The 288358-nt window shown below is 43.2% G+C and overlaps 11 protein-coding genes across 26 annotated transcripts; 8 read left to right on the top strand and 3 right to left on the bottom strand.

Annotated features, from left to right (window-relative positions):
• Nucleotides 1–63460: 63460 nt before the first annotated feature.
• On the bottom strand, nt 63461–83196 carry LOC148902620 (E3 ubiquitin-protein ligase MID1-like). The gene is made up of 10 exons (XM_089013277.1): nt 82948–83196; nt 75915–76700; nt 72692–72787; nt 71316–71423; nt 70281–70429; nt 69181–69308; nt 68146–68289; nt 67709–67870; nt 66460–66667; nt 63461–65477 (listed from the first exon to the last, which is right to left on the bottom strand). Exons 2-10 carry the CDS (start codon nt 76626–76628, stop codon nt 65129–65131), a joined length of 2058 nt encoding a protein of 685 aa, XP_088869403.1. The 5' UTR covers nt 76629–76700; nt 82948–83196; the 3' UTR covers nt 63461–65128.
• A 6651-nt stretch (nt 83197–89847) lies between these two features.
• On the bottom strand, nt 89848–139408 carry LOC148902619 (rho GTPase-activating protein 6-like). Of its 3 annotated transcripts, none has more exons than XM_089013076.1 (14): nt 138782–139408; nt 107634–107793; nt 105839–105910; nt 104567–104715; nt 103154–103282; nt 102200–102395; nt 101293–101348; nt 100762–100912; nt 100088–100236; nt 99500–99679; nt 97009–97100; nt 96252–96454; nt 95009–95041; nt 89848–94296 (listed from the first exon to the last, which is right to left on the bottom strand). In XM_089013076.1, the coding sequence occupies exons 1-14, from the start codon at nt 139259–139261 to the stop codon at nt 93794–93796; spliced, it is 2553 nt and encodes an 850-aa protein (XP_088869202.1). In that variant the 5' UTR covers nt 139262–139408; the 3' UTR covers nt 89848–93793. The 3 variants fall into 3 exon arrangements, with proteins under 3 accessions (XP_088869202.1, XP_088869116.1, XP_088869291.1); XM_089012990.1 differs by having other exon boundaries at nt 94958–95041; nt 138782–139406; XM_089013165.1 differs by lacking the exon at nt 138782–139408 and adding an exon at nt 119990–120337 and having other exon boundaries at nt 94958–95041.
• Nucleotides 139409–140938: 1530 nt separating this feature from the next.
• On the top strand, nt 140939–149957 carry LOC148902618 (MSL complex subunit 3-like). Its single transcript, XM_089012907.1, has 14 exons — nt 140939–141265; nt 142098–142180; nt 142256–142351; nt 142453–142544; nt 142643–142740; nt 143283–143411; nt 143640–143803; nt 143952–144110; nt 144187–144395; nt 144486–144575; nt 146271–146380; nt 147573–147672; nt 147769–147853; nt 149740–149957. Exons 1-14 carry the CDS (start codon nt 141167–141169, stop codon nt 149837–149839), a joined length of 1614 nt encoding a protein of 537 aa, XP_088869033.1. The 5' UTR covers nt 140939–141166; the 3' UTR covers nt 149840–149957.
• Nucleotides 149958–150328: 371 nt separating this feature from the next.
• On the top strand, nt 150329–181766 carry LOC148902617 (FERM and PDZ domain-containing protein 4-like). Of its 9 annotated transcripts, XM_089012732.1 has the most exons (17): nt 150341–151081; nt 167155–167271; nt 167662–167813; nt 168732–168834; nt 169504–169549; nt 170221–170325; nt 170433–170540; nt 170968–171099; nt 171509–171628; nt 172538–172674; nt 173169–173295; nt 174520–174609; nt 175701–175883; nt 175979–176117; nt 176349–177335; nt 177425–177535; nt 177624–178205. In XM_089012732.1, the coding sequence occupies exons 1-17, from the start codon at nt 150807–150809 to the stop codon at nt 178058–178060; spliced, it is 3369 nt and encodes a 1122-aa protein (XP_088868858.1). In that variant the 5' UTR covers nt 150341–150806; the 3' UTR covers nt 178061–178205. The 9 variants fall into 9 exon arrangements, with proteins under 9 accessions (XP_088868944.1, XP_088868858.1, XP_088868308.1 ...); XM_089012818.1 differs by lacking the exons at nt 177425–177535; nt 177624–178205 and having other exon boundaries at nt 150329–151081; nt 176349–176677; nt 176841–177295; XM_089012182.1 differs by having other exon boundaries at nt 150360–151081; nt 177425–181766.
• A 2422-nt stretch (nt 181767–184188) lies between these two features.
• Nucleotides 184189–197240, top strand: rp1l1a (rp1 like 1a). Of its 3 annotated transcripts, XM_089011252.1 has the most exons (9): nt 185393–185858; nt 187062–187186; nt 187309–187564; nt 187751–188143; nt 188302–188566; nt 188660–192504; nt 192615–193487; nt 194679–195527; nt 195627–197240. In XM_089011252.1, the coding sequence occupies exons 3-9, from the start codon at nt 187331–187333 to the stop codon at nt 195861–195863; spliced, it is 6696 nt and encodes a 2231-aa protein (XP_088867378.1). In that variant the 5' UTR covers nt 185393–185858; nt 187062–187186; nt 187309–187330; the 3' UTR covers nt 195864–197240. The 3 variants fall into 3 exon arrangements, with proteins under 3 accessions (XP_088867298.1, XP_088867378.1, XP_088867218.1); XM_089011172.1 differs by lacking the exons at nt 185393–185858; nt 187062–187186 and adding an exon at nt 184189–184299 and having other exon boundaries at nt 187312–187564; nt 195627–197239; XM_089011092.1 differs by lacking the exon at nt 187062–187186 and having other exon boundaries at nt 187312–187564; nt 195627–197239.
• A 55-nt stretch (nt 197241–197295) lies between these two features.
• xkr6a (XK related 6a) lies at nt 197296–211635 on the top strand. Its single transcript, XM_089011442.1, is given in 5 exon segments — nt 197296–199630; nt 203447–203568; nt 203571–203642; nt 204759–205176; nt 205925–211635. Coding segments are annotated over 5 exon segments (1710 nt in total). The 5' UTR covers nt 197296–199037; the 3' UTR covers nt 206430–211635.
• Nucleotides 211636–212595: 960 nt separating this feature from the next.
• enpp4 (ectonucleotide pyrophosphatase/phosphodiesterase 4) lies at nt 212596–219707 on the top strand. Of its 2 annotated transcripts, XM_089011652.1 has the most exons (8): nt 212596–212680; nt 214503–214749; nt 215153–215446; nt 215518–215622; nt 216343–216541; nt 217030–217197; nt 217900–218169; nt 218242–219707. In XM_089011652.1, the coding sequence occupies exons 2-8, from the start codon at nt 214504–214506 to the stop codon at nt 218343–218345; spliced, it is 1386 nt and encodes a 461-aa protein (XP_088867778.1). In that variant the 5' UTR covers nt 212596–212680; nt 214503; the 3' UTR covers nt 218346–219707. The 2 variants fall into 2 exon arrangements, with proteins under 2 accessions (XP_088867778.1, XP_088867690.1); XM_089011564.1 differs by lacking the exon at nt 212596–212680 and having other exon boundaries at nt 214386–214749.
• Nucleotides 219708–220205: 498 nt separating this feature from the next.
• Nucleotides 220206–226119, top strand: LOC148902613 (chloride intracellular channel protein 5-like). 3 transcript variants are annotated; one of them, XM_089011776.1, is made up of 7 exons: nt 220210–220808; nt 221514–221623; nt 221750–222087; nt 222171–222296; nt 222373–222479; nt 223600–223769; nt 224509–226119. In XM_089011776.1, exons 3-7 carry the CDS (start codon nt 221855–221857, stop codon nt 224680–224682), a joined length of 810 nt encoding a protein of 269 aa, XP_088867902.1. In that variant the 5' UTR covers nt 220210–220808; nt 221514–221623; nt 221750–221854; the 3' UTR covers nt 224683–226119. The 3 variants fall into 3 exon arrangements, with proteins under 3 accessions (XP_088867984.1, XP_088868072.1, XP_088867902.1); XM_089011858.1 differs by lacking the exon at nt 221750–222087 and having other exon boundaries at nt 220206–220781; XM_089011946.1 differs by lacking the exon at nt 221750–222087 and having other exon boundaries at nt 220208–220808.
• A 178-nt stretch (nt 226120–226297) lies between these two features.
• On the top strand, nt 226298–250241 carry mgat5 (alpha-1,6-mannosylglycoprotein 6-beta-N-acetylglucosaminyltransferase). The gene is made up of 17 exons (XM_089011329.1): nt 226298–226556; nt 230793–231179; nt 231820–231984; nt 235845–235921; nt 236643–236732; nt 237134–237205; nt 237468–237629; nt 238211–238380; nt 238886–239020; nt 239959–240092; nt 241556–241689; nt 242655–242804; nt 244820–244966; nt 245041–245157; nt 245770–245844; nt 246793–246950; nt 247325–250241. The coding sequence occupies exons 2-17, from the start codon at nt 230939–230941 to the stop codon at nt 247521–247523; spliced, it is 2226 nt and encodes a 741-aa protein (XP_088867455.1). The 5' UTR covers nt 226298–226556; nt 230793–230938; the 3' UTR covers nt 247524–250241.
• Nucleotides 248208–272010, bottom strand: LOC148902611 (transmembrane protein 163a). Its single transcript, XM_089012054.1, has 9 exons — nt 271743–272010; nt 269239–269511; nt 266943–267062; nt 264245–264288; nt 264077–264168; nt 256835–256931; nt 254651–254762; nt 254422–254563; nt 248208–253806 (listed from the first exon to the last, which is right to left on the bottom strand). Exons 2-9 carry the CDS (start codon nt 269279–269281, stop codon nt 253746–253748), a joined length of 711 nt encoding a protein of 236 aa, XP_088868180.1. The 5' UTR covers nt 269282–269511; nt 271743–272010; the 3' UTR covers nt 248208–253745.
• Nucleotides 272011–272375: 365 nt separating this feature from the next.
• On the top strand, nt 272376–283095 carry ccnt2b (cyclin T2b). The gene is made up of 9 exons (XM_089010978.1): nt 272376–272599; nt 273114–273195; nt 273289–273417; nt 274279–274339; nt 275582–275644; nt 276941–276986; nt 278835–278998; nt 279071–279141; nt 280360–283095. Exons 1-9 carry the CDS (start codon nt 272442–272444, stop codon nt 281221–281223), a joined length of 1638 nt encoding a protein of 545 aa, XP_088867104.1. The 5' UTR covers nt 272376–272441; the 3' UTR covers nt 281224–283095.
• Nucleotides 283096–288358: the final 5263 nt, after the last annotated feature.

Here is a 288358-nt window from a genome sequence, read left to right as displayed (position 1 = left end):
TGTCTCCATGAACTGATAAATTTGTAACCTGGCTAATGAGCTCTTCCTGTGAGGGAGTTTCAAGTCCTAAATTACTTCTGTGACGAAGGAATTTCCCAAGTCCTCGATTCTGTCCAAGGCCAGATCTCCTAGATGAAGATGAAAAGTTAACAGGTCGTGTCTATTACATTCAGATTGACCGTTGGTTTCTGTGCTTTCATTGTGTACTCGAGTCACACATGTTCACTAAGCATATAACATCAAACTTTTAAATATGATAACTTCTATTCTGTCTAATCGCTATCACTTGGTCTTGGTTATTTGAGTTCAATCAAAATTCAAATGATGTTTATGTCAGAGAACTACTGCAGACTTTGATGAGTCTCGCGGTCCACACAGCGGTGATGTTCCGTTGCCTCACTCCGCGATTGGAGTTCATTGGCAGGTCAGTCCGTAAACTGACAACAAACAGGCGCTTGCTCGGACCGCACGGGCATATCATCGAAAAATTGGTTTGGAGACTTGGGAATACAAATTGAGTGATATCACATATTCTGCAGTCAATTGTGTCGTTATTTCCTCAGGGTGTCTAGGATTAAAAAAAGGGAACCCAAAGGAAGTGGGCATTGAGGATAAAATTAGATTGGAGCTAATTAGCGGCACAGTCGATAGTGAATTGAGTTGATATGCATCCTTTATGACTTAACGAGATATCAGATAAGCGAGGGTAAGAAAATGCAACCACAACATGAGGCGATGGATGCAGGTGATAGTGCGCTAAAGAGCCGACTCGCCGCATTAGCTGAAATGCGGCCGTTGTTGTTGTTGTTGTCGTTTGGCAAAGTTCCCAGATTTAAAATTGAGGAGACACGGAAGAAAGGTTGTCAGTAGCGTCAAGGGTACCATTTGTAATCAAGCCAAAGCACATAAGGGCACAATAAAGGAAGTTGGGGTCATTCTCAATGACATTTTTAATTAAAAAAAAAGACAATATTTTGGACAGCCGCTCTCATTTAGACCTCATATAACTCCAGACCCATATCATTTCGGAATTAACTATCTTTTTATAAAATAATAGAGTTTAAGGTTTCTTATGCTGCATTTAATGTTTATGTACAGTGATACCTTGGCTTACAAACTTAATTGGTTCCCAGACAGTGTGTAAGGCGGAAAATGTGTATCCCAAAAATTAATTTACCAAAGGAAACTATTCAAATGAGAATAATCCGTTCCCAGGTCCCCATAAAACATCATTTTCAACTAAATAAGCCTTAAAACTACACAAAATAGACCTTATTTTATGTATAATAAATGTGATATGCTATTATAATTAAATAAATAAACTGTACAGTATAATAAAGCTGGAATGGATGGAATGGATAGCTTTTTGCATAAAGTGTCACAAGGAGCTCCGGGTTGTACATCCTGGAAGTTATTGCAACTTTAATAAGAGGAAAAAAGTTCATACCACAAAAGGTAAAACGATATTTTAACCAATTTCACCAGCGCTGTATCATCGGGGTCGCGGATACATGCACGTGCTGATCGGCTAACAGCGAACCAAGCATAAAACCGCAACCAAACAACAAAGTGTTCTCTGAGGAATGACCCGAACATTTTTTGGACAAATTGATTAATCGGTTTCAACTTAATTCTTGCTTCTTTTCTTTTGGACACAATATAATATTTTGAAACCCTCAAGAATTGTTGTTTGAGTAATGTCAATCTGTTAAATTAAGAGTGGGGCGGGGTTGCCAAAACTCGTCTCTCCATGCAGATTGGCGGACGAACAGAAAGCTGTTTCCTTTCCACACTTTTCTCCTTTGCGCAGTTGTGTAAAGGAGATAGAAAGGTGACTTTCCGTCTCTGCTTACTATTTCATTTCATGTAAAGGGACTGCCATAATTAACTCAAAAATATGATGTTATTGTCTGGCCATGCGAGCCTTCAAAGCACTGTCCAATTACATATTTTTGTCTGGACTCATGCATTCTCTCTACCCCTCTATCATGTTGCTGTGGGATTATTGGCATCGCTGTCTGTCAGAAGCAATCTGTGACCAGCTAAACTCGGTTTTTCTGCTTGGTTAATCTGATGGCACCTTTGATGGAGATCCAATTATATTTCTCCTTCAAAGAATATGTGGCGGCTGGAGCAGAACTATGATGTGAGGTATGTGTGGGTGGAGGAAGTTTGTCTTTGCTAGGTAGGACAAAATCTTCCAACTTTACATTTAATCATACCATCAATATGACAATGTTTCACCAGTCTGTCCAGAGGAGGGGAATGTACAGTGATACCTCGGTTTACGAAACCCTCGGCTTACGAACTTTTCGGTTTACGAACGTTACATTTATGACAATTTTACCTTGGCATGCAAACTATTTTTCGGGATACACACGGAGCTGCCACGAGTGATGTGTCGTTTGTGAACGAGCCCGTTCTCCCAAAAACAAAATGGCAGCCGACTTTTTTTGTCCTCTATTCCCCGCCCCCAGTGTTCGGTTAAAGCCACGTGATTGGTCAAGAACCCAGCAGTGAGGGGAGGTAGTTTACACTTAAAGAGAGAGACAGACGACAGAAAGAGTGACAAAATGGATAGAAAACAGTGAAATTCGGACTTGTTTCAACTTTGATAGTTCAAAGACAGAGCGTAGACTGCAAGATTAAAATTCCCATAAAACAGGGTCCACAAATAACCCGCACGAGCCATCAGTTATTCAATTAAAAATGAAAAGACAAGCAAGGGAACCAGCTATTAATGAAGTTTCTCGTGTGTCTGCTTGCATCGGCAATCTCACAACTTCCAAGATGTACAACCCAGAGCTCCTTGAGACACTTTATGCAAAAAGCTATCCATTCCATCAAGCCATCAATGCCCATCACAAAGGTAAATGCACTGAATTTATTATAGCGTATAGTTTATTTCTTTAATTATAATACCATACCACATTTATTATACATAAAATAAGATATATTTTGTGTAGTTTTAAGGCTTTTATGGGGACCAGGGAACTGATTATTCTCATTTCAGTGGTTTCCTATGGGAAATGAATTTTTGGGATACACACTTTTCGCCTTACACACTCTGCCTGGGAACCAATTAAATGTGTAAGCTAAAATATAACTGTATTCTCATTTCCCTGGAAATTTACTTGGTAGAAGTATCATCTCTATCGCCCCAATCCAACCCCCACTGGTTTTAGCTATCCATGAATTTGTTGTGTGCAAGTAGTAAAATATTGATATGGTTTGACTGTCATAATGGTCGTAAACTTCAAAGTGACCCAGGACAAAAAAGAATTTGAAACCTCTGGCGTAAAGCTTCTTTCTGGCATGTTGAACGCGACGCATACACTTGCGCCGTAGGCGACTTTTGCAAGAGTGGAGTAGCCTGTAATTAGAATGTGTCCCCTGCCCTAATAATTTTGCTATGAGCAGCCAGTGGTGCATGTTTGACACTTTATTAAGCAGTTGAGTTGTGTGTGTGTGTGTGTGTGTGTGTGTGTGTGTGTGTGTGTGTGTGTGTGTGTGTGTGTGTGTGTGTGTGTGTGTGTGTGTGTGTGTGTGTGTGTGTGTGTGTGTGTCCTACTTTTACCGACATGCTGTGAGGGTTGACAAACACAACACTGGGAACAAACGGGTGGTGAAAATCAGAGAGAAAGAAAGCTCAAAGAAAGCTCGATGATGCTTGATGCATATTGACTTCATCTTGAGGAACATGTGTCACATACAAAGTGTCAAGATCAGGCTCTAAAGCAATGGTGTCAAACATAAGGCCCGCGGGTCAGAACTGCACCATTTAAAAGTGGAGAAAAGGCACAAACGACATGGAATTCATATTTTAATGACGTGCAGTTCAAGGATTGGCCACTAGGGTGGTGATGTTTTGATCAACGTAGAAAAAAACAGCGGTGTTTCTTTTAACCGCGTGATAGAGAGAGAGACAACCAATTAATATCTATGTTTCATTGCTTATAGCTATTGGTGCTTATAACGTCCAGGGGTGTGGTATTGGAATCAAGAAAATTATTTTTGGCGGGTCTGAGGAAACAGCAGTCAACTTTCACCCAGATCTGAGAAGTCACTGAAGCAGTAGTAAAAGCCAGCTATCTAATTGCTAGCGAAATAGCATTAGCATCAAAGCCGTATTCCCACGGTGACTTTGTTAAACGATGCATGTTGAAGGCAGCTGAACTCGTATGTCCAGACAAGCGACACGCTTTTGCTAATATTAGCCTGACGAGGAATACCATCGCAGAATACACCAAAACTCATGAAAGACATGATACATTTTGCTTATTTATAGCATGTATGCTATCATTTGAACGGTCCGGCCAACTACCAAGGCCATATGAGGCCCACTATGTCAAATGAGTTTGACACCCCCGCTGGAAAGAATGGAGCTGCTAAAGCTCCAAAGGTGCTGACTTGCCTACCAGTGTGTTTATACCCTCTCATCCACAATTTTATGGGGGTGAGTGGGGGAGGCGGGAGGGTTTTTGGGGTGAAAAATCCTCTTAGGATTCCAAAGTCTTACAGAAACGTTTCCCATTTTTATTGTGCTATGATGGGCATCACATATAACACACTGCTAGCAAAAACGTTTTTGTCCCATGCCGTCGAGGTTCCGTGCATCTACTTTGGAAAATGAGATGTATATGCACGACCTTATAATGCTCGGGAAGGACGGAAGACGGAAGCAGGCTTCTGATTGGCTGCCCTGTCGAGTATGCAAATTGCCAAAACGAACCGAAATTCAGACATTTCCAAACCGAATGAAGATTTGGAAATTGGAATAATTTATTCTAATTTTGAAATCGTCGTTCAAAAGTTTGCTTTAATAAATAAAGCAAACACTCGTTCAAACACTGTTCTTAGCCACTTTGATGCAGTTTTGTAAATCTGTTTTTTTTAGTTCAATGCCTTAAACGATGGCACGGTGGATTGCAATCACACCGAAGACTTGCGTAACACTAAAGCTGCCCGTTGATGGCTCCTCGGTGTTCACTCAACATTTTGTAATTGCACCAAAGCTGACTCTTCATTTATTCTCACTCAATAATAAGGAGTGTAATTAATCTCAAAGGCAGACTCAGCAAGGTTTACTTGCAAAAATGAAAAATGATGATATTTTTTAACAGTGTGTCACGCCGGGAGGAAACACGTGTCACAATTATTTGAACTTATGACCTTCCAGGCAATACTATTCCACTCCAGTCTAGTTGTTGCCTACAAGGAATATTACAAAGTGCATGCGTGCACGTGTGACTACTACTACGACTTGTGTATGTAATGTGTTAATAATAATATAATAATCATAATAACAATTAATTATTATTATTATTATTATTATAATACAAGGTGTGTGGTATCACACAATATATTATCATTTTTATACACCCATCCACTATCTGAATCACACATTATTATGATGATGATGATGGTTATTATTATTATTGTAATAATAATAACTATTATTATTATGATTGTTGTAATAATTATTGTAATCATATTTGTAATGATATTTGTAATAATAATTATTGCAATAATAATAATAATATGTGATTCAGATAATGGAAGGGTGTATAACAATGATAATAATATACTGTGTGATACCACACACCCTGAATTCAATGAACTGCCTGAAAATAGACATTTCTTTCTATAGCTAATGCCCTAGCTCGACAGTAGAAATTGTTAAATTCATTATTCCTTCAACACATTGATGCCAAACTTCCCATTCCAAAAAAAAAGCCGCAACGTTCAATGCATGATGCGAAATATACAATAACAGGCAAAATCTGCATCTGTGGGACAAAGTTAACATGCAAAGAAAACCAAGTGCTGCTGTAAACAATGTTCTTGCAATGCGTGGACTCCATTACTGAAAGTGTTAAATGAGAGGAAATGGAGCATTGCGGCCATTTGTCACAAGGCCATTGAAACATGGACAAGACATGCACTCACAGCTCTCACGAGATGAAGGACAGAGTGGCGAAATCAAGATCAGGATGCTGGCATTAGATTTGCTCTGAAAGTCGCAGTGTAAACAACGCGTTTGGCAGCAATTTCCTGTTTGCTTGTGTGATAGATGGTCGACTTTGGAAAGGGCATATATGCCACATCATTGATCCTTCTCAGGCTAACTTATGCACTACAGTGATACCTTGGCTTACAAACTTAATCGGTTCGCAGACAGAGTGTATAAGGCGAAAAGTGTGTATCCCAAAAAAATACTCTCCCATAGGAAACCATTAAAATGAGAATAATCCGTTCCCAGGTCCCCATAAAACATCATTTTTAGCATCTTAACCGCCAAAATCTTGGGTTTCTACTTTCTACTTTCTAATTTTCTAAGCCTTAAAACTACACAAAACATACATTATATTATGACAAAACTGTGACTGTGACTGTAAAGTGACCTTGAAAGGCGCTTAGAAATGAAATGTATTATTATTATTATTATTATTATTATTAAACATTTCATAAAATATGACTAAGTTGTCTCAATTGGAGTATCTGTGAAATATACTGACGTCTCCAGTCTAATTGCTAGCAGGATAATAATAATAATAATTGAATTTATAAGCGCCTTTCAAAACTCTCAAGATCCCTTTACAGTCACAGGACAAGTTTTTCTATGGGTGAGCAGTGGCAGCCACACGTGCCAGCGTTCACTCAACCTGGAAATAAATAGAAAGCTAGCTAGCCAGCTAGTGGATAGCTAATAGATAGCCAACAGATAGCTCGCTCAACAGCAAGCCACCTAGATAGCGATAGATAGTTAGTAGGTAGCTAATAACGATCATTTCCCGCAAGTGGTGATGCTATTAAACGGACGCTTTACATCAGCGTCACCACTTGAGTGAGTCGCAGGTTTCCCTCCATCTGTGCGTTCGTTCGTGCGTCGTCCTATTTTGATTCTCTTCATTGCGCCCAATCATAAGACGCATTTATTAATGTCAACGAGTATTTAATAGATATGTGCTCCACATTCATCCATTATTCAGGGTTCCACGCTAGTGCTAATACTTTGGCCGTCACATTACACAGGATGGGATGAATATGAGAAGACGGTCACATCATTAATAATATTTTCAAGGATGATTATTTGATGGTTTCAGCTGTTTTAATTAATACCCATCACTGATTTGTTCATAAGCTTATCTTTTGATTAAATGACATGCAAGCCTACATGTAATAATAATAATACATTTTATTTTAAGTGCCTTTCAAAGCCCTCAAGGAGACTTTACAGTTACAGACAAGCATAGGTACCATCATCAATAAAATACAATTACATATAATATGATTCAAATAGTTCTGAAGAGGAAAGCATACATGTTTGACATCAATTAAAGAAATCCTTCCGTATCAATTGGAGCCATCTGGACTTCAATGTAACGGCCAGAAAATGCACAAGATGGCGCACAAGCTCCGTTGGAAATGGGCTGATCTGTCCGCTGGGAATTTGTGTCAACTTACACCTTCTTTATGCGTGTTAGCGCAATTGGCGGCGAAACGATTCACGAAACGATGGCCTTATTGATGTAGTTTTCCTTCTAATTCCGCCATCAAAATGGTGTTTTCAGATGAAAAAAAGTACCCAAAATGCATTGTGTGTCGCTTTCTCAGTCAGGGGCCTCCGTCACTTAAGGCATCGTCATCAACTCGAAAAAGGGCCTTCCTGAATATTCAGCGGCAGTCTTAAAAGGTAAAATATTTGTCCAATCCGCTCAGGAGAAGTCATTTGACAAATGATGGACGCAACTCGTGTGGGTTGTCCTTTAATTTGTACTAAGGTCGGTGCGCACCGAGCCTCTTGGTTTTCTCCAGCAGGTAAATTATTTACTCTTGGGAGAAAAAGAAGATTGTGGAAGACCTCTCACTCGCTTGCCACATCGCCACGCATAGCAATGTACCCGAATCGATGGCATCTTTTAATTGCAGATGGACGGAGCACTTGATATGCAGCCAGATCTGCCGCGCCTTTAGCCCTCGTCCCGGGCTGATGCTATGATTGGAGCTAATACATGTGTTTGTTGACATTGAGAAGCCACCAGAAGCACTTGCCTTGGTTTCTGTGTAAGCTTTCAAGTCGTACAGGAGTGGTCCATCGATGAAAAGGTTTCTTCAGCCGTCAGCTGGACAAATTTGAAGGTGTCGGACGTTTCGCTCTTCATCCAATAAGCTTCGTCAGCAAACTTTTTTTTTGCTGGTAGCTCTGGCCCTATATATATCCCTAGTTTTTATAGCGCTTTAACAACAGCTAAATCTGGAACAAAGCGATAACATGGAAAAAAAGGGAAACACGCATTAACTCATTCACTGCCAGAAAATGTGCAAACATGCGTTCGCACCATTGCCAGGGTTTTTGTCATTGTCAGTGAATGACGGAGAATGAGAAGTTATCATATTTAAAAGGTTCATATGCTTAGTCATAGTCAAAATGTGTGACTGGAATACACAATTGAAGCGCAGACAACCTGGGGTCAATCTGAGGTCAACAGACACAGCAAGTTAAACTGTCATCTTCATCTAGGAGATCTGGCCTTGGACAGAATTTACGACTTGGGAAACTCCTTTATCACCGAAGCAATTTACGACTTGAAACTCCTTCACAGGAAGAGCTCATTAGCCAGGTTACAAATTTATCAGTTCATTGGATTTGATTTGCCTTCATTCGCATGTCTTGCATGGAAAAGACAATGTTTTATTTGCCTACAGCTGTGCGTGCTTAGACACCAGAGGTGTGTGTTCTAATCAAGAAAAACTATGTTTTACTAATGTATCACTTTAATTTGCATATACTCTCAATAAATAGCTTGGCAGAGGGCTGCAGAATTCGGCGTCTGTCATGAATGGCTACGTCCCCTGCCGGCAGTAAAAGACAATCTTCCGATGTCCGATCGAACATATCGTTTTTCTGATGTCAGTTAGGAAACCAAAAAATGGTGTCGGTTGTCCTTTAATCATACGCCGTGCACTAATATTGATTAACCATTACTGGAAAACTATTTCAAGGAAACCTTTGCTAGAATCCTGCACGCAAGGCACGCAGTAGCACCAATAGACGACCTTGGACTTGTTTAGTGGTATGAAAACACTGCATCACGTCCTGCCTCAGAGCTTTGCAAAGAACTAATAAATCACTGGGAAAGGCCCGGAAGGTTCCCTTGATGATGCTCTGGAGACAACATAAGGGATTCATGGGAGAACATAAAGTGTGGAGACAAGGAAGACGGCTCACAGGTGTGCCGTAACGGTTTGCTAACTCAGCAAATGAAAAGTCAAGGTTTTCTGTGGATTTTGGGATTGCGGTCTATACTCACATTTCCAAGCACAAAGAAGACAATATACATCACATCTTTGGATTTTCAAGCTTTAATGGCAATTCGCTCTCTCTCTCTCTCTCTCTCTATTTCATTCTCTCTCGCTCTCTCTAAATTTCATATTCTCTCTCTCTCTCTCTCTCGATTTCTAGCTAGCTAACCTGAGCTATTTTAGTTATTCATGGTTGAACGGGTTCACCGTTGCTCGCTACCTCGCTAGCTAGCTATTTGCTATCTATTAGCTGGTTGACTAGATAGCAAGCTAGTTATCCATTAGCTAGCTAGCTAGCTAACTTGATCTATTTGAGTTATTCCCGGTTGATTGAATTCCGGCGTGTTTCGCTGCCGCTGCTGTGACTGGAAAACGACCTTGAGAGCTTTGAAAGGCGCTGATAAATGAAATGTATTATTATTATTAATATTGTGTATTATGATTATTCTTATTATTAATATTATTATTTACTAAGTGTTTTGTCAACCCACAATGTCTGAAGAAGGAGAAGAAGTGGATTTGGTTGCACATTTACTGTTAAAGCCATTTTCAAGTCGGACAAAAAATGGACATCATTAAGAAAGGTCAATCAGTTATTTCCTGGCTAATGCTACCCTATTAGCTATCTATTCACTATCTATTCAGTAGCTAATGGCTATCTATTCGATATCTAATGGCTATCTATTCGCTAGGTGTTAGCTATTACTGAAGGCCTTGCGATGAAATCTATGGCCAGCTACTGGAATTAACACGTATGTTTTTCACCATGAGGCCATTGTGACACATTGTGCATCTTCTCCAAACTTCTTAGCCTCAAAGTTTGAACGTTGTCATAATCACGCATTCTCTCTGAAAACTTTCAAGTGACTATTTGGCGCGCTCTAATTGTGCCCCCCTTGAAGGATTTCGTTTCCGAGTGCGATGAGATAAATCCAAGCAGGCAGCAGAATATCAATGTGGCTGCCGCTTTTGTTCTCTCACTTTTTAATGTGAGACTCTCCTGAGAGCGACGTGGTGTCCTCTTTGTGGCGGCTGTACCAAGTACTACTACCCCCCCGCGCCCCAACTTCACTTCAAAGGGGTTGGAAAAATGATTTATTGAAAAACTCAGCGAGCGGAAGGCGAGAGGATGTACCTGCAAATAGCCTCGCTAAGCAGCCTTTTTGCTTTGTTTCTTAACATTTATTTATTTGGACCGCAAGGAAATCAGCCAAGCGTGCCTGCAAGAATTGGAATTAAATTTAAAGGACAACCGACACCATTTTTTTTGTTTCCTAACTGACGTCAGAAAAACGTTTTATAGCATCTGAAATACGCAGATTGATATTTTTAGTCAAATGTCAACAACACACGTCTTATCTGGCTATCTAGCTAGCTAGCTAGCTACCGAGCGCACGTGGCTGCCGCTGATCAACCTAGCTATCTGGATATCTAGCTAGCTAATTGCTAACTAGTTAGCTACCGAGCTAGCTATCTATTTGCTATTTATTATCTGTCTAACTGGCTATGTATGAGCTGTCCAACTAGCTGGCTAGATATCTAGCTGGCTAGCTATTAGCGATATATTAGCTAGCTTTCTATGTATTTGAGTTACTTCCGGGTTGAGTGAACGCTGGCGCGTGTGGCTGCCGCTGCTCACCCACAGAAAAACTGATCCTGTGACTGTAAAGTGACCTTGAGAGTTTTGAAAGGTGCTTAGAAATGAAATGTATGATGATTCTGATTATGATTAGCAAAGCTGCTGTGTGACCTCAGAGGAAGTGGCTGACTTCAACACATTGCTAAGGTCTCCCTGGGTAAACATTGATTGTGCTGAACTTGACAGCGCCAGGTCCGCTTCATCCACGGCAATACGGTGACATAGCGGTCGACTGCCATTAACCCCTGTCTTGAAACACAGCCAGCTGTGAGCGGTGGCAGCAACAGATGCGGGGCTACTTTGCATTCTTCACTCTGTTAGGATGACACAGAGTTGAAGGTAGCTTGAGCGTGATGAATGTTATTTGCCCATACAGTTTGTCCCGAACTGTATAATGAGCTTGTCGAAAACGTTTGCCTTCTACTCCTTGTTGAGGATTCAAGTGGACGTCTCCGCACGACATTAAAACTGCTATGAAAGAAAGACACTCTTGTGATGCTCATCAATGTTTTTTTTAGTCTTTTCAGGTCACCTGCCAACGATACACTAACATTCAACAGTAATAGACAGTATTTTTGGATGCATCTTATCGTCACACATATCATCAGTTCAAGTAAGATTTGACAAAGTGAATGTCTCATATCTTAAGAGAGAGAGGAGACTTTAACGTGACCTTCAGAGTTTTGAAAGGCGCTTAGAAATGACATTTCTTCTTCTTCTTCTTTTTCTCCATTTGTTCTTCGTTTCTTCTTCTTCTTATTATTATTATTATTATTGTCCTTTAAATTTGTGGAACTTGTCAAATAAAATGATATTGCTTCTTCTCCAGCAGTATTATGCAATGCCATGTAATAACAAGTTGAATGTTGTAAATGCTTGACTAGTGTGTGTCGTCTATTGAACGGCAGGAAGTGGACAACATGATGAAACGCTGTGAAATGTGTGTACCCCACGGATTGGATTGCAAAGGCCACGTTTTCACCTGCTTGAAAAATATCACAGCAGACGAGCTGACATGGAAATAAGATCTGATAGATTTCAACAATGCCTCACCAACGAGCTGCGTAAGACCATCCCATAATGAAAGGGCAGGTCAAATAATTGGTGCTTGCGGGGGGGACGGGGGGGGGGATGTCTCATTTCCTGTCTTTGGGAAGCAACAAAGCTTTGGGGATAGATAGCTTGCCTTTGCAAACAGGTGGCTGTCAGACGGCGTTTCAGTCCGGGACTAACCAGTGGATGAACATTTTTGGGAGAATTTGAACATACAGAATAGATTGGATTGCAACATTCCTTCAAAACCCGCTGACAAAATTCATCTACAGTGATACCTTGGCTTACGAACTTAATTGGTTCCCAGACAGAGTGTGTAAGGTGAAAAGTGTCTCTCCCAAAAAATAATATCCCATCGTAAACCATTAAAATGAGAATAATCCGTTCCTAGGTCCCATAAAACATAATTTTCTACTTTCTAATTTTATAAGCCTTAAAACTAACTAAGGCAGCAGTGAGGGGAGGTGGTTTAAACCTTAAAGAGACAAGCAAACAACAGAGAGAGATTGTGAAAATTGATAGAAAACAGTGAAATTTGGACTCGTTTCAACTTTGTTCAAAGGCAGAGTGTAGACTACAAGGTTAAAATATCCCATCAATTAGGCTCCACAAATAACCCGCACAAGCCATCTGTACACTTGATGCAAAAGCTATCAACGCAGCTAAACAGAACACAATTGATGAGGAACTAGGTAAAATGATGGCAGAGAAAGCGCCTACAAGGGATCATTCCTCAAGATGGTGGAAGAAGAAGGCTACGTTCCTCATCAAGTGTTGATGAAAGCGGCCACTCCATTCCATCAAGCCATCAACGACCATCACAAAGGTCAATAAAATGGCTTTTATTATACAGTACAGTCTATTTCTTTAATTATAATACCATAGCACATTTATTGTACATAAAATAATGCATATTTTGTGTAGTTTTAAGGCTTACAAAATTAGAAAGTAGAAATTTATGTTTTATGGGGACCTGGGAACGGATTATTCACATTTTAATGGTTTCCTATAAGACATTACTTTTTGGGATACACACTTTTGGCCTTACACGCTCTGTCTGGGAAGCAATTAAGTTTGTAAGCCAAGGTATCACTGTTGAGGGAGGTACTTCCTTGTGCTCCATGTAACTAGCGTTGGATGGTGTTATGAGATTCTGCTTGACCATCAAAGGTTTTGCCACACAGAACTTGGATCAATAACTAAACAAAACACCTTTCATAGTTCAGCACACTAGCGCAAATGAACTAGTTTGACATCTGCAGGGTTGAAATCAATATTTTCGTATTTCTTTCGAAACAGGCAAGATGTCATATTTTTTGCAATCACATCTTTGGTGTCGCTCACACACACAAAAAATTTACACGTTGTCAGGAAAACACCTCAAATAAATCATAAATTGTGTGTGTGTGTGTGTGTGTTCCAATAAAGGTTTCAACTGGATAATAGCGTCAACACAGGGTAAAGCAAAGCTACTTAGTTGAGTTGGTTTCACAGGCTCATTATACGAGGAGGGCAAATCAATGCAGAGATCAAATGGTTCTGCTGCTAAAGTGGAGCGAGTGTTTGGAGCTGCATGACTGAGCGAAGAAGGTCCAAGATGAGTGGATTCTCCGCTCAAAGCGCACTTTGTCTTCCACGAGGTTATGATCCCTCCGCTCTGCCTCTTAATGGGTGCCATGATAGCATTTGAGGACAAACGTGAAAATGGATTCCTCTTTGTGTCATTTAAAAAACAAAACAATAGTTGTAAATCCATTCATACCACCTGGATCATCGCAAAAGCCGCCTATTTAAAATGGCATTTTCCATTTCTATTTCTATTTATATTTTATTTATTGTATTATTATTATTTGTGATTGTATTTTATTTATTGCAGTACCTATGCTTCTCTGTGACTGTAAAGTGTTCTTGAGAGCTTTGAAAGGCGCTTAAAATGTAATATATTATTGTTATACGATGTAAAACACAGAACACAGATGATTCCGCATTTTACATACAAGTCATTTTGTTTGGGGTGTCATGTTTTTTGTTGTTGTTTTTGACTTCTCAAGATGGCGCCGCATGAGTGGCTGCCTTTACAAGAGTTCCTGTATTTTGTTTTTTCAGAGCAAACAAAGTACCCAAAATGCATTGTGTGTCGCTTTCTCAGTCAGGGGCGTTCCCTCCGTGACGTCACGTCAGGCATCGTCATCAACTCGAAAACAAGACTTCCTGAATATTCAGCGCCAGTCTTAAAAGGTAAAATCTAGCTCTATGCGCTGGAATCTTTGTCAAATGGGCTCAGTAGAAGTCATTTGAAGTGATTTGACAAATTATGGACGCAACTTGTCCGGAGGTGTCGCTTGTCCTATAATTCGGGAAATAGTCTGGATCAAGCGCCCCTCGAATGAGTACAAGAGAATCAAAAATAGCTGGATTGGTAACAAAGTGAAATGACTTTTTCGACCATGTTGTCCGAAAGACATCCGCTGTATGTGGCGTCGTAGCTCACCTTTATTTTCGGTTTGTCAGCCATTGTTCCGCAGAGACTGTGTTTAAGTAGCGAACTAAAGGAACCGTAAAGCATCAAACGCATATTTCACAGTAATGACCCACCTGCTCAGTGTTTCCTTGAGCAAAAGTGTTTTCATTGCCTTGCTCACATCGGCATCAGTCGCTTTGATGGAGAGCGCAATGGCTGCTTCCCCGCGTCCGCTCTGCATGTCACAGCCTGCCTGCTGGCTGCCTTTGCGCGGGCATATTTGCTGAGTGAAAAGCTGAGGCCAAATCAACGGTTTTACTTTGAGACACTGCTGCGGGGTTGTGGTTGTTCAACCCAACTCATTACAGCGATAGCTTGGCTTACGAACTTAATCGCTTCCCAGACAGAGTGCGTAAGGCAAAAAGTGTGTCTCCCAAAAAATTATTTCCCATAGGAAAGCATTAAAATGAGAATAATCCGTTCCCAGGTCCCCATGAAAGATAGTTTTCTACTACTATACTATCCAAGAAGCATCTTGGATGAGAAGCGAAACGTCCGACACCTTCAAAGAAATACAGATGACGGCTGAAGAAACCTTTTCACCGATGCTTATAAGATTGTACGGAACAGCGAGCAGCAGTTGCAGAAAGAGGGCTCTCAGTATCAAAAAGGACCGAGTATATTCCCTCCCCTCGGGCAGGAGGTTAGAGAGCATCGTGAGCAGTATTAAGAGAATGAAGAAAAGCTTCTTTCGACAAGCTTTGTGTTTTGAGCAGTACTCTGTACCGTGATATCAGCATCCCAACATAAGCCCACATTTATTTTGTTACTTTGAACAGGTTATTCTTCAACATGATTGCTTTCTACCTTTTCATGTTGAAATGTGTGTTGGTATAGTAAAATTCCTGGAATTACTCATATCCAATGTGAACAAACATCTACTCACGTATGTGCAAGTCTCTCAGTTGTACAGGAGTGGTCCATCGATGAAAAGGTTGCTTCGGCCGTCATCTGTGCTTCTTTGAAGGTGTCGGACGTTTCGCTTCTTATCCAAGAGGCTTCGTCAGCGAACTAATATCTTTTGCTGGTAGTTTCCACCCTATATATATGTCCCTGCTGTCCAGATGTGGCGGTGACATACTCTGCTATGATTGGTCCCTGCTCTCAGGTTTCCCAGATTTACTTCTATTGTCCTGACTGATTACTATTATCTGGCCTGAGTATGGGGTCTACGATTGATTGCCCCATTTGATCTGGTATCACCTCATCAGCATAACTAAGCGTATGTTGCCTAAGAAGTCGGTTGTAGGAACGCTCCAAATTGAACTTCACCCCACCATGGCGATTTAGTGAAGTGCTTTGCTGTTTGCTAAGATTTTCACCTCATTGTCGTCAAATGAGTGGTTGCTCGCGTTTAGGTGCATATGTACTGCAGATTGAGCCCCACTAGTATTATCACCGCAATGTTGATAAAGTCTTTTTTGGAGAATTTCTTTAGTCTCCCTGTTCTGCGGCGAGCCAGCAAGGAGGTTGAAAAAAATGACAAAAGTTCACCCAGCCAGATGCGGGAAGGATATTTTGAGTTTGAAGTCGTGGTGGATGTCGCTTTTCGGCAGACCACAGGTAACTCTGCTCTCCAGGCTGTCCCAAGTGACTTCCTCATTCTGCTTTTAAAGGCGGTTCAGCTGAGCTTCTGACCAATCAGGTCTCAGCGGCAATTGGCCATTCCCAGGTGGTTGCAATCACCTTCTCAGAGACAATTAGCGGCCGCCCCACTCGACTGTTTTGGCTGGGGAGAAAATACATGACTACATGAATTTGTTTCTCATTTGGCAGTCTGTCTTTTGGATGAACTCATTTTTTTCCTGAAGCCATTTTTTGGTTGCCTAACTGACGTCAGAAAAACGTTTTATAGCATCTGAGATACCCAAAACACGCAGGTTCATATTTTTATTCAAATGCAAAACACCAATAAAAATGACTTTAAATAAAACTTACACAAATCAGCTTGAAACTGGGGCTGTTCAGTTAGTCCCGCCCCAGTTCGTGACGTCACGCCAAGACGTCTTGCCTTGCTCAAGAATCAAAACAATGGCTTCAGATTGGGAGAAGATGCTTTGTTGTTACTCATCCAGTTATGAATATGATTCAAATAGTTCTGGAGAGGAAAGCATCAATGTTTGCAATGGATGAAAGAAGTCCTTCCGTATCAATTTGAGGCGTCTGGACTCCAACGTAGCGGCCAGAAAATGCACAAGATGGCGCCCAAGCTCCGTTGGAAATGGGCTGATTTGTCAGCTGGAAATTTGTGTCAGCGAATATCAAATAGTCGTCTTGGTGCAACACACAACCATTCACCATTGTGTTGTTGATGTGTTTTCCTTCTAATTTTCTTTGCTTTATTAAACAAAGCAAATGTTTGATTTGAAAAAGAAAGTTTCGTTTTTTGTAGTTTTTTTCTTGTCGGCGGCCACCCAATCGGAGACGTTTTGTAAGTTGTACACCCGGCGGACAAATTGCACGCCCCGGGCATCCAGGCAGACGCTATTTCAGACACTGGTCACAATCTTGCACTGTGCTGCAAAAGTCTATTTCCTCTTCCAGGCCCTGGTGCACCTTCATGTATTATTGAAATCTCTCACATCCATACATACAGAACAGCAGCATTTGTGAAGGTTTAATGGCCGTTAATGTACTTTGTCCGCTTTCATGCTAAAGGTCAGCGGATTACAGAGACCGTCCGTCTCCTGTAATAGAAGAACGTTTACATTACAGGCGACATTAGCATCCAGGCAGCAGGCATCATGGGACATTGCAACCATGAAAGTTAACAATTTGACAGGAGAACTCTCAAGGGCATGAAACATTAAAACGTTCATCCTGTGACATCTTCTCACAGACGAGACAAGTCCTAAACAAGTTTACATTCATCCAAGCTGACAGATGCTCCATTTAAGTGGATGTGTATCAAAGTGTGGAGTACACCTGTCGTGACATGTCAAAAGGAAAGACATCATTAATTTACAGGCCCTCTGCACTTTGTTGGAAAAACAAACTTATTTTTCCAACATTAATACAAACAACTTAAAGGACAACCGACCCCTGGACGAGTTGCATCCATAATTTGTCAAATGACTTCTAATGACTTCTACTGAGCGTATTTTACATAGATTCCAGCGCATGTAGCTATATTTTATCTTTTAAGACTCGCGCTGAATATTCAGGAAGTCTTGTTTTCCAGTTGATGACGATGCCCAAAGTGACGTCGCTGACGGAACGCCCCTGACCGTGAAAGCCACACATAATGCATTTTGGGTACTTTGTTTCGTCTGAAAACTTTGTGTTGATGTCGGAATTAGAAAGAAAACACATCAAAAACGTGATGGTGACTCGTGGTGGGTTGCACCAAGACTACTATTTGATACTAGTTGACACAAATTCCCAGCGGACAAATGAGCCCATTTCCAACGGAGCTGGGGCGCCATCTTGTGCATTTTCTGTGACGCTACATTGCTGTCATTGACAGCTCGAATTGATATGGGAGAACCCCTTGAATCGATTGCAAACATGTATGCTTTCCTCTTCAGAACTATTTGAATCATATTCATAAGTGGATGAGGAAGAAGAAAGCATCTTCTCCCAATCAGAAGCCATTGTTTTGATTCTCGAGCAAGACAAGACGTCTCGGCGTGACATCACGAACAAGGGGACGGGACCTTCTGAAAGTCGCCATTTTGGAGGTCATTTTGAAGTAGTTTTGGGACACTTAAGGTCATTTTTATTGGTGTTTTGCATTTGACAAAAAATACGTATCAGCCTGCATGTTTTGGCTATTTAAGATGCTATAAAACGTTTTTTCTGATGTCAGATAGGAAACAAAAAAATGGTGACGGCTGTCCTTTAAACGTGCACTTGTCATTTCGCAACAATTACTGGATATGGCAACACTTGTCCAAAAATGCTGGACTCACTGATAAAACCTTTTTTTTTTGCGGCTTCAAGGCCCGACTAGCAATGCCACCCACTGTCAGAAACATATTAAGGTTGATTGGGGAAGAGCAAGCCTGTGGTTCACAGCCATTAGCCACATACACACCAGTGATGGCATGAAGCGCTTCTTATATAACGTCTTTTTTCTTTCTTTCAGCCACTGGGCTTCGGCTCTTGTTTACCCCCTGAGCATCGAAGGAGATGAGAAGAAAGGAGGAAGTGAAAATATCAAGGGAACACTAAAACAATTACTGTATTTTCATAACCACATGAAAAATGTAGCATATTTGTATTAAAACAATGTAATTGATGTGTTTTTAATACATTTGTTTTTAATACGGTACAGGAGAGGACTATTCCCTGCGGCTCCACTGATTGTTCCTATTGTCCTGACTAACGACTGGCCTGATTGCCCAATTTGCCCTGGTATCACCTCATCATCATGACTAATCCTATGTTGCCTAAGCAGGCTGTTGTACGAACGATCCAAATTGAACCTCACCCCACCATATCGGTTTAGTGCAGGATTTAGCTGTTTTATGAAAATCACTTCTTTTACTCCTCTTTCAAACCATCTATGTTCTTTAATTACAATACAATAGCGCATTTATTATACATAAAATAAAGTATTTTTGTGTAGTTTTAAGGCTTATTTAGTATACATTTGTGTTTTTGGGGGGACCTGGAAACAGATTATTCTCATTTTTAATGTTTGGAAGACACACTTTTCTCCTTACACACACTTTCTGGGAACCAATTAACTTCGTAAGCCAAGGAAAAAGAGCAGGTCGAGGTAGAACTTGGAAACTTCACAGAGGAAGGCTGGAATTGAACCGGGTATCTCCTACTATCAGGTCAACACCTGAACCATTGTTTCCACCAGGCCGCCCAGAAAATAAAATGTCCCAGACAAAAACATATTTACGTTTTACAAATGTTCAAATGGACTGAGTTAACTGTTTAATGACATCTTTTACTCGCTTGCTTCTGACTGTGCGCTATTACAAGTCTGGCACGCACTTCCTGCCAGACGCCGTTTTGACAGAGCCATCACTTTAGCTCCATTACTCTCTGTCTGCTCCTTCAACCAATAATGCCACTGCATCCATTGAGCGTGATCTTTATGGAAAATGATATGCTTGTTGGCAGCTGAGTGTGTAGCGCTACTGCAGTAAACCCATATCATGTTCAAAGGAAACGGAGTAGCGGCAAAACGGTTCAAAGCTATTCAAACTGATGACAATGCTGCTTCTTTGGCAGAATGTGTATGGGTGATTGAATCTGTGAATGCATGATGGTGGGTGCTTGCTAAGCTAAAAGCTAAGAAGGAAAGTCACTCCCACCCATTCCTGACAACCCTGACAGCACTGGGTAGCTCTATCAGCCAGAGACTGTTACACCCGTGCTGCAAGAAAGAGAGGTACCGACGCTCGTTCCTACCGACTGTTGTCAGGCTTTTAAATTCTCAATAATCACATGTGAAAAAAAACAAAAACTGGACACTTGTACTTTAAATATGGGTTGATGCAATACAGCTACATATATCCAGGAAAAGGTTTGTCAAATGCGCTCAGTAGAAGTCATTTGAACACAATGTATTTTGGGTACTTTGTTTGGTCTGAAATCTTCATGTTGATCCGTGTTGATGGCGAAGGAAAAAACATAATGTGATGGTGCATCGTTGTGAGTTGCACCAAGACTACTATTTGATACTAGTTGATACAAATTCCCAGCGGACAAATCAGCCCATTTCCAACGGAGCTTGGGCGCCATCTTGTGCATTTTCTGGGACGCTACATTGACGGCTTGAATTGATATTGACTCCATTAATCTATTGCAAACATGTATGCTTTCCTCTTCAGAACTATTTGAATTATATTCATAACTGGATGAGCAACAAAAAAGCATCTTCTCCAAATCTGAAGCCATTGTTTTGATTCTCGATCTAGGCAAGACGTCTTTGCGTGACATCACGAACAACGGGGGGGACCTTCTGAAACTGGCCACATCCGGTTTCAATTTGAAGTAGTTTTTAGACACTTGAAGTCATTTTTATTGGTTTGGTTTTGCATTTGACTAAAAATATCAGCCTGCGTGGTTTGGCTATTTTAGATGCAATAAAATGTTTTTCTGATGTCAGTTAGGAAACAAAAAAAAAATGGTGTCGGTTGCCCTTTAAAATTCAGTTGTTCTATTTAGCTGTTTGGTTGGTATTTGAAACTTGACGAAGGCCCATTTAGTCCTGAATGGTGGAACTCATTCATTCATCTTGGTCTAATTTTATTTATTTATTGGGACAAACAACGCCAAAAACCCTGGCACTGGAGTAGACACATTTTTGCACATTGTCTGTCAGAAAATGAATGAAGAATATATTTTTTTTTTTTCGCCCCATATTTTGGGTTTTGGTATTTGTTTCCTTTTTTTCTCATTGTGCTGCATCTATATTTGCAATGCTTGCAATCAACATTGATTGTGATGGCATTGTTTGAAAACATGAAAATGTTGGTTGAGTCTTGCTTTTCTTGTATCGTTCTTCTTCTTAACCAATTAAGACAGTTTGAATCAACTGAGGTGATGATCTATCTTTAGTGAGCACACACATCTGTTGCTGTAGGCTGCTCTGCTTCATCGTGGGAAAAACAAAAACACTGGATAAAGGAGGCCACCCTTTAAATGTCATCCTGTGGTCGTCAAATCCGCACAATCCCTGGCGGACCTGTTTTTGAATACATTACTTTTTTTACCTACATGTTCATTCTGACCTAAAGAATAAAAGAAAAATAAAGTAGAGCAGTCTACTCGTTCCCATCCGTCTGACGTCCCGTGCATGCTAGAATTAACCAAGCGTAATTATTCGCAAAGGCCGACTGTTTGCAATTGGCAGATACAATTAGGAAGCTCAGCCTGATAGAGTTGCTTCGGCATCAGAAGTCATCAGAAGAGACAAAAGAATTTGAATCCTCTCTGGCCCACACACCGACTCTCAGTGGTAATTATAAAAAGTTTAAGACCTCTATTCACCCTGACATAGTGTACCAACAACATTGCATATATAGTGATACCTTGGCTAACGAACTTAGACTTGGCTAACCAACCAGACAGAGTGTGTAAGGCGAAAAGTGTGTATCCCAAAAATTAATTTCCCATAGGAAACCATTAAAATGAGAATAATCCGTTTCCAGGTTCCCATAAAACATCATTTTCTAATTTTCTAAGCCTTACAACTACATTAAATATACCTTATTTCATGTATAATACATGTGCTATGGTATTATAATTAAAGAAATGAACTGTACGGTATAATAAAGTCGGTTTATTTACCTTTGTGATGGTCGTAGATGGCTTGACGGAATGGAGTGGCCGCTTTCATCAGCATTAAACACTTGATGAGGAGAGTATCCTTCTTCCTTCACCATCTTGAGGAATGATCCCTTGGAGGTGCTTTCTCTGCGATAATTTTACCTTGTTCCTCATCAATTGTGTTGTGTTTAACTGGGTTGGTAGCTTTTTGCATCAAGTGTACAGATGTCTTGTGCAGGTTATTTGTGGAGCCTTATTGATGGGAATTTTAACCTTGCAGTCTAGACTCTGCCTTTATCAAAGTTGAAACCAGTCCAAATGTCGACTGTGCTCACGTACTCTTGATCAGGACCTCATTAGGCACACTCAGGTATCCTGCTCAGATATTTCCCTCGACACCTTTCGATGTGTGCGAGGTCAATGCTGTACATACAGTAGATACTGAATGCTCACAGTAAGAATAATGGCCTTTGCTTTCACCAATATGTCTCCTTCAGACATTCCACGGGGGAAAATGTCTTGTTTATGAGTTTTCTGGTGATTACTTTCTTTCATTTGCAATGCCCTTGCTCATACGGAGAACACCCCCCCCACACACACACACAAATCCCTAGTTCTCTATTTGAACACGTGTAGTGTGAAGTGAAAAATAAAATTGGTTTCGCGAATGATAAGATCACAGACATGACTATGCATTCAAAAATCCACATGGTCCTTGATAAAAAGGCAAATATCTTTAAAAACCTGATCTGTCGGAAAAGCCTTTTAGTGTAGTCTCCAAGGTACATTTACCTTTGGTCTGATATTTTTTTTAATCTCGTCTGCTGGAGTTACTCCTTGGTAATGTTACTTATGACCTTTGAGACATATTTGTATAATTGCAAGTGGGACGTTTTGGGTGAACGGGATTCACCCAATCAGGATTAAGCTAGGTGGTCGGCAGTGGTAGCCATGTCTGTCCCTTGGTGTATCTGGTTCACGTTCTGAAAAACCGTTCATCGGGATGAAGCTAGGTGAAGAGCAGATGTAGCCATGTCTGAGCCTTGGTGTATCTGGTTCACATTCTGAAGAACTGTTTATCAGGGGTGAAGCTAGGTGGTCGGCAGAAGTAGTCACGCCCATCCCTTGTCACTATCAGGCCATCTCTAAATCTAGGGAAATACGTATTAAGAATATATTATAAATATGTATTTTGATACTTGTGAGTTTCATGCCATTTTCACATGGATACGCTCTTTTTATAAATTGTGATACCCGAATACTTGTTTGTTGACCGACTGTTCCTTGACGTATCAATTATGGTGCAGTTGCTGTGGTTATCGTACCTTTTTCTTTGCCTCCTATAAGCCTGATATTTTACAGTTCGTGAACTCGGATTAGTCAGTGACATGTTGACAGTACGTCAATCTTCCCACCAGTCAGATTGTCAGCTCCCTCCCGAGGCTACTGCATCCAGCACTGCTCTCTGGAGTTTCTTTAAATTTTTATAGATAAAGACCTTTACTGTTCAACCGTCCATGCTTTTGGGCCTGAATTCTGTGAACATATATATGTATTTTTGTGTGTGTAATTCCTTAATGTACTGGAAAACACCCTTTCGTGAGTAACTCAAATCAATTGAGTTCGAGACCCATTTTAATAGGTTTTAAGTCGTGACTTGTCATTACGATACAGTCGTTTTAACCGACTCGTTGTTTCTTGAATTGAAAAGTCTCGCCGACGTAAATTGACTTAAAAAGGCCACGTCATGGCCAATTAAAGTTTTGTGGATGATTGATTGGTCAGTTTGATCTCTGCAATTGCCAGTTGAAAAGCCTTATTAAAAGTTGGGGTATGAGTCAAATTAAAAGGCTGTTTAAAGATATCATTTTAGTAGGTTGTATTTTAGGTAGTAGATACTGCAGTATCTACTACCTAATATATATATATATATATGTATTTGTATATATATATTTGTAAAAAGGTAATTTTGTAAGCCAAAAAGAACGAGTCAATGTTTTTTTGCTGACCCGTCGCAGTCAGTTACACAGTTTAAATGGAAACCCGGTTTCCCAGAGTTTTTTTTAACCACTTTTGTTTAGTTAAAAAGCAAACCAATACATCATAGCCAGACATCCCTGTGTCACAAACCAAACCTGACACCTTCTGCCACTTTCCATTCGCACCAACGTAACTCCAGAGGGGGATTAAAAAAAGGGCAACCCCCTCCCCACCTCCACCCCTCTTTCACACTCAGAACAAGGACCCTTGGAGTCATACAGCTTGTTTGAAGACAATAGCTTGAAATGCTCGCTCAAATGTCACCCAATCAAGTTGCTTTTTCGCCGTTTCCCCAGCATTTGCAGACACAAAAAAAAGAACAAAAGCAAAAAAATCCCCCTTGGGTTGTGTGCCTGTATGTGTGTCAGACACACCACAAAAAAAAAAAAAAAAAAAACAGCAGCAAGCAGAGTTTGAAGTTGCCACTGCCAGCGAACGCTTCAATTAAAGAATGCAAATTTCATGTTTCTGGTTCAAGGTTGACACATGCGAGAGCCCCAAAGGTCTGCCGGGAAGGCACAAACCAAAAGCAGGCTCGCAAAGAGACAACCAAAGGCGCAAATGACGCTCTCATCGACCACCTTTGTTCTCAAACCCGAAAGTAATATTAGGTTTAAAACAAACAAACAAACAAAAAAAAAAAACGAAATAGCAAATAATATGAAGGGTTTTGCTGTTTTACAAAAACCCTGATTAGGGTCTATGAATCGCGCTGATTGCCCCATTCGCCCTGGTATCACCTCATTAGCATGAATAAGCCTATGTGGTATCGGCCGAAGAAGCTGTCGTAAGCACGGTCTAAATTAAACCCTAAACAATCACGGCGAATTAGTGAAGGGTTCTGCTGTTTTACAAAAACCCTGATTATGTTCTATGAATGGCTCTGATTGCCCCATTCACTCTGGTATCACCTCAGCTAATGAGGACGACCTGCGGCAAGAAACCGTTTTGCAAAAGTAGCCATATGCGAAGAGCAACTTTGGCTAAGATAAGGGAGTCAGCTGTGCAGATGACCTCACAGGGATAAAAAACTGGAATCTGATTGTTAAAGAATATGCATTTCAACACGTTTGTCAATATGCATAACAATCGAAGTGGGTCAGAAGTTTTTGAAGTTTGTTGGGGGAAAAAAGCAGTGGTGGCGGGGGTCTTAAATTTGAATGTGAGTTTGGATGGAAACACTCAACTCGAGAAGCTGATTGGATTGGATGGACCATTTCACGGCAGCAAAGTGATGAAAGGAAAGGAAGAAGTAGAAACACAAAATACAGTGATGCCTCAGCTGCCGAACTAAATTGGTTCCCAGAAGGTGAAAAGTGTGTCGTCCATACATTAATTGCCCATAGGAAACCATTAAAATGAGAATAATCCGTTTCCAGGTTCCCATAAAACATCATTTTTCTACTAAATAAGCGTTAAAACTACTCAAAATATACTTTATTTTAGTTATAATAAATGTGCTATTGTATTGGATTTGCCTTTATTAGTCTTGCAGTGGAGAAATTTACAAATTAAGTAAATTAATGAATTTTATTGTATAGACTGTACAGTATAATAAAGTAGTTTTATTGACCTTTGTGATGGTCGTTGATGGCTTGATGGAATGGAGAGGCCGCTTTCCTCAGCATTAAACACTTGATGAGGAGGAACGTAGCCTTCTTCTTTCACCATCTTGAGGAATGATCCCTTGTAGGTGCTTTCTCTGCCATCATTTTACCTAGTTCCTCAGCAATTGTGCTCTGTTTAGCTGAGTTGATAGGTTTTTGCATCAGATGGCTTGTGCGGGTTATTTTTGGAGCCTGATTAATGGGACTTTTAACCTTGCAGTCTACACTCTGCCTTTGAACTATCAAAGTTGAAAAAAAGTCCAAATTTCATAAAACCCTGGCACTGGAGTAGACACATGTTTGCACATGGTACTTAGTATTCCACTGAATTTCACAATTATGGCTGACGTTTATAATGGCAGCAGCAAGGCTGTGGGTACAAACCGAGATGCCAGTTGACATTGTCAGGTGATTTATGCAGAGAGCTCTCAGTGCAGAAGATAAATATAATTGGCAGACACATGGTCCTCAACTAGTTAATTCTCTCGCTCAATTTAAGTCACACGAGGGAAAATGTTGTGATGGAAATAATTTAGACTTTGCACGGACTGCAATTTGAAGTTCTAGCCTCATTTCACAGCTTGAATGTAATCAGTTTTGCAAGAGTTTTGTTGATTGTTTGAAAAATAATGATGAGATGGGAAGAATGTGACCTTGATACAAACTAGCAGCGGTGGCTATTGCATCAATATTGATGTGTTTTACTGATGATTAGTAGGAAACTTAAAGAAAATGATCGACTAAGCCACGATTGTCCAAATTCGGGCCTAAGGGGCTCATGTCCTGGCTGATTTCCATATCTCCCTGCTGCAACACATCTGATTCCAATTATCAGGAGTGTTATCTTGCTTTTTCACAGCTTGCTGATGAGCTGAACACGCACAAGCCATCTGTACACTTGATTCAAAAAGCTATCAGCCCAGCTAAACAGAACACAATTGATGAGGAACTAGGTAGACTTATGGCAGAAAAAGCATCTACAAGGGATCATTCCTCAAGATGGTGAAAGAAGAAGGCTACGTTCCTCATCAAGTGTTTAATGCTGATGAAAGCGGCCACTCCATTCCATCAAGCCATCAACGACTATCACAACGGTAAATAAAAGGACTTTATTATTCCGTATAGTTTATTTATCTAATTATAATACCATAGAAAATAAGGTATATTTTGTGTAGTTTTAAGGGAGTAGGAAGTAGAAAATGATGTTTTATGGGGACCTGGGAATGGATTATTCCCATTTTAATGGTTTCTGGTGGGAAATTAATTTTTGGGATACACACTTTTGCCTTACACACTCTGTCTGGGAACCAATTAAGTTTGTAAGCCAAGGTATCACTGTATTACAAAGACATTGTACAACCCACGTACATTAAGATATGAAATTAACCAGGTTTCTAATGATTTCTACTTGGTCCTGTTTCATTGGGGTTAATCTGATTAAGGTATGGGACAGGATGGCCCGGTTCGTTCTCACTTCGAGCCAAATGATGTCAAGGTTGCCAAGTCATGGGCTAATTCAATTTCTGCACAGCATACGTGTCAGCAGACCCCCCGTCCCCCCACTACACCAATTAAATTGACATCCCTTCCAAATGTTCATTCCATCTGAGCGTTCTTCTTGAACATTCCTTGGCCCACACACAGTTAGCAACACCAGACAGGCACATGGCGACCAAACATCCATCCAGGAGCTCCTAACACGCAGCATGGTGGTGTGCCTTATATTTGGAAAAGGAGAAGGACGACCGCAGCAATCGAGGGATTAAAAACAAGAGATGTGATGTGATGGCTGTCGAGAGGTCAGTTGCATAGCAACCAGTAGCGCAGACCTCAGAGATGAGCAAGAAAAGAGGATAGCTACAACTGGGATGCCGTCAGAGATGTTCGGTCGGACACTGTGAACAAAGGCTCCAACACAGGAAGATTGTCTTTAACTGCCGGCAGGGGATGTAGCCATTCATGACCGACGCCCAACGTCTGCAGCCCTCTGTTGAGCTATTTGTTGGGATTATATGCAAATTTAAAGGACAACCGACACCATTTTTTGTTTCCTAACTGACATCAGAATAACGTTTTATAGCATCTAAAATAGCCAAAACACACAGGATGATATTTTCAGTCAAATGCAAAACACCAATAAAATTGACTTAGTGTCCCAAACCTGCCACAAAATGAGCTTGAAAAATGGGCAGATTCGGAAAGTCCCGCCCCCTTGTTGGTGACGTCACGGCAGGATACTACTTCACAAACTGCCTTGCTCCAGAATCAAAACAATGGCTTCACAGAGTTCAGATTGGGAGAAGATGCTTTCTTGTGACTCATCCAGTTATGAATATGATTCAAATAGTTCATAAAGGTCAGGCACTTCGACAAAAGAGAAATGCTGCACTCCTTATAGCGTCTGTTGTTTGTTGCTGTCTTTTAGTTTATGACGCAAAACCTCATCCATGAAGAATCACACGACCCGACAGGTGAGGCAAATCCACGTGGGCTTTATTTACTGTGCATACTTATTGCTTTTATGGCTTAGATGCCCGTGTGAGAGCAGAGGAGGGCTGGATTTACGCTGCTTTCATTTCCATAATCTAAACCTAATTGTGAACTGTCAGAGGAATTTTGGATGACATTTGCAGAGAGGTAAAGGACAATGTCGACAGCCAACAGGGATGATCTTCTTCTTTTTTTTTTTTGGATTCTCCTTCCAGTTTGGATCTGAACAACCTTTTAATGTCAACGCTCATGTTTAAATATGTGGTCCGATCTTGAACCCACCCATGCTCTGTTTGACGGTGAATCTTTACATCAGTCATTTGGAGGTTGCATCAAGCACAAACGCACACTGAAGCACACACATAGATACACACGCGCACACACACGCGCGCACACGGATGGCTTGATGGAATGGAATGGAGTGTTTCATCAGTATTAAACACTTGATGTGGAAGGTAGCCTTCTCCTTTCACCATCTTGAGCAATGATCCCTCGGAGGTGCTTCCTCTGCGATAATTTTACCTTGTTCCTCATCAATTGTGTTTTGTTTAGCTGGGTTGATAGCTTTTTGCCTTTTCTGATTGGACCCGGCGTGGCCCCTTGGGCACAGGCCTGGCCATTAGACACTTGGCAGCGAGCCCCTGAAATGACACCTGTCAAAAATGAGTTTGCTTCCGTAGAGCGGTCGATTTATCTTGAGCAGCTCATCAGCCTCGCAGAAAGGCTCGATTTTCATCTGCTGGACCGCTGCAGTGAAAGCGGTTGGCGTCAGAGTGCTGTTTAGTCACATTAGCTTGTTTCGACACCTTCTTTGGCCGTACATTGTTTGCCACCAACACCACCCACGAGGGCTGTGAGCGAACCAATGCACTTATGACGTGCCCACACGACTGTTGATGAAAATAGACACAGACATCACTCCAACCTGTGACTTCGACGTAGATGGCAGTGCCACTACGGTGCCAAACGGACCCATATCTCCGAGAAAAAGATTGGTCTCATTTGTCAGATTGGTGAATCTCTTTTATATCGTAATACTGCGTACCTTAGTTAATGTCAAGCTCTTTGCTAGCCTCTGTTGTAAATAAAAATGTCCTCTCCACCCTTATTCTTCCATCAACCCAATATTCAAGCCTCTTATCCTCACAAGGGCTCTAGACATGCCGTAGCCTCTCCTAGCTGCACTTGGTCAGTAGGCATGTTACACCCTAAACGACTTGCCAACCAGTCGCAGGGAATACAGAGAAAAACAGACACACATAATCAAACAAACAAAATATATAGAATGTTCGAATGACCTACGATGCATGCTTTTGGAATGTGGGAGGATGGAGGAGTACCCGGAGAAAATCCACACAGAACATGCAAAGTCCATACAGCAAGGCCAGGGCCCAAACTCAAACTCAAACATCTGGTGTCTGAAGTGGACGTGCTAACCAGTTAGCTCCCATACGAATACATTTTGGGATATTTATTGACATTGTGATCTCATAAAACAGAACACACATATTTGATTATCGATGAAAAGCGTCATCTGTACTTCTTTGACAAAGGTCTGTGTAAGCTCTCAGTCGTTTTGACAAAGGTTTTCGGATGAGGATCAAAACGTCCGACAGCTTCAAAGAAGTACGGATGACAGCTGAAAATGATGCTTTATGGGGACCTCGGAACCGATTATTCTCATTTTAATGGTTTCCCAAAGGAAATTAATTTTTGGGATACACACTTTTCGCCTGACACACTCTGTCTGGGAACCACTTCAGTTCGTAAGCCAAGGTATCACTGTATCTGGTATTCAATATGTGAAGTCTGAAAAGAGTCTTAGAACTTTGCTGTGTCTTAGAAGGCTGCTGTGTTCAAACAAAGACTCAATCCTTGACGTTTTTTTTTTTCCACACCACGTCTCTTTGAGACACCATATATGGAAAATCCACAATTTTGTGTGTCCGTCTGGCCTTCTTGTCCTTCTGTGTATGTGTGAATTTCTGCAGGACGTAACGTGTGCATTTGAGGATTTAGGACGCTTTGTGTGCGCGCGAGTTGTGAATTGTGCAGACAGAATTGTGCACCCTCAGGTCAACTGAGCTTTGTGCAGGGATTACTTGCCTGTTGGCAAAGTCACATACTCTGAATCACTTTACTGCCAGGCTCTGTGTCACTTGGCCACAAAGTGGGAGACAGTTACAGCGACAAGCAGACGGCATGGAACCATTTTCATTCTGGTTTTTTTCCCCCTCGCCTTCTTTCTCTTAAAGGACAACCGACACATTTTTTTTGTTTCCTAACTGACATCAGAAAAACGTTTTATAGCATCTAAAATAGCCAAAACACGCAGGCTGATATTTTTAGTCAAATGCAAAACACCAACAAAAGTGACTTCAAGTGTCCCAAAACCGCCACAAAATGAGCTCAGAAATGGTGAGATTCATAAAGTCCCGCCCCCTTGTTCATGACATCACGCCAAGATAGTCCTTCACAAACTGCCTTGCACCAGAATGAAAACAATGGCTTCACAGAGTCTAGATTCGGAGAAGTTGCTTTCTTGTGACTCATCCAGTTATGAAGATGATTCAAATAGTTCTGAAGAGGAAAGCATCAATGTTTGCAATCGATGAAAGGAGTCCTCCCATATCAATTCGGGCTGTCAATGATTCCAATGTAGCGTCCCAGAAATTGCCAAAGATGGCACCCAAGCTGCGTTAGAAATGGGCTGATTTGTCTGCTGGGAATTTGTGTCAACTAGTATCAAATAGTAGTCTTGATGGAACACACAACCATTCACCATTGCATTATTTATGTCGTTTTCCTTCTAATTCTGCCTTCAACACGTATCAACACAAAGTTTTCAGACCAAACAAAGTACCCAAAATGCATTGTGTGTCGCTTTCTCAGTCAGGGTCGTTCCAGACGTGACGTAACTTCGGCATCCATCGTCATCACCTCGAAAACAAGACTTCCTGAATATTTAGCGCCAGTCTTAAAATGTACAATATAGCTATATGCGGTGGAATCTTTTTAAAATGCGTTCAGTCGAAGTCATTTGAAGTGATTTTACAAATTATGGACGCAACTTGTCCGGAAGTGTCGGTTGTCAAAATGTAAAAGATAAATATACACATCCAAATCATCCCTTAGATAACTCAAGGAAGTTTGCAAAGCTCCTGTGTACGCAGCATTCCCTCAGTAAAACAACATGGCCATGAAGAAGAGGACAGTAGAGGATGGAGGTCAATGACGGTCGTCTCCATAGTGACTGGAATAAAGGTCACTATAACTACCTGACTCCAAAGAATTCCGCGGAGAGAACCTAATAGTCTGATAAAGGAATGAAGGAAGCAAAAAAAGGTCACAGCTAGGGTCACAGTTATGGCCCCTCTCCTCATGGGATCTGATCCGAGGTAACTTTTTGTGTTTGCCGAAAGAATAAATTTACCTTTGGTGTGCTGCAAGATGATGATAAGTATTGATTTGTGCAGTCTGGAAAGTACACATTTTAGTATTCCAAATGGACGTCTCTGCTAACAGTTTGTTTTGTTGCTGTTGCCACTTCACCTCTCGTTCCCATACACACTTTTCTTATCGCTCTCAGACCTTAATATCCGCTGCCTGCTCTTGTATTTGCAACCATCCTACCACTTGTACGCGGTTATTCTCCCTCCCCTGAGCACTCGCCACATTTCCCTCTGCCTTTTTCTGTCACGGTTTGCAAGGTGGTGATGGTTGTGGATCCCAAAATAAGCAGGCAGGAGGGAGCAGCAGGTTGTAATTGACAAATTGTATTCAAATGAAGTCGGCAGGAACAAAATCTAAAACATCAAAGTCATCCGAACAGAAAAGTACAAAGTATCAAAGAAAACCAGGAGCAAAAATCTGCCACAGGGTGAAGCAAACACATGCAATGCACATTACAATGACCCGACACCGAATGGTCGTGCCGGGAGTCCTTTTAGCTGCCACTGATTGGAACGACCAACACCTGTGCGGCTGCAGGCAGGGCCGACAGCGCCATCCGTTAGTCGGCAACCAGATTGTGACATTTTCACATCATGTTCCAGCCCTCCATCCCATGTCATCGACTGTGGGGAGGTTAAATTTAACTTGCTCCAGAAATTGGTGGTTGAGTGCATAAAGTACCCACAAGTGGCAACGGTTGAAATGCTAGTGGACCCTTGGATATATACAATTTAATAATTTGTAATTTACAACAGATTCTTTACTTACAGACAGTGGCTTTTTTATGTGTTTAATTACCTGACATGTTTCAGCGTATACTTCCGCCTCTGTCAAAGTGTCACAGATGTTGTTGTGACGCGCCTTTTTCAGCTGATGTTACTGTTTTCACCGCCAGTAGCCTTCTTCTTTTCACCATCTTGAGGAATGATCCCTTATAGGTGCTTCCTCTGCCGTAATCTTGCCTAGTTCCTCATCAATTGTGTTGTGTTTAGCTGGGTTGATAGCTCTTTGCATCAAGTGTACAGATGGGTTGTGCGGGTTATTTGTGGGGCCTGATTGATGGGATATTTTAACCTTGCAGTACACACTCTGCCCTTGAGCTATCAATAAAGTTGAAACAGGTCCAAATTTCACTGTGTTTTCTTTCCATTGTCTCACTTTCCCTCCCTGTTGTCTGCCTATGAATTTTTATTTGCAGCTCTGTGCTTCTGTAACCCCCCGTCACACACTGCTGCTCTCTTGACCAATCATGTGCGGCTCTAACCGAAGACCATTTCCGCCTTGCTCAGTGTCACGGAGGCGACGAAGTATACGCCGAAACAAGCCACTGTCTGTAAGGAAAGAATCTGTTGTAAATTAGATAACTAGTAGACAGTATGAACTTAACACACCTAAGTAAAATGTCATAATTGAATGACATTTTTAAAGCACTGACTTGCAGCTATTTCTTTTGAAACTTCACCCAACAGGTTCGTGTCATCATTTTCACCCATACTTCTTGAAGGCTTCTCCTTGTCCATTTTGCTTGGGGATGAGGTTGTTGCGGTAAGTGAGGACGCATTAAATATTAACAGAAACTCATGGGATATGAGTATGGAGTCCGTGACAGTTTGAGGGGTTTATAATTAAGCAGACAGGGATTAAAGACACGGAGCTGCATTTGCTTTCCCACTGAAAGATGTCTGATTCGTACCTACACAGGTCTGAAGCTTATTGCACAGCAGTCTGGCTCGATGGAGCGGCTATTAGCGGCTTGATGTGGTCAAGCGTGCATGCCTACCGTGGCTTATGCATGAACACATGGAAGGTCATGGCTCATAAATCCACAGTGTGTTGTCTTTTGCAGATCATTACATTGGGACCCCCGTTTGTGTTTTATGGCTACCTGGGTACAGATTATTCTAATTTTAATGGTTTCCTATGGGAAACTAATAACAATAATATCAATACATTACATTATAAGCGAATTTCAAAGATCTCAAGGACACTTTACAGTCACAGACAAGACTGAGGGAGGAGAGGGAATAGAAACATGAAGAATGTCAGATAGGTATGGGGGGGCAAGGTTATGGATAGCTTTAAATGTATAAAAAAAAAATCAAGTTGATTCTATATTTGAGCAAGAGCCAATGGAGCTCTTGGAGGACGGGGGTGAAGTGGTGAAAGGATGAGGTTCTAGTGATGATCCTAGCTGAATAATTCTGGACCAGTTGAAGTTAGTGGAGGTTTCTGAGGGACACCAAAGAGAAGTGAATTGCAATCGTCAATCCGGGAGGTGACAAGACTATGAATGAGGATAGCAGTGGTGTGAGGAGTTTGGAAGACACACTTTTCGCCTAACACACACTTTCTGGGAAGCAATGAAGTTCGGAAACTGAGGTATCACTGCATACTGAAATTTTTTTATCAAGGCAAAGTCTTCTGTCACTGGATAACACATTTATTTACTTCGAATACCTTGATTGTATGAAGATTTCATCATACCTTGAACATTCTGAAGATAACCTGCGAATGAATCTTTCTCCATGCTTCTTTATTGTGTCTTCATACAAACAAATGACATCATTTGCCAAAAAAACCTTTACTTTTTTTTCCTCATCTGTCAAAAAGATAATCTCCCAGAAGCGTTTTGGCTCCTCACTCTGAATTTTGATGAATTGCAGTCTCTTTCATGTTGTCCCCATTCCTAATGAAGTTGGGACTCTGCATAAAATGGAGAAATTTAGGCTTCAAATTAAAAATAACTACAAAATTAAGCTGACAATGCATTTTTCAATGAAAACTTCTTTGAATGTGTCGGACGTTATTTTACTAGTAGTGTCGACCCTGTACACACACACATATATATATATATATATATATATATATATATATATATATATATATATATATATATATATATATATCCCTACTGTCCAGACGTGGCGGTGCCAGCCTCTGCTGTGATTGGTCCCTGCTCTCTGGTTGGGGGGAGCAGAGGACTACTCCCTGCGGCTACACTGATTACTTCTATTGTCCGGCCTGAGTATCTATCTATCTATATATCTATCCATCCATCCATCCGTCCATCGATCCCTCCATCCATCTAACTAGCTATCTAGCTAGCTGGCTACCTAGCTAGCTATCTAGCAATTTGTCAGTCTGTCTTTCTCTCTGTCAGATAGCTATATATATCTATCTAGCTATATGTATATGTGTCTTTCTGTCTGTCTGTAGCTAGATAGCTATTTATTTATTTACTGTTTATTTTTGGTGGATTTTGTGTCTGCGAAAAGGTGGTTATCTGTTTCATTCATCTCATCTTTTCTCTGTCCTTGAATCTAGCACTTAAGTATTCATAACATGGCCCGCGTAGTTCTGGTGTCTTCCACCCCTGCCTCGTCATTACTTCTTCTACTAGCAAAACACCAAAGACTGACAAAAAAAACATGTCAAAGTTCTAAAGAGACAGCCACAGCCTGTGGTCACAAGAGTGAAAATGACATCAGGTTTTTTTTACACTTTTGATATTCCGCAATCCAAGAGCTCCCAGTTACCTTTTTCTGGAATGAAGAAGACTGACTACCTGAGGCAGTGGAGCAGTGCAGACAGCACCTGGTGTCAGATTAAGTTGTTGCAGTGTGTCGGGGGACACCTAAACCTGTCCGACACGCCAGCTGTCGGCTGACCCTATGATTGACATGTTGCAAGAACCCAATCCTTCCCAACTCATGTCTTTGTGACATGAAGAAGATGAGAAAAAAAGATGGCTGAGTGACTGATGAACTTAGTGGAAATATGAAACAAGACAAGTACAGAGAGACCTCGGTTTACGAACCTCTTGGCATACAAACTTTTCGTTTTACAAACGTTAAATTTTAAAAACGAAAATGTTACCTTGGCATACAAACTATTTTTCGGGATACACACAGATCGCCACAATGAGTGACGTGGCGTTTGCGAGCTAGCCCGTTCTCCTAAAAAGAAAATGGCGGCCTACTGTTTTTGTCCTGTATTCCCATCCCCCAGTCTTCGGTTAAAGCCACGTGATTGGTCAAGAACGCAGCAGTGAGGGGGGGGGGGGTTAAACATTAACGAGACAGGCAGACGACAGAGAGATAGTGAGAAAATGAATAGAAAATAGAACAGTAAAATTTGGACTTGTTTCAACATTGATTGTTCAAAGGCAGAGTGTAAACTGCAAGGTTAAAATTCCCATCAATCAGGCTCCACAAATAACCCGCACAAGCCATGTATAGACTTGATGTAAAAGCTATCAACCCAGCTAAACAGAACACAATTGATGAGGAACTAGATAAAATGATTGCAGAGAAAGCACCAACAAGGGATCATTCCTCAAGATGGTGAAAGAAGAACGTAGCGTTCCTCATCAAGTGTTTAATGCTGATGCAACCGACCACTCCATTCCAACAAGCCATCAACGACCATCACAAAGGTCAATAAAACAACTTTATTATACAGTTTATTTCTTTAATTATAATACCATAGCACATTTATTATACATAAAATAAGGTCTATTGTGTTTAGTTTTTAGGCTTATTTAGTTGAAAATGATGTTTTATGGGGATCTGGGAACGGATTATTCTAATTTTAATGGTTTCCTATGGGAAATTAATTTTTGGGATACACACTTGTGGCCTTACACACTCTGTCTGGGAACCAATTAAGTTCGTAAGCCAAGGTATCCCTGTACCTGTTTAGTTGATGAACTTTATTTTCTGACCAAATTCTTTAATGCTGATGTGCCAGATCATCATCACTTGGTGTTTGTTGTGTGGAACCCCACACTGTTGTGACTGTTGAGATCAGATGATTGGGAGCAGAATTCAGTTATTTTTTTGTACTTTTTGGTTTGAAAATACCTGCCCACACTGTTTATGGAGTTTTTGTGATGATAAATGGCTGCAGCAGACAACTCTAACGAGACTTAATCTTCTGCTGAAAATATGACATGTGTTGCCTGTCACAGTTCAAGGACTGATGAAATACTGCCAAATTCGAGTCATCTGATGAAAAACAGAGTGTTTTCGTGTCTGATTGGATCATTTCAATCTTCTACCACCCTTGTTTGTTTGATACACACAAAGATCTTTAGTCATTAAAAAAAACAAACAATATTACTCATGGCCTCATTTTACATGTGAATAAATGTGCAACCATCTTATAGAACAGTACACTGATACCTTGGCTTACAAACTTAATTGGTTCCCTGACAGAGTGTGTAAGGTGAAAAGTGTGTATCCCAAAAATTAATTTCCCATAGGAAACAGTTAAAATGAGACTAATCAGGTCCCCATAAAACATAATTAATTAAATAAATAAATAAATCATAATTTTCTTTCTTTACTTTCTAATTTTCCAAACCTTAAAACGACACAGAATATACCTTATTTTATGCATAATAAATGTGCTATAGTATTACCGTTAAAGAAATAAACTGTACTATACAATAAAGTTGTTTTATTGACCTTTGTGATGGTCGTTGATGGCTTGATGGAATGGAGTGGCCGCTTTCATCAGCATTAAACACTTGATGAGGAACGTAACCTTCTTTTTTCACCATCTTGAGGAATGATCCCTTGGAGGTGCTTTCTCTGTGATAATTGTATCTAGTTCTTCATCAATTGTGATCTGTTTAGCTGGGTTGATAGCTTTTTGGATCAAGTGTACAGATGGCTCGTGCGGGTTATTTGTGGAGCCTGATTGATGGGATATTTTAACCTTGCAGTCTACACTCTGCCTTTGAAACGAGTCCAAATTTCACTGTTTTCTATTAATCTTCTCACTCTCTGTCGTCTGCCTGTCTCTTTAATGTTTAACCCCCCCCCCCTTCCCTCACTGCTGCGTTCTTGACCAATCACATGGATTTAACCAAAGACTGGAGGCGGGGAATAGAGGACAAAAACAGTTGGCTGCTATTTCCTTGTTCGGAGAACAGGCTCGTCCACAATGACACATCACTCATTGCGGCGCTCCCTCTGTAACACGAAAATGTTCATAAATTTAACGTTCGTAAACCGAAAAGTTCGTAAGCCAAGGGGTTCGTAAACTGAGGTATCACTGCATTGACTTAGAGGTAAGTGACTCATCATTAGCAATGTTGAGTGCTTGTTTTCTCCTTTTTTTTAAAGGAACAGTCCAGCCTTCCTTTCACTTTATTCATCACCCTATTGCCTGGAAACCCTTTTTTTTCGAATGTGTTCTTTCTGCCGTGTGTCAGTGGTGATAAATGATCCTGCCAATTCCTTTGAGCCACATTTGTCAGTCAGGCTCCAATGGACCAAGGACTTGATATCTACCACAGACTGATGGTTCTGCAAAGCATACAACTTGGTTGATTGTGAAATTGTGGGGGTGCCATTTGAAGAGTGCTCACTTATGGGTTAGATCTCTATTTTTTGTGGCACCTTGGATGCATATAAATATATATTTTCATTCATTCATTCATTTTCCCCATCTACTTATCATCACAAGGGTCGTGGGGGGAGCTAGATTCTATCCCAGCTGTCCTAGGGCAGTAAGCAGGGGACAACTTGAACTGGTAGTCAGACAATCGTGTGGCACTCACAGACAAACAACTATTCACTCTCACAATCACAGTTAAAGGACAACCGACACCGTTTTTTTGATTTCTAACTGACATCAGAAAAACGTTTTAGAGCATCTAACATACCCAAAACACGCTGACTGATATTTTTAGTCCAATGCAAATTACTTTGTTTGTGACGTCACATCAAGAAACTTCTTCACAAACTGCCTGGCTCCAGAATCAAAACAATGGCTTCAGAGAGTTCAGATTCCGAGAATATGCTTTCTTGTTACTCATCCAATTGCCTTGTCTCGTCTTGTATGATATATATTATATGGTCTTGACACCACTACTCATCCAGTGCAGCAGTAAAGCTATTAAATTAGCATTAGCATCAACAAAGTCAGTGTAGGCTATATCCGCGCCCACCCACTCCTTCTTCGACATGTGCAACCAGCTCTGATCTGGCCTCTAATTGACATGCGAGACTGGCAGTGCATCAAACTGTCAGGCCGTTGCCTGTGCTGACCATGAAATGAAGTCATTCATGATTATCACTTATGGTATAATTGCTTTGTATTCAAATCAAAGCGGCCATTTGAAAATCGGGTGACAAGTTGGCTCGCATTGAAATAAAGCAACATCTGTTAGCAAAAATGCAGGCGAGAGCAGGGTTACCGATTTGGTGGAGCAAGAACAGACATGGTGCCTTCAAACAAACACTGTACAGTGATAGCTTGCTTTACGAACTTAATTGGTTCCCAGACAGAGTGTGTAAGGCGAAAATTGTCTATCCCAAAAATGTATTTCCCACAGGAAACCATTAAAATGAAAATAATCCCTTCCCAGGTCCCCATAAAACATAATGTTCTACTTTCTTATTTTCTAAGCCTTGAAACTACACAAAATATACCTTATTTTATGTGTAATAAATGCGCTATGGTAATACAATTAAAGAAATGAACTGTATTGTATAATAAAGTCGTTTTATTTACCTTCGTAATGGTCGTTGATGGAATGGAGTGGCTGCTTTCATCAGCGCTAAACACTTGATGATGAGGAACGCTACTTCTTCTATTCACCATCTTGAGGAATGATACGTGCTTTCTCTGCGATCATTTTAACTTGTTCCTCATCAATTGTCTTCTGTTTAGCTGAGTTGATAGCTTTTTGCATCAAGTGTACAGATGGCTTGTTATTTGTGGAGCCTGATTGATCGGATATTTTAACCTTGCAATCTACACACTGCTTTTGAACTATCAAATTTGAAACGAGTCCAAATTTCACTGTTTTCTCGCCATTTTCTCACTCTCTCTCTGTCGTCTGTCTGCCTGTCTCTTGTTTGTTTAAACCACCTCCCCTCACTGCTGCATTCTTGACCAATCACGTGGCTTTAACCAGAGACTGGAGGCAGGGAATAGAGGACAAAAACAGTTGCCTGCCATTTTCTTGTTAGGATAACGGGCTCATTGTGGCGCCGAAAAATAGTTTGTATGTCAAGGTAAATTGTTCATAAATTCAAGGTTCGTAAACCGAAAAGTTCAAAAGCGAAGGGGTTCGTAAAGCGAGGTATCACTGTACTAGATCGTCAAATAAATGCCACCGTAATTGGTTGCTCTTTAATTGTTTATGGTAAGTGCGACCCATGAGTATGAGGACTTCCACTGTATGCAAAAAGTCATTTATGAGGTTTGATAATACAGCCCGTGTGGTAGCACAATACGAGTGCTGGAAGGGAACCTCCCTGAGGATTGTAATCACCACATTTGCTGGGTGCAAAGACTCCGAGAGAGCGTTAACAACCCTGTAAACAAGCGTGTGTGGCTCGCCTACTGCAGAAATGTCAAGAAACAGATGAAAGTAGGATGGGGAGACTCTGTGGAAGAATATTGCTCTGTACATTGCTGTTCCCTCAGGCAAGCTGTAATATTTATTGCACTCTTGTGTACTCGCCAATTACAGCAGTTGGAAAATAGAGGATCATTTCAATGCATACATAACATGACCAAGGTTGATTGACGTAAATAAACATGCACACACACACACACACACACACACACACACACACACACACACACACACACACACACACACACACACACACACACACACACAATATGAAAACTATCCCTATTCCTTTCATCACTTTGCTGCTGTGAAATGTAAATTTCTCCACTGTGAGACTAATAAAGGCATATCCAATCCAATCCAATCCCAAACAACAGAACATTTTTGCAGTGCATATGTCTGTAAATCACGTGTGATGGCAAAGTCCCAAAATATTGAAATGTATGTCAACAAAGTACAAACAGAGGGCAAAAAGAGTGTTGGCATGACTGTGAGTTCAGTGCAGCGATGGATTGCGGGTGAAGAGGCTGCTTCTGATTCTGTTTCTGTTTGTACGCATTTGTATGAACCGCTAGCATCTCCCGCATGGCAGCAGATCAAAGCCATGTTGAGGAGGGTGAGAGTTGTCACCTGCCACTTGCCTCGGCTCTTCTGAACAGGACGTGACGATCCTTTATCTTTTGACTGCACGCTGGAGTGTCTTCCATTCTGGGAGAAGCACAGCAATGAGGTGCTATGCTAATGCTTCATCTATTTGGATTGCATTTCAACATTTTTAATACAGTGATTGAAACCTTGCTTTCCGAACCCCTTGGCTTACGAACTTTTCCATAGCAAATAGATAGCCAGCTAGGTAGCTAGCTAGATAGCCAGATAGCTAGCCAGATAGTTAATAGCTAGCTTGATAGCTAATATCATATATAGCCAGCTAGATAGCTAGCAAGACAGCTATTAAATAGCAAATAGCTAGCTAACTAGGTGGATAGCAAATAGATAGCCAGGTAGGTAGCTAGCTACATAGCCAGCCAGCCAGATAGCTAGCCAGATAGATTGCTCTTCTATTGTTGCAAATGGAATGTTGATGAGTGAGGCCCCCTAATGGCAAATCCTGCATTTTCATTTCAAGTCTACAAAGGCAGATTTTGTCCGCTTATGACTTTGACTTCTTTGTCCGTCTGCCAACCAAAGTAGCAGAAGTTGTTCTGAAAAGATGGCTGCAGTGTAACCAAAGTTGCTTTTAGTCCAGAATACATTTGGTCCCACCGGGTCAATCTCGTAGCCATAACTTCATTAGTTATATCGCAAAAAAAAAAAAAAAAAAAAAAAAAACATCCAGGATGCACAGATGTGACCATAGCTGCTAGCCCAGCTTTTTTTTTTTATTTTTTATTTTTGCGAGCGTCCAGATGGGTGTTATTTATTTACAGTGATACCTCGCTTTACGAATCACTTGGCTTACGAACTTTTCGGTTTACGAACGATAAATTGATGAAAATTTTACCTTGGCATACAAACTATTTTTCGGGATAAATAGTAAAGGGGATGACAAAAACTAATCCGCCAGCCACCATGGCGCTGTTCGACCACGCGGTTTGGTGTTCATCCGCCAAAAACTAGTCCGCCAGCCATTGTGGCGCTCTGTGCGTTTCCCGAAAACTAGTTCGTCTGCCACGATTTTATTTTCGCGAATTTGACATTTGTGAGGCGAAAAGCTAAAGGGTTTGTAAGCTGAGGTATCATTGTACATCTCATGTTCACATTTTCTTTTCAGTCAATGCATAATTAGCATTGGCCAAGTGCTTCTAATTGTAAGATTCAGTGAATTGCATTTGATGGGGATTCATTATTCAAGCCAGCGATGCAATATTTAAAATCCTGATAGCAATAAATAATGCAAGACCAGATGATCAATTATGTATCTATTTGTCAGAACTAAATGCACTGTTAATTTAGCCTTTGTCCACATGGAGCCTGGATAAACCATAATACATTTTTTTCACTTTATAGTCACGGGATATTTTTTTTCAGTGGGTGAGTAGCGGCAGTCCCACGTGCCAGCGTTCACTCAAACCGGAAGTCACTCAGATAGAAAGTTAGCTAGATAGCTAGATAGCAAATACATAGCCAGCCGGCTAGCCAGCGAGCGAGCATTTTACATAGCTATAGATAGCAAATACATAGCCAATAGAAAGCTAAATAGAGAGAAAGCTACCTCGCCAGCTAGTAGATAGCTAATCGATAGCCAACCAACCGCTTTTGAACGGGAAGTGCCGAGTGGAATTGGCCTTCCTGCCTGACTGACTGACTGACTGCTCTTAATGAAGTCAAATGAAACTTTGTCAGCAAAATAAAGCCTTACTGGTAGTTTCGGCCCTATATATATATATATATATATATATATATATATCGCTACTGTCCAGACAAGGCGGTGCCAGACTGGTAGGTCCCTGCTCTCAGGTTTGGGGGGAGCAGAGGACTACTCCCTGCGGCTCCACTGATTGTTCCTATTGTCCTGACTAACGACTGGCCTGATTGCCCCACTTCCTCCGCTATCACCTCATCAGTATTACTAATCCTATGTTGCCTAAGCAGGCTGTTGTACGTTGTACGTATATATATATAGGGCCTAAACTACCAGTAAAACTTTAGTTTGCTGACGAAGTTTCTTGGATAAGAAGCGAAACGTCCGACACCAAGTGCAGATGACAGCTGAAGAAACCTTTTCATCGATGGACCACTCCTGTACGACTGAGAGCTTACACAGACGAAATATCCAAGCGTGTTTGCAAATGTGTCCTTCCGAGTGGTGGAGCAGAAAGTGGCTATTAATCCCATGAGCTGTCCATTTGACACCGCTGACCCTCAATGCCAAGCGCAATTTCCCGTAAGGCATCCCCGGAAGCGAGCTGGAGCTGTTTCAATACTCGTGTCTTTTTTGTTAATTCTCTCAGTATTCCAATTGATTAGACGAGTTTACAAGGCTTCATCTGCATTTGCTGGAGCCTTTGCCAAGGGATTATTGGATTTGGAAAGGCTTGTTTGTTGTTTCCTTGATTTGAAGCCACATTAGGCTCAATTTTATTGATGTTATCATTGGAATTCCACAATGGTGTTAAATTGCTGTTTCTACTCATTCGATTCGTGGTAACATGCTATATCAAAGTCAAAGTCAGCTTTATTGTCAAATATGCTAATATGCATGACATACAGCACAGATGAAATGACTGTCCTCTCGGACCCAGCATGCAAGGCACTTATAATTACTTTAACAAACATAAACATGAAAACGGCAATTTGCCGGGAGAGGCATATATTTACCTTATTCCAGTTACTTGGAATACTTTTTTTGCATAAAGTGTACTTAGAGTGTAATTTTAGCTAATTCACCGCCAGACCATGTCCAAAAATGTGTCTACTCCAGTGCCAGGGTTTTATGAAATTTGGACTCGTTTCAACTTTGATAGTTCAAAGGTAGAGTGTAGACTGCAAGGCTAAAATTCCCATCAATCAATCAGGCTCCAAAAATAACCCGCACAAGCCATCTGATGCAAAAAGCTATCAACTCAGCGAAACAGAACACAATTGATGAGGAACTAGGTAAAATGATAGCAGAGAAAGCACCTACAAGAGATCATTCCACAAGATGGTTTAAGAAGAAGGCCACATTCCTCATCGAGTGTTTAAATGCTGATGAAACAGCATTAAAAATCATATGAATATGATTCAAATAGTTCTGAAAAGGAAAGCATAAATGTTTGCCATCGATTCAAGAAGTCCTTCCATATCAATTCGAGCCGTCTGAATTCCGATGTAGCGCCCAGAAAGTGCACAAGATGGCGCACAAGCTGCGTTGGAAATGGGCTGATTTGTCCGCTGGGAATTTGTGTCAATTTATATCTTCTTTATGCGTGTTACCGCCATTGGCTGCGACACACAACTCACCATCACGTTATTACTTCTAATTTCACCATCAACACTGCGAGACGAATAAAGGCAAATCCAATCCAATCCAATCAACAGTGTTTTCATACAAACAAAAGTACCCAAAATGCATTGTGTCTCGCTTTCTTGATCAGGGGCGTTCCCTCCGTGACGTCACTTAGGGAATCGTCATCAACTCGAAAACAAGACTTCCTGAATATGAATATGAATTATGTGTTATGGGGACCTGGGAACGGATTATTCTCATTTTAATGGTTTCCTATGGGGAATACATTTTTGTGATACACACTTTTCGCCTTACACACTCTGTCTGGGAACAAATTACTTTTGTAGTCTAGGCATCGCTGTACTTCCTCCACAAACGTTCATTTTGAAGGTGAATGATCTTTCTGCTTGCCAAAGAAACTGTGAGAAACTTTGTCACGCTCTTTAGTTGGAGCGGCACTCCCTAAAAACTCCGAGAGAGCACAATAAAGCAAAGCGCAGTGCCTTTATGCCCCCGCAGGGTATTTGTAGGGATGGATGTGCTGCTGTGCCCCATGTATTAATGTTTTGCCGTAAAGTTGACATGGTGGTCGCTTGCCTTTAACAGGCTGTGTGCTGTGGCAGACAGTAAAGATAACAGCCACGGTCCATCATTTCAGCAAAGATGTGTTTAAAGACGATTCAGGAAACCACAAATAACATTCATCCCAAACCACAAGCCACTTTCTTATTGCCATTTTATATTTTCTTTATCTCTATTTGTTCTGTATCTGTTCCTCGCAGGCTTTCTTTTTACCTCAAGCGTGCTCAATTTCACTTTTTTTTCCATTCCAAACTCAGCCTTTGACTCCTTTTCCCTCCCTCGCAATCCATTCTCTTGTCCCACCCGCTGAAAAGGGCCTTCAAACGGAGTGAAAGAGAAAATGTGGCCAGTAAAAAAAAAAAACTCCCATTTTACCGCGGTGGAATGGGTGAAAGTGAAATGTTTGCACATAAACCGAGACTCCCGTGGTAGTTTCAATGACAGAATCTGATTAGAATAGACGATAAAAGTTAGCATATTAAAAAAAAAATTCATGCTATTGTATTCTTAGTTGGCCGAACACAAGGCCCACAATGGAAGCACAGAAAATCTGCATTAATCTGAGGTGAACATAAACAGCCTGTCACACTGTCATCTTCCTGTAGGAGATCTGGCCTTGGACTCTCATAGAAGTCTGTTGCAAATTTCAGTGTATGGGCAAATTACCCATTGTTGGGTTGAAAATATATCCTTGGATATATTAGCGAAAGGAAATAGGTGGTTTGAAAGGGAAGTAAAAGAAGCTATTTTCATAAAACAGCAAAACCCTTCACTAAATGGCCATGGTGGGGTAAGGTTCAATTTGGAACGTTCCTACAACTGATTTCTTAGGCAACATAGGCTTAGTTATGCTGAAGAGATGATAGCAGAGCAAATGGGGCAATCGGGCCAGTCGTAGACCCCACACTCAGGCAGGACAATAGAAGTAATCAGTGTAGCCGCAGGAAGTAGTCCTCTGCCCCCCGTCCCCCAACCAATCATCGCAGAGTCTGGCACCGCCACGTCTGGAAAGTAGGGATATATTGATAGGGCCAAAACTACCGGCAAAAATCGTTGTACTAAGTTCATCCTGTCTACTTGATATCTATATTATTATGATTATTAATAACATGTTTGATGCTATTTATTGTACGTCGTATTTAAATGTATGTGTCAGAAAGTGGATGCATGAGTAGAAAATACAACTTCCATTTTTCATATGCACTCAAAAAGTTTTGCTATCCACTCGGATCGCCACAAAGACAAATCCAAACAACGAGTGGTCTGAATGCATTTCACAGTCGCCGAAAGAAGAAGTCACAACAACCGTTTGACATTCACGGGAGTCGTACTCACGTAACATGCGAGCGAGATAAAGACTGTCAGGCAAAGGGACAACCAGAGCGGCAAACAAAAGGAGCGGTCGTGAGCTCACTCGCAGGCCTAAAGGTCAAGCGTAAACAAAGAAAATGGCTTCCCTCATTATTGTCATCAGTCGCACACGTTTGGATGGCGTGTTTTCGTGCTGCACTTCAGCAGACATATTCTTGAAAAAAGGACAAGACCTTTTGCCCCCCCTCCCATCTTGTGTTCCAGCCTGATGGCAGTCGGCCAACAAGCATTGAGGAGTGGGCTCAACAGTGTGAAAATCTGGTCCTTCTGGCTGCTCCGTGTGTGTTTTTTTTTTTTGAGGGGGTGGGTTAATCATCCTTGTTTGTCTTGAAAAGCACTTTATTATCTTCAAAGAAATAAAAAACAGAGCTAGCATCAGACACACACCAAAAATGGCAAGTGATTTCCTCATTCTCTTCTATTGAATCCCTCCGGAGATCGATTGTGCTTGGGGTATTTTCAAAGGTTGTCGTGGGCGTAAGGTCAATCGGGTTCTTGAACAGCCAAAAATACAGCGATACCTCACCTTATCAACGCTTTAGCTCACCAACTTTTCCAACCATGGCTGTACGCCATATTTTGAAACCCTAACCCCTATTGAAAACCGTGTCCCAAGTTTGAAACTCTCACCCTATTTTGAAGCCCTACTTTGAAACATTAGCCCCTGTTGGAAACCCTCTCCCAAGTATGAAACTAACCCTATTTTCAAACCCAAACCCTACTTCGCAACCCTATTTTGAAACCCTAACCCAACCTTGAATCTCTACTTTAAAACCCTAGCCCCTGTTGGAAACTCTCTCCCAAGTTTGAAACTAACCCTATTTTGAAACCCTAACATTTCTTGGAAACCCTATTTTGAAACTAACCCTATTTTGAAACCCTAACCTTGGTTGGAAACCCTAATGCCTGTTGGAGCACTTCTCCCAAGTTTGAAATTCTAACCCTTTTTTTGAAACCCCAACCCTGGTTGGAAACCCTATTTTGAAACCCTACCCCTACTTTGAAGCCCTACTTTAAAACCCTACAGCCTGTTGAAAACCCTCGACCAAGTTTGAAACTAACCCTATTTTGAAACCCTAACCCTGATGAGAAGGTTTCTTTAGCCGTGTAGAAGAAACCTTCTCATCGATGGACCACTCCTGTACGACTGAGAGCTTACACAGACGAACCCTAACCCTGGCTGGAAACCCTACCCCCTGTTGGAACCCCTCTCCCAAGTTTGAAACTCTAACCCTATTTTAAAACCCTAACCCTACTTTACTTATATGTATAAGTATGTATGTATGTGCCGCTATGAGCCTTCCTTAACCCTACATACTGAATTCCTCTTCCCATCATTCAAATGTTTTCTCTCTCTCTCTCTCTCTCTCTCCTTCCTTCATCACTTTGCTGCTGTGAAATGTAAATTTCTCCACTGTGAGACTAATAAAGGCATATCCAATCCAATCTCTCTCTCTCTCTCTCTCTCTCTCTCTCTCTCTCATGTTGTTTTCAACCTAGGGTGCTGCGTGATTTGTCGCTCCGCATCAGAAACGAGGCCCAAATTGCTAAATGGGTGACATTTAACCCTCAACTTACCCCAACCCCCACCACCCTTCAACTTCAAATGTCAAAGTGTGTGTTTACAGAGCTGTGCTTATAGATACGAAGGCTGATGTGATTCGTTTGCTCATTAAAGGACAACCGACGTCACTTTTTTGTTTCCTAACTGACATCAGAAAAACGTTTTATAGCATCTAAAATGATCTTTTTAGTCAAATGCAAAACACCAATCAAAATCACTTAAAGTGTCCTAAATCTGGAAAAAAATGAACCCGGAAGTGGCCCATTTCCACGGGCTGATAAATTCCTTACATGGAGCTTGGTCGCCCTCCTCTGGCTCTTTTTGGTGCAACATGACGTTTTCAGACTAAACAAGTACAGCAAAATATAATGACGTGATGGAAGGACCTCTACAATGTGTCCTTTTTTCAGTGACCTAACGTACGGACGTCCGCAATATATATATATATATATATATATATATATATATATATATATATATATATATATATATATATATATATATATATATATATATATATATATACAGTAAAGTCTCGTTATATCGATATCGGATATATCGATAGTCCCGGTTATATCGATATTTTTTCGGACTCCCTTGAATATCGATATAACGAGACTTTACTGTATATATATATAAGCGCCGAGGTTAGCAGTGTGTGTAAGTCTGGTTTCAAACCAAATCACTGACCCTGTCGGGATGCGTCAAATAGTTTTGCACACTGACTAATTTGCAGCAGGGGCAACGTTGACCTTTTTATTCCGAATGTTACACACGTTGCCATGGCATCATGGCGGTTTTGTGTACTCGCCCGCTGGAGGACCAAAAGGTGCCATTCTTGCCTGGCGGAGTGGCACATGGCTGCAAGTGAGCGAGCGCCCTGACGGGGAATGTGACAAATGTCAGCACGATAACCCTGACCAAGGATGACTAGAAACTCAAAGGTCTCGAGAAAAAAAGTTTGCTCTGCTCTTCTACAATAGCGAATGCAATGCTAATGTGAACTAAGGTTTGATGCCGTCTTGAAGTGGAGAACGTGACTTGTTAGTGGTTTTGTTGGGGGGCACTGAGGGGCGGGTCCTATTTTATTTTATTTCAAGGACGCCTCCCGACAAGTTGTGTCCATAATTTGTCAAATCACTTCAAATGAATTTATTTATTAGCTAGCTAGCTACTTTTCTATGCATTTGAGTTACTATCCGGGTTGAGTGAACGCTTGTGGCTGCCGCTGCTCACCCGCTGAAAAAAATGTCCTGTGACTGTATATATTATAATTGTATTTCATTTATTGTATTCTATTTGTGATTGTATTTTATTTATTTATTATAGTACCTATGCTTGCCTGTGATTGTAAAGTGTCCTTGAGAGTTTTGAAAGGCGTTTATAAATGAAATGTATTATTATCATTATTATTGTTATATGCTGTTTATGATTGTGTGAGGGGGTTTAGAATCTGAGGGAATGAGTAGCGAATAGTGATCTTTTTTTTAACACAAAGAACATTCACCACAAGGAAATGACATTGTCTGGGTTGCCATGACACCAAAGAGATGCCCCCCCCCCACCCCCACTTCATCCATTTCTCGAATTTTTTATTTTTTGCTGTTCTTGATATTGGCTCCTGAGCACTCCCTAGCGGCGTGCCAGGGAACCTTGAATACTTGCTACCAATTCAAAATAATAATAATACATTTTTTTTAAGCGTGGATAGACAACAGAGTGAAAATTTTTTTTTCCAATGGTATGCATAGTTCAAAGGCAGGGTGTAGACTGCAAGGTTAAAATATCCCATGAATCAGGCTCCACAAATAACCCGCACAAGCCATCTGTACAATTTGAAGAGTAGACAAGCAAGGGAACCAGCTATTAATGAAGTTTCTAGTTTGTCTGCAATCAACGATCCTCACAAAGGTAAATACAACAACTTTATTATACGGTACAGTTTATTTCTTTAATTATAATACAATAGCACATTTAGTATACGTGAAATAAGGTATATTTTGTGTCGTTTTAAGGCTAATTTAGTAGAAAATTGTGTTTTATGGGGACTTGGGAACGGATTATTCTTATGTTTATGGTTTTCCTATGGGCAATTGATGTTTGCAATACACACTTTTCGCCTTAGTCTCTCTGGGAACCAATTAAGTTCGTAATCCACAGTATCACTGTATGTTTCTAATGTATTTTTTTGGTAATGTATATTTTAGTTTTTCAATGTTTATTACTACACCCTGAGACACACACACACAAGAATGATAGCTTCAGAAGGGGTTGGGGGGTTTGCATCCATCCATGAAGCCAGGAGGCACTGCTGACATTTTTGTGATAAAGGTCTTGATGTAATCGTACTGTTTGCCCATACACACACATACAGATGAAAGAAAAAAAAACAAATATATACACAGTGATACCTCGGTTCACGAATGTTTTAGCTAACAAACTTTTCGCTTTACAAACATCAAGTTCGCGAGAATATAATCTTAGCATACAAACGAATTTTCGGGTTTGTTATCAAGTGGAGTACTTTTGCTGTTATGGGACCGAAAAAGACCCCACCACAGGCTCGTGTTAAGCCGAAGAAGAAACAAAACAAAATGACGGTAGATAGCAAATGGATAGCAATTAGATAGCCAACTAGGTAGCTAGCTCGATAGCAAATAGATAGCAAATGGATAGCAAATAGATAGCCAGCTAGGTAGCTAGATAGATAGCTAGATAGCCATACAGCTAATAAATAGCCAGCTACATAGCTAGCTAGCCAGGTAGCTAATAGATAGAAAATGGAATAATACATGTGAAAGATATTTACACCAACTCCATCCATTCCAATGCCCACCTGCGGTCTTGTCTAGCAAACACTAGCAGCTAGCTTGTCGTGACTGCTTCTCATCAGCTTTCAGATCAGATTAGAACTCTGAGAAGAGGCATTATCAGAAAACTGAAGACAGATCGGAACCCGATCGCTTCTGCTGTCATTTGAGCCACGACAACATCAGACAAGGATTACGTCAACAAACTACGACAACCAATTGTTGACGGAAAAGGGCCACTGAAATCCTTCACAGACTCTTGAGAGGAAATACAAGTGTCAATGTGTCAATATGTCATGGGGTATCTGGACCTCCCGCAGTTTATTTATGTCGTTTTCCTTCTAATTTCGCCATCAGCACGGTGTTTTCAGACAAAAACAAAGTACCCAATATGCATTGTGTATCGCTTTCGCGGTCACGGGCGTTCCCTCCGTGACGTCACTTAGGGCATCGTCATCAACTCGAAAACAATACTTCCTGAATATTCAGTGAGAGTCTTACAACGTAAACTATTGCTACATGCGGTGGAATCTTTGTAAAATGCGCTCAATAGAATTCATTTGACAAATGATGGACGCAACGTGTCCGAAGGTGTCAGTTGTCCTTTAATGTAGCAATGTAGTTCAATGCTACATCCTGTGTCGTCTGCATGAGTACTTCCTGACTCATGCCTGTATCACATGCTCATCAGGAGGTTAATTTGGCACACCGTACATCGTTAATTTGTTGATACGCTGCAATCACGCTAAATGTAGATTCAAACCATGACCTGCTGCACAACAGCAGGACTAACGAGTCTGCTTTTCAGTATGTAGCAGTAGAAAGCTTCTTCCATTTTTCATGCTTCGAAACATAACCCTTGCACATTCTGGGCCAGGGATGGGATTCCAAATGAGAAGCTTGTAGTTAAAATGCAAATTTCAAAGCTAAAGACCTACCCACCTACCGATCTATCTATCTATCTATCGACCTGTCTGTCTATCTATCCATCTATCCATCCACCCAGCTTACCTACCCAGCTACCGACCTACCCACCTATCTACCAGGGTAGGTAGGTGGGTAGGTCGGTAGGTAGGTCTGTTGGTAGGTAGGTCGGTCAGTAGGTAGCTAGATATAGGTAGCTAGCTATTTATTTATTTTATTTGCTGTAGATTATATACGGCAGCCACCGAACCGACCGATTGGACCGACTGACCGGACCGATCGACTGATTGGACCGACCAACCGATCCGACCGACCGGACCGACGGACAGACCGGACCGACCGACTTACTGATTTACCAATTTACCGACCGACCGGATGGATGGATAGATATGTGTGTATAAGTGTGTATATGTGTGTGTGTGCGTGCGTGTGGCTCTCACAGAAAAATATTTCTAAATTTTTTGCTTCTACGGCTCTTAGTCAAAAATCTGCTATACACCCTACCTGAAATGAACACAGTTGACATCCGCTGAACTAACGGCTAGTCCAAGCCAGAATACCCCTTTACATTCCTTGTCTCTGATTACTACATAGCATTTCGGTACAAAAAGAGCTGTCAATTAAATAAACACGCTTTTCTCTGAGAAGCTTTGTTTGTTTCGCCAATGCTTTTTTTTTTACATGTAGACGTCACTCTGTTTAATTCCACACTTCTATTACGTGCTGCATACAAAGCGATCAAGGTAAAGAGGATGAGGAAGAGGCAGCAGCATCAGATAGACACAAAGACCAAGGAAAAGGGAGGAGGGGAATATCGGGATGCGTCGCTTTGGAGAAGCTAAATCAAGCACTCAACAGTGCCATCTAACGTCCCCTCACGTCTCATCTTTCATCACAACATTACACCACGTCCTGTCTTTCTATCACATTCATGACACACGCCTACATGACACACATTGGATTTATCTTTGCCAGTTCACGAATGTCCTGTTTCATCATTCTGTCCTTGTACCTTGTAGCAAGGGGGACTCTCTGTAAGCACATTATTAAATTATATTAACTCATTCACCGCCAAATGATGTGCAAAAATGTGTCCAGTCCAGTGTCGGGGTTTTTGTCATTGTCACTCGAATTCCAGGTCCCACAGGATATTGAGTTGTAGGACGACATAAACATTCAATGCAGCGTAAGAAACCTAAGACTCTCTTGTTTCATCAGAAAAAGAGAGAAGTCTTGTTTTGTGTGGTGGAAAAATGCAAAGGCCTCAGATTTCTTTCTCCAGGCCTTCTGAAGACTTTGGAAGCAAGACTAATGAGAACTGGATCAAATCGCAACCCTGTCACACGATGCTTCCTGTGAAGGTCAAAATATCCTGTCATGAATCATCTCATTAATGCATTAGGTGCATGACAATTTCACCGCTCTGGGTTTTTTACACCCCCGATACACACATACACACTTTAGTCACTCCCAGTCCTCCCACGGGCAGCTGTCGCTGCCTCCAGTGCATCTAAAGCATTAGTAATCCATCACTGCTGTTTCCAGTTTGGGTTAGTAGCGCACTGATGACATTAAAGGACAACCAACACCATTTTTTTGGTTCCTAACTGACATCAGAAAAACACTTTATAGCATCTAAAATACCCAAAACACGCAGGCTGATATTTTTAGTCAAATGTAAAACACCACTAAAAATGCCTTCAAGTGTCCCAAAACTGCAACAAAATAAGATCGGAATTGGGGAGATTCAGAAAGTCCCGCCCCCTTTTTCATGACGTCATGCCAGGATACTCCCTCACAAACTGCCTTGCTCCAGAATCAAAACAATGGCTTTAGAGAGTTCAAATTCGGAGAAGACACATCATTCATTGTGGCGCTCCGTGTGTATCCCAAAAAATAGTTTGTATGCCAAGTTAAAATTGTCCTAAATTTAACATTCGTAAGGCAAAAAGTTTGTAATCCAAAGGGGTTGGTAAACCGAGGTCTCACTGTATATATTTTACCAACCTCCTGAGACATCTATTGTCTGTACACCTTGTCCTCAATGGACTGCTGGAGCCCATTCTAGCTGAGAGTTATTTCCTCTTCACATAAATGGCTTCTGATAAGAAGAAGCCGCTGGATGATTATAGTTATAATGTTGAGAGAACACATTGCTTGAGGTGCTCAAAAACCCCACGTGGCTGATAATGCGCAGGAACTGAAAGCGCTATCAGCCTGACATTGGGACATATAGTCCTCACCTTGTGTGTTTGAGTGAAAATGCCCGACAAGAATTGATATTGCTGTGCCGCCTCACATCATTTTTGTCATCTGACTGGCACTTTCTATTTATGTCGTTTTCCTTCTAATTTCGCAATCAAAACGGTGTTTTCAGATGAAAAAGAACTACCCAAAATGCATCGTGTGTGTGGCTTTCTCGGTCACGGGCGTTCCCTCCGCGGTGTCACTTATGGCATCGTCATCAACTCCAAAACAAGACTTCCTGAATATTCAGCGCGAGTCTGAAGAAACCTTCTCATCCTGTACGACTGAGAGCTTACACAGACGTAGTGGTATGGAAGGACAAAAAAAGAAATACTAGAGGATGAAACCGACTGCTGGACACACGGGCGAGGGAGGCTGAAATCAACCGAAGGACAGAAAGATGGTGCGCCATCAACTTTGCCGTCTCTCTTGCCGTCACTCCCAGCAGCTGACAATTCCATTCCCGTCCGTCTCTGTCGCCGTCACCTCAATCACGCGAGGATCCGATACTGTCATCACACACAGAGTGGCCTCTCGGACGACCGTGCGTGTGTGTGCAGAAGGTTGCGTGCTTTCGATTGGCTATGGTGACCTCTTGCTGGGAAGGTGTGAGAAACGTGCAGTGGTGCGTTTGTGGATATGTGGTGTTTGGCAAGCAAAGCAAAGTTTCAAGACAATGTCAATTCAGTCACAACGTACATGACATCCAATTTGAAGTAAACCACATGGTGAATCGTTGTGTGTTACACCAAGACTACTATTTGACACAAATTCCCAGCGGAACAATCAGCCCATTTCCAACGGAGCTTGAGCACCATCTTGTGCATTTTCTGGGACGCTACATTGCAGTCCAGACGCCTCAAAAGGACACGGAATGACTTCTCTAATCGATTGCAAACATTTATGCTTTAACCGGAGCTCTGGAGAGCCGTTCTTTGCAATCATACCCTGATGGGTCTCCCTGGAAAGGTTCTGCGGCACACTCTCCAAAGACTCCAAAAAAGCCTGGTTACTCTGAAATGCTGTTTGGTGCAAAGGCACAAAGCGAGTATTAAAAATGACATCTTTGCTACAAAGGCCGAGAACGTCACACCACATCAATATATGAATTTTCCTCTCATCATAGCTTGGCGGAAAAATAAAATACATCCTGATTTCATGTTGATGCTTGTGTAAACAAGCCTGCAGACGGGGCGGGGATGGCGGGACGACTTTATGTTTCCCCGTTGGACGGATCTCTGGTTTAAAATGCGCTAAGATGGAAAGAGGATGAGAGCTTTGCGACCCACCTGAGATCTCTGGCGGTGGCTTGATTGCGTTTGTGTGTGAAAAGATCTTCGACAAAAGTCCTGACAAGAGATGGCCACATTCCAAGACAGTGAAGGAGATGCCGTTTTTGCAGGCATTACTGCGCCGTTACATTGTTTGTATATACAGTACTGTGATACCTCCGTTTACGAACCCCTTTGGTTGATGAACTTTTTTGGTTTACAAACGTTATATTTATGATATGAACTATTTTGCTGTTTTGTAAAAAAATAGCTTCTTTTGCTCCCCTTTCAAACCATCTATTTGATACACTAATCAATAAAATACAATTATAAATAGAAACAAGAGATTGGTACACAGAAAATGCCATTTTAAATGGGTGCAGTAGAGCCTCTGCAGGCACGTACATGAATTGTACCGATATTGTCCTAAAAGTCTTATGATGCCTGTTCTAAGTGCATCAGAGGATTCGGTTTGGTCCGCACATTTATTTCCCCCCATGGGAAGGGTCACGGTTTGGCTCAATTGTTGATCAGGTTGGACAAAAAAAGAAAGAAAATGAGGGGAGCATCATGAAATAATTTCCTTGGATCGAAAACTGTCCAAGTGTGATGATGATGATGATGATGATGATGATGATGATGATGATGATGATGATGATGATGATGATGACTGCACTGCACAGTCTAAGCATTGAATTGGGCCTAGCCAAAAGAAATGGAATTACTTTGACGCTTTGCTGGATTTCACGGCAAAAGTGACTCATCACATGAACAAGTAGCCATCAAAGCCTTTGACGTCATTAGCAACATTGACAATAGAAATTGGAGGGCACTTTTTTTTTCCCTTCACTCATAGCGCGCAAAGTAAATCACCCCTAATTTGCACAAATAGCCCTTATAAAAAGCCCGTATTCTTTCAGATCCAATCAAGCCATCTATTCCAGCCTTTTCTACCAGCCTGCCACCATTCCTGATCGTCCCTTGACCGTCACCGCCGCTCTCGGTCCATTCGTGGCACGTTAAAAGACCAACGGACAAGTTGAAGTTAAATGGGAAGAGCCGCAGAACCTGGCTGACAAGGCGCAGACATTTAAAATAATAATAATACATTTCCTTTTCAAGCACCTTTCAAAACTCTCAAGGTCACTTTCCAGTCACGGGATAAGTTGTATCTGTGGGTGAGCAGCGGCGGCCACACGCGCCAGCGCTCACTCAACACGGAAGTAGATAGATAGAAAGCTAGTTAGCCAGCTAGTAGATGGCTAATAAATAGCCGACAGATAACTAGCTAGATAGATAGCCACCTAGATAGCGACGTAGCTAATAGATAGCTGAATAGATAGAAAGCTAGATAGCCAGCTAGTAGAAGCCATTGTTTTGATTGTAGAGCAAAGGCAAAGACGTCCTGGCGTGATGTCACCAACAAGGGGGCGGGACTTTCTGAATCTGTCCAGTTTCGAGCTCATTTTGTGGCAGTTTTGGGCTACTTGAAGTCATTTTTTTTGGTGTTTTGCATTGGACTAAAATTATCAACCTGCGTGTTTCGGCCATTTTAGATGCGTTAAAACGTTTTTCGGTTGTCCTTTAAGGGCGTCCTATTTATCTGCCTGCTGCCAAAGCGGCTCACACTGTCTAGCAAGACCTGCCTTGGCTGATGGCAGATGTCAAGTCAAAATTCATTTTTAATCTTCTCTGGGATTTGTGTTGCCAGCAAGGTGCAACGCAAGATAAGCACCTTGCTGGGAAGGATAATTACACATTCAACAAACTCTCCCGGCCGGCCGGGTAAGGAAAAAGATACAATACAGGGAATAAATAAATCATATTTTTACATGTTTGCATGTCCTTTGAGAGAACGGTTGTTAACCCCCAAAGAGACATTTAAAGGACAACCGACATCACTTTTTGTTTCCTAACTGACATTAAAAAAAAAACGTTTTATAGCATCTAAAAGAGCCAAAACACGCCGTATGAATGCATTGATCGTGATTGAAGGATACAGGATGATGGAAGGATGCTACAATGTGTCCTTTTTCGGTCAGGGGCGTTCCTTCAGTGACGTAGGGTGAGGACTCGTCACCAACTCAAAAACAAGACTTCCTTAATATTCAGCGGCAGTCTTAAAAGGCAAAATATAGCTCTATATGCGCTGGAATCTTTGTCAAATACGCTCAGTAGAAGCCATTTTACAAATTATTTTGACAAAACGTCGTCGGTCATTGACAAAAGCAGATTGTCTCACGTAAATCCGCTTCAATTCCAAGCCGTGACAATGCACTGATAGATTTGTACCCTGGTTAATGACCTCTTCCTGTAAAAGGAGTTTACCAAATCCTGAATTAGTCCAAGGCCAGATCTTCTACATGAAGATGGCAGTGTAACAGGCTGTTTCTGTTCACCTCAGATTTTTTGTGCTTCCATTGTGGGCCTTCTAAACTTTTCAAGATGATAACTTCTATTCTCTATCACATTTCCAAGGCAAGTTTTGAAAGAGACTTCTGTAGAGTATCATCAACTCACGTCGACAACCTCCTGCTGAACCACACGCTGCTACACAGACATGAAAATGTGCTTTGGCCAACCGGGCAACGGCTCACCTCTTTTGATGCGGTGGACTCCGTTCATGGCCAGATGACACTCCAGGGTAATTTTGGCAGGGGGGAGCAGAAGAGCAAGATTAATTCAAAAGTCAGAAGGGACGTGGCCTTGTCAAAAACGTCGACTTTGTAAAGCCGTGTTTCCTCCAGCTATCTTTTATTTTCTTAGCATTCTCCTGCTGAGATTCTTGTCATTAATTAATTTATGTGGTGCATTAATTTCAGACGACAACTTTTTCAACCTCAGAAGACAAGTCGCAAAGGGAGACACTTTATATGGACCATCGATGAGAAGGTTTCTTCAGCCGTCAGCTGTACAAATTTGAAGCTGTCGGACCTTTCGCTTCTTATCCAAGAGGCTTCATCAGCAAACTAAAATTGTTGCTGGTAGTTTTGACCCTATATTTATCTCTACAGTCCAGAGGTGTTGGTGCCGGACTCTGCTCTCAGGTTGGGGGAAGCGGATGACTATTCCACAACGCTACACTGATTACTTCTATTGTCCTGCCTGACTATGGGGTCTACGACTGGCCTGATTGCCCCATTTGCTCTGGTATCATCTCATCAGGATAACTGTACAGCAGCTGCTAACCCTTTTGAAATACATTTCTGTTCTACTATTTTCTTTCATTTCTTTCATTCGAATATGCAGAGAATACTTTGTTTTTATCTTTGACTAATAATAATAATACATTTCATTTATAAGCGTTTTCACCCGCCCCTCCCCCCACCCCATTCCTCTTTCAATTTTGATGCTGTTGATTGTGGACCGCTCCTGTACGACTAAGAGCTTACACAGACAAAATCAGAGCATTTCCAAAGTGTCCGCTGGTGTGAATGTCATGCAGTTTATCGTAGCGAGGGAGAATACTTGAAGGCTGTCTGGGGATTACTACACGATAGCTTTGAGTTATTAACCAACTATGTTTTATTTTGGTAGTTTGACTCGACAACAGCACGTTTAAACTCTGACCCGCAATTCCAGTGGCAATTGTCAAGTCTGGTTAAATATACACATACAAGGCACATATTGCAACAGTAATATTCATAAGCAAGTGCCTCGTGTTGGATTTTCATCCATCAGAGAAATGGAAACGCTCCTTTGCTTTTTCTCATTTGTACAAAGCTTCCAAGCCGCCATCATGAATAAAACATTTGCACCATTACAACTGCTAAACTAACACACTGAGCTGGATTAAATCTGCATTCTCTTGCTTCATAACTCTTTTACTCTGTCCTTTCTGACTCTAAAAGAGAAAATTTCAATCCGAATCATCTTTATTGGCCAAGTATGTCGAACACACAATTTGTCTCCAGTAGAACACGCTGCACTAGTATCATCATTAAAAATTGCAAAGAGACGCTATAGGGTTCTATTTGCTTTAAAACGTTGTTCAGATGTCAGTTAGGAAAGAAAAAAATGGCATCGGTTGTCCTTGAAGCTATCTTTGTAAGACTACAAGCAGTCAATGGAAATCTATCCTTTTCAGTGGCCAATGGAAAAGTGTAAACTGCGGAAACGTTTCCGCTACAAATGCAAGTGGCAACGTCAAGAATGTGTTACGGAACCCGTTTGTGAGTTTTATTGTCAAGTTTCAACAATCATCATCAAAACATGGTTTGAAGAGGGCAATTAATAAACCTCTATCTAGCTCAAGTGAAGTATTTTTTTATTTAGCTGCACAAAGAAAAGAATGATGACATTGTCTTAAATGAATAGAATCCTCTGTAATTCGCCATCATTAAAAAAAAAAAACACATCTCCATTTTGCTCATTCACGACGGCCAACAAAAAGTATGTCAGCGCACTGTTGAGTCAAAGAGTTGTTCCTACGTCTGCGGGATGGCCTCGTTTTATTGTCCGCCACCAAAACAACAACTGCATTCACGTCGATAAACTTGATGCATTATGGACCCAGTGTCAATTATTGATCACTTTTGCTGCACACGACACTGAAATGCACCTCGGACGTCCGTCATCCTCTGAGATGTAACGTGGTGAGGTAGGCTGTGGAATCCATGGCGATGCGGAGCACGTCGCTATCTGCCGAGCGTTTCGGTCTCCTCACATGCTAGGCTGAGATTAGTCATGGAAATATGGCCTGTCTGAATTGTTACTCAGGGCATAAGATGTGCGGCCCTGTGGAGGCTCATTTTCACGGAGCGTGCTGGGGATTTTAGTGGCTTCTGAGGTAAACAACAGCTGCTAATAACAACGGAAAAACAAAACGGCGCTAAGCATTCACACACAACACTCCACCTTTGAAGCTCAAGCCAAATGACCTTAAAAGGACAACCGACACAGTTTTTTTGTTTCCTAACTGACGTCAGAAAAACGTTTTAACGCATCTAAAATAGCCAAAACACGCAGGCTGATATTTTTAGTCAAAGGAAAAACACCAATAAAAATGACTTCAAGTTGCCCAAAACTGCCACAAAATGAGCTCAGAACTGGGGACATTCAGAAAGTCCCGCCCCCTTGTTGATGACATCACTATTGGTCACACACTGCCTTGCTCCAGAATCAAACCAATGGCTTCAAAGAGTTCAGATTCGGAAAAAGATTCTTTCTTGTTACTCATCCAGTTATGAATCTGATTCAAATAGTTCTGAAGAGGAAAGCATCAATGTTTGCAACCGATGAAAGAAGTCCTTCGAGCCGTCTGGACTCCAATGTAGCGCCCAGAAAATGAACAAGATGGCGCACAAGCTCCGTTGGAAATGGGCTGATTTGTCTGCTGGGAATTTGTGTCAACTTACACCTTCTTTATGTGTGTTACCGCAATAGGCTGCGACACACAACGATTCACCCAGATAGCTATATAGCTAATAGATAGCTAAATCGACAGAAAGCCTGCTACAAGATAGCTAATAGATAGCCAACAGATAGCTACCAGATTGTAAGCCACCTAGATAGCCATGTAGCCAATAGAAAGCTAAATCGACAGAAAGCCTGCTACTAGATAGCTAATAGATAGCCAACAGATAGCTACCAGATTGTAAGCCACCTAGATAGCCGTGTAGCCAATAGAAAGCTAAGTAGAGAGAAAGCTAGCAAGCCAGCTAGTCGATAGCTAATAGATAGCCAACAGATAGCTAGCCAGATAGCAAGCCAGATTTAAAAAGGAAACAGACATTTAAGGCCTGTAAATGTGGGATGATTTGGGTGAAAAGGGGATGATTGTGATGGCAAAAATCCCTGGTCAGTTGGCGTACGAAGGATGTGGATGGCGAAAGCTCGCTAAGTGGTTTCACGCCAGACGCAGGGAAGCTGTCCCAAGCTGCTTGTTTGCCATTGTTGCTTGAATGTCACGCCGTAACTTCCGGCGCTCAATGGCTAGAGCGGACTCAATCGATGGATGTCGGATGTGGCTACTCACGTGAGTAAATGTGCACCTTTCAGCTTCATCAAATGCTGGGGAAAAGCTGGCTTCGTTGCTGGCAACCATTGTTTGCAAAGGTTGCAGTCAAATGTGGAGATTGCCCTCTGCTGGACAAACGCTGGAAGCTGCAGCAGTGCAACAGCTACCAAGAGCTGAGCTGCTTAAACTAATGGATCGTATCAAACGACATCTGGGACGACTTTTGGAGGGCAAACGTACAAATCTAAGAGTAGATTCTAGCTGTGGTGGGGCCGTCAGTGCCTGCGAGGCTTTCTCTGCTGGCCTTGAAGGGCAACCGACCCCATTTTTTGCTTTCCGAACTGACATCAGAAAAACGTTTTATAGCATCTAAACTAGCCAAAAACACGCAGGCTGATATTTTTAGTCAAATGCAAAACCAAACCAATAAAAAGGACGTCAAGTGTCCAAAAACTACTTCAAATTTAACCCGGAAGTGGCCAGTTTCAGAAGGTCCCGCCCCCTTGTTGGTGACGTCACGCCGGGACGTCTTGCCCTGCTCTAAAATCAAAACAATGGCTTCAGATTTGGAGAAGATGAGGAATCAGTTGTCCTTTGAAGGATAACCGTCATGACAGACGCCCGAATTCTGCAGCCCTCTGCCAAGCTAACTATTGAGAGTATATGCAAATTAAAGTGATACATTAGTAAAACATAGTTTTGTTGATTAGAATACCACGCCCCTTAACGTTCTCAGCACCAACAGCTGTAAGCAATAAAACATAGATGTTTTAATTGGTTGTCTTTTCCATGAACTGATAAATGTGTAACCTGGCCATGAGCTCTTCCTGTGAAGGAGTTTCAAGTCCTAAATGACTCCTGTGACCAAGGAGTTTTCCAAGTCCGAAATTCTGCCCAAGTCCAGATCTCCGAGATGAAGCTGACAGGTTAACAGGATGTGTTCAGATTGACCCCAGGCTATCTGCGCCTTCACTGTGGGCTATTGTTCGGGTGGCCAGCTAAGCATGGAACTTTTTAATATTATAACTTCTTATTCTCCATCAAGAAGTCATTTGAAGTGATTTTACAAATTATGGACGCAACTTATCCAGAGGTGTCGGTTGTCCTCGAAGACAACATTTGAACTGTGGGACAGACAACCTCCAGTAAGAATTTTACATTAGTCATGTCCTTCCCGATCTCACCTTGTAGTTCAGAGACATTTATTTGCGAGCGCTCAAGTGGTGGACAAAGTACTTGCCATCCAAGGCCGTCTTTTGACTGCCAAGTCAATTGCTGTCCCTGAGACTTCCATCCTCCATTTTCCGCCCACATTGTTTTTGAAGATGGACTATTAGCGCAACCCAAAAAAACTATTTAAATTGACAGTGTGACCTCTCCGCCGTGCTCTTCAGTTAGTGACGCTGAAAATGCAGTAAGTGTCATTGTTTGATACTTGCGATGAATCACAATAAGAACTTATCATCAGCGATGACAGCTGGAGCGGCCTTTGTTGTGATGACATTGCTTCTTTGAGGTTTGTCATCGTCGTTCACTTTCTTGTTATATCCATGCCAGTCAATCACATTCATCAAACTAATCAAAATCAAAGACACGATGCTTCTGAATAGTCAACACAAGAATCCGGTTTCAATACATTTGTCATTTTGCAAAACAAATATTCAACACTGAAGGAAAATAAACTCTGTGTGTGTGTGTGTGTGTGTGTGTGTGTGTGTGTGTGTGTGTGTGTGTGTGTGTGTGTGTGTGTGTGTGTGTGTGTGTGTGTGTGTGTGTGTGTGTGTGTGTGTGTGTGTGTGTGTGTGTGTGTACAGTGATACCTGGGCTTACAAACTTAATTGGTTCCCAGACAGTAAGGTGAAAAGTGTGTATCCCAAAAATTAATTTCTCATAGGAAACCATTAAAATGAGAATAATCCGTTCCCAGGTCGCCATAAAACATAATTCTCTACTAAATAAGCCTTAAAACTACAAAAAAACAAAGACAGACAGACAGACAGACAGATAGATAGATCCATCATGCAGTATCAACAGATCAATCTCGCTATCTTGCTAGGTAGATAGGTAGATGAGTAGATAGATAGATAGATAGATAGATAGATAGATAGATAGATAGATAGATAGATAGATAGATAGATAGATAGATAGATAGATAGATAGATAGATAGATAGATAGATAGATAGATAGATAGATAGATAGATAGATAGAGTAATTTGTGAAAAATAACAGCTGTACTGCTGAAATTGTACACCTGCGGATGTCAGATTTTTTTTTTTTTTTTTTAATTGTCCAAAATGGTAGGTGAGTCACATCGTCTGGAGACTCCACAGTGACCTCTGCTGGACGTTTGCTTGTATGAAGCTACGGGAGGGTCAAAGTTTGCTTTGAGGAAAAAGTGGTGTTGTTTGTAGATGAAGATCACCGTATTCAAGATCAAATCTCCACAGGAAGTGAGGAATCAAGTGGACTGCGAACGTCACGCCCAGTACAAAGTTCCAGCCAAGGTCCCCTTGAAGCTAAATGAGGCTGCGGCGCAGCGCGGCGCTGTGAGCCGCGTCGGGCACATTTTTTTTTTATGCTAATGCAGGACATTACAGCTACGTGTCATTGAGTTAGCCGCATGTGAACAAAGCTCGGGCACAAAGCCAGCTAACGTGCTTATGAAATTCAAATGTTTTGAAATGCCTAAAATGTAATTTTAATAAGAATAATACACTTCATTTTTAAGCGCCTTTCAAAACTCTCAAGGTCACTTTACAGTCACAAATCAGTTTTTCTGCCGGTGAGCAGCGCAGCCACACGCGCCAGCGTTCACTCAACACAGAATAACTCAAATAGATGGATAGCTAGCTAACTAGCTAATAGATAGCCAGCTATCCATCCAGCCAGCGAGCTAAATAGCCACATAGCTCGCCAGCTAATAGATAGCCAGCACTCTATCCAGCCGGCCGGCCAAATCGCCACATAGCTAAGGGCTATGTTGCACGTGATCATGCAGCCATTGTCGGTAAATCACGAGTGTCCGGAATATTCTGCAAATAAACAACGGTTCATCTCCACCAGGAAAAAAATACATAGTCATGATGCGTGTGCAAATGAATATTTATTGTTGACCCTCTTAAAGATACTTCTTAGAGGACAAGTGAGACCACACCACCCAACCCATTTTCCACCCATTCCATACAGATAGAACAAACAAACACGCACACACACACAAGAGGGAGTTTATCGATTGCCACGGAAACACATAATTTACACACCTTAAAATGGTTGACAACAACAAAGCAGCATCACCAAGACTTAAAATCAACAGACAGTGATACCTTGACTTAGGAACTTAATTGGTTCCCAGACAGTGTAAGCGTGTGTATCCCAAAAATTAATTTCCTATGGGAAACCATTAAAATGAGAATAATCTGTTCCCAGGTCCACAAAATATACTTTATTTTATGTATAATAAATGTGCTATGGTATTATAATCAAAGAAATAAACAGTACTGTATAATAAAGTGGTTTTATTGACCTTTGTGATGGTCGTTGATGGCTTGACGGAACGGAGTGGCCGCTTTCATCAGCATGAAACACTTGATGAGGAACGTAGCCTTCTTCTTCCACCATCTTGAGGAATGATCCCTTGTAGGCGCTTTCTCTGCCATCATTTTACCTTGTTCCTCATCAATTGTGTTCTGTTAAGCTGGGTTGATAGCTTTTTGCATCAAGTGTACAGATGGCTTGTGCGGGTTGTTTGTGGAGCCTGAGATCTTTTAACCTTGCAGTCTACACTCTGCCTATCACCTATCAAATTTGAAACCAGTTTTCTATCCATTTTCTCACTCTCTCTCTTTCGTCTGCCTGTCTCTTTAATGTTTAAACCACCTCCCCTCACTGCTGCGTTCCTGACCAATCACCTGGCTTTAACCGAAGACTTGGGGCGGGGAATAGAGGACAAAAAAAAGTCGGCTGCCATTTTGTTTTTGGGAGAACGAGCTCGTTCACAAACGACACATCACTCGTGGCAGCTCCGTGTGTATCCCGAAAATAGTTTGTATGCCAAGGTAAAATGTTCATAAATTTAACGTTCGTAAACCGAAAGTTTGTAAGCCGAGGAGTCGGTAAACCGAGGTATCGCTATCTTTCTATTTACACTAAGCAGCTCCAGCTGATCAAAAGTAAAATGAAGTGTTTTAGAATTGAAAGTGTCTGTGTTTATTTTACTTTTAAAAATGGCCGTTCGCCAAAGTGAAAAACTTGATTATTTTCTTTATTCATAGGCTAATTACACGACCCCGAAGAATGACGCCATTCATTTGGTGTCATACTTGAGTGGTCCATCGAGGAAAAGGTTTCTTCATCCGTCATCCGGACTTCATTGAAGGTGTCGGACGTTTCAGTCTCAATTTAAATCGGACCGATCTTACAACAGACTTCTCGGGTCGTTACCACGTAGCCTGAGGTAACGAGGTGATACAACAGCTAATGAGGCAATCAGAGCCAGGTATAGTGCATTCGAGGTAATCCGATTGGCTTCAGGGAGTCGTCTACTGCTCTTCCAACCACAGAGCAGGGACCCATCCAAGCAGAGGTATGGCACTGCCACCTCGATCCATTAGGGATATATTTGGGCCAGGGTTACCAGCAAAACTTTAGTCCACTGACGAAGCACTTTGGATGAGGAGCGAGTTGTCAGACACCTCCAAAGTAGAGACGAGGGCTGAAGAAAGCTTTTCCTGGACTGACTTTTTGGGGAGACGTTTACTCTTGAGGCTGGAGTTCTTCCAGGTGGTCTGGGATGGGGAGGCCGGACAGGATTGTCAGACACTTGTTCCACACGTTGAAGACGGGACACACGGCTTGGACGAAGGAGACGTGGAAAGTGTGCAGGTGCCGTGAGCCCGCGGCGTCGTAGAAGATCAGGTGACCGGCGTCGTAGTCCAAGAGGACGCCGACTCTGCGCAGATGGGGCGAAGGCTCAACGGCCAGCTCTTTGCTGTTATGGCGGACCACCCACGAGTTGTTGCAGCGGCAGAGCACCCACGACGAGGCGTTCTTGCCGATCCACTCGTGCTTCGGGGTCGACTTGTAAGCTACGCCCACGGCGTACCTGGAGGGCGGGGAAAGGGATGTATAGGCTTGATGGCTGCACAACAAGTTAATTGCACCACCGTGTGATCTTGACTGTTTGCTAGATTTAAAGGACAAGCGACACCTCCGGCCGGCCGGACAAGTTGCATCCATCATTTGTAAAATGACTTCTACTCAGCGCATTTGACAAAGATTCCACCGCATTTAGCTATATTTTACGTAGCCAGCCAGCTAGAAAGCTAATAGCTAGCCAGCTATGTAGCCAGCTAGATAGCAAACAGCTAGATAGCTAGCTAATAGACAGCGAAAGGACAGCGAGCTAGGTAGCGAATGGATAGCGAGATAGATAGCCAGCCAGCTACATAGCAAATAGATAGCAAATAGAGAGCTAGTGGATAGCGAGCTAAATAGCTGATAGAGCGAAGCTTGTGCGCCATCTTGTGCATTTTCTGGGCGCTACATTGGAGTCCAGACGGCTCAAATTGATACGGACGGACTTCTTTCATCGCTTGCAAACATTTATGCTTTCCTCTTCAGACCTTTTTGAATCATATTCATAAGTGGATGAGTAACAAGAAAGCATCTTCTCCCAATCTGAAGCCATTGTTTTGATTTTGGAGCAAGGCAGTTTGTGAAGGAGTATCCTGGCGTGACGTCACGAATAAGGGGGCGGGGCTTTCTGCATCTGCCCACTTTCAAGCTCATTTTGTGGCATTTTTGGGCCACTTGAAGTCATTTTTTATTGGTTTTGTATTTGACTGAAAATATCAGCCTGCGTGTTTTGGCTATTTTAGATGCTATTAAAAGTTTTTCTGGTGTCAGTTAGGAAACAAGAAAATGGTGTCGGTTGTCCTTGAATCACTTGAGTTGTCAAAAAAGGTAAATAATCAATTAGATGCCAAAATAAGTGGGTGGTGCAATTAATTTGCACAAGGCAGTCTTTTCAATCCCCCCCGAGTCTGCGTCGACGTGCATGTTGTCCAAAAAGGAGGCCCACGTACCAGGTGCTTCCTCCAATCATGGCCTCCCAGTAGTGGCGCCCGCTGTCGATGAAAACGTTGCCAACCACTCCGTAGCTGTTCTGGCTGCAAAAGCGCTCTTGGCTGTGGCCTTTTTTCGATGTGCTCTCGTCGCGTTCCACCGTCAAGTTATCGTGTGAGATTTTCAGCTTCTTGTGAGCAGATTTGGGGTCCAGTTTGAAGGGTTGGCCTGCCACAAACAAAATGGCGGAAACACGACCCCATTGAAATGTATGGTTTGCATTGCCGTCAAGCTAATGTTAAACCAGGGTTAGCATGTGCTAATCTTCTTCTTTTCCTTTCTAGGTTTTGTAGTTTTACTAGCTTTGTATTCAAAATTTACGGGATAAACAGGAGCCGTGGACGCTACGTCCTGACCCAGCTTTTTTTTTAAAAGGACAACCGACGCCTCCGGACAAGTTGCGTCCATAATTTGTAAAATCACTTGAAATGACTTCTACTGAGGGCATTTTACAAAGATTCCACCGCGTATAGCCATCTTTTACCCTTTAAGACTCACCCACTCAGCCCACTTCCAACGGAGCTTTGGCGCCATTTTGTGCATTCTGGGACACTACATGTCGTCCTTGACGGCTCAAATTGATACGGGAGGACTCCTTTAATCGATTTCAAACATTGATGCTTTCCTCTTCAGAACTATTAACTCCTATTCATAAGTGGATGAGTAACAAGAAAGCATCTTCTCCCAATCTGAAGCCTTTGTTTTGATTCTCGAGCAAGGCAAGACGTCCTAGCGTGACGTCACGAACAAGGGGGCGGGACCTTCTGAAACTGGCCATTTCTGAGCTCATTTTGTGGCAGTTTCGGGACACTTGAAGTCCTTTTGATCGGTGTTTTGCATTTGACTAAAAATATCAGCCTGCGTGTTTGGGCTATTTTAGATGCTCTAAAACATTTCTCTGATGTCAGTTCGGAAACACAAAAATGTTGTCGGTTGTCCTTTAATTCCGTTCATAATACGTATTTCCAATTTAAAATGAACTCTTAATGCTAACATTAGCTGTTAATATTTTCACCTAACAAGAGGCGCTAGTAGTCTGACTGCTAAATTGAAATTGGATACATTCAAGGAGAGCACTTTATTTTCAGTTAACTGAATGTTTGCAGAGGGAGAAAGAAATAATCACTTGTGGAGAAAATGACACTAATGATGCGAAACATGGCGTGGAAACCATTTTGCTCACGCTGTGCTTTTCGGAGATGGACTTACTGTTAGTTTTGAGGGTCCCCGGCTCGCTACTTCGACTTCCTGCTTGGTTAATGGCCTTGACAACAAAGATGTACTTGGTGCCACTCTGCAGGCCGTGGACAGTGTAATGGTTCGCTTTGATGTTGGGCACGATCATCCAGCTCTCCGAGGACTTGCACAGACCTGAAAGCAAATCCATTTCATTTAGAAGCGCCAGATTTTTCTCACGCGGGTCAGCGGCGGCAGCCACACGCACCGGCGTACACTTAACCCTAGATAGCTAGGTATGCATCTAGTGTAGTCACGAAGTAGATTGCTGTGCGCGTGTATGACATGCTGGCTGGCCAAAAGGGTAGTACGCGTTGCGCGTTGCAGTACCAGGCGTAGAATTAAAAAAAAAAAAAAAAAAAAAAAGGGTCTGGCGGTCGTAAGTCGTGCCGGTCGTACACAGGACTTACTAGCGATGTTGGACTGTCCAGTGAAGATAGCATATTGGAGCTCATAGGACGCGACTGTGAATTCATCATCGGATGTCCAGTGGACCGAGATGGTGTCGTAGGATGCTGTGCAAAGCTCCTCCCGAATGCACGGCGCCGATGGCGCTGCAGAGGAAAGACCCGACATTTCCTTCACCTTGGTCAGGATTCATAATCATAAAAAGCATACATTTCATTTATAAGCGCCTTTCAAAACTCTCAAAGTCACAGGATAGGGTTTTCTGTGGGTGAGCAGCGGCAGCCACATGCGCCAGAATTCACTCAACTCGGCTAGAAAGCTAGCTAGCTAATAGATAGCAAATAAATAGCGAGCTAGGCCTTTACTCAACCCGGAAGTAACTCAGATAGAAAGCTAGTTAGCTAATAGACAGCTAATTCGAAAGCTAAGTAACTTAGATAGAAAGCTAGCTAACTAATAGATAGCCAACAGATAGCTAATCATTAGCTAGACAGCTATATAGCTAATAGATAGCTAACGATTCAGCTAGATTGCTAATCAGGGACGTCATGGTGGAATGTGCACGTCGCTTATCCACCTAGCTATTTAGTTGGCTATTTAGCTACCTATTTAGCTATCTAGATGGCTACCTAGCTAGCTATCTAGCTATCTGGCTGGCTACCTAGCTAATTATCTAGCTGGCTATTTAACTAGCTATTTAGCTGGTTACCTAGCTTGCTATCTAGGTGGCTTCCTAGCTAGCTATCTATTTGCTATCTAACTAGTGAGTTAGTCATCTACAAGCTAGCAAGCTTTCTATCTATTTGAGTTACTTCCGGGTTGAGTGAACGCTGGCGAACCGGAGTCTACTGTTCATCAATTGCTCATCAATAATAATAATAATACATTTAATTTACAAGCGCCTTTCTGTGGATGTTTAGGATAGGTAGAATGATTTCCAATAACTTGAGGCTTATTAATAATAAGGCTTAATAAGGCTGATTCAAGTGTTTGAAATGGAATGAGTGTGTCGGCGTGTGCAAAAGAATGTTCTTTACCGGTGAGATAATCCAGATTTTCCAGCAGTTTTTTTTCTCTGGAGAAGTCCAGGGCAAAGTTGTCAAATGTGTCTGTCAGCTGGATTTCAGGAATGAGCACTTGGGTTGAGGCAGTTGCCATGGAAACCCTAAAAGACAGCAAACCAACGCCTGGATATCAGACTATGAAGACGACACCCGACGCAAATTGTGATTATTCCAGAGGAAGGCGCATGTCCAATCAGCCCATTTCCAATGGAGCTTGAGCGCCATCTTGTGCATTTTCTGGCCGCTACATTGGAGTGCAGACGCCTCAAGTTGATACGGAAGGACTTCTCTATGATAATACATTTATTTTATAAGCACCTTTCAAAACTCTCAAGGTCACTTTACAGTCACAGGATAAGTTTTTCTGTGGGTGAGCAGTGGCAGCCAAACGCGCCAGTGTTCACTTAACCCAGAAGTGACTGAAATAGATAGAAAGCTAGCTAGCTAGCTATTGGATAGTGGATACATAGCTAATAGATAGCCAGATAGCCAACAGCTTGCCAGCTAAACAGTTTACAGCCAGCCAGCTCGACACCTAACAGCTAGCCAGCTAGCTAATAACTTTAATCGATTGAAAACATGTATGCTTTCCTCTTCAGAACTATTTGAATCATATTCATAACTGGATATTGCATCTTCTCCAAATCTGAACTCTTTGAAGCCATTTTGATTCTGGAGCAAGGCAGTTTGTGAAGGACTTTCCTGGTGTGATGTCACAAACAAGGGGGCGGGACTTTCTGAATCTACCCAGTTCTGAGCTCATTTTGTGGCAGTTTTGGGACACTTTAACTCATTTTTATGTGTGTTTTGCATTTGACGCAAAATATATATCAGCCTGCGTGTTTTGGCTATTTTAGATGCCATAAAACGTTTTTCTGATGTCAGTTAGGAAACCAAAAAAAATGGTGTCGGTTGTCCTTTAAGTTGACAAGCGGGAGAAGATTGTGTTAAATAGTGAATGTAATACCCTGGCGTCAAAAAAAAAAATCAATGACAGACAAAAGTTTTGAAATGGACTCTTCTCTTCTGGTCTCGTCATTTGTGTTTGTTGAAGTGGTTGAGTGGTGGGTGACCTCTCGTTCATGCTCTTGGCGCTCTGCAGGAAACGGGCGTGGTCGCTTTCTTTCAGCGTCTGGTCGGCTTGTGTGATCAGCACACAAGATCTCTCGATACACTGCTGGCAGTTGGAGATCTGCTGGGCCAACTTGCGCAGCCTTTGCGCCTGAATAGGGACGGGCGAGAAGATGGGGAGGGGGAGGAAAGCACAAGTTGAAAGGAAAGCTTTCTTCAGCCGTCCCTCATCTGGACTTCTTTGAAGGTGTCGGACGGTTCGCTTCTTGTCCAAGAGGCTTTTTAAAAAAGAAGAAACAACAAAACCCTTCACTACATCGCCACGGTGGGGTGAGGTTTAATTTGGATCGTTCTTACAACAGGATTCTTAGGCAACATAGGCTTAGTTATGCTGATGAGGCGATACCAGAACAAAGGCCAGTCGGAGATTCCAATCTTGAGGCCAAATTGCTGACAAAATGTGCTTTGGCCTATATTTCCAGCGTCGCCTCATTCTGTCTCCTGACATCTTCCTCTTTAGTGGCAGAGAGTGGAACTCGTACTTCTATCAAGGTCAACTTTTCATTTCCAGATATTCATAGACTAGAATTTAGAGAATTATTTATTGATAGGCTCATCTTTAAAGGACAACCGACACCACCGCTAAAGTTGCATCCATCATTTGTAAAATCACTTCAAATGACTTCTACTGAGCGCATTTGACAAAGATTCCTGCGAGATTTTGTGTATTGTCTTTGTTGTAAAGTGTCCTTGGGTGTTCAGAAAGGCCCTTGTAAATTACATGTATTATTATTATTATTATTATTTATTTGACCTTTTAAGACTTGCGCTGAATATTCAGGAAGTCTTGCTTTCGAGTTGGTGACGATTCGTGATGTGACGTCACGTCAGGAACGCCCTTGACCGAGAAAGCGACACACAATGCATTGTGGGTACTTTGTTTGGTCTGAAAAATGTGTGTTGATCCATGTCGATGGCGGATTTAGAAGGAAAACACATAAATAACGGGTGTGGGTTGTCCTTGAAATGCCCCTTACCTTCCCTTCCTTAATCTTGTTGCCAATAATCTGTCGCCTCTGCTGGATGATGTCGATCAAAGTGTCGCACTCATCTAAGAGTTTTCCCTCCTGACGGGATGCGTTCACCTGCGCACGGAAGTCACAGTGAGACGGCGTTATTTGACCTCTTCGGAATAAACTTTGTTGAACGCGTTCAAACACTTGTCCTTTGTCTAAAAGACCGATACAGTATTGAATGAGTGCGTCGGTAAAGGCTACTTTGCTACGAACGCTCAGCCATGTTAACAATGAGCTTTGTAATCAAGTGAAGGAGAAAAAGAAAAAGAAAAAGAAAAAGAAAAAGAAAAAGAAAAAGAAAAAGAAAAAGAAAAAGAAAAAGAGCCCCCTTAAGGGACTGTCGCTGCAGCGAATTTCCTGCGTAACCCGCCACGTCATTTCTAACTGACATCAAAGTACACCAGCGACTGACTATTCACATGAATTCCCCTCAAGCTATTTTCAGAGTCTGGAGTGTGTGAAGCAGAATGCAAAAGGTGCCTTAGAAGGGATTGGGAAGTGGGCCAAGTCTATTTTTTTATTTGTTTGACGCAGCATTTATATTTAGGTATATATATATTTATATTAAGGTATATATATATTTATATTTAGGTATATATATATATATATATATATATATATATATATATATATATACCTAAATATAAATATATATACCTAAATATAAATATATGTGTGTGTGTGTGTGTGTGTATTTATTTAAGTGTTTGTTTATGTATTTATTTGTTTATTTATATATCTTTATGTATTTATGTATGCATTTATTTATATATTTATAAATGTATTTATGTATGTATTTGTTTGTCTATGTTGCTGTATTTACTTATGTATTTATATATGTATTTATGTATGAATTTATGTATGTATTTATTTAAGTTTTTATTTATGTATTTATTTGTTTGTTTATATATGTATTTATGTATTTATATGTGTTTATGTATGTATTTGTTTGTTTATATATATATTTATGTATGAATTTATTTATGGATTTGTTTGTTTATGTATATTTATGTGTTTATTTACATATTTATTTACATATTTATATATGTATTCATTTATGTATTTATATATGTATTTATACATGTATTTATACATGTATTTATACATGTATTTATAAATGTATTTATACATGTATTTATACATGTATTTATATATGTATTTATGTATGTATTGTACGTGTTAAGTGTTTGTTTATGTATTTATTTGTTTGTTTATGTATTTATATCTGTATTTGTATTCTTTCAACACGCACCACAGAGTCGCAAATACAAAATGTCCGAAACTCAACGTGAACATGATGTTGCAAATCCCTGCCAAGCGAACGGTGGCTCACTCACCTCCACATGTTGACAAGTCTGAATGAGTTTCCCCATCAGAGACTCCAGCTCGTTGTTCCTCATCATCAAATTACTCAGGTTTGATTCCAAGGCTTGCTGGAGAAACGAAAAAAAAAAAGGCATCGAGTTGACCTAAATGACAAGCAAATCAGTAGAACGATGAGACAAGTAAGTCTTCAACCATCCGCAAGTGTCAGTCGTACAGGAGTGGTCCATCCATGGGAAGGTTTCTTCAGCTGTCATCTGGACTTCTTTCAAGGGGTCGGACGTTTCACTCCTAATCCAAGAGGCTTCGTCAGAAAACTAAAATTTGCTGGTAGTTTTCAACCTATATATATATATATATATATATATATATATATATATATATATCCCTACTGTCCAGACGTGGCAGTGCCGGACTCTGCTATGATTGGTCCCTGCTCTCAGGTTGGGGGAAGCAGAGGACTACTCCCTATGGCTCCACTGATTACTTCTATTGTCCTGCCTGAGTATGAGGTCTACAAACACAGGACAGTTGAGTCATTGAAGGGTGTATTATGTTAAGACCAGTATTTACATGTCAAATAAAATGGACATAGCTGCCTTTATAAAGTTTTGAAACTGTCCGTAAAAGCTAGCAACAACCACTCATTTGACCACAATGACGTTAACATCGTAGCGAAAGGAAATAGGTGGTTTGAAAGGGCAGTAAAAGAAGCTATTTTCATAAAACAGAAGAACCCTTCACTAAATCGCCATGGTTCAATTTGGATCGTTCCTACAACAGACTTCTTAGGCAACAGGCTTAGTTACGCTGATCAGGTGATACCAGAGCAAATGGGGCAACCAGGCCAGTCGTAGACCCCAAACTCCGTCAGGACAATAAAAGTCATCAGTGTAGCCACAGGGAATAGTCCTCCGCTCTCCCCAACCCGAGAGCAGGGACCTATCGCAGGAGAGTCTGGCGCCGCCACGTCTGGACAGTAGGGATATATATATAAATATAATGCCAAAACTACCAGCAAAAACTTTAGTCCGCTGAGGAAGCCTCTTGGATAAGTAGCAAAACGTCCGACACCTTCTTAGCAGTACAGATGACGGCTGAGGAAACCTTCTCATCGATCTTCCTCAGGTGCTTCTTCACAAAACAAAAAAAAACAGACACTATGAAAGCAAAAAATGTGGCATTTTCATTCTGAAAGAAAAGATGACGCTACATTTTGCGAGCGAAGCGTAGCTCGCTCCATACCTCGGCGCGAGGGTGATAACCCTCATCCCTGCACTGCCTCCTCATCTTGTCCCGTTACCAACCAGCCTTGGATGTGAGTGGGACAGTCAGTCCACTGAGCACCGAGCCGAGCGCAAACCCGGCCAAGCGACAAATTAGCCTTCAAAAGCTCTTTTTTTCTTTTGCTCCTCTCCAATGAGAGCACTTGCGGCTAACCAACCGACAAACCGGTGACAGCATGTCATCTCCCCCATTTCTCTTTTATTCACAAACACACATATACATATAGGTATGTCTTTATATAGATGGATAGATTAATAGATATACACCATATAGATAAATGAATAGATCGCTAGTGATAGAGATAGAGAGAGCTAGAAAACTAGCTGGCTAGATAGTTAGCTAGATATAGCCATTCCATTCCATCAAGCCATCAACGACCATCACAAATGTAAATAAAATGACTTTATTAGACAGTGCAGTGTATTTATTTCATTATAATACAATAGCACATTTGTTAAACATAAAATAAGGTATATGTTGTGTAGTTTTACAGCTTATTTAGTTAAAATCGTGCTTGATGGGGACCGGGGAACGGATTATTCTCATTTTAATGGTTTCCGATGGGAAATTTATTTTTGGGATACACACTCTGTCTGGCAACCAATTAAGTTCGTAAGCCAGGATATCACTGTAGACAAAATGCATAGGTCCTCTCCAACAAAGACAGCAGCCAGCACACCGATAGCGTATAGCCACGCTCAATTAAAGGCAGCTAACAAGCCAGCGGGTGATTGGCACTCATTAACCTGCAACCTGATTGAAAATGGCCATGTGGCTCTCTGTTCATTACGAGCGCCCGTCGTGGCTCGCTATGAACGCAGCCCGCTAATTGGCTAATGACTCCGCAGATGTCATCGGCGTGACATGATAGCATCTCACCTTTTATTCAGATTGCGTAGCTGTCATTTTGTGAGAAACGGTCAGCTTACAAACGCCGTCGTTTTTCCTTACAGAAAAAAAACAACAACATACGCGTGTGTAATATTTCATGAGGCAATTTTATTAACAAGATGTAAACATGAATACTTTTTTATTTACATTTGCGATGGTCGATGGTTTGATGGAATGGGGTGGGAGGAGGTCAGAGGGAAGGAATTGCTGTTTGCTAGCAATAATCAAGTATGTTCTTGAACATATTTGACTAAGAGAGCCATAAAAGTAAAATATTTAGAGCTATGTAGCTATCTATCGAGCTGACTACATATCTATTTGATATCTATATGCTATCTATTAGCTATTTATCTAGCTACCTAGCTATTGCTCTCTATAACTAGGGGAAAAATGAGCTGTTCGTAAGGTGTCTCGCAGGTTGACAGGTATGACTAAAACCATTGAAGTGTGTCAGAGATGTTCGATCGGACACTGCAGCCAAAGGCTCGAATACAGGAAGAAATTCTTTTACTGCCGGCAGGGGGTGTATCCATTCAAAACAGACGCCCCAATTCTGCAGCCCTCTGCCAAGCTATTTATTGAGAGTATATGCAAATTAAAGTGATACATTAGTAAAACATAGTTTTCTTGATTAGAATACCACGCCCCTGGACGTTCTAAGCACCAACAGCTGTAAGCGATAAAACAGATGTTTTAATTGGTCGTCTTTTCCAAGAACTGATAAATGTGTAACCTGGCTCATGAGCTCTTCCCGTGAGGGAGTTTCAAGTCCTAAATGACTCCTGTGGCGAAGGAGATTTCCAAGTCGTAAATTCTGCCCAAGTCCAGATCTCCGAGATGAAGATGACAGGTTGACAGGCTGTGTCTGTTGACCTCAGATTGACCCCGGGCCATCTGCGCCTTTACTGTGGGCCTGTCGTTGGTTGGGTTGGCCAGCTGAGCATGGGACTTTTCAATATGATCGCTTGCATTGCGTCGAATCTCTATCAAAGTGCCCAACAAATAAATAAATAAATAAATAAAGACATAAAGAAAAGACTGAAGATTGGAATGACTCACCCTGAGTTTTTCAAAGCGCTCGCTGAGTGCAGCCACCTGGTGGTCTCTGTGCCTGCCCACCAATTTGCAGAGGGAGCAGATGAGCTGGTCATCCGCGACGCAGTACATCTTGACTTTCTCCTCCTGGTGCTCCACGCACTGAAGCCCCCGCGGGTGGGACCCGGCCACGGGCTCCACCAGCCGATGTGCGGTAAACGGCTTCTTGTTGGGGTGCGTGGCCCCGAGGCAGCGGTCGCAGTACGACACCTCGCACGTCACGCACGTCTTCGCCGCCTCCCGCGGCGGATCCTGCTCGCAGAACTGGCACCGGACGGCTTCCAGAGGGGGGCCCGGGCACGACATGGCCACGCCGACGGCTACGAAGGCCGGACGCTCACTTTCTTGTTCGCCGGGCGAGTCGGGGTGGCTTTGGGGGAGCGGCAAAGGAAAGCCGAGCGAAGAGGAGGCCCGCTGAACTCTGTCGATGATGTTCTGCAAGGTCACGTTTCTTTTGAGTCCTTCGAGGCCGCGCTGGGGGCTCAAGGAAATGACATATCGGCAGGTGGGACACTGGAAGGCGCCGATGCTTTGAACCGATTCGTTGGTGGCGCAGTGCGAGACCAGGATGCGGTGAGCGCAACCGAAACATAAGCTGTGGGCGCAGGGCAGCAGCAGTGGGTCCTCGAAGAGCTCCAAGCAGATTGGGCAGGTCAGCTCCGACTCCAGAGTGTCCATCCTCGTTCAGGGGAAACCGGGCGGGATCAGGTGCGATGGCAGCAAAAAAATCCAGGCGAAGCCACCAAATATCTGCGGGCGACAGACAAATCAGTCACAAACATTTACGGGCTACCTATCTAATTGCTATTAGTGCCTACCTGTTAGCTAGCTAGCTAGGTTTCTATCTATTTGAGTTACTTCCGGGTTGAGTGAGTGAACGCTGGTGCGTGTGGCGACCGCTGCTCACCCGCATAAAAACTTATCCTGTGACTGAAAGGTGACCTTGAGAGTTTTGAAAGGCACTTAAAAATGAAAGGTATTATTATTATTATTATTATTTTATTATTATTATTATTATTATTATTTGTGGCGACCCTTTGAAGGGAAAATCTGAAAGGAAAAGAAGAAGATTATTAGATAGCTAGCTAGTCAGCTAAACCGCTAATAGCTAGCTAGATAGCTACTCAGCCAGCTAGACCGCTAATAGCTAGCTGATAACAAATAGGTGAAAGCCATGAATTGTTTTGAGTTTACTCATTTAAAGTTTTTGAGGCCAAACCCCTACTCATTAATAAGAATAACAATTAATAATAATAATACATTTTAGTTCCATCTGGTTTAACATTGTCAAAAATATTTGTAGTTGAAGGATTTAATTTTATGTATTTTTTACCATTAATAAAGCAATTCTTTGATGTTGTATATTACAAATAAAATGTATTATTTCATGTTTAAATTAATTAAAAATGAAAAATAAATGAGTAGCACTGATGTAAGTCATGCAATTGTTGTCCTGATCAAACATGCAGTAATGCCTATTGTCCTCTTGGTGGCAGCAGAATCAAGCTTGAGCAGAGCACTGCCACGAATACATTTTCAAAATAAAAATCATCATACATTTGATTTCGAAGCGCCTTTCGAAACTCTCAAGGACACTTTACACTCACGGGATAAGAACAAATGACCCTTTGCACTGACAGAGGACAAGTGAGACCACACCATTATTATTATTATTATTATTATTAAAATATTAAAAAGGACTTGGGAGTGAGAAGCCCCAAAATGGTTTTACTTTAAAAAATAAATCTACTTTGAGATGGGCCGGGCAGCCACCATTTGGCGAGCCGCTGTGACAGAATTGATAAGTAGGTCATCCCCGCTGACCTGATGCACATAATCCGACCTCAGCGTGTGCGCGTGTGCGTCACTCGGGATGCAGCAAACACACAAATATGGCAACCAAAGCCCAGAAGGCACATGGCAGCTTTCAAGCCAAAGAGGAGCCTTTCATATTCTCACATTTAAAGTACAGTCAAGGACCCCCAAATCCTTTTTTTTAGGTTGTAAGTTGTTCAAATAAACTGACATCTGCCCAACAACATGCATGCTTTAAAGGACAACCGACGCCATTTTTTTTGTTTCCTAACTGACATCAGAAAAAGGTTTGATAGCATCTAAAATAGCCAAAACACACAGGCTGATATTTTTAGTCAAATATAAAAATGACTTCAAGTGGCCCAAAACTGTCGCAAATCAGCTCGAAACTGGAGATTTTCAGAAAGTCCCGCCCCCTTGTTGGTGACGTCACGCAAGGATACTCCTTCACAAACTGCCTTGCTCCAGAATCAAAACAATGGCTTCACAGAGTTCAGATTCGGAAAAGATGCTTTCTTGTGACTCATCCAATTATGAATATGATTCAAATAGTTCTGAAGAGGAAAGCATAAATGTTTGGAATCAATTCAAGAAGTCCTTCCGGATCAATTCGAGCCATCTGCAAGCGATGAAAATAAGAGCAGGTGCACAGAAGCAAAGGAAATTAACCCGTGCGTGATTGCACGCATTATGCGCGTACTGAGGCATGCGTTTAACGGCTGGGCTGACCCCACCCCCCCAAGGCCACACCTGCTCAGCTCACGGGTCAACAAGGACATGTCCAACGGTGTGATGTGGACCATGAGATGCTTTGAGATGAAATGCGGACTTGGAAAAAAAAAGGAGGGCTTGCGGTGTTTGTTGCGCCCGATATAGCAGCCATGTTGTCGTTGCCCTTTCCTGTTTCCCACGCGTGACATTTGTGTGTGCCATTGTCAAAGCATCCCCAGCAGCTGTCAGACTGACCCTGAAGCTGCTGTTTCATACATTCCAGTTAAATTTAGCCAAGATAGTATTGTCAAGCTTGTCTTTCCTGCACGACATCTTTCTAATGCTTTGTTTACAAATACGCTAGTAGTAGAAGTAGTCAGTGGAAAGTTCATTTTGAAAAATTAAACAAGACACAGTGATACCTCAGCAAACAAACTCAATTCTTTCCCAGAATGTGTGTGTAAGGCGAAAGGTTTGTCTGCCAAACATTTATTTCCCATAAGAAACCATTAAAAATGAGAATAATGCGTTCACAGGTCCCCATAAAACATCATTTTTTACTAAATAAGCCTTAAAACTACACAAAATATACCTTATTTGATGTATAATAAATATGTTGTTGTATTGTAATGAAAGTACAAAGAAAATAAACTTTACTATATAATAAAGTGGTTTTATTGACCTTTGTGATGGTCGTCGATGGTTTGATAGATTGGAGTTGAAGGAGGAGGGAGGGAGGGAGGGAGTTACTGTTTGGAAGGGGAGTCACCTTCCTATAAAGACTGTCCCCTGCGAGCTGCTTTTCATTAATCCAAATCAACACAAGTTTTTCAACCTCTTTTACTGTCTGAGACCGTTGCTTCGACAACACAGAAACACCCTTCGCCACACGTAGCAATGGTCGACTTAGCGTACTGATACCCGGACGCTAAGTCACACAAACGCACACCTCGTTCGTGTTTTTCGATAATTTGCTTTTTCTGCTCGACCATAATTTTCTTTTGTGTCCTCTTCGGCTTAACACTAGCTTTTTCGGTCCCAAAAAAGCAAAAGTACTCCACTCGATAACAAACCACATCTGCACTCAAACAAAGGGAGTGTGGAAAACTAGTCGGCTCGCCACCGTGCGCTGTTCGACCGTGTGGTTTGGTGTTCATCCGAGGTAAACTAGTCCGCCAGCCACATCTGTTTTCTCTCTCGCTTGAAACTTACATGGAAATGAAATATCCCTCTACCTTTGATCAAAACTGGACATTGAAATCGAGACTTTAACCAAAATAACAAAACAACAACATCGGTCTGAGCTCAATTTGGTTAAAATATGATGCTTTGCGTCTATTCGGATAATGAGATAACAAAGACTCAGTATTGAGCGACACATTTGAAGACGTGGGAATTAATTCCACTCAACATTACGCTAAAAGCAACATTTCAAATCCAGATGTTGCATTCTAGTGTTTCCGACATCTCCGTCCGAGTGACCGGGAAGTGCTTGTGTCTGAAATCGAACGCCAGAGAGACATTGCACTTCCACATCAGCATCTCTTGTCTGTCTCCCATCAAGTCATCAACACCAACCTAGTTCACATTGACTTCCTCTTTGTGTCACATATCATTTGGCAAACGCCGTCACATCTAATTTATGCAACACGCGTACAAAAAACACAAACGTCAACTTCAATCATACTCCGGATTTCAAAGACGGACTACTGGCAAATCCATCTGACAAAATGAAAGGCTGTGATTGGTCACAGTCCGCCGTGGGTGGGAACGGATTATGGATCCATTTGGTGTCTGGAATTACACAAAGGCGGCTGCTGTGCATGAATCTGAGTCTCTGTGTGTGGGTGCGTGCTTGTATGACTAGTCTTGTGAGGACCGCTAACATTTTATACCATAAATAGTGAGGACATTTTTGACAAGTGAGGACCTTTTGGCCGCTCCGCACAAGTTTTTCATTCTGCGGGCTTCTAGAGGGTCTATATATGCATCTGTTAAAGTTTCAGAGAGGTCCTCACAAATTCACCCAAAATGATTTTTTTGGTGTGTATTGTCATTTCACACACACACTTTTTACTCACTGTGTATGTTTATGTGTGTGCGTGCATGCTCAATGAGAGGAATAAGTTCATACCAGAAAACTAAAACGATATTTTAACCAATTTCACTAGAGGCGTGAAGACTTTGAATGACCCATTCAATCCTCACTCCTGCTGTTATTTCAGTTTCAAGTCTACTTTTTATTTCTTTGTTTTTAAAGAAGTTGAAGTGGGAAATGGAGTGACATTTAGTCTTCAAATGGAACACTAGTTCTCTGAACTTATCAGCAACGGTGGTCCTCACTCCTTATCTGGAGTTATCCGGACCTCACAAAACCTTTGAAACAGGAACGTGTGTGTGTGTGTGTGTGTGTGTGCGTGCGCGTGTGGCGGAGTGTGTGCTGGATACTCAGACGGTGGCTTACAAAGGAAGAGGAAGTGGAGACGGAAGGAGAAAAGGAAGTAGGTTAAGATATTTGACATCACTTAGCCATGAGCCCGTGCTACTTTGGCCCAGATTAGGAAGTCATGTCTGAGCTGCATAATTTATCACAAGCACGGAAGCGTATGGCAAAATTGGAAGCGTAGCGTTGCTATTGCGACTCTGACTTTGTGCTAAAAAAAAAAGATCAAATGCCATTATTTTGGTGAATGATTGCATTGGATTTACCTTGATTCGTCTCACAGCGGAGAAATTTACATTTCACAGCAGCAAAGTTATGGAAGGAAGAGGAAAGGAAAGAAAGAAGTAGAAAAACAAAATACAGGAGCTGCTGGAAAGGCAGCCACTCTCGCGGCACCATTTTGAAGTTACAAAAACAAAAAATACATAAATAACAACAACTCAGCGTTTTTCAAATTGACCCTGACGACCATTTTACCAAACACGATTTACAAACGAGACAGAATCGCGGCTTGGAATTGAAGCGGATTTACGTGGGACAAGAGATTTGAGGCAATCTCTTTTGGTCAATGGATGCTACAGCTTCGTGTTTGCTTTCAACATTTAGCTTTGGGTCGACGTGCACATTCCACCATGACATCCCTGATCCACTGGTGAAAAGGACTAATAAAGGTAAATCCTATCCGATCCAAAACGCAATCTTCTGTGGGTCCTGGAATTCCAGTGACAATGACAAAAACCCTGGCAGTGGAGTGTACACATTTTTGCACACGTCTGTCAGTGAATGAGTCACCATCTGGTGTCCTTCGGTACGAATGAGCCCAAAAGCACCATCTTCTAAGTTCTCTCCAAAATGATGCAGCCACACATCAAAGTGCGATTTGAGGGATGAACAACGGCCAAAGAGCGCCTGCCACTTGGACACAGATGCATTGGTTGGATCGTCAAACCTGTCATTATCATTCCAATCCCGCTGGCTGCACAAACTGCGTCTTACCTCCTTCATTCCGATGGTCTCGGAGCCAAAATTCACTACCATGTGGACAATTGAGAAAATGCTCCATTTTCATTTCATGAGTTTATCACTTCATCATCTCAGCTTTAGAGCAAGATTCATCAAGCCTGCTTAAACGACAAGCGACACCATTTTTTTGTTTCCGAACTGACATCAGAAAACCGTTATATAGCCTCTAAAATAGCCAAAACACGCAGGATGATATTTTTAGTCAAATGCAAAACACCAATAAAAATGACTTCAAGTGTCCCAAAACTACTTCAAAATGAGCTCGGAACTAGGGCAGAATGAGAAAGTCCCGCCCCCTTGTTGGTGACGTCACGCCAGGATACTCCTTCACAAACTGCCTTGCTCCAGAATCAAAACAATGGCTTCGGAGAGTTCAGATTGGGAGAAGATGCTTTCTTGTTACTTAGCCACTTATGAATATGAATTAAATTAATTCCATGGTGGGGTGATGAGGTTCGATCTGGATCGCCTGCCTGAATATGGGATCTGCAACTGGCCTGATTGCACCATTTGCTCCTGATCAGCATAACAGTCTATGTTGCCTAAGAATTCTGTTGTAGGAACGATCCAAATTGAACTTCACCGTTCAATCGTTCAACATAGGCTTAGTTATGCTGATGAGGTGATACCAGAGCAAATGGGGCAATCAGGCCAGTCGTAGACCCCAGACTCAGGCAGGACAATAGAAGTAATCAGTGTGGCCTCAGAGAACAGTCCTCTGCTCCCCCCAACCTGAGAGCAGGGACCAATCATAGCAAAGTCTGGCATCGCCACCTCTGGACAATAGGGCCAAAACTACCAGCAAAAAAATAATTTGCTGACGAAGCCTCTTGGATAAGAAGCGAAACGTCCGACACCTTAAAGAAGTACAGATGACGGCTAAAGAAACCTTCTCATTGATGGACCACTGCTTTAGGACTGAGAGCTTACGCAGATGAAGCCTAGAATAAATGAAAAACAGGACAAACTCTTAAAAATAGGACAGCGGACCTGTCTACCTCTTACCTTCCACATGGTTAAAATCCCATCATCCAAAAGCAAACTGGGGAAAAAAAAGACAGCAAGAGAACTTTAGCTAGGCTATCTTTAGCTCTATCTCCTCCTGTGGACTCAGCAGGATGGTAAACTGGCCAAAACAAGTCTGCAGTTGGCAAAAGATGAGCCGGTGAGGGTCTGACCACGGCTCTGCGGTTGCGACATACTTCCTACGCTGCCGATGTACATCCTGACACTGTCGAGCAAGAGAGAGAACGAGAGTGAGCGAGAGCTGAGGCTCAAAGTGCAACGCCTCCAAGCCTCCTCCTCCCATTCAAATCTGCCTGTGGGCTGCCCCGCCTCTACGAAGGCCAATGGCTCGACCACTCAGGGCGGAGCCTAAGACGGCTCTACGACTTCCTGTCAGATCTGTCAGAGGCCATTCACGCGGCCCGACTTACTCTGCGCGACTCCTCTCAAGTAGTCAAACGTCAACGTTAGCCGCATCCAAAGAGGAAATTCATTGCTCAGATGTAATTTCCCTGAAGTGACCATTGGTACGGCCCTTCCCCACTCTTGAGGACTTGCACACTGCAAGAACCAAGATCTACAAGGGCACGGAAAATCCCGCTCGAGTCGAGCTGCAGTGGAAAAAGGGCTGGCCTTGGACTGGCCAAGCAACAGACGGTCCTCTCCAACAGTTGTCATGAACGTCAGCGCTTTTCTTCAAATCTTTGTCTTATCTTTTCTTTCCACTTGACGTTTGGACACATTGAAGATGTCTGCCACCTCAGTGGCAGACTTGATCTCCAGGCTCTCGATCATTGCCGAGACGTCTGCATGCGCTCATGGAAGCCATACACGATATTAATGGTTTTTGTAATGCGTCATGACTTTATGTTCGGACGTTATCGTAGCATATTTGTGTATTCGAAATGAAATATATGTATTCAGAATTTACAACTTGTTTTTTAAGTTTCTGCTCACCATAAACTCATTTCAGGTGTCACCTGCGAGGTATGCAATCTGTCAATCTCAGCTCTGAGGTCATGACTCCAGCATAGCGCATAAGTGTGAGCGGTCTCACCCAGCTCCAATCAGCCACATTCCACTCATTGTTGGTTGTTTGAAAGGGAGACCTCACGCAACTGGCAGTGGAGGCCCATTTCCCCAAAGTGCTCGGCTCACTTTTCTTCAAATCAGGCTCAGAGAATTGAAAGGACTGCAGTGTTCGTTCATTGGCTTGAAATGTTGACATGAACATTGAATTGACTGACATCCTTTACAATTGCAGTACAGTGATACCTTGGCTTACAAACTTCATTGGTTCCCAGACAGAGTCTGTAAGGTGAAAAGTGTGTATCCCAAAAATGTATTTCCCATAGGAAAGCATTAAAATGAGAATAATCCCTTCCCAGGTCCCCATAAAACAGCATTTTCTACTTTGTAATTTTCTAAGCCTTTAACCTACACATAATAGACCTTATTTTATGTATAAGAAATGTGCAATGGTATTATAATCAAAGAAATAAACTGTACTATATAATAAAGTGGTTTTATTGACCTGTGTGATGGAATGGAGTGGCTGCTTTCATCAGTATTAAACACTTGATGATGAGGAACGTCGCCTTCTTCTTTCACCATCTTGACGAATGATCCCTTGTAAGTACTTTCTCTGAGATAATTTTACCTTGTTCCTCATCAATTGTGTTCTGTTTAGCTGGGTTGATAGCTTTTTGCATCAAGTGTACAGATGGCTTGTGCGGGTTATTTGTGGAGCCCGATTGATGGGATATTTTAACCTTGCAGTCTACACACTGCTTTTGAACTATCATAGTTGAAACGAGTCCGAATGTCACTGTTTTCTATCCATTTTCTCACTCTGTCTCTTTCATCTGCCTGTCTCTTTAATGTTTAAACCACCTCCCCTCACTGCTGCGTTCTTGACCAATCACCTGGCTTTCACCGAAGATTGGGGGCGGGGAATAGAGGACCAAAACAGTCGGCTGCCATTTTCTAGTTAGGAGAACGGGCTGGTTCACAAACGACAAATCACTCATTGTGGCGCTGCTTGTGTATCCCGAAAAATAGTTTGTATACCAAGGTTAAAAGTTCAGAAATGTAATGTTCGTGAACCGAAAAGTTCGTAAGCCAAGGGCTTCGTAAACTGAGGTATCACTGTATTTAGTTTTATCTACTCATTTTGGTCTGAAAAAGTCGGACAATTCACCTCTCTGTCAATTACTTGAACTACGTTAGCTAAAAAGTTGCTCGCACTTGATGCGGATCAAAGTTCAACCCAACGCTGAGAACAATGACCCGGAGATGCTCATGCATTCAAATGTAGCGCGCTAACTGCATAGTACAGCCTCCTCCATCCTTCTCATCAATGACAATCCATGTGAGCGTCCGTCTCTTCCAATGAAACGCTGACAATAAAGTGACTTTGATAACAAAGGACCACTTACTTGGAAGAGCCTCTCATGGTCCAGCGGCACAAAAGAAAGAGCGCCATTCAGGCGTGTTGTCTGGAGACGCCATCGCGCACGCGCTAGCTTCAAGAAGGAGAGGATGAGCTGCTAGAAGAAGACGAGTCCATCAATCACACATGGCGTTTCGGCACAAATCTAAACGTTGAAGACCAATTCTTGCTGTTCAGAGCGTTTGCTTACGCTTACTGCCGCCTCTCCTGTCATGCCTTGGGCTTTCGAGTTGTCATGTGTTCAGGCTCGGGCAAGCGTGAAGCGGGGAGGCTGCAGCCGGCCCTCAGAGCGCTTTGGCTAACATTTCAGCTTTCATTTTGCTCAAATATTCACAGTCTATGGACCCTCTTATGTCTTACATTAAGCATACATTCCATATCTGCGTTTCAAGTTAAAGGACAACCGACAACATTTTTTTGTTTGCGAACTGACATCAGAAAAACGTTTGATAGCATCTAAAATAGCCAAAAAACGCAGGCGGATAGTTTTAGTCAAATGCAAAACAGCAATAAAAGGGACTTCAAGTGTCCCAAAACTACTTCAAAATGATCGGAGAAAGTTTCATTTTCAGAAGGTCCCGCCCCCTTGTTCGTGACGTCACGCCAAGACGTATTGCCTTGCTCAAGAATCAAAACAATATATATAATATATATATATATAATAAGTTGTATTTATAACCACCTTTCAAAACTCTCAAGAACATAGCTAATAGATAGCTAGCCAGCCAAATAGCTATACCGCTGATACATAGCTAGATAGATAGCTCATAAATGACTCTGCATCCTTGTGTTGTCATGTTTTTTGTTTTTTACTTCAAGATGGCGCCGCAAGAGTGGCTGCCTTTCCAGCAGTGCCTGTATTTTGTTTTTCTACTTCTTTCCTTTCATCACTTTTCTGCTGTGAAATGTCAATGTTTCCACTGCGAGACCAATCAAGGTCCATCCAATCTGTTGGCGAGCGAAATCTGGTTGGAGACTATTTGTCCCGTTGCTTCTGAACATGACGTTTGGTGCGGTTTGTCCTGTTTTCCAACCGCTGATGCCGGAATGCCGTAAGTGGATCCGTACGAGCCCGTGTGCATCTGCCACTTTGGCGATCCTTCATGACGCCAGGCGATGCTTGCAGGCTCGGAGGGAAGGAAGGGCAGACATGTCACGATGGTGAAGGCTTTTTCGCTCCACTATTAAAACGCACGAGACGATTGATGTTGTTGACTTGATGAGTTCACATTTATGAGATGCGGCGATGAAGCGTGAGCGTGTTGACCTACAAATGAAGAAAATGACTCTGATTGGCCCAGAGGCTTTCAGAGGTTATGCATCACATCTGCTTTAATAACAGTAGTTGTTCGGAATCAAAAAAAGTTAATTCCTAAATTATAAGCGTCTGGAGTTATATGAGCTTGAAATGAGGGTCTTGTGTCTCTTTTAAATCTCTCTGTCTTTGTTTCTGTCTCTCTCTTTCTTTCTCTCTGTACCTCTCTTTTACTTTCTCACACTCTCTCACACACACACACACACACACACACACACACACACACACACACACACACACAGAGTATTGTTGGTCACTTTTTCCGCCATTTTGCAGGCGCCTGTGGCCATCATCTGGCATCGTCTTGACCTCCATCCAACTTTCCAGTCAACGTCTGCCTCAAAGATGCTTTGAGCCCAATTGGCCTCCTTAACGGCAACTCAAGTCAGCCGACAACAGACAAGGACTTTTTGTCTTTCTTTGATGTCACGGGTTCAGCAGAGTTGCAAACTGGATCGTTTCTGGCAAATTTCCATTCAAGGGTAAATGGGAATCATACTGTAATATACAGACGACTATTCCCTGAGGCGACACTGATTACTAATTTTGTTCTGACTGATGATGGTCTATGACTGGCCCTGATTGCCCCATTCGCCCTGGTATCACCTCATCAGCATGACTAAGCCCATGTGGTAACGATCTTAGAAATATGTTGTAAGCACGATCCAAATTGAACCTCACCCCACCATGGCGATTCAGTGAAGGGTTTTGCCGTTTTACTCTTACCTCCCCTTTATTTCCTTTCGCGAAGATTTTAACCTTACTGTCATCAAATGAGTGGTTGCTAGCTTTTAGCTGCATATGTACTGCAGATTGAGGCCCACTAGTATTATTCCTGCCATGTTGATAAAGTCTTTTTTCCAGCGACGTACAACTGGTTTTTATTAGTAAACGTATTGCACTAGACAACCACGGGACTTGTCTGCTCTTATACAAACACAGCAGCCGTATTAATGTTTGATTGCCCGGGCTCTTTGTTCTTCACTCTTCTACTTTAGTCTGGCCTTTTCCCATTTGATTGTGGAAAGAAGAGAATAGCTCATGAATTACTTAACAAGGCAAGGAACCCAAAGAGACACTATAAAAGCCAATTTCAAGAATAAAAGGACATCGTTAAGAAAGGTTGGACAGCTCCGAAGGTAGTAAAAATAGCAAACAATATTGCAGTTTTATGAGGGTCTCATGAATCCACACATTCAACGGAAAACTTTGATCAGTGTAATAACAGTATTTCTTTAGTTTCTTCAAGTCACAAGTAATATTTCCTATCTATCGGCACCCTCTAGTGGACGTGAAGTAAATCACACCACACTCGCAGCTGTGGATTGATTCAGAGGTAGCACTATTGAAGGCCTAGCGATTAAATTAACGGGCCAGCCTCTGTTTTTTATTAATGATTGGAAATGTGAAATAGCAAAAATAGTAAATAAAATGGCAACCTTAGAATGTGTGTGAATCCACACGTTCATCGGAAAACATGTTTGAACAGTTTAATGAAATTATTAAATGCTTTCTTATTCGGATTCCCACAGTATGACTTAAAAAAGTTTCTTCAAGTCACAAATTATTTCCTGGCCAATGGCATCCTCTAGTGAACGTGTAGTCATATCACACCACACTTGCAACTAATAATACATTTCATTTCTAAGCGCATTAGTCACTGGATTTTTTTTTCTGTGGGTGAGCAGCGGAAGCCACACGCGCCAGCGTTCACTCAGATAGAAAGCAAGCGAGCTTAACAATTAGCTCATTTTTTCTGATGAAAGAAGAGAGTGTAAGGTATCTTACTGTCGTCCTAAAACTCAATATTCTGTGGATCCTGGAATCCGAGTGACAATGACAAAAACCCTGACATTGACTCAAACATAGCACTACTGAAGGCCGAGGACTGACATGCACGGCCCGCCGCTGGTATTGGGGTACAGGTACTGTTAGCAATGGGGCAGAATTTCAGAACGGCTCGCTCACAAACACATTTTCCGAATTATCCAGAGAAATATTTGCAAAAGACTGACTTTTGATTTCACATGCGAGCTTCGACAGTGGAACCATTTGAATTCCGCTGCGTCGCATCTGTATGACTGACTTCGCATGAAGGTAAAGTCCCTGCGTTGCATTCCTAAGCCGTCCAAAGTTCAGGGTACGTTTTAAGAGCCTTTGTGAAACAACAAGCAGCTAATGAAGTCCTTGTGCGAGTACATTCCTCCCATGATGAGTGCAACCATGTGTTTCTGCGTGGCCAATTCAAATATGCACTCTCTTTCCCCGATGCAATGACATCAACAGAAACGTACAGTTTTGTTTCTTGACATGCATCAGCACCTACGTTTCTCCAGGTGTGAAAGTGAACCCATTTCATAAAAATAATAATAATACATTTCATTTCTAAGCACCTTTCAAAACTCTCACGGTCACTTTACAGTTACAGGATAAGTTTTGCAGTGGGTGAGCAGCGGCAGATACACGCGCCAGCGTTCACTCAACCCAGACGTAATTCAACTAGATAGAAAGCAAGCTAGCCAGCTAGCTAATAGATAGCCAATTTCATTTATAAGCGCATTTCAAAACTTTCAAGTTCACTTTACAGTCACAGAAGATAGATACTGTAACTAGCTAGATAGCTAGCTAGCTAAATAACTAATAGATAGCAAATAAATCAATTCATGTGTGCTTGACAACGCGGATAAAAGACAAAAGGCGACTTTTTTTGTCTAGTATAATCATATTCATAACTGGATGAGTAACAAGACCGTAAAGAAAAAAAGAGGGACAAACAGTTTGTCAAATGTCTTTCTAACTCGAACTCTTTCTAATATTACCATCACGTTTCGCCAAGTGTGTATTATCGTTTGTGAAATGGAGGCTGGAAATTGCTGCTGTGAAAAACAGTAGTCTTCAATTGCAGAGATCTGTCGCCATCTTCTGGTCAGAAGGAGAAATGCTGTCTGATTGTAATCATAATAAATAAATAAATAAGAGACAATCAATCAATAAACAAGAAACAATCAATAAATAATCAAGAAACAATCAATAAAGAAATAAGAGGCCATCAATAAATAAACACTTGCGCCTTTTCAGTTTTTCACCCGAATGAATTTCACTTGAGCAAAATGCAAATGTCATCATATTTATTGATTTATTCACATACATATACTTCAGGCGCTTCAAAATAAAATATATCAAAACATGACATGACAAATTGGACCAGTAAACCCCACTGTTGTCAAGAAGTACGTCATCATTTTTGGTGGCATTTTCCAAGCTTGCAGTTTATGATTGACGCTAAGATCTGCCAAAAATTAAGAAAGTTATAATCGTTTAAACTGTAATAAAGTACTTGGTCACAAATTGCCATTGTTTTAAATGTGTCATTACAGGCAGAAAATCCCCTCATATTTCTAAACGTAAAAATTCGATTCTTTCCTTATTATTCGTCATATCTATACATACGGTACATCATTTGAAAACTATTGAAATGCACTTTAATATGGTGTTAGAAAATGTGTGATACATTTGTATTGCAAATGTTTGTCACATCCCTACTGTATTTCAGGGCTCGGGAACAGTTTTGATTTAGAGCGCCGGAAAAGTTTTTTTTTTTTTCTGTGAGAGCCACACGCACACACGTATAAATTAATGTGATTTCAACAGAATGTCCGAATGTATCATTTAAAATAACCGTGTGAGAATACTCACTATTAATATGAATAGTTTTCTCACGATTGGTCAAAATCCATCCAAACGATCGGAATGAACGTCAACTTGCCACGACCGTATGCGAAGTTACTGCTAGCTAGCCTGCACAATGCTAATTAGCTTGCACGCTTGCTTTCTGCCGTTAATGCTAACGCGTTAGCATTGGGGCTTGTCAAAGTGCCACTGACCTTCGACTGTTTCATCGATGGCATTGTTCCGTTGCAAATTAGAATCACGGCAGAACCTTTTCTCTCCACAAAGGCGAATCTTTCGGGTCGTTCAACCTGAAGTGTGCAATTCAACTTGAAGTCTGCAAACGTCCGCCCGCTTCCTCGAAAGATGGCCTTTACCAATTTCGACTGAACGGCACCTCGGGCAATATCGTCCAATCAAAATTGTGGATCTTGGTCAGTATGATCCAATCAAGATGGCGTATCTTGTAGGGATGTAGGGACAAAATTATTCAATCATAATCCATCACACATGTCTAATACCATATTAAAGTGCATTTAAATAGCTTTCAAGTGATGTATAGATCATTGTTCTATGACAAACAATAAGGAAATAATGCCATTTTTAATTGTCGAAATAGGAGGGGATTTTCTGCTTGTAATTATACAGTGAAAAAAAAATGAAAATGTGACCGAGTTCTTTATTAAAGTTTAAGATATCATAACTGTCTTACTTTTAGGCAGTTCTTCAAGAGTAAAGTAGCCGTGGAAAGCTTTTGAAATTCTAAACAAGAACGGAAAACACAAGAAAAGATTTGAAATATAAATGAGCAAATATTAACGATCGAATGCAGGCAGATTTTCGTCAGAAATCAAAAATGGCTGTCACTGAATACCAGGAAAGAAAATTGCGAGCGCTAGAAATATATATGCTAATGCTTCTTTTTGCTTGAAACCTGGTAGTTATGGATACAAATATATATTCTACCACTTCTATGAATTATAAAGATACACCTTACCCCCCTTTATAAACTGCAGTGTTAGCAAAAAGAGTGTCAACTTCAATCCATTTTCCCCCATTTCTGCTTTGTATTGTAATCATTAATATCCATCATTTGAGCAACAATATCATCAAACGTGTTTTTATCTGTTACTTAAGGGACAACCGACACCATTTTTTTGTTTCCTAACTGACATCAGAAACATGACAATAAAAATAACTTAAAGTGTCCCAAAACTGCCACAAAATGAGCTCAGAACTGGGCAGATTCAGAAAGTCCCGCCCCCTCGTTGGTGATGTCACGCTAGGAAACTCCTTCACAAACTGCCTTGCTCCAGAATCAAAACAATGGCTTCAGAGAGTTCAGATTCAGAAAAATATCCTTTCTTGTTACTCATCCAATTGTGAATATGATTCAAATAGTTGTGAAGAGGAAAGCATCAATGTTTGCAATCAATTAAAGAAGTCCTTCCGTATCAATTCGATTCATCTGGACTCTAATGTAGCGGCCAGAAAATGCACAAGATGGCACACAATCACGGAGGTGTCGGTTGTCCTTTAAATGTGGCCGTTGGGTTGCCCAGTTGGAGGAATTATATTTCACATTTGGTTTTTTGAAAATGATATTTGTGTATAAAACGTACCTTTTATTTTATTTATTTATTTATTTATTTATTTATTTATTATTGACTCACAGCATTTTGTGTGTGTGTGTGTGTGTGTGTGTGTTTTTGCTGACCTAAGCCAGAAAGGAACATGGCTTTCCTGTAATGTGATGCAAACATTCTTGTCTTGTCTATAAGCCATTATTGTCAACAAGTATACGAAGACAAAAGATATTTTGAAATGAAATTGGGGCGTGGGGGATGGAATAAAAAAGAAAATACAATACAACGCAACTTCGGCATGTTATCGCGCAGCAGGTAGAAAAGTTGAGTGCTTTCATATATTACATTCAACACTGAAGAAACAAACAACAAATTGGGCAATCAGGCCAGTCGTCAGTCAGGACAATAGAAGTAATCAGTGGAGCGGCAGGGAGTAGTCCTCTGCTCCCCCCAACCTGAGAGCAGGAACCAATCATAGCAGAGTCCGGCACCGCCACGTCTGGACAGAAGGGATATCTATAGGGCCGATACTACCAGTAAGACTTTAGTTTGCTGACGAAGCTTCTTGGATAAGAAGCGAAACGTCAGACACCTTGAAAGAAGTACAGATGACGGCTGAAGAAACCTTTTCATCGATGGATCACTCCTGTACGACTGACAACAGACAAACACTGAAGAAAAAAAAAGAAGTCTTACAAAGACTAAGATTGACGTCAGAGAGACGCTTTAAATCAAATACATGAATTGGATGAACCTCAACTCATTCACATATTTATTCGGGAGTTGAAAAAATGACGTTGAGCGCCATTCCCGGATTTGTTCCGGTTTTGTTTTTTCATGCTTTGGTGCCGATAAAGTGCTGGTTAGACCTCTGGCAATGTTTTGTCTTTTCCACAAGGGGGCAGTATTTCCCTTCTTTCCATGTGAGCGCTTTGTTCCAGCTTCAGCTGTTGTTAAAGCGCCATACAAACCAATATGTATCTATTGTATTGTATTTTGGACATCCACCCTCATTTCAAGTTCATATAACTCCAGACCCATACCATTTAGGAATTAACTCTTTTTGTTTCTGATGATAGAAGAGAGTCTAAGGTTTCTAATTCTGTACAGAATGTTTATGTAGTCCTAAAACTCAATATTCTGTGGATCCTTAAAGCACTATATAAATCAACATGTCTGTATTGTATTGTATTTTGTACAACCACCCCCATTTCAAGCTCATATAACACCATATCCAAATCATTTAGCAATTCACACTTTCTTTTATGATGAAAGAAGAGAGTCTAAGGTTTCTTACGCTGGGGGGGGGGGGGGGGGGCGTAATTCTGGTCAGATATTTTCAAACACTTTACTTTGAAATAATGGGGAAGAAATAATTTCCATGAAGGGAATCATGAGGGTTGGCTCATACAAATACAGTGATACGTTGGCTTACGAACTTAATTGGTTCCCAGAAAGAGTGTGTAAGGTGAAAAGAGTGTATCCCAAAAAATAATGTCTGATAGGAAAAATAATGTCTCATAGGAAACCCACGACACATCACTCATTGTGGCGCTCCGTGTGTATCCCGAAAAATAGTTTGTATGCCAAGGTAAAATGTTCATAAATGTAATGTTCGTAAAGCGAAAGGTTCGTAAGCCGAGGGATTCGTAAACGGAGGTACCACTGTATTAAAACTCTCGAAGGCAGCAGCTGAACATGTAAACGAGAAGAACGTCATGGTGTGGGGCACATCCAGGGACGGAAAAAGCAGACTGAGTGATTCCAAGAGGAAAGGATTTCCCAGCATGCATCCAATCGGACAAGGTGCCCGACTGGACGGTCTCACACAAGCGTCTCCGGTAGAGTGTCCGCACTGTCCGAAGAGAGCAGCTGCCATATTTGCCAACGGTCCCGTTGCCAGTCCTGCTCGTCGGAGTTTTTATGCTCTGCAGTTGACCTCTTATGCTGCAGGGGGGGCCGTTGAGCTGTCGCAAGCCCGGGTGAAAGTCCAGGCGAACTTTGGCAAACAGCCAGGCGGTGATGAGCGTTATAAGGAGGGGGGGAGCGGCCTTCGTTAGCGTTAGCGTTAGCGTTGACCCAGCCTTTCAATCCCGATGATGCGCATGCTTCGTGGACGGGCTCGGGGAAATGACTTGAGCGACGGAGGGCCGGCTGAAGGTGAGGGCTGCTCCAAACGCGGGGCAACGGCAGGTGGGGTGAGGATTCGGAATTGCCAGGCAGTGTCCGAGTCGGCGGCGTCAGCTGGTGTCTGGTGTCCCCGTGGAGTCCATCAAGACCTTCTTGCGAGCTACGGGAGCTTCCTTCCGACATGTTGCCATGGGAACCTTCAGAGGAAACAGCCAAAGTGACCTTGAGAGTTTTGAAAGGCGCTTCAAATGGATTATTATTATTATTATTATTATTATTATTATTATTATTATTATTATTATTATTATTATAGTATCAATGGAATTATTGCATTTTTTTCTTTGCTTTGGTCCACTATTACCAATCATATTTGCTAATAATAATAATAATAATAATAAATTTCATTCCTAAGCGCTTTTCACGACTCTCAAGGTCACTTTACAGTCACAGGATCAGTTTTTTTCATCGGCAGCCACACACCCCAGCGTTCACTCAACCCAGAAGTAACTCACATAGATAGAAAGCTAGCTAGCTAGCTAACAGATAGCCCATAGCTCGCTAGCTATATATCTAATAGATAGCCAGCTAGATAGCTAGCCAGCCAGTTAGATAGCTAGTTAGCCAGCTAATAGATAGAAAATTGATCGCAAATAGAGAGCTAGCTAGGTAGCTAGCTAGATAGATTGATAGATAGCTGGACAGCTAAATAGCCGGACAGCTAAATAAATAAAAAGAAATAAGAATAACTTATGTTAAATGGAAATCAGCACACAAACGTGTGTCCAGTCCAGTGCCAGGGTTTTTGTCATTTTCACTCCAATTGCAGACAGAGAAGAAATGTTGAGGCAGGGAGCTCACCGCAAAAAGTCTGGTTCTTGTGTGCTGCTTTGAGAGTCGTGTGCCACGTACCCCAAATGTCAGCATGTTCCTCCGAGATGCAGTCTCAAGGAAGGACCAAAAGAGACACAAGGTCAAATGACGGAACATGGCAACCTTAACTCATTCACTGCCAGACCATGTGGAAAAATGCGTCCGCTCCAGTGCCAGGGTTTTTGTCATTCTCACTCAAATTCCAGAATACCCACAGAATATGGAGTTTTTGAACAAATAATAATACAGTTCATTTCTAAGCGCCTTTCACACCTCTTAAGGTCACTTTACAGTCACAGGATCAGTTTTTCTGTGGGTGAGCAGCGGCAGCCACACGCGCCAGCCTTCGCTCAACCTGGAATAACTTAAATAGATAGAAAGGTAGCTAGCTAGCTAGCCAATCTTTAGCCAACAGATACCTAGCCAGCCAGCTAGATAGTGAATAGATGTAGCTAGCTAGATAGCTAGCTAGCCAGCCAGATAGCTAATAGATAGCAAATAGCTAGCAAATGATAATTATAATAATAATCCATTTGGTTTATAAGCGCCTTAAACATTTAATACAGCGTCTCTTCGTCAATGGATGCTACAGCTTTCAACAGTTTGCTTTCAACATTTTGTTTGCAGCAGCCGTGCACATTCCACCATGACCATCCACTGGTGAAAAGGATGCTTTGAGCCGCTCCTCTTTCATCTAGAAGTGCTTCATGCAACAAAGAGGGTGCAGAAAATGACTGTCTTTGTGTTGACATATTTTTTATTTTTGTTCTTTTGACTTCAAGATGACGCCGCGAGTATGGCTGCCTTTGTAGCAGCTCCTGTATTTTGTTTTTCTATTTCTTTCTTTCCCTTCCTCTTCCTTTCAGAACTTTGCAGCTTTGAAACGTAAATTTCTCCACTGTGAGACTAATCAAGGCTAATCCAATCCAATCCAATCCAAACCTTTGAATGACTTTTTTCATCGGAAAAAAAGGCTTAATTCCTAAATGATATGGCTCTGGAGATATCGGAGCTTGAAATGAGGGCAAAATATCTTGCAATACATCCATGTTGGGTTATATAGCGCTTTAACAAGAGTTACTATGGAAAAAAAGGGAAACGATACCCCCTGTTGAAGGGAAAAACATTGCCAGAGGCCATGGTCAGCGCTTTATCGGCACCCAAGCAAGAAAAAAAAACTAATTTGGGAATGGGGGCATATTTTCAAAACCCGAAAAAAATATGTGAATGGCAGTGAATGAGTCAAGAAAGTCAAGTATTTGTCGGTAAATGTCCATCTCACCTGCTCCCACTCTAGCGTCGGCTCCCGAATCCATCAGTGTCGCTGTAGCGCCTGGCTTCCCCGTCTCCCCTCTTCGTTCGCTCAGGACGGGAGAGTTGTTATCATAAGGCGACACCTCCCCACTGGACGGCTTGTTGGAGTCGCTGGACGAATGGCGTCCGCTCAGGGTGAAAGGCTCGTCAGACTGGAGAAGATCGCTACTCCTGCAGCCAAAAGCAAATTGGCATGAAAGACGGCGGCTCAAAACCGCACTTGGACACAATTTAGGACTCGGGAAACTCTTTATCACTTGAAACTCCTTCACAGGAAGAGCTCATTGGCCAGGTTACAAATTTAGCACTTCATGAAAGAGACAATGTTTTATTGCTTCCGAGGCCACATCTCCTAGATGAAGATGACAGGTTAACTTGCTGAGTCTGTTGACCTCCGATTGACCCCAGGTTGCCTGTGCTTCAATTGCGTATTCGAGTCACACGTGTTGACTAAGCGTATAACAGCATGAAACAGCTCGAAACGATGATCACTTCTTATTCTCCATCAGTTAGCTATCTAACTAGCTAGCGAGCTATCAATTAGTTATCTATTATCTAGCTAGCTAGCTAACTTTGAGTGATTCCGGGTTGAGTGAACGCCGGCGCGTGTGGCTGCCGCTGCTCACCCACAGAAAAACTGATCCTGTGACTGTAAAGTGACCTTGAATGAAATGTATTATTATTATTATGATAAAAAAGAACGAAAGATTTGGAGCGTAACTCACTGTGCCGCTTTTGGTCTGAGCAGGTAGTCCACCACATCGGGGTCCGTCTCCAGCAGACTCATTAAAACTTCATTTTGCAGGTCGGGCGGCACCTGAACATCAAGCAACTTCAATTAATGAAATATGAGATTGTATTTTTTTTTTTGCTCAAGGGCAATCAGCATGTGTTTTTCCGAGGTTTTTACCCCATGCTTACGGTAATTTCCGGACTATAAACCGCGACTTTTCTCACAAGCTTTCAAATTATGCCTTTTTTTTTTCAATGGCACTCGAGCACTGAAGGTAACTCAAGGTACGAACGTAACTTCACGTGTGAATCGTGCGTTTCAAGTGGCCCTCCGAGTTAAATGGGAGGCTTGGATGACCGGCGGCCAGAAACCCTTGAGCAAAAGTCGCCGTATGTCAAGAGTAACTTTTTCAGTGGATCTTGATAGGATGGAGCAGTTTGAAAAAAATCAACTACACTGACACCTCAGCTCACAAACTTCATCAGGTCCCACAAAGAAAAAGGGTGTATTGCAAACATTAATTTCTTATAGGAAACCATTAAAATGACAATACAGTGATACCTTGGCTTACGTACTTAATTGGTTCCCAGACAGAGTGTGTAAGGTGAAATGTATGTATCCCAAAAATTTATTTCCCATTGGAAACCACTAAAATGAGAATAATCCGTTCCCAGGTCCCCATAAAACACAATTAAAGTAGTATGATTAAATAAATAAACTGTACTGTACAATAAAGTCGTTTTATTGACCTTTGTGAAGGTTGATGGAATGGAGTGGCCGCTTTCATCAGCATGAAACACTTGATGAGGAAGGCTACGTTCTTCTTCTTTCACCACCTGAGGAATGATCCCTTGGAAGCGCTTTCTCTGCCTTAATTTTACCTTGTTCCTCATCAATTGTGTTCTGTTTAACTGGGCTGATAGCTTTTTACATCAAGTGTACAGATGAAGCCCGATTGATGGGATATTTTAACCTTGCAGTCTACACTCTGCCTTTGAACTCTCAAAGTTGAAATGAGTCCAAATCTCACTGTTTTCTCTCCATTTTGTCACTCTCTCTCTGTCGTCTGCCTGTCTCTTTAATTCCATTGCCAGGTCCTAATAAAACATAATTTTCTACTGAATAAGCCTTAAAACTACACAAAATAGACCGTATGTTACGTATAATAAGTGTGCTAGGGTATTATAATTAAAGAAATAAACTGTACTGTATAATAAAGTCATTTTATTGACCTTTGTGAGGGTCGTTGATGTAGTTGCCTCTTGATGATATCCGAGTGAAGTTGCCGTGCTTTCTGGGTGATAATACCCTCACTCACGCTACTTTTCATTCATCTAAAACTTTGTAAACCAAAGCGTTTGTAAAGCGAGGTATCACTGTATATTATTACAACTTCCGTCTTTCTTTATAAACATGTGGCTTATAGATAGGTGCAGTTTCTGTATGTAGAACATGTTTTTTTCTTTGAAAATGTACTGGGTGAGGCGCTCTTTTGTCCGGAAATGACGGTAAATCAAGTCTTGAGTCAAAGTGATCTCCAAAAGAACCTCAGGATGTCATCTGCCCCCCCCCCCCCCCCCACCCTTCATCCCTCCACCAAATAAACATAAAACTCCTGCTCTTAGCAGATCCGTCGAGGTTTTGATGCGATTAATTGGCTTCCTGTAGGAATGTAAGCCTCGGGGATGGGGGGCTGGGGGGGGGGTGTCAGTGGCAAATTACAAAACATTTTCGGACCTAAAATGACCTGAGCTGTCTGTCTGCACTGCTGGAGAATCCCGAGAAGAGACGGGAACAAAGCAAGCGAAGAAGAAGAAGATAATCCGTGTCAAATTGTGACCCCTCCTGACTAGCCATGAAAGATTACAAGCTATGTACTGTTCCCTTTTTTGTTTTCAGAAGAAGGCCTTCACAAGTGTCCGGGGGTGAACATTTGGCCATGCTTCGGTGGGAAAAGCTAGCAGTTAACAAGTTAAGTCAGTCTCTCTCTTGACATCAAAATGTGGATGTAAATGCAGCTGATACATTTGTTTGTGACACCGTCATGTCTGGACAGTAGGGATATAGATATAGGGCCGCAACTACCAGTAAAAGACTTTAGTTCACTCACGAAGCATCTTGGATAAGAAGCGAAACGTCCGACACCTTCAAAGACGTCCAGATGACGGCTGAAGGAACCTTTTCATCGATGGATCACTCGTGTACGACCGAGAGCTTGCACAGACGTTTATCTATGACTGCTTTTCCATAGTCGTGCTTTATTTTCTTGACATTACGTTTTTATTGCATACGTTTTATTTCATTGATGTAAAGTCCAAATGTTTATGTGTCAATAATAGCGATATGTTGTATTCGGTGTCGGTGGTGTGAAATCACATGAAAGAATGAAGCATCAGTACAAAGAACCAACGTCCTCTGTTTCCAACGGAAGCAGAGCGTAAGTGCATCAGCTGCAGGAAAAACCAGGATGAGAAGCGACTGACCATGAAGAGCGTCTGGTAGCCGGCGATCATTCTCTGTAACGCGGCGATGACGGCCGCGCTCTCCTCGGCCCGGGCCGAACTTTGGACGCTGAATTCCTTGTCGGAAGGTTTGAGTTTATGTAGCAGGTTAGGGCCGAAGATGGTGGCCAGGTTGAAGGAAGTCATCTTGTTGCCCACCATCTGAAATGAAAGCCATGATGAGTTGATTGCTGGGAAATAAAATGTAAACAAAGCTAGCAATCTGTTGGCTATCTATTAGCTATGTACTAGCTGGCTAGTTAGCTTTCTATCTATTTACTTCCTGGTTGAGTGAATGCTGGCGTTTGTAGCTGCCGCTGCTCACCTACAGGAAAGCTTTATTCTGTGACTGTAAAGTGACCTTGAGAGTTTTGAAAGGCGCTTAGAAATGAAATGGATTATTATTATTATTATTATTATTATTATTATTTGTTTTTTGACTTCTTCCTTTCCTTTCCTCTTCCTTTCATGACTTTGCTGCTGTGAAATGTAAATGTTTGCCACTGTCAGGCTAATAAAGGCTAATCGATGTTTGTAATGAATGTTTGATGCGTTTGAGGCTAACTTTACCTCCCGTCTGTCCTTGTCTTGCCTGTCATGGGCGTGGTCGGCCACTGTGGAAAGAAACTCCAAAAGACGGTGAAGCGTGTCGCTGTTGGATGGCGGCAGCAGGTACACCAGGAGCTGCATGACACTTTGCTGCTCTTCGGGATCCAGCACTGAAAGTTGACAATTTGATTTGAAGCGCCTTACAAAGCTCTCAAGGACACTTTACGGTCACAGACAAGCATAGGAAATAGAATCAATGATATACAATCGCAAAATAGCTGATTGCTGGCTATCTATTAGCTCTCACTAGCTAGCTGTCTCTTAGCTATCTATTCACTAGCTAGCTTTCTTTCTATTTGAGTTATTCCGGGTTGAGTGAACGAACGCTGGTGCGTGTGGCTTCCGCTGCTCACCCACAGAAAAACTGATCCTGTGACTGTAAAGTGTCCTAGAGAGTTTTGAAAGGCGCTTAGAAATGAAATGGATTATTATTTTTTGTAATTATCATTATCATTTGCTAGCTATTTTCTATGTATTAGATATCTGGCTGGCTATCTAGCAATCTAGCTATCTATCTATTCACTATCTAGCTGGCTGGCTGTCTAGCTAGGGATTTGCTGGCTATCAATTGGATAGCTACAGTTTTGAAGAAAACATTCTTCTTTTTCTTCTGATTATTCTATAGATCTCCATACATGTTGTGTTGATGAAGGCGGTGTAGAGCTCCTTGGTGAGAAGTGGGTCAGGCATGTCCCTCAGGAATTCCTTCAACAAAGCTGCCACGTCATGAACACTTTGCTCCTCATCTAAACGGACGTCGACGCCGCGGTCAAACTCCTCTCGTAACTAAAAAAAAACCCAAAAAACAAACAAAGTCATTGATGGAATGCAGCTTTTTGTGATTGACGCGTGACGATCGTCGCGCACACGATGCTTTCATTCAGGACAAGAACGTTTTCTGGTCGGGATGAGAACCTTTTCCCTGAGGATAAGAAACATATTTCTTCTAGTTTTTTCGTCTCCGTGTCACTTGAGGTCAGGGGTCGGGAACGTATGGCTGGCTCTTTTGATGATTGCATCTGGCTCGCCGATAAAACTAAATGCAGGGATACCTTTTAAATACTTCATTTGTTGAAGGCGCCTCTTATATTCCAGAAAATGTGCTACTGTAGTTTGTTTTTGTTGACATTTTACACAACGTTGGAAGAATTAAACAGAGCACCAACCTGTCGAACTCTTTTCTTTGAACTTCCCACCCTGAAAATCCCCACTGTCTGCAAACCTGAGAGTGGAAAATAAGCATCATAATAATACATTTAATAATAATAATAATAATAATAATAATAATAATAATAATAATAATAATAATAATAATAATAATTTTGAAAGCAACTTCCAAAACTCCCAAGGTCACTTTTCAGTCACAGGATATATTTTTTCTGTGGGTGAGCAGCGGCAGCCACACAAGCCAGCGTTCACTCAACCCAGAAGTAACTCAAATACATTAAAGCTAGCTAGCCAATACATAGCCAGCTAGACAGATAGCCATATAACTAATAGAAATACAGTAGATAGAAAGCTAGCCAGCCAGCTAGTAGCTAGCCAATAGATAGTCAACAGATAGCTAGCTAGATAGCTGGCCATTTAGATAGCTAAGAAACAAAAAAGACCTTGATTCGGGAATTGAAAATGTGAAATATAGAGCGCCATTCCCAAATGTGTTCGGTTTTGTTCTTTTTCATGCTTGGGTGCCGATAAAGCGCTGCCCATGACCTCTGGCAATGTTTTTCTTCTCTATGTTAGTGCTTTGTTCCAGCTTCAGCTGTTGTTAAAAGCGCTATATAAATCAATATCTATATATTGTATTTTGTACAGTCGCCCTCATTTCAAGGTCACATAACTCCAGACCTGTAAAATTTAGGAATTAACTATTTTTTGAGGAAGTAACTTTTTTTTCTCTGATGAAAAATGAGAGTCTAAGGTTTCTTACACCAAATTTAATGTTTATGTAGTCCTACAACTCAACATTCTGTGGGTCCTGCAATTTGAGTGAAAATGACAAAAACCCTGGCACTGGAGTGGTCACATTTCTGCACATGGTCTGCCAGTGAACAGAAGGGTGAGTGTACAAACCGTGTTTCTCAATATGTTGGCAGCAACTGTCAACGACACGCGGAACCTGGCGATATATCGGATTGAGGCTGAGCCGTTTGTCCCGGTGCTTCTCCTTCTTACTCGGCGTCTCGGCGGGTAAGGAGAGCTGCAGCGCCTCCAGCAGGCGGGACTGATTATCATCCAGATCCGTGATCGAATCCACTGACATTCCACCCTGATGCCCAAATATCATTTTCATTTTTTCAGACAGTGTTTGAAAAGGAGGCCCGCAGCATACAACTTTTACATCGGGCGTACGACTTTCGAAACGTCTCGGCCGGGTGGCCGACAACTTCTTCTAGGAAAAAAAAATCAAACCTTTGTTGTATTCAATAAAGCAAAAGCGACAAGCAAATTGCTATAAGCCACGTGGACTCCTCTTTCTAAGCGCCTATCAAAACTCCCAAGTACACTTTACAGTCACGGTATAGTCCGAAGCACGAAACAGGCTTCTGATTGGCTATTCTATAACGTGACTGTAAAGTGTACTCGGGAGTGCTTCTGATTGGCTGCCATGCCGAGTATGCAAATTGCCAAATGGTTTGTTTGGCAATTTGCATACTCCAATCAAAAGCTCGTTTCGTGCTTCGGACTATACCGTGACTGTAAAGTGTACTTGAAAGTTTTGAAAGGCGCTTTGAGGAGGAGTCTACGTGGCTTTGAGCAGACAACGCAACGCAAACATTGCATTGTGCACCATGACGACAAACAACAACTGGAGCAAAATCTTCAGCCAGGGATATTTTCCATCAATTATGCAAGGGAGCATTTGTGCTAGGTACTTCCTTAATTTAAAAAAAGTCCTTTAGTTGTCTGCCCTGGTGTCCGCTAACATTTTGTTGAGTTTCAGACACTGTTTGAGATCACTAAAGTTTGCAAACTAAAAAATAAATAAATTATAAATTATAAATTACGGCTGAGCGACTAACTCACCCGTCGGCGTACTCGTGGCGCAGCCTCAGGCGTGTTGGGCGACGTTGACTCATTGGCTGTCTCCGACGTGGAGCTCAATGACGAGTTGCTGCTGGAGAGCTCCTTATTCGATGGTCGCTTCGTCGCAAACTGGAAACGGCGCGAGAATTTTACTTGCTATTCTTTCACTTTAAATGTGAAAATGTCAAAATGGCTCCCGTTGGGTTGGATTGCAAAATGCTGTCGTTAAAGTGCTACATCGATCAGGGCTCGAGAACCGATGGCTCTTTTGTGGTGGCTTCAGCCATCCACTGTGGAAAAGACTGGAGCGCCTCGTCCAGTTCTATCCTGGGCTGCTCGCTGGACTCTCCGGAGGTGGCGGGCAACAAACGGACGCTAGCTAAACTAAAACCGATGACGGACGGCCCCTCACACCCCCTCCTGCCCACCCTGACTGCACTGGGTAGATCCTTCAGCCAGAGACTGTTACTCCCGCGCTGCGCAAAGGAGAGGTACCGCCGCCCGTTCCTACCGACTGCTTCGCAATTCTCAATAATCACATGTGAAAATAAAAAAACTGGACACCTTAGTAATTGCATTACAATGCAGCACAGTGCCCCCTAGTGGTGGAAATAGTTAAAACCACTCCAAAAGTTGTGGAGTAGCCATTTTGAAATCTAACAGTGGAGAGGTGGGATCACATCCACATCCATCCTCTTTCTTTTGACTTGTTCAGCCACAATCTGTAAGTACATTTACACCATGATACGTTTTACTGTTTGTTGTGCAAGTTATTTGTAAGCCTACATCAATATTTCATCAGTTAAGCATTTCAAATGCTTACCATCGAATTGTTGAATGAGCTACTAGAGAATAGCCATTAATGTCATTTTATATGTAGACTTGGATGCTGTACAACTTTCGTATTGTTTTTCTGTTTGAATGCAGTTTTAAAAGAAAGGCTACCGTTAAAAATACTAAACGGTGGATTCTCATCTTGGTGTTTTTATCGGAAGATTGTTCACTGTCTACACGGCAACATATGGTTAGGGTAGAAGATGTACTGTAAATATGGGTTGATGCAATACAGCTACATATAGCAATATGACTTTCTTGATACTTGCACCATGTACAGGTTGTTTTTTTTTATGAAACGGTTTTGCACATTTACAGTATACAGTTGACATTTTTATTTTACTATGCTTAGAATATATGTATGACTCGTCTTGTGAGGATCACTGACATTTTATACCATGCAGAGTGAGGACATTTCTGACAAGTGAGGACCTTTTGGCCGGTCCTCACAAGTTTTTCATTCGAAAGGCTTCCTGAGGGTCTATATATGCATCGCGACCTCTGTGCTATATGAATCAATATGTATTGTATTGTATTGTATTGTATTGTATTGTATTGAGATGATGCAATCTTAACGACCTGGAGAATGGAAGAGACAAGGTCAGATGCGTCTTTATGATCGTCTCGCTGCGCCGGATCCTGTCGATAACCGTCCTGGCGTTGCCGATGCGTCCTGTCGTTTGCGATGACTTGTGAAAGGGGGATACTGAAGGCTTGAGGAACACCATCTGTGGCAGACAAAAAATACATCATAATAAGACAGGGTGACCCCCAACTTTAATTAGACCTGGTTTCTTAGTGTTTTAGACGTGGCGCTGCCTGACTCTACTATAATTGGTCCCTGCTATCAGGTTGGGGGGAGCAGAGGACTACTCCCTGCGGCTACACTGATTACTCCTATTGTCCTGACTGAGTATGGGGTCTACGACTGGCTTGATTGCGAATTTCATTGCTAAGCGCCTTTCAAAACTCTCAAGGTGACTATACAGTCACAGTTTAAGTTTTTCTATGGGTGAGCAGCGGCAGCCACACGCGCCAGCGTTCCTCAAACGCGAAGTAACTCTAATAGATAGCAAAGCTAGTTAGCTAATATATAGCTAACAGCTAGCGAATAGATAGCCAGCAAACATCTAGCCATTCCCCAGAACAGCTAGCCGTTCGCTAGAATAGCCATCCATTAGCAAGCGAATAGATAGCCATAATCTAGCGAATAGATAGCCATTAGCCAGTAAATAGATAGCCACTAGCTAGGAAACAGATAGCTAATAGCTAGCGAATAGATAGCCAATCGCCAGCAAACAGCTAGCCACTCGCCAGAATAGCTAACCATTCGCTAGAATAGCCATCCATTAGCCAGCGAATGGATAGCCATTAGCTAGCGAATAGATAACCATTAGCCAGCGAATAGATAGCCACTAGCTAGCAAATAGAGAGCTAATAGCTAGCGAATAGATAGCCATTCGCCAGCGAATAGATATCTTACTAGCTAGCGAACAGATATAAAAATATATAAAAAAACATCCAAATGAATTCCGACATCACGCCTGCCATTTAATTAAATGTAGACATTCAGATGTAACACATCCCAAATGTACGCAAAGAGACTTGAAAATCAGTCTTAAAGTCAACAAATCACACGGGTTGTGTACAAAAGACAAACATGGTTTTGTTTTCTCTCCATTCTTGTCGCGTCAATCATATTCCAGTTGTTGCTTTTCATGACTCAATGTGGACGGAGCTTGAATTGTGCAACACCAGCGAACTCATTCACTGCCATTCCCGAATGCGAAAAGTTTGTGAGCTCAAGAGTTAGTAAGCAGAGGTATTACTCTATTGAAGAACTTGGCATACCTTTGTCTTTGCTCTTCTCTTTGGATAAAGAATCCAGTTTCCTCCGCAGTGACTTTTTCCTCTTCTGACCATCTGTACGGGTGATAGAGATTAGACAGAATAGAAGTTATCATATTTAATAATAATAATAATTAATAATATGTTCAATTTTCAGCCCCTTTCAAAGGTAACTCTAAGAAATAAAATACAATCACAAATAGAATGCAATAAATAAAATACAATGATAAAAGCTCCGAACAATAGGCCTACAGGAAAGGCACAGATGGCCTGGGGTCAATCTGAATTGAACAGACACAGCCTGTTAATCTGTCATCTTCAACTAGGAGATCTGGCCTTGCACAGAATTTAGGACTTGGGAAACGCCTTCTTCACAGAAGTATTTTAAGACTTGAAACTCCCTCACAGGAAGAGCTCATTAGCCAGGTTACAAATTTATCAGTTCATGAAAAAGACAATCAATTAAAATATCGATTTTTTTTTTTTATTGCTGTTGGTGCTTAGAACTTCCAGGGGTGTGGTATTCTAATCAAGAAAAAAACTATGTTTTACTAATGAATGATGATTCTGATTGTGAAAGCTCTGGCATCCACTTGAAGTTTAGATCTTTGGTGTTAAACCTTAGGAAAACAACCGGTGCTTGTGCTGTTCTACTTACTTTGGATTTAGCAACCTTAGTTTGAACCCCAGATGTTCTCCCGCATCACATGAGTCACTCTAGGAAATGGATCCACCTCCCACTCGGCATCCCGGTGTAGCATTAGCCGTTTACGTCATCAGTTTCCCCAAGGGTCCAAGACACATCGGAAATGGTGTGGATTTTGGGAGGAGGTTTTTTTAAACATATGGCTCAGAAAGTTATGCGGATATTTGATGTACCGTATTTTCCGGTGTACTGTATAAGGCGCACCAGAGTATAAGCCCCAATGAACGGTCTCTTTTCAAACTTGTTCCATATATAGTGATACCTCGGTTTACGAACCCCTTGGCTTACGAACTTTTCAGTTTACGAACGTTCAATGTATGAACAATTTTACCTTGGCATACGAACTTTACCTTGGCATACAAACTTTTTTTGTACACGGAGCTGCCTCAATTAGTGATGTGTCGTTCGCGAACGAGCCCGTTCTTCGAACAACAAAAAGCACCTTCAAGGGATCATTCCTCAAGATGGTGGAAGAAGAAGGCTACATTCCTCATCAATGCTGATGAAAGCGGCCACTCCATTCCATCAAGCCATCAACGACCATCACCAAGGGCAATAAAACCACTTTATTCTACAGTAAAGTTTATTTCTTTAATTAGAATACCATAGCACATTTATGATCCATACAATAAGGTATGTTTTGTGTCATTTTAAGGCCTCGAAAATTAGAAAGTAGAAAATGATGTTTTATGGGGACCTGATAACGGATTATTCTCATTTTAATGGTTTCCGATGGGAAATTAATTTTTGGGATATACACTTTTCGCCGTTACACACTCTGTCTGGGAACCAATTAAGTTCGTAAGCCAAGGCATCACTGTATACAGGTGAATTCAAGCAAAAATGGCCAAAAACTTTAACAGGTAGACCAGGTGGTTGGATCGAACCCTAGGGGTTCGGTGAGTTGGTCTCAGGGGTTTGTTGGATTCTCCAGTGCAGAGGTCTAGTCTGCAGTTCGTGGTTGAAAGAAGAGTTCAATGAATGAGCATATGGAACTGTTGGGGTACGTGGCCTCTAACAAGATTATGAACCACTGGTATAGATGTGAGGTAAATATACAGTAAAAGGGTGCAGACATACACGTGAACCTACCTTTCGGCACAGCAATCTGGCATCCGATGTCATAGTCTTGGTGCAAACGGGCGTAGGCCACTTCCTGGAGCCGGGCCCTCTCGAGTTCCGACAGGCTCTGGATGGCAACTGGAGTCAGACGCACACTCTGGCCTGACAGGCTTTTCCAGGTGAAGTCACCCTAAGGGCAGGCAAAGCATTAGCTAGCTAGCTAGCTACTTCCTCGAAGTCGTGGGTATATGGCATGTCAATGAAAAATATACTAAACATTCCACATTTTCAATTACGGTAACACGCATAAAGAAGGTGTAAGTTGATACAAATTCCCAGCGGACAGATCAGCCCATTTCCAAGGGAGCTTGTACGCCCTCTTGTGCATTTTTTGGGCGCTACATTGGCTCGAATTGATACGCAAGGACTTCTTGAATCGATTGCAAACATGTATGATTTCCTCTTCAGAACTATTTGAATCATATTCATAACTGGATATTGCATCTTCTCCAAATCTGAACTCTCTGAAGCCATTGTTTTGATTCTGGAGCAAGGCAGTTTGTGAAGGAGTATCCTGGTGTGACATCACGAACAAGGGGGCGGGACTTTCTGAATCTCCCCAGTTCTGAGCTCATTTTGAAGCAGTTTTGGGACACTTTTAAGTCATTTTTATTGGTGTTTTGCATTTGACTAAAAATATCATCCTGCGTGTTTTGGCTATTTTAGATGCTATAAAACGTTTTTCTGACGTCACTTAAGAAACAAAAAAAATGGTGTCGGTTGTCCTTTAAGGAATTACAATTTTCTCTGGCGATTAGTTGATTGACCAAGGTCAATGTTCTTAATTTCCGCTGTTGTCCAAGAATGTGCATCTTGAATACAAAGAGATAATTGGACACTTGTGAGGCCAACGTCTGCGAAAGAAAGATTACAATGACTTGGTCTTCAACTTGGCCTCTTCCATGACTGCTTGTCTCAGAGACATAAAGGAATGCATGGCCAGCGTGTTGGATGAGTCATTGAAAGCAGCTGCTCTCAAAGCTTCCAGAAAAACATCCACGCCAATTCAATTCGTCCCTAGATGAAGCTTCAACCATCAAGTGTTGCCTGAAGGAAATTGCATGTGATGAATTCATACCTTGAAAACCCCGTCGGCCCCTTTTTTTAAATGTACCTCTGATGTCTTTTTGGATTGGATTGGATTGGATATGCCTTTATTAGTCTCACAGTGGAGAAATTTACATTTCACTTTTTACATGTGTCATGGAGGATAGTCGATGAAAACATTTCTTGATGATGAAAACAACGCTGGCGCATGTGGCTGCCGCCGCTCACCCACAAAAAGACCTTATCCCGTGACTGTAAAGTGACCGTGAGAGTTTTGAAAGGCGCTTATGAATGAAATGTATTATTATTATTATGACTTGTGAGAGGCCTTGTGACCTCACTGCGCACTCAGTGAGGCCCCAATGCAAAGACTTGGCATTGCGCCGCAGGACTTTGTGTAAAAAAAAAAATAAGATCATAAAACAGAGCATTAAAAATGTTCATGGATGTATTTGAGGTGATGTATTGAGCTTTATGGAGCCTCCAAATTTACAGCACGATTACACAAGACAAAAATAATGATATTCAAGCCCCACCCCCAATCATTTAGCAAAAATCACCCATTTATTTGTTTCTTTCTTTCTTTATTTATTCTTTGGTTGTTTGTTTGTTTATTTAGTTGTTCATTTTACCTCATTCACTGCCATTCACAAAGTGACCTTGAGAGTTTTGAAAGACACTTATAAATGACATGTATAGAATAAGCTAGTTATATAGCTTTCTATCTATTTGAGTTACTTCCGGGTTGAGTGAACGTTGGCGTGTGTGGCTGTGACTGTGGAGTGACCTTGAGAGTTTTGAAAGGCGCTTTAAATGAAATGTATTATTATTAGTATTTTTTTTATTTTTTATCTATATATAGAGAGCGAGAGACAGAGAGAATTAGAGCTACCAGCAAAATTTGAGTTAGCTGATGAAGCTTTTCGGATGAGGAGTGAAACATCTGACACCTTGAAAGAAGTAGAGATGGCGGCCGAAGAAACCTTTTCATCGATGGACCACTCCCGTACGACTGAGAGCTTAGACAAGACGTAATGGAGTACAGTCGGTAAAGGAGAAGGGTTGGTTTAAGAATGCTGCCATTCATGTGTATGTGAATTTGTTTGACTGCAGGCTTTACTGGCACTCAGCATTATTTTGCGATCATCCAGCAGCGATGACGGGACTCCAACAATGATCCCTGTCTCCCCTTACCCCACCTCCCCTCGTCTCTCTGGCGGCTCTCAGAGGTTGACACTGAAGTGAACTAAACAAAAGTGGAGCTCATCCATCCCCATCAAGGATCCTGCTGGGCAGAACCCGCTCAACCGCCAAGAGGCTTCTTGTTTACCTTTTCCAACTGTTTGTCTTTCAAAAATTGCCTATGAGTGCGTAAAGGCGTGTGAGAGGCAACACTTGTCGGCAGCCTCATGCGCTAGCGTTCACTCAACGCGGAATAACTCAAATAGATTGAAAGTTAGCAAGCTAGCTAATAGATAAATAATAGATAGCTAGCTATCTAATAGACAACTAACAGATAGCTAGGTAGCTTATATATAGCAAATATAATTCTAGCTAGCTAGCTAACAGATAGTAAATAGATAGCTAGCTAGGTAGCCAGCTAGATCGTAAGCTAGAACTTTATGACAGCAAAGCGATGACTGAAAAAATAATCATCATAATTAGGATGCCGTTTTATATGTATATGTAACTAATAGATAGCTAGATAGCCAGCTAGCTAGCTAACAGATAGCAAATAGATAGCTTGCTAGGTAGCAAGCTAGATCGCCAGCTAGAACTTTATGACCCAAAGTGATGACTGAAAAACAAAATATAGGTTTTCTTACGCTGCATTGAATGTTTATGTAGGTCTAAAACTCAATGTTTTGTGGTTCCTGGAATTGGAGTGACAAAAACCCTGGCACTGGACTGGACACATTTTTACACGTCGTCTGGCAGTCAATGAGTTAATAAATGTAAACTGAATAGATGACAAAGTAAAAAAAAAAAACAACTACCCAAAACTGGAATTTCTGTTTTCAGCATTCAGGGAACTAAAAAATGTATAAAATATTCATTGAATGTAGTTTTCATGACTCTGCCAATTAATTAGTAATCAGAATTAGTTCCTACCTAGGAGCGGATTGCGTAACCCTCAATGAAATATATATAAATACATAGATAAATAAATCCGTTTTGTTCTGAGTATTTGGATCCGTCATTGCACATATTTTCCGGACTATAAATCACTCCACGTCGCACCAGCCATAAAATGCAAAATAAAGAAGAAAAAACATACATAAGTCAAAGTGCGCTATAAGTTGCATTTTTGGGGGAAATTTATTGGCTCACTGAAATACAATACAGTGATACCTTGGTTTACGAACCCCTTGGCTTACGAACTTTTCGGTTTACGAACGTTACATTTATGACAATTTCACCTTGGCATACAAACTATTTTTCGGGATACACACGGAGCGCCACAATGAGTGATGTGTCGTTCACGAACGAGCCCGTTCTCCGAACAAGAAAATGGCTGCCGATTTGTTTTGTCCTCTATTCCCCGCCCCCAGTCTTCGGTTAAAGCCACGTGATTAGTCAAGAATGCAGCAAACATTAAAGAGACAGGAAGGTGACAGAGAGAGAGTGAGAAAATGGAGAGAAAACAGTGAAATTTGGACTCGTTTCAACTTTGATAGTTCAAAGGCAGAGTGTGGACTACAAGGTTAAAATATCCCATCAATCAGGCTCCACAAATAACCCGCACAAGCCATCTGTACACTTGATGCAAAAAGCTATCAACCCAGTTTAACAGAACACAATTGATGAGGAACAAGGTTAAATTATGGCAGAGTAAGCACCTACACGTTCCTCAATATGGTGAAAGAAGAAGGCTACGTTCCTCATCAAGTGTTGAATGCTGATGAAAGCGGCCACTCCGTTCCATCAAGCCATCAACGACCATCACAAAGGTCAATAAAACCACTTTATTACGCAGTACAGTTTATTTGTTTCATTACAATACCATAGCACATTTATTATACCTAAAATAATATATATATTGTGTGGTTTTAAGGATTAGAAAATAGAAAATGCTGTTTTATGGGGACCTAGGAACAGATTATTTTCATTTTAATGGTTTCCGATGGGAAATTAATTTTTGGGATACACACTTTTCACCTTACACACACTTTCTGGGAAGCAATTAAGTTGGTAAGCTGAGGTATGACTGTCCTGTAATGTGGTGACAGTGAAGTTTATGATTCGATCCAACATCTATTTCAGGAGAGATTTTAATTTTGCTCGCATTGACAGAGACTCCATTTAGTCATAATTTATGCAGAGCATCATAGCAACAAGTGCCCACTGCCTTGTGTTGCCATAGCAATAGTTCTCTCACTCCCTGGCCCTTGGACTATCTGTGTATTGCCACGGAAACCAATATATACTTTCATCTTTTTTTGGGTCTAAAATAACAACTTAGTTGCTGCATTCCGTCCAAGCTGTATGAGTTAGCAAAGTCCAGTCAACATAGGTTCCTCTACAACGGATGGAACAAGTGAACAAAAGCACTTATTTGACTTGATGTATGACAGCACAGTGATACCTTGGCCTACGAACTTCATTGGTTCCCAGACGGAGTGTGTAAGGTGAAAAGTGTGTATCTCAAAAAAATCATTTCCCATAGGAAACCAGCCTAAAATGAGAATAATGTGTTCCCAGATCCCCATAAAACATAATTTTCAACTAAATAAGCCTTAAAACTACACAAAATAGACATTATTTTAGGTACAATAAATGTGCCATGGTATTATAATTAAAGAAATAAACTGTATACTGTATAATAAAGTGGTTTTATGGACCTTTGTGATGGGTGTTGATGGCTTGATGGAATGGAGAAGCCGGTTTCATCAGCATTAAACACTTGATGAGGAGGAACGTAGCCTTCTTCTTTCACCATCTTGAGGAACGATCCCTTGTAGATGCTTTCTCTGCCATCATTTTACCTTGTTCCTCATCAATTGTGTTCTGTTTAGCTGGGTTCTTAGCTTTTTGCATCAAGTGTACAGATGGCTTGTGCGGGTTGTTTGTGGAGCCTGATTGCTGGGATATTTTAACCTTGCAGTCTGCCTGTCTCTTCTGTGTAGGTTAACCTCGATGGGCACAACGTTGTTGTTTTTTCCTTGTGAGGTTCTTTTTCACTGATTTCAATCTTATGTTAATCCTATTAAGGATTTTTAAGTTTCTATTTCACGACAGTGGCAAGAACATGAGCCAAGTAAAGTAAATCACATTTCCCCCCACCTTATCCGTTTAACACAGTAGGATCAGAGAAAAGTCTCTTTAAGACTCTATTTTCCGCCACATCACAAATCAATTCGCCGTTAATCCTGTGTGCTAGTTAAAGACTGGTGGATTATGGCACACTGGTCCACTCTTCCAAATGCGGATGATTTTCTTGGTGGAGATGAGCTTTGGTCACACAACAACATCTCTGAACAGCTTAGACATGCAGGTGGGGGGGGGGGGGGGCAGATTGTTTTTTGCTCCATGAATCCCTCGCAATGTCTGTACGGCAGAGGTATGACACCCTTAACTCAGTCACCGCCCCAGACGTGCAAAAATGTGTCCACTCCACACACCAGAAGCGAAATCTGACTTGACCAACATCCTGGACTGACTGACTCAGCAATGATACGACTGTCGCATGACAGCCCAACGCTTTGCACTCACAATTTGCAGCCGGCCTCCACAGTGTGTTGCCTAGAAGTAGCAAGTTTGGTCAACACGTACGTACTGTTCAACTCAACAAACCCAAATCTCAATCGTCATTCATTGAGCTAGCCCGGCACTCCCGAGATGAATAAATGTAGACGTGAACAATCCACACAGACGATGAGAAGGTCTCTTCAGCCCTCATCTGTACCTCTTTGAAGGTGTCGGACTTACACAGACGAATCCATACGGACATAATTCATGAAGAACACATGTTGACCTTGTATAACTGGCCTCCCGAGAACAAGCAGACATTAATGGCCTGTTATAGACTAGTGAGTAAATAGTGACTGTTTGAGTGCGAGGCAAAAATGTGGGTGTGCGCGTGTCAGTGCGAGCACTGTTGATCCTTACATTCCAGTGGAAACCTTGAGAGCAGCTAATCCACTTTTAGTCAATGGCCTCTTGAACTTTTGGGTCACACTCTACCTCATACACAAATGCACACACAAATGCACACACAAATGCACACACAAATACACGCACACACACATACATGTTTGTATCTGTGTAGTTGTACGATTTGTGTGCTTTTCCTCAAAAGATTCACACCCAAAGACAGGAAAGGCCAATCTCAAATATTAATACGGAAAATTGAGAAAATGCTTTTGTTTTAGTTACAGTGCTAATTATATGAACTCATTCACTGCCAGACACGTTGAAAAAGGTGTCCACTCCAGTGCCAGGGTTTTTGTCATTGTCACTTGAATTCCAAGACACACAGAATATTGACTTTTAGGACTTCATAAACATTCAATGCAGTAGAAGAAACCTTGTTAATTAGTTAATTCCTAAATGATATGGGTTTGGAGTTATATGTGCTTGAAATGAGCGCAGCTTTCCAGAATACAGTACATTGAAATACATACATATTGGTTTGTATAGGGGAGAAAGCTTCCCGTTGTGGAAAAGAAAAACATTAAAGAGACAGGCAGACTACAGAGAGTGAGAGAATAAATAGAAAGCAGTGAAATTTGGACTTGCTTCAACTTTTTGATCGTTCAAAGGCAGAGAGGAGACTGCCAGGTTAAAATTCCCACCAATCAGGCTCCACAAATAACCCGCACGAGCCATCTGTACACTTGATCCAAAAAGCTATCAACCCAGCTAAAAAGAAGACAATTGATGAGGAACTAGGTAAAATGATGGCAGAGAAAGCACCTCCAAGGGATCGTTCCTCAAGATGGTGAAAGAAGGCTACGTTCCTCAGCCGGCCACTCCATTCCATCAAGCCATCAACGACCATCACAAAGGTCAATAAAACCACTTTATTATTCAGTACAGTTTATTTCTTTAATTAGAATACCATGGCACATTTATTCTACATAAAATAAGGTATATTTTGTGTAGTTTTAAGGCTTAGAAAATTAGAAAGCAGAAAATGCTGTTTTATGGGGACCTGGGAACGGATTATTCTCGTTTTAAAGGTTTCCGATGGGAAATTAATTTTTGAGATCCACACTTTTGGCCTTACACACTGTCTGGGAACCAATTCAGTTTGTAAGCCAAGGTATATTATTTCCATCAAAAGCCATCATTTTGATGGCACGTTACATTGTCCAAAAACATTCCAATCAGCTCCTGCGAAGTGACTGTGTTGATGCAAGATTCTTTGAAATCATCGGAATGCGTCAGATTTATGACAATCATAAAATATACAAAGTACAGGCCACGCATTTTGGGCTTGAGGCGTGCGTGCGTGTGTAACGATGACCATTTTCGTCCATGACCTTTTGACCCACAAACACATTGAAGCACTTAAGCAGACGATCCGTCCCGCCCTGAATGAGTTGCAAGACTTCCTGGAAAATTCGCACACACAAAAATTCTTTAAATTAATCTTTAAAAAAAGGACTGGAAAGTGTCCTTGAGAGTTTGGAAAAGCATTTAGAAATGAAATTTATTATTATTATTATTATTATTATTTTATTTATTTATTTATTTTCTGGCGTTTGTTTTGTTTACACGATCTTTAGGGGTGTTCATTGTTTGGTCAGCCATTTTGTTTCACGTCTCAAGTACTAATAGCTATCTATTTGCTAGCTAATGGCTATCTATTTGCTGGATAATAGCTATCTGTTTGCTACCTATTAGCTATCTATTCACTAGCTATTGGCTATCTATTTGCTGGCTAATGGCTATTAATTCGCTGTCTAGTAGCTATTTAGCTAGCTAGCTATCCATCTGGATAGCTATCTATTAGCGAGCTGGTTGGTTAGCTGGCTATCTGTTGGCTATCTATTAGCTAGCTACCCGGCGATCTATTAGCTATCTGTAGCTGGCTAGCTGGCTATCTATTGGCTATCTAGTGGCTAGCTAGCTAACTTTCCATCTATGTGATCGCTGTCGCGTGTAGCTGCCGCTGCTCACCCACTGAAAAAATTGATCCTGTGACTGTAAAGTGACCTTGAGAGTTTTGAAAGGCGCTTTTCAATGAATGTATTATTATAATTATTATTAAATTACGGAAATGCAAGATTGTAACATTTAACAGCTGGAACAAACTGGTTTGGCTCGTGTCATCAAGAGAGGTCCACCGATGTCCAGAATGGCAATGGAGATCAAACCTATACTTCATACCTCAACGTCTGTGTAAGCTCTCAGTCGTAGGCGAGTGGGCCATCGATGAAAAGGATTCTTCAGCCGTCATCTCTACTTCTTTGAAGGTGTCGGACGTTTCGCTCCTCATCCGAAAAGCTTCGTCAGTGAACAAAAATTTTGCTGTTAGCTCTGACCCTACATATATCCCTAATGGACAGAGTTGGCGGTGCCAGACTTCTGCTTTGATAGGTTCCTGCTCTAAGGTTGAAGTAGTCCACCGCCCCGGACTACTCCCTGAAGCTAACCACTTCTTTAGTCTGTCTGATTATGTTTTATGACTAGCCCTGATTGCCCCATGAGGTGATTGATACAGGAGCGAATGGGGCAATCAGGCCCAGTCACAAAGCAGAGGTCTGGCACCGCCACCTCTGTTCATTAGGGATTTACATTGGGCAAGAGCTAACAGCACTCATTTAGTTTGCTAACGAAGCTTTTCGAATGAGGAACGAAACGTCCGACACCTTGAAAGAAGTTCAGATGACTGCTGAAGAAACCTTTTCATCGATGGTTCATACCTCAAAAACAACGTCAATCTGTTTCTTGCGCTAACTGACCAACTGCTTTCACTGAGCAGATTTGTAAAAGTGGCGTAAGAGTGTAGCATGTAAATCCTCTCCAGAACTTTCTCCTCCTTCTGCCTCTGTTTTTTCCCTCCCTCCGCTGCACCCTTTCTCCAACTCCATAAAAAGACAACTCTCAAGGAAGGCTGGACTTTTGGTTGGTTGTTGATAATAAAACAGGCGCTGTTAAACCCCACCGCACTGCACTGCCCCCCCGTAACAGGTTCTGGTGAGGAGAATCGCAGATGGGCGGTATTATCGTGACGAGCTAGTAGTGAAAACACCAAGAAACTCTGAAACTGTCTCTCTGCAATTTGACACGGTTGCGCCACAGCTACAACGCCTTCAAAAATCTCTTCAATTTATACAAAGGGCCTCACGTGAATTGTTTACGCCTTACGGATTATTACAGGTAACCCGATTTACGACCGGGTTCCGTTCTGACCAAACGGTCGTAAGTCTAATGGTCGTAAGTTGAAATCCATTTAAAAGGTTGAATAGAGACTCGGTGCGAAATGACTTGCGAACGGTCTGATTCGGACGGGGGCGGGCGGGCGTCCGTGGGTCTGGGTCGCCGGTGATCTACCGGTTGCCCTTTCCCGAACCGCCACCTTGCCCAGAAGCAGAACAAACTGTCTCAAAGAGGCAGCGGCGCTGGCCGTGGGCACGACGCGGCGCTCCCCTCGCGCCGATCCAGAGCGCAGACGCCTAACCCGCCACGGCTCGAGTCCTGGCCGGGGCGCGGCCGGCGTCGGTGGACACACCCCCCTCCGGTGTCATCACGCGGTCGATTGCTGTGCCAGAGTGAGATGCTGGCTGGCTGGCTGGCCAAAATTGTCGTACGCGTTGCCTGCCTGCTAGCGCGTAGCGGCGGCAGTCGTAGAATTCAAATTTAAAAAATAGAGTCTGGCGGTCGCGGTCGTACGGACGGGTGGTCGTATGTCGCGCCGTTCATAAGTTGGATGTGACCTGTACTTTAATATTCCGTTTGAAGGTGGCATTGGAGACATTGGAGAACATGTCACTGCAAGGACAACATCGGACTTGGGTTCCGCTTTTGGGCGCTGCCATGATGTAACAAGACATGTGACTGATGTTTCAGCATTGATGCCATGTTTTTCACTTCCTCTTGATATGCGATCCGCCATCATTCCACATGTTTTGGCAACCACTCCAATCATTCGTGCATGAAACTCATGTGATGCAATAGTGGGGTGTAATCAGGACAATAGCTGCTGTGTTTAGGCAATCCGCAATCACCTTATTTTTTTTACTTTTAACCGGAATATGGCTATTGGCTAGTATGAACACGTCCAGTGTCGTCGCAGTGGAAACAGGATTTTGCACAGCTCGCTGCAAGTTCTTGTAAACAAGCAGCAAGAATTGTCATTTCATCCGTACCCTTGATTTTTTTTAGCTTGCTCGGCATGCATGTTTATTGTTGTCCATGAGTCGGTTCTATACAGGTAACATCCAATTTACGACCGGCGCGAGTTACGACCACCCGTACTTACGACCACGACCGCCAGACTTTTTTTTTTTTATTCTACGGCTGCCACCGCTACAGCCAGCAACGCGACAGAGACCGAGGTCCGTGCAGGATGATTTATTAAGCTGCAACACAAAGTGCTGGTTCCAAAAAGAGGACCAAGGGAATCATCAAAAATAAAGAATACCAAAAACAATAGCAGATAGAGAGCGAGTTAGATAGCCAGCCAGATATCCAGTTAGCAAATAGATATGTAGCAAGGTAGCCAGCTAGATAGCAAGATTAGCTAGCTATTAAGTAACTAATAGATAGCCAGCTAGAAAGCTCACCAGCTAGCTAATAGATAGCCAGCTAGATGATATTTGGAAGACACACTTTGTGCCTTACACACACTTTCTGGGAACCAATGAAGTTTGTAAGCTGAAGTATGACTGTATTTGGTTTTTCTACTTCTTTCTTTCCTTTCATCTTCCTTTCATAGCTTTGCTGCTATGAAATGTCTCTTGTGCGAGACTACTAATGGTAAATCCAATCCAATCCAATATTTCCATCCTGCGAGTTTAGCTGCAAGAGCCTTCCCACCCTTGTTATGAGAGCAACCTGTGTCTTCTTGGCACTTTTCAAATGATCTCATTGGCCTTGGCCGCCGATGTCTGTTTTGCCCTCATCTTGACGAACACCAACAACAACTTGTGGCTGTGCAGTGAGTGCAAATTGACATCACTTCAAAAGCGAGAAACAAGTGTGTGGTCTGTGCAAGTGGTGTCAACACCACATATTCAGGTTTCCATCCACCGCAAAGAGTTTGGCTCGTTTCTCTGTGGAATACGGCGAGACCTCGGTTTACAAACCCCTTGGCTTACGAACTTTTCGGTTGACGAACGTTACATTTCTGAACATTTTACCATGGCACACAAAGTATTTTTTTGGGAGACACAAAGAGCTGCCACAATGAGTGATGTGTCATTCACGAACGAGCCCGTTCTCCTAACAAGAAATGGCAGCCGACTTTTTTTTGTCCTCTATTCCCCGCCCCCAGTCTTCGTTTAAAGCCATGTGATTGGTCAACAACGCAGCAGTGAGGCGATGTGGTTTAAACATTAAAGAGACAGACAGATGACAGAGAGAGAGTGAGAAAATGGATAGAAAACCGTGAAATTTGGACTCGTTTCAACTTTGATAGTTCAGCGACAGAGTGTAGACAGCAAGGTTAAAATTCCCATCAATAAGGCTCCACAAATAACCCGCACAAGCCATCTGTACACTTGATGCAAAAAGTGATCAACCCAGCTAAAAAGAACACAATTGATGAGGAACTAGGTAAAATGATGGCAGAGAAAGCACCTTCACGTTCCTCAAGATGGTGAAAGAAGAAGGCTACGTTCTTCATCAAGTGTTTCATGCTGATGAAAGCGGCCACTCCGTTCCATCAAGACAATCACAAAAGTAAATAAAACGACTTTATTATACGGTACAGTTTATTTGTTTAATTATAATACCATAGCACATTTATTATACATAAAATAATGTATATTTTGGTGTAGTTTTAAGGCTTATTTAGTATAAAATTGTGTTTTATGGGTACCTGGGAACACATTATTCTCATTTTAATGGTTTCCTATGGGAAATTAATGTACACACTTTGTCTGGTAACCATTTAAGTTCGTAAGCCAAGGTATCACTATACTGTAAATTGATCGGCATATGATGAAGATGAAAAAGTAACCAAATAACGTGAGCTTAAAACGGGGTGTTTTTCAACACGCTGGCGATGTGACGGGACGGGGAAGCAACCACGCCACGCCACGCCACGCCGCGCCACGCTCGGTCCAAACAAACGCGTTGAAGCAAAACAAATGAAGAGCACGACTTACCAGGTAGGAATTGTGCCTGTCGAGGAACACGGCGTCTCCCATGATCTCAGACAAAATATCCACGAATGAACAGTCCGAAATAAATGTGGAAAAGACGGGATTGGTCTCGCTTCCAAGTGTTACGTCCAAATAAGTGTGCGCGCTTCAAACGTGAGCGTCAAAAACAAAAGTCGACGCTTATCGTCCTTCTGCGACGACAAAGAGCATGTTGGCGCTTTTCCGCCTCTCTTCTGTACGGCGCCGAATTTATTATTATTATTATTGCCGTTCCGACAACCGTGCGATGGTTGCGTCGGAATCCCGGACGCGTAACGAATCCAAAGAGGCGCTGGCGCCGCTCGACTCTCCGGGAGAAGATGCTCAACTAGCGACGGGAGGCAGAGCACCGCGACAAGTTCAGGACGTTTGGAAGACGACTTCCGCTAAGAACTTTCACAGTCAAAGCTACAACTCTGCCGAAAAGAAAAAAACACCACATATAATAATCATCATCATCATAATAATAAATAAAAAGAATAATGATAATAATCCATTTCATTTCTAAGCGCCTTTCAAAACTCTCAAGCTCACTTTACAGTCACAGGATAAGTGTTTTTCTGTGGGTGAGCAGCGGCAGCCACACACGCCAACATTCACTCAAACCGGAAGTAAGTAATATACAGTGATACCTCAGCTTACGAACTTAATTGGTTCCCAGAAAGTGTGTGTAAGGCGAAAAGTTTGCCGAACATTTATTTCCCATAAGAAACCATTAAACATCAGAATAATTTGTTTCCGGGTCCCCATAAAATATATTTGTCTACTAAATGAGCCTTTAATCTATGCAAGATATAACTAATTTTAGGTATAATAAATGTTGTATTGTAACATCGATGAGAAGGTTTCTTCAGCCGTCATCTGTACTTTTTCAAGTCCAGATGACGTCTGAAGAAACCTTCTCATCGATGGACCACTCCTGTACGACTGAGAGCTTACACAGACGTATTGTATTGTCATTAAAGAAATAAACTGTACTGTATATTAATAAAGTCATTTTATTGACCTTTTTGCTGTTGGTTGATGTCGTTGCCTCTTGATGATATCCGAGTGAAGTTGCCGTGCTTTCTCGGCGATAATACCCTCACTCACGCGGTCCCCTGCTAGCTGCTTTTCGCTAATCCAAATCAACAGTTTTTCAACCTCTTCTATTGCCTGAGACCGTTGACACAGAAACACCTTTAGCCACACGTAGCAATGGTCGACTTAGCATGCTGCTACTGAGACGCGAAATCCTCGGCCCGCCACTGATATGATAAGATACATTCGTATGAACAAACATCTCTTCTTCGTCTTATTACAATAACCATTTTTTTTAGCATGGAAAGACTGACAAGAGAAGCAGATAACGTGGAAGACCGAAAGAAGCAGCACATTGTTTTGGTTGATGCAATTGTTGATGGGGCAATCTGTCTGCAAGCCTCTGCCAGCTGTAAAAGCTTGTAAATAAAAAAAAAAACTGAACGAGCAAAGCAAATGGAGACATTGAGGCTAAATGGACTTACTCCATAGAGAAGTACTTATTCGACATTTGAAAAAGAAGAAGTGATCCAAATTCCTTCCTGATCAGATAGGACCACAAACATTTCAAGAATGCCAAGACGTTTGGAGTAGAATAGCTTCTATATACTGATGTCTACAGATACGCGACAACATACTGGAAAACGTAGATTGTAGTTGCTCTTTGTCGTTTTGATGATGATACTAGTGCAGCGTGTTCTACCGGGAGACAAATTCTTTGTGTGTTCTACTTGCTTGGCCAATAAAGATGATTCTGAGTCTGATTCTGATTCTGTGTAAACGCTCAGTCGTACAGAAGTGGTCCATCGATGAAAAGGTTTCTTCAACCATCATCTTCGCTTCTTTGAAAGTGTCGGACGTTTCGCTCCTCATCCGAAAAGGTTCATCAGAAAAGTGCATTTTTTGCTATATATATATATATAAATACAGTGATACATCAGCTTACAAACTTTCCAGAAAGTGTGTGTAAGGCGAAAGGTTTGTGTGCCAAACATTTATTTCCCATAAGAAACCATTACAAAGGAGAATAATCTGTCCCTATAAAACATATTTTTTTGACTAAATAAGCCTTAAAACTACACAAAATAGACCTTATTTTATGTATAATAAATGTACTATTGTATTGTCATTAAAGAAATAAACTGTACTATATAATAAAGTCGTTTTATTTACCTTTATAATAATAATCAATTTCATTTCTAAGTGCCTTTCGAAACTCTCAGTCACTTTACAGTCACAGGAGAAGTTTTTGTGTAGGTGAGCAGCGGCAGCCACACGCGCCAGCATTCACTCAACCCGGAATAACTCAAAAAGAAGGCTAGCTAGCTAGATAGATAATAGATAGCAAATAGCTAGATAGCTATAACAGCAATATGAATACTTCTTATTCTCCATCAGTATTCTATTTCCTGTGCACCAAAGTCAAAGTGAAAGAATGCGAATCAAGATGTCTCCTGTTTTAAAAAAGTAATCAAGAGGTATGGTCGAGACAAAATGAAGGCAGACGTTCTTGAGGATGATCAAAAGGATCAATTCACGAGTCCGTCAAGTCACCAAAGTTCATTTGCGAGACAGAAGACTGTTGTTAAACACTTCTGTGGGTGGGAGGAGCTCCTAAAACGCTGCTTTCAATGTGTGGGAAGAAAATGGGAAGGCATGTTTGATGGGATATTTTAACCTTGCAGTCTACACTCTGCTTTTGAACTATTAAAGTTGAAACAAGTCGGCTGCCATTTTCTTGTTAGGAGAACGGGCTCATTGGCGAACGCCACATCACTCGTTGTGGCAGCTCCGTGTGTATCCCGAAAAATAGTTTGTATGCCAAGGTTACATTTTCAGATTTTTAACGTTTGTAAACCGAAAGGTTCGTGAGCCAAGGGGTTGGTTAACTGAGGTATCACTGTACATGGAAAGGATTTAGCTCCTTTTTTGTCACAGGCCAAGATGGATTTGCCAAACGCTACCGTATGTTCCGCCATCGCGACCTTCGGAAGCGCAGGCGGCTGAACGCTGCATGACATCATAATTGTGAGTGGAAAGTATGGCACACCGAGTGCTTGAAGATTCTCCAGCCAGCAACGGGGGAAAGAGAGACTTTGATGTGTTTAATAAACACTGGCAAAATAGATGTTTGACGCACGCACAGGAGGCATTGACCGGCGTTGCGTCACATGGGACAAAGTCGCCTCCCTCGCAAAAAACGACAAAGGCTGTGGAGTCGTCACGTGTCGTTGGCAAGCGAGCCGGTTCTTAGAGCCGGATCTCTGACGTGAACGAAGAGAGCCGGCAATGGAAGCCGACTTTTTTTTCCCCTCTATTCCCCGCCCCCAGTCTTCGGTTAAAGCCGCAGATGATTGGCCGATATCCGTGGTAGAGGAGGGAGGGGACAATTACAGACACACGCAGCAGTGAGAAGAAGGGGGGAGGGGGGATTTTAGTGTAGACAGATGGACAAATGTTATCACATTATGCTGTTAAATATAATGTGAGAACATTTGTCCGATTCCAATTCAATTATTATATTTTTTATGAGTTGGTGTGATCGCATTATTAATATGAAAAGCAAATGAGTGAAAGCTGATCATCAGACCAGTGTAACCACAGGGAAAGTCCAAGTTCGTGGATGCTCTCTGTGCACATATAAAGCAAGCCATGTCAATACAAATATTTGATACCGTTTATTTTTTACATGAGTAATTTGTTTTTCACATAATTTTATGTAATTTTTGGTAGTTAGTTAATTTAACCAACAAAAAAAACAAAAACAAGCCATTTGGGTGTCAGAAGAGCCGGATCTTTATAGTGAGCCAAGCCAAAAGAACCTGCTCTCTGAAAAGAGTCACAATTCCCATCACGAGTGTGGAGGAGCAGGGAAGAGAAAGAAAGAAAAAACATGTCAACTGCGCGTGGAAGTGGGAGGATCCTGTTGCAAACATCAATTGTATGCTTTTCCAGCTCCTTCTGACAAAACATCTCTCCCTCCTTCCATCCATTCACAGTAGCACCGAAGACTGAATCACGCTTGTGTTCCATGGTCATCTTCAAAATACAAATGGCAAAATGGCGCTCGTCACACTTTGAAGGGGAATGTGGGGGGAAAAAGAGAACTGAGTGGGAGCACACAAAAGAACGCGCAGTCCAGCACACGCTGAACAAAGCTCCGATGGATGACTTCATAACTGGGGAATGTTCTAGCGTGTGTTTGTATGACCAGTCTTGTGAGGACCACTCACATTTTAGACCATACGTAGTGAGGACATTTTTGACAAGTGAGGACCTTTTGGCCGCTCCTCACAAGTTTTTCATTCTAAAGGCTTCGAGAGGGTCTATAGATGCATCTGGTAAAGTTTCAGAGAGGTCCTCACAAATTCACCCAAGATGATTTTTTTGGTGTGTATTTTCATCTCACTTGGATACACACACTTTTTACTCACTGTGTGTTTGTTTACGTGTGTGTGCGTGGTTAATGAGAGGAAAAGGTTCATCCCACAAAATTTTAACCAAATTCACTCCAGGGGTGAGGACTTTCAATGTACCCACTCAGAAACCTCACTCTTGCTGTTATTTCAGTTTCAAGTCCACTTTTAATTGCTTAGTTTTCACAGAAGTTGAAGTGGGAAATGCAGCGACATTTAGTCTTCAAATGGAACACTAGTTCTTCTCTAAACTTATCAGCAACTGTGGCTCTCACTCCTTATCTGGAGTTATCTGGACCTCACAAAACCTTTGAAACAGGAATGCGTGTGTGTGTATGTGTGTGCGTGTGTGCATGCGCATGTGTGTGTGTGTGTGTGTGTGTGTTGGGGGTTGTTATGTACATGCTTGTATGTAGTGTATATCTGTTTTTGAGAAAACATAGATAATCCGTCCTCTCTGTATTGAAAATAAAACTTGAAAACTTGACAATTTTAATTACTTGCTATAGAGTCCAATGATATAGTGCTTGAAGCACAGTAAATGGAAAGTAGCACCCTTGAAAAGATATTTCTTCTTGAAGCTGAAGCTTTTCCATCACTTTGTTTGAAAAGCTGGAGGACTATCGTTCTGATACATTCAGATTGTCTGCCTTTTCATACCTTTTCTTCTGACTAACAAATGCTTTGCTTACCCGAAGAGAGCCTCTGAGCTGTTCTTTTGTTTTTCATGAAGGCTTCTTGCCCTGCAGGGCTTGTTGCTGGTGTCACTAACACTTGTTTTGGAGCCTTCTTTACAGGTCTCACAAGCTTTCTGTCATCAACTGATGCTGCTTCCTTTAAAGGACAACCGACACCATTTGTTTGTTTCCTAATCGACATCAGAAAAACGTTTAAATAGCCAAAACACGCAGGCTGATATTTTGAGTCAAATGCAAAACCAAACCAATAACAATGACTTCAAGTGTCCCAAAACTGCCACAAAATGACCTCAGAAAGTTTCAGTATCAGAAGGTCCCGCCATCTTGTTGGTGACGTCACGCCAGGATACTCCTTGACAAACTGCCTTGCTCCAGAATCAAAACAATGGCTTCAAAGAGTTCAGATTGGGAAAAAGATATCATTCAAATACTTGTGAAGAGGAAAGCATCAATGTTTGCAATGGATTCAACAAGTCCTTCCGTATCAATTGGAGCCGTCAGAACTCCAATGTAGCTCCAAGAAAAGCCACAAGATGGCGCAAAAGCTCTGTTGGAAATGGGCTGATTTGTCCGCTGGGAATTTGTGTCAACTAGTATCAAATAGTAATCTTGGTGCGACACACAACGATTCACCGTCGCGTTATTTATGTTTTCCTTCTAATTTCGCCATCAACACAGTGTTTTCAGAGCAAACAAAGTACCCAAAATGCATTGTGTGTCGCTTTTGTCGGTGAGGGACGTTCCCTCCGTGACGTCACGTCAGGCATCGTCACCAACACTTCCTGAATATTCAGCACAAGTTTTAAAAGGTCAAATCTAGCTCTATGCGCTGGAATCTTTGTCAAATGCGCTCAGTAGAAAGTCATTTGAAGTCATTTTACAAATGATGGACACAACCTGTCCGTTAAAACTTCAAGAGGAAACTGGTCAAAACTGCATAAAAGGGGACTTATCTTTAAATATGTCTTGCTAAATTTTATATCATAACATATTCATCAGGGAACCGGTGTGTTCAAGAAAGAAAGAAAGAAAGAGAAGGAGTGGGGTGAGGGGGGGGGGTTGACAAATGCAGCTCATGTCTTTTTCGCACTCTGGAATGCAGCTGGAATTCAAGCTTGACTCCTCACTTCACTCCCACTGTCTTGTGTCATCCAACACACACACACACACACACACACACACACACACACACATACAAGTACAAGGTTCCATTTGGACAAGTTGGGTCAATTTAAACCACTACACAGATGCCTGTGGTCACCTGTCCATCTATCTATCTATCTATCTATCTATCTATCTATCTATCTATCTATCTATCTATCTATCTATCTATCTATCTATCTATCTATCTATCTATCTATCTATCTATCTATCTATCTATCTATCTATGAGCTTATTTAGCTATCTGGCAAACTATCTATAATTGCGGCTCATTAAAATATGAATTGCATGTCGTTTGTGCAATTTTAAATGATCATGCGGGCCTGATCAAACCTCCTTGGGGGGGGGGCGGTTCCGGCCCGCGGGCCGTATATTTGACACCCCTGCTCTATGGGAAAGCGTAACCCCAATGTGGCCCATGCCAAAAATGAATTTGCCACACATTTTGTGCTCTGAGATAGCTCTGACGCTGTTTGACCAATCAGCCACGCTCACCGATTAGTGTCAGGTGTTTATTTATTTTTTTCCCATTGCCGACAATTTGCAAAAAGTGCGTCAGAGCTTTTTTTCATCATATAAACTGAAAGACTCGTGTTTACATCACTGAGGTGTTACTATGGCAACAGCGCTAGCCTCACAGCCAGCGGAGGCTACACGGTGCAAGGATGATTTTTTTCCCCCTCCTGTATCTCACATCACATAAAACAATCTGTTCTACATATTTCTTGTGCTAATCGGGGTCACGAGTGAGCTGAGGACGACCAAAGATGACTTTGCGCAAGAGGCGCTGTAGAATAAGGATCATTTTTAGGATTAAAAAAAAACAATTAATAATAATAATAATACAGTGATACCTTGGCTTACGAACTTAATTGCTTCCCAGACAGAGTCTCTAAGGCGAAAAGTGTGTATCCCAAAAATTAATTTCCCCTTGGAAACCATTAAAATGAGAATAATCCGTTCCCAGGGCCACATAAAACATCATTTTCTACTTTCTAATTTTCTAAGCCTTAAAATGACACAAAATATACCTTATTTTATGTATTTTATCCATAAATTCTTAAATGTATTATTATTATTATTATGCCTTTATTAGTCTCACAGTGGAGAAATGTACATTTCACAGCAGCAAAGTGATGAAAAATTATTATTATTATTATTATTATTATTATTATTATTATTATTATTATTATTCGTCTGTGTAAGCTCTCAGTCGTACAGGAGTGGTCCATCGATGGTCCATCGATGAGAAGGTTTCTTCTGCTTGCCGTCGATGGCGGTCTGCCACCCGCCGGTTCCGGGAAGCGGTGCGTGACAGGGCGTCCCTGGTCTCCTTCCAGACTCTGTGGGCCCGTCTGAGGTGATGATCGATAGACGGGACCTCCACCTGGCCTTCCTGTGTGGGAAATAAGGGCGGCTGATAGCCACAGGCAGACATGAATGGGGACCGACCTGTGGCTGCGGAGACCAGGGAGTTGTGGGCGTACTCCACCCAGGGTAGGTGCAGGGCCCACGACGCCGGGTTGTGGAGGCACACGCACCGGAGGGCCGCCTCCAGGTCCTGGTTCTTCCTCTCCGTCTGTCCGTTGGTCTGGGGGTGGTACCCAGACGACAGGCTCGCCGATGCCCCTAGGGACCGACAGAAACGCTTCCATACCTTGGACACGAACTGCGGTCCCCGATCCGACACGATGTTAGTCGGAATCCCGTGGAGACGGACGACATGGTTAACCAGGAGTTGAGCCGTCTCGGTGGCAGACGGCAACCTGGTTAACGGAACGAAGTGGGCCGACTTGGAGAATCGGTCCACTACGGTGAGGACGACCGTCTTGCCACGGGAGGGGGGGAGGCCTGTCACGAAGTCGACGGAGATGTGGGACCAGGGTCTGGACGGAACCGGTAGGGGCTGGAGGAGTCCGGCCGGGGGCTGGTGGGAGGCCTTTCCACGGGCGCAGGTCGGGCAGGCCTTCACGAAGAGGGTGATGTCCCTCCTAAACCCCGGCCACCAGAACCGTTGGGCGATGAGTTGGATCGTCCTGTTGACCCCCGGGTGGCAAGCTATCTTAGATGTGTGCCCCCAGATGAGCACCTCAGTGCGTAGGGGGGGGGGGGACGAACAGGCGATCCTTGGGACAGCCCCTGGGGATGGTGGTGGTTCCCTGGACTTGTTGGACTTTTCTCTCAACCTCCCACCTCAGGGCGCCCAGGATGCGCTGGGCCGGCAGGATGTTGGCGGTAGTCTCCTCCCTTTCTGCCGGCTCATGGATACGGGATAGGGCGTCGGGCTTGGTGTTCTGTGACCCTGGGCAGTAGGTGAGAGAAAAGTCAAAACGGGTGAGGAAGAGTGACCATCGGGCCTGCCGTGAGTTAAGTCTCTTGGCCGACCGGATGGCCGCCAGGTTCTTGTGATCCGTGTAGACGGTGAAGGGGTGTTTAGCTCCCTCAAGCCAGTGTCTCCATTCCTGCAGGGCCAGGACGACCGCCAGCAGTTCGCGATTGCCGACGTCGTAATTGGCTTCGGCGGGGCTGAGCCGGCGGGAGAAGAAGGCGCAGGGGCGTAGCTTCTGGTCGGTGGGAGAGCGCTGGGAAAGGACGGCCCCTACTCCGGACTCGGATGCGTCAACCTCGACCGTGAACGGGAGATCCGGGTCGGGATGACGCAGAACGGGGGGGTTGGTGAAGGCACGACGGAGGCGGTTGAAAGCCCCCTCAGCATCGGGAGTCCACCTGAAAGGGAGCTTGGTGGACGTGAGGTTAGTGAGGGGGAGTGCCTTCTGACTATACCCGCGAATGAAACGGCGGTAGAAGTTGGCAAACCCCAAAAACCGCTGAAGCTGCTTGCGCGTCTTTGGGATCGGCCATTCCACCACCGCCTTGGTTTTGGCGGGGTCGGCCCTGAGCTGCCCCTGCTCCACCACAAACCCCAGGAACGACAGAGAGCGGACATGGAAGTCACACTTCTCTGCCTTCACATAGAGCCGGTTTTGCAGGAGCCGCGCCAGGACCCGTCGGACGTGTTGCCGGTGTTCTTCTGCAGAGCGAGAAAAAATAAGAATGTCATCGAGATAAACAAAAACAAAAACATTGAGGAAGTCCCTGAGCACATCATTAATAAAATTCTGGAATACGGCCGGCGCGTTCGTGAGCCCGAACGGCATCACCAGGTATTCAAAGTGCCCTAAAGGCGTCTTGAAGGCTGTTTTCCATTCATCCCCCTCACGGATTCGGACCAAATGGTAGGCGCTGCGAAGATCCAATTTAGAAAAAATGGTGGCGGACTGAAGGGGCGCAAAGGCCGAATCCATGAGGGGGAGAGGGTATTTGTTGCGGATGGTGATGTCGTTCAGGCCCCGGTAGTCAACGCATGGGCGCAGGGATCCGTCCTTCTTGTCGATAAAGAAAAACCCTGCGCCCAGCGGGGAACGCGACGGCCGAATGAGTCCTGCCGCTAGAGAGGAGTCTATGTAAGTGCTCAGGGCTTCCCGTTCCGGTTGTGAAATATGGTAAAGTCTGGAGTCCGGTAATGGAGCCCCTGGCTGCAAGTCTATAGCACAGTCATACGGTCGGTGGGGCGGCAGGGATTGGGCGTTGTCTTTGCTGAACACCTCCCGCAGGTCGTGGTAGCAATGTGGCACGCCTTTGAGGCAGATGGCCTCGGGCGGGCCACCGCGGGAGGGGTTACGCCCTGCCGTAGCCGACCGCAGGCAGTTAGCGTAGCAGTAGGGGCTCCAGCCCTGAATGGTGGGGCCCTCCCAAGAAATGGATGGGTCATGGGCCTTGAGCCAGGGGAGACCCAAGACCAATGGCGCGTTCCGGGAGGGCATAACAAGAAATTGGCGGTGCTCCACATGGTTGCCTGCCACTCGGAGCTTAAGTGGGGCCGTGAGGTGGGTGACCCGGGCTAATAATCGGCCATCCAAGTCGACGATCTCCTTAGGGGGAAGGAGATCTAAAAGTCGGCAGCCCAGCAGGTCGGCCAGGTGGGGGTCGATGATGCACCCGTCGGCCCCCGAGTCCACTAGTGCCCACACTCTTTGGGAGCTGGAGGGGCCAAATAGTTCACTCTCCAGCTCCAACCGTGTGGCTCGTGTAGTGGACTTAGCCCCCAACGGATTCCGTTTCGGCGGGGACTTACATTGGCCGTGGGTCCTAGGCTGGGGGCCTCGGGTGCGACGAGCCCTCGGGTTGGCGTGGTCGTCTCCCCCCCCTATCACCATCGGTTCGAAGAGTCCCTCCTGGGGCTGCGCGCGGTCGCTGCCGGGTGTGGTCGACCGAGGTCGGCTTCGGGGTACCTCGGGCCGTCGGTCGCTCAGCTCCTTTCGCCGCTCTCGAAGACGCTGATCCAAGCCGATGACAATCCCGACGAGGTCGTCGAAGGTGGTGCCGGCGTCGCGGGTAGCCAACTCATCCTTTAGGTCGGAATTCAAGCCGCGACGAAACACCCCCCTCAACGCTCGGTCGCCGTAGCCGCTGCCAGCGGCCTGGATCCGGAAAGCGACGGAGTATTCAGCGGCCGAACGGGCCCCTTGGACGCAGTCGAGGATCTTCCCTTCCGCCTCGACCTCCGTCACTGGATGGTGAAACACCCGGCGAATCTCGGCTACGAAGTCCGGATACGAGGCGCACAGCTCCGGTCGGGACTCTCGTACCGCCAGCACCCATGATTCGGCTTCGCCCGCGAGCAGGCTGGTGATGAAGGCTACCTTAGCCTTATCGCTAACGTAGGCGTCAGGATGTTGTTCAAACACGAGCGCACACTGCATTAGGAATTGAGCGCAGCGCTCGGTTTCGCCTGCGTAGCGTGAGGGTTGGGGTAGCGGGGGCGTGCGCCTGCCCACGGGCGGGGGGGAAGGAACAGAGAGGGTGGCGATGCACTTTTCCATCTCCTTGAGGCGTTGAGCCAGCGAGGTAGTGGCGTGGCGCATTTCCTCAATCGCCTGGGCCAGCTGGCTCGAACGCTCCGCCTCTTGTACAAGGGCGGTAACATACCTGTCAACGCCGGCGGGGTCCATGGGTGGTCGGAGTATTGTGTGACGAGCGCTCGAGTGCTAGGAGGCAGACCTCGAGCGACGGACTTTTGATGTTAGGGAAGGACCCGAAATACACGGCGTGACAGGCTTGGATGGATACAGAGTCTTTACTGGAAACAGCATCAAATGATACAAACAGGGATGAGTGAAGGAAGATAACTGAATGATAGCAGACCTGGCAACACGGAAGTGGAAATGGCAATGACCAAGAATACTCCGACAGAAGACGGTAGTGAGCGGCAGGCAGATATAGGCAGAAGGCACAATCAGTGAATGACAATCAGCTGTGGGAACCCTGGTGAATGATGATTGGAGGGGCCGTCTCCCAAGAATGTCGGAGGAGGTGACAGGAGGGGCGGGGCGCGCCCCGGATGGCAGCGAGATGTGACAGCAATGGATTCAACAAGTCCTTCCGTATCAATTGGAGCCGTCAGAACTCCAATGTAGCTCCAAGAAAAGCCACAAGATGGCGCAAAAGCTCTGTTGGAAATGGGCTGATTTGTCCACTGGGAATTTGTGTCAACTAGTATCAAATAGTAATCTTGGTGCGACACACAACGATTCACCGTCGCGTTATTTATGTTTTCCTTCTAATTTCGCCATCAACACAGTGTTTTCAGAGCAAACAAAGTACCCAAAATGCATTGTGTGTCGCTTTGTCGGTAAGGGACGTTCCCTCCGTGACGTCACGTCAGGCATCGCCACCAACACTTCCTGAATATTCAGCACAAGTTTTAAAAGGTCAAATCTAGCTCTATGCGCTGGAATCTTTGTCAAATGCGCTCAGTAGAAGTCATTTGAAGTCATTTTACAAATGATGGACGCAACCTGTCCTTTAAAACTTCAAGAGGAAACTGGTCAAAACTGCATAAAAGGGGACTTATCTTTAAATATGTCTTGCTAAATTTTATATCATAACATATTCTTCAGGGAACCGGTGTGTTCAAGAAAGAAAGAAAGAAAGAAAGAGAAGGAGTGGGGTGAGGGGGGGGGGGTTGACAAATGCAGCTCATGTCTTTTTCGCACTCTGGAATGCAGCTGGAATTCAAGCTTGACTCCTCACTTCACTCCCACTGTCTTGTGTCATCCAACACACACACACACACACACACACACACACACACACACACACACACACACACACACACACACACACACACACATACAAGTACAAGGTTCCATTTGGACGAGTTGGGTCATTTTAAACCACTACACAGATGCCTGTGGTCACCTGTCCATCTATCTATCTATCTATCTATCTATCTATCTATCTATCTATCTATCTATCTATCTATCTATCTATCTATCTATCTATCTATCTATCTATCTATCTATCTATCTATCTATCTATCTATCTATCTATCTATCTATGAGCTTATTTAGCTATCTGGCAAACTATCTATAATTGCGGCTCATTAAAATATGAATTGCATGTCGTTTGTGCAATTTTAAATGATCATGCGGGCCTGATCAAACCTCCTTGGGGGGGGGGGGGTTCCGGCCCGCGGGCCGTATATTTGACACCCCTGCTCTATGGGAAAGCGTAACCCCAATGTGGCCCATGCCAAAAACGAATTTGCCACACATTTTGTGCTCTGAGATATCTCTGACGCTGTTTGACCAATCAGCCACGCTCACCGTTTAGTGTCAGATGTTTATTTTTTTCCCATTGCCGACAATTTGCAAAAAGTGCGTCAGAGCTTTTTTTCATCATATAAACTGAAAGACTCGTGTTTACATCACTGAGGTGTTACTATGGCAACAGAGCTAGCCTCACAGCCAGCGGAGGCTACACGGTGCAAGGATGATTTTTTTCCCCCTCCTGTATCTCACATCACATAAAACAATCTGTTCTACATATTTCTTGTGCTAATCGGGGTCGCGAGTGAGCTGAGGACGACCAAAGATGACTTTGCGCAAGAGGCGCTGTAGAATAAGGATCATTTTTAGGATTAAAAAAAAAACAATTAATAATAATAATAATACAGTGATACCTTGGCTTACGAACTTAATTGCTTCCCAGACAGAGTCTCTAAGGCGAAAAGTGTGTATCCCAAAAATTAATTTCCCCTTGGAAACCATTAAAATGAGAATAATCCGTTCCCAGGGCCACATAAAACATCATTTTCTACTTTCTAATTTTCTAAGCCTTAAAATGACACAAAATATACCTTATTTTATGTATTTTATCCATAAATTCTTAAATGTACTATTATTATTATTATGCCTTTATTAGTCTCACAGTGGAGAAATGTACATTTCACAGCAGCAAAGTGATGAAAATTTATTATTATTATTATTATTATTATTATTATTATTTTTTTTTTTTTTTTTTTTTTTTTTTTTTTTTTAAGTTGCCTCGCATTTCCGGCTCTTTGTAAGGATCCGGCTCTCTTTGTTCACTTCAGAGATCCGGCTCTAAGAACGGGATCGTTCGCCAAGAAAGGATTGTTTGTAAATGTTTACTCGGCATTTTAGCGTCTGTCCAAATTAAGTTAAATCATTCTAGCAGCGAGAAGACAATAATTTGTTTCTGTCATTCCAATGTGCAATAGATCCGATTTATTTGGCCATAAAAAAGGTTCTGTCCAGCTGTTGGACATTTTTGTGTCTTTCTGTGATGCTTGGGACAAGTGGATTCTGGAACACGCTGATAGACGTGCACAGATGTGCACAGTCGACCCATATTTGTAACATGAATCATCATTTGCAAATTCATGTGCGTGAACTGCTGTCCAGATGCAAAACTCTGGTCTGTGCAGCTCATCCAATCAAATTGTAGTTGATTGGTGCCCTCTATCGGTCAATAAATGTATTTAGTGCGGTCCGGTAAAAAATATCCACAGGATGGCAATAATGTGCCTGTAAAAGTGTTTAACGTTTCGATGTGAAGCTTCAGTTGTATGTTTTTTTGCTTTTTTTATGAATGCGCTTATTTATTCTATGCCTTGTCGAACATATTGTAGTCATGTCCATTATTGTTTTAAACATTTCCGCGACTACGGCTGTCCAACATTTGTTGTGATGACATCCCGCGATCATGACACGACTTTTCCTCAATGTGAAATGTTCGCGGGAAATACAGAAACACCGACTACGGTATATGATAATCCTGTAAGGTTCAAAGTAAAAGAAAAAAAAGTGATTGTCTAACCCCGTGGAACTTTCCTCCCTCCCTCCGAGTGAATGTGCTCGGACAGCGAGAAAACAAAACAGTTCTGCACGAGACAATTTTGAGCCAAGAAATTCAAGGAGTGACTTTTGTTTGAGTTCTACGGCCTGCACGTGTGTCTATTCAAGTCGGCACATGCTTTGCTGTCATGATTTATTCATGGTTGAGGAACAAAAAAACAGCGATACCTCGGTTTACGAACCCCTTGACTTACAAACTTTTCGGTTTACGAACGTTAAATTTGCGACAATTGGCATACAAACTATTCTGGGGAAACACACGGAGCGCCACAATCAGTGATGTGTCGTTCGCGAACGAGCCCGTTCTCCTAACAACAAAATGGCAGCCAACTTTTTTTTGTCCTCTATTCCCCGCCCCCAGTCATCGTGATTGGTCAAGAACGCAGCAGTGAGGGGGAGGTGGTTTAAACATTAAGAGACAGGCAGACGACAGAGAGTGAGAAAATGGATAGAAAACAGTAACATTATGACTCATTTCAACTTTATTGATATTTCAAAGGCAGAGTGTGGACTGCAAGGTTAAAATCAATCAGGCTCCACAAATAACCCGCACAAGCCATCTGTACATGTGATGCAAAAAGCTATCAACCCAGCTAAACAGAACACAATTGATGAGGAACAAGGTAAAATGATGGCAAAAAAATGGTGAAAGAAGAAGGCTACGTTCCTCATCAATTGGTGAATGCTGATGAAAGCGGCCACTCCATTCCATCAAGCCATCAACGACCATCACATAGGTAATTAAAATGACTTTAGTATACATTACAGTTTATTTCTTTAATTATAATACCATCGCACATTTATTATACATAAAATGATATAGATTCTGTGTAGTTTAAGTCTTATTTAGTAGAAAATGATGTTTTATGGGGGCCTGGTAATGGATTATTCTCATTTTAATGGTTACCTATGGGAAATTAATTCTTGGCCTACACACTTTTCGCCTTACACACTCTGTCTGGGAACCAATTAAGTTTGTCAGCCAAGGTATCACTATATCTAGTTTCAGCTAACAGTTGAGTAATATTCCACGAATGGAAGCATCTTTCTGTCTTATCTTTGACTCTGACTCTGACTTTGAACTCATGTCAAAGTTAATTTGCCCGCAAAACAACATCTCGGCTTGCGTTTCAGGGAGGAAGTCGGCGCGGCATCACAACAAAAGAATCAAGCGCGCTCCTACCACGCTTTCACTTTAATTAGCCGCTGATGGAAATAGAAGGCCTCAAAAATCAGGTTGACCCAATAGTTCTTGGCGAGCCTCGCAGCTATTTGGCAAACGCTAAAGTGCCCGCCCAGACTGCCGCATTCACTGCCAACATTTCAGCACTTGGACAATGCCTTAACTTCTTTTTTTCAACCTTCTTCAGACCCAAAAAACAAAAGTCGCACACTCAGGTGAACTGTTTCAATGCATTTTTCTTCACTTTATGTTCTGCCAATAAAAACCTGCGACTCCCCTTGCTAAAAAAAATAAACTAATGGTATTCAGTTTGACATTTGAGAGGGTTATACAATGTTTTCAAGCAAATGTTAAGATGGCCTCAGGGTACATCTTAAAATCCAAGCCTTCAAAAAGACACTTTTTCGTTAAAGGACAACCGACACCTTTGGACAAGTTGCGTCCATAATTTGTAAAATGACTTCTACTGACCACATTTTACAAATATTCCACCACATATACATCGCTATATTTTACATTTTAAGACTCACGCTGAATATTCAGGAAGTCTTGTTTTCGAGTTGATGACGATTCCTGAAGTGATGTCACAGAGGGAACGCCCTTGACCGACAAAGCGACACACAATGCATTTTGGGCACTGTTTTTTGTCTGAAAACACCGTGTTGATGGCGAAATTAGAAGGAAAACCACATAAATAACGTGATGGTGAATCGTTGTGTGTCGCACCAAGACTACCAAGTGTCGTAAGACGCATAAAGAAGGTGTAAGTTGACACAAATCAGCCCATTCCCAACTGAGCTTGGCCGCCATCTTGTGCATTTTCTGGGCGCTACATTGGAGTCCCGACGGCCTCCAATTGATACGGAAGGACTTCTTTAATCGATTGCAAACATGTATGCTTTCCTCTTCAGAACTATTTGAATCATATTCATAACTGGATGAGCAACAAGAAAGGATATTTTTCCGAATCTGAACCCTCTGAAGTCATTGTTTTGATTCTGGAGCAAGGCAGTTTGTGAGGGAGTATCCTAGCATGATGTCACCAACGAGGGGGCGGGACTTTCTGAATCTGCCCAGTTCTGAGCTCATTTTGTGGCAGTTTTGGGACACTTGAAGTCATTTTATTGTTGTTTTGCATTTGACTAAAAATATCAGCCTGCGTGTTTTGGCTATTTTAGATGCTATAAAACCTTTTTCTGATGTCAATTAGGAAACACAAAAATGGTGTCGGTTGTCCTTTAAAGCGCAATATAAATCAATATGTATGGTCTTGTATTGTCTTGACCAAGGGCACACGGCTTATAGCTATGGCAGGGGGGGGGGGTTATGTTTCCACAATGTAAGAGGAAAAAACGTCCTCAGGGGTGAACTAAATCATCTCTTATTGAAGAGTCATTAATTCCAACTAAAGGTGCATTCGAGTGTTTTCACCCGATACGTATACGTGTACTTCTATGGGGAGGGGGCTGACTGGGCTTCAAGCCAATCTGAAATTGAGTGAGGCTTACAATCCAATCTTTAGCTAAACATACTTTGGATACTTATTTTTAGCGGGGGGGCTTTATTGGGTGCATAGTTGGCATCGGGCCACACGCTCCACTTGAAGAGTATGATTGGTTTCCCACATGATTTGCGCAATCTTGTTGGTTTGCTGCTCCCCCCCCCCCCCCCCCACTCTTTGTTTGCGGCTTGACAGTGTGTGTGTGTGTGTGTGTGTGTGTGTGTGTGTGTGTGTGTGTGTGTGTGTGTGTGTGTGTGTGTGTGTGTGTGTGTGTTGGGAAGGTCTTCAAGGGCTTGTTTCTCACGCTTCGGATGGGGCGGCGGGTTAAAAATCAAGCAGCTCTTGAAAAACTCTTACGCCACTTCCTGTTCCAGAGAGCTTCTCAACAGCTTTTTCTCTTGGTGCAGTTACCGTAGTCCGACTTTGGAGTTAGCCGCCATTGAGGACAAGGGGAGACATTAGGCCAGTCTGGATGATAACATTATCGGCCCTCCGATTGCTCATTGGCTGCAACGGTTTTTCCTCACTGTCACATTTTCTTAATGCTTTACAACACAATACATATTGATGAATATAGCTCTTTTACAACAGCTAAAGCTGGTGGACAGGAAATAAAGCAGTCACAAATATAGTACCGGGGAGTGAAACCAAGATCAAGTCGGAATCAGAATCAGAATCATCTTTATTGCCAAGTATGTAGAACACACAAGGAATCATGCTGAGTTAAAACCCCAAAGAGAACGGGTGAGTTTTGAGACGGGCTTTAAAGATGACCAGCGAGGGGCTTTGTCCAATGTTCAGTGGAAGGTCATTCCAGAGAGGGGGACCTGCATTAGAAAAGGTTCCATCCCCTCACAGACTCCGTTTAGTTTTTGGTGCGTCTAATCATGTCTGGTCAGCATACCTGAGGTGTCGGGAAGGTGTGTCGGGGTGGATTTCAAAATTTGAAAACAAATAAAATCTTGAAAATAGCTGTACAGCGAGCCAGTGAAGGGATGCCAGAGTAGGAGTTATGTGCTCCCTCTTTCGAGTACCAGTTAAGAGGAGAGGAGCAGCGGCATTCTAGACCAGCTGGAGACGCTTCATGGAGGATTGTCTGACTCCCAAGTAAAGCGCATTACATGAATCGAGCCGAGATGTGATAAAAGGTATGAAAGACTGTTTCAAGGTGCTCATGACCAATACAGTGACACCTTGGCTTACAAACGTAATTGGTTCCCAGGCAGAGTGTGTAAGGCCAAAAGTGTGTATCCCAAAAATTGATTTCCCATAGGAAACCATTGAAATGAGAATAATCCGTTCCCAGGTCCCCATCAAACATAATTTTCTACTTTCTAATTTTCTAAGACTAAACTACACAAAATATAACTTTTTTTTTGTATAATAAATGTGATATGGTATTATAATGTAACTGTAACCCAACTAAAGGAGTTGACGCACACACACACATTCACAAGCTGCGGTTCAAAGGGTTCAAAGCCATCTCAAATCAGAATTCATCTGGTTTTGATTGACGGGACCTTGAATTTAGTCAATGGCCGAGTGTAGACCTTACCTCTGACTTCCACGCCACTTGAGCTTGCGAGCTCGGCGTCTGGGTCCTCTTTTGCAACCACCTCCGAGGAGAAAAGAGCGTGCCGGGACTGGCGGACGGCGTGAACCCGGAGCCTCGCACCAGGACTGTTAAATCCCCAGTCGTGTTCCGTTTGGAACGCTTTCCTACCTCGTAGTCAAATTGAAAGCTGGACGAGGGGGACACGTCCAGAGGTATGGATGGAGACGAGATAGATGGCGCGATGGCTTCCTTTAACGTTGAAGTCTTGGTGCGCGCAGACCAGTTTGCGGACGCACCTGCATCCTGTCCAACTGATCCGGACAACCGGGAGTCATTTGCAATCTGGGTCCCGGTGCCGCATTGTCTGATGATAGCGGGGTCCAGACTCCGACTTTGTCGAAGCCTCTGTTTGGTTGCAGCCTTCGAGGCTGGAGAAGAGCAGGAAAAGACGCTGTTCAAAAGTCCCTGCGTCGCAGACATGACCCCGGCCGGCTTTTGAGGTACCTACACGACCCCTCAAGGCGTTTTCCTCAAACTCCTTGAAAGTCCCAGGAGGCGAACCGAGGAAGAGTCGGAGAGTGCCACATTTGGTTTGCAGAAGACGGGCAAGTGGTGCGAGTTCATCCAGTGCGGCGGTCTTGCCCAACCCCGAAGTGAAAATTGAAGTCCACTGTTTGGGAATGCGCACGCTGTTGGGAAGGGAGGGGGGCCATAACACTTGCAGCGTGCACTCGGTACTAAATCCAGCCTTCACAAAGCAAACAGTTTCTCTCTCACTCACCATTGACAGTTCTACCGTTTCCCCCTCCCTTCAGGTCAAGGGCCTGGGTGTCATCCTCGATAGCTCACTATCTTTTCACTCCCATATGAAAAACATAACTCGGTCTGCATATTCCCACCTCCGTAATAGCAATGGTCTCCGTCCCTCTCTCACCCCTCACACCACTTTTATCCTTATCCACAGTCTCGTCACCTCCCGTATGGATTATTGCAACTCACTTCTTTTCGGGGTCAATCGAAAATGTCTCCATAAATTCCAAACTAGTCCAAAATTCCTCAGCCCGGATCATCACTAAACCGCCCTCCTTTCACCACATCACTCCCTGTTAAACTTTGTATTGAATTCAAGATACTTCTGTTTACATTTAAAGCCATCCATAACCTTGCCCCCCCCTTCTATCTGTCTGACCTACTTCAAATCTCTATTTATTTATTTAGTATTACTGAAATGTGATTGGTTAAATGCTTAAATATGAAAACACACATCTGAAAGCTGCGCAACAGGGGAAAAGTAATGAAACGAAGCTGAAAGACAATTTGTTTTTTCCATCCAAGTTAAACAACCACCATTTTTGGAGTCCAGCTTCTCCGTCTATCCTGGTTTTGACACTAATGTAGTCCTAGCCATCATTACCAATATGGGGACCTTGTATGAAAAAAAATCAAATGCCAAATGCCAGGCATAGCCAGATTGGAAATAATAATAATAATTAGCGCCGCACCTCAAGCCAGTTGTGTTGAGTGTTCTATACGCGCACCATATTTGGTGAACAATAGCCGAGCCCAACAGCCTGAAAGCACTTCAAGCTGAATGAGTGATTGGCTACAGCTGCACAGACGTGACCGCATGGCTTACATTGCATTGTCCAAAAACAACGGACATATTTCCATGTACTCGTTTACAAACAAAAGAAATGCAATTATTATTATTATTATTATTATTATTATTATTATTATTATTATTATTATTATTATTATAAATGGTGAGCTTAGTTTTTGCTTTTTTGAATGTTGCTGTGCCGATGACCATTTTGTGTTTGGGAGCCTTTTACTGGGCGAGTTGCTTATGTCCAACAAAGCGACATAAGTCTTCTTGTGCCGGTCCCAAGCCCGAATAAATACAGAGGGTTGTGTCAGGAAGGGCATCCGACTGTGGCGACCCTTTAAAGGGGTATTTATTATTATTTTAGTTTATTATTATTATTATTATTATTATTATTATTATTATTATTATTATTATTATTATTATTATTATTATTATTAATGCTCGGAAATTCCCTATTCGATCTCCTGTCCAGCAGATGGCGTAACCCGCCCAAACACGCAATACACCAAAAACTAAAAGAAAACGAAGAAGGCGCCGGGGGGGAAGTGACGTCACGTGCATCTTTGAATTTAACGATTGACGCTTTGCATTAGCCTCGTCTCTTCTCGCGTCGTTTATTGATTGGATTTATTTCTTCCGTATTTTTTTTTTTTTTGTGCGAAGCAAATCCGAGGGGGTTTCCCTCGCATCGGCGTGTTTGGAATCGATTCGATTGCTAATGATGATGTTATATTTTGGATGACTACCTCCTCTCCTCTCTCACACGGAGCCATGAACAAATGAATTCGCGGGGCATGAAATTGAGATTCCAAAAAGGAGAACGAGTGCTGTGCTTCGAACCTGACCCAAGCAAGGCTCAGGTCTTGTATGACGCCAAGGTATCAGACGTTCCTCCTACACTTCGTTTGATCGAATAAACAACGAAGCTCAATTTTACGTCCGGGCGCCCTTAGCTTAGCCGTCCAACTTGCAAACAGCAAACGGTTATTGGGTAACATCATGGCGACATTGCATCTCAAAACAAACAGTACGAACGTGTTTTACGTTTGACTAGATGGGAATTGCTACCGTTTTGCCTGATTCGGTGACTCGATTTAATCGTAACCGTCGTAGTCTGTTTGCGCTTCTTTTAGTGTTGTGTCGTTCGCGAGTTACTTTCGGGTTGCGTAAATGCTGGCCTGCGTGGCTACCGCAGCGCACCTACAGGAAAACGTATCATGTGACTTTGAGAGTTTGGAAGTCAGCTTTATTGTCAAATATGCTAATATGCGTGACATACAATTGACAACAGACAATATATGTCATTTCTGAATGTAAAGTGAGGTAGTGTCGTATGTAAAGTGACGTAGTGTAGTCATGGCAAAAAAAAGTTGAAGTGAGGTCTTGCAGGAAAAAATAGACTTCAGGATGATCGTGTAGCGTGTACTCAGAGTTCGGTGTGTGTGGCAGTGAGAAGGGACAGGGGGGGCAGGGCTGGGAGGGAGTTGAGTCTCCTGACTGCCTTGAAAGGTGCTTATAAATGAAATGCATTATTATTATTAACATGAAATCCTAATAAGCTTCAGTGATTGTAATGTGAGGAAATGTAGAAAAGGGATAAGCAAATAGGCGATACATTTTCTAATGAGTGCACCTTGATTGCTTCAAAAGCCACGCTGATTGTAGAGTGAGATCACACAAGTTTTTTCATACTATATTTCATGTTTGCAGGTCCTTGACATCGTCATTGGCAAGGATGAACACGGAAGGCGAATCCCAAAGTACTTAATTCACTTTAACGGTTGGAGCAGAAGGTAAGCATATTTGCGCAGCATTGCAACCCTTCGTTGTGACCTAAGTAAATCATGTTTCCGTGAAAATGTGTTTAGTTGGGATCGTTGGGCTGCAGACGATCATGTCCTAAGGGACACCAAGGAAAACCGCAAATTGCAACGGAAACTGGCACGTGAAGCACTTGGTCGCATGTACGTTTCCCATCTTCCTTGTTCTCACTCTGAAGGCTTGTGCCATCGTTGATCCGTTTGACTCAATGAACATGTTCAAAGTCTTGTTTCTTGGGTTGTAGGAAGAAAAAAGGATGGGCGAAAAGGCGACATCCTTCTGGTACTAAACCTGCTCTCAAGACATTAGCAAAGGAGGACGACAGCGATGAGACGTGTGAGTGAGAAGGATTTGCCGCTCCCCCTTTTTAATGTTTACAAATTCAGTCTTTCTTTTGCAACCGGATTGATTCCGTGTCGCTGTTGTGTGCCCAGGTCTGATTTCATCTTATGGCAGCAGCGAGGGCGACGGTTCTGAAGCAGAATCTTCCAATAGTGGCGACACTAACTTCTCTGCGGACATTAACAAAATGGTGAATAACGATCTCAGGCTGAGAGAGCTTGGTTTTTGCTAACCATATGGGATCTTGCTTGACTTAGAGGACAACCGACACCGTTTTTTCCTTTTCTCCTCAGAAGGACGTTTGATAGCATCTTAAATAGCCAAAACACGCAGGCTGATATTTTTGGTCAAATGCAAATCACCAATAAAAATGACTGATAGTGTCCAAAAACGACTTCAAAATGAAACCGGAAATGGTGAGTTTCAGAAGGTCCCGCCCCCTTGTTCGTGACGTCACGCCAGGACGTCTTGCCTTGCTCCAGAATCAAAACAATGGCTTCAGATTGGGAGAAGAAGCTTTCTTGTTACTCATCCAGTTCTGAATAGGATTCAAATAGTTCTGAAGAGGAAAGCATACATGTTTGCAATCGATTAAAAAAGTCCTTCCGTCTCATTCGTGTGACCAATTGGAAAAAGTAGGGAGCACCACCAGTGCAACAACAGCAAAAGTTGACGGAAAGCCAACATTCTCGTCATCACCCAAAACATGTTTTGCTTCTTTCCTTTGGCCAGAAAGTTGAACCTGATATCAATATCAAGAAGGAAAGTGAGGAGAGAATTGTACATGTTGACATCAATATTCCGGATATCCTCAAGAAAAAATTGGAGGATGACTGCTTCTACATCAATAAAAGGAAAAAGGTATTGCGGGATAAGCGTTCACTTTATATATCTTGATTTGAAAATGAATTTGAAATGAGAGCCTCCGATAACATTGAACTTCACGGTTCATCCATTTTACATGGCATAATCCAGCATGAAGAGTTGTTTTGCTTTATTGTGTTTGGTAGGTTTTGTGTGTGTGTGTGTGTGTGTGTGTGTGTGTTTTTGAGAGATTTGTTTTTTAAATCCTTTTTTTTCCCTTCGTAGTTGGTGATGGTGCCTTGTCAGACCAACGTTGTGCAAATCTTGGAGTCCTACGTCAAGCACTTTGCTATCAACAAGGCATTCATGGCCAATGAGCGGTACCGGCGGCAGCAACAGCAGAATACGACACAGAGCAGCAGCCCGCAGCCAATCCCTCCGGAGAAGAAGTATGTATGAGAGAGAGAGAGTGTGTGTGAGAGAGGGACGGAGTGACCAAGGGACAAAGTGACCGAGAGAGACCATTTTGTGAACTGGTTAACTTTGCTGCCATATAAATACATTGATGAGTCCAAACGTGTTTTTGTCTTATCAAAGTGAGGACCTGTGTAAGGAGATGGTTGACGGGCTGAGGATCACTTTTGACTTCACCCTACCCATGATCCTCCTCTATCCGTGTGAGCAAGCTCAGTTCAAAAAGGTCAGCTCCTCTCGGCTTTTCTTGGCCGTGAGCGAAGGATCACCCTCTCCCGCCAAGTAGGTGCTATTGGCTCCGAATCTGACCGAGTAGCGACTGTCTCAAACGGTCGCGTCATTTGTGGCGTCCTTGTAGCCCCCAGCGAGAACGTAGTCCCAGCCCAGCCGCTCATAACCCCCCCACGCCTCAGTCGACGGACGGCCACCCGGCCCCGAGTGACGTTTCCACCATGACGCCCACCCCAAAGCGCCGTCGCCACCCCGACATGGATTGTATCTCCTACCAGTCCCAGTCACTCCGGCGCTCCACCAGGAACACACCTGGGGGAGAACGACCGGCTGAAGGTAAATCCATTGAAGAGGGCGTCTCGTGGTCTGACGCTGCATTGGATTCATCTCAAATGATTGCTTTTGGTCACCTCTCCAATGATCTAGGTGGCGCCAGTTCCGCAGCATCTCCTCAACTCAAACGGCGCTTGATCGACACCTCTTTGCAGTCGAAATTCATCCTCAATCTTGACAGGAGTAAGGGAACAGCCTCTCACAATGTGTATCGAGACAAATACTGTGATACCTCAGCTCGCAAACGCTTTAGCTCACCAACCTTTCGCCTTACGAACGTTAAATTTTCGAGAATATAACCTTGGCAGAGGAACTAGTTTTCGGCGGATGAACACCAAGCCGCACGGTCGAACAGCGCCACGGTGGCTGGAGGACTAGTTTTCGTCACCCCCTCTCTTTGAGTGCAGACGTGGTTTGTTATCGAGTGTGGTACTTTTGCTGTTATGGGACCGAAAAAGACCCCATCGCAGGCTAGTGTTAAGCCAAAGAGGACACAAAAGAAAATGACGGTCGAGCAGAAGGAGATCATTGAAAAACACAAACGAGGTGTGCGTCCCAGTACCAGTAATTATTATTATATCTTAATTGTTATTGAGTGGAGTATTTTTGCTATTATGGGACCAAAAAAGACCCCACCACAGGCCAGTGTGAAGCCAAAGAGGACACAAAAGAAAATATCAAGCATAGCTACTTAGCGTCCCAGTACCGGTATGCTAAGTTGACTATTGCTACATGTGGCTAGGAGTGTTTCTATGTTGTCTAAGCAACGGTCTCAGGCAGTAGAAGAGCTTGAAAAACTTCTGATTTGGATTACCGAAAAGCAGCTAGCAGGGGACAGTGTGAGTGAGGGTATTATCGGCGAGCAAGCACGGCAACTTCACTCGGATATCATCAAGAGGCAACTACATCAACGACCCTCACAAAGGTCAATAAAATGATTTTATTATACAATACATTTTATTTCTTTGACTCTCCTTCCTAACAGTAACTCCTCCTCACTCCTCCCACTCCAATCCATCAAGCCATCAACAACCATCACAAAGGTAAATAAAACAACTTTATTATACTGTACAGTACAGTATATTTCTATAATTACAATACAATAGCACATTTATTATACATAACATAGGTATATTTGGTGTAGTTTTAAGGCTTATTAAGTAGAAAATTATGTTTTATGGGTATCTGGGAACGGATTATTCTCATTTTAATGGTTTCTTATGGGAAATAAATGTTCGTTAGACAAACTTTTAGCCTTCCACACATTGGGAAGCAATTAAGTTGGTGAGCGGAGCTATCACTGTAATGTTCTTTCTGTTCTTGAACTAAAAACGATCCGCCAGTTTTGGAAAACGAAGCGATTGCCTGATTAGAAAAAAAACTGTTCTTATGCCATGACTGTGAAGTGTCCTTGAGAGTTTTGAAAGAGAAATAAAATGTATTATGATCTATTTTAAAATGTAGAGGTAGTTTACTGAGCGAGTTTCTTGTTCTGTAGCAACAAAGGGACATAAGTCTTCTTGTGCCGGTCCCAAGCCCGGATAAATACAGAGGGTTGTGTCAGGAAGGGCATCCGACGTAAAAGCTTGGCCAAAACAAACATGCGGATCAAACCTCTCAAGACGGAGGACACTGATTGGCTGTGGCGACCCCTTGAAGGGAAAAGCCGAAAGGAAAAGAAGTTGAATTCATTTTTGTAGTAACAAATTTTGACCAGGAGGTGGGGCAATATTACCTTTCTTCCCACACGGTCGTCTTTTGCTTCTTGTTAACCATATTTTTTATTGATGTATTTATTTTTGGGCAAGTCGAGCCATCCGAATTTCGTTCTGTTGAGAGTTTGCTCCACAAAAGTCTGTTTTTTCCTCTTTGATACAGAAACTCCAGTGCATAGTGGTTCATCCTCCCCGTTGCCCTTGACTCCAAGCAAAGAACCAAGCGGACCTTTTCACGGACTTGAGAGCAGACGAAATAATGAGCTCAATGAGGTAACAAAGCCATTTTGACGCAAAGCAACCTCCCGCGATTCCGCCCATTGCGCAAGCATGTACACACGGAAGCTATGCGCAAGCGTGCAGAAATCTGTTTTTCCACCCCTTTTTTTCTTCCTCTCCGTCTTTGAGGTCGACTTGAGACCAGTCCAGAATGGAAAAAGAATGGGAAGTAAAAACTGTTATATGGACCTGTATCCAACTTTCAAAACTCTTGCAACATTTTTTCTTTTTCTATTACTGTAAGGACAACCGACACCATTTTTTTTTTGGTTTCCTAACTGACATCAGAAAAGCGTTTGATAGCATCTAAAATAGCCGAAACACGCAGGCTGATATTTTTAGTCAAATACAAAACACCAATCAAAATGACTTCAAGTGTCCCAAAACTGCCACAAAATGAGCTCAGAACTGGGCAGATTCAGAAAGTCCCGCCCCCTTGTTGGTGACGTCACGCCAGGATACTCCTTCACAAACTGCCTCGCTCCAGAATCAAAACAATGGCTTCAGAGATTTCAGATTGGGAGAAGAGGCTTTCGTCTAACTCATCCAGTTATGAATATGATTCAAATAGTTCTGAAGAGGAAAGCATCAATGTTTGCAATCGATGAAAGAAGTCCTTCCGTATCAATTGGAGCCGTCTGGACTCCAATGAAGCGCCCAGAACATGCACAAGATGACGCACAAGCTCCGTTGGAAATGGCTTGATTTGTCTGCTGGGAATTTGTGTCAACAGACACCTTCTTTATGCGTGTTACCGCAATTGGCTACGACACGCAACAATTCACCATCGCGTTATTTATGTTGTTTTCTTTCTAATTTTGCCATCAACACGGTGTTTTCAGAGCAAACAAAGTACCCCAAATGCATGGTGTGTCGCTTTCTCGGTCAGGGGCGTTCCTGACGTGACGTCACGTCGGGCAACGTCATTACTGGAAAACAAAACTTCCTACATATTCAGCGCGAGTCTTAAAAGGTCAAATCTAGCTATATGCGCTCAGTACAAGTCATTTGACAAATTACTGTTTTCCAGTAATGACGTTGCCCGACGTGACGTCACGTCAGGAACGCCCTTGACCGAGAAAGCGACACACAATGCATTTGGGGTACTTTGTTTGCTCTGAAAACACCGTGTTGATGGCAAAATTAGAAAGAAAACAAATTACACAACTTTGTTTCTGTTTGTCAGGTGCTGAGTTGGAAGCTGACACCTGATAATTATCCCTTAAATGACCAGCCTCCGCCACCCTCCTACCTGTATGGAGTGCAGCACCTTCTACGACTTTTTGGTTGGTTATTTTTTTTTTTTTTTTTGCCCCCTATTTGTCCATATGATTGTTTTGCGTTATCCTAACTTCTGCACCACATTTCCTTGATTGTTCCAGTGAAGCTTCCTGAGATCCTTGGAAAGATGCAGATCCCTGAAAGGAATTTAAGAGCGTTGGTCAAACATCTTGAGCTCTTCCTCAGGTGGCTGATACTACATTGAGTCTTTCAATCTGTCATTAAAAATGAAGGGGACTCTTGGTTGTAAACAAGTTAGAGAGAGCAAACGAATCGTCACAAGTTCCCATTGCTTACAACTAGAGAATCCAGTCCGAAATTCTAATTTTTGGGAAGAGGTGATCTCAAAAATCAATAAGAAATCAAAGCCCAAGGACAAAAATACCAAAAGGAAATGAGAGCATGAGTGGATGGTAGGGAGGGAGATGAGTGGGTGTTACACAAGCCAGGCGAGTCTAATCTTTAAATCCTCCCGAGCGATCTTCAGTTGAGCCGCTCCCAAACCAAAGGGATTTGCTTCTCCCAGTCTCTAATCAAACCCTTGCAGTACTGCCTCCTACCACTGTGTTGTGCTGTGGTGAAGAACTGCAAATCGAGAACAAGATTGCTTTATCTGTCCCTCAGTCCAAACTACAGTGACAACTTGGCTTACGAATTCAATTGGAGTGTGTGAGGCTAAAAGTGTTGTATCTCAAAAATTAATTTCCCATAGGAAACCATTAAAATGACAATAATCCGTTCCCAGGTCCCCATAAAACATCATTTTCTACTTTCTAATTTTCGAAACTACACAAAATATACCTTATTTTATGTATAATAAAGACGCTATGGTAGTCTAATTAAAGAAATAAACTGTACAGTATAATAAAGTCGCTTTATTTACCTTTGTGATGGTCGTTGATGGATTGGAGTGGGAGGAGGAGGAATGGAGGGAGTTACTGTTTGGAAGGAGAGTCCCCTTCCAATAAGGACTACCGGGACTGGTACGCTAAGTCACACAAACACACACCTTGTTTGTGTTTTTCGATGATCTCCTTCTTCTGCTCGACCGTCATTTTCTTTTGTATCCTCTTCGGCTTAACACTTGCCTGTGGTGGGGTCTTTTTCGGTGCCGTAATAGCAAATATGTATGACAAACCACGTATGCACTCAAATGCGTGTGGAAAAGTAGTCTGCCAGCCACCGTGGCGCTGTTCGGTTTGGTGTTCTTCCGCCGAAAACTAGTCCGCCAGCTATCGTGGCGCTCCGTGTGTGCCAAGATTATTTAAGATATTTTAATGTTCGTAAGGTGAAAAGTTCGTACGCTAAAGCGTTCCTAACCTGAGGTATCACTATATATTTTTTAAATAATAATAATACATTTCATTTGTAAGCGCCTTTCAAAACTCTCAAGGTCACTTTACAGTCACTGGATCAGTTTTTCTGTGGATGAGCAGCGGCAGCCACATGCGCCAGCGTTCACTCAACCCGGAAGTAACTCAAATAGATAGAAAGCTAACTAGATAGCTTTTAGATAGCTATTGCGCTTCATAGTTTATCTCTGTCTCCCCCTCTTTCCCATTCAAGGCAGATGATAATGAAAAAGACAAAAGTCAAGCATTGAGACCTTTGATTTTTGCTGCAGTTGGCCATTTTGAAAGAAGGATGAGATGTCTTGGCGTCCTCGCCATTTGGCGCTCATCAAAGCGTTCTGTTTCTCCTTTCTGATGACTATAATTTGTTTGCATTGAGATTAGGAAGACCGGTGGGGCTAAGATGAGATGGCAAGATTTAGAGGATTTGGCCGAGTCGTGGATACTAAGAAGATTCCGGATTAGTTTTCCCCGTGACCGATTAGATGGGAGGCAGAGGGGGTCGGTCGGTGAAGGGTGGCTTCACGCTTAACTGTTGGTCGCTCATCTTCTGTCTGTATGGCCAGACGGACGATTTGGATTGGCTCTGAGCACCTCCATCGGAAGGCGTCGGTCCCTGACCTTTATTTATAACCAACCGCTTATTGGGAATCAAGTCGCGCATTTCATAGGTCTGCTGTTTGTCAGCTGATAATGACTCTCTTCTCTTCTTTCACGTAGGTTTCTGGCCGAGTTCCATGAGGATTTCTTTCCTGAGTCTTCCTATGTGTCAGCATCCGAGGCTCACAATAACATGAAACAACCCAGGCCTGTTTATTGAAAATGGCAGCTCCTCTTTGCCCCTCCTTTACTTGTCTTCACGCATATCTTCTCGGTATAACTTGGAGAAGTAAAAAGTATGGGAGAACCTACTATTAAAAAAACACAACTGTATTGTATATGTATACTGTATTGTTCATTTTCTTGACTCTCAAGTCATCTGAAAATAGGTTTACTACTCCCTGCCTCAGGGAGTAGTCCTCTGCTCCCCCCAACTTGAGAGCAGGGACCTATCATAGCAGAGTCCGGCACCGCCACGTCTGGACAGTAGCGATATATATAGGGCCGAAACTACCAGTAAGACTTGAGTTTGCTGATGAAGCTTCTTGGATATGAAGCGAAATGTCTGACACCTTCAAAGAAGTCCAGATGACGGCTGAAGAAATCTCTCATTCAGATATTTTTAGGCTAGCGGAGAGGGCCTAGCAGGCCCTGACGGTACACCATTGGTTGTTATACAGGTCATCTTTCTGAGACATATAATATAGTAGATGGGACAGTTGCGCCATCTCTTCAGTCATCTGAACTCTTGCATTCTGCAAACCAGGCTTTCACTTTCCTGGGCTCCTAATGGGCTTCCGTGGTGAGCCCCAATCTAATTTGTAGTGCAAAAGATACTTGTAATCAACCACTCATCACTGCAACTCAAAACGGTAGTCTCCTGCCTGCTGCTATCATGTTGCCGCGTGAACCACCGACCGAAGCCTCCTGATGCACCGCCAATCAATTTCTCACCGCCAATCATATCTCTTATTTTTCAAATAATTCACTTGCAAATGCTGTTATGACCTTTTAAGTGCTGTTATCACCTAAGTGCTGGCGCTTACACCTCTGTCGTAATTGAACCCGTTTTCTTTGTGGCAACCACTCATGATGGCCATCCCACCTCAGTCTGTATTCAAGCAAGGTAAATCTCGAGAAGAAACCAGAGACTTTGGACCATCCAGCTCGTCTTGCCACATTCCCAAATGTATCCATGCTGGTCCTTACCTTCGTCTTTTTCATCCTACCTGAATTTTTGCATTTTGGAACTAGAAAATGCATTTGAAGAGGAGAGAGCGGTTACCAGCCCTTCGGCCTCTTCTGACTCTTCTCGGACGTCTTTGGCTTTCAGCTCAGACCTCACCCCTGTAAACGAAGTCTTTAAATGTTTGGAGATCCTGAGGTCTTCCGTCAAGGCGCCCTACCAAGAGTATGCCAAAGCCAGGGAATGGAGAGAAACCTCGTTTCTGGGAAATGATGAGTGAGTATGACACGGCATTCTCTGCAGCTTTGGAATCCTCACTGTTAATTCTCTAAGTGGGGTTTTACCTACAAACCATGTAAAACGGAGCCATGTCCTGGCTATTTTCACTAAAGAAGGGTTCGGTGAATGTGCGTACTAACTGGTTGGGTTAGGAGTATCTAATGCAGTGGTTCCTAAACTGGGTTCAATCGAACCCTAGGGGTTCAGTGAGTCGATCTCAGGGCTTCGGTGGATCCTCCGCCACAGAGGTCCACCCCTCAGCTTAGTCTACAGTTTGTGGGTACAGTCATTGAAAGAAGGGTTCGGTGAATGAGCATATGAAACTGGTGGGGTTCGGTGCCTCCAACACTAGCTAATAAATAGCTAACAGATAGCTAGCTAGGCACTACTTCACTCAACCCGGAAGTAACCCAGATAGAAAGCTAGCTAGCTAATAGATAGCTAGGTAACTCGGATAGAATACGTGTGCCCACTATAATAATATACTATTAGTAAATAGAAGGCACACCCCATTATAAAGCACTACAGTAGAGGCTGGGGATACGCACTACTTCTACAGGGCCAAATGGAGTCGGACAGTACTTGCCAGACCTGTTGAGGGTCAATGTTATTTCACACATAAGGCGCGCCGGCGTATAAGCTGCAGGGTCATTTTTTCAAGAAAATCAAGGCTTTTGGATGCACCTTATGCACCGGAAAATATGGTAATTGGTGAACATACGTTTATTGATAAATATACTGAGTAATGTCTGTTTCACCATCTTTACATCATGGAATGATGTCTTGTTCTTAACGATTAAGTGGCTTCCTTGTAAAGAAGCTTTGTAGCTACTTTTGCTTTTGAAGTTAGATGCATTAAAACAGTCGGGATTTAAATTTTGGAGAAATCGTCCATTGTAGATCTATGCTGAAGTATTTTTATGCAAGGTTTGTGGTGACTGATCCAATGGTCAATTTGAGGTCATTTGAGGTTTTTCCTCAATCCCAAGCATCTTTGCACAATTGTGACACTCATCCACCTTTAAACCTCTGTGACTGTTGCACATCTACTAACCTTTTTTTTGCATCCATCCATCCATCCATCACCCCACCCCCCACTGACCCACACATCAAGTAATATCACTGCAGTTGTGGTTATTGTTGGAGCCTGCTCCTCTGCTGGTGGCAGCTTGAGGATTAGGGCATAGTTGAACATGGACGCAGCAGGATGGTACACTGAGGCATGAGGTAGGATACCATTGAGTTGTTGTTTTTTGTTCTTGTTGATATTGAAATAAATGGAGGATATGTTTGCATTTCTCAATGCAAGTATCCCTGTGGGTGTCTCTACTTGTACATGCTCAAATGGTTATCTTGTCTCCTATTGCCAGGGTGTATAATGTCAACATTGTAATGTTCGGACCCCGGTATATAATGTCTTTTCACTTGTAGGCTTCTTTTTGGACCACTGTGTCTATGTGCATGCGACTATCTACAGATTTCATATCAATTTGTCAGCAACTAAAAATCTGCTGCACTTAACATGTTTATGAGACACTAATCGAAGGGAAAGCAAAAATGTGACAGGTGGACTGACTGGTATATATTTTTAGTCGGTAGTCCATCCCTCATTTTCTTGGCTTGTCGTATGTGTATTGATCATGAGATTGTGTTCTGGAAAGTGCATTCTTTTTTTTAATATCTGCAGTAGATGAGTATCGACAGTTTTTCCTGGAAATTCTGGCCCACTAAACTGCTATCTCTGGAGGGGGAAACCATGCACTATCAATCAGAATCATCTTTATTGCCAAGTATGTAGAACACACAAGGAATTTGTTTCCGGTCGAACACGCTACACTACTATCATCATCAAAAAAGCAAAGAGCACTATACCGTTCTATTTGGGTTACTGTTTAAAGAGTTGATGGCTTGGGGGAAGAAGCTGTTTAAATGTCTGCTGGATTTGGTGCGCGTGGATCGGTAGCGCCTGCCTGAGGGGAGTAGCTGGAAAAGGTGGAGGGGAGGGTCAAGTATGATTTTCTGCGCCCTAGTTTGGATTCTTGCAGAGTGCCAGTCCTCGAGAGTGGGTAGGGCGGTGCCCATGATTTTTCTCCGCCGTCCTAACTGTCCGTTGAAGTCGGATTTTGTCCATTTTTAAGGCGACCCCCGACCCAAACGGCGATGAAAGAACACGGGATGGATTGGAGGACAGAAATGTTGCGGCACCTCCTGTGGCAGGCAATGCTTCTTTAGCAGCCTCAGGAAGTACATCCTCTGTTGGGCCTTTCTCAGGACGGAGTTGGTGTTGACCTCCCATTTCATGTCCCGGGAGACTGTGATTCGCAGGAACTTGACGTTCTCAATGGTTGACACCAGGCAGCTGGATAGTGTGAGGGGCAACAGTGGTGATGGATGTTTCCTGAAGTCCACCATCATCTCTACTGTCTTGAGCGTGTTCAGCTCTAGGTTGTGTACGGTGTAGATGGGGTGCTGCTGGCCTCAATTCGACACATTCTCAGTCAGTGGTCAAAACACTGAGATGGTTTCAATTCTACCAGCACTTCCTTATTCGAGGAAGTTCAGTTTGGTGATTTTGAGGTGTGCTCCTGTATCATTGGGGTCTAAGTCCCCTGTGAGGTCCGGAAACGTGGATAAGACGCTTGTCGGTGGCAAGGTCCTCGGGCCGGACAAGTAGAGAGTTCCAAAAGGATCTGAATATTGTGCAAAACACCAATACAAATGACTTCAAGTGTCCCAAAAGTGCCACAAAATGAGCTCGGAACTGGCCAGATTCAGAAAGTCCCGCCCCCTTGTTTGTGACGTCACACCAGTATACTCCTTCACAAACTGACTTGCTCCAGAATCAAAACAATGGCTTCAGATTGGGAGAAGATGCTTTCTTATTACTCATCCAGTTATGAATAGGATTCAAATAGTTCTGAAGAGGAAAGCATAAATGTTTGCAATCGATTCAAGAAGTCCTTCCGTATCAATTTGAGGCGTCTGGACTCCAATGTAGCGGCCAGAAAATGCACAAGATGGCGCACAAGCTCCGTTGGAAATGGGCTGATTTGTCCACTGGGAATTTGTGCCAACTAGTATCAAATAGTAGTCTTGGTGCAACACACAACGATTCTCCATCGCGTTATTTATGTTTTCCTTCTAATTTCGCCATCAACACGAAGTTTTCAGACCAAACAAAGTACCCAAAATGCATTATGTGTCGCTTTCTCGGTCAGGGGCGTTCCTGACGTGACGTCACGTCAGGAACGATCGTCACCAACTCAAAAATAGGACTTCCTGAATATTCAACGCGAGTAATTAATATCGCTTAATGATGTGGAATCTTTGTAAAATACGCTCAGTAGAAGTCATTTGAAGTGATTTTACAAACTATGGACGCAACTTGTTGGGAGGTGTCGGTTGTCCTTTAAGTACAGTGTCATTGGTGACAATATCCTATTGATCCCACGAGCTTGTTTGTATCTATGGGACCCATTTTGCGAGCCACAGCTTATCACACGTCGAGTTATGTCGCAATCCCGTCTGTGGGTGTGTGCGTGTGCACGCCTGTGTCAGTGTATGTGTTCATGTCAATGAAGTTTATCCCCACTGGCCCAGATGCGCGCCAAATCATCATCATCATCACCAGCGATGCCTCGCAGTACTGCTAAGCTGGAACATTTGCCACCAAGTCAGCAGTAAAAGAAAAAGAAAAAAAAAAACATTTAGCGAAAGGACCAGAACGGGAGCTCACGGAGGTGGCAAAGAACGCCGATTCCATCCGTCGAGGTCTCGAGGAGATGGAGCCGTGTGATGATGAAGATGAACTAAACCCTTTCAAGTGAGTGCCAACTAATATTCTGCGTTTTGTAGTCAAATCTCCTATTATAATTGATGATCTTAATGCGTTGCCAACACGTTTGCAATGAGATTCTTTGCATGTAATTTTGTGACCTTTTGGGGAATAAGAGGTCGTTGTGTGAGTCGCTCAGTTGGGTCGTTCACGGTTTTGTCAGTCCATTTTTCAAAAGAATGTCAAGGAGAAAGTTTAGTTGCATCTCGTCTGTGTAAGCTCTCAGTCGTACAGGAGTGGTCCATCGATGAAAAGGTTGTGTGTACAAATTTGAAGGTGTCGCAAGTTTTGCTTCTTATCCAAGAGGCTTCGTCAGCAAACTAAAATCTTTTGCTGGTAGTTTCGGCCCTATATATATATATATATATATCTACTGTCTACTACTGTCCAGACATAGCGATGCCGGACTCTGCTATGATTGGTCCCTGCTCTCAGGTTGGGGGCAGCAGAGGACTACTCCCTGCGGCTACACTGATTACTGCTATTGTCCTGACTGATTACCTCTATTGTCCTGCCTGAGTATGAGGTCTACGACTGGCCTGATTGCCCCATTTGCTTTGGTATCACCTCATCGTCATGTTGCCTAAGAAGTGTGTTGTACGAACGATCCAAATTGAAACTCACCCCACCATGGCGATTTAGTGAAGGATTTTGCTGTTCTATGAACATAGCTTCCCCTTTCAAACCATTTATTTTCTTTCGCTAAGATGTTAACCTCATTGTCGTCAAATGAGTGGTTGCTAGCTTTGGGGTGCATATGTGCTGCAGATTGAGGCCCACTTTATTTGTCTCAAAATGAAGATATCCGCAATGAATCCGGGATATTTTTTGGAGTTTGAGTAAACCTCGACGTAGCATTTTAGCTAGCTTGCAAAAGAGCCCACTCTTAAAATTGGCAAAACAACAAATACCAACTGTAAAAGCTAGACAGGTGGCAATTTGTAATTGCGAGTTAAGCAAACGTTTGAATACTTAAACATTTCAATCCAGGAATTGTTGTTGTGACGTTTTTTTTTTCAATTTTTATTTTTCTGTTAATGTCGCGGACGTCTGCCTCGCAAGCTCGCATTTGTATCTATTCGCTGGCAAATAGCTATCTATTTGCTAGCTATTAGCTATATATTCACTAGCTGGCTAGCTCGCTATCTATTGAAGTTACTTGTTGCTGAAAAAGCTGATCACACCATTGACCAGTGAGGCTGTTGCATCAATAACTTGTTGGCACATGCTGTCCACCCTGAGCAGTGGACAGCACGTGTGAGACGGCACATTTTATGGACGAGTCAGCGTCCCATTTGTGTGTTGTTGTCGTTGTGTGTGGCGGGAAAACCGTTTTTCTCCGAGGGCCGAAGCCCCTTACGACACGAAGGTCACCTTCCTTGAAGAGCTACCGTTGAGAAAATAACAAACAGCTGCGCCGTCAAGTGACGATGTCAAATTGTTCCATTACGGACCAAACAAGCTTGTTACGGACAGCCAATCAGAATCAGAATACGAATAAAGGTATTCTGATTCTGATTGGCTGTCCGTAACAAGCTTGTTTCAATCAATTGCTTCAGTGGACATGAGCGCCATTCCCCAATTTGTTTGGGTTTTGTTTTTTTTCTCGCGGGGGTTCCGATAAAGCGCTGGTCATACCTCTGGCAATGTTTTTCCTTTCCACAAGTGGGCAGCATTTGTCTTTTTTCCATGTTAGTGCTTTGTTCCACCTTCAGCTGTCGTTAATGCACTACATAAAGCAATATGTATGTATTGCATTGTATTTTGTACATCTGCCCCCATTTCATGCTCATATAACTCCAAACCCATACCATTTAGGAATCAACTCTTTTTTTTTCCTGATGAAAGAAGACAGTCTAATGTTTTTTACGCTGCATTAAATGTTTGTGTTGCTGTTGCTAAAACTCAATATTCTGTGGGTCCTGGAATTTGAGTGACAATGACAAAAACTGAGCGCATTTTTGCACATCTGGCGGTGAAAGAGTTAAGGAGCAGAGAATATTGAAGTGGGTTGGATGAAATAGCCTACCTTGAAATATATAGCATTTTGATTAGCATAACGGATTTCCAACTTACTTTGCATGTGTGGATGGTTGATTTTGGTTGAAGTGTATTTTGAACTGACTACTTAGCCGTCATCTGTACAGACGACGGCTGAAGAAACCTTTTCATGGATGGACCACTCCTGTACCGCAGAAATAATAATAATAATAATAATACGTTTCTAAGCGCCTTTCAAAACTGTCAATGTCACTTTACGGTCACTGGATCAGTTTTTCATACTCTATCAGCAGTTTTAACATTTTTTGGTTAACATACTGTTGTAATGTAGGGAACAAGTGATTGGTTTTCTTTGGGGATCCGTTTTGGGGATCCATGCATCCATTTTTTAATCCATGCATCCTCACGAGGAATGCAAGAGCGCTGGAGCCTATCCCAGCTGTCTTGCTAATCTGTGTAGCCTCAGGGAATAGTCCTCTCCTCCCCCCAACCTGAGAGCAGGGACCTATCATAGCAGAGTTCGGCACCGCCACGCCTGGACAGTAGGGATATATTGATAGGGCCAAAACTACCAGCATTTTTTTATTATTATTTTGCTGATGAAGCCTCTTGGATAAGAAGCCTTGAAAGAAGTACAGATGACGTACGGCTGAAGAAACCTTCTCATCGATGGACCACTCCTGTGCGACTGAGAACTTCCTTTTTGATTTGTTTTTAAAAACTGTAACTGTTGGCAATCACTCTCCCAAACAACTGGGACGTGTGTCTCACTCAGTCCATATTTTGTCAATAGCAACCTACTCATTAGCTTTGACTTTCTGTCACAGCATATTAAGTCAGTGTGAGTTGGCGCTTCCAAAAATACATACAGCGGATGTCAAGTTTAAGCATTGGCGTTGTGGGGATACGCAATTCTGGGATCGAGTGATACCTTGGCTTACGAACTTAATTGGTTCCCAGACAGAGAGTGTCAGACCGAAAGTGTGTATCCCAAGCATTCCTTTCCCTCAGGCAACCATTACAATGAGAATAATCCGTTCTCAGGTCCCCATAAAACTTAATAGCTATCAAGCGAGCTAGCATGCTACCTAGCGAGCTATCTAGCTATTGAGCGAGCTATCTAGCTATTGAGTGAGCTATCTAGCTATCGAGTGAGCTATCTAGCGAGCTAGCATGCTATATAGCATGTTATATAACTATTGTCAGAGCTAGCATTCTATCTAGCAAGCAATCTTGCTATCGAGCAAACTATGTAGCTATCGAGGTATCGAGCGAGCTATCAAGCTAACCAGCGAGCTATCGAGAAAACTATCGAGCTCTCTCTTTATTTTAGTAATATTTTAATTGTTATTCAGGGATAAAAAGAAGGTGTCACCAAAAATGCGCATTTGACTGTGTCTTGCTCTTGCAAAGGCAAGTGAAATGACGTACGTGCGTGCGTACGTGCGTACGTGCGTGCGCAAGAAGGTTAACCATTTGCCACACGTGTCAACCATCACCGATACGTTGATTATTTCTATCATATCAATGCACGGCGCGCTCCCACCTTGTCACTCACACTAACATTGTGACCTTGGGCTATATTATTATTATTATTCATGTGATGTTGTAGTCAGTCACCCCCCCCCCCCCTCCCCTACTCCCGCTTTAGCCATCTGTCGTCTTTGTAATAAATAACACTGTTTTAAATCAGCTGAGCGGAGGATAGCATTGCAAATTTGACAAATGGAAAAAATGCTAGCATTAGCAAGCATTAGTGCGTAAACGGTTACGAAGCACTGGAAAAAAAACTTGTAAGGTACAGATATTCCTTGCTTTCGGTTTTGATTAATTGCTTGTCTGTGGCTGTGAAGTGTCCTAGAGAGTTTTGAAAGGTGCTTAGAAATCTAATGTATTATTATTATTATTATCTATTAGCTGTCTAGCTTACTAGCTATCTAGCTAGCTATTGTTTAGCTTTCTAGCTGGCTAGATAGCTATCTATTAGCGACTGTGTCCTGTGACTGTAAAGTGACCTTGAGAGTTTTGAAAGGTGCTTATAAATTAAATGTATTATTAGGCTACCAAGCTAGCTGTATATTAGCTATCTGTCCGGCTAGCTGGCTATCTGGCTGGCTACCTATTTGCTGTCTATTTGCTATCTGGCTAGCTATCAATTAGCTGGATGTCTGTTAGTTGGGAATCTAGATAGCTATCTACTAGCTGGCTAGCTATTAGCTAGTTATCTGTTACATAGCTATCTACTAGCTGGTTAGCTAGCTTTCTATCTAGTTGAGTTAGTTCCGGGACGAGTATGTATTTTTTCAAAATAAAACAGTTCGGACTCAGATCATAAATAAAACGGAAATTATGTCAATTATTTATTCTTTCTGCGCGGCCCGGCATCAAATCACCCACGGACCCGTACCGGTCCGCGGGCCGGGGGTTGGGGACCTCTGTCCTAGATGAAGCTGACAGTTTAACTTGCTGTGTCTGTTGACCTCAGATTGACCCCAGGTTGTCTGTGCTTCAATTGTGTTGACTGAGCATATTGACTAAGCATGAAACTTTGAAATATGAGAACTTTTTATTCTGTCAAATCTCTATCAGTATCATCGAGCTAAACTCCGCCCCTTGATGAGAAGGTTTCTTCAGCCGTCATCTGTACAAAAGTGAAGGTTTCGGACGTTTCGCCTCCTATCCAAGAGGCTTCGTCAGCGAACTAAAGTCTGACTGGTCGTATCGGCCCCATTTATATATCCCTAATGTCCAGACCTGGTGGCGCCGGACACAGCTATGATAGGTCCCTACTCTCAGGTTGGGGGGGGGCGCGGGACCCCCCCCCCCTGTGGCCCCACTGATTGTTCCTACATTCCTGACTAACGATTGGCCTATTACACCCACTCCCCCCGGTATCACCTCATCAGCATAACGACCCTCATCAGCATTGCGAAGGGTCGTTATGGGTCGTTATGCTGATGAGGTGATACCGGGGGGAGTGGGTGTAATAGGCCAATCGTTAGTCAGGAATGTAGGAACAATCAGTGGGGCCACAGGGGGGGGGGGGTCCCGCGCCCCCCCCCAACCTGAGAGTAGGGACCTATCATAGCTGTGTCCGGCGCCACCAGGTCTGGACATTAGGGATATATAAATGGGGCCGATACGACCAGTCAGACTTTAGTTCGCTGACGAAGCCTCTTGGATAGGAGGCGAAACGTCCGAAACCTTCACTTTTGTACAGATGACGGCTGAAGAAACCTTCTCATCGATGGACCACTCCTGTACGACTGAGAGCTTACACAGACGTCCGCCCCTTGATGGACAATTTTCAAATACGTATTAAAAAGCCGCAGTCACTATTTGCTTTCACTTGATTGTAAAGTTGTCAAATGAAAGCTTGCTTGGGTCCCTTTGGCGTAATCCAAAAAACAAGAGTCAGCTCTTGCTCGACACTCTCAACTCTTTTTTTTTTTTTTTTTTCATGGCTCACGTGTCTTTCCCAGCGTTCGATGCACTTTCACCCCCCTCCTCCGGCCATCTTTCAAGTTTGTTTCCTTCATTCCGCTGCTTCCCTCTCCGGCCTGCAAAATAGAACTTGTAGTTTAGCAGCACAGGAGCATCCGTCATGCATTCATCGCTATGCACTGCATCCTTCTGTCCCTCCCCCTTTGCCTCGTCCACTCCAGTGCACCCGTCCCCTCCGTCCCCCCTCCGGGCTCACTGCAGCCCATCTATGCGAGGTGCGACGCGATGCAGCAGATGAGGCTCGGTCAGCGAGACGGGACGCTCTTTCCTAGCAAAAAAAATTAATACATTTGGACGCTAAGCGCGCAAGATGGCACATTCAGCAATGATCAATGTTCTGAGTTTGTCTATGGAACTCTTGTTGTTGTTTCCAATGGCTTTTGTTGAGAAGTGTCACGGATCCGCCTTGAAATGGGGATGATTTTCCAGGTATGAGAAATTGGGATGCCGTTTTTGGTAGCAGAGCGTCTGATTTTTGGGCGTACAGTACGGCGGCTGGTAGCAGTAGCGCATGGATATGTTTGTTTTTTCTAAAGTGCAAAAGTCCTTTGCGTAAGTATGTCTTTGGTTTCATTTTTCACCTTTTTTTTTAAACACTCACAACGTATCCCGTGGAACTTGGTCCATAAATGTTCAAAGAATACGTCTGTGGAAGCTCTCAGTTGTACATGAATTCTCCAGATGGCTTTTGTGATGATTTACTGTGTCTCTTGTTTGCATCTCCCTCCCAGCCCTGCCTCCCCTGCTCTTTCCCACTGCCACACTCACCGAACTCTGAGTACACACTGTACTATCATCCTGAACACTTTTTTTTCTTTTTTTTCTTCTGCAAGACCTCACTTCAACCTTTTGTTGTTTGTTTTTGCATTACTACACTACGTCACTTTACATACGACACTTGACACTTCCTCACGTTACATACCGCCCTAGCTCACTTTACATTCAGCAATGGCATGTATTGTCTGTGTCAATTGTCTGTCCTTTTTAGCCACATTTTAAGTGCCTTGCACGCTGCGTCTGAGAGGACATTAATTTCATCTGCGCTGTATGTCATACATATTAGCATATTCGATATGGCGTGCGACGGTCAAGGAGACGAGCTTCCTCAAGCAGTGTGTCATGAATCGTGGAACCAACTTGGAACCTACTCGTGGAAAGGCAAAAGGTCACGCTGGTGTTTGCCGTGACTGAAGCTCGTTGGCATTTGGCAGCAGAGAAGGGCCAGAAGGCCTTGTTTGTGCACTGAATAGCAGATGAGAGGAACGTGTGCCAGATTGCCCGCGAGTCAATGCCGTTGTATTCTGCTCTCTCTCTCTGAGTGTCAAGTTCCGGTGTAGTGTAGTCACAAGTGTCTCAGCGACAAATTTGACATCCGTTGTATGTAAAATCAAGAGTTTTCATTTGATTTTCCTTATTTAGTCCTGGAATGTAGAACTCTCGCAGGTTGACGTGGGACGGGCGATGTGGGATACGCACCACTTTTCACCTTACACACTCTGTCTGGGAACCAATTAAGTTCGTAAGCCAAGGTATCACCGTACATACAAAGCACACCACCCAAATACAAGGCACACCACACTGCAAGGCGCTTTTTAAGAGAACCAAGGCTTTTGGATGCGCATTATACAGCGGAATATACGCTAATCTTCTGTGCATCCCAAATGACATTTTCCTGCAAATCAAAGATTGGAGATTCGAAGCAAAAAGCTTTTTTTTCCACGTTTGAAGGCACAAAATGGTCTTGCACTGGCCTTTTGCTTTAGTTCATCATGCATAGAAACATGTTTTCATCTTGAAACCATGAGGAATTCGTATGAGAAATAAAGCTTGTCATGGTTGGGCGGGCGGAGGGAAGCAAAGTTTGGCCGTTGGCACACGCTGCTTTGATGTCGTATTTTAAGCCGCTGAATGAAGGCTCTTGAAATTCATGAAAAAGCGTTTTTTGCCATGAACAGCATGCAAAGATGTTGCAACGGAACCGCTAGCGCTACCGCCACTTAAGTCAGAGCGTACTTAATTATTGATTCTTTCAGCTGCTTTTTACTACACACAATAAAGTGGGACAGAATGCAAGAGCGAGGAAAAAAATAGACATCTTTTATAAAGTCTCCTACATTTGAAACAGCGACACGTTTGTCCGATGTAGACGTAGGCTTGCCTGCCATCTTTAATTCATCGACCAGGCCTTGTTAGTTGAAGTATAGCATTCATTCAAATTGCTCTAAAAATAAGTCTTATTTTAAATGAAGTTTGTCCTTACGGTAAAGACGTGAATTCCCTCTTTAATTATTATTTAATTAAGATATCCATAACCTTCCCCCCTCCCCTTACCTATCTGACCTTCTTCAAATTTCTATTCCCTCTCGTTCCCTCAGATCCTCTTCCTACCTCCGCCTCTGTGTTCCCCCCCGCCCTGCCCGTCTCAGCACGACAGGGCTTTCAGCTACTCTACCCCCAATACTACTACTACCACTAACAATAATAATAATAATATTAATAATACATTTCATTTATGAGCACCTTTCAAAACTCTCATGGTCACTCCACAGTCACAGGGTAAGTTTTTCCGCGGGTGAGCAGCGGCAGCCACAAACGCCAGTGTTCACTCAACACGGAAGTAACTCAAATAGATAGCAAGCGAGCCTGCTAGCCAATCGTTAGCCACACGGGTACTTAGCTAGATAGCTACCTAAATAGCTAGCTAGCCAGCCAGATAGCTAATAGATAGAAAGTAGCTGGCAAATGATAAAATCCTTCTCCTCGCCACAAAATGATTTCTTTCGGCCAAAGATAAACGCAAGGCAGGAAATTCAGTGACACCGTTTGCAGATGTGGTGAGAGCGCAAGGCTCGTTTAGCACTTAGTTCTGCTCCAAAAACCACCACATATTCATCCATCCATTCTATATAAGATACATTACTCACACGTATGCGTCTGCAAGCGCTCGGTCCGTTAAACGCTCGCTTGAAATGTTCTCCAATCAATTCATCCGCAAATTGCCATTCATAGATTAGATGACATTACATTAGATTAGATGGAGATAGTGGAGACATTTACATTTCACAGCACCAAAAAACCAAATACAGGAGCTGCTGTAAAGGCAGCCGCCCTCGTGGCATCCCTTTGCACGCACGTTGCCATGATTAGGTTAGTTTTAGATTATTCAGAAACATCACTCCTGCTGTTATTGAAGTTTCAAATCAACTTTTTATTTTTTTTAGGTTGAAGTGGGAAATGGGCTGACAATTAGTGTTCAAATGTAACACTCGTTCTTTTCCAAATTTATCGGCAACGGTGGTCCTCACTCCTTAGCTGGAGTTATCCAGACCTCACAAAACCATTGAAACAGGAATGTGTGTGTGTGTGCGCGCGTTTGGAGAGTGGGGGTTTGAATACAGACGCTGCCCACCTTACGAACAGGATACGTTCCGAGTGGTCGTTGGTAAGGGGAATTTGTATGGTGAACGCTACGCGTTTGCAAAGCCTCTTGAAAAACGTGTGCGTCTTTTTCTGTAGTGGTTGAAAGTTTTCATCGCAGCAGATGCTCGCCACGCATGAATGAATGGAACAAACAAGAAAAGAAAGTTGCTTCTTCATCTCCGTGAGTGCACACAAGAAATATACTGGGCTGCTTTTCTGCCTTAAATCCACTAAAAGTCAAAGCATGTCGCTGGCATGGAGCAAAGCTATCTAAAACATGAGTGGACTCTTCATGTCCTTCAATGTTTCATTCATGAGGACATGCTGACGGTGGAAGAGAGCGAGATGGGATGGCAAAGGAAGGCACTTAGATCATTTTGAAAAGCTGCGTCTCTCAATCAATAGGAGTTGGAGCGGCTATTTAGGTTCCTCTTGTCGCTACTTCAGCAATGCATGAAGATTTATGACGCCTTCCTTTGTCCTTAATGACAACGATCTGATCACGTGACTTCAGACCATCTGTCGGTTTGATCGGGTGAATTCAGACGATCCGATCAGGTGAAATGACACGATCTGATCACGTGGCTGATCACATGACTTCAAATGGTGACTCCGGATGATCTGTCAGTTTGATCAGGTGACTTGAGACAATCTGACGATGCTTTTCGGATGACGAGCGAAACATCCGACACCTTGAAAGAAGTACAGATGACGACTGAAGAAACCTTTTCATTGAGTCTTAAAACTACACAAAATATACCTTATGTAGAATAAATGTGCCATTGCATTGTAATTAAAGAAATAAACTGTACTGTATAATAACGTCATGTTATTTACCTTTATGATGGTAGTTGTCAATGATGACAAACTTCCAGATGACATCTGAATGAAGTTGCCCTACTTCCGCGGCGATAATACCCTCACTCACAATGTCCCCTGCTAGCTGCTTTTCGTTAATACAAATCAACAGAGGTTTTTCAACCTCTTCTATTGCCTGAGACCATTGCTTAGACAACATAAACATATTATTATTATTATTATTATTATTATTATTCGTAGTAGTAGTTGTAGTAGTATCATGGCACCAAAACACGGAGAGCCTGACATGATCCAAAAATTGACCAGATGGTAAGTAGATCCACAAACATAGACTCAGACCAACTATGGTACACATTTTTTTAGAGAAACAGTACTACTACTACTACTACTACTACTACTACTACTACTACTACTACTACTACTGACAACGAATACTAGTAATACTACTAATAATAATAAATTTCATTGATAAGCGCCTTTTGAAACTCAAGGACACTTTACAGCCACAGGACATTTTTTCTGTGGGTGAGTAGCGGCAGCCACACACGCCGGTGTTCACTCAACCCGGAAGTAACATAAAGTAAAAAAAACAAAACAAAAAAACAACACAAATCACCATTCGGTTTGATTTAGACTGTGCTTACAACAGACTTCTTATGTCGTTACCACATAGGCTTCGTCATGCTAATGAGGGGATACCAGGGCTAATGAGGCAATCAAAGACACGTATTAGGACATTAGCATTAATCAGATAGGACACTACTACTACTACTACTACTACTACTACTACTACCGTGCCGTCCCATAAGAATCCATATGAAGCGTATTTCAACAGCTAAAATATATTGAAGAATGATGTTCAAGTAAAGTATAAGGGGCGATTTGTTCAGTTCTGAGGTTCGCAGAGAATCCTCTTACTTCACATTGACACTCGTCTCTCGATGCGCAAGTACACACGTGTACGTACATTACACACCCGGGTTGTCATCTTCCGACTCACACACACACACACACACACACACACACACACACACAAATGCGCACGCACGCTCACGTCCACACCCAGCCTTGGATTTGTTTCCCCTTTGATGAAATGGGGATTATGGGATAAAGGAGGCAAGGCCACGGCAGTTTGCTTGAGTTTGGGGCACAGCTGGTCACAGACAGATGAATGTTTATCAGCCCTCGGATCCTCGCACTACCCGCACCCACGTCGCAGCGTCCGTTTGTTCCAAGCTTCCAATTCACAGACTTGCTGCAATGTTAGCTCGTTCACTGACGCTCACAAATTTATTCGTAGGGCGCCCTTCCCATATTATTATTATTTTTTTTCTTGCTTGGGTGCCGATAAAACGCTGGCTAGACCTATGCTCATGTTTTTGCCTTGCTCGAGAATCAAAACGATGGCTTCAGAGAGTTCAGATTGGGACAAGATGCTTTCTTGTTACTCATCCAGTTATGAATACGCTTCAAATACTTCTGAAGAGGAAAGCATAAATGTTTGCAATGGATTCAAGAAGTCCTTCCATAGCAATTGGAGCCGTCTGAACTCCAATGTAGCAGCCAGAAAATGCACAAGATGGCGCCCAAGCTCCATTGGAAATGGGCTGATTTGTCTGCTGGGAATTTGTGTCAACTAGTATCAAATAGTAGTCTTGGTGCAACACACAACAATTCACCATCGCGTTATTTATGTCATTTTCCTTCTAATTTCGAGTGCTTGCTTAATTTCTTTGCCAAAATGCTTTGTGTGTCGCTTTCTTGGTCAGGGGCGTTCCTGACGTGACATCACGTCAGGAATCGTCATCAACTGGAAAACAAGACTTCCTGACTATTCAGCGTGAGTCTTAAAAGGTAAAATATAGCTATGCTACGCCGTGGAATCTTTGTCAAATACGCTCAGTAGAAGACATTTGAAGTGATTTGACAAATTATGGACGCAACTTGTCCGGAGGCGTCTGTTGTCCTTGAAGTAGTCCTAAAACTCTGAAAAATATTCTGTGGGTGCTGGAATTGGAGTGACCATGACAAAAACCCTGGCACTGCAGTGGACATATTGTTGCACGTCTGGCAGTGAATGAGTTCAAATCTGAGGCCTTTTTTTATATGTGGACATAGGCTTGAGAGAACGTTGCCACATCTTTGACCTGTGAAGAAGTGTCGTGTTAACTCGCTGCAGAGGATCACGTGACTAACAGATGCATTCATCTCATCGACCACACTTTGTGCGACTTGACCGCCTGAATTCAGAAGACAATGACATAGTTCTCGAGTATCGCCTGTGCCTCCACCTTTACTCGCACTTGCGCAATCCAAAATGACGTTGTTGGGTTGATTTGCTCTCACTTGCTTGTTTGTCTGGTTTCCTGGAAAACCTCTGACGAAAAGAACCTTCTTACAAACTTATTTATGAAAACCATTTTTTTCATAGACAGTCAAAGTCTGAGATGTGTTTGAAATATCGCCGCTCTCTCTGACTTTTGCAACGCAGTCACAAAAACAGGACATCAGGCTGGCCACCCCCGGGCTCCTGGGGGCCACTGCAGGGGCCTCCGTTCAGTTGGGACAGCATGAACTGCAACAGGGAGAGCCAGGACTGCCTCGCCAAGTAAGTGGAACCCGAATATCCACAGATACTCTGCAGTGTCCGTGATACTACGACGAGGTTTTTTTTTTGTACGTCGACTATAAATAACACGTAAAATAGATGTCATTAACTCTTTCACCTTCAGATATTCGGCCTTTCTTGTTGCGTCCTCTGCTTGGATTAAACCCTCTGTGACCCCGATGACAATGAGAGGATCACAGATTGGGACATGCTTCATTACAGACAGATTTAGTTGACGACGTCGCCGTTAAATGTGGAATAGAGAGACGTGTGACAATGAAATCAAGGTGTTGGGGGTGCTGCCAAAGGAGGAAAAAAATGGAAACAAGGAAGTAAAGTGTCAATTGAGGCAGATGACAGAAGTGTTTTTCCTTTCTGCTGTGTTCCAAGCCAAGTCTCCCAGAGCGGCTCCCTCGAGGAGGTTCATTTGGATGGATTCCCACCCGTACCCCGCCTGGTGGAGATGAGACGTGATCCCGTCTTGGGTTTTGGATTTGTGGCAGGCAGCGAGAAGCCGGTGGTGGTCCGCTCCGTCACGCCAGGTTTGGAAGAGCCACGGCTGCAAATACGACCTTTCTTTTCTTCCTTCAACATCGTGATTCGCACATGTTGGGATTGCTAAATCATCACGCACAATTACTGATTAGCCATCCAAACAATCCAGTGGCGGGCCGTGGATTTCATCGCTAGGCCTTCACTAGCGCTATGTCTGAATCAGTCCAGACTGGAAAAAAGTATTGTGAAGGCAATTCGCTATACAAACACATTTTAAAACATATTTTCCAGTTCTTTTTGAACGGAGCTTGTGCGCCATCTTGTGCATTTTATGGGACGCTACATTAGTGTCATTGACGGCTCGAATTGACACGCAAGGACTTCTTGAATCGATTGCAAACATTTATGCTTTCATCTTCACGAATATTTGAATCATATTCATAACTGGATGAGGAACAACAAAGCATTTTCTCCCAATCTGAAGCCATTGTTTTGATTCTCCAGCAAGGCAAGACGTCCTGGCGTGACGTCACAAACAAGGGGGCCGGACCTCCTGAAACTCGCCATCTTTGAGGTCCTTTTGAAGTAATTTTGGGACACTTGAAGTCCTTTTTATTGGTGTTTTTCATTTGACTAAAAACATCAGCCTGCGTGTTTTGGCTATTTTAGATGCTATCAAACGGTTTTCTGGTGTCAGTTAGGAAACAAAAAAATGGTGTCGCTTGTCCTTTAAGTGAGAGTTGTCAAATCTGGCCCGTCAATTAATTTTATTGGACCACCACTGACAACATTTTAAAATGGCACATATTTAAATGTGATACCCCAGTGACAAGTCCAAACGACTGTGCGTGCAATGGACTTTCACGTGACAACTACAAAGCACTTCATTTATTGAAACTATTTTGCAAGAAAAATTCTACGTGACTCATTGTATGCCTTTGTGTACGTGTGTTTTGACGTTGAAGGTGGCCCATCCGAGGGGAAGCTCTTGCCAGGTGATGAGATCATCATGATCAATGACGAACCTGTCAGTTCGGCTCCAAGAGAACGAGTCATCGACCTTGTCAGGTGGCTGCAGGAACATTGAAGGCACTCTCAGAATTAACCGTACAGTAGTTGCATTTGTTAGGTGATGGATTGGCCAAAGAGATACAGCATACAGTGATACCGGTTTCCAAACCCCTTGACTTGGCTGACGTACTTTCCGGTTTACGAATTCAAGTGTTTCCTCATCAAGTGTTTCACGCTGATGAAACACTCCATTCCATCAAGCCATCAACGACCATCACAAAGGTCAATAAAACCACTTTATTATTATACAGTACAGTTTATTTCTTTAATTATAATACCATTGCACATTTATTATACATAAAATAAGGTATATTTTGTGTAGTTTTAAGGCTTGGAAAATTACAAAGTAGAAAATGATGTTTGATGGGGACCTGGAAACAGATTATTCTCATTTCAATGGTTTCCTATGGGAAATCAATGTTTGGGATACACACTTTTGGCCTTACACATTCTGTCTGGGAACCAATTAATTTAATTTCGGTATCTCTGTATACGCAGTATACCAATTTCACTAAAGGTGAAGGATATTTGGCTCTGAAAAGTCTGGTTTTTGTGCATTTATTCGTCTTCCCAAGCTCAAATCTTCACGTTGTCTTTTTTTTGCGTACTCTTCTTTGGCCTCTATGTCACTGGGATTTGCTTTTTTTTCCTTCTCCCCTGCTTCAGGAGCTGCAAAGAATCCATTCTATTGACTGTTGTCCAACCTTATCCGGTGAGTGCATCAGTGACGTTTTTTGAAGACCCCAACATTGATGGCATACATCCAATATGCTGTACAGGGTGACCCAAAAGAAAACGGGCCCCAACTCCAATTAGGCCTCCTTTCTTAGTGTTTTATCCGAATGTAATGAAGCTTTGGTCAGAACTAGATAAATAGTTAGATAGACAGTTAGCTAACTAGCTATATAGCCGTATCGCTAATAAATAGCCAGCTACATAGCTAGCCAGACAGACAGATAGAAAATATATAGCAAATGGAAAAATAGCCACCTCCATACCATACCCACCTCCATCTCCACCATAGCTAGCTAGCTAGACAGATAGCAAATGGATAAATAGCCAGCTACATAGCTAGCGAACTAGACGGATAGCAAATAGATAGCGAATGGATGAATAGCCAGCTACATAGCTAGCTAGCTAGTTTCATTTCATTTGGACAAAACACGAAGACATGACGCCTAATTCCAGTTGGTCCTGTTTTTGGCGGTCACCTTGCCTGTATTTCCATCAATCGTCAGCTGTGCTCCATCAAGTATCGTTTTGATTTGTGTCACTTTGTCTTACGTTGATGCTTTTCTGCAGCAAACCCTTTCCCCTCTCCCTGTACTTCATCCCCTCTTTGTTTTTCCCCACTGACTGTGTTGTTGGACGTTTGCCCGCTAGTCCCCTAAATCGGCGTTCATCAGTGCAGCTAAAAAAGCCATGCTCAAGTCCAATCCAGTCAAAGTGCGCTTTGCCGAGGAGGTCATCATAAACGGACAGCTTCCAGTGAGACACACACAAAATCAATCAATGGATGACCTACATACAGTCACCCTTTTTTCCAGATCTAATTGAATGACAAATGTCACGTCTGCATGCGATCCCTTTTGCAGAATCCGGTAAAGGACAACTCTCTCTTGTTCATGCCAAATGTCCTGAAGGTCTACCTGGAGAACGGGCAAACCAAGTCTTTCCGTTTTGACAGCAGTACCTCCGTCAAGGTGTGTTTATTCACCAGTTGCTAAAAATGAGACGCTTCCTGTTAGCTTTCGTTGTCATTCATCCAGATCGCAAGAAAACCAAGAGCCAGAAGTAGGCGTCCAAAATTGGATTGACCCTCAGAGGGTTTTCTAAGCAGATCTGGGTTTAACCTGTACGACGGAGAGCTTACACAGACGCTCAGCATTAATATGAATATTTTTCCATTCCTCATGTTTGGTAAAAAAAATGCCGCCATATGATCAGAATGAAATTGAACTTGCTGGTCCAGAGGCAAAGTTACTGCTAGCTAGCGGCACGCTGCTCATTAGCTTGCACGCTTTCTTTCTGCTGTCTCTCGCAGAGTATACTAATGCTAACGTTAGCATGGGCCTTGTCAAAGTGCCACTAACATCCGACTGTTTCATCGCTGGTCTTGTTTCATTGCAGGATGTGATGGTGACTCTGCAGGAGAAACTGTCCATCAGATGCATTGAACATTTTTCTCTCGTGTTGGAGGAGAGGACGGAAGGATGTGCAAAGCCACTGCTTTTGCTGCATGAACAACAGATGCTTGCTCAGGTCAAATTGCCTCTTTCTCTCTCACTCTCTGTCTCTGTCTCTGTCTCTGTCTCTCTGTCTCCGTCTCTGTCTCTCTGCACTTTTAAGGCTGATGTAGTGCGGTCTTCAAAGGCGCGTTTCAACTCAAGTGTGATTTATCAGCCAAGGTGGCAAGAGTGACTTTGTGTTCAATCCAGCATGGCTGTGGTCCACCATGGTTGGACTGCTTGCTTTCAGGAGAACAACCATTTTCTTGGCTCACATTTGGAATGACTTGCAATGCAAATCAACTTCCTGAAAAGTCTTTTTCGACATGGAATGACTCAGTCCCTGTCGTGGCATGAATCTAATCTGTCCACGTCTTGCCACGCTTGACAACAACCCGACATCCCACCGTGGCACTTCCTTCCTTTTCTCTTTCACTCTTTAGGTGACTGGCAAGCCCGGTTGTGACAAGATGAAGTGTTTCTTTCGAATCGGCTTTATGCCCCGCGATCCGGTGGACCTCCTGCGGAGAGATGCTGTGGCGTTCGAATACCTCTATGTGCAGGTGAGGGAGGGATTTTGCCCTCATTTCGCATGGAGTACACCATGAATAAGATGGGGCATTATGTGTCACATTTCATCAATGCCTTTTGGTGAAGGACAGTGATACGGCAGCTTACAAATTGAATTGGTTCCCAGAAAGTGTGTGTAAGGCGAAAGGTTCGTCTGCCAAACATTTATTTCCCATCAGAAACCATTAGCATGAGAATAATTTGTTTCCAGGTCCGCATTAAACATAGTTTTCTGCTAAATAAGCCTTCATATTACACAAAATAGACCTCATTTTATGTATAATAAATGTGCTATTGTATTGTAATTAAAGAAATAAACTGTACAGTATAATAACGTTGTTTTATTGACCTTTGTGATGGTCGTTGATGTAGTAGTTGCCCCTTGATAATATCCGAGTGAAGTTGCCGTGCTTTCTCGGTGATAATACCCTCACTCACACTGTCCCCTGCTAGCTGCTTTTCATTCATCCAAATCAACAGAAGTTTTTCAACCTCTTCTATTGCCTGAGACCGTTGCATAGACAATAAAGAAACAGCCTTGGCCACACATAGCAATGGTCGACTTAGCGTACTGGTACTGGGACGATAAGCCACACAAACGCACACCTCGTTGGTGTTTTTCGATCATCTCCTTCTTCTGCTCGACCATAATTTTATTTTGTGTCCTTTTCGGCTGAACACGAGCCTGTGGTGGGGTCTTTTTCCCTCCCATAACAGCAAAAGTAAAAGCGTTGATAAGCTGAGGTATCACTGTCGTTGAGAATGGACTCACGGTCCGTTATCACTTCCCCACTGAATGGTTATAATTTGTTCCGTGCAGAGTCCAGCTTGTTGAGTTCTGTTGAGTGGAATTTACCTTGTAAGACATCTTGAAGACCCTCTGCTTCCTTCATTTCTTGCAGAGTTGCAATGACGTGGTGCTGGAGCGATTCGGTTCTGAGCTCAAGTATGACGCAGTGCTGCGCCTGGCAGCACTTCAAATGTACATTCTCACCTTGACAACCAAGCTAAGCCAGAAGGTCTCGCTAAAATATATCCAGTAAGTACTTGATGGAGAATAAGAAGTGATCATATTTAAAAGGCCAACCAAACAATAGGCCCGCCGTCAAGGCGTAGATGGCCACAGTAAATCTGAGTGAAACAGACACAGCAAGGTAAACTGCTAGCTCGCTTTCTATCTATTTGAGTTACTTCCGGGTTGAGTGAATGCTGGCGCGTGTGGCTGCCGCTACTCACCCACAGAAAAGCCAATCCTGTGACTGTAAAGTGACCATGAGAGTTTTGAAATGTGCTTATAAATAAAATGTATATTCTTATTATGTATTATTGCATGTAGATTTCTGACCCTGGTAACAAACGATGGCTGAAATTTGATTGCAAATGCTTCAATACGAAAAGACACATCTGGAAGCAGCGCAACAGGGGGAAAAATAATGAAAGGAAGCTGAAAGACAATTTGGAATGGTTTGACATATAAGACTTTATGGAGAAAATATCATTGAAGGTGTTTAAAGGTGTGTCTCCCCTCCAAAGAAAGGAGTGGGGCCTGTCGCTGTTCCTGCCTCCCACTGTGCTGACCAGCACCAAGGAGAAAAACATCAAAAAAGCTCTGACGCACATCCTGAAAACCAACCAGAACCTCGTGCCTCCTGGGAAAAAAGTAACAAGCCGCTTCTTTATTTCTTTGCCCTTGTTAGCAAACTTTTGACACACGCACATCAACTCGCTGTCTTGTCCAAAAATAGACTCTTCGAGCTTCTCCACTCACCTTGGAAAGGTTCAAATCAACTCACTTTCTTGTGCTCAATCTAAAATGCTAATGTGCGTCGCTAGTGGAGGTACAGGGATACCTTGGCTTACGAACTTAATTGGTTCCCAGACAGAGTGTGTAAGGCGAAAAGTGTGTATCCCAAAAAATCATTTCCCATAGGAAACCATTAAAATGAGAACAATCCGTTTCCAGGTCCCCATAAAACATCATTTTCTAATTTTCTAAGCCTTAAAACTACACAAAATATACCCCATTTTATGTATAACAAATGTGCTGTTGTATTGTAATGAAAGAAATAAACTACTGTATAATGAAATCATTTTATTTACCTTTTTAATGGTCGTTGATGGCTTGATGGAATGGAGTGGCTGGTTTCCTGAGCATAAAACACTTGATGAGGAACATAACCTTCTTCTTCCACCATCTTGAGGAATGATCCCTTGTAGGTGCTTTCTCTGCGATCATTTTACCTAGTTCCTCATCAATTGTGTTCTGTTTAGCTGGGTTGATAGCTTTTTGCATCAAGTGTACAGATGGCTTGTGCGGGTTGTTTGTGGAGCCTGATTGATGAGATATTTTAACCTTGCAGTCTACACTCTGCCTTTGAACTATCAAAGTTGAAACTCTCTCACTGTCGTCTGCCTGTCTCTTTAATGTTTAAACCACCTCCCCTCACTGCTGCGATCTTGACCAATCACGTGGCTTTAACCGAAGACTGGGGGCAGGGAATAGAGGACAAAAACAGTCGGCTGCCTTTTTCTTGTTCGAAGAACAGGCTTGTTCGTGAACGACACATCACTCATTGAGGCAGCTCCGTGTACGAAAACTTCGTATGCCAAGGTAAAATTTTCCTCCATTTAACATTCATAAACCGAATAGTTCGTAAGCCAAGGGGTTCGAAAACCGAGGTTTCCTCTTCCCTCCATAACTTTGCTGCTGTGAAATGGAAATTTCTCCACTGCGAATTCGATTCAGTACAATCCAAACGCTTTACGGAGAAGTACTTTTTCAACGACTTGATATTGTATCGTGCAAAAGGAAAGTGTTGATCCGCTTGCTTTAAGAATATGATCCAGCTGAGGTTAGGGTGATAACGATTTCTTTTGTTTCCAGTTGACTGCTTTGCAGGCCAAGGTGCATTATCTAAGGTACCTCAGTGAGCTCCAACTTTATGGCGGAAGAGAGTTCAAATCAATACTTTTGGTAAATATATATATATATTTTTATTTTTTATTTTTTTCAAAAAGAATGCATCGATGAAAAGGTTTCTTCAGCCGTCATCTGTACTGGTTTCAAGGTGTCGGACGTTTCGCTCCTCAACCAAACAGCTTCGCCAGCGAACTAAAATTATTCTGGGAGCTCTGGCCCTGTATACAGTTGTCAGAGATGTCGGATCGGACACTGTGGACGAAGGCTCGGGCCCATAAAGATTGTCTTTCCTGCCGGCAGGAGACGTAGCCATTCATGACAGACGCCTGAATTCCGCAGCCCTCTGCCAAGCTATTTATTGAGAGTATATGCATATTTAAGTGATACCTATATTAGAATACCACGCCGCTGGAACAGCTGTAAGCAACAAAACATTGTCTCTTCCATGAACTGATAAATGGCTAATGAGCTCTTCCTGTGAAGGGGTTTCAAGTCGTAAATACCTCCGGCGACAAAGGAGTTTCCCAGGTCCTAAATTCTGTCCAAGGCCAGATCTCTTAGATGAAGATGACAGTTTAACCTGCTGTGTCTGTTGACCTCGGATTGACCTCAGGCCATCTGCGCCTTTAGTTTGGTTGGCGAGCTAAGCATGAAACCTTTAAATATGATAACTTCTTATTGTGTCTAATCTCTATCAACAGTATATCCCTAATGTCCAGAGGTGGCGGTGCCAGACCTCTGCCTTGATAGGTCTCTGCTCTAAGGTTGGAGGGAGCCGAGGACTATTACCTGAAGCTAATCTGATTACTTATTTTGTCCTGTGTTTATATTCTATGACTGGCCCTGATTGCCCCATTCGCACTGGTATCACTTCATCAGCATGACTAAGCCTAGGTGGTAATAATCTAAGAAGTCTGTTGTAAGCACAGCCCAGATCGAGCCCCAAACAACCATGGCGATTTAGTGAAGAGTTTTTGCTGTTTTTGGATGAAGAGCGAAATGTCCGACGCCTTCCACAGATGACGGCTGAAGAAACCTTTTCAACGATGGGCCACTGCTGTACGATTGAGAACTTATAAAGACAAAAAAAAAAAGAATACAGTTTTGGCATTAGAATTGACTTCTCCTCCATTTTTCTTTTGCAGCAAGGTGAGAAACAAACTGAGGTGACGTTATTAGTGGGCCCTCGCTACGGTATCAGCCATGTCATCAATGCCCGGACCAACCTCGTGGCCCTCTTGGCTGACTTCAGCCACGTGAATCGAATCGAAATCCTCACCGAGGATGAAAACAATGTCCGGTTGGAGCTACATGTTCTGGATGTCCGGGTAGGCAGTGTCAGCCTAAAAACAGACCTTCTGTGCAAAGCATGTCCTTTGAATCATTTGCTTTGGTTTTGTCTCCAATTTTTATCCCGTGAAAGCCCATCACCCTCATGATGGAGTCAAGTGACGCAATGAACCTGGCCTGTCTGACGGCAGGCTACTATCGCCTCCTTGTGGACTCCAGGAGATCTATCTTCAACATGGTCCACTGCAGCAACTTTGGGGGAGGCGATAACAGTAAGTCGTGATTGCAAAGAAAAACATACTCTTGTCATCATTCTCATCAAGTTCCACTTGTCTGATCAAGAATCAGAAATACCTTCTGTGATCAAAGCTGCAGTTTTCAGTGCCATCGATGATTTGATGATGATACTAGAGCAGCGTGTTCTACCGGAGACAAATTCCATGTGTTCTACGTACTTGGCCAATAAAGATGATTCTGATGAATTGTGAAACTTTTGTCTTCAGGTCAGGACCATGTCCTTGAGTGGCCATACAGCACGTCTTTTGGGGACAGTGAGGAGCTCTCACAGAGCCATTCAGACCTTTACAGAGACTCTCAATACGCAGACAACGGGCGGAGAGAAAACAACCACTATCCCTTTTTCCATCAATCCCAGAACCCTGACAGAGTTCTTCAGACTCAGAGCCCGGTGCCACCTCCTCTTCCCCCCCCGACCAGACACAAAGTTCAAGACTCACCTCGGAGTGCCAAAGTGTCATTTATTTTTGGAGGAGATCCACCTTTGAGCAAGCCTCGAGGGTTAGTCGATGAACAGCTTCAGGAGAGTCCCGAGGTAGCTGAGCGCAGACCAACCTACTATCACAATGCCGACTTTGGGGCAATGGACAGGGGATCGTTTCACTTCAGTGATCTGACACATGTCTATAGCAACATAATAAGTGGGGAAGGGAGTGAGGAGCCACTGTTAAGAGATCTGTTTTATCGTGACACAACAGACGATGGAGAGGATGAGGACGAGGTTTCTTGTGATGAAGACTCCGCCGGAGGAACACCGGTGGGTAACACCGAAGCCGGCGAAGGAGTGGCCACTGCAGCGGGCAAAGCTTCTTTTCTCGTGCTTTCTGGAACAACTGATGACATCATCGACCTCACCTCGCTGCCTCCGCCTGAGGGCGATGACGCGGTTGGTGAAGATGAAGACGACTCGCTGCTGCAGACGCTCAACCATGCAATTGCAGCCCCGCCACCAGGTTTTCGTGACAGTTCGGATGAGGACGCGGTGCCTGAGGGAAAACTTCTGAGCCCACATGAGAAGGATGATATTCCCGTCTCATTAATTGATGCGGTACCTACTCAAGAAGAGGGAGGAGCGGAGGAAAAGAGACAGCTGGAGAACACAGTCGAAAGAACTCTGCATGCACTTGAAACATTGTCTGTCTCTGAACACAGGCCTCCACTACCTCGTCCACAACCCAGCAGGAACAATCCAGGTCTGTTGATTTATATCAACAATCTCCAATTGTTTCTACTGTAGATGTGCCACCTGTGTAAATTCCTCGCTCTCAACTTTGTTTTGTAGGCGTTTACGCATCTCAAGGCTTCAGCCCACAGTCTTCCTCAGACTCAGGAAATGAGACAAACTCCTCAGAAATGACAGAACTCTCTGAACTGGCTGCTTGCCATCGACTCGGTGAGAGCCACAGGCGCTTGCTGGTGGCTACGAGGGCTGGGTACCAGCCTTTACTTGAGGAGAAAACAGCGTTTCCTGTTTCACCCAGCACTGAAGGAAATACCCTCAAGAAGCCACGTAGTCCACAGCACCTTCGACCGCCTGCCGTCCCTCCAAGACGGAGTCCGCATTTGGAGGCAGGAGCATCATTCCAGCCAGACTTCCCGAGAGAGACGAACCTCTCTTCGACTCTTCAACGGCCAAGTTCCACAACGCCAGGGGGCAAGCATCACAAAAAGTCTTCAGACTCTAGCGGGAAGTATAACACATTCAGCACAAGGGAAGGGTATCGACGTGGGAGTCATGGTAACATTCTTCTCGATAATCATCAGCGTACTTCATTCTCTGATCGATGCAGAAGTCAAAGGACACACAACTTGCTTCTGGATGAAGAGTCACATGTTCAAGACCATGATCCGCACAACCACGCAAGCGACAATCAACAAATTATTCATCCTGCTACCGTTTCGTCTGAAAGCCATTTAGGTGTAGCTACACTAAGGGAGCGCTCTACTGATAGCAGAGTCGTTGAGCAAGATGAACATCTCGTTGTAGCATCGTTGGTGTCCCCAAATAAAAGCAAGAGACTGGTGTGTTTAGAACACGGATTGGATGGACAGAATGACCATCGGCCCATTTCAAGACAGCAAAGTGTCGCACGTTTGTGTGAGTACCATCTCGCGAAAAGGATTTCAAACTTACAAGGTGAAAGCCACGGTTCTCTACAGGGCTCTCTGTGCTCATCACTGGAAGCTGGTGGCAGTGCAAACAGCAGTGCCTGTGCCACCCCGACTGACTCACCGCTTGGTCCAGGGGCAATCGAGTCCAAACACCAACACCTGCAAAGGCATCCAATCTCCAGTTCTTCCTCATCGTTACTCAGGGTCTTAAACTATGAAGAACTTAAACCTGGACAAAGCCCCCAAACAAAAGATGTTCACCCTCATGCAGACCCTGTCCTGGTTCGAAAAATGCTGCCTAACATTCACACTCCTGCTGGTGCTGACCTTGGCCGTCCTTCCTCAGCTACACCCTCTAAACACAAAGAGACAACAACGAGCAAAAAGTCCTGTTTTAAAGGGCCAACCCAAAAAGAAGGAAGTGACGCCTATAGACAACTGATCAACTACCTAACTGTAAGCCAAATGCACCAAGGTGGAAAGTTACACAGCGCAGGCATGGGGGGTGGTGTGAAAAAAGACACCCGTCGCTACATTACAAGCAACCCTCAGCTTGTCGAAATGGTCAAGAACCGAGGCAGCACAATGCCTCGATGCCAATGTACGCCATCCTCGAAATCGTCCCCACTGGTTCGCTCCAATTTGGTCAACCCAAACGCACTGCAGCTGATGAATAGCGATCAAAAGTCCTACCACTCTGCCACACTTCCTGCCAAACTTAAAGGAAGCCCTGAAATCTATACACAGGGCCTCAATGGTCGGTTAGATGCGAAGCAGGCAAATTCAGAGAGAAGAAGCTCCTTTTCTGGACTGCAAAGTGAGCTTGAGAGAAGCGGAATGGACCCCGATCAGTTCTTGTCACTGTACCAGAAAGGTGGCTACATCAGCCATGACGGTGGGGGAACCACTGGTAGACCTCCACCTCATTCAAGAAGCCAACCGAATTGTGGCACAGATGACTGGTGCAGATCAGACCCAAGAGAAAGAAATGCAGTCCTTCAACCCTCTGCCTCTTGTTTAAGTGGCAATCGAGTAGACCTCAACAAATTGTCGCTAGGAAGAGGGCCTTCAGCTTTCACCAGGCAGGCATCGACAAGTACCAGGGCGGACATTTCCTCTCCATCCCCACCTCTTCATCCACGTTCTCCTCCTCCTCTTGCAGTAATTCCAGCGCAAAGCAACAATCCTTCCAGTGACTCCGGATTCACACATGAGGCCATCCATTCAAACCTCTCGCGGCCAAATCAGAACCACATTCATGCTGTCAGCTCAATCCCATCACAATTGGATCCTCTCAACAATTACTCGCAAAGAGGCCGGGAACTAAAACGCAGTTCCAGTAATGTCACCAATAGCTCTGGTAGTATGGAGGTTCTTTTTGAAAAGCCCAGCAGGAGCCAAAGCCAGCAGCGCTTGTCACCATCTGTGCCCCAGCAAGGAGAAACCAAAGTCCAGAGAAGGCCAACAAGAAAGAGGCTCTCCAAGAGTTATTCCCACGGCTCAGTGTCATCCCACACCACGTGCTGGTCTTCGGGCTCCAGGATCGACAGTCGGAGGGCTTCTGTGGCATTTCCTTTGCAGAAAGATAATAAACAAACGAAGAGCTCGCAAAAACTGGACACCAGTCCTTGGAGATGCAATGGACCTTTCAGCTATTGTTTCTTTAAGCGGAAAAGTGAGGGAGATGACGATGACAGCGAGTGGGACGCACAGAGACGAAGCCGTGGTGGGAGCAACCTTGATCACGCCTGCTTTGCATCCTCTGCCATCTTCCCGTGTGGCTCGGCAGTCGATGCAGCCGGAGAGCAGCTGTACAGTGAGGTCCTTAACAACATGAGCTTTAGCGACCGCCTGGCCCGAGTCAACGCTCTCAAAGACCGCATGTACAGCTTCCCTTCCGGCTTCACGGATGTCCGGCGTGACGCCGGTGAGCTCATTGCCCTGGTGAGGTCCAGCATAGGACGCTGCGATCGTGGTGTCCAAATGCCAATGCAGGAAGTGTCGCATTCCAAACAACTGCTTTCAGTGGAGTCCAAAGAGTTAGGCCGGGCGTGCAGGCGGATGGCGCAGGCGCACAGCAGTCCAGAAGAGATGCTGCTAGCTGTGACGTGCAGTTTCCAAGTGCTGTGTTGTCTCTGTGAAGCTTGCATGTGTCTCGTAAAGGGACTCAGTACCGCTGCCTCACACCAACAGAGGGAGGTTGTTGCAAAAGTAGATGAGGTCGTTATGAACTATATCTGTTTACTCAAAGCAGCCGAGGCTGCAACTGTGGGGGCGCCAGGAGAGCACAGTGTCAAGGCCTTGGTGAGACATTCGAGTAGCACGTCCGCCATCGCTAATGCACTCACACGCTCTCTTAAAACGCTGCTTAACAAATAGAGTTTCCTTCACTCATTTTACGGTCCAGGTGTGGCCTATGCTGTCAGCAGATGTCTGTTTTTAATCTTCTGGTACTTTTTGATGCTAATGTTTTTCGCCAGTGCAACAAATAAAATGAAAAAAGAAGTCTTCACTTCAATAGATTTTGATTCATTTTCCAAACCATTTTATCCTCACTAAGGACGTGGGGGTGCTAGAGCCGAACCCAGCTGTTTATGGGCGCTCGGCAGGGCACACCCTAAAGCGGTAGTCAACCAATCACAGAGCATATAGAGTCGAACAATAATTTGTGCTCACACCTATGGAAAATTTCCAGTGTTCCATCAGCCTGCCATGCATCTTTTTGTAAAGTGGGAGGAAAACTAAGGACCCAGAGAAAAGCCACACAGGCCCAGGGAGAAGATGCAAACTCCACACAGGAACGCCGGAGCTGGAATTGAACCTAGTACTTTTGCACTGTGAAGTTAGCGTGCTAACCACTCGACTAGCAGGCCACCCTAGATTTATTTTTATGTCAATCTAAGCCATAAGGTTGATGACCTTTTTATATGATATAAAGGATGTACACTTAGAAGACCATTTATTTACTCGTGCAATATGTCATTTAATTTTCATATACAAACATTTTATATACATGTACACATTTGGTATACTGTAATCCAATCTTGTTTTGCAGCAGTAATTCCAGTCAGTTCATTCAATGCAGTTGTTGCCACTAATGCATAAGATATTGAAATTCCACAAATGCAAGTAAAGTGTTGGGAGATCTATTTAATGTACACAATTCAACGTTATTCAACGTATTTGTGAAAGTGAACAAACAAGTTCTTCTAACCTTGCAGTCTGAGAGCAAGGATCTACTGGAAGAGATTTAAGAAAGTATTGCTACAAGTTCAGCACATGTAAGAGTACTTGATATTTCCTCACTTTTTTATTTTCTAGAATTATAAGTATTACACACTAATGCAAAAAAAATCGATCCTATTTCTTTTGGGCTATGTATGCTTTAAGGTTGTTTTTGCTACATGCAAATTATTTTGACCTTTCTGTGCATCTGTTTTGGGATCACCTTTGTGCTCGAAAGTGTAACTCAACACTATGTATCTATTGCAGTGATGTCTGATGACAAAATAGTGAATATTTTTTTTTTTTTTTTTTTGGGGGGGGGGGGGGGGCGCTAATTCACAATCCTATTAAAACCAAAATATTGAAAACAAATGGTGTGCCTTTGTGTTCACATGAGACTAGAGTGTCAAACAGGGGTGCTCACACTTTTTCAGCATTGGAGCTACTTTTGAAATACAAAATTGTATTAAGACCTGCCAAAAATTTAAAAGGTTATGATCGTTGAAAGTGTAATAAAGAACGAGGTCACAGATTTTCATTGTTTTAACTGTGTCATTACAGGCCGAAAATCCCCTCAGATTTCGAAAAATTAAAAATTCCATTCCGTATTTCCTTATTTTTTTTTGTCATAGAACAATAATCTATACATCGTTTGAAAGCTATTTAAATGCACTTTAATACGGTATTAGAAAATGTGTGATGAATTTCTTTCTTTTTTTTTTACATGGTCTTCTCTAGTATTTTTCCCAAAAAGTGTTTGATGTACAATTTCACTGAATTGTCTTTCATTGTACCAGAGTCAAGAACCCAAAAGCCTGACCTCATACCTCCACCTAGTGGCGTTCAAAGTGAGTAACACCCTTTTCTTTGTGTCGCGGTGGACATAAATACTGTACAGTGAGTGATGCATCAGCTCACGAACTGAATTGGTTCCCAGAAAGTGTGTGTAAGTTGAAAAGTTCGTCTGACGAACATTTATTTCCCATAAGAATCCATGAGAATAATCCGTTCCCAGGTCCCCATAAAATATAAATTTCTACTAAATAAGCCTTAAAACTACACAAAATAGACCTTATTTTATGTATAATAAATGTGCTATTGTATTGTAATTAAAGAAATAAACTGCGCTGTATAATCAAGTCGTTTTGTTGACCTTTGTGATGGTTGTCGATGTAGTTTGTCTCTTGATGACATCCGAGTGAAGTTGCCGTGCTTTCTCTGCGATAATACCCTCACTCACACTGTCCCCTGGTAGCTGTTTTTCGTGAATACAAAATCAACAGAAGTTTTTCAACCTCTTCTATTGCCTGAGACCGTTGCTTAGACAACACAGAAACACCCTTAGCCACACGTAGCAATGGTCGACTTAGCATGCTGGTACTGGGACGCTAAGTCACACAAACGCACACCTCGTTGGTGTTTTTCGATCATCTCCTTCTTCTATGCTTGACCGTGATTTTCTTTTGTGTCCTCTTCGGCTTCACACTGGCCTGTGGTGGGGTCTTTTTCCCTCCCATAATAGCAAAAATACTCCACTCAATAACAATTAATATATAATAATAATAATAGCCAAGACTACATGCTCACGAATTGAATGTTCGTGAGGCGAAACGTTGGTGAGCTAAAGCGTTGGTAAACCGAGGTATCCCTGTACATTATAGAATGCGATTATTATTTTTCAAATGTAAATTTTGATGATAGAAATGTAGCAATCCGACTGAGAAAGCTGTCATCCAGATCTTGAAATCATGACTGATTTTGTGTCTGTTTTTGAAGTGCCACTTTCATAGGTAGTCCTAACGCAAAGTGCTCGATAGGGAGCAGAAAGCTCACCCAGGTTTGAATTGAGGGGGCACCACATTGTAAACGTCCCCATTGTCGGACGAATAAAGGTTTTCTGATTCTGATTTGTTTGAATAAAGCAACCCCCCGGGGGCCCCCACCCAAGTCATGGTTTTAGCCTGTGCCACCATGAGACGGGCAGACTGTTTTTGTCTGAGAATCACAGATGGTGTTACAAATCTAATCCTCTTTTGACGACATGAATCCTGCCCATTTTTCTCAATCCCCCCACCTTCAACGTTCTTGTAAAATTATACAATGACAGAATAACCATTATTATTGACCATTACTGTGCTAATTACAATATAACTTATAATGTCTAAGTGGCTCAATAATGACTAAACGCAAGGTCTTATCTTAGGGTCTCTTCCTTCCTTTGAAAGCAATCAGTCATGAATTTGCCGTTTTATTTTGAAGGGCTAGATCGATGTCAATAATAATACATTTCATTTCTAAGCGCCTTTCAAAATTCTCAAGGTCACTTTACAGTCGCAGGATAAGTTTTTTTTTCCGTGGGTGAGCAGCGGCAGCCACACGCGCCAGCGTTCACTAAACCCAGAAGTAACTCAAATAGATAGAAAGCTAGCTATCTATCCAATCGTTAGCCAACAGATACCTAGCTAGATAGGCCAGCCAGCTATATAATGAATAGACGTAGCTAGATGTACAGTAGATGTATTTCGATTTACGACCATTTCGATTTATGACCGTTTGGTCGCAAGTCGCATGTTACCCGTACCTGAAAAGGAAGGTCTTATCTTACGGTCTCTTCCTTCCTTTGAAAGCAATTAACCATGGCTTTTTATTTTGAAGGGCTAGATTAAATCGCTTCCGGCTTGACTGTGTCTGCACTCACACAGTGACAATCTGAGGTGCTCTTCTTATCTGGGATCTTCAGGAGCAAGAGAGAATGCTCCATACCTCTTTTTTTTTTTTACATACACAATTGATCTTTGTATTTGGGATGCGTCCACGTAGGTAAGAAAAAGCTTCTTTGAATTTCTGAAGAAACTATTGGGAAGGCCAACATAATCAGCTGAGACTTATTTTAAGGGATAAAGGGCTGACGGAGGGAAGAGGACTAGCGTTTAATCTCTTTTGCTTTATTCATGACCACCATGCCATCGAACATCTTAACTACAATCATTACTTTTTAACCAAATCATGATTACGGCCAACCAAGTCGGGTTACATCATTACTTCATGAATGGAGTTACAGCGATACCTTGGCTTACAAACTTAATTGGTTCCCAGACAGGGTGTGTAAGGCGAAAAGTGTGTATCCCCAAAATTAATTTCCCATAGGAAACCATTAAAATGAGAATAATCCGTTCCCAGGTCACGATAAAACATACTTTTCTACTTTCTAATTTTATAAGCCTTAAAACTACATCAAATATACTTTTTTTATGTATAATAAATGTGCGATGGTATTACAATTAAAGAAATAAACTGTACTGTATAATAAAGTGGTTTTATTTACCTCTGTGATGGTCATTGATGGCTTGATGGAATGGTTGATAGCTCTTTGCATCAAGTGTCTCAAGGAGCAAACAACCTGCACAAGCCATCTGTACACTTGATGCAAAAAGCTATCAACCCAGCTTAACAGAACACAATTGATGAAGAACAAGGTAAAATTATCGCAGAGAAAGCACCTCCAAGGGATCATTCCTCAAGATGGTGAAAGAAGAAGGCTATGTTCCTCATCAAGTGTTTAATGCTGATGAAAGCGGCCACTTCATTCCATCAAGCCATCAACGACCTTCACAAAGGTCAATGAAACCACTTTATTAGACGGTACAGTTCCTTTTTTTAATTAACAATTATTATACATAATATAAGCTATATTTTGCTTAGTTTTAAGGCTTAGAAAATTAGAAAGTAGAAAATGATGTTTTATGGGGACCTGGGAACGGATTATTCTCATTTTAATGGTTTCCTATGGAAAATGTATTTTTGCGATACACACTTTTCGCCTTACACACTCTGTCTGGGAAGCAATTAAGTTTGTAAGCCAAGGTATCACTGTATGAGCAAAAAAGGGTTTGGTTTCCTTCCAGATGAGTGTCCAGGTAGGTGGCTGAAGTTAAGTCATTTATGATTTTTAACTGAGAAGAGGCTGAAAATCGGTGGCTTTTCTGCTGAGTCGTGTGTCAAAACAATTTTCAACGATGCAATGAAAACTAGCACATTTTGTGCATGACGTCCTGTCACATGGGAGTGTCACAATCTTGTCTGTCCTCACCATAGCAACCTCCCTCTTCCTTCCACACACAGCTTGTTAAGAAGGCTTAGCTTTCTATCATTAGCTTCACCGCCTTCCACCACCCTCCTCCCTCCTCCACGTTCCTGATTAGTGACTGCCATTTTCATGGAGGAGCTGAACAAGAATATCAGTTCAAGACTCAAAAGTGCAGAGACGCGATAGCTTGAACAAAAATAGCTTCAAACTTTTTATTTGACTCAACCAATCAAACTTTTGGGAGGGTGAAGATCGTTCACTTATGGCAATCTGGACCATGATTGCTAAAAATGTGAGTGGCATTTATTTTTATTTGTATCATTGTTGTTCTTATGATTTGGTATATAGGTGCAAAATGTGTGTGAAATGCATAAAAAGGTAGCCACAGTTAGTGAAAACTGAAATTCATCTCAATTGTTGTATTCTGGTTAGATTTGAGGAAGTAAGTTTTTAATTAATAATCAATTGTCAACACTATGTGGGCTGGTGTGTTTAATAATAATAATAATACATTTCATTTTCAGCACCTTTCAAAGCTCACAAGGACACTTTACAAACACAGACAAGCATAAGTACGATAATAAATAAAATACAATAACAAATGGAATACAATAAATAAAATACAGTTCTAAATGGAAACAAGAGAAAGAGCCACACATAAATACGTGGTTACTTGCTAGTATTGTTTTTGAACAACAAAAAAAGCCTCTGTTGACTGTTTGTCAATACATCTTATTAGCGGATGTTCTCACCTGAATCCTCAAGTCAACCGACTAGCTAAAGGACATGATTATACGGAAAGAGAAAACGTGACTGAAAAATAGTCATACCTTGGCTTACGAACTTAATTGGTTCCCAGACAGAGTGTGTAAGGCGTGAAGTGTGTATCCCAAAAATTAATTTCCCATAGGAAACCATAAAAATGAGAATAATCTGTTCCCAGGTCCCCATAAAACATCATTTTCGACTTTCTAATTTTCGAAGCCTTAAAACTACACAAAATATACCTTATTTTATATATAATAAATGTGCTATGGTATTGTAATTAAAGAAATAAACTGTACTGTAAAATAGTCATTTTATTGCCCTTTGTGATGGTCATTGATGGAATGGAGTGGCCGGTTGCATCAGCATGAAACACTTGATGAGGAACGTAGCCTTCTTCTTTCACCATCTTGAGGAACGATCCCTTGTAGGTGCTTTCTCTGCCATCATTTTACCTTGTTCCTCATCAATTGTGTTGTGTTTAGCTGGGTTGATAGCTTTTTGGATCAAGTGTACAGTTGGCTTGTGCGGGTTATTCATGGAGCCTGATTGATGGAAATTTTAACCTTGCAGTCTACACTCTGCCTTTCAACTATCAGAGTTTAAACGAGTCCAAATTTCACTATTTTCTATCCATTTTGTCACTATCTGTCTGCCTGTCTCCTTAATGTTTAAACCACCTCCCCTCACTGCTGCGTTCTTGACCAATCACATGGCTTTAACCGACGAGTGGGGGCAGGGAATAGAGGACCACAACAAGCCGTCTGCCGTTTACTTATTGGAGAACGGGCTCGTTCGCGAACGACACATCACTCATTGTGGCAGCTCCGTCCGTGTGTATCCTGAAAAATAGTTTGTATGCCAAGGTAAAATTTTCATCAATTGAGCGTTTGTAAGCCAAGGTGTTCGTAAACCGAGGTAATCACTATATCTTGAAATCAATCACTCCATTCACCATTGCTCTTCATTACAACCCTCAGGTGTGTTTGAGAGAACAGCATGCAGACTGTCCAAGGAGCGAGGTGGCACCCTTCGCACAAGTCTAATCATGCGTCGGAACCCAGGCCTCCACCACCTTCCAGCTCACGCCTCGCCTACGTGGAGACAGCTACGCCAGCTAAGAGGATCACTTTCTACCCAAGTGGAGACAGCCAATTTGGTAGCGTCAGGATGGCCATCCACAAGCGCAGCTTCAAATGCTTTGATGCCCTGTTGGATGACCTTTCGCAAAAGGTTAGTAGGACAAGTAGCAGGTATCAAAAGAGGGACCGTCGTCCCCCAAAACAATGGGATTAGTTATGCACAACGTTCCCCTTTTTTTTTAACTTCACCATGGATGGAATACTGCTGAGTCTATTTTAGCCTTCCGGAAGAACCAACCAATAACACCAACATGAATCATATTGTATCTCTGTGTAGATGCCCCTTCCATTTGGTGTTCGGACTGTGACCACACCCCGCGGCACACATGTTATCAAACATCTGGAGGAACTCCAGGATGGGGGTTGTTACCTTTGTTCTGACCAGCGCCAGCCAAAACCAATCAACATGGAGCATGCCAATAAAGCTCGAAGCACTTGGCACCTTCACGATCGCAAAGCCGCTCAACCAGAAACTCTGCCCATGTCTTCATCTGGACATCTACCTCACAGACATCGACGGATCCTTCTGATTAAAAACGCCGAGCCAGGGATGCGGCGGAGTGTGATCCTGAGCAAGAGTTCAATCCGAAGTATGCGGGCCTTTCTTGAGGAGGTGTCTGAGGTCATGCAGTTCCATGTCCGAAAAATGTATACTGCAGACGGACGCAGGGTAAGAAATGAATCTTACTCTTATACTTGAACAGTCACCAACAACCTCAATATGGAAATGCATTTTGTATCGCTGTGAATGTAAACAAACAGACTGTGGCCACATTAAAACTAATAAATTACATTTTGGACTAGACTTAAAAGTGTGCGTGTCCCTAGGTTGACAACATTCAAAGTCTGATGACCTTCCCTGGAGTTTTGGTGTGTGTCGGCAGAGAGGCCCTCAGTCCCTTGTTGATGAAGATCCTGCAGAATAGTTCTGAAGAAAAACTGCCAGGTTTGAGCAACAAGTCTCCCGGGATTGGTCCCAGGACTCCTGGAAATGGGGCTCGATCCCCCGCTGTTCCAGAAGCAAGATCACCACCGCATGGAGCTCAGTCCAGAGCCAGTGAGTGCAGTGAGGGACATGAGAGCAGGAAAAGTGGTAGGCTATTCGTTCTTGCCACATACAGTTTGTTAAGACACACAGAGCTAATTGCGGTTTGATTTTTTTTTTTTTTTTTGACTCTGATTTCAGTTAATTTTGGTCTGGAAACAAGAAAGAGCATCATTCACCCTCGGTCTGATTCATCTGCCCGCTCCACTCGATTGTCTTTGTCTTCAGAGAAGTCCTTTGGGAACGGTATAAGAGCACACTCGCAACACAGACCGGCTCTTCTGAATGACGACATTGAAAAGCGTGTCCTAGTCAACAAAGATGGCAGTCTCTCTGTGGAGATGAGGGTGCGTTTTCGCCTCCGCAATGATGAGACCTTGCAATGGTCCACACAGATCGGAAAATCTCACTCTCTGCCCAGTGACGCCTGCCCTCCAAGCCATGCCCACCCCTCGTATTTACAAAACGGTCCATCTGAGAGCTGCTCTGACTGTGCAACTGTTGACACAGATTATATGGATGACTCCAATCAATCTCTCCATCATGCATTGCAAGTGAGCCAGTGTCACTGCTGCTACCAAATGCAAGAACAGCAATACAACCTCTGGGAAAATCCAATACACAGTCATAAGCAACCACATGTCCCATCCCCATGTATGTCGAGCCAAACCCACACGACGGTAAGACACACACATTCCTCTGGCTCTTCCTCTTCTTGTAGCTCAGTGAGAGTAGTTCGTTGCCAGGCAAAACTCTCCAACTGTGGAAGAAGTTCGCATTCAGAGCAGAGCCAACTTGTCCAAGAGGAAACCTGTGTCATGGAATCTCTCGAGCATAGATCAGACGCGGGGGATATTGAAAACACTAATTTAGAACTGTGTATGATGAGTAGGTGCTCCAGCCGCGGTGAAGTGGTCACCCTGAATGACAATGCAGGATCTCCTAGCAACAGGCCGGTGATGGATAAGTCGATGGAGGAAGAGGTGCCTCAACCACTGTCCAGAGTCAGCAGCTCATCACATGTACTGCAATCATTAAAAGAAGACCAAGATGTTGATGATGACCTGCCACCGAGCGCTTCACAATGCTCCCACAGAACTGGGCCATCACCGAAAGCTCCATTGAACAACAATCAGCCAATCAACCACTCGACTGAGCTCAACGAGCCAAATGACCAGACAAGTCAAGCAAATAGAACAGCGTCTGCTGCCACCTCGTGTCTGTGTGAATCTGTGATGAAAGAGCAAACTCTCATATTCAGCTCAAATGTAAGCAGAGCTTCTTGTATCTCCACCAAACTTGTGAACCAAGCACGTGAGAGTGAAGAGATAATCAACATTGTTAAAGCGTCATCTGGCATTTCTGGATTGTCTCGAATGTCAAGTGTGTGTCCTCACTGCGGGGGCTACAAACGGGCAGTCACCTCTAATCGTAATAGTAGAGCTTCAGGGAAAACATGTCACACTGCTCAGGCCCATTCAAAGTCGCATTCACCTATCCAAAAGCAAGAGAGTACAAATGACTGTCCGAACGATGATGCTGTGTCTACCCAATCCAATAAAAGCAATCTCACAGGACAGAGATCTGCCATAACCGATGTCCTGAAAAGACAAAAATCCAGTGCCGCATCTAGGATGTCCAGTCCTGAGCCAAAAGAAGAAGAACAAGAAAAAGTCAGCTCAATCTTAAGCCACAAATCCAACACATCACATAAATCTGTTGATGATGATGTCACCGGCGAAAATAACATCGAGAGAAGTGCCAGTGCTATGTCAGTTCTGTCGAACAAATCTCGCAAGTCCAATTTGAATGGCACAGTTGAAGGTTCCACTGTCACAACAACAGAGAGAGGCGCAAAATCTGGCATAGCAACTAATACTGTCTTGCATGTCAAGAAGTGTCCATCTGACAATGCAGCTCTGGAAGACAGTCAATTTCATAGCCATCTTTCTTTAAATTCAAATGTTTTGATCAACTCTGACACGGAAGAGAGATCCAATAGCGTCCTCTCAATGACATCATCAAAGTCAGATATTTCAGGAAAGTCCAAGATCTCACCCCGCAGGTCCCACAACACTCAATTGGCAAAAGATGAAACTGTGGCGGTAGAACCAAATGAAATCGAGATGTGCCTGGAAAATCCAGACATTGAAAGCAACAAACAAGACTATCCGACAGCTGAAGAACGTGCGGCCAATGCTTTGCCTGCTAAATCAACAACCAGTGTCTCAAACTGCACACGAGATTGTCCCAAAATAATGGAATCCAATGATTCCTCGATTGAAGTGAATGGAAATGGCTTAAACGAAGATAAAGAGCGGACAGCCAGCCCCATATCTATAAAGTCGAAATCTTCATTGAGCCCTTCTCCCTCTCAGAAGTCGGGTTCTGCCAAGACTCTAAAATCAACATCCCAAAAACCAAATGTGATCACCATTGAAACACCACCAGGGGTTGATGGGTTCCATGATGAAATGGAGACAGCATCAAAAACTGTTGACGGTGAAGAGATGGAAGGAAGAAATTCACAAAGTAAAACCTCTGAACGCTCCTATGGTCAAATGTTGAGAATACGCTCGTCCCATTCGCGGAAGGTTAGAACTGCATCGCCTGGCAGTTCTAATGATAAGCCTTCTTCCAAATCTCTAAGTTTTCAATGTAGATGTATTGGAACTTCAGCATTTGCAGCAACGAATCAGAGAGACCAAATTGAACTAAATGAAGGGGAGGACTCAAGAGACACCGAGCCATCCGGGTCAGTGTCTCTTGGACTGCCAGATGACCAGGAAATGTGTGACACAGACAGCTGCAAGTCCTGCATTTCATTCCACGCTGCCAACCACACCAAGGATGGCGTAAGGGCAGAAACTCCAAATGTCCACTTAATATTATCTCAAAATTCCAAAGTCAATGAGAGTCCCAGAGCAATCGATATTCCTACTATTGATGCACCTGTTCCTGGTGGGGATGTTGACAATCACCAAAACGCAAATATTTGTGCCAGCCCAGCCTCAAGCGCCAACACTCAAAGAATCAATGACAATAGCACCTCATCTTCACGGTCATCGCTTCGTGCAAATGTTCAAAATTCTAAGCTTGCTCAACAACCTGATGGAGATTTAACAACTGTTGATTCTGACAGGAGTAGCTCGAAAAAGTCAGCAAGAACAACCAAAGAAAAAGACAAAAGCCTCAACAACAACGCAGCTAATGCAAACTCTGGTGGACTCAGTCCCCTCGCACGTGACTTGGCAGCTGATTCGAATGTAAATGAAAAATGTACTTTGGAAGCATCTGACAGTGCCAGCGTCCAATCTGTCAAAACATCAAATTCTACAAAGAAATGCATCTCAGTCATATCCTCAAGACAGAGCGACTCCAGAGCTTGTACTAAAGAGACGACACATGGTGAAAGCACCGTTTCTGCTGATGACCTTGTCAAGGGAACTAAGGCAGCACATCAACATTGTCCGCAGTCAAGTAAAGCGAGCAAAGTCAGCAGCAAACAGAATTTTGAGAAAAACAAAAGACATCAGAAGGATCAGGCTGAGGGGACGGAAGTGACCCCGGCGTGTCTACCGAACGCGTCCCCTAATGAAGTGGTCAGTGATTGGTTGCGCGGTATTCCTTCTAACACCAACATGATTGCTTTTGATGAGCTCATTGAGGATGTGCATGGTAAAGAATTGTTGGTTAAAGCTGAAGCAGAGGTAGCAGGATCAAAAGAAGAACTTTCCGAGGAAGATAAGTTAGAGAAGATGGATAAAGAAGTTGGGGGTGATCAAAAAGAAGAAAAAGGCTGTTTTGCAGCAAATGAAAACGAAAATACAGATCTGGCGACAGGTGTTGGTACAATAAAAGCTTCTCACCAAGCCAACGCTTCATGGATTAGTGGAAAGGCATTACCCAAGGAATGGCGCTCTTCAGCTGCAGTGATGAAGGTTCTTCTCAGCTCCTCTCTGGGACGATGTAGAAGCTTGCCTGAGGTACAGTAGAAAAAAACCAAACAAATTATGACTTTGTCTGGAGTGTAACATTCATTTTTCTGTTTATACAAGAAGTAATATACATTGTTAGAACTTCTTGTGTTCTACAGGTTTCTCCAGTTTATGGCCGAAGGCTCAGCACGTCAGCCAGGGGCCTCCTGGACTGTTTGGCCCAGCTTCAGCTGATTGAACCCGTCAGAAGTCAGAGCTGCAACAAACATGAGGGCATAAACCCTGAGTACAGTGACATTATAGCCATTCTCCAGTCCCTTTGGCTCACTGAACCGAGGGACGTTGAGCCCAAGGATACTGGTATCGATCAAGCGACCCCACCAAGGTCCTCATCAGGCGTAGGCATGAGCAGTGGATCTGGTGGCTCGGGAAAGGACCAAGACAATCAAGTCGGAGAAGAAACCCTCCCCACAGACTCTTCACATGATGATGAGGCAGGGAGGAGGGTTTCGGTGGAGAGAATAGAACCACACATCCTGGAAATTAAGACTGAGGTAGAACAACCTTGGCACAGTCAGAACCAAAGTCAAGTCCCCTCAATTCTCGAAAATCTGAAAGATGTAAACCCGTCATCATTTGACAAAAGCTCTGCCAATAACAGCTCCAACTCCACCTCAGCCACACCACCAACTGTTTTGCAAGCAGCATTGTCAAATAAACCATCCCAAGATCCCGATCCAGTATGGGTCTTGCACCTTCTGAGGAAGCTGGAAAATGAATTCATGAACCACTACATTGATGCCATGGGAGAGTTTAAAGTCCGTTGGGACCTTGAAGACAGCCGCATCTTGGACACAATGATCGCAGAGCTAAGGGACGAGGTTAGCCGACGAATTCAGAGCAGCATTAAACGGGAAATGAGTAATATCCACAGTCGATCTGGTCGATGCGGGAAGTCACCACGCCCTCCAACGGGGGCAAATTTATCCAGGGAGTCCACCATGACAGAGAAACGACGACGGATGCTGAAGGTAAATTCAACTTAAATTCTTCTGTAGTCTTTCTTGTTTTTTATTGATCCTTTCAGAAAGGTTTTGCATGATTGCAATTTACAAGTTGTTGCTATTGTCAGTAGCCGTATACAGGTAACATCCGAGTTCCGACTGGGTTCCGTTTTTTTACGACGGTCGTAAATCGAAAAGCATTCAAAATGGCCGACGCGAGGTTTATACGACAGAATAGTATACGATGTCAATCGTTTTTAAAGAACATTTTTGTTGAACACTATTATAGATATTATAACTTTTAGTGTCATTTTTATCATTTTATATTTCGTATTATCCATTTTTATTACTGTGTCGTTCTGCTGACTCAAATACGCACGGCTTCCCCCGCATACGCGCTGTTGAAAAATCGCTCTCCCTGCTATCGGAGAAGCCAGAAGAGGTTGCCCAACACACACGCTCGGCGGACGCCTAATGAAAAAAGTCTGAAAGAGGCAGTGGCGGCGTGGGCCCGACGTGGCGTTCTCGTCGCGCCGATCCCGAGCGCCGGCGTCGGGGGAACCCTCGACCCGAACGCTGATCCCCACCCCCTCGGCGTCGGTGGTCACTCCCACCCGCCAGTGCCATTGTGACAGATGGCTGCCCGAAATAGTCGTACGTTTGTGAAGAAACAGTTATTTTGTATCCTCATTTTGTGCAATGCTGTAATATTCGCTGTTAAGATAAATGAGGCATGCTGAATGTGAGACTAATAAAGGCATATCCAATCCAATCCAATCCAATCCAATGTTGAGCGGATCTGGCAACGCAGCCACAACACTACATATGGTCCTTTGACAGCGATTAAAAAAATTGTTCTTATACAATGCTGAGAGAAGCGGTCGCTCTCTGTGCTCCGGCAAATAAACATCCTCCTTGTTCAATCTAAAGAAGAAGGGCCATCTCGAGTCTTATTCTACCAAATGCTTTGCAAACACGCTTCAGATCTCAACAGAGTTGCCACCGTCGCGGTCCCAGCCGTAAAATTAAAAAAAAGGGTCTGCCGGTCGTGGTCGTCAGTACGGGTGGTCTTAACTCGCACCGGTCGTAAATCAGATGTTACCGGTATATTCTGACTGCTAACTGGCTAACATGGTCGTTGGCAAAAATGTATTGAACATGCTAGATTTTGCATGATTTTTCTTTCGAAATGTCGACATTGGATTGTTTCATTATCAGGTCATGAAGAACCAGTCTGTCAAATCTGCCGATTCCTTCAGCGATAGCGAGATGACCCCCGACTTCAGCGATCAACGAAGTGATGACGAATACTGTCCTTGCGATGCTTGCGTCCGCAAAAAAATCGCAGCGCGGCCTCTCAAAATGAAAGTGGCAGCAGCTGAAGCACCTGTGATGATGGAGTTTGATCTCCTCAAAATTCTTCAACTCAGAAAGACCCCAGGACCTGTCCCTACGTCTGCGCCACAGCTTAGAGATAGGGACGATAGCAGTGTTGACGTAGAAGAGGAAGTAAGAAGTTTAGAGGTTGTACAGGAGGAAGAGGAAGACGACGAATCCAGTGAAGAATTCAAAACTGAGGGGACAGTTCCTGACGAAGATGAGGAGGATCCTGGTGTAGAGGTGAAACAAGAAGAATATAATGAAGAAACAGGGAACGGAAAAGGACGAGACTCACAGATCAGTGCTGAGAAAGAGTGCGCAAGCAAAGAAGCACCAGATGAATCGGACCGAACCATTGATAACATGGAAGGAGAAAAGGGCGAGGACCTTGAAGATGACACCAAGACAGGTAAAGGAACAAAATATCATGGCGAGAAGGGCGAGAGCCCCCAGGAAGATGGAGGAGAAACCACTGGAAGAAGTGAACACGTAGTGGATGCTGAAGATGAAGATTGCACAGAGGACTCTAGAAATCCGGATCATGAAGAATGTACAACCTCGGATCATAAGGGAACCGCCAATGCTTCCGCTGGAGAAGATGATGAAGATCTGGAGGAGGAGAAGAATCACATTGGAGAGTCTCAACAAGAAGGTGCGTCGCCGCAGCGTGAAAGAACATCATCAAAGGTCAGTACGCATTGGTCACTTCAATGGAGAACACGGGAAGATTGATTTTGGAATGGCAGCCTTGTCTCATGACAATTATTTTCTTTCTTGAACCGAAAGGGTCATAGTTCAAGCGGTAATATCTACATGACCAACGACGAGGAAGCTGATGTTGAAGACTGCGAAAGTGACGCGAATGGTCCAAATGACACCAGGGCGGCTGATTCAAGAAACAAAATGGAGACAAAAGAGGTGGAAGAAGGCACAACAGCGGCTGCTTCCGTGTTGCATCAGATCACCAAGACCTCAGTTGAGTCCTTATTGGGTTCCTTGGAATCCTCGGAACTGAAATCCTGAACAAGACTTTGCACAGGGAGTCTCATTCACATATCCATTAGAAGTCAACGCACCAAAACACTTGATGCACTTTATGTCTCGGCTTTTGGGAGTCCGACGTCAAACTTGAAACTACGATCATTTCTAAGGAACGCAGAATTAGTATGACATGAGTCATGTTTTGCATTTCATATTTTAAATGATTCGGCGGACCTTTTCGATAGAGTCGGTAGTTTTTATTTCTTTATTATTTTTCCATTTTTATTCTGCCATATGTTACCGACACGATGGTTCCACAACTAGTTGCTGTCAGAGATGATCGGTCGGACACCGTGAACAAAGGCTCCAACACAGGAAGATTGACTTTTACTGCCGGCAGGTGACGTAGTCGTTTGTGACCGACGTCCAACCTCTGCAGCCCTCTGCCAAGTTATTTATTGAGAAATTTAAGTGACAAATTAGTAAAACGTAGTCTTCTTGATTTGAATAATACACCCCTGGACGTCCCAAGCATCGACATCCATAAACCAACAGAACATAGACATTTTAATGGGTTGTCTTTCCATGAACTGATAGATTTATAACCAGGCTGATGACCTCTTCCTGTGAAGGACTTTACCAAGTCCTAAATTATGTCCTTTGAAGGACTTTACCAAGTCCTAAATTATGTCCTGTGAAGGACTTTACCAAGTCGTAAATTAGTCCAAAACCACATTTCCTACATGATGACAGTTTAACAGACTGCGTCTGTTCACCTCAGATTGACCCCATATTTTCTGCGCTTCCATTGTGGGCCTTCTAAGCATGAAACTTTGAAATATGATAACTTCTATTCTGTCTATTATCTATCAGTTGCTAAAATGTCAAAACATGACGCGCTGTTTATGAGTTTAATGTCATTATTTGAAATAGATGGGAGACATTCAACAAAGTACTGCATGTGTAGTTATTGACTTTGATATCCAGTCACGCAAATGTTATTACGCGGTGTATCCGAAACAGTTAGAAGCTTTAATAAAGTGTCAGCGCCATATAGTATTATCAAAACTGTCACGTTACTGGAGGTCCTTTTCCGGTTAGTATTTGCAGTATTATAAATATGTGAAATATATATTTTTTTAAATGAACATACCTGTCAACCTGCGAGACACTGTGACCTTACTAACGGCTCCGTTTTCCCTAACTTACTGAGAAGAAAAAACATACACATGTCATGTTTCATTGCGCAATTTTACTAAACAAATTTCACATGTAAGCATGAATACTTTGAACAAGTTCCAACATATTTCTAGCAATAATCAAGGATGTTCTTTGTTGGAGAGCATTGACCGGGAACGTTTCTTCTCTGAACTTTGGTTTCTACTCGAGACTTTTCGCACAGACTTGTTTTCTCCGTGGTCGACTTGGCTTTTCACCAGTAGTGATATTTGTTATCGTTAACATAACTGCTAATATTTATATTGACGGAAAGGGAATGGAAAATACGTATCTCAAAATTATATTGAACATTTCCCGTACAAACTTTCTCGTATGCCATAAACATCTAAAAATGTGCACACAAAAAAATCATACAAAATACGGGCGGGCGACAGGTATGTAAAAAATGTGATTTGAGTGTCACGATTGTCCATCAGAGGTGAACTCACTGTGAGATCTTCACATGCGGCATATTCATTTGGGGAACGCATCAGCAGTGGTGTGGACCAGCAGTGTCGCTTGTGTTTACTGATGGCTAACTGATGCCTTAGCGTTGCCATGGTGACACAGTTGGACTGTGGCTCCATGGAAACGAGGCCGTGCTCGGGTGGATTCTCTCCATGTTAACTCTGCAGAGACGTTATGTGTGTGGCTCAATGCCGTCACAAGAGTGGCCCGCCGGTGTACTGGCAGGCATTTTGACGTAAATACCTGCAGAAATATTGTATCAACATGGATGCATCTGGACCGAGCACCGAAGATATAGAAAGTCCAGGCTAATACAAAGTACAAATACCAGTTGACAGCGTCCCGTTTTCGTACCCGCTGTCCTAAAGAAGGAAGTGGTGGAAGCGGGGAGGCGTGGCCCCGCCCCCAGCTGTCAATCCAAACGTGACACTATCGAACAAGTAGGATGTTTCTTTGCTGGTGTAAGTTCTTTTTTTCTACTAACTCAGACAATAACATTCAAATAAAGTAAAACTACTCACAGTTTGATGACGATGCCAATCTTACCTTGAAATTGGCATCTTTTTTATTCATTTCATCACAAATCCAGCAGACATTTAAACGGCTTATTCCCCCCTCGCCATTAACTCTTTAAACGGTAACCCAAATAGAACTGTACAGTGCCACTTTGCAATTTTTTTTGATGATGATACTAGTGCAGCGTGTTCAACCGGAAACAAATTCCTTGTATGTTCTACATACTTGGCAAGAATGATTCTGATTCTGAAATAGAAATTCAAAGCAAGCATCGTGGAATTTCATTTCGCGGGCCGAATAAAATGATGTGGAGGTCCAGATTTGGCCCCAGGGCCTTGACTTTGACACTGCGTGTGCAGCTGCCGCTGCTCACTCGTAAAAAAAGCTTTTCCTGTGACTGTAAAGTGACCTTGAGAGTTTTGAAAGGCGCTTGAAAGTGAAATGTATTATTATTATTATTATTTATAGATATTACTGTCAATCGCTGTGTCGATCTGCATGTTTGCATGCAGACCCGCCACATTGAATATGGCGGACGCTCGAATGGGATAACAAACTGTTTACGCGAGACTCTGGTCTTCGGTAGAGGGCGGGGTGAGGGACGGAGCTCGGCAGCACCGGTCGGGGGTCGAACAGAACCGGGCTCGGCGCGCCGCCCGCGTTCAAGTTCGGGAAAAACCACGAGAAAGTAGCCGAGTGACGGAGAAAGCGCAACGCTCGCGCCCCCGCGCGCGCGACTCCCGATCTCGCGCCGCGTGACGTCATCGGCCCCTATCGCCCAATACGATCAGATGACGCGGCGGCGGCGGCGGCGCCCGAGCACAAGGTCTTCGATGGACCGGGCGACGGAACTCTGATGGCTCTCCTCGGCCGCGGTCGGAAGGAGACACCGAGGGAAGCGTCCAGCGGCAGGTATCCGAGAGGCGTCGCGGCGTCCGCGCCGCGCGAGCGAAAAGCGGCACCACGGTTCGCCTGTCGTGCTTTTCGCCGGAGGGGACGAGCGGCAAGGGGAACATGGCCGCGCGGTCGGACGGGAAAGCCGGGGTGGCTTTCGCCCAGCTTTACGACGTCGACGCCGACGCCGACGAGCCGCTGGACTCGGCCGCCATTCACATCTGCCAGTGCTGCCGCTCGTCGGCCTGCTACTGGGGCTGCCGCTCCGCCTGCCTGGGCTCGCCGTTGCAAGCCCTGGCCGCCGCCGCCGGGACCGGGAACGGGACCGGGACCGGGGCCCGGGAGAGCCACTGCCCGCCCCGGGAGCAGCTGTGGCTGGACTGCCTGTGGATCATCCTGGCCCTCCTGGTCTTCTTCTGGGACGTTGGCACCGACCTGTGCCTGGCGCTCGACTACTACCGCAGGCGGGACTACTTGTGGTTCGGCCTCACGCTCTTCTTCGTGCTGGTCCCTTCGGTGCTGGTCCAGATTTTGAGTTTCCGCTGGTTTGTGCAGGACTACACCGGTGGGGGGCTCGGGGAGGTGGAGGGTCTGACCAAGCGGGGGGCGGTGACGGTGGGCTGCTCCTATCCTGGCAAAGACCGCCTGCAGCTGCTCTCCATTTGGCTGTGGCAGGCCACCGTCCACGTCCTCCAGCTGGGGCAAGTGTGGAGGTAAGTGGGCGTGCGCGCACGCGTGCCTGGTTGAACGCCACATGATCCTGGACACACGATTCTCCAAACGCCTTTGATTCACGCCACGCGGCTGCTCCCTCTCTCACAATCGGAAAGCTTTTCATCGTTTGCCGTCGTTGAATTTGTTGATGATTGTGACAGAAATGATTGGGTTCTTCTTCAGTAGAAGCCCCGAAAAATAATCACAATTTTAAAAAATGTAGCCAATTTGTGACTTTAAACGTAGCACATTTGCGAGTTTGAATCTAGCAAATTTTTGACTTTAAATCTAGCAAATTTGGACACTTGAAACTCGCAAATGTGCGCCTTTTTTTCCTCAGAATAATACCCCATCTCCGCAAAAAAAAAGTATTTCAACGTGGCCCTAATGCTCTTCCGTACAAACAAGATTCAGGCACTGAATTGCAAACCTTTTTTTCCCCTCCATTTCTCTCAATGAGTGTTTCAGGGAAGCCTGAAGCTTGCTCCTAACTCCAGTCAAATTATCGTCACAAGGAAAAAAGAAATCAATAAGGCGACTAATTGTTGTTAAATCGGGGCACTCTCCGATCCAGCACCGCGAAGGAGAAGCGTGCTGTCGAGTCGATAAAGCTGAGGAAGAGAAGAGCTCGCTTGACTACGACAGCTCGATGAGCAAGCCTCTCTCCGGGCTTCCTCACGCTTGACTTATTCGCCACGACTTCCATGTTCGCGTGACGTGAAAATTCCCAAGCAGGCAAGCGACCTTGCCTCCAAATCATCCCCAAAAATTGGACGGACAAAGTCAAAGTCAGCTTTATTGTCAAATACTATGCGCATATGCATGACATACAGCACAGATGAAATTAATGATTTTTTTGAAAATTAATTAATTTTACAAAAGATTTGATCCCTTTTGGAGCTGTGCAAAAAAATGGGAACAGCTTCAAATGTGTATGAGCGTATCAGTGTGTTTGATGGCTAAAAGTGTCAATGTATGTGGTTTACGTTGTCGTTTTTGTACGATACATACAAACACGCATGTTCATGCGCACATTGATGGTTGTTGTATATAGTATTTATTCGAATACAACATTTTCGACCTAAAAAAGAACTCAAACAAACATTTGGGTGCGCGTTATAAACGAGGCCTGGGGGAAAAAAATCTCCGATATTTTTAAAGGACAACCGACACCATTTTTGTCTTTCCTAACTGACATCAGTAAAACGTTTTATACTATAGCATCTAAAATAGCCAAAACACGCAGGCTGATATTTTTAGTCAAATGCAAAACCACACCAATAAAAAGGACTTCAAGTGTCCCAAAATTACTTCAAAAGGACCTCAAAGACGGCGAGTTTCAGGAGGTCCGACCCCCTTGTTTATGACATCACGCCAGGACGTCTTGCCTTGCTCGAGAATCAAAACAATGGCTTCAGATTCGGAGAAGATGCTTTCTTGTTACTCATCCGGTTATGAATATGATTCAAATGATAATAATTTGAAGTACAGATGACGGCTGAAGAAACCTTTTCATCGATGGACCACTCCTATACGACTGAGAGCTTACCCAGACGTATGACTCAAATAATTCTGAAGAGGAAAGCATCAATGTTTGCAATGCATTCAAGAAGTCTTTCAGTGTCATTTTTGAGGCGTCTGGTCTCCAATGTAGCATCCCAGAAAATGCAGAAGATGGCGCCAAAGCTCCATTGGAAATGGGCTGATTTGTCCGCTGGGAATTTGTGTCAACTAGTATCAAATAGTAGTCTTTGTGCCACACACAACGATTCACCATCGCGTTATTGATGTAGTTTTCCTTCTAATTTTTCCATCGACACGAACTTTTCAGACCAAACTACCCAAAATGCATTGTGTGTCGCTTTTTCGGTCAGGGGCGTCGTCACCAACTCGAAAACAGGACTTCCTGAATATTCAGCGTCAGTCTTAAAAGGCAAAATAGAGCTATATGCCGTGGAATCTTGGTAAAATACGCTCAGGAGAAGTCATTTTCCAAATGATGGACTCTACTTGACCGTTCTCGCCCACACCAACTCCATATTGCAAGCACCCCTCTCGCACTGCTGAATGGACTGTGCTACATTGGGAAAAAGAGGGCGGCCGGGAAAAGCCTTCAAACTGATTGAGACTGTGGAGAGAGAGAGATGAAGGAGGAAGGAAGTGGAAAAGAGGGGATGGGGGAGAATGGGAGGAAGAAGACAACGAACGGAAGGGATATGATGGGAAGAGGACGAGGCAGGAAAAGGTTACCAGTAAAAGGGGGATGGGAGAAGGAAAGGGAAAGTGCTTGGGGGATCCACACTTACTCCTTGTAATTATCCAATTCAAGCAGCTGCCATCTTCAAACCGGAAAGCTGTTGTGTTGTCTTTGCCTCCCAGCCAGTCATCGTACTCTTTCATATACAGTGAAACCTCGCTCTACGAACCCCTTGGCTTACCAACATTTCGGTTTACCAACGTTACATTTTTGAAAAATTTTCCCTGGCATACCAACTATTTTTTGGGATACAAATAATAATTCTAGAGTCAAGGTCACAAGCACATTTTGTTGATAACAAAAGGTCAAATGAAGATCCCTGCTCCTGTCAGAGCGTGCGTGTATATGAGCTCCACTTTGGATGCTGTATTATTCATGCTATGTGGATGTAACTGGCATTTTTTATTTGATTTTTTTTTTTTTTGCAAAGCAGAGGACTCTAATGGCAACACCGCACCAGACGTGCTCATAAAAGCATGCAGTGACGCCCATGCGCACGCAAAATGTCATTGTAGTACGTACACACTAGCACACGTTGCACGCAAAGTGGACTCGTGACGAGGAGCCCAGGGCCATTTCAATTGAAATCCGCCATTCGGCCACACCAGCCGTCAGTGGATCTTAACAACAAAGTACGCGGCATCTTTTGCTTGCCTGCCCGGTTATTCGTAATGACGTGTCGGCCATCTTTCAGTTTCTCTGTCTTTAATTTGCTTCAAATAGGGGAAAGAAAGCAAGTGCAAAAGATTGCTTGACCTGAAGAAAGATAGACTGGGAAAATGCAGAAACATATTTCTGCTTGATGTTGTACAGTGATACCTTGGCTTACGAACTTAATTGTTTCCCAGACAGTGTGTAAGGTGAAAAGTGTGTATCTCAAAGATGAATTTCCCTTAGGAAACCATTAAAATGTGAATAATCAGTTCCCAGGTCCCCATGAAACATCATTTTCTACTTTCTAATTTTCTAAGCCTTAAACGTACACAAAATATACCTTATTTTATATATAATAAAGGGGGCGGGGAATAGAGGAGAAAAACAGTCGGCTGACATTTTGTTGTTAAAACACGCTCGTTTTTGAACAACGCATCACTCATTGAGGCAGCTCTGTGTGTATCCTGAAAAAAGTTTGTATGCCAATGTAAAATTTTCATAAATTTAACGTTCGTAAACCGAAAAGTTTGTAAGCCAAGGGGTTCGTCAACCGAGGTTTCACTGTATTTGCAAAACATTTTTCATTCGTTGAAGGTGCGCTTGATAGTCTGGTGAGCCTTATGTATGGAAAAAGTTTGAAAATACACCATTCATTGAGGGTGCGCCTTATACATTGTAAAATGTTGATATATTTCTATATTATATTTGCAAAACTTTTTTCATTCATTGAAGGTGAGCCTTATTCTCCGGTGCGCCTTCTCCATAAAAACATTTTGAAAATCCACCAGTCATTGGGGGTGCGCCTTATACACTGGAAAATACGGCAATCCAGTTGGTTAAGGTATAGCATACTCTCATCATGAATGGACGAGTTAAGTTTATTGATGAAGTGTGACCGCTGCAGGTACATCAGGACGCTCTACCTTGGCCTGATGTCGCGACGACAGAAGGAGCACCAGCGTCGTTGGTACTGGGCCATGATGTTCGAGTATGCGGACGTCAACATGCTTCGACTACTGGAGACGTTCTTGAGTCGGCGCCTCAGCTGGTCCTGCAACTGTGCATCATGATCCAGGAAAACCGTGCCGAGACACTGCAATGTAGGTCCACCGGGAGAAACCTTGAAATGGCGCGCTAAAAGAACACACAAATGCAAATGAGATGCATATACTTTGGAATTAGGAATACAGTGATACCTCGTTTTACGAATCCCTTGCCTTACTAACTTTTCGCTTTACGAACGTTACATTTATGAAAAGTTTACCTTGGCATACCAACTATTTTTTGGGAGACACACGGAGCGCCACAATGAGTGATGTGTCGTTCGCGAACGAGTCCATTCTCCTAACAAGAAAATGGCGGCCGACTGTTTTGGTCCTCTATTCCCCGCCCCCAGTCTTCGGTTAAAGCCACGTGATTGGGCAAGAACGCAGCAGTGAGGGAGGGGGGGTTCAACATTAAAGAGACAGGCAGACAGATAGTGACGAAATGGATAGAAAATAGTGAAATTTGGACTCGTTTCAACTTTGATAGTTCAAAAGCAGAGTGTAGACTGTAAGGTTAAAATATCCCATCAATCAGGCTCCACAAACAACCTACACAAGCCATCTGTACACTTGATGCAAAAAGCTAAGAACCCAGCTAAACAGAACACAATTGATGAGGAACAAGGTAAAATGATGGCAGAGAAAGCACCTCCAAGGGATCGTTCGTCAAGATGGTGAAAGAAGAAGGCTACGTTCCTCCTCATAAAGTGTTTCATGCTGATGAAAGCGGCCACTCCATTCCATCAAGCCATCAACGACCTTCAAAAAGGTCAATAAAACCACTTTATTATACAGTACAGTTTATTTCTTCAATTATAATACCATAGCATATTTATTATACATAAAATAAGGTATATTTTGTGTCATTTTACGGCTTATTTAGTAGAAAATCATGTTTTATGGGGACCTGGGAACAGATTATTCTCATTTTAATGGTTTCCTATGCGAACTACATTTTTGGAATACACACTTTTCACCTTAAACACGCTGTCTGGGAACCAATTAAGTTCGTACGCCAAGGTATCACTGTATTATCCCCGTGGATTTTATGTGTCTTTCATGAGTGGTTAGAATTAAGCGTGGACTGACTTTCTCCAGTTTGTCCAAACTTTGTTCCAAAAGGATTCAAGTGTGAGGAACTGAAGCATGAGTCTTGTGTGTCTCCTGCAGGCATCTCCTCCCTAGCCTCGCTGCTGTCGCTCGCCTGGGTTTTGGCCTCCTACCACAAACTGTTACGGGACTCGCGCGACGACCAGCGTAGCATGAGCTACCGCGGAGCCCTGCTGCACCTCTTCTGGCGCCTCTTTACCATCTCGTCGCGCGTCCTCTCGCTTGCCCTTTTTGCCTCGCTCTTTCACATCTACTTTGGCATCTTTGTGGTGGTCCACTGGTCGGCGATGGCCTTCTGGGTGGTGCACGGAGGAACCGATTTCTGCATGTCCAAGTGGGAGGAGGTGCTTTTCAACATGGTGGTGGGCATCGTCTACATCTTTTGCTGGTTTAACGTGAAGGAGGGCCAAACGCGACACAGAATGATTACGTACTACACGGTGGTGTTGGCCGAGAACACCATTCTCACCGGCCTGTGGTGAGTTCAACACATGAACAAATGTGCATCTGTGTAAGCTCTCAGTCGTACAGGAGTGGTCCATCGGTGAGAAGGTTTCTTCAGCCGTCATCTGTACTTCTTTGAATGTGTCGCATCTTATCCAAGAGGCTTTGTCAGCGAACTAAAAAATTCACTAAATCGCCATGGTGAGGTGATGTTCAATTTGGATCGTTCCTACAACAGCCTTGTTAGGCAACATAGGCTTAGTTATGCTGATGAGGTTTCGAGCTGTCAGGACTCCAATGTAGCGTCCCAGAAAATGCACAAGATGGCGCCCAAGGTCCGTTGGAAATGGGCTGATTTGTCTGCTGGGAATCTGTCACCTAGTATCAAATAGTAGTCTTGGTGCAATACACAATGATTCACCATCGCGTTATTTATGTGTTTTCAAACAAAGTACCCAAAATGCATTGTGTGTTGCTTTGTCGGTCAGGGGCGTTCCAGACGTGACGTCACATCAGGCATCGTCATCAACTCGAGAACAAGACTTCCTGAATATTCAGTGCGAGTCTTTAAACGTAAAATTTAGCTATATGAAGTCATTAGTAGAAGTCATTTGAAATGATTTTACAAATTATGGACACAACTTGTCCGGAGGCGTCGGTTGTCCTTTAACCAAACCCGATATACAATCTGAGTCCCGATTTTACATGACGGCAATATAAAGTACACCATAATTATTGACCTACAACAAGTAAAGTAGTAACACGACTGCGTCCACGTGCAGGTACACCTACAGGGACCCCGTGCTGACCGACTCGTATGCCGTCCCGGCGTTGTGCGGCGTCTACCTGACGTTTGCCGGCGGCGTTCTGGTCATGCTGCTCTACTACGGCTTCCTGCACCCTGCCACTGCACACCTCCACCCTAGCCCCGCCTCTTCCTGCTGCGCTCAGCTGCTTTGGGGCCTTCCGCTTCCCCCTTCGGCACCACCAAGCGCCCCACCTACGCCTGCGCACATGACCAAGTCCCAGACAGAAGAGGATGTGGCTGAGACGTGTCTTCCCGTCTTCCAGGTGAGGTCAGTACCCCCCACTTCCAAGCCCGAGGGTCCGCTTATAAAGATAGACATGCCCAGGAAACGTTACCCGGCGTGGGATGCTCACTACGTTGACAGGCGCCTGCGAAGGACTATAAACATCCTACAGTACATCACACCGGCCGCAGTGGGCATCCGCTACCGCGACGGACCCCTGCTCTACGAACTTCTACAGTACGAGTCTTCGCTTTGACACGTGCGCACACAACACACACTGTGAAGAGGGAGAGAGAGAGATGTTGGTGTTCATGGACGCTCACATTCAGAGAAGAATCACAAAGTCACACTTGGTACAAGCACAGAGACACTCAAGCAATCTGGCATATTTCAATGCACACGTCCCTTGCAAGCACCTTCAACTTGCAAGTCCACCGGCGATGACTCAACAAGCTGCCTCAGTGGGGAGTCTTTTCAGAACTCCTTCTCCATGTGTTCCATCTGTCAGTTTCAGAACCACGAACATCTTCATCCCCACTGTTTATATTCCATCACACGCAAATTCACAAAGATGAGACAGTGAAAATCCATGTCAAACTGGATTGTTGCAGGGATTGAGGCCCTATCTCTACAAGCAAACCAAAACCTGACTGTCATGTGTATCAAAAAGAATCAAAACATTTGAGTTCCATGAATTAGACCAGTGGTAGGTGAGTGGGTATGAGGCAGGGGTGTCCAAAGTCGGTCCCCAAGGGCCGTAGTCCTGCCTGTTTTCCAGCTCTCCCAGGAGCAACGCACCTGATTCAAAGAATCGGGACCGTTTTGATGCTGCTTCAAAGCTGGCTGATGAGCTGATCATCCAAATCGGGTCAGATGGAAAACAGACAGGACAGTGGCTCTCCAGGCCTGGAGCTGGACATGTCTGGATTTAGTGGTTCGGTGCATCCTCCTCTCAGTCTCGTCTGCGGTTAGTGAGCCGTCATTGAAAGAAGGATTCGATGAATGAGCATTTGAAACTGGTGGGGTTTGGTGCCTCCAACAAGATTAAGAACCACTGGACTAGACGGCAATTTGAGTCAATACTTAATTTCCTACTTAATGAATGTGAATCACGGCGTGAAACGGAGAAATTTTGATCTCTATCGTCCCATAGACACAACAGGGCCCTGTTTTCCTACCCAGGGTCAAAGTGCAATTTAACTGTTTGCATGGTTGGACTTTTCTTCATTTTGGAAAGGGGCATTCACACCGTGATGGGAGACAACATGACTGATGACTGGAAGCCACTTTCCCTTTAAATTCAGAGCACAAGAAGTATATGGTCTACGTGGTGGAAGGACTCACTGGAGTCCGTCCATGCAAAGTACATGTCAAAGCAACTGCAAGATCTCTACTTGCGGATGATAACAAATGCGTCGCCATGGAGTGCACCCTTGAGAGACCGCCTTCTACCTGGATCGTGTCTCAGTCAGGGATGTGCTTTAATGAAATAGATTTCAAATGGTCCTTTGTTCAATTAATTTCTACATGGATTCAGAGGGATTGACACACATATTGTTCCAAGTCTAAATTGTTTTACTTTCGCCAAATTTTCAGGGCGTGTAGAAAAAAAAACGCCTTCAACCGACTCCCAGCGTGGCTCAAACACCACCATCGCTAGGCCTTCAGTAGTGCTACGTCGGAATCATTCCAGACTGAAAAAAAGTGTGGTGTGATTTACTACAAGTCCACTAGAGGGTAGCGTTAGCCAGGAAATAACTGACCCACCTTTCTTATGCACTTTTCTTTCATTCTTAGTTACTGTACATGTTTGCACTGGGCTTCATCTGCCTTCTTAATTTTTGTTGCCAAATATGCTCACGTAGGGGCAATGAGAAATTGCAACTCATTCTACCGAGGAATTCTTTTCAGACGACTTTTTTTGTGGTGCTCCAGTTCATTTGCTGCCAACGGATGAGTAGATGAGTCAGTGTGACGATGCAATAGTCATACAGTATGTGGACGTGCAGCTATTTAACACACCAGCGTCATCCAAGGTGCAAAAAGGGCAGATTATCCCTTACGATGTTATGGTGCAACTCGATGACTGCCTTCAGTTTGTGGCCATTTGGCCGCGGTCACTCACACACACACACACACGCACACACACACACACACACACACACACACATACACACACACACACATACACACACACACACCATGGCTATGCAACCTCTCTCCTTTGCAGGGAGATGTGCTTAGTTAACGCACTCACAACAGTTTTGTCCCATATAGCAGGGTGCTACTTTATTTGTGTATATAGTGAAAAGTAGTGAAAAAAAACACATATGATGTATCCCGTCAATACAGAGCTCCTAAGGGGACATCGAAGGAACAAAAAAAAAAAAAACTGAGATGTCGCAAAGTTTTGCATTCCCTTGCAAAACTTTGCGAGATCTCGCATTGCATTCCCTCACAAAAAATAGTCCACTTTTTTTTCTTCGATGTCCTCTTCAGGGTTCCGTAGAACCGGAAGTACATTAACGCGCATTAAAAAAAAAGATTGCGAGATCTTGCAAAGTTTTTTTTTTTCTTCGATGTCCACTTACGTCCTCACTACTTGAACACACTAACGGATACAGTGGTCCCTTGACCCCTTGACCCCTTAACAGTTTGGCAAGAGATTCTATCGGTGCTATCCAGTGAATGAGTTCATCATGCGGTGCAAAGAAGGATACATTTGTAACCACCGAAAAATGTTTTTACTTAGCTGGGAAGATGTTAAAAAAAAGTGAAAGTTAACTTTGGGAAAATGTTCGATTCCTGCCTGCGGAATGTGTATCCTATTATGAAGGAACGGAACTTTGTGTGCTTTGATCTACTTAAATGTTCTACTATCAGGGTTGGCCAAGCATATGATGCCAAAGTGTTTGTGTGTGATTAGTCGGATCGCATTTTATCAAGATAAATTGAAAAAAAAAAAGAAAGATTGTTACATCATTGTGAAAGTAGCATCACCTTACTATAGTATAGTTGCATCGGGTAAAAAAATGTCATTTTAGGGCTGGGGTGGGGTTGTGCTGGCGGTAGGGAGAAATGACCTGCCCCAAGCCGCCGAAACGGAAATGATAGATAATACATAGCCAATAGCTAGCGAGGTAGCATATGAGCAAAATTGACAGCGGCAGCTTAAGGCAAGAAAAAAAAAAACACTATGGATGGCAAGTATATAGCTAGCTAGCTAGCTTGGTTGCTCGCTGGCTAATAGATGGATAACTAGGTAGCATATGAGCAAAATTGATAATGGCAGCTTAAGGCAACAAAAACCCACTATGGATGGCAAATATATAGCTAGCTAGCTCAGTAGCTATGTATCTGGCTATCTTAGCTATATAGCTGGGTGTCTGGCTGGTTAACTGTTTGCTATCTATTGGCTATCTGGCTATCTAGCTGGCTGTCTATTGGCTATCTGGCTACCTATCTAGATGGCTTTGCTATCTGGCTGGCTAGCAAACTATCTATCTGGCTATCTATTAGCTAGGTGTCTGGCTGGCTAACTGTTTGCTATCGATTGACTATCGACTAGCTAGCTAGCTTTCTATCTATTTGAGTTACTTCTGGGTTGAGTGAACGCTGGCGCGTGTGGCTGCCGCTGCTCACCGACACAAAAAACTGATCCTGTGACTGTAAAGTAACCTTGAGAGTTTTGAAAGGCGCTTAAAACTCAAATGGATTGTTTTTATGATGATGATTATTCGTGAGTGGGATAAGGCTTTTCTACTGTGGTCGTTAGCTGGAAATGACATAGCTGTAGAAACTGTGCTAAAAATGTGCTAAATTAGCTTTTGAGTTCTTGTGGCATTTTGATTGTAAATAGCTATTTTGCGTGAGCTCATCAGTTTCCCCCAACATTGGCCCAGTTTACTTTTGCATTTTTTACATTCCCAGGCGAGTACATGTTCTCTATAAATATTCAGAATGTACGGGTAGAAAAGAATACTACAATCGCAGTTGTGTTTTTGTAGGAGTCTGTGCCAACGTGTTGTCCTAAATAGAAGCACAACGCTAGATGAGACGAGTCACACTTTGACGTTTTGGGCAATCGGATTACAGACGCTCCCCACCTTACCAACGAGATACATTGCAGCGGTTGTTCGTAAGCTGAATTTGGTCCCAAGTTGCTTAAGTATATATATATAAAACATAGACGCTCGAATAAATTCACACCTACTGTAGTACGACGACATATATCCTTGGGTCTACAGTAAGCCATGACTGAAGCTGCTGGCACGTCATTACTGAATAACGTGCCAGCAACAGTTGCTTTTTGTTATGAATCGCCATTCGCCTCCTCCTACGTTAAAGGACAACCGACGCCATTTTGTTGTTTCCTAATTGACTTCAGAAAAGCGTTTTGTAGCATCTAAAACTGCCAAAACACGCAGGCTGATAGTTTTAGTCAAATGCAAAACATCAATAAAAACGACTTAAAGTGCCACAAAATGAGCTTGAAACTGGGCAGATTGAGAAAGTCCCGCCCCCTTGTTCGTGACATCGTGCCAGGATACTCCTTCACAAACTGCCTTGCTCCAGAATCAAAACAATGTCTGTAGAGTTCCAATTCGGAGAAGATGCTTTCTTGTTACTCATCCAGTTATGAATATGATTCAAATAATTCTGAAGAGGAAAGCATACATGTTTACAGTCGATTTAAAGAAGTCATTCCGAATCAAGTCGAGCCTTCTGGACTCGAATGTAGCGCCCAGAAAATGCACAAGATGGCGCACAAGCTCCGTTGTAAATGGGCTGGTGTGTCCGCTGGGAATGTGTGTCAATTTACACCTTCTTTATGCGTCTTACCGCAATTGGCTGCGACACACAACGATTCACCATCGATTACGACTATTGATGTCGTTTTCCTTCTAATTTTGCCATCAATCAACATGGTGTTTTCAGATGAAAAAAAGTACCCAAAATGCTCGTTGGCAACACTTCTACGTCCGAACATTTTGCGACATACTTTCGCCGCAAAAATGGTAACTGGAATGGTTGTAAGTTGGGCAGCGTCTGGGAAATAACAACTTGACAGCAAATGTCTCAATGGAAACACACACACACACGCATGCTTTCTTTCCATCATGTGTCTACAATATTGTCAAAGAATTCTGGGAAAGAGTTGAATATTTTTCACAAATGGCTCAGCCGTGGCCAGTATTACAATGTATTTTTTTTAACAATACCTCCTGAAAAATAAAAGTCTATTTATCTGCAATGATTTTTTACAGTGACGTCATGACACGTCGAATAATGTAAAAAAAAAAAACAACCGCGAAAATGTTTGTTCGGATGTCCCCTCAAAAAAGGCTTGTTTGATATACAGTACTTCCCTTTTGTTACACTGTATTGTTTGTTGTGTCTGCAATGGAGAGAAAATATATAGATAGATATATATATGAAATAAAGACTTATGAATTAATTTTCCAAATGTGTGCCAATGTTATCCTTTCCTTTGAAGCAAACTGAAAAAGAAACTTCAGGAAATGTATTTGCACACGCACACACACACACACACACACACACATACTCAAAGTGTCGAGAACAAACAAGCGTTATCTAAAACATTTCTTTTCCCACTCAGCATTTACATGTCAAACTTTTATTTTGAAACGATTCAAGTTGAAGAAAAGGAGCATTTGTCATATTTCCCGAAACGTTTTGACTTGGAGATGTTTAGTTGCTTTCAACATTTAGCTTGTAGTAGACGTGCACATTCCACCATGATGTTCCTGATCCACTGCTGAATAGGACGCTTTGATCCTCTCCTCTTTCATCGACAACAGCGTTCACTCAACCCAGAAGTAACATAAAATGATCATCATTACACAACAACAATAATAAGAATAAATGAGTCTCTGTCTTTGTATTGCCATATTATTTTTATTTTTTTACTTTACTTCCGGGTTGAGTGAACGCTGGTGCGTGTGGCTGCCGCTGCTCACCCGCAGAAAAAATATCCTGTGACTAAAGTTTCCCTGAGAGTTTTGAATGGCGCTTATAAATGAAATATATTATTGTTATTAGTAGTATTAGTTTTAGTATTAGCATTATTATTATTATTACTCATCAGCTGCTGTGTTTTTCTACTTCTTTCTTTCCTTTCCTCTTTCATAACTTTGCTGCTGTGTTACTTCCGGGTACGCTTACTACGAGTGAACGCTTACTCGAATGGCTGCCGCTGCTCACCTGCACATTCAAAAAAACAAGTTCTTACCCGTGACTGGTCCATAAGAGTTTTGAAAGGCGCTTTGAAATAAAATGTACCATTATTATTATTATTATTATTATTATTACTTCCCCAAGAAAAAAAAAGGAGCAATTTATTCTGAAAGGATTCGCCGGAACTAAATGCAGTGAATGTTGTTGATTATGTCTGATTTCAGGAAATGATCCAGTCGTAGCTTGACGTCACAGGGCAAACACTGACTGAGCGCCTCTTTGCGGTGGAGCGTCTATCAACTCTGGAAGGTGCGGTAAATATCATACATATACTAAATATACCGACCGAGCCCCTACTTAACACGTCGGCACTTGGAATCGCTCAAAACCAATCGCGACGTTGTTTCAATGACACGAACTCGGACTATTGTTGGCCTGATACGATTTTGCTTTGCACCTCGAGTCGATTGAAAGATGTACGTCGTACGAGATGCGTCAAGAGTCAATATGAAGCAGGTGACGGCGGCACAAATGTCGTCGATGATCATCGAAGGGCAAGAAGAAGATCAGGTGGAAGCCAAAGTCGTCGTTTCAAGACAGTCGCTTGATTCCAACTTTTTGGGGACTCCCCGATGATATACGATAACATTTATTCGTCTCGCATTGCAGCAAAGTTATAAAAGGAAGGCGAAAAGAAAAAGTCGAAAAACCAGATATTTAAATGGAGGACGGACGCGAGTCCTCTTTTGAAATGCTTTAACTTCTCAAACGCGACGAAAGCAATGGATCAAAGAAGAAATAATACACGGCATGTATGAATGTGGATTGAATTGAAAAGCCTCCACTGAACGAACCATTCAACCCCTCAAACGGGCGAATGCCTCCAAATCAACATTTTTGCCATTCATTGTTTTCATTTCATTGACTCAAGTTGATTTTCCCGTTGAGTTTGGAAGACTCCGGCTCACAGAGTATCGTTTTTTATTTATGTATTTATTGTGTCCTTCCATCCATCCATCCATCCATCCATTTTTCAATACGCTTTGTAACCGATCCCTGCTGTCTTCGGGCAGTTGGCGGGGGACACCCTGAACTGGTTGCCAGTCAATCACAGGGCACACAGAGGCGTACGAGCATCCATACTCGCATCTGGGAACAATTATAGGGCGTTTAATCAGCCCGCCTCGCGTGGTTTTGGAATGTGGGAGGAAACCAGAGTAATAATAATCATAATACATTGAATTTCTAAGCGCCTTTCAAAACTCTCGAGGTCACTTTACAGTCACAGGATCGGTTTTTCTGTGGAGCGGCGGCAGCCGCACGCGACAGTGTTCACTCAACCCGAAAGTCACTCAAATAGATAGAAAGCGAGCTAGCTAGCTAACAGATAGCTACTAACTAGCCAGCCAGCTAGATAGCAAATAGATTGCAAATGAATGGCAAATTGGCAGAATGACCTCTTTCATCTAGAACTGCTTCATGTCATCACAAAGAGGGTACAGCAAGTCCTGAAGAATGAATGTCTCTCTGTGTCTTTGTTTTGTCATATTGTCTCTATGCTGTCATATTATTTGTTATTGAGGTTTTTTTTTGTTCTTTTGACTTCAAGACGGCGCCGCGAGAGTGGCTGCCTTTCCAGCAGCTCATGTATTTCATTTTTCTACTTTCATTCCTTTCATCACTTTGCTGCTGTGAAATGTCAATTTCTCCACTGTGAGACTAATAAAGGCATATCCAATCCAATCCAAATGGATTGTTAGCTAGTTAGCTAGCCAGATAGCGAGCTCAATATATATATATATATATATATATATATATATATATATATATATATATATATATATATATATATATATATATATATATAGTAGTGTGTTTATTTTCAGGCCACGCCGCCCGCTTCGAATCAAAATGTCAAGTATTTTGAAGCAGGGGGAGGAGCTTCCCGGTAATGTAGTCATGCCTTGCGCTTGGCAAATAGAAAAAGGTCATTCTGCCAATAGCGAATACGTCCGTGCCAAAGTACGGATGTATGAGACTGACGGCTGAAGAAACCTTTTCATGGACGAATAGCGAATGTTGACTTTCCACGGGAATGACGGTCCGTTCAGATGATTCTTTTTGTTTTCAGCATGTTGTTGAGAATTCTGGTCCAACTGGGCCTCCTGTCTGCTTTTTGGCCCGCGCTTCCTGGAAGCGAGACGTGTCGGCAGCTTCGTCCGCCGCCGCTGCTGCTGGTCTCGTTTGATGGCTTCCGAGCCGACTACCTGCAGAGGTTCCCCATGCGCAACCTGACACTTCTGTACAGCCGAGGAGTCCTGGTGGAGCAGCTCGACAACGTCTTTGTCACAAAGACCTTTCCCAACCATTACAGCCTGGTGAGAGCGTCCGTCTTCACTCATTCACCGCCATTCACGCATTCATTTGGGAAAAAAGATCACATAGAGGGCCGTTCCCAAACGTGTTTGGCTTTTGTCCACTCGGCATATAGCGTATTTTCCAGTGTATACGGCGCACCGGAGTACGGGTCATATCCGACTTCGGACCGAATTCCGTTCCGACCAAACGGTCGTAAGTCGCCAGTATCCTGGCGTAACGTCACCAACGAGGGGGCGGGACCTTGTGGAAGCCGTTTTGGGACACTTTACGTCATTTTGATTGGTGTTTTGCATTTGCCTGCGCGTTTTGGCTATTTGAGGTGCTCTGCAAGGCTTTTGTGACGTCAGTGATGAAACCAAAAAAAGGTCCTTGAATGAGCAATAGTGTTTGCGTTCTCTGCAGGTGACGGGACTCTACGCGGAGTCTCACGGGATCCTGGCCAGCTCAATGTACGACCCCGTCAGCCACAAGCACTTCCACGTGAGCAACCGTAGCGATCCAATGTGGTGGAATGAGGCCGCGCCCATCTGGCTGTCAGCCAATCAAGCAGGCTACAAGACGGGCGTGGCCATGTGGCCCGGCTCCGACGTGGCCATCCGCAACCAGACGCCAACTCACTTCTTGCCTTATAACCCTGGCGTGAGCTTCCGGGAGCGATTGGACAGTGTGACAAAGTGGATGGTGGGAAGCGAGAAGGTAGTCGACAGCATGTCGGACTTTGTCTTTTGGCCAGTGGGATTGAACGTGGAGCGTTTGTGTCATTCCAGGAAGAAGGGGTGATGTTCGCCGCTCTCTATTGGGAGGAGCCAGATCGATCGGGACACATATTTGGACCTGACAATACCACAGCCATTGGCAAAGTCCTGAAAGAAGTACGGATCTTTTCTTCATTTGTTTCAAGCTAAGTTTTGAAAGCAAACACGCAGCTGAGATTGTCTCACATCTCCTGCCCCCCCACGTAAATCCGCTTCAATTCCAAGCTGCGACAGTGCTCTGCATTGACGCCACTGTCTTGGATTGTATCTTAGTCTCCTCTATTAGTTTCCCGTGGGAAATTACTTTTTGGGATACACACTTTTGGCCTTACACACTCTGTCTGGGAACCAATTAAGTTGGTAAGCCAAGGTATCACTCTATTATATTTTGGACAGCTGCCCTCATTTCGACCTCATATAACTCCAGACCCATATCATTAAGGAATTAACTCTTTTTTTTATGATGAAAGAAGAGAGTCTAAGGTTTCTTACGCTGCATTGAATATTTTTGTAGTCCTAAAACTCCATATTCTGCGGGTCCTGCAATTCGAATGAGAATGACAAAAACCCTGGCACTGGAGTGGACACATTTTTGCACGTCTGGCAGTGAGTGAGTTCAAATTGAAGTCAGAGCTGATTGGTTGGGCTTTTAAACGAGCGCACCTTGTATAATGGTGACCATAAATTGTCCATGTTACTTTCGAGCCACTTTTGGCCATTCAGCGAGCTAATTGTCGTCGTCCGGGTCACGTGACCTCATGGTCCGATGATGATGATGATGATGATGATGATGGCTATTTTGCCAACGGAATGAAATGGCCGCGTGGCCTCTCCCAGGTTGACGACGACGTCGGCCTTCTGATATCTGAATTGAATCGGACCGGGCTTTGGGGCCGCGTCAACGTCCTGGTGACCAGCGACCACGGCATGGCTCAATGCTCCAGCCATCGGCTCATCCGATTGGATGACTGCTTGCACCCCGACAACTACACGCTGGTGGACCTGACGCCTGTCGCCGCCCTCATCCCCAAAAACGGTACGCAGCTAGTTGCGCGCGCTGATACGCGGTGCTCGGGCCTTCGCCGCTTCCTTCCGTCTGGCTAAATTCAGACTTGGCCGAGAAACCCGACGCCTCGATATCGCCACAATATTGACACCCGGTATCGGGTATTGCCTGTCCCTTATTTCAAGCCAGCTGTCTATTTGCTATTTATTATCTGGCTCGCTAGCTAGCTGGCTTTCTAGCTGGCTAGCAATCTCGATATCTATTAGCTATTAGCTATCTATTAGCTAGCTAGCTAGCTTTCTATCTATTTGAGTAACATCCGGGGTGAGTGAACGCTGGCGCGTGTGGCTGCCGCCGCTCATCCGCTGAAAGACTGATCCAGTGACTGTAAAGTGACCATAAGAGTTTTGAAAGGCGCTTAGAAATGAAATGTATGATTCTTCTTCTTCGTCTTCTTCTTCTTCTTCTGATACCAAACAAAGCATGATACCAACACGGGCGCGTTGTTCCCGATCCAGAGGCTGTGTTTGCGCTGCTTGAGAAGTGCCACGCCCACATGACGGCCTATTTCAAGGAGGATCTCCCAGCTAGGTGGCACTACCGCAACAACAAACGTGTCCAGCCCGTCATCCTGATTGCTGATGAAGGATGGACGATAGTGCAACGAGGGGACAAGCTGCCCAGACGTACGTCCCCATTCCAGATGCATACCCGCCAACTACTTTGCGGTTTTGCCGTAAAAACGACACTTTTCATGATCCCGTTAATCGTGAAATTAAAACCACTCAATCCAAAATACAGTGATACCTAGGCTTACGAACTTAATCGGTTCCCAGACAGTGTGTAAGGAGAAAAGTGTTTCCCAAAAAAATAATTTCCCATAGGAAACCATTAAAATGAGAATAATCCGTTCCCAGGTCCCCATAAAACATCATTTTCTACTTTTTAAGCCTGAAAACTACACAAAATAGACCTTATTTTATATATAATAAATGTGCTATGGTATGATAATGAAAGAAATAAACTGTACTGTAGAATAAAGTGGTTTTATGGACCTTTGTGATGGTCGTTGATGGCTTGATGGAACGGAGTGGCCGGCCGCTTTCATCAGCATTAGACGCTTGATGAGGAGCGTAACCTCCTTCTTTCACCATCTTGAGGAACGATCCCTCGTAGGTGCTTTCTCTACCATCATTTTACCTAGTTCCTCATCAATTGTGTTCTGTTTCGCTGGGTTGATAGCTTTTTGCATCAAGTGTACAGATGGCTTGTGCGGGTTATCTGCGGAGCCTGATTGATGGGAATTTTAACCTTGCAGTCTACACTCTGCCTCTGAACTATCAAAGTTGAAACGAGTCCGAGTGTCCCTTCTTTGTTCCATTCCTCAGTGGGCGATCACGGCTACGACAACTCCCTACCCAGCATGCATCCTTTTTTTGCGGCGAGTGGGCCCAGCTTCCGAAGTGGCTATCGATTGAAGAGCTTACAGAGCGTGGACATTTACCCGCTCATGTGCCACCTTCTGGCCGTGCCGCCGCAGCCCAACAACGGTAGCCTGGCCGAGGCTCGCTGCTTGCTCGCGGGCGAATGCAGCCAGGACGCGGTGGTGATCGCCGCTCTGTTCATCGCGATCCTGATCGTGCTCGCCACAACGCCCGGTCAGACATAGCCGCGCGCTGATTGGGTTAGCCCTGACAATGCCTGACCATTTGTTGCTTTTTTTCCCACAGTTCTGTTCAAGCTACTTGCTCGCTGCTTCCGGCCATCTTCTTCTCAAGCCTTCCGGAGACTTGAAGTTGAGCAAAATGACGAAGAGGAGTCCCTGTTGGAATAACTTCCCTCAAGCTTTGCCAGCTCGTGCACTTTAGACGCCAATCCGTTGAGCTCAAGGGACGGCGTTTCCCGAGTCGCGCAATCTTATTTGAGGAAGACTGTCAGAGGTGTTCTCTCGGACTCTCTGAACAAAGGATCGAACACGGGAAGATTGTCTCGGAGCCACTCGGTGTGCCCAACCTCTGCAGCCCTCTGCCCAGCTATTTATTGAGACTAAATGCAAATTGAAGCGATACGTTAGTAAAACAGTCTTCTTGATTTGACTACCGCGCACCTGGACGTCCCGAGCACCAACAGCAGAACGTAGACATTTAAATGGGTTGTCTTTCCATGAACTGATAGATTTGTAACCTGGCAAATGAGCTCTTCCTGTGAAGGAGTTGACCAAGTCCTAAATTCCGCCCTGGGCCAGATCTCCTACCTACCTCAGGATCAGGTCCTAAATAATGTCCCCCTGAAGGACTTTAGCCATTCCTAAATTACGGCCTGTGAAGGAGTTGACCACGTCCAAGGCCAGATCTCCTACATGAAGATGACAGGTTAACAGGCTGCGTCTGTTCACCTCAGATTGACTCCAGATTTTCTATGCTTCCATTGTGGGCCTTGCGCTCGGCCAACTACGCATACAACAGCATGAAACGTTTGAAATATGCTCACTTCTATTCTGTCTCTTCTCTATCAGAGACCAATCAAACGATGGCAGATGACACTTTGACTCTGCTGTGGACGTTTTCAACCAGTCTTCACGTCCTTTCTTTTGTCTCAGAAGACATAATGACCTTAATTGTCACTTACCCAAATGTCGCAAGCAAAAATCTCGCCCGACAGGATTTCCAAATTTTTGGGCGTGTGTACAACCCACACAAGGGCATGAAAGGTGAACTGTTTGTTTGTTTGTTTGTTTGTTTGTTTTGTTTTGCAGAGGCGGACAAATTCAGCGCTTGACAGACACGTCTATGGTGGATGTCACCAGATTTGATTAACTCATTCACTGCCACTCATGAATTTATTCGGGAAGTGAAAATATGACGTAGAGCGCCATTCCCCAATTTGTTTGGCTTTTGTTTTTTCCTGTTTGGTTGAACCGAGGTAGATTTCTGATCCTGGTAACAAGCAATGGCTGAAATGCGATTGGTTAATTGCTTAAATACAACAAGATACACCTGGAAGCAGCGTCACGGAGGAAAAAAACAATGAAAGGAATTTTTTTCATAAGAATTCATGGACAAAATATAATGAACATTAGTCTGTGATTCAGATATTTTTAGAGAAACAGAGAAGGCCTAGCAGGCCCTGGCGGCCCACCGCTGCTAAGTGTGACGACGGGCTGTGACCAAAATTTTCAATAAAAATTCAGCACATATTTTCTAATATCATATTAAAGTGCATTTAAATAGCTTTCAAACGATGTCTAAATTATTGTTCTGTGACAAATAATAAGGAAATAATGGCATTTTTTATTTTGGAAATATGAGGGGATTTTCTGCCTGCGATGACACATTTAAAACAATGACAATCTGTGAGCAAGTTCTTCATTACAGTCGAAATTATTAAAACTTTCTTAATATTTGGCATATCAACGAGTAAGGTACCATTGGAAAGCTTTTGAAATTCAAAACAACAAAGAGAAAACACAAGAAATGATTCCAAATAATGAAGTGATATTTATTTTAATAAGAACAACGATGGAACGCAGGCCCATTTTCGTCAGAAAACCAAAATGGCTGTCACTGAATACTAGGAAAGACAAGCCAGCTCTAGAAATATAGATGCTAATGCTTTTTTTGCTTGAAACTTGGCAGTTATGGAGAAAAAAATATATATTCTACCACTTGTATGAGTTATACAAATACAAGTTACTCTCCTTTATAAACTGTAGTGTTAGCAAACAGAGCGTCAACTTCAATGTTTTCCCCTGTTGTCGTATTGGGAAATTTCAAGAAGCGGCATGGAGGGAAACGTGTTAGACGTCGTCATCGTAAGCTGCGTAGCTTGGAAAATGCATCACCCGTTTCACCAAATCGCACTGAGATACGACCGTGAGTACAGAGTGCGCTCGCTTCACTGGACAGAAACAATCGCGGTGGAATCGAGCAACGTGTAGCGTCCCTACATTTAACTATGAGTGTCCATTGCTTGCGTTTTGGTGCTCGAGTCCCACATCAGCCAAACCCCGGTGGGCTATTTTTGATCAAGACGTCATGCCCCGCTGCTGAGCCAGTGGGTCAAAACTGAACACCTCTCGATCGAGCACGCGGCCAGAGGTCAGCTGACTGTGACAGAGCTACGATAGCGCGCAGCGGGACCTGGAGTACGACTTGCAAACACAAATAGACACTTGTGCAGCGCAGAAGCACAGGGAGCGCTTTTTCTTCTGTATGTGTGTGTCCGTGTGACGATGACAGATAAGGACCCAGACATCGAACTCTTTGTCAAGGTGGGCTGTTGATAGGACAAAGATAATGTAGGTTTTGTCCGTCTTTTTTGCCGTGTTGATTTTCCCTGTGTGAAACTGACACCCGCATGCACGGACAGTCACTCTCCGGCCCTCTTCCACAATTTGCAGCTTGTCAAGGTTTTTCAAGTCTTAGGACTTGCAACCCGTGGTAGGCCGTGACGGCCTGCGAGGCCTTCTCTGCTGGCCTAAAAATATCTGAATCACAGACTAATGTGAATTATATATTGTCCATGAATTCCGACATGGGTCGGTGGGTGGCTGCTGACAGTCGTTGCCAGACCTGCCGTGGCTCAATATGACTTGACATGTAAGGCGCACCGGCCAGCGTATAAGGCGGAGGGTCATCTTTACAAAAACAATCAAGGCTTTTGGGTGTGCCTTATACACCAGAGAACGTCGTCCAGTTCAAGAAAATAAAGCAAATTCTCATGAATAAGAAAGCACAGGAAAAAGTGGAAGCTCTTGTTGAGCAGTTAGGCAACTAATGGAAGCAATGTGGATTATTCATGCTAGCTTTAGGCTCGAATTACGTGTCCTGTTGCATGTACAAGCACGTGTGTACACACATGTACACACACACACACACAAATCCCCCGTACAAAAAAAAATATGTTTTAATCTGCACTACGTTAGATTGCATCAGAGAAAAAAAGGTTCTGACTTGAATTTTATTGTGAAATGCCAATTTTGTGTGCACGCGTATGTGCCCAGGCCGGGAGTGATGGCGAGAGCATTGGAAATTGTCCCTTCTCACAACGACTTTTCATGGTCCTTTGGCTGAAAGGTGTCGTCTTCAACGTCACCACCGTCGACCTCAAAAGGTAGTCAGTCGTCAGGATGACAAATCATCCATTTGGAGCAATCAAGAAATAGTGCTGCTCAGCTCTATTAATAATAATACATTTCATTTCTAAGCGCCTTTCAAAACTCTCATGGTCACTTTACAGTCACAGGATAAGATTTTCTGCGGCAGCCACAGAATTTTCACAGCCATTTTCTGGCCGCTACATTGGAGTCCAGACGGCTTGAATTGATCCGGAAGGACTTCTTGGATGGATGGCAAACATGGATGCTTTCCTCTTCACAACTATTTGAATCCTATTCATAAGTGGACGAGTCACAAGAAAGCATCTTTTTCCGAATGTGAAATCTCTGAAGGCATTGTCTTGATTGCGGAGCGAGGCAAGACGTCTTGGCGTGACGTCGCCGACAAGGGGGCGGGACCTTCTGAAACTGCCCAGTTCCGTCCGAGCTCATTTTGTGGCAGTTCAAACGTTTTTCTGATGTCAGTTAGGAAAGCAAAAACCAAAATGGTGTCGGTTGTCCTTTAAGAAGCCAGCGGAAAGAAAATGTCTCCTTTCTCATTAGGAAACCGGCCGACCTTCATAATTTGGCCCCGGGGACGCACCCGCCCTTCCTTACATTCCAGGATGAGGTACTGACTGATGTCAATAAAATCGAAGAGTATTTGGAAGAAATGCTGACTCCACCCAAGTAGGCCTTACGTGTACACACGTGCACGCACACACGCTCAAAATAAAGGCTCAAGTCATGGCATCTTCTCCTTCAGGTATCCAAAACTTGCAGTGAAGAACCGTCAGTCCAACACAGCCGGAAACGACGTGTTTGCAAAGTTCTCAGCTTACATTAAAAACGCCAGTCCCAACAAGAATAAAGGTAAATTACATCATTATACAGCGATACCTTGGCTTACAAGCTTAATTGCTTCCCAGACAGAGTGTGTAAGGCGAAAGGTGTGTGTCACAAAAATTCATTTCCCATACAAAACCATTAAAATGAGAATAATCCGTTCCCAGGTCCCCATACAACATACATTTCTACTTTTCTAAGCCTGAAAACTACACAAAATAGACCTTATTTCATTGATAACAAACGTGCTATGGTATTATGATGAAAGAAATAAACTGTACTGTATAATAAAGTGGTTTTATTGACCTTTGCGACGGTGGTTGAGGGCTTGATGGAATGTATTGACCGCTTTCATCAGCATGAAACACTTGATGAGGAACGTAGCCTTCTTCTTCCACCATCTTGAGGAATGATTCCTTGTAAGCTTTGGCGGCTTTATCATTAGAACTGGCTGCCTCACCATGATGAATGACACTATGAATCCCTGTACGACGCTTAAAGTTCTCGAACCATCCGCGGCTTGAAATCATCAATGGATGACAAACTTCCAGGTTGCCTCTTGACGATATCCGAGTGAACTTTCTCTGCCATCATTTTACCTGGTTCCTCATCAATTGTGTTCTGTTTGGCTGGGTTGATAGCTTTTTGCATCAAGTGTACAGATGGCTTGTGCGGGTTATTTGCGGAGCCTGATTGATGGGATATTTTAATCTTGCAGTCGACACTCTGCCTTTTGAAATATCAAAGTTAAAACGAGTCCAAATGTCACTGTTTTCTATCCATTCTGTCACTCTCTCTCTCTCTGTCGTCTTTCTGTCTGTCTCTTTAATGTTTAAACCACCTCCCCTCACTACTGCGTGCGTTCTTGACCAATCACGTGACTTTAGCCGATGACTGGGGGCGGGGATAGAGGACAAAAACAGTCGTCTGCCATTTTCTTGTGAAGAGAAAGGGCTCGTTCGCCAACGACACACCACTCGTTGGGGCGCTCCGTGTGTATCCCGAAAAATAGTTTGTATGGCAAGGTTCAATTTTCATCAATGTAACGTTGGCAAACCAAAAAGTTGATAAGCCGAGGGCTTGGTAAATCCAGGTATCCTTCCGCTTTTTGTTCTGGTTTGAGCTTCTAACGTGTGATCCTTTTCAGCATTAGAGCAGAGTCTCAACAAGGCTCTGGCCAAACTGGACGAGTACCTGTTGCGCCCGCTCGCCAACGAGGCTCACCTCGTCCATGAAGAATCCACACGCAAATACTTGGATGGGGATGAGCTAACGCTAGCTGACTGCAACCTCCTTCCCAAACTTCATGTTGTCAAGGTAATTTGACGTGATGCACCTTGCTCGGTAGCCGGCTGAGCGTACTACTCTACTTTTAGCGATGAAAAGGTTTCTTCAGACGTCATCTGTACAAATTTGAAGGTGTCGGACGTCTTGCTCCACATCCGAAAAGCTTCGTCAGCCAACTGAAATTGTGCTGGTACCTCTGGCCCTATATATATCCCTAAATGGACGGAGTTGGCGGTGCCGAACCTCTGCTTTGACACGTCTCTGCTCTAAGGTTAGGGGGACTAAGCCATGTCATGCTGATAAGGTGATTCCAGAGCCAATGGGGAAATCAGAGCCAGCCGTAGAACATAACCAAACAGAACAAAAGAAGTAAGAAGTCAAACCAAGATTTTTAACCTCACTGTCGTCAAATGAGCGGTTGCTTGCTTGAGGTAATCCGATTGGAGAGGTGATCAGATTGGCTAATGAGGTGAAACCAGAGCCAGGGATTGAACAATAGAGGTAATCAGATTAGCTTCAGGGAGGAGTCCACTGCTCCTCCCAACCTCAGAGCAGGGACCTCTCAATGCAGAGGTCGGGCACCGCCACTCTGTCCATAGATAAGGCGAGAGCCACCGGCAAAACTTTAGTTTGCTGACGAAGCTTTTCGGATGCGGAGCGAAACGTCCGACACCTTCAAAGAAGTACAGAGGGCAGCTGAAAAAAACCTTTTCATCGATGCACCGCTCCTGTACGACTGAGAGCTTACGCTCCATTTACTAATTTACAGGTTGCGGCGAAGAAATACCGCAATTACAACATCCCGTTGGAGTATAGAGGCCTGTGGCGTTACCTTGACAACGCTTACAGCAGAGACGAATTCACCAACACGTGTGCCGCCGATGTGGAAATAGAGCTAGCCTATCAGGACGTTGCCCAAACACTCGGGAAAACAGCTGCCTAAAAATGTCAGTGTTTAAAATGAAAAAAACCTGATGACTTGTGCATCAAACAAGTTCCTTTGTTGGAATTCAAGTTGCGTCCATCATTTATCAAATGACTTCCACTCAGCGCATATATGACATATAGCCATATTTGACCTTTTAAGACTGGCGCTGAATATTCATCAAGTCTTGTTTTCCAGTTGATGACGATGCCCGACGTGACGTCACGGAGGGAACGCCCCTGACCGACAAAGCTAAGTACTTTGTTTCGTCTGAAAACAGCGCGTTGATGGCGAAATTAGAAGGAAAACGACATGAATAACGCATTGTGTGTCGAGCTTGGGCGCCATCTTGTGCATTTTCTGGCCGCTACATTGGAGTCCAGACGGCTCCAATTGATACGGAAGGACTTCTTGAATGTCGATGATATAAAACGTTTTTCTGATGTCAGTTAGCAAACAAAAAAATGGTGTCGGTTATCCTTTAAGCGTATTTAGTATCTTGGTCTTGAGATGCAAAGAATTCCACTTGTAAAAATCACAATGCCCTCTTTGATAATTGACATGCTTGGCTGTAACAGCCACCTCTAACTTTAGATTTAAAGAAGTAAATACTGACGCACATCCGAATAAACAATTACCGGTAGTTTTTGCGTGTGCGCTCACTAAACAATGCCCAGTTTTTGTTGTTGTTGTTGTTGTTGTTTTTAATTTACAATGAATGAATTAATTGATTTGATGAATTAATCCATGTGATTTCGTGGCGCCTTTCCAAACTCTCAAGGTGACTTTGGAGTCACCGGAAATTCCCTTGCCGCTTGGCCGGAGTGTTCCCAGCCAGAAGGGGGCAGTAGAAACAAAGCATTCATTGAACGGAATCTCAGGGAGCGTCTGGTGTTTTCCGTTCACGTCTTTACCTTTCATAGATTGGCACGTAATGCGCGTGATAACAAATGTCCTTCGGTTGTAACAACGGATAAAATACTCCAAATGAAAATTTTTAAGTAAATATGAGAGAATAAAAGAAAAACATCGTGTCGGGAGTCATTTTACGCTTTGTTAAGGTGGTGGTCACTTGCAGACGGTTCCTTCACTCCAGTGACGGGAATTCCGGGTCTTTTCAGAGAGTGGGTTCTTTTGGCCCGACTCATTATAAAGGCTGAGCCTTCCGGGCTCCTCAGTTTGTTTGTTTGTTTGTTTGTTTGTTTTTTTTGCTGAAATTAATTATCAAACAAAAATCATATAAATTGATGTGAAAACGAATCACTCATGTAAAAAAATACACTGTATCAAATAATGTTATTTACATGGTCAGATTTATATGTGCGCAGAGTGAGTGGATGCTAACTTTAGCTTTCCCTGTGGTTACTCTGGTCTGATGATCAGCTGTCATTAATTTGCTTTTCATATTAATCATGCTATCATACCAACTCGTAAAAAATATCAATAAATAATAAGAACAGCATAATGTGATAACATTTGTCCACCTGTCTCGACTAAAATCCCCCCGCGCCCTTCTTCTCGCTGCTGCGTGTGTCTGTAAATCCCCCCTCCCTCCTCTACCGCAGATATCGACCAAGACCAAGACTGGGGGCGGGGAATAAGAGGACAAAAAAGTCGGCTCCCTTTTCCGTCTCCGTGTTCGAGGGACCGTCTCTCTTCGTTCACTTCAGAGATCCGGCTCGTTCGCGAACGACACATCGCTATTTCACTGGATTTTTTTGGGTTTGTTTGTTCGTTTGTTTTTTTTCTTCTCGCGGGTTGCGCGAGCTGCCGAGGCTCGTGCGCGCGAGACAGGCGGCCAATTCACGACTCTCGTCGGCATAGCCCTTCTTTATGGATGCTTCGTTCGAAGCCCCTTTGCAATGGACTCCCGAGCCCAATTGACGCGCGGGGTAAGTTCGACACGCTCCTCGATTTGCTCCTTGCGCGTTCGTTCGCTGACTTCGTTCGTGGTTTGTTCACGGGAGTGAACGGCGGTCGACCAGAGAGAGGCCGCTTGCAGCCTCGGACCTTTCAGAGGCCACTTGCAGCCTCGGCCTCGAACATTTGTGTTCGACCACCGAAAGCCGACCCGGCACGCCTTTGCAACCACCAAAACGGGCTGCCTAGTGCCGTCGAGCGAACGTCGCGTCACGAAAGCCGCTTCGATTCGCTGCCCGTCAGTGCAGACGTCTGTTCGGCGTCTCATTGTGTTTGGACAGCAGGTGTACCTGCTAACCTAGCCTCTTTTATTTACATTGTTCTCCCGCACTAGCGTCTTATCGCAGGGAATATTAATAGATCATATCGTTGCCGCTCGGGGTCGGCGTCGAGTTTTTCCGGAGCGTCACCCTGAGCTCTCGCATCATATTTTGATGCACACTAATGAAAGAAGTATTCCAAATGTGATGCAATGTCGGGAAAGAGATGCCCATTTCACGGTAAGATCAGAGCATTTGCGGTGAGGGTTAGGGGGTTAGGGTTGGGATGTTTTACAGTTAGGGTTAAGGTTTAGGAATAGGGGTGACCAAACCACGAACGAAGTCAGCGGACACATTCCTGCATATCGTCTGCCAGTTAATGAGTCAATAAGTCACTGACGATTGATTACAAAAAAAAAAAAAAAACAACCAATTGCTCCTTATGCCTCTGCAAGCGAACCCAACACACACAGACATAGACACAAATACAAATACACACGGCCTTGCTATGATTTGTTGCCAGTGAGCCATGGCTCCTGTGAAGCAAAGCTCCTTTTTCGCCCCGGATTTCTAATCCCAAAGGCTTGGGCGGCTGAAAGAGCACTTTTGACAAAGTGCCAGCTCACCTCTGGATCTTCATGACACCCTGCATTCGTTTTCCGGCTTCAGCTGGCTGGCATTGAATCAGACAAGAATATCACAAGCCATTTCATTCATACATTCTCATGATAAACTGTCGCATATGTTATGTGATGAGAGCTAACAGATGGCCAGCCAGCTAATAGATAGCCAGCCAACCAGGTAGCTAACAGATATCGAATAGATAGCTAATAGATAGCCAGCTAGCTAATGTAAGCCAAACCTGCAGAAAGAAAATATTAAAGGACAACCGACACCATTTTTTGTTTGCTAACTGACATCAGAAAAATGTTTCATAGCATCTAAAATACCCAAAACACGCAGGCTGATATTTTTAGTCAAACAACAAAATGAGCTGATTCAGAAAGTCCCGCCCCCTTGTCCGTGACATCACGCCAGGATACTCCTTCACAAACTGCCTTGCTCCAGAGTCAAAACAATGGCTTCAGAGAGTTCAGATTCGGAAAAAAGATCCTTTCTTGTTCCTCATCCAGTTATGAATATGATTCAAATAGTTGCGAAGAGGAAAGCATCAATGTTTGCAATCAATTCAAGAAGTCCTTCCATAGCAATTGGAGCCGTCTGGACGCCAATGTAACGCCCATAAAATGCACAAGATGGCGGCCAAGCTCTGTTGGAAATGGGCTGATTTGTGTCAACTTACACCTTCTTTATGCGTCTTACCGACATTGGCTGGCACATGCAACGATTCACCATGCCGTTATTGATGTCGTTTTCCTTCTCATTTCGCCATCAACACGGTGTTTTCAGACAAAAAAAGTACCGAAAATGCATTGTGTGTGTCGCTTTCTCGGTCAGGGGCGTTCCCTCCGTGACGTCACTTTGGGCATCGTCATCAACTCGAAAACAAGACTTCCTGAATATTCAGCGGCAGTCTTAAAAGGTCAAATATAGCTAAATGCGCTGGAATCTTTGTAAACGACGCTCAGTAGAAGTCATTTGACCAACCGCAGACTGACCAACAGCACCGACCTATCCGCTGAACAAAGCGGGGCTGTGAAGATGCTGTCCATTACAGGCGCAAAAAAGCACAATGGCCCCCTCTGGTGTCCAGCGATGACAGTCAAATGGCTCAGACATTCCTCCCATTGAAAAACAGTACTGGCATATCCGTGCTGCCGAAAAGGCGCAACCGCTCAGCAGTCTTCTCCTTGATGATTGTCGTGGCCAAAAATGCTGAAAAACAATCCGTATCCGTTCCACACGACGCACAACAACACAAAGTGACAAAAGAAAACACAATAACAAGACAAAAACAACAAAAAAGCAAGGCTCATGAGAGCACTTGCTGACGGCTGCCTACGTATTTACGTATATATCGGGCCAGAGCTACCAGCAAAATGTTATTTCGCTGACGAAGCCTCTTGGATGAGAAGCGAAACATCCAACACCTTCAAAGAAGTACGGCTGAAGAAAAACAGCACCAATTTGTCGGTTTCCTGTCCAGTAACGAAATAAATCTTGCAAAGAGGTGGGGGGGGGTATCGTCGTGGCGCCCCGGTGCGTCTTAACAGCACAAAAGGACAAAGTAGGAAGAAAATGTCAAGAGGAATGGTTATAAAGAGTTTGATGTTTGTCTTTATTTGTAAGTAGGTTCGTTGTCAGATCTCCAGGCAGGTGACGCGCAGAGCTTGATCGTGGCGTGGAGTCGAGAAGGTCGTGCCGTGATGGCATGAGCCGCGCGGGTCTTTGCAAGTCTCTTTGAGTCTGTGAGTCCGAGATGAGTCTGATTGATTGTCTCTGTCCCACGACAGCTGCTTTGATACCATTTTCAAGCGTGCGATATGCCCATCAAGGAGATCAAAGAATTGAAAGAAAGACATTAAAGCTGCGGCGCGCACCGGTGACGCCACAGTTACAGTCTTCTTCTTCTTCTTCTTTTCCTTTGGGCAAGCTTTTCCCTTCAAGGGGTCGCCACAGCAAATCAGTGGCCTCCATCTTTCGAGGTTTGATCCGCATGTTTGTTTTGGCCAAGCTTTTACGTCGGATGCCCTTCAAACCAAACCCTAACCCGAACCCTCACCCCTTACCCTAACAAACTTTCCAAAAGATTCCAAACCTTAGCATTAAGCATACCATCAACCTTAAAAACAGACACAATCTTGATAAATCACAGTGCGCGTGTTCTTTGAAAGGACGTATTTCCATTTCCTCCACCCAGTATCTGCGACATCGTATGTCAATGCCATCGCTTGCATATTCCTTGAGACAAATGTATGAAGTGACAAGGGCTATTGTTCTCATTTGAAAGACAGTTAATTAATTTGGTTGTAGTATTCTTACTGTGCTACATGGCTTGTACACACTGCATTTAGTATATCAGGCCCAAACCCTCCCTCCACATGCTCCTGGCCCGGCCCCTCTGGCAAATGTTAGAACCCTAATCCCGAACCCTAACCCTGAACCCTCACCCCTAATCCTAGCAAACTTTCCAAACTTTAGCATTAACCTTAGCATCAACCTTAAGCCTTACCCCTGACCCTAAGCCCAAACTCTAATTGTGGCCCACCAGTCAAAAAGTTTGTCCACCCCTGATCTAGTAAGACCAAGAAACACCCCTTTTTCATGTATATTATGATCCCCCCCCTAGATAGTTTCAACGATGTTCTAGCATATGTCTGCCGCATTGTCTAACATCCACTGGTTCCATTTTGTTGAAGCGCTATATTTGATTGCGTTTCTGGCCTCCAAATGAAACTGGGGAGTTCTAACTGTTTGATGGGCATTAAATTGCTGATTAACAGTTGAGTGTTATCTAAACCACTTCTCCCCAGGCAAGAGTTGTGAATTCACATGAGACACACATCAGCCTCTGTGACAGGCAAGCCTATTTGTAGCCAGCTGAAGAATAGATAGATAGTCACTCATAGCTGCTGCATAATTCATGCCAAAACCTGCATTGAGAGCACTTTTATCATCTACACGGCGTTATTCTACAACAAGCTCTTAACGTGGCCTATTTTAGTTCATGGGACCCTAGTCATTTTTCATTATACAGGGTGACCCCCCGCCGACTTGTTTTTGTCCTCTATTCCCCGGCCCCATTCTTCGGTTAAAACCACGTGATTGGTCCTATATAGGGATCTATATATACTATTTATATATAGGGCCGATACTACCAGTAAGACTTTAGTTCGCTGAGGAAGCCTCTTGGATAAGAAGCGAAACTTCCGACACCTTCAAAGAAGTCCAGATGACGGCTGAAGAAACCTTTTCATCGACGTTCCTGATGGACAATCCCAACAATCAACTAACCAGCCCGTCCCCCCTTCTGTTTTTCTTCTGTAGAATGAAGAAGGTTGAAACCTGAGAAGCTACGTTGTCATCAACGTAGTGAGGACCTCAACAATGGCTTCCCGCCCCACCTGATCTCCACCTGGACCCATTGCAGCTGGCGTTTAACCACAGACTCCTCACTCGCTATCTAGTGAGAAATGGCTACACCTTTCTTGTGGAAGCTGTCGTCCCAAAAGCTGGGCTTTTTCCTGGTCAGCTTTGGCTTCATTTGGGGCATGATGCTGCTCCACTTCACCATCCAGCAGCGAGCCGGCCATGAAAACAGCGCCATGCTCCGGCAACAGATCCTGGACCTCAGTAAGCGTTATATCAAGGCACTAGCTGAGGAGAACCAAAGTGTCATGGATGGACCTTATGTTGGCACCGTAACGGCCTACGGTGAGTGATTTTTCGATGAATCATCTATATGTCACCAATTATAAAGGTTAAATGGAAGCGTTTTACAGTGATACCTTGGCTTAGCAACTTTATTGGTTCCCAGACAGTGTGTAAGGCGAAAAGTGTGTCTCCCAAAAATTAATTTCCCACAGGAAACCATTAAAATGAGAATAATCCGTTTCCAGGTCCCCATAAAACATCATTTTCTACTTACAAAACATAATTTTCTAAGCCTTAAAACTACACAAAATATACCTTATTTTATGTATATTAAATGCTATGGTATTATAATGAAAGAAATAAACTGTACTGTATAATAAAGTGGTTATATATGGTGGTTATTATATACTATATTTGGAAAACTTTTTTTCATTCATTGAAGGTACTCCTTATTGTCTGGTGCGCCTTATATATGGGAAAAGTTTGAAAATACACCATTCATTTGGGGGTGCGCCATTGTAAAATAAGGTAATTTTTCCTCGCATCCAAACAAGACCTGCATCCAAAAGGATATCAACATTCATTTTTCAATGAATGAATTGACATTTTTTATAGTACAGAGCACAACTTATGCAGCGCAAGATAGGCTATTTGATGTATTCTTTGAGTGAGTAAAGTAACCGATGGCCGTTGGTTCCAGACTTAAAGAAGACCCTCGCAGTGCTGCTGGATAACATCATGCTGAGGCTGACCAAGCTGGAGTCGAAAGTTGACAACATCTACAACGGCACGGGAAGTAATCCGACCAACGGCTCCGGCACGTCCGCGCCCAACTCCAACAATCCCGAAAAGGTCAATGTGGCGGGTATGTCTCACACCCGATTGATTGTGAGCAAGGCTTATTTCCCGATTACAATAGTGAAAAAGTAGACAGGCTGCCAAGCAAGCTCTTGCAATTTTGTACAATACGCTCCTGGAATTTTACCAGCCAACATTGTTTCAAATACAGTGCCCGTCTCATGAATGTTGATGTTCTGATTCTGATGTTGAAGTGAATTTCTGTCAGCTTTCTGGTGACTTTTTATAATGAAGTGATATTGGCTGTCACGTATGTTCTTCTCAGCGTGTCAATGTCAAACGACTTGATTGCTCAAACCGCATTTAAACAGCTGTCACTGTCGTCAAGTCGAACTCCAATTTCCCTCTGCTCATATACTCGTAACGTTGCCTTTTCCCTAATTCAAGTTTGGCAGGTCATTTTGGGTTTGCCCCCGCCCGCGCCCACCCCCCTAAGCTGCATTTCTCTTGCAGCATTTACAGGAAATACATGTTTCCTCACTACAGGCCCTTGAGAGGAAGTGAAACATTTCTCAGGAAGATGAATGCAATGTCAATCATTGGCACCCACTCTTGAGGACTTGCACACTGCAAGAATCGAATCAAGGGCGGGGAAAATCCTACTGGACCCTCCGCACGCCGCCCACCACCTTTTCCAGCTTCTTCCCCCGAGCCATTCCCTCTCAAATATAACTGTGTAGTGCCATTTTTTTTAACGATGACACTAGTGTTCTAGCGGAGACGCATTCCTGGGCAATCAAGATGCTTCTGATTCAGATGTAAAATGGGTTAGTCGATCAATGACTTTCCTCGGCCCAATTTCAGTTCCCCCGACGATCATTTCCTCGGTCGCACGACACAACCCCGTCTTGAGTCACATTTCTGCAGCTTACTCTAAAAGTGGAAAATGAGTGAAACGTGAGTCAGAGCTTGGAAATGAGTGGCCCAAAGCAACATTTCTTTTGTCCCTGAACTGCTCTTGTTTTAAAATCCTTCTCCCGTTGTCAGAGATACTGTGGACAAATGCTCGAACACGGCAAGATTGTCTTTTACTGCCGGCAGGGGACATAGCCATTCATGACCTACTGAGCGCATTTGACAAAGATTCCACCGCAGATAGCTAGATTTGACCTCGCACTCAATACTCATAAAGTCTTGTTTTCGACTTGATGCCTGACGTGACGTCACGTCAGGAACGCCCCTGACTGAGAAAGTCCCACAATGCATTTTGGGTATTTTGTTTGGTCTGAAAACACAGTGTTGATGGCGAAATTAGAAGGAAAACATGCGATGGTGAATGGTTGTGTGTTGCACCAAGACTACTATTTGATACTAGTTGAGACAAATTCCCAGCGGACAAATCAGCCCACTTCCAACAGAGCTTGTGCGCCATCTCGTTCATTTTCTGTGATGCTACATTGGAGTCCTGACGGCTCAATCTATACGGAAGGACTTCTTTAATTGATTGCAAACATTAATGCTTTCCTCGTCACAACTATTTGAATCCTATTCATAACTGGATGAGTAACGAGAAAGCATCTTGTCCCAATCTGAAGCCATTGTTTTGATTCTCGAGCAAGGCAAGACGTCCTGGCGTGACGTCACGAACGAGGGGGCGGGACTTTCTGAATCTGTCCAGTTCTGAGCTCATTTTGTGGCAGTTTTGGGACACTTGAAGTCCTTTTGATTGGTGTTTTGCATTTGACTAAAACTATCAGCCTGCGTGTTTTGGCTATTTTAGATGCTATCAAACGTTTTTTCTGATGTCAGTTAGCAAAGAAAAAAATGGTGTGGGTTGTCCTTTAATATGTCTTTGGGTGGACGTCTTCCCTCAAGTCAAGTAGCTGTCTCGAATGCTATAAGCTTCTATTGCCTCTTCACGATTGGAGTTAGTTAGATAAGATCAGCAACAGAGCTCCCAAGTCTTCATTTCCTTCCCCCTCACAACGTTTGCACTTAATGACTGTTGCCGTAACGTCTCGAGTCAAGCAGACAGATTTGCTTCTCACGGCTGAACTTGTCCTTCAGGAAACGGAAACCAAACGTTTTATTGCAATGCATATTTACAAGCAGCACTGCGACAATATGAGGCAAACGTCTCCAGTGAGTATTTGTCACCGCTTCTGTATTAGGTTGGGGGCGGGCGCCCTGATGACATGAAACCAAGATGATGTTTGAAGAAGGATCTTTCTCCAAAGCTGGTAGCACAGATCCTCCAGATTATTTGAAGCGGAAGCTTTCGCTTCTGTACAGCAGCTGCTTTGTGTCACAGGAACACAGGAGAATAACAAAGCAAACCACATTTAATATCAAGCAGATGTCCTCAATATGAGTTTAACTTGGCCAAATCTTAGATGACCTCATCTTCTTGAATGATCTCATCTGTTTTGGTTTTTCTGCTCTTCCAAAGTAACCCCTCCTCCGTCTTTTCACGTCCGAGTGCTGTTCTTGTTTTTAATGCATTCGTCGTTTGGATAATTCTGTCATTAAGACGTCTGTGTAAGCTCTCAGAAGGGCATCCGACGTAAAAGCTTGGCCAAAACAAACCTCTGAAGATGGAGGACACTGATTTGCTGTGGCGACCCCTTGTAGGGGAAAAGAAGAAGAAGAGTGTAAGCTCTCAGTCGTACAGGAGTGGTCCATCCATCGATTAAAAAGCTTTCTTCAGTCATCATCTGTACTTCTTTCAAGGTGTAGGACGTTTCGCTCCTCATCCGAGAAGCTTTGTCAGCAAACTAAAATTTTGCTGCTTGCAAAAGAGCTTCTTTTACTCCCCTTGACTATTTTTATACAACAGCAAAACCCTTCACTAAATCGCCATGGTGGTGCGAGGTTCAATTTGCATCGTGCGTACAACAGACTTCTTAGATCGTTACCACGTAGGCCATCAATCAAGCTCCACAAATAACCCGCACAAGCCATCTGTACACTTGATGCAAAAAGCTATCAACTCAGCTAAACAGAACACAGTTGATGAGGAACAAGGTAAAATGATGGCAGAGAAAGCGCCTCCAAGGGATCATTCCTCAAGATGGTGAAAGAAGAAGGCTACGTTCCTCATCGAGTGTTTCATGCTGAGGAAAGCGGCCACTCCATTCCACCAAGCCATCAACGACAAAGGTCACAAAGGTCAATAAAACCACTTTATTATACAGGGCAGTGTATTTCTTCCATTACAACACAATAGCACATTTATTATACATAACACAAGGTCTATTTTGTGTAGTTTTAAGGCAGTAGAAAGTAGAAAATGATGTTTTATGGGGACCTGGGAATGGATTATTCTCATTTTAATGGTTTCCTATGAGAAATTATTTTTTGGAATACACATTTTTCGCCTTACACACTCTGTCTGGGAAGCAATTAAGTTCGTAAGCCAAGGTATCACTGTAAAACGCTTCCATTTAACCTTTATAATGGGTGACATATAGATGATCCATCGAAAAATCACTCACCGTAGGCCGTTACAGGTATCACTGTATTTTGGACAGCCAGTCTCATTTGAAGCTCAAATGAGACTGGCTCCAGATCCATATCATTTAGGAATGAAAAGAAGAGGGTCTAAGATTTCTAACTCTGTATTCAATGTTGATGTGGTCCTAAAAGTCAATATTCTGTGTGTCCTGGAATTCAAGTGACAATGACAAAAACGGAGCGGACATATTTTTTGCACATGGTCTCGCAGTGAATGAGTTCAAACTATCTCCTTTTTAAGCCATGATTGTTTATCCATCTGCCGTATTCGCTTGCACGGATTCTGAGAATATTACCACGGCTCGTCCAAAGCTGAAATGTGTCTCTCATTGGAAAATCCAAAGGACTTGTAGCCAATCCCCTTGACCGTATTGATTCTCTCTCACTTGCCATCATCTCGATTCTCCACCTCAGATCTTCTGAATGGAGCCCAGGAGAAGTGTGAGCTGCCCCCTTTGGATGGATTTCCACACTGCGAGGCCAAGTTGAAGGTAAAATGAAGTCCGCACGGAAAACACCTTCTTGAGAGGTGAATGTCACTGCGATACGAATGATCATTTCATCTTGCTGCAAACTAACCTTCACTTGGAAATGTTGAAGTCAAAGCAGAGTTTGTATTGCACACCACACGCAGAAGCAGACGATGCAGATTTGGGGTGGTGGACTGTACCTTATCGAAAGGCGCGTTGGCTGCCGCGGCTCACCCGCAAAAAAACATCCTGTGTCCTTGAGAGTTTTGAAAAGCGCTTACAAATGAAATGTTTTATTATTATTATTCAAAAATAACTTCAGGTAACATTTTTTTTTGAATACCACTACAGTCACAAGATAAGTTTTTCTTTGGGTGAGCAGCAGCAGCCACATGCGACAGCATTCACTCAAATAGATAGAAAGTTAGCTAGCTAGCTAATAGATAGCACATAGATAGCTAGCTAGGTAGTTTGGGTCTGTGATGTATGGTATTTTCTTCCAAAATGGCGCAGCTCATCATGAATTATTTCATTGAATTCTTATTTGCACAAATGCAATTTTGCCAGAATATCATTTTTAGCTCTTGTAAAAGCGCCATAGCAATCAATATGTATTGTATTATATTGATAGAAGTCAAATATAACAAAGAAAAAAACCTGAGCATATTTCTCCTTTTAGTTTGTGTAAGAAAGATTCATCCGAGTCAAGAAAATGATTGACCTCTTCAATTGTTGATTTTAGTGGATGAAGGAAATGTGGCGCTCTGACTCGTGTTACACCAATTATGGTGTGGACGGCTCCACGTGTTCCTTCTTCATTTACCTCAGTGAGGTGAGTACAAACATTGGAACCATGACAGCAAGCTTTTTCAACCCAGTTAATGACCGCAAAACAATCTTTAAAAAAAAAATCATGATGATAATAATAATAATAACACCTCAATAAATCTGTGCCTTTTTGCCTTTCATTCACTAAAAAGAAATCATTCTTTGCATGTTTGCTTTTCATTCAATCATGCAAACAGATACAAACACATTCTTCTTATCAGATGTTGTTTATTGTTTTTTTGTGCTTGTTTGAGAAAAATAAGTAATAATAGCAATAGCAGCAACTGTAACAATATAATTTGAAATGAATTGAATACGCTCTTTGGGTGTGATTGCAAATGTGAATGCTTGTTTTCAGGACCTGCAAGTCATCTTTTTTTTTTTTTTTTTTTTTTTTGGTGTTAGGTGGAGAACTGGTGTCCGCATCTGCCTTGGAGGACAAAGCGCTTGACTGAAGACACGGATAGGCGAGGCCAGGTAGCTCTGCCACTCACTTCACTCGTCAAATGAGTCATCCGCATGAAGGTGAAATGGCTTACAAAAGCCTCCGTTATTTATTAATCCGTGGCTTGAAGAGCCACGGATTAATTAGAAGTTCCAAAGATCGCAAGGGTTCAGAGTGCACAATAAGGTCAAGAAAAATCCCAAAGTCGACTAAACGCCCACGTATAATACACACGGATATGTGTTCCATTGTTTACTCTTATTTTCTTGACGAGATTGTTTGTCATGTGTTTAGGCAGATGTCCGGACCGGTTTGGAAGAGTTATACCGCGTCATGTCTCAACGGGAGGAATTCCGCTGGATGACGCTTCGGATCAAACGCATGGCCGAGCCGTGGGTCCGTGCAATCGGATCATTGGCCGCCAAGCAGAACCTGACCAAACGGAGGAGAAAGAAGGTAGCTGCCGTCGCCTGGAGCAATGGTGGTGGTGGGGGGGGGGGGGGGGGGCTTTCGGTTGTCTACATGATTATATTGCCGTAGCTATCTCTTCCAAAAATTGACTTTGCTTCTGAAGAACCCCTTCAGCAAACGTGATTTTCCTGACACAAACTGACTCTTTGGAAAGGGCAATAAAAGAAGCTATTTTCATAAAACGGCAAAATCCTTGACTAAAAATCGCCATGGTGGGGTGAGGTTCAATTTGGATCATTCGTACAATAGACTGTTTAGGTTATCCCGATGAGGTGATACCAGAGCAAATGGGGCAATCAGGCCAGTCGTAGACCTCATACTCAGGCAGGACAATAGAAGTAATCAGTGTAGCCGCAGATGCCTTAGATAGTGCTCAGTTAGCCAACGTTTGGTCGGGGACCGTGCAGTCGGCTATCAAGCTATGCCAAAACATTTTCCCTGAAGTCTTCTGCTTTTGATATGTCATTGGCGATCCATTGCGGCCCACACTTGTACTGCCACATTTGCTTGGAGATGTCATCGCTGAGTGGCAACCTGGCCTGGTCCATTTTTCTCCCCTCTACCAGATCCTGGTGCATTTGGGTCTGCTGACCAAGGAGTCTGGCTTCAAAATAGCAGAAAATGCCTTCAGTGGCGGCCCGTTAGGCGAATTAGTCCAGTGGAGCGATCTCATCACCGCGCTTTACCTCCTTGGTCACGATGTCCGGATCTCTGCCTCCCTGGCCGAGCTCAAAGAGTAAGTATAGTCAAACCTCCGACGTCTCGGTTCTAATAGATAGCTATTCGCCAGCAAATAGATAGCTATTAGTACTTGAGGCATGAAACAAAATGGCGGACCAAACAATGAACATCCCTAAAAATTGTGTAAATGAAACAAACACCAGAAGCCCCCCACCCCCAAAATACAAATCTATCTATTCGCTAGCTAATAGCTATCTATTTGCTGGCTAATAGCTATCTCTTCGCTAGCTATTAGCTATCCGCTAGCTATTGGCTATCTATTCACTGGCTAATGGCCAGCCACCCGCTAGGCACTCGCCGGCGAACGGCCATCCGTTCGCCAGCTACTAGCTAACAGCGCTACTAGCCAATGTCTCGATTCGACTTGCTGTCGGGACAGACAATGAAATGATTTTATGACGGAGGCTGCGGACCGGATGAAAATTGATCACGGGCCGCATTTGGCCCACGAGAAAATGAGCCCCGGTTTGTCCAAAATGACTGCAATCGTTTCTGTCCAGGATCATGCGACGAGTGATGGGCAATAAGTCGAGTTGCCCCACTCAGGGTGACAAGATTGTTGAGCTCATCTACATCGACATTGTGGGCCTCACCCAGTTTAAGAAAACGCTCGGTCCTTCATGGGTCCACTATCAGTAAGTAGTTTTCCATTCGACATTCGGAGAGCAAAGGGTTGATTTTTACTTGCCAACTCGTCACCCCATGTCGGATTCGCATTAGCCTTGTGGAGAAATCGACTTTTTACAGCAGCAAAGTGATGCAAGGAAAGGAAGAAGTAGAAAAACAAAATACTGAAGCTGCTGTCAAGGCAGCCGCTCTTGCGGCACCGTCTCGGAGTCAAAAGAACAACAACAAAAAACTAAATAACAAAGAATGTGACACAAGACAAAAGACACAATCTTCAGTTGGACTAATCTTTTAAAAAGTAGCGGTGGCTAAATTTATGGAGAGGATATGCAAATTGAAGTGATACCTGAGTAAAACGTAGTTTTCTTGATTAGACTAGCACGCCCCTGGAACGGTCTGAGCTTCAACAGCTGTAAGCAAGAAAACATTGTCTTTTCCGTGAGCTGATAAATGTGTAAGCTGGCTAATGAGCTCTTCCTGTGCAGGACGTTCAAGTCGTAAATAACTTTGGTGAAGTCCTAAATTCTGTCCTAGGCCAGATCTCCTCCATGAAGCAGACAGTTGAACTCGCTGTGTCTGTTAAATTTCGATTGAGCTCAGGTTGTCTGCGCTTCAATCGAGTCACACATGTTGACTAAACATATAACGGCATGAAACTTTGAAATAGGATCACTTCTTATTCTGTCTAATCTCTATCAATGCTATCAAACGTTTTTCTGATGTCACTTAGCAAACAAACAACAACAAAAAATGGTGTCGGTTGTCCCTTAAGTATAGTCGACTCATTTTCACTTACTGTCCAAATCACAATGGCCCTATGCTTGATCACTTCATGTTACTATCTATGCCCACCTCTTAGAACCCAGCACAGGTTAAGTAGCATTGATTGAAATGAGTGTTAGATAACGTATGTTTGGCGCACTAAACTTGTTTTGTCACACCGCAGGTGCATGTTGAGGGTGCTGGATTCCTTTGGAACAGAACCGGAGTTCAATCATGCCCATTATGCCCAGTCCAAAGGTCACAAGACGCCGTGGGGGAAGTGGAATCTCAATCCTCAGCAGTTCAACACCATGTTTCGTAAGTCACGACAAAGGCTTCAACGCCACGACTTCTCATATACGGACAGCCGAGTGCTTTCAAGCGTTCACTGCCATTCACAAATTTAGTCAGGAATTGAAAATTTGACGCAGAGTGTCTGTATATTAACTAATTCACCGCCAGATGTGCAAAAATGTGTGTGTGTGTATATATATATATATATATATATATATATATATATATATATATATATATATATATATATATATATATATATATATATATATATATAAATAAAGCTGACTACATTGTACTTGGCGCATTTTACCTATCCCGGGCTATTTTTGGAACGTACCTCCCGCGATAAATGAGTGTCCAATGTGTATATAAATCATGTCTAATGACTGTTATCCATTGATAAGATAATCAGTACACATATCTAAAGGTATTTCTTTGTTCTGTGCACATGCACGTGGATATTGGAAAGCGTTCACAAGCCATGTTCATGCGCCTTCATAAAGCCACGCCACTCCTAATCGGACACTCCCAAAGGCAATCATTTGACAAATCAAAGCCGCTGATGTTGTTATTTGTTGTGCGATTTGTCACAGTGTAACCAGCACAGCCGTTCCTGAAATCAGCGCAGCTAAAAGGCTCCACTGTGCGTAGTATGGCTCGGATGTCCAAATGGGGAGTGGAATTTCAAACAGAGAGACAATGCACGCCAGCCACCCTGGCGTAATCACGTGCAGCGTAAAGACGACCTTTCACCGCGCTCGTAAGACTTGGATGGAAAAGGCACCCTTCCTTCCAGTCAACAAGTCCACACAGGAAAAATTGCCTTCAGCTTGACACTTTACCCTCTTTGACAAAGTGCCAAAAACACCGTTTTACAAGTCAAACAGGAACACGTTATGGAGCTCAAAGCATCGCGTGGATTCTTTGCCAACATCAATACAAGCTATTTTGTCTTTATGTTTTAACTCTTCACTCGATCTAAGACGTCTGTTGAAAGCACGACCCAAATTAAACCTCACCCCACCGTGGTGATTTAGTGAAAGGTTTTGCTGTTTTATAAAAATAGCTTCCCCTTTCAAACCATTTCTTTTCTTTCGCTGTTGATGTTAACCTCACCGTGGTCAAACGAGGGGCTGTTAGCTTTTAGCTGCTGCATATGTACTGCAGATTGAGGCCCCTAACTAGCACTATCCCCGCCATGTTGATAAAGTCTTTTTTGAGATGTTTTATTCGGAATCCTTCCTCTCCAAACGGACCCCTTGATTATTCCACAAGGTGAAACGGGACACACAATCCCAGGGTGCCGAAATAGCGTCGTTGCTACGCAGACGCCTTCATCTGTGCAGACGTTAGCTTCTGACCACGTGTCAAAAGACGTATATCTGAGGCAGACAAGAACAATCAATGAAGAAGAAGAACTTAACTTATTGAGGTCAAACTGGTTGAAAATCAAACCGTGTTTTTCCTCTTTTGATATGTTTCAGCTCACACGCCAGACAACAGCTTCCTGGGCTTTGTGGTGGAGCAGCACCTTAATGCCAGTGACATCAAACACATCGATGACGTCAAGAGACAAAATCAGTCTCTCGTCTACGGCAAGGTTGACAACTTCTGGAAGGTAGGCCGGAACAAACCCACAGAAAGCCATTTCCACATCTGTAAGTGCTCGAAACCCTTTTGGACAATCTTTTGTCAGACGTTTCAGTCAACTAACTAATAAATGACTTCATTATATAGTACAGTTTATTATTTTAATTATAATACCATAGCACATTTATTTTCCATGAAATAAGGTCTATTTTGTGTAGTTTTAAGGCTTAGTTTTTATTTGTTTTATGGGGACCTGTGAACGGATTTTTCTCCTTTTAATGGTTTCCTATGAAAATTAATTTTTGGGATACACACTTTTTGCCTTACACACTCTGTCTGGGAACCAATTAAGTTCATAAGCCAAGGTATCGCCGTACGTAACTCTATCACAGTGCAGTTTCTTGTATGTTTGTATTTGCAATCTTTTTTATTTTACTTTGTTTGGCTGTTGTCATGCCGCATTCCAAGTCTTTTCACTGCCAGACGTGCAAAAATGTGTCCATTCCGGTGCCAGGGTTTTTGTCATTGTCACTCAAATTACAGGCTCCACTGACTTTTAGGACTACATAAACATTCAATGTCCTTAGACTTTCTTCTTTTATCTGGAAAAAAAAGGTTAATTCATAAATGATATGGGTGTGCCGTTAGATAAGCTTGAAATGGGGGCGGATGTCCAAAATACAATACAATGCATCCATATTGGTTTACATAGCGCTTTAACGACAGCTGAAGCTGGAATAAAGCGCTAACATGGAAAAAGGGGAAAAGCTTCTCCCTTGTGGAAAGATAAAAACATTACCAGAGCCCAAGGCCAGCGCTTTATCGGCACCCAAACAAGAAAGAACAAATTCTGGAATGGGACTGGACGTCATATATCGAAGACATTTGTGAATGAGTTAAGAGAGATCCCGTCCGTTGCCATGAAATGAAGTGGATTTTAGTTAGCTTGACATGTCCTGATTGAACTCCACCGTCCCCTTTGTTGCGTCTTAGGACAAGAAAAAATACCTTGACATCATCCACAGCTACATGGAAGTACACGGCACCGTGCACGGCACCGGCACTGTCCACCTCCCAAGCTACGTGAGGAACCACGGCATCTTGAGTGGACGAGACTTGCAGTTTCTCCTCCGAGAAACTAAGGTTAGCTCACCCCCCCACCCCAAAAAAGACATTTGGCAGTATGTTCAGCTGTCAACGACTGTCAACAAGGTCATTGCTGTCCTCCTTCTTTCGTGCACTGCCCGGGCTAATTGGCTAATTTCCATCAGGGAAATTTTCTGTCTCCTCTTTGATGGGTCAGGTGTGAAAGGGTTCATGTTGACGTTGAGATGGAGTCCGAGTGGAAGTCGAGGAAGCCGTTAAAATTCACCGAAAGGTCAAAAGTTGAGCAAAGATGTCTTGTCTGCGGTCGTAACCGGCCACATTTGGCGTCATTTCATCTGAACATTTTGCACAAAAGTCACAATAAGATCAGGAAGCGATGCCATTTGTCATCCGAAAGGTCACTACAAAACACTTGCTTTTGAAAATTGGAGTTATTCCCGGTTGAACGGGGGTCACCGTTGCTGGCTACCTAGCTAGCTATTTATTGGATATCTATTAGCTGTCTAACTAGCTAGCCAGCTAGCTACCTAGCTATCTATTAGTCAACGAATAATAGATAGCTATCTGTTCTAGTTTATATTGTAGCTTATATCAAATAGCTATTAGCTATCTATTTGCTAGCTAATAGCTATCCATTCGCTGGCTTTTAGCTATTCGCTAGCTTGCTAGCTCTTAGCTATCTATTCACTAGCTATTGGCTATTTATTCACTAGCTAATAGCTATCTATTCACTGGCTACTAGCTATCTATTCGCTAGCTATTAGTTCTGTATTTGCTAGCTAATTACTATCTATTCGCTGGCTATTAGCTATCTATTCGCTAGCTAGCTGGCTTGCTAGCTATTAGATATCTATTTGCTAGCTATTGGCTATCTATTCACTAGCTATCTATCCGCTAGCTAGCTTGCATTCTATTTAAATTACTTTGGAGTGGCGTGAACGCTAGCGCGAGTGGCTGCCGCCGCTCACCCACGGAAAGAAAAAACTTATCCTGTGACTGTAAAGAGTTTTGAAAGGTGCTTCGAAATGAACTGTATTATTATTCTTCATCATTCAGCGCTGTAGAGCTAACGGTGGTAAGGGGTGGGGCCTGCCTTTGATATTTCAGCTGGTGGCGCTTTCAATGTCTCTCGGGGCTTTTAGTTTCCCCCTCCCCTCGTGAGTCCCTATAAATAGAGCTTGATTGTTCCCCAAGGTTGAAAAGCTTTTGCCGAGCGGGCGAGTGAGCGGGCGGGCGGGCGGGCGGCTCTTTCTTACACAACACATCTTTAATGGAGCGGAAGTGGTGTGATTTGCTGCCCCCTGTTGTTCAAAATACACTCTTTTAGCTCTTAGAGGACAACCGACACCATTTTTTTGTTTCTTAAGTGACGTCTGAAAAACGTTTTATAGCATTTAAAATAGCCAAAAGGCGCAGGCCACCAATAAAAAATGACTTCAAGTGTCCCAAAACTGTCACAAAATGAAATCAGAACTGAGGAGAGATTCAGAAAGTCCCGCCCCCTTGTTTGTGATGTCACGCCAGGATACTCCTTCACAAACTGCCTCGCTCCAGAATCAAAACAATGGCTTCAGAGAGTTCAGATTGGGAGAAGATGCTTTCTTGTTACTCATCCACTTATGAATATGATTCAAATAGTTGTGAAGAGGAAAGCATCCATGTTTGCCATCGATTTAAAGAAGTCCTTCCGTAACAATTGGAGCCGTCTGGACTCCAATGTAGCGCCCATAAAATGCACAAGATGGCGCACAAGCTCGGTTGGAAATGTGCTGATTTGTCCGCTGGGAATTTGTGTCAACTTACATCTTTATGCGTGTTACCGCCATTGGCTGCGACACACAAGGATTCACCATTGCGTTATTTATGTCGTTTTCCTTCTAATTTCGCCATCAAGATGAAAAAAAGTACCCAAAATGCATTGCGTGTCGCTTTCTCGGTCAGGGGCGTTCCCTCCGTGACGTCACGTCAGTCATCCTTGTTCTTCTTATGTTTTTCTTTTGTGTAATCTCCTAAAGTGCGGGTTTTTGCTCCGCGTTTGACTTGTGTTGCAGTTGTTTGTGGGTCTCTCTTTTCCCTACGAGGGCCCCGCCCCCCTGGAGGCCATCGCCAACGGCTGCGCCTTCCTCAACCCAAAGTTCAAGCCAGCCAAAAGCAGCAAGAACACGGATTTCTTTAAGGGAAAGCCCACCCTCAGAGAGGTGACACTTTGACATTGGCCATTTAGCTGGCAGCAGCAGCTCCTTCACTTCGCTTTGCTTTTCCGTGTGCTCAGCTGACGTCTCAGCATCCCTACGCTGAGGTTTATATCGGGCAACCCCACGTGTGGACCGTTGACATCGATAATCCCGCCCAAGTGGAAAGAGCAATCCGCTCCATCCTCAGCCAGAAGGTACAACCATCCAATGTCTTTTACAAAACCGCTGTATTTGCCGCTAAATAGAAGGTGCACCCCCCCCCCCCCCGTGTACTTTCAAACTTTTTGTAGATAACAATTTTATTTTTGAATTTTATTTTCCCATTTTATTTATTTTTTATTTTATTGTGTTTTTTCTTTTTTCTTTAATTTTCTTTCTTTTTATATTTTTTTATTCATGTATTTTATTTTTCCTTTTATATTGAATGTATTAGTTTGTTTTCTTATTGATTTGTTTGTTTTCTGATTATTTTCTTTTACTTGGCATTGAAAGGAGATCCATACGGTCTTGCGTCTGCCGCCGCCGCCGCTCTGTACAATGACGAAACCCTGGCGTTTATTTGTGAGAGCCTTTTTCTACATGCTGATTCCAGAGTCCAGCAGGCTCCAGCTTGCCTTTGCATATTTCTTCCCCCATCCGCCTCCCAGCACGACGTCGCTGATTTTTATGTATCTTTCTTTCTTTCTTTTTTTTTTTTTTTTTCCTGCGGCTGATTTATTTGGTGGTAGAGAAACAAAGGGCTCGTTTGTCAATTAGCCGCCCTCAAAGGACCCAATTGTAAACGTGTCTCTATTTTGTGTGAACAGATTGAACCTTATTTGCCATTCGAGTTCACCTGTGAGGGGATGCTGCAGAGAGTCAACGCCTTCATCCAAAACCAGGTGTGGTCATCCCTCGCTTTACCAAGCCCTTGGCTTACAAACTTTTCAAATTGATGAACATTTTACCTTGGCATACCAACTATTTTTGGGGATACGAGCGAGCCTGTTCTCCCAACAAGAAAATGGCCCGCCCCCGGTCTTCGGTTAAAGCCACGTGATCGGTCAAGAACGCAGCAGTGAGGGCAGGTGGTGCAAGGTTAATCGGTGGAAAGCTTTCTTCAGCCGTCATCTGAACTTGTTCCAAGAAGTCCAGATGACGGCTGAAGAAACCTTTTCATCGATGGACCGCTCCTGTACCACTGAGATCTTACACAGATGTACTGCAAGGTTAAAATATCCCATCAATCAGGCTCCACAAATAACCCGCGCAAGCCAACTGCACACTTGAGGCAAAAAGCTATCAACCCAACTAAACACAACACAATTGATGAGGTCAAATGATCATTCCTCAGAATTCCTCAAGTGTGCAATGCTGAGGAAAGCGGCCGGCCACTCCATTCCATCAAGCCATCAACGACCATCGCCGAGGTCAATCAAACCACTTTATTATACAGTACAGTTTATTTCTTCCATTATAATACCATAGCACATTTATGATAAATAAAATAAAGTATATTGTGTGTAGTTTTAAGGCTTAGAAAATGAGAAAGTAGAAAATGATGTTTTATGGGGACCTGGGAACGGACTATTCTCATTTTAATGGTTTCTTGTGGGAAATGAATGTTTGGGATACACACTTTTGGCCTTACGCACTCTGTCTGGGAAGCAATTAAGTTCGTAAGCCAAGGGATCACTCCCGACTCGATTCCCTTTGGCATTTGAGTAAGCAAAAGGAAAAAGTTGTTTTCACTTGAATGGATGGACGGACGGACGGACGGGGCACACGTATGAGGCTACTCATGTGATCGATCTTCTGACGTGATGTGACGTGATGTGATGTGGCGTCAGGACTTTTGTCACGGTCAAGTGATGTGGCCTCCGCTCAGCGCGCTGCAGGTGAAAATGGCGGAGCCGGGCCGCTCCTGTAAGCAGGTGTGTCAGGAAGAGCAGCTCATCTGCGAGCCGTCCTTCTTTCAACACCTCAACAAGGACAAAGACCTGGCCAGGTGAGCAACTAGCAACACGATTAGCGGCACTGCTCTGCAACCGCTATTGCCAAATTTAGTCGGGAATCGAACACGTCTTTGGGTTTTGGTTTTCCTTGCCAGCGGGGTGACGATAAAGCGCTGGTCAGACCTCCGGCAATGTTTTTTTTTCCCTTACACAAGGGGGCGGTATTTGCCTTTTGTTCACGTTAGCGCTTTGTTACAGCTTCAGATGTTGTTAAAGCACATTTTTGTTTGTTTTATATTTTTGTCTTTTATTTTCTTTTTATTATTATCACTTTATTATGATATTTTATTGTCTTTTTTATTGATTTTCTTTTATTATTTTATTAGATGTTATTTTTTATCAATACAATTGTGAATTGTTCCACCAGGTTGGGCGTGGACTGCCAGACGGTGGAGTCGAGCGCCGACACGGCGGCGCCGGCCTACAGCGACAGCGGCCACCACTGCGTCTTTCAGTCCGACTTGCTTCTCTTCAGCTGCGCCGGCGCCCACCAATCGCTCAAGCGCGTCTGCCCCTGCCGTGACTACATGAAAGGCCAGGTGGCGCTGTGCAAAAGCTGCCTATAGCGGCGGCCGAGGACCTCCGGCTGGACGCCTCATTTTGGACGGACCAACTCAAAACCCTTTCTTCTATTTATCCTTTTGCCCACTGCTTAAAGGACAACCCACGCCATTTTTTTTGGTTCCCGGACTGACATCAGAAAAACGTTTGATAGCATCGAAAATAGCCCAAAACACGCAGGCTGATATTTTGAGCCAAATGCAAAACCACACCAATCAAAATGACTTCCCAAAACTACTTCAAAATGAGTTTCAGAAGGTCCCGCCCCCTTGTTGGTGACGTCACGCCAGGATACTCCTTCACAAACTGCCTCGCTCCAGAATCAAAACAATGGCTTCAGATTGGGAGAAGATGCTTTCTCGTTACTCATCTGCTTATGAATAGGATTCCAATAGTTGTGAAGAGGAAAGCATCCATGTTTGCAATGGATTCAAGAAGTCCTTCCGTATCAATTCGAGCCGTCTTGACTCCAACGTAGCGCCCAGAAAAGGCACAAGATGGAGCCATTGTTTTGATTCTGGAGCAAGGCGGTTTGTGAAGGCCTTTCCTGGCGTGACGTCACCAACAAGGGGGCGGGACTTTCTCAATTTTGCCAGTTTCCGAGCTCATTTTGTGGCACTTTTGGGTCACTTTCCGTCATTTTCATTGGTTTGGTTTTGCATTTGACTAAAAATAACAGCCTGCGTTTTTATTTGAGATGCTATGTAACGTTTTTCTGATGTCAGTTAGGAAAGCAAAACAAATGGTGTGGGTTGTCCTTTAAAGAGAAGCAACCGCTGCTGGGATGGACGGAAAGCGATGATACATGACTTGAATCAACACGAGGGAGTCTACTTGGACGCAAGCAAGCAAGCAAGCAAGCCAACTGTCCTACGTTCACAGCTAACCCAACTTCGGCGCCTTTTCCCTGCTAAGTCTGAGGCTTTTTCTTTTCTTTAGGTCGATTTACACTGGAAGGCCCCTCCCAGCCCACCCCGATCACCCCGATCACCCCCTCCCTACCACACCCGTGCTAAACAGATGGCTAGTTTGACACTGTAACAAAGGTCTGTAAGTACTCAAGTCATGAAAAGACACTATTGTATAGAGATCTAGATTTGTATTCTTATTTTCTGAAATGTGGAGTTGCAGATCTTTGCCATGGAAGTCTCCCTTCCCCATTTCACAAATTGCACATTTAATTGAAGAATATCTATGATGTAAGATAAAAAAAATGTCAAGTGGACTGAAATAGAGGCCAGTAGTTTGTAGGAATGCTTTCACACAAGGGATACGGAACTACGCTTCCTTGAGATCCGGACAGTCATCCCCTGCTACTACGATGGCCATTTTCATGCATCGACGGGTTGTTTTTTTTCCCCCCCAAGACAAAAAATAGTTCAAAAAAAAAAAATGCCCAACGACTCCGAGGTTTTGGACATGGCTGTAGCGATGAGAAGGTTTCTTCTGCCGTCATCTGTACTTCTTTGAAGGTGTCGGACGTTACACTGCTCATCCAAAGAGCTTTGTCAGCTAACTAAAGTCGTGCTGGTAACCATATGGCCCTATAAATATCCCTGATGGAGAGAGGTGGCGGCGGTGCAAGACCTCTGCTCTGAAAGGGCCCTGCTATAAGGGGATAACCATCGTCTAACCTTATATGTGTGTGTATATATACAGGTTCCATCCGACTTACAAATGGTTGAATAGAGACTCTTGGCTAAATGACTGGCAAACTCCCCCCCCCCTCTGTTGCCATCATACGGTTGCTTGCATGCTAGCTGCCTGGCCAAAATTGTCGTACGTGTTGCGGCGCCAGGCATAGAGTAAAAATGTTACAAATTGGGTCTGGAAGTGGCGGTCGTAAGTTGGATGTTGCCTGAATATATAGGACCAGAGCCACCAGCACAATTTTAGTTTGTTGATGAAGCTCTTTGGATGCGGAGCGAAATGTCCGACATCTTCAAAGTAGAGACGACAGCCTTTTCATCGATGGACCGACGGCTCCCGGTCCCCATCGGCCGCCATAAAACAAGGGATGGCTGTTTGAGGTCCCGCCCCACTCTTAACACACCCGATTGAAGCGATCACATCATCAGCAACTTCTGCCCATAATTGAATCGGATGGGTTGGAGTACGAGTCCCTGGTCGTGGTGCTAAAACTGCCTTGCTGTCTCCGTGTGGAGGGACCGGGATTATTCTCATTTATTCTTTTTTTCTCATCACGTTTGTTGTTCGGCGTCACACGGAGGATCTTTGTGGATTTAGGACATGCTATATCACGGACACTTATGATTGTCACGCGACGTGACAGATGATGGTGGTCTGCCCAGCCGAGGTTAGAAAGAAAGTGAATTGTCAGGATGTGTTTCCCCTCAAAAGCCCGCAGAAAAATGGTCTTTCGTTTTTTTCCTCAACATTAACTTAACGTGACGTAAATGAAATCCCAAGAAATGGTGAAAACTCTAAAACATGGATCAAAGCGCACTACATACTACTTTTTATTTGCAAACGACACTATATTTGAACACTGTACATTGCTTTCTCGGGGGCTTTTAGACTTTCTATTTATTTTCTATCCCAAATGTTTATCTTTGATTTTGCTCTTGAACTTGGATTTATTTATAAGAGGATTGCTTGTCTTTTATTTATGGAGAGATGTCATTTCACCACCAGAGGGAAGCATTGTTTTGTTTTTTCCTCCGAGAGGCGCAGTAGTCGGAATATATCAAGAACAATGCTTGCTTACATGCCTGATATTACTCACGGATAGTTTGTCAATTGTGCTTTACCTTCATTCCTATCATTGATGTCTTTTTTTTAAAGCAAATGTGCCTCGTTATACTGCAGCAATCATTGACGCAGGTTGCACATGTGAGGAGAGATAGTCACACTGTTAATTGTTTCCGTCTTTTTAGTCATTTCCGTATCAGATAACATATCTGCCAACTCGTCCGCTTTTGCCGTAAAAACTCTGTTGTTTTTTTTGATGATCCCATTCCGGGTTGCGGGTTAATAATGAAAGTGATGCTTTCCAATTGAAAACACACGATCCAAAATCGTCAAAATAGTAAGCAGTGTCTGAAAGTCATGAGAAAAAGTGAGCGGACACCCGTGCAGACAACTCTGAAACTCATCGCAAAAAAAAAAAAAAAGTATAAAGAATTTTGTAAAATGAAGGAATGCTCCCTTGCTTAATTGATGGTAAATATCCCTTGCTGATGATGATTTTGCTCCAGTTGTCGTCATGGCGCGCAATGCAATGTTTGCTTGACGTCGTCTGCTCCAAGCCGCATGGACCGCACCTTTCAAAACTCGCAAGTAGACTTTTCAGTCACGGTGTCGTCCGACACACGAAACAGGCTCATTTCTGATTGGCAGCCGGTGCCGCCGAGTATGCAAATGAGATTATGCACACTCGGCGGCGGCGGCCAATCAGAAGCCTGTTTGACGATTTGCATTGCTTGTCTGTAAGAAAAGAATCGGTTTTAAATTAGCAGATGATGCTGTTGGAGTTCCGTCTGGTGAATTAGTCTGAAATCGCCTTTAATCATATTTTAATTTTATATATATATATACGTATTCCAAATCTGTATCATTCTCATTGTATTTGGTAACTTTGATGCGTGTATGGGGAAACTTTGGGAATGGATTCAACTGTTAGTTTGCCGCTGTTTGTTCCAAGCGAGCCCCACTTCTGTGTAGTCGTTCACTGACGTCCACGTTGCCAAATGAAACAACAATCTTAACATTTTTTGACCTTAACTTGAGTCAACCGCTGTAAAGTAAATGCGATTGGCCGGTTATGAGTGGTTAAAAAGAGTTTTAGCCGTAGTTTTAGCAGAGCAGCCCAGACGTCTCATGTTAACCTTGACGGTTGAGTGCAGTTAAACTGTGCTGCAGTCCAGTTCGCCTTATACTTTCAACCAAGCCTCATAATAATAATAATAATAATACATTTCATTCATAAGCGCCTTTCAAAACTGTCAAATGCATGCATACATCTCTCCATTTGACATTTCCCACCGTGGCTTTAATGCAGATCGATCTAGCATTCCACATCTGAAAGGGGAAGCGGCCGCAATCACCGTTTTTATGACATTAGTCAAATATGTCTGTGTAACAGAAGTGATCCATCGATGAAAAGGTTTCCTCAGCCGTCATCTTTACTTCTTGTTGGTGTCAGACGTTTCGCGCCTCATTCGAAAAGCTTCATCAGCGAACTAAAATTGTGCTGGGAGCTATCCCTGATGTCAAGTCAGTCAGTTTTATCGTCAAATATGCAAATGTGCATGACATACAGCACAGATGAATTTGCTCCTCTTAATTAATCCTCTCAGACCCGGTGTGAAAGGCACTTATGACTTAAACATAATAAACACGAAAACGCCAATTTGGGGGGTGAGAAAGGGGAGCTGCTGCGTGCTCACGCGCCGCCAACACAAGAGGTGGCGGCGCCACAGCTCTGCTTTGATATGTCCCTGCTCCAAGGTTAGGGGGAGCAGTGGACTACTCCCTGAAGCTAAGATGACGACTTCTTTTGTCCTGTCTGATTACGTTCTATGGCCTGATTGCCCCATTTGCTCTGGTATCACCTCATCAGCATGACTAAGCCTACATGGTAACAATCCAAGTCGGCTGACGAAGCTTTTCGGATGAGGAGCGAAACGTCCGACGCCTTTAACGAAGTACAGTTGACGGCTGAAGAAAGCTTTTCAGCGATTGGTCAAATATACGCAATTAGATATATCTTTCGAATGATTAGACATAAATGTTGAATTATGCTTTCCTTTCAAGAAGAACAAAGCAATGGAAATGTCCCCTTTTGTTGGAGGAAACGGCTGATCTCGATTTATGTTGTTCTTCAAGTGTCACCTTCGAGCTCAGACGAGCCCATCTGTAAAAAAAAAATGATTTTGTTCATTTTAATGTGCCCGCTTAGTCATTTCTCAATGACTAAGCGGGCCAGGATTTTAGTTTGGAATAAACTTTGTTTTCCGTGGAAGAAAAAAAAAGCCTCTGACTGCTTTCAACATTTTGACACGACAGCAGAATAGACGATTTGACTGTTGAAAGTCAGTTTGCGGCGTGTCTGGCGAGGCTGCTTGTTGTTTAAACCCCATAGGTGTCAAAGTCAAGGCCCAGGGGCCAAATCTGGCCCGCCACATCATCTTCTTCGGCCAGCAAATCAAAGCAAAAAGTGCCACGATGCCAAGCAAAATTGCAAATTGTAAACCACAATTATAGTGTGAACACCGCGGGCAAAAAATGACTGACACCCTTCCTTGTCTTACCCCGTTTACGCCGAGCGTGTTCATGAGCACAGATCAATTCATACAAATGAAAAATAAAATCAAAGCGTATCAAATAGGTTCCAACACAGATAATATTATCCGCTTCCTTTCATAACTTTACTGCTGTGTTACTTCCGGGTAGAGTGAACGCTGGCGCGTATGGCTGCCGCTGCTCACCCACACAAGAAATCCTGTGACTGAAGTGTCATTGACTTTTGAAAGGCGCTTAGAAATTAAATGTATTATGATTATTAATTATTATTAATTTGGCAAGAAACAGCATGAATGCATTTGAAAATGAATTTATCTGTGTTGAAATGAACGTGCCTGGCGTCAATCGGTTAAAAATGTCACTTTTGGATTGGATTGGATTGGATATGCCTTTATAAGTCTCACAGTGGAGAAATTTACATTTCACAGCAGCAAAGTGATGAAAGGAATGAAAGTAGAAAAACAAAAGTCTACATTTGGAAATTATTGTCACGTAGTTCTAATGGAATCCAAATACTATTCAAAATGCGTATATAGTTGCACACAATTGTGAGGATTTGAACTACTTGTATTCCACTACTCTACCAAAACCCAAAACCCTTGGTGATCTGGTGAAACAAGATTAACAGCAAACATGTCGACATTCCATGACAGTCACCTATGCCAGCGTGAAAATGAAAATTTCAGCCGCACTTCAACATAGTTCTCGCGCTTTCCAGTTACGGCGGGCCGACTCAACGGTGACCCGATCGGCCTCATCTTGTTTTATTCAAATTTGGAGGCCTCATGATCGACGTCAGCAAGATAGTTGAGATATACGCTACGTTCTAGAAGGGCCAAACATCCTCGTTGCACTTCAAAGACGCTAGAATGGGCACAGAGTCTCAAAAGGGGGATGCTGCGTAGACCCTTCCCCCTTCCCTTAGTCCACATCTCCTCCACTGTGAGCTTGCCGGCACGACGTCACTCAAAGCGCTCGTAGTTCCTGGTTTGTCTCACTCGTGGGATCATGTCCAGCAGCAGCCTGTGAAGAGAAATATGAAGACGCGGCTTGGAATTGAAGCGGATATACGTAGGGCAAGGAGATGTGAGACAATCTCTTTTTGTCAATGGATGCTACAGTTTCGGGTATACTTTTAACGTTTAGCTTGTAGCAGACGTGCCCATTTCAGCATGACCTCCCTGAGCCATTGGTGAAAAGGACGCTTTGATCCTCTCCTGTTTCATCTGATGTGCGATCATTTCTAATAATAGTAATAATACATTTCATTTATTTCAAAAGGTCACTTTACAGTCACAGGATAAGTTTTTCTGTGTGTGAGCAGCGGCTGGCTTCTCGCTAGCTAGCTAGCGAGGAGCCAGCTAGGTAAATCTTTTCCTTTTTCACGGCTTAAGATGGAATGGCTGTCTTGGCGTTGTCATATTTTTGTTCTGTTGACTTGAAGATGGCGCTGCAAGAGTGGCCGCCATTCAAGCAGCTCCTGTATTTTGTTTTTCTACTTCTTTCTTTCCTTTCCTCCCATAACTTTGCTGCTGTGAAATGTCCATTTCTCCACCGTGAGACTTCTACAATCAGTCACAAAGTCGATATTTGATTGAAAAGCCTTGCAGAAAGGGTGCCAAAGCATCTTTGACTCACTTGACTCCGTAGGCAAAGATGATCAGGCCAATGAGGACACCTACAGTCCCGTCCAGGTACCAGATGACGGGCTCGTGCTTGAACACCTCGGCGCTGATCAGAATGGAGAAGCCCATGACGCCCCCCACCAGAGAGTTAAATCCTGAAAACAGAAAAACACGCCGCCGCTTGGCCTTTGCTGCCTCATCGGCGCTAGCAGAGCGCCGCTAGCAGAGCGCAAATGGCGTACCGTCTGTAACGAGGGCCCGACTGGTGAGCACCTTGCCCAGCATGAACTTGACGGTGGCCAGGAAGATGCAGACCACGCCGCTGACGATGGAGACGCTGAAGAGGAAAACATCCTGGGAAGGCACGGATGCGATCACTAGAGCAGCGCAATGCCAGCAATCTTTTTTGGCAGCATGAATATGCCAGCACAGTTTTTGATTGGGAGGAATGTCGCTGCTACTTCTGTCATCGCCGGAGAGCTCAGGGGCCATCGTGCTTTTGTGTGCCTGGAATGGGCAGCATTTTCACCACGCCGCTTTGTTCAGTCTGCAGAGCGCCGAAACAAATGTGGAATTGTCGCGGCTTGGAATTGAAGCGGATTTACGTGGGACGGGAGATGCGACACAGTCTCTTTTTGTCAATGGATGCTACGGATCCCTGTTGGCTTTCAACATTTAGCTTGAAGCAGATGTGCACATTTCACCATAACGTCCCTGATCCACTGGTGAAAAGGACACTTTGATCCTCTCTTGTTTCATCTGGGACTGCTTCATGCAGCAAAGAGGGTACAGAAAGTGCTTAAGGATGAACGACTCTCTGTCTTTGTGATGCCATATTATTTGTTATTTAGCTTTTTTTCTTCTTTTGACTTCAAGATGGCGTCGGGAGAGTAGCTGCCTTGACAGCAGCTCCTGTATTTTGTTTTTCTACTTCTACTTTCCTTTCCTCTTACTTGTATAACTTTGCTGCTGTGAAATGTAAATTTCTCCACTGCGAGACAAATAGAGGCTAATCCAATCCAATGAAAGAGGTGATCTAGTGAAACAAGAAAGAGGAGAAGATCAAAGCATCCTTTTCACCAGTGGATCAGGGACTTAATGGTGGACTATGAACGTTGAAAGATAACACAAACCTGTAGCATCCCTTGACCAAAAGAGATTGTTTGACATCTCCTGTCTCACGTAAATCCGCTTCAATTCCAAGCGGCGACATATTGGAAGTTTTCAAATGTATTAACAGTATAAACCATTTTGTCTTCAACTAAGCTAAGATGGCAGGAGGATCAGGCTTATTCCAAAAACACACAAGCGGACAAATGCAACCACGCCTGGGCTATTTGTTCAACTGCTAGCGATAACGGCAGCTATGCTACTAAGTCACTCACAGGCTGATAATGCCGAGTTTGCCTTGATCACTTCACTGTGAAAATGCGTTTCTTCTGACAGCGAGGCTTCTCCCATCGTGCGACAGCCGCGTTCTACTTCAGACCTGCTCTCGAAATCTCGAACAAAGATGTGCAGTCCTTCTTTCCAAGTGTTAACGCTCGGGTGCGAGACGCAAGGAATGATTGGCCCCTTGCGCCCATGTGACCCAAGGACAGCGATACCTTGGCTTACGAACCAGTTCCCCATAAAACATTTTCTACGCCTTAAAACTACACAAAGTACACCTTATTTTACGTAAAATAAATGTGCAATAATTAAAGAAATAAATTGTATTGTATGATAAAGTACTTTTATTGACCTTTGTGATGGATCGTTGATGGCTTGGTGGAATGGAGTGGCCGCTTTCATCAGCATTAAACACGAGACGAGGAACGTAGCCTTCTTCTTTCACCATCTTGAGGAACGTGAAGGTCCTTTCTCTGCCATCATTTTACCTTGTTCCTCATCAATTGTGTTCTTTTTAGCTGGGTTGATAGCTTTTTGCATCAAGTGTACAGATGGCTTGTGCGGGTTGTTTGTGGAGCCTGGTTGATGGGATATTTTAACCTTGCAGTCTACACTCTGCCTTTCAACTCTCAAAGTTGAAACTCTCTCCCTGTCGTCTGCCTGTCTCTTTAATGTTTAAACCACCTCCCCTCACCGCTGCGTTCTTGATCAATCACCTGGCTTTAACCAAAGACTGGGGGCGGAGAATAGAGGACCAAAACAGCCGGCCGCCATTTTCTTGTTAGAAGAACGGGCTCGTTTGTGAACGACAGGTCACTCATCGTGGCGCTCCGTGCGTATCCCGAAAAATAGTTTGTATGCCAAGGTAATTTTTTTTTTATAAATTTAACGTTCGTAAACCGGAAAGTTCGGAAGCCAGGGGGTTCGGAAACCGAGGTATGAGTGTACTTTGTAATTTAGCTCTGGAGTTTTCTGAGCTTGAAATGGGGGCGGCTGTACAAACTACAATGCGATCCATATTGCTTGATTCTTACCACTTCAGGCAGGAGCTTGGTGGCCAGGTCATGGATGGCCTTCGCCAATATGCACAAGGAGGACAAGATGAAAATGACGCCAAGGATGACGCAGGCTCTGCGGCGGGAAGGATGCAAATCGTCACTTGTCGGCAGAGCCACACCTCCACATGGATATCCGCCGGAATTAACGCTCCATAGCTTTTTCATTTATGTAAAAGGCTCATTGTGGTCACAGAGATGACCGGATTTTCCGGTGCGTAAGGCCAACCCGAACCCTCGGCCCACCTCCAATGAATGGTGTCTTTTCAAACTTCTTTCATATATAAGGCGCATCGGAGTATAAGGCGCACCCTGAAAGGACAACCGACATTATTTGACGTTTTTTTAATTGTTGTTTTTATTGTTAGTAGTAGTAGTAGTAGAGTATTTCATTGCCTGATTGAACCTTTTCAATAAAGTCGAAATAAAGACTTGACACCTGCCTCCTAGTTCTTCACTTTGAACCACAATTTGTAACCATACTTATATTCGTTGAAACCCCTATTTTGAAATCACAACCAGACACAAAAAAACGGCCATTTATAGTAAGGCGTTTTTAGCCTGAAAAAAAAAAACATGTATTGTAAGGCGTTTTTAGCGCAAAAAAAAAACGACCATGTATAGCAAGGCGTTTTTAGCCTGAAAAAAAACGACCGTGTATAGTGAGGCGTTTTTGGACGGAAGAACGACCGTGTATAGTAAGGCTTTTTTAGCCGGAAAAAAACAACCATGAATAGTAAGGCGTTTTTGGCGGAAAAAAATGGCCATGTAAAGGAACGTGTTTTTAAATGAAAAAAAATGACCATGTATCATAAGACGTTTTTCACCTGAAACTGTGTTGTCACAATCTAATATGGGGATGTAGCTCAGTGGTAGAGTGCCTACTTTCCATGTATGATGTTCCCGGTTCAATCCCCGGCATTTCCACTTCTTGGTAATGTCCCCATTGGGGGACATCAAAGCCCTTTCTTATTTTGATTACAAAAACGACCATGTTTTTAGCCCAAAAAACGACCATGTATAGTAAGGCGTTTTTAGCCCGCAAAAAACGACCATGTATAGCAAGGCGTTTTTGGCCCGAAAAAAACGACCATGTATAGTAAGGCGTTTTTGGCCCGAAAAAAACGACCATGTATAGCAAGGCGTTTTTAGCCGGAAAAAAACGACCATGTATAGTAAGGCGTTTTTGGCCCGAAAAAAACGACCATGTATAGTAAGGCGTTTTTAGCCGGAAAAAAACGACCATGTATAGTAAGGCGTTTTTGGCCCGAAAAAAACGACCATGTATAGTAAGGTGTTTTTAGCCCGCAAAAAACGACCATGTATAGCAAGGCGTTTTTAGCCCAAAAAAACCCACCGTGTATAGTAAGCCGTTTTTAGCCCGCAAAAAATGACCATGTATAATAAGGCGTTTTTAGTCCGAAAAAAATGACCATGAATAGTAAGGCGTTTTTAGCCGAAAAAACGACAATGCATCGTAAGGCGTTTTTAGCCGGAAAAAAAATGACCATGTATAATAAGGCGTTTTTAGCCGAAAAAAACGACCATGTATAGTAAGGCGTTTTTAGTCCGAAAAAAATGACCATGAATAGTAAGCCGTTTTTAGCCGAAAAAAACGACCATGTATAGTAAGGCGTTTTTAGTCCAAAAAAAACGACCATGTATAGTAAGGCGTTTTTAGTCCGAAAAAAATGACCATGAATAGTAAGCCGTTTTTAGCGGAAAAAAACGACCATGTATAGTAAGGCGTTTTTAGCCGGAAAAAAATGACCATGTATAATAAGGCGTTTTTAGCCGAAAAAAACGACCATGTATAGTAAGGCGTTTTTAGTCCGAAAAAAATGACCATGAATAGTAAGCCGTTTTTAGCCGAAAAAAACGACCATGTATAGTAAGGCGTTTTTAGCCCGAAAAAAATGACCATGTATAATAAGGCGTTTTTAGCCGAAAAAAACGACCATGTATAGTAAGGCATTTTTAGTCCGAAAAAAACGACCATGTATAATAAGGCGTTTTTAGCCGAAAAAACGACAATGCATCGTAAGGCGTTTTTAGCCGGAAAAAAATGACCATGTATAGTAAGGCGTTTTTAGCCGAAAAAAACGACCATGTATAGTAAGGCGTTTTTGGCCCGAAAAAAACGACCATGTATAGTAAGGCGTTTTTAGCCGGAAAAAAACGACCATGTATAGTAAGGCGTTTTTGGCCCGAAAAAAAACGACCATGTATAGCAAGGCGTTTTTAGCCCAAAAAAAACCACCGTGTATAGTAAGCCGTTTTTAGCCCGCAAAAAATGACCATGTATAATAAGGCGTTTTTAGTCCGAAAAAAATGACCATGAATAGTAAGGCGTTTTTAGCCGAAAAAAACGACAATGCATCGTAAGGCGTTTTTAGCCGGAAAAAAATGACCATGTATAGTAAGGCGTTTTTAGCCGAAAAAAACGACCATGTATAGTAAGGCGTTTTTAGTCCGAAAAAAACGACCATGTATAGTAAGGCGTTTTTAGCCGAAAAAACGACAATGCATCGTAAGGCGTTTTTAGCCGGAAAAAAATGACCATGTATAGTAAGGCGTTTTTAGCCGAAAAAAACGACCATGTATAGTAAGGCGTTTTTAGCCCGAAAAAAATGACCATGTATAATAAGGCGTTTTTAGCCGAAAAAAACGACCATGTATAGCAAGGCGTTTTTAGCCGAAAAAACGACAATGCATCGTAAGGCGTTTTTAGCTGGAAAAAAATGACCAAGTATAATAAGGCGTTTTTAGCCCGCAAAAAACGACCATGAATAATAAGGTGTTTTTGGCCCGAAAAAAACGACCATGTATAGTAAGGCGTTTTTAGGCCAAAAAAAAACATCATGTATGGTAATGCGTTTTTAACCGAAAAAAATGACCATGTATAATAAGGCGTTTTTAGCCGAAAAAAACGACCATGTATAGTAAGGCGTTTTTAGCCCGAAAAAAATGACCATGTATAATAAGGCGTTTTTAGCCGAAAAAAACGACCATGTATAGTAAGGCGTTTTTAGTCCGAAAAAAACGACCATGTATAGTAAGGCGTTTTTAGCCGAAAAAACGACAATGCATCGTAAGGCGTTTTTAGCCGGAAAAAAATGACCATGTATAGTAAGGCGTTTTTAGCCCAAAAAAACGACCATGTATAGTAAGGCGTTTTTAGCCCGAAAAAAATGACCATGTATAATAAGGCGTTTTTAGCCGAAAAAAACGACCATGTATAGTAAGGCGTTTTTAGCCGAAAAAAACGACCATGTATAGTAAGGCGTTTTTAGCCCGAAAAAAATGACCATGTATAGTAAGGCGTTTTTAGCCGGAAAAAAACGACCATGTATAGTAAGGCGTTTTTAGACCGAAAAAAACGACCATGTATAGTAAGGCGTTTTTAGCCGAAAAAAACGACCATGTATAGCAAGGCGTTTTTAGCCGGAAAAAAACGACCATGTATAGCAAGGCGATTTTAGCCCGCAAAAAACGACCATGTATAGTAAGGCGTTTTTAGCCCGCAAAAAACGACCATGAATAATAAGGCGTTTTTAGTCCGAAAAAAATGACCATGTATAGTAAGGCGTTTTTAGCCGAAAAAAACGACCATGTATAGTAAGGCGTTTTTAGTCCGAAAAAAACGACCATGTATAATAAGGCGTTTTTAGCCGAAAAAAACGACAATGCATCGTAAGGCGTTTTTAGCCGGAAAAAAATGACCATGTATAGTAAGGCGTTTTTAGCCGAAAAAAACGACCATGTATAGTAAGGCGTTTTTGGCCCGAAAAAAACGACCATGTATAGTAAGGCGTTTTTAGCCGGAAAAAAACGACCATGTATAGTAAGGCGTTTTTGGCCCGAAAAAAACGACCATGTATAGCAAGGCGTTTTTAGCCCAAAAAAAACCACCGTGTATAGTAAGCCGTTTTTAGCCCGCAAAAAATGACCATGTATAATAAGGCGTTTTTAGTCCGAAAAAAATGACCATGAATAGTAAGGCGTTTTTAGCCGAAAAAACGACAATGCATCGTAAGGCGTTTTTAGCCGGAAAAAAATGACCATGTATAGTAAGGCGTTTTTAGCCGAAAAAAACGACCATGTATAGTAAGGCGTTTTTAGTCCGAAAAAAACGACCATGTATAGTAAGGCGTTTTTAGCCGAAAAAACGACAATGCATCGTAAGGCGTTTTTAGCCGGAAAAAAATGACCATGTATAGTAAGGCGTTTTTAGCCGAAAAAAACGACCATGTATAGTAAGGCGTTTTTAGCCCGAAAAAAATGACCATGTATAATAAGGCGTTTTTAGCCGAAAAAAACGACCATGTATAGCAAGGCGTTTTTAGCCGAAAAAACGACAATGCATCGTAAGGCGTTTTTAGCTGGAAAAAAATGACCAAGTATAATAAGGCGTTTTTAGCCCGCAAAAAACGACCATGAATAATAAGGTGTTTTTGGCCCGAAAAAAATGACCATGTATAGTAAGGCGTTTTTAGGCCAAAAAAAAACATCATGTATGGTAATGCGTTTTTAACCGAAAAAAATGACCATGTATAATAAGGCGTTTTTAGCCGAAAAAAACGACCATGTATAGTAAGGCGTTTTTAGCCCGAAAAAAATGACCATGTATAATAAGGCGTTTTTAGCCGAAAAAAACGACCATGTATAGTAAGCCGTTTTTAGTCCGAAAAAAACGACCATGTATAGTAAGGCGTTTTTAGCCGAAAAAACGACAATGCATCGTAAGGCGTTTTTAGCCGGAAAAAAATGACCATGTATAGTAAGGCGTTTTTAGCCGAAAAAAACGACCATGTATAATAAGGCGTTTTTAGCCGAAAAAAACGACCATGTATAGTAAGGCGTTTTTAGCCGAAAAAAACGACCATGTATAGTAAGGCGTTTTTAGCCCGAAAAAAATGACCATGTATAATAAGGCGTTTTTAGCCGAAAAAAACGACCATGTATAGTAAGGCGTTTTTAGTCCGAAAAAAACGACCATGTATAGTAAGGCGTTTTTAGCCGAAAAAACGACAATGCATCGTAAGGCGTTTTTAGCCGGAAAAAAATGACCATGTATAGTAAGGCGTTTTTAGCCCGCAAAAAACGACCATGTATAGTAAGGCGTTTTTAGCCCGCAAAAAATGACCATGTATAATAAGGCGTTTTTAGTCCGAAAAAAATGACCATGTATAATAAGGCGTTTTTAGCCGAAAAAAACGACCATGTATAGTAAGGCATTTTTAGTCCGAAAAAAACGACCATGTATAATAAGGCGTTTTTAGCCGAAAAAACGACAATGCATCGTAAGGCGTTTTTAGCCGGAAAAAAATGACCATGTATAGTAAGGCGTTTTTAGCCGAAAAAAACGACCATGTATAGTAAGGCGTTTTTGGCCCGAAAAAAACGACCATGTATAGTAAGGCGTTTTTAGCCGTAAAAAAACGACCATGTATAGTAAGGCGTTTTTGGCCCGAAAAAAACGACCATGTATAGCAAGGCGTTTTTAGCCCAAAAAAAACCACCGTGTATAGTAAGCCGTTTTTAGCCCGCAAAAAATGACCATGTATAATAAGGCGTTTTTAGTCCGAAAAAAATGACCATGAATAGTAAGGCGTTTAGGCGTTTTTAGCCGAAAAAACGACAATGCATCGTAAGGCGTTTTTAGCCGGAAAAAAATGACCATGTATAGTAAGGCGTTTTTAGCCGAAAAAAACGACCATGTATAGTAAGGCGTTTTTAGTCCGAAAAAAACGACCATGTATAGTAAGGCGTTTTTAGCCGAAAAAACGACAATGCATCGTAAGGCGTTTTTAGCCGGAAAAAAATGACCATGTATAGTAAGGCGTTTTTAGCCGAAAAAAACGACCATGTATAGTAAGGCGTTTTTAGCCCGAAAAAAATGACCATGTATAATAAGGCGTTTTTAGCCGAAAAAAACGACCATGTATAGCAAGGCGTTTTTAGCCGAAAAAACGACAATGCATCGTAAGGCGTTTTTAGCCGGAAAAAAATGACCAAGTATAATAAGGCGTTTTTAGCCCGCAAAAAACGACCATGAATAATAAGGTGTTTTTGGCCCGAAAAACCGACCATGTATAGTAAGGCGTTTTTAGGCCAAAAAAAAACATCATGTATGGTAATGCGTTTTTAACCGAAAAAAATGACCATGTATAATAAGGCGTTTTTAGCCGAAAAAAACGACCATGTATAGTAAGGCGTTTTTAGCCCGAAAAAAATGACCATGTATAATAAGGCGTTTTTAGCCGAAAAAAACGACCATGTATAGTAAGCCGTTTTTAGTCCGAAAAAAACGACCATGTATAGTAAGGCGTTTTTAGCCGAAAAAACGACAATGCATCGTAAGGCGTTTTTAGCCGGAAAAAAATGACCATGTATAGTAAGGCGTTTTTAGCCGAAAAAAACGACCATGTATAGTAAGGCGTTTTTAGCCCGAAAAAAATGACCATGTATAATAAGGCGTTTTTAGCCGAAAAAAACGACCATGTATAGTAAGGCGTTTTTAGCCGAAAAAAACGACCATGTATAGTAAGGCGTTTTTAGCCCGAAAAAAATGACCATGTATAATAAGGCGTTTTTAGCCGAAAAAAACGACCATGTATAGTAAGGCGTTTTTAGTCCGAAAAAAACGACCATGTATAGTAAGGCGTTTTTAGCCGAAAAAACGACAATGCATCGTAAGGCGTTTTTAGCCGGAAAAAAATGACCATGTATAGTAAGGCGTTTTTAGCCCGCAAAAAACGACCATGTAGTGTAAGGCGTTTTTAGTTCGAAAAAAACTACCATGTATAGCAAGGCGTTTTTAGCCCGCAAAAAACGACCATGAATAATAAGGTGTTTTTGGCCCGAAAAACCGACCATGTATAGTAAGGCGTTTTTAGCTGAAAAAAAAAAACGACCATGTATAGCAAGGCGTTTTTAGGCGAAAAAAACAACCATGTTTTTTACAAATGACGGACACAACTTGTCCGGAGGCGTCGGTTGTCCTCTAACTGCTTAGTGGGTTTGACTATGTTGAAGTTTATCTCCATGCAGAGTTCCTTTTTAATTCATTCATTCATTCATTTCAGAATCCGAAAGCCTTTCATGTCCCCACAAAAGGGGAAATATGTTGGGTTATCGGCGACTTCACTGCTAGTTTCCGACCGGCTCGGCGGTGTACGGACGAACGAACGAACGAGCAAGATGCGCCTCGTTACTCACACGTATTCCCGATGGGCCGAGTGGACGGCCGCGGCATTGCTGTAACGCCACACGACAATCACAGACGACAGGACGTCCAGCGTGGCGTCAAACTAAACACACATTGAAGAGTATTGATCAAGAAGATTTCACTTGACGCACATTTCAGATCAAGTGAATTTCACTTACGGCAAATCCAAATGCGGAGGCGCTGTGGCGCATGATGGACACAGCTGGAAAACAGCACAAGAATGGGATGAGATCTACTAGAGACCGTGTAGACACGTGGTCCCAAGTCCATCGGCAGCGGAGGTTCTGACCTTGAGAGTTGTCAAAGGCGCTTAGAAATCAAATGGATCATTGGTACAAATGTGCTATCTCTTAGCTAGCTGGCTGGCCGGCTAGCTAGCTCGACAGGCGAGCTGGATAGCTTTCTATCTATTTGAGTTACTTCCAGGTTGATTGAGACTGCCACTGCTCACCCGCTGAGGGACTTGTACTGTGACTGGAAAGTTGCCTTGAGAGTTTTGAAAGGCGCTTATAAATGAAATGTATTATTATGATGATGATGATGATTATTATTATTATCCAGTTTTATTTGGGTTACTGTTTCGAGAGTTAACGGCTGTTTAAATGTCTGCTGGATTTGGTGCGCGTGGATCGGTAGCGCCTGCCTGAGGGAGGTCGCTGGAAAAGGTGGTGAGCAGGGTGCGGAGGGTCCGGTATGACTTTCTGCGCCCTTCTTTGTATTCTTGCGGTGTGCGAGTCCTCGAGAGCGGCTAGGGCGCTGACAATGTTTTTTTTCCCGCCGTTCAAATCAGATTTTGTCCAATTTTGTGGCGGCCTCCAACCAAACGCCGATGGCAGAACACAGCCAATGGTCAACATTGGCGCGCATGGTCGCGCACACCTGCAATTGGCGTGAGAGGGAAAACGGGAGGATGCAAATGGCAAGCGGGGAGGGTTCCTCTCCGCCCTGGTTTATTTTTAGTGAGAGTCTCTAGGGGGGCGCCGACAGGCCCTCCTCACTTATGCACGCTAAGCACTCGCTTCCCTTTCATGCTACTTGTACTGCAAAAATAGACAAATCCTCCATTCCTCCTGCTCATCTTTGATTATCTTACACGACAGTCTCTCCACTTGCGTTTCTTCATACGTTGAACACTGACTGACGTGGAGGTTTCTAGCACGCCATTACGAACACGCCGCTTGGCTCTTTGGAAGAGAGGAAAACAAACGGAATTCGCAACCTTGCGGCAACGATGGCACCGCGCTGTTGTGCGCTGTACTAGAAAAATATACATTGGAAACTACAATTGCAAAAAAATCAACCTTATCCTTTTGGTCTTGTTTGGAAAAACAGCATGTAATTTCCCATGTATAAGGCGCACCTGAGTATAAGGCTCACCCGCCCAATGAATGGTGTGTTTTCAAACTATTTGCATATATAAGGTGCATCAGAGTATAAGGCGCACTCCCCAACAAATGGTGTATTTTCAATGTTTTTGTATATATTAATATATATATATATATATATATATATATATATATATATATATATATATATATATATATATATATAAAAGGCACAGGGAGTATCATGTGCAACCCCAAGCATGAAACAACAAAAGCCAACTACATTTAGGAACGGCGGTCTACTTGGTCTGCCACAGTATTGTGAGCAACACAGAGCTAGCTCCATTTTAACTCACAGCACCCCATTTGCTCAAATTCTCTTAATTACGTAGTCACAACAACAACAAGAAGAAGAAGAAGAAGAAGAGGAGTGCAGGAGCCAGAATTTCTATTCTGGTGTCTCGTGAAGATGCCGAGACGAGACCTAGCCTAGCACGCCAGTGTTCATTACAAGTCAACGAGGCACCGCCGCACATGACAAAGTTTCACGCGCGCCAGCACTGCGACGCTAATGTTTGACAGAGAACGGATCCGTGAGAAAGGCACACATTGGCTTTGGGGTGCGCAAAATACACTGAATAACGTACAGTGATACCTCAGCTTACAAACTTCCCAGAAAGTGTGTGTAACGTGAAATGTTGGTCTGCCAAATATTTATTTCCCATAAGAAACTATTAAATTGAGAATAATCCGTTCCCAGGTCCCCATAACACATATTTTTCTTCAAAATAAGCCTTAAAACTACACAAAATATACCTTATTTTGTTTATAATAAATGTGCTATGGTATTATAATTAAAGAAATAAACTGTACTGTATAATAAAGTGGTTTTATTTACCTTTGTGATGGTTGTTGATGTAGTTGCCTATTGATGATATCCAAGTGAAGTTGCTGTGCCTTCTCTGCAATAATACCCTCACTCGCACTGTCACCTGCCAGCTGCTTTTCGTTAATCCAAATGAACAGAAGTTTTTCAACCTCTTCTATTGCCCGAGACCGTGGCTTGGACAACACAGAAACACCTTTAGCCACACGTAGCAACGGTCAACCTAGCATACCGGTACTGGGACGCTAAGTCACACAAACGCACACCTCGTTGGTGTTTTTTTTTTCCTTCTTCTGCTCAACCGTCATTTTCTTTTGTGTCCTCAACACTAGCCTGTGACGGGGTCTTTTTCTGTCCCATAATAACAAAAGTAGTCCACTCGATAACAAAACACATCTGCACTCAAAGAAAGCGGTGATGAAAACTAGTCCGCCAGCCACCATAGCGCTGTTCGACCGTGTGGTTTGGTGCTCATTCGCCGAAAACTACTCCGCCGGCAAAGATTGTATGCTGGCGAATTTAATGTTTGTGGGCCAAAAAGTTGGCTAACAAAATGAGATGATGTCACCAGAGTGAAGAGCGTTTTCTTTGACCACACAGTATAACGCAAGTCTCGTGGAGATATTTTGAAGTCCGGTCACTCACTGAAAGCGGCGATGGCCAGGATGATCGTAGCTCCGATGGACGCCCAAGAAACCCACAGGGCCTTCTTGCGGTAGCTTTGCGCCTCGTGCGGTTTCAGGCGCATGCTGCTCTCCAGAAGACCTGCGGCCAACAAAACCGGACATGCTCACGCTACTGCTAACTTCATATACTCCGACTCTTTGGTGTAAAAGGCAAGAAAGAGAGCATGTCATGTAGAACACACAAGGAATTTGTCTCCGCTAGAACACGCTGCACTAGTATCGTCATCATCATCAGAAAAAAAAATCCGATTCAGAAAACCTTTATTCTGATTCCTTTTTGTACGCATATTTGACAATAAAGCTTTAACTTTGACATTGATAATAATAAGCATGTACGAGGAACAGTCAATTGTGAAGCTTTTTGACCGACGCCGATGGATGTGGGTTGAGTCGATCATTTGGAAGATTTGTCTCTAGATGCAAAAGCCAAATAACGCTTGCTTTTTGCTCGCCGCTTGTGTTATTAAAAAAAATATATATTGCATTTTTAAAAAGCAGACGCAAGGTAAAGATGATGGAAATGCCAAAATAAAGATTCCAATGGTGCTTTCAGTGTTTCAAACAGTGTCTCCTCGTGGTATGCGGGCGGGGCTCCTCTAATTCAATGAAAGCATAACTGAATTAAGAAAGTCCATCATGTTTTTTTCTCGTTGAGTACAGCGTTACTTGAGACTTTCAAGTAGAATAAGTTGCTCTTTGCTTTTTTTGCTTTTCACCCATTTATTTCGATTATCCCTCTGATATTCAAGCCAATTGATATCCATTTGCACTGCTTTCCAACAAGACGCACTTAGTGTATATTCTTTCGGGCGGTGGCGGGCCGTACATGTCACTCCTCGGCCTTCGGGTGCGCTACGTTTCAATCACTCCACACCGCACAATGTGGTGTCATTTACCACATGTCCACTAGATAACCTCATCAAATTGCAATATTATTTGCTACATTTGCTAGCTTCGGAGCTGTCCAACCTTTCTTGATGATAGCTATGCTTGAAAAGTCCGTCTTGAAAATAATAATAACATATTCCATTTCTAAGCGCCTTCCAAAACTCTCAAGGTCACTTTACAGTCACCAGATATGTTTTTCTGTGGGTGAGCAGTGGCGGCCACACGCGCCAGCGTTCACTCAACCCGGAAGTAACTCGGCTAGAAAGCTAGCTACCTAATAAGACAGCTAATTCGATAATTAATTAACTCGGACAGAAAGCTAGCTAGCTAGCTAACAGATAGCCAGCTAGGCCTTCACTCAACCCGGAAGTAATTCAGAAGGAAAACTAGCTAATAGACAGCTAATTCGATAACTAAGTAACTCGGATAGAAAGCTAGCTAGCTAGCTAGCTAATAGATAGCTAACAGATCGCTTTAACAGTATATCTGCTAGCAAATCCATTTCTTCTCCTTCAACCATTGTGGGCTGACAAAATCTTGAATAAATCAACACAAAAATGGTCGCTAAAGATACAGTGTGCTAGCCCCGGTTGCTATTATGTATGCTATTATCACTAGCAGCTAATGATGCTGCGATTGGCGAATGACTTGGCAATCATGTGACTGACGAGCCAATCATAGTTTGCGAAAGCTCTGACGTTACTAGCGCCTTCGGCTAGGCCTTGGCTTGCCAACTCAAAGTCTGATTGGTTAACTAAAGCAAGTGTTTCATGGTCGTCCAGGTAGATTTCTGACCTTGGTAACAAATGAAGGCTGAAATGTGATTGGTTAAATGCTTCAATTGGAAAACACACACCTGGAAGCAGAACAACAATGGAAAAGAAGCTGAAAGACAATTTGGAAGTATTTCATTGGTGTTCGCTGACGAAGCCTCTTGGATAGGAGGCGAAACGTCCGAAACCTTCGAAATTGTACAGATGACGGCTGAAGAAACCTTCTCATCGATATTTCATTGGTGGACAAAATATAATTCATATTAGTCTCGGATTTCAATATTCTTAGGCCAGCAGAGAAGGCTTTGCAAGCCCCGACGGCCCACCACTGGTTGTACTTCGAGAGTCAAGTTCTTTTTGTTTTCAGATCAGGTTTAGTGCTGCAAAATGCTGCTTGCTAGCCCACAAATCTTTTCTGGGTGATGTTGCTCTATTTACTTTGGCGGAGAATCCATCAATTGTTTTTCCCCGTGTACAAAACGGGCCGTTTGTCTCCAAATATTATGTGCAAGTGGGAAGAGTTTTCCTTGGCTTTTGGCACGTGAAGGTCTTTAGGCACCGTGACGCGTCCCGCCGACCCGCCGTCAACTTTACCTCCGTCCTCAATGCTGTCGGCAATCGTCATCTCCTGCTCCATCTCGATCAGCTCTCCCCGATGGCTGGCGCCGGTGGTCTTCTCGCTCCTCGGGGGTTCCCGCCCGCTGGCACTGAGCGTTTCCACGCGCGGGCTGCCTCGTTCGAGTCGAGTCTGGGGCGGCGGGCGAGTCCGGCGCTTTGGCGTCCGTCACGTCACGTCGCGTCACGTCACGTCGGCGCGATGCCTTCGGGACTCCTATTAGTGATGTGTCGTTCGCGAACGGGCAGGATCTATGAAGTGAACGAAGAGAGCCGCTTAGGAACAAGGAGCCGGAAATGGGAGCCGACGGTTTTTGGTCCTCCTTTCCCCGCCCCTGGTCTTCGGTTAAATCCGCACGTGATTGGTCGATGTCCGTTGTAGAGGAGGGAGGGGAGAATCACAGACATACGCAGCAGTGAGAAGGGGGGGGGGGGGGGGGTAGACAGGTGGACAAATGTTATGACATTATGCTGTTAATATTATTCAAGTATGTTTTTTTTTTACTCCTTGGTATCATAGCATTATTTATATGAAAAGCAAATTAGTGACAGCTGATCATCAGACCAAAGTAGCAACAGGGAAAGTGAAAGTTTGTGGATGCTCTTTGTGCACATATAAATAAAGCCATATCAATAAAAATATTTCATAGTGGATTTTTTTATATGAGTAATTCGTTTTTCACATAATTTTACATGATTTTTTGGGGTAGTTTATTAATTTAAGCAACAAAAAAAAATGAGGAGGCATTTGCGGAGCCAAGGGAGCCGGATCTTTTTAGTGAGCCGATCTAAAAAAAACCGGCTCTCTGACAAGAGCCGCAATTGCCATCACGAACTCCAACGAGGCGCTCGGAGAATGTCGCGCCCGCGTGACAAGTGCGGGCGAAGGAAGGCCGGGAGGGAACCGGGAGGAGAAGTGGGGAGGCTCCTTCTTTACTTGCGCCGCATTTTCACTCGCTGTGCGTGACAACTATCGAACAAGGCGTTCCCCTTCGAAAGACCGAATGATCAAATGCATCCGGTTATACATTTACATACCCAAAAAATAAATCAGGCGTGGGATGATCAATATTTAGCCACCGGGATCCTCTCTTGTTTCTTTACGTCACAGATATCCAAACTCGGTCCTCACCGTCCGACGTCCTGCATTTTTCCCCCATCCTCCACGGCTGAAAACACACCTGATCCAAAAGATCAGCTCATTAGAAAGTTCTAAAGAATCAAGGGAGACATCCTGATCATTTCAAACAGGTGTGTTGCAGCAAGGGGGAGATGCAAAACAAGCAGGACATTGGCCCTCAACAATCATCATCATCATCATCATCATCATCATAATAATAATCCATTTCATTTATAAGCACCTTTCAAAACTCTCAAAGTCACTTCACAGTCACACGATACAGTCGCTGATAGCTACCTAGCCAGCTAGATAGCTAGCTAGATAGCTAGCAAGCCTGCTAGACAGCTAATAGATAGCAAATAAATAGTTAGGTAGCTAGCTAATAGATACAGTAATAATAATACATTTCATTATTATTATTATTATTTATTATTATTTTTATATAAGCACCTTGAGGACTGAGTTTGGACAGTACAGTCAGTGGTCATACTAATAATAATGATATTAATAATAATAATAATAATAATAATAATAATAATAATAATAATAATAATAATAATCCATTTCATTTTAAGCGCCTTTCAAAACTCTCAAGGTCACTTAAGAGTCGCTGATAGATGTTTTTCTGCAAGTGAGCAGCGGCATAAAAAAAATCAATTAAAAGTGACCGCGGCTAAATATTTTTGTTTAATTGACTAATGTAGTGAGAAACAAGCAATCAAGTAAGGTAGTCACATCACACGTTCGATCTGAAAGGAGGCCAACAGCGTTGAAAACAAAACGAGTTGAAAACATTTTTGTCCGAGCAAACACAAGCGATCTCTTCCCTGGTCCACAAGTGGCACTGAGGTGATAAAACATCACACGGACGCTAATGACACCGACTGACCAAATCCGCGTGACCCACCCGGCGGTCGGGACGGGTACCATGCAGTTGCCATGGGGATCTATCTAGGTGGGGCGCCATGGCCTACTTCACGTCACGTCACCTCACGTCACTCTGCGTCGCCGTTTGGCGTCACGCGCCCATTCTTTCTGTACTGTTTTCAATGGACGCATGGACGTCGCCCTCTGCTGACCAAATGAGAATTACATTTTAATTTGGGAAGTTGAAAAGGTGCTTCTTTTACAGTACCTGCAAAACCTTAACGGTACACAAAAATGTCCATGAACTGACCTATAAAAAACGCTTCGTGCCAACAAATAAAAATAGCTTTGTAATGTGGCTAGCTAAACGATATGCCATGAGTAGCAATAGACAAAGTACATCTCAAAAACTGCAGATTGTGTTTGTGTGACAAAAATAGCCCTGAACGAGCAGGGGGGAGAGCTCTTTTTAAAAACTTTGTACTGTATTAATTACCTGTCAAACTTGGCTAATAGCTGTCCTTATAAACGATTACAATTCCTGTATAATCGATGAGAAAGTTTCTTCAGCCGTCATCTGTATTTTCATTTCATTCATTAAGTCCAGATGACGGCTGAAGAAACCTTCTCGTCGATGGGCCACTCCTGTACGACTGAGAGCTTACACAGACGAATTCCTGTATAAAAGTTGTAGTACGCCGTACATTATTTGAAAAAAAAAACACAAGCGGAAATGCACTTTACCGCGCATGCGCACATTATACTTTCATAATCGATTGTACGCAGCGATGAAAAATACGTATATACATATGATCGAGTATTCATACTTCAAATACGGAAACGGAAATACAGATTCAAACGAAAACAATGTGATGCGCATGCGCATATCATGCTTCATCGACAAAGACTCGATAACCGCAGTTTTTTTATCATATAAAAATTGCTATACGGCGTACACGACTCAAAATGATGAAAAAACGTGTATAATACGAAACGTATAATATTATTACAGTCCGTGTATTTTAAAATGTCCGTTTGCACCACCGGTACGTAAGAGGGCGCTGTAAATTTCGAGGCTAACCGGTTTCGAAGCCGCTTGGGCCTTTGTTGACGTTGTTCCGGTGCTGGAGTCACCTCGCTCGGCTCGCTGCCTCCCGATGCTACCCGGTCGCTCGGGCTTGGCCGTGGGAGCGTCATGGCGGTGCACCGGGGACCCTCAAGCAAATGGCTCTTCACCCGGGAACAGCTAGAAAACACGCCGTCTCGACGTTGCGGGATCGAGGCTGACCGGGAACTTTCTTACCGACAACAAGCCGCTAATCTCATCCAAGACATCGGCCAGAGGCTCAACGTGTATCCTTTGATCCAGAGGCTAGCACAGGCTAGCACAGGCTAGCCGCTAGTCCCTCCTGAGAACTGCCCATCTTTGCTTAGCATTAGCTTCTCAAACTCTTAGTATGGCGTTATTGTTCCTTCCCGTCTATCGCCATATGCACATAAGGGAGCCATCCTCCATTTTATGGGTGGTTTAGAAAGGATGTCCTCGTTAAATACCCACAATATCCCCAAGTCTACAAACCCCCATTTTGCCGTAGGCGCCCGGGCCTTCACGCTAGTTTAGCTTTTCATTGTTAGCTTAAAACAGCGAAGTTGTAATCGCCGTCAAATCAGATCACGAGTCACTTAATTAATCATCTCTTTTAGTGAAGTGCAACCCTTTTCCGTTTGCCACATTTCAATTGGAAGTGTTTTAGTGTCTTTTTGTTTCCGTGTACACGTGCAAACCGCAGGATTCAACGTACAGCACCTAACGCGTGTCTTTGTAAGCGTTTTGTTTGAAGACGACCAACCTTAACTTCGCACCTAGCTCTCAACTCATTATCAACACCGCAATAGTATACATGCACAGATTTTATATGATTCACTCTTTCACAAAGTTCCACAGAAATGTAAGTACTGCGTACTGAGAGTTGCTTTTGTGAAGACAAGCTACTTAGTGTATGTTTCATGACATTGACTGAGTTGCATTGTTTTCATCCTAGATAATCTCACAAACAACGTTGTTTCTAGCTGCTAAAGTTGAAGAGCAACCAAGGAAACTGGAACATGTTATTAAAATAGCGCATGCCTGCATAAATCCCCAAGAGCCTGCCCTCGACACTAAAAGCAATGTGAGTACGGCATCTGCTTTGTGTGCTGCGTTTGGATGTTTTCGTGAAAAGGAATTCAGCTAATTCAGACACCGCATAAACATTTTGAAGGCAAGCCTTCGTGGTTGCTGGAGAAAGGCTGAATGTAGAGGTGCATAGATTCATCACTAGATCACCAACTGATCGCTCATCAAACCAGTCAAAAATGATTTCTGATCAATTGGATTGGATTTGCCTTTATTAGTCTCGCAGTGGAGACATTTACATTGTGAATGTGTCCCCATCTCAATTTTTCAACAGTATGCAACAACTGCAATTTTTTGTGGTTCGGCATGCAACTTTTAAATATGCTAACTTCTATTCCGTCTATTCTCGATGAGGTAACGGTGCTGGTTATTTCTATTAGCCGTTGCTTGGGGACCCAGTTTCGATTTTTTTTATATAGCATTCCGGGGTGAAAATACATCCAATGATGAAGTCATCTACTTGCCTTCTTCACGGTAAACTTAAGGCAGAAGTGACAAAAAGTTGAAAATAAGCACACATGACCCATTGTTGAGTAAAACTACTACCAGCAAGAGGTTTTTGTGACCTCTGAAAAATCTGATGGTCTCCCACGCCATGGTGATTGGCACTACTACTACTACTAATACGTTGGAATGCCCTAAATCATGTGTATTTTCAAAAAGGTTGTTCATCGACTGTAGGTTTGTCTGTAATGTGTCCCTCGTGTTCAATGGAGGTCACTGTAGTTACGTCATAGAATCAATATTCCCACAGCGTGAAGACCATTGCATCGAGGGCAAGTTATGATTCGTTACAATAGACGGCGACAATACAACCTTAAGAAGATGCGTAGTCTGATTGCTTGCTGTTTTCCAGGCATTCCATCAGCAGTCGCAAGAGCTTGGAATACTGGAAACCATCGTCCTGCAAACACTGGGTGAGTGCAGAGTTGTCAGAGACGTTCGCTCAGATGAAATAGAGACTCGCTTATTCACTTGACTTGAACCGTCAGGCGCGTATCATATTTTTATATCAAACACTGCGAATTGAGCCCTTGGTACATCTGATATTATAAATATGGCAAAAGCCTTGTTGTAAAACACTATCTGTTCTGTATATACACTTTCTTCCTATCGCTCATTTCCAACATGGCGCCGACGTGAATGGCAGTGTGTAAGCAAAAAGTTCCTCTTCCGAACATTTATTTCCCATAAGAAACCATTAAAATGAGAATAATCCGTTCTAGGTCCCCATAAAACATACATTTCTACTAAATAAGCCTTAAAACCACACTACACAAAGTATACCTTATTTTATGTATAATTAATGTGCTATTGTATTGTAATTTTAAGAAACAAACTACTATATAATAATAAAGTCGTTTTATTGACCTTTGTGATGGTCGTTGATGTAGTTGCCTGTTGATGATTTCCGGGTGAAGTTGCTATGCTTTCTCGGTGATAATACCCTCACTCATACTGTCCCCTGCTAGCTGCTTTCCGTTAATCCAAATCAACAGAAGTTTTTCAACCTCTTCTATTGCCTGAGACCGTTGCTTAGACAACACAGAAACACCCTTGGCCACACATAGCAATGGTCGACTTAGCATACTGGTACTGGGACGCTAAGTCACGCAAATGCACACCTCGTTCGTTTTTTCAGATGATCTCCTTCTTCTGCTCGACCGTCATTTTCTTTTGGCTGAACACTAGCCTGCTGTGGGGTCTTTTTCGGTCACAAAATGTACTCCACTCGATAACATGCCGCGTATGCACTCAGAGAAAGGGTGTATGGAAAAGTAGTCCAGCGGCCACGGTGGCGCGGTTTGACCCTGTGGTTTGGTGTTCTTTTGCCGAAAACTAGTCCGCCAGCCATTGTGGTGCTCCGTGTGTTTCCCGAAAAGTAGTTTGTATGCCAAGATTATATTCCCTCGAATTTAATGTTCGTAAGGAAAAATGTTTGTTAGTTAAGGCGTTGGTAAGCCGAGGTATCACTGTATGTGGCAGGTTGACCTGAGCTGGCACACAAAGTTCACCTTGACGTTTTTGATCTTGAAATGTTGAATGCTTCTATCTGGATATCAACAAGATTTGGCGACCAGTCCTAGTTTGGCAACACAGAAGTCATGCTTGATTCCTTACATGTTTTAATGGCTTTCCATTCACTGCCTTGTTTACAGGTTTTGAAATAACTATAGATCATCCACATACTGACGTTGTGAGGTGTTCCCAGCTTGTACGAGGTAAATTTGTCTTTGTGTATGTATGGTTTGTTTTTTGTGCAAATGACGGACAGAGTCTTATCAAGGTCATTTTTTTTCTGAGTGCAGGTGCAATTTGGGAACGAAGTTTGTCTTCAACAATTGCATGAATTGTCACTTAAAAGTTATCAGGGGTGTCACTGGTTCTTAAAATCTCTTTTGCACACCTTTTTTGTAGAACTGGTGTTAGTCTCACAGCTGCGTTTGCAATAAGTGGTCAGACCCCCCTTGGTCTGGACCGCGTAAAATGAAAACAAAAGATTTCAATGGGCCTGATGGTCCAACCAAAGTGTGTGCATTAAGTCCCGACTGAATTATTCCAAACAAAAAAGGCATCTTGAATCCACTGTCTTTATTTTCTTGCTAAAAGGGTGCAAAAAGGTTCAGAAAAACTTTTTTCAATTGTGGGTACGGGGCTCCATACCTGCCAACTACTCCGGTTTTGCCGTAAAAACTACAGTTTGCATGATCCCATCCCGGGTTATGGGTTAATAATGAAAATGACACTTTCCAATAAAAACAATCCAAAATAGGAAGTACTGTACTCAGAACACGAGAACAAGCCATCGTGACAGTGCTAGCTGTTAGCTTCCTTTAGACGAAATGTGCGTGCTACGGGCCTTTCCCGGAATCCAGAGTGACAGACAGCTCATTCCTGGAATTGAGACTCAAGGCGTCGGTTTGATCATTGTCGTGGAATGGCATGTGCCAGAGCAAAAATCAACAAAAAGTGTGAAAAGTCAAAGAAAATGACAGTCGTTTCGTGAGGGATACTCCCAAGCATTTCCAGGAGTTTGACTTTGCTCAAGAAACGGCGAAAATGACGAGAGTTTGAGTTTCACACCTGTCAACCTTGGCAAATAGCTGCTCGTATGAATGATGACAATTCCTGTATAGACGCTGTAGTACGCCGTACATTATTTGAAATGATAAAAAATGCAGAACGCTTACTGCGCGTGCTGGACAACGGCTGGCGTATTGCTCAGCTTTTCTGGTTCTGGAAGTTGGCAGGTATGGGGCTGACATTTTCCACGACCGCCCGCTCTCTGTGTTTTTGACTTTCGAGCTCAAGTTGAAGCAACCGTAGCCTGTTTTGCTGCTCTGGCCCACGGTAGCATTGGCAAGCGCAAGCAGAGTCATTTGCACGGCCGACCAAACGTGACCAGCATGAAGGATCCTTCAGAACGTGAAACCGTGACACCCCCCCAAAAAACCATGACTGTGTTGTAGCGACCCGTTAACTGGCTTCTAAAACCAACTTTCTCCTTCCTTTTACAGCAAGCAAGGATTTGGCACAGACTTCCTATTTCATGGCTACCAACAGGTTATTATCCTGTTCCCATTATTGCACTTTAACGGCACACTATCGCTCCATGTCCTTGCAGGACGCTTACCTGTGTCCATCACCCCTGCGTGCACCTGGACCCTGGCAAATCCAGAACCGTGCCAGGCTGTTTGTATGCAGCGCATTGTACGAGGGCTTTGGCACAGACGGGTTGAATGCATAGCGCGGAATGTAGTGCTGTCCTTTACCTCTCACGGTCGTTTGGTACGCAGTGCATAGGTCCAAAACACTCAGATGGTAGCCTGAGTAGACTTTTTGAGCGAACTCCAAGTGAGGGAGCATAGACGCACCGAACTGCACTGCAAACTCAATGTGGCCGAGGCAAAGAGCCTTTGTGGATCTTGGCGGATTTTGCCCTTCATAGTCTCGCTACGTCTGCGTAGGGTCTCAGTCGTACAGCAGCGGTCCATCGAAGAATCGAAGGTTTCTTCGCCCGTCATCTGTACTTCTTTTGTCGGCGAACTTCTTAGTTCGCTGACGAAGCTTTACGCATGAGAAGCGAAACGTCCGACAACTCGAAAGAAGTACAGATGGCGGCTGAAGAAACCTTTTCATCGATAGTCTCACTACAATGGCCTTCTATAGTTTTCATCTGAAGACAAACACCAAGCAGAAGACTCAAGGCTCTCGTGTCGTACGAGTCCAGTCACCCGGATAGTTAAAAAAAAAAAGTTAATGTCATCAAGTTAATGGGGGCAGGTGTTCAAAATAAATTACAATTCATCCATATTGGTTTATATAGCGCTTTAACAACAGCTGGAACAAAGCGCTGATATGGATAAAAGGGGAAATGCTGCCTCCTTGTGTAAAAGGAAAAACAATGCCAGAGGTCTGGCAAGCATTTATCGGCACCCAAACACGAATAAACAAAACCTGAACAAATTCCCGAATATATTTGCGAATGGCAGTGAATGAGTTAATATCAAATTATGCGTCTCACAACTTAGGCGTGGTGGTAGTACAAACATTTGGGAAAAACTCTAATACATCTTTTTGTTTTCCAAGCAAAGTAAAAAAGAACGGGTGAATCTGCAGGTTCTGAATGACCTAAATGCTGAGCTCCGCTTCACACTGAATATGGCTTACAGAGAGAATTTAGTCATCCACATTTTTTTGTTGTTGGGACTTCCCAAGCGTTTCCCCAAATGAGTTCTCGGCTCCATTTCCCAAATGTGATATTTGGCTTACAAGACGTTTGGGATGGCGGCTATTGGAGTCTCCCTTTCTATCCTTCCCACATCCCCGAGTCACGGTCCAACAAATGGACGTACAAAAGACAACATTGTAAAACATCTTTGAACTTGTCTGAATTGAAGCGCGCAAAGGTGCTTACATTTAGCAACGTCACTTCAATCTGCGAGCAATATGACGTCCATGTCTCTTACTTGTTTGTGTCATCCGAATGAAGCCATTTTTTTCCATCCAACACTACAGTTTGCTTCCTTGTATACAGTCGCCCTCCCCTTTCCCAATTTTTCAAAGTTGGATATTTTTCCATGAAAAGGTTTCTTCAGTCGTCATCTGTACTTCTTTGAAGGTGTGGGATGTTTCGATCCTCATCCGAAAAGCTTTGTCAGCGAACAAAAATTTTGCTGGTGTATTTTTCCAAACTGCACCTTTTGTCAACATTTGTTTGGTCCGAATGCCTAACGTTGGAGCTGGACAAAGTGCTTGTCGACTGTTTATGCCAAACTGAAGTGTTGTGATCGGTGGACACTTTTTGAATGGTGATGCTTTAAATTAATGTGCGTTGTTTTTTTTTTTTACTGAAAAGCGCTCAGCTGACCTTTGCCCATTGTCCCCCTGTTGTGTTTTCCCCTCCGGCAGTTTGCACCTCACCACATTCTGCCTGCAATATCGGCCCACCGTGGTCGCCTGCGTCTGCATCCACCTGGCCTGCAAGTGGTCCAACTGGGAGATCCCCGTGTCCACCGACGGCAAGCACTGGTGGGAGTACGTCGACCGCACCGTCACGCTGCAGCTGCTGGACGGTGAGGGCGCCCGCCGCTTTCTGAAAGGCGCGTCCGGGCCACGGTCCCTGAAGCCGCCGTTTGTGTTTGCAGAGCTCACCCATGAGTTTCTTCAGATCCTGGAGAGGACACCCAGCAGGCTGAAGAGGATACGGAACTGGAGGGTACGTTTTCATCATCCCCGTTATCCCCGGGTTATGCTTGATTCATCAAAATGGCGCTTTCCAAAAAAGTCCAAGTCAGCTTTCTTGTCAAATATGCTAATATGCGTGACATACAGCACAGATGAAATGAATGTCCTCTCGGACCCGGCGTCCAATGTGGCTCAAAAAAGACAGACAATTGACGACAGACGATGCATGTCATTTCTGAATGTAAAGTGAGATTCGTGTCGTATGTAAAGTGACGTAGTGTAGTCATGCAAAAACAAAACAAAAAAAGGTTGAAGTGAGGGAAAAAAAAACAAAAGATAGAGTTCAGGATGATAGCACAGCATGTCAAAATTCATTCAAAACGCGCGATTGGTAAATATGGTACAGTGATACCTCGACTTAGCAACTTAATTGGTTCCCAGAAAGTGTGTGTAATGCCAAAAGTTCGTCTGCCAAACATTTATTTCACATAAGAAACCATTAAACATGAGCATAATCTGTTCCCAGGACCCCATAAAACAGATGTTTCTACTAAATAATGCTGAAAACTACACAAATATGCCTTATTTTATGTATAATACATGTGCTATTGTATTGTAATTAATGAAATAAACTGTAGTGTATAATAAAGTCGTTTTGGATTGAATTGGATTTGCCTTTATTTGTCTCGCACTGGAGTTTTATTGACCTTTGTGATGGTCGTTGATGTAGCTTTCTTGGCGATAATACCCTCACTCACACTGTCCCCCGCTAGCTGCTTTTCGTTAATCTTGCTTAGACAACATAGAAACACCCTTGGCCGCATGTAGCGACACGTAGTCGTTTGTGTTTTCGATGATCTCCTTCTGCTCGGCTGGAATTTTCTTTAGTGTATTCTTCGTCTTAACACTAGCCTGTGGTGGGGTCTTTTTTTGTCCCATAATAGCAAAAGTGCTCCACTCGATAACAGTCCGGCAGCCACGGTGGTGCTGTTCGGCCGTTCGGTTTGGTGTTCTTCCGCCGAAAACTAGTCCGCCAGCCATTGTGGCGCTTCGTATGTTTACCGAAAAGTAGTTTGTATGCAAGATAATATTCTGGTCAATTTAATGTTTGTAAGCCGAGGTATCACTGTACTTGGGCAATCTGGTTCAATGGGGCCCCTCCACATTTGGAATTGGGCCCCCTTTTGAAATGTCGCAGATGCACGGCTGATTTCCGAAAGGTGGCATTGAAGCATCCTGTTGCTTGTAGGCCATCCAAGCTGCCAAGAAGCCAAAGACGGAAGGTCCCGCCGTGGACGCTGCCTTCCAGGGGGCGTCGTTGGACAGCCTTCCCGGCGTCGCCGGCTCCTTCTTCCCTTCCACCTCGGCGGAGATGGCGATGGCGGCCTCCTACGCCTCCTACGGGTCTCTGGGCGAGCCGTTCCCGCAGCCCCCTCATTCGGATTTGACTGTGTTGAAACACAAACCGCAGCAGCTCGCCGTCGACGCGGCGCCGTTGGTGCGGCCGCAGAAAGTTTTGACTCTGGAAAAGTACCGAGAGAAACACGCGGCGGAGCTGGCGCTGCAAAACGGCATCAAAGAGGACGCGTACGCGCCGCCTACCGCCGCCTCGCACCATCACAAGAAACGCTGTCAGACGGTGCCGGCGGACGGCCGGCGTGACAAATCCAGCTCCAGGAAGACCCGGGCGCCCGCCACCTTGACCGAGAACGGCTCGGCCGGCGACGACGAGCTGAAAATGCGCATCAAAGTGTCATCGGAGCGCCACGGCGGCTCGGATCAGGGCAAAGACAAGCACAAGGAGCACCCCGCCCTATCCCGCCACCCCAAACACGCCAATTGCCGAGCGGACGCCTCCCAGCGACCTCCCGGCGACCTCCCGGCGGCCCGAAAGAGGCCCCACCCCGACGCCGCCCACAATCACCGCCACCGCTCGTCCAAGAGCGCCAGGAGCTCCAAGGCGGCCGTCGGCTCCGCCCACTCGGCGGACGGCGGCCAGAGAATGACGGAACATCGCGGCCACGACGGCGTTCCCAACGGACAACACGCCGACTACAAAGACACTTTCGACATGCTGGACTCTTTACTAAGTGCCCAAGGAATGAACTTATAACCCTCCGGCGTTGATCGCATCCAATAGACTTTTTGGGGGAAACATTCGATTTGTCTTAAGTTATCGGGATTTCTTTCTCATCGGCTGCACGAGAGCTGTCCGATGTCACAGCTTAACGCGTGGCGACGAGGAGATGTTCAATCTTAAAGGACAACCCACACCATTTTTTTTTGGTTTCCTCACTGACATCAGAAAAACCTTTTATAGCATCTAAAATAGCCAAACCGCACAGGCTGATATTTTGAGTCAAATGACTTAAAAGTGTCCCAAAAGTGCCACAAAATGAGCTCGGAACTGCGGAGATTCAGAAAGTCCCGCCCCCTTGTTCGTGATGTCACTATTGGTCACACACTGCCTTGCTCCAGAATCAAAACAATGGCTTCACAGAGTTCAGATTCGGTCGTGTTATGAATATGATTCAAATAGTTGTGAAGAGGAAAGCATAAATGTTTGCAATCGATTGAAGAAGTCCTTCCATCTCAATTGGAGCCGCCTGCACTCCAGTGTAGCGGCCAGAAAATACACAAGATGGCGCACACGCTCTGTTGGAAATTAGCTGATTTGTCCACTGGCAACGTGTGTCAATTTACAGCTTCTTTATGCGTGTTACCGCAATTGGCTGCGACACACAACGATTCACCGTGGCGTTATTGATCTTCTGATTTTGCTATCAACACGATGTTTTCAGATGAAAGAAAGTACCCAAAATGCATTGTGTGTCGCCTTGTCGGTCAGGGGCGTTCCCTCCGTGACGTCACTTAGGCATCGTCATCGACTGGAAAACAAGACTTTATGACTATTCAGCGCCAGTCTTAAAAGGTCAAATCTCGCTGCATGCGGCGGAATCTCTGTCAAATACGCTGAGTAGAAGTCATTTGAGGTGATTTTACAAATGATGGAAGCAACTTGTCCGAAGGTGTCGGTTGTCCTTTAAGTTCTATGGATTTCTCATGGACCGCACTGGAGCTGTCCGATGTCACAGCTTGGTGCGTCACGCCACGTTGCAACAAAGATGTTAAGTTTTAAAAGAGCTTTTTATGGTTTTAACGTGCACGTACAGGTAACGGCCGACTTACGAGCGAGTTCCATTCCGACCAAACGGTCCTAAGTCAAGTTGAAATCCATTTAAAATGTTGAATGGAGGCTAAAATGACTTGCAAACTCGGTCGCTCGCCGCGCGAGAGTGAGATACTGCCTGGCTGGTTGGCCAAAATTGACGTCCGCCTTATCGGCCTGCTCGCTAGCACGTTGCGGTGCCAGCCGTAGAATTCAAATGTTAAAAATAGGGTCAGGGTGTCGAGCGGGTCGGCTCCTAAGTCGGATGTTACCTTGATGAAGTTTTGCAAAACAAAGGGAAGCCAAGCCGCATAGTTGCGACCATCACAAGTTTACACAGTTTAATTTATGTAATCCCCCCTCCCCCCTCTTAAATATTCCACCAAAAATCTCAGGTCATGAACTTTTTTTACGCTCAGAACAAATATTTGGGCTTTTACTGCCTGCTTGTGTGGAGACTGGACACCTCATCAACGTTTGTGAGGCTGCGCTTTTTTAACTTTAGGGTTTATTTCAAGTGACGTTATCCCTTCAGATCCCTCAAAAGTAGCCCACGGGCTCCACAGGCAGTTGAGATCCACCATCGAAGCTGATGTGATATCTGAAGACAAAAAAAGAAAAGTGCATTTCCGGTGGGTTGACGGAAATTGCAAGAGGCCTTTGATTGTACTCTGAGGTGCGCCATCGTCTGTTCCGAGATGGTGTCAAGCGGACTGCGCTTTCGCATTTCCTACAATTGTTGTCAAGAATGCCTTGCAAAGCAGACGCTTCTCTTCAATGTGTGTATTGGAACCCAAATAAAGGTGTTAAAAGCGACTTTTTCAGTTAGAAGTGCCTTTGAAAACTGTCGAAGTGGCCAAAAGCTGCTTTTTTCTTTCAGCCAATCGTGACGTCGAAATGTCGTCCGTTTTAACTGCAGTAAAGCCAGAACGTCTCTTGCCGTGTCGCCTTGTATCCACTAGATGGCAGTATTGTCTCGGCTTCGTGGTTTGTGTCCTTTCAAAACCAATTTTCTCACTTTTGCACGATGTTTTTTTTTGATTGGTTTATTTTTATTATTTTTTTTTGCGGGGGAGGGGGGGGCTAGAAGCAGTGTTGAATCACCTTGAAAGGCAGGCTGCTTGTGTTTGATGCCATGAAGTCAAGGTGCCTTTCTACACACGTTGCGACTCCAAATATTTGGATGTGATCCATCTACTGAACACATTCTGACAAAAAAAGTTGTTTCATGGCGGCACAGCAGCAACTTTCGTCAAATCAAAGGATCAACAATTACAAAGAAACTAACGCGTCTTTTAAGCGGCATCTCTTGACCCCAATGCAAGATTTAAGCACTAACAATAATAATAATAATCCATTTCATTACAAAGCGCCTTTCAAAAGTCTCAAGGTTACAGTCAGTCACATCTTTTTTTGTGGGTGAGCAGCGGCAGCCCCATGCGCCAGCGTTCACTCAACCCGGAAGTAAATCAAATAGATAGAAGCTAGCTGGCTAGCCAATAGATAGCTATATAGCGAATAGATAGCCAGCTAGATAGCGATATAGTTCATTGATAGCTAGCTGGATAGCCAGCCAGCTAGATAGCAAATAGATAGTAAATATCTAAATACATCAAAAAATATTTTTTTCCTCTTTAGTCATTCATTTAACATAAATTTTAAACGGCGGACGATAGCATAATTGGTAACGAGATTTTAGTGTTACTTTTGCCGCTAAGGAGTAACAAAAACACTCAAAATATTTGCACTCAAAATTATTTTCATGACTATGGAAGGCAGGCTACAAGAACAGAGCCCTACCACATTTCTTGTGTTTGAACATTCGACACGTATATACAGTCTCAGGAGAAGTTTTTTTCTGTGGGTGAGCAGCGGCAGCCAAATGCGCCAGCGTTCACCAAGCTAGTTTATATCTAGATAGCCAGCGAGGCAGATAGCTACATATTAACTAGCTATTAGCTAACTAACTTCGCTTTTAGCGCCTATGTAGCTATTTAGATAGCTATCTATCTAGATAGCTACATATTAACTAGCTATTAGCTAACTAGCTTCTGGGTTGAGTGAGCCCTGGCGCGTGTGGCTGCCGCTGCTCACCCACAGACTGTAAAGTGATCTTGAGAGTTTTGAAAGGCGCTTAGAAATGAAATGGATTATTTTAACAGAGAACATCAAGTTGTTGAAGCTAGTATGCTAACTAAGAGTCAAACGAGAATTGAAGATACCTTTGAAAAAATGTAGTCAGATATCTTTGTCAACCTGATCCCGAAACCAAAAAAACATCCCGCGTCTGTAATTGTTTCGGGAAGCCCAGAGCAGCAGCTGTTATTTAAAAAGTAAGTGGACACAAAGAAATGAAGGAAAGCAAAAATAAGCTCACAGTGATTGGGCCCGTGCAGTCGATGAAATATCTGGTCCCCAGTCATCAATAATTGACCGTCTTGAACATTTGAGCTAATGATGGTGCAGCGATGACCCATTTGAGCGAGGTTCTGTCACATGAAAAGCTGGAGGCAGCGCAGGGGATTTGATGCTGGTGCCGCTTTCAATCAAGCACACGCAAATGCCGAAACGCGACGCCAGCGCCGCACTTGCTTTTGCAAACACGCGGCGCTCTCTACTTGCGACCGACCCGCTCTGCTTTTAATTCTGCTCTTGCCGCTTTTTAAGGGGATTCTCGCTCCTGCTCGACCTGACTAAAATGACTTTGACAGAGACAAAAAGTACAATCGCCAAAATAAAAGGAAGTAACGACGTCATGATCGAGGGTCAATGTTTATTGGGAGAGCCGTGAGAATCAACAAATGTGATCATCGTCAAGGCGACCGTATGAAGAATCAAATTAACTGTTGTTGTTTTCTGCTTGTACGCCTCAGTTAATGATAAACCAATGTGAACTGATTTTTGTCTAATAAAAGGAATCAGCTCACAACGCAACGCTGTTGCGTTTTGCCTTGAGCTGATGACCCCGTACGTACGTAAAACTGTTGGACGCGTGGACTCGCAGGTGAATCAATCCGTGTTGAGATCGCGATCTCTTCCTCCTCACACTGTCTTCAGAAGATTGCAGACTGTTTTGTGTTCAAATTCCTTGACAAATTCACATCGGTTTGTGATTCCGATATTTTTAGGCCAGCAGAGAAGGCTTTGCAGGCCCTGACGCTCCGCCACTGTTGTAAGTGCAATTTTCCATATTGACTTGCAAAACCAAGAGAAAAGAGCGAACGAGCAAAAAACAAAGAATAGATTTTAGCGCAGAAGTTCCGTTTGATCTCCAGTCTAAGTTAAAGCGTTTGGATATGTAGTAAGTAGGACACAATGGCAGGAGAATGAGGATCGGTGATCCAGGTCGTGTGTCATGGCAGTCACGACGCGGTGGCCAATCAACGATGTCCAGAATCTGCTTTCAAATGAGACAAAGTGATGATATGCGCGGTGAATAGTGATTGGAGACTTAAGTTCAAATAATTCCCACGGGGCATTTATCTTGAGAGACATGCTTGTGAATCCATTCTTTGGCTGCTCTTCATCAACGTTAGAAATGTGCGCTGGAATTCTGCAGTGATATGTGCCATCCAACTAAAACTGATGAAGGTTCTTTTAATGATGAGAAAAGGATATAATGTGAAAATAATAACTAACATTCGGTTACCGTCATATTCCCATACGGCAGTTCTTCATTATACACATTGACAGGATGCATGTTTCCAAAGCAGCGTAAATTCGGCGCCTGCAGTGACTTCGGTCAATTGTGTCGAAAGGAAGTCATTTTTTTTTTGTGTGTCCTTCCCGTCCTCATATTGTGAAATTAATCCTTACATCAATTTTCTGATCCGCTTATCCTCACGAGGATTGTGGACTTGCTGGCGCCAATACGGGTGGTCTTCACGCAAGAGGCGGGGTATACAAGCAAACATTTGCCCATCATTTGTTACCAGGATCAGAAATGTACCTGGACGCCTTCACAATCAGTTCTGCAGGCCCCGGAGCATCAAATCACCGTCAATGGAGCTGTGGCTTTGACCAATCAGTTGGCAACACAAGGCCTGCTCGAAGGCGCTGGCAAAGTCAGAGTTTTTGCAAATTATGATTGGCAAGTGACTTGCCAATCAGAGTGTCACTATTCGCTAATAATAAGCGCATACTGGCCCGACCGAGCAAGCATACTCAATCCGTAACATCAGCATTTTTGTCTTAATTTAATAGCAGCTTTGTCAACCCACAATGGCTGAAGGAGGAGAAGAAATGGATTTGCTTGCAGATATAATGTTCAAGCCATGTTCAAGACGGACCTTTCAAGAATAGATGGACATCGTTAAGGTTGGACAGCTCCGAAGCTAGCAAATGTGTGCAAATAATATTGCAATTTGATGAGGTTATCACGAATCCACACGTTCATCGTCAAAATTTGAACAATTTAATGAGAGTATTTGTGGATAGTGGATGATTGGCTACAACTCAACTCTTCATCAATAGTACTCAGCGTACGTGAGGGTGGGCCTCCCCGTGGAGAAATAAATGGATTGATGAGAAATACAGTCCCTTTCAGAACCGGCGTCCATACTATGACGAGTCGGTGACGGAGCAGAAGGATTTGCTTGTCTTGTTGTTTGCGTTCCACTGTTCTATCCCGGCAGGCAGGCAGGCAGGTGTCAAGTCTGGAAAGAATTCCCAATTCCATGCATTCACACTCCAGCCCTGGCCCCGTCGGTGATTCCATTCCGACCTGGTCTGCCTCTAATCCACTTTGGTCTTCACAGCAAGGCAAAGCGCTTCTCCAAACCCAATCATGTGTGACAGGTGTGATGGAGAGCGGCCAATAAAAGCCCTTTGCTTGCCGCCGCATCTGAGCGCCGTTTGATTCCCGCCTGCCGTGCCGGCCATCGTCACCTCCACGCGTCCGCTGACCCCCCTCGCTCGCTCGTCTGCGCAACCAAACGGATGTGAAGCTTGAGGCCGGAGGGTGAGAGCTTCTCTGTCATTACAGTGAAAGGAAGGAACGTCTCTCCGCTCTAGCGTTGTTGTGTTCTTGGCTTTTCAAGGCCAAGTAGCCGCCTTGAAAAGCCTTTGTTTTTACTGTCACGTTGGGGTGGTGGGACGCTGAGGGGACCCTGAGGGGACGCTGAGGGGACGCTCAGGGGACGAGGGATGCTTCCCCTTTGCAGGTGAATGTCGGCACGGCGCCGCGGGATGCGGCAAAATGCTTTTACGGCTGAAATAATTGGTGGCAGACCATTGCTCATAAGCGCTCTAATTAATCTCGTTAAAATATACTCTGTGGTTTGCAACCGCTTTCGTCTTTGGGGGCCGCCGTGACGGGCAAAGATTGCAATTATAACGGGGCTTGCGCGTCCCGCTAACCGTTGCGTGGCCGGCGATGCTATTTAACGAGGAAAGCGTTCAGTGTCAGAGATGTTTGTTCGGACACTGTGAATTAAGGCTCGGACGATTGTCTTTTACTGCCGGCAGGGGACGTAGCCATTCACGGCCAACTTCTGTCAAGCTATTTATTGGGAGTACAGTGACACCTCAGCTTTCCAACTTCATTGCTTCCCAGAAAGTGTGTAAGGCGAAAGGTTTGTGTGCCAAACATTTATTTCCCATAAGAAACCATTCAAAATGACAATAATCTGTTCCCAGGTCCCCATAAAACATCATTTTCTACGGAATAAGCCTTAAAACTACACAAAATAAACCTTATTTTATGTATAATAAACATGCTATTGTATTGTAATTAAAGAAATAAACTGTACTATATAATAAAGTCGTTTTATTGACCTTTGTGATGGTCGTTGATGTCGTTGCCTCTTGATGATATCCGAGTGAAGTTGCTCGGCGATAATACCCTCAGCCACAATGTCCCTTGCTAGCTGCTTTTCGTTAATCCAAATCAACAGAAGTTTTTCAACCTCTTCTATTGCCTGAGACCGTTGCGTAGACAATACGGAAACACCCTAGCCGCACATAGCAATGGTCGACTTAGCATACTGGTACTGGGACGCTAATTCACACAAACGCACACCTCCTTTTTCGATGATCTCCTTTATCTGCTCGACCGTCATTTTCTTTTGGCTGAACACGA

This window comes from Hippocampus bargibanti, linkage group LG01, assembly GCF_051943395.1.
Source record: "Hippocampus bargibanti isolate YZ-2025 linkage group LG01, ASM5194339v1, whole genome shotgun sequence".
Classification (NCBI taxonomy): Eukaryota; Metazoa; Chordata; class Actinopteri; order Syngnathiformes; family Syngnathidae; genus Hippocampus; species Hippocampus bargibanti.
The sequence above is the reverse complement of the archived record's forward strand: the minus strand, read 5'-3'. Positions and strand labels throughout refer to the sequence as shown.

Excerpts from the sequence above, each read along its gene's own strand:
- LOC148902620 (XM_089013277.1), bottom strand. The coding sequence starts at position 76,628 with ATGGACACTCTGGAGTCGGAGCTGACCTGCCCAATCTGCTTGGAGCTC. Across the intron at positions 69,309-70,280 it reads GCCAAGAGCATGAACGAGAG|GGTTTCCATGGCAACTGCCT; the intron begins GTCACCCACCAC and ends GCTGTCTTTTAG. Across the intron at positions 68,290-69,180 it reads AAATCTGGATTATCTCACCG|CGCCATCGGCGCCGTGCATT; the intron begins GTAAAGAACATT and ends TTTCCTCTGCAG.
- LOC148902619 (XM_089012990.1), bottom strand. The coding sequence starts at position 139,261 with ATGTCTGCGACGCAGGGACTTTTGAACAGCGTCTTTTCCTGCTCTTCT. Across the intron at positions 101,349-102,199 it reads CCAACATATTGAGAAACACG|GTTTGCAGACAGTGGGGATT; the intron begins GTTTGTACACTC and ends TTCCACTCTCAG. Across the intron at positions 96,455-97,008 it reads CTCAGACCAAAAGCGGCACA|GAGTAGCGATCTTCTCCAGT; the intron begins GTGAGTTACGCT and ends TTTTGGCTGCAG.
- LOC148902618 (XM_089012907.1), top strand. The coding sequence starts at position 141,167 with ATGAATTCGCGGGGCATGAAATTGAGATTCCAAAAAGGAGAACGAGTG. Across the intron at positions 142,181-142,255 it reads TTTAACGGTTGGAGCAGAAG|TTGGGATCGTTGGGCTGCAG; the intron begins GTAAGCATATTT and ends AAATGTGTTTAG. Across the intron at positions 144,111-144,186 it reads GGATCACCCTCTCCCGCCAA|CCCCCAGCGAGAACGTAGTC; the intron begins GTAGGTGCTATT and ends GCGTCCTTGTAG.
- LOC148902617 (XM_089012182.1), top strand. The coding sequence starts at position 150,807 with ATGTATCCATGCTGGTCCTTACCTTCGTCTTTTTCATCCTACCTGAAT. Across the intron at positions 171,100-171,508 it reads AACAACAGATGCTTGCTCAG|GTGACTGGCAAGCCCGGTTG; the intron begins GTCAAATTGCCT and ends TTCACTCTTTAG. Across the intron at positions 173,296-174,519 it reads TCGTGCCTCCTGGGAAAAAA|TTGACTGCTTTGCAGGCCAA; the intron begins GTAACAAGCCGC and ends TTTTGTTTCCAG.
- rp1l1a (XM_089011252.1), top strand. The coding sequence starts at position 187,331 with ATGCAGACTGTCCAAGGAGCGAGGTGGCACCCTTCGCACAAGTCTAAT. Across the intron at positions 187,565-187,750 it reads TGGATGACCTTTCGCAAAAG|ATGCCCCTTCCATTTGGTGT; the intron begins GTTAGTAGGACA and ends ATCTCTGTGTAG. Across the intron at positions 188,567-188,659 it reads ACATGAGAGCAGGAAAAGTG|TTAATTTTGGTCTGGAAACA; the intron begins GTAGGCTATTCG and ends CTCTGATTTCAG.
- enpp4 (XM_089011564.1), top strand. The coding sequence starts at position 214,483 with ATGATTCTTTTTGTTTTCAGCATGTTGTTGAGAATTCTGGTCCAACTG. Across the intron at positions 214,750-215,152 it reads TTCCCAACCATTACAGCCTG|GTGACGGGACTCTACGCGGA; the intron begins GTGAGAGCGTCC and ends CGTTCTCTGCAG. Across the intron at positions 216,542-217,029 it reads CGCCCTCATCCCCAAAAACG|AGGCTGTGTTTGCGCTGCTT; the intron begins GTACGCAGCTAG and ends TTCCCGATCCAG.
- LOC148902613 (XM_089011776.1), top strand. The coding sequence starts at position 221,855 with ATGGATGGCAAACATGGATGCTTTCCTCTTCACAACTATTTGAATCCT. Across the intron at positions 222,297-222,372 it reads GAAATGCTGACTCCACCCAA|GTATCCAAAACTTGCAGTGA; the intron begins GTAGGCCTTACG and ends CTTCTCCTTCAG. Across the intron at positions 223,770-224,508 it reads CCAAACTTCATGTTGTCAAG|GTTGCGGCGAAGAAATACCG; the intron begins GTAATTTGACGT and ends ACTAATTTACAG.
- mgat5 (XM_089011329.1), top strand. The coding sequence starts at position 230,939 with ATGGCTACACCTTTCTTGTGGAAGCTGTCGTCCCAAAAGCTGGGCTTT. Across the intron at positions 240,093-241,555 it reads GCAGTTCAACACCATGTTTC|CTCACACGCCAGACAACAGC; the intron begins GTAAGTCACGAC and ends GATATGTTTCAG. Across the intron at positions 244,967-245,040 it reads GAAAGCCCACCCTCAGAGAG|CTGACGTCTCAGCATCCCTA; the intron begins GTGACACTTTGA and ends CCGTGTGCTCAG.
- LOC148902611 (XM_089012054.1), bottom strand. The coding sequence starts at position 269,281 with ATGGAGCAGGAGATGACGATTGCCGACAGCATTGAGGACGGAG. Across the intron at positions 264,169-264,244 it reads CCTCCGCATTTGGATTTGCC|TTTGACGCCACGCTGGACGT; the intron begins GTAAGTGAAATT and ends ATGTGTGTTTAG. Across the intron at positions 253,807-254,421 it reads ATCTTTGCCTACGGAGTCAA|GCTGCTGCTGGACATGATCC; the intron begins GTGAGTCAAAGA and ends TTCTCTTCACAG.
- ccnt2b (XM_089010978.1), top strand. The coding sequence starts at position 272,442 with ATGGCGGTGCACCGGGGACCCTCAAGCAAATGGCTCTTCACCCGGGAA. Across the intron at positions 272,600-273,113 it reads ATCGGCCAGAGGCTCAACGT|CTCTCAACTCATTATCAACA; the intron begins GTATCCTTTGAT and ends CTTCGCACCTAG. Across the intron at positions 276,987-278,834 it reads TATTTCATGGCTACCAACAG|TTTGCACCTCACCACATTCT; the intron begins GTTATTATCCTG and ends CCCCTCCGGCAG.